General features: G+C 33.1%; 1 protein-coding gene, 1 long non-coding RNA gene and 1 pseudogene across 3 annotated transcripts; 2 read left to right on the top strand and 1 right to left on the bottom strand.

Annotated features, from left to right (window-relative positions):
* Positions 1-102,417: 102,417 nt before the first annotated feature.
* Positions 102,418-272,009, bottom strand: LOC143230973 (nephrin-like; annotated as a pseudogene). Its single transcript, XR_013016720.1, has 13 exons — positions 271,703-272,009; positions 157,243-157,569; positions 156,887-156,997; positions 155,434-155,637; positions 150,561-150,857; positions 149,322-149,612; positions 147,815-148,102; positions 143,135-143,437; positions 140,846-140,965; positions 139,483-139,516; positions 136,646-136,731; positions 120,852-120,991; positions 102,418-103,277 (listed from the first exon to the last, which is right to left on the bottom strand). The product of XR_013016720.1 is annotated as a nephrin-like (transcript).
* On the top strand, positions 210,593-212,745 carry LOC143228266 (uncharacterized). The gene is made up of 3 exons (XR_013015296.1): positions 210,593-210,907; positions 211,556-211,746; positions 212,607-212,745. It is a non-coding gene; the product is annotated as an uncharacterized LOC143228266 (long non-coding RNA).
* On the top strand, positions 225,935-248,289 carry LOC143227913 (uncharacterized). The gene is made up of 5 exons (XM_076459271.1): positions 225,935-225,940; positions 226,864-227,001; positions 235,878-236,054; positions 237,374-237,435; positions 248,162-248,289. Exons 1-5 carry the CDS (start codon positions 225,935-225,937, stop codon positions 248,172-248,174), a joined length of 396 nt encoding a protein of 131 aa, XP_076315386.1. The 3' UTR covers positions 248,175-248,289.
* Positions 272,010-288,358: the final 16,349 nt, after the last annotated feature.

The following is a 288,358-nucleotide window of genomic DNA, read 5'->3' as shown; positions in this document are numbered from 1 at the left end:
AACAAAAATGCGTCATAACTTTGTCAAAAATAGGTAGAATGTAAAAATAACACGATTAAGAAAAACGTTATTTGTTTTACAAATATCCACTAAAATAATTAACATCAGAATGTGGCTAAAGCAACTAATAGTGTTGCATATATAGTTTAAAACTGCTTTCTCAGAAAAACAACAAACTTCAATTGGTTTACAGTTATTTTGTTCTCATGTTCACCAGTTTCGCTAACGATAGTACTAGTATGTGTTCTGTGATTATGTATATGTTAGTACCGACAAAAAGCAGCCAATTAGAAATCAAGTTTCGATACCAGTAGTGGGCAGACCAAAAATAACTCATTGTGTAGCTTTGTGCATAATTCCAAACAAAAAGGTCGAATCCTCTCTTTCGATCTTTTATTTTTTACAGCTAAGCTATTTTCGGTTTAAATGTAACTTTTTTTTCGTTTTCCATTTGTTGTTCTGTTAGTAAAATGTATTGATTTTTTCCTTTTCTATTTTTTTCTTTTAAAATAAAATATATCAGTTTTTTCGAATACAAATAAAAGATGTAATTTTCTGAATTTCATTATGAAAATCAATCCTTTACTTTCAACCTTATACATAAGAACAACAACCTAAAAAATCAGATACAAGAACTTATCTTTATGTCTTAATTGAGAGAATTTAACTGTGTTGCTTGTTTAAAAAGAAGCTGATATGTCATATCCATAACGTTCTCTAGCACTCTAAGTGGTCTAATGAGATTTTTAACATGTACCAGGCTGAACCAGTAAAGATAATAGAATAACCTAACTTCTTCCTTTTATATCTGAGGGAATTTTTATCGAAAAACAGCTGTAACTCTCCATCTTATTGGACGGACCCTAACTAATGAAGTTAACGAAATGGAATGTGTACTTCCACCATTTTTTTTACCTACTCTTTTATTTATTTTCATCAGTGGAAACTGACAGTCTCCGTTATTTCTAATTTATCTTAATAGCGACTGTATTACATTAATCTGAAAATATCACTAACGTCCATGACAGAGTCGTTTTGTATTCGGGTACAATTGTCAAAATAATATTAATTTTTTACGCTATTATGACATTAATAATACTGAGTTCTTATTAATTTCCTTAAGTTGTACGGGTGACGAATGTAATTGTTTTCAAAATGAATATAGTTTGGATCGTGTATATTCTACGTCGTTTCTCTTATTAAATTATATTATTTTCGTAGTCGGATCAGGAAGCATCTCTAACGTTAATCGGAGAGAACTAAAACTATTCTTCATTCATCAAGCTCCCACGAGTATCGCGCGTGATCTCAAAAAAATAGAAACAGCTTACCTGCACGTGTAAAAACATGATATATTCAACTCTAAATTAGTTTAGATTTAAACTACTGCACCCTTAAATATAAGTAACGTTGAATTGTTTTTGAATACAACAATAGAATATAGACACTGTTGGTTATCAAATACTAGGATTAATATTCATATTATTAACAGTTAAGCTGTGTGTGCCCGCGAGGTATTTGTTGTATTGCGACATTAGGTAAGTAACGATCGAAATGAGGCATAGCTTGCTGTATTGAATATCAGGTTTAATATTGGAATACCGAACAACTGAAATGTTATATTAATAAAATTCACACTTATAAAAATCTAAGAGTTAGAAGTTGATTACTAAATGGATTGCTATTGTTACTTTCAAACATTTTAAAATCATATCTACGAGGTCTGTCCAAAAAATACGCGGACTGTTTGAATTGCGCGGCTCCAGTTGATTCCAGGGGAATCCTCTTGGTGTCGCTAGGTTTGCACAGATCAGCTGATTACAACACCATTTCCCCATTGCAGATATCTTCATTTGTGAATTAGCTACGCGGTTTTAAGTGAAGTGCGATTTTTTCGTTTGGCGGATTTAAGAATGAATGACCTGAAGGAGCAACGACTTGCTGTGAAATGTTGTGTTAAACTTGGAAAATCTGCGACTGAAACTTTTGCTATGCTTAACACGGCTTACGGTGATGTTGCTATGAAGCGTACGGCATGTATCAAGTGGCATGAACGTTTTAAGGATGGTCGACAGTTCATTGAAGATGATGAGCGTCCTTCCACGTTAACTGACGACCCACACGTCGACAAAATCAACACCCTGGTGCGGGCAAATCGACATCTGACTGTCAGGGAGCTTGCTGAAGAGTGTGGGATATCAGTTGGATCTTGTTACGAGATTTTGACCGAGAAATTGAAGATGCACCGCGTTGCTGCGAAATTCAGCCCTCAGAACTCGTGCGTTTTTGGCCAAACACTCGATCGCTGTTCTTCCTCACCCCACCCCACCCCTACTCACCTGACCTTGCTCCTTGCGATTTTTTCTTGTTCCCCAAACTCAAAAGAACCTTGAAAGGAAGAAGATTTGAGACGATTCCCGAGATTAAGGCAAATGCGACGAAGGAGCTGGAGGACATTACAAAAGAAGCGTACCAGGACTGTTTCAACAAGTGGAAACACCGTTGCGATAAGTGTGTGCGTTGGGGAGGAGAGTACTTTGAAGGGGTCCCAGACCTGTAACTTCTAAATAAAGTACATTTTGTTTTATGACGTCAGCCCGCGTATTTTGTGAACAGCCCTTGTATGTTAAATAATGTTATTAGACTTAAATCTAGCTGAAGCAAAACACTTAATACAAAATTCTTATCTGAAAATATAATTGTAATATTGCTAAATCTTATAAGTCAAAATATCGTTAAGACTGTTAAAGATTGTTTATCTGCAACAAATTAAATTCGAAATTATTCTGTCTAACGCTTTAAAAAACAGCAATTGATTTAGATTTATCAAGAATATTTTAAACCTAAGTATAAGGAAAACAATTAGTGTTAAATAAAACTGTAAAGCGCGGGCTACTGAACTTCAAACAAGCAATCAAACAAGATAGAGCGAGAAGTGTATATCTCGATCGGCCAATATTCATACAGCAAGCTTATGTGTCTTGATTTTGCTTCCTTGTTTTGTTTATCGAAATCTTGGTGTTTGAATAAAATTTCAGCTATCATTATTTACAACACCACTTTTTGTAACCATTTTACAATAGAGTAAACGACTGATCTGTTTGTTTTGAATTTCGCGCGAAGCTAACCAAGAGCTATCTATGCCAGCTGTCCCTAATTCAGCAGTTTACGACTAGATGGAAAAGCTGTTAGTCTTCACTACCCATGCCAACTATTGGGCTACTTCTTTACGAACAAATAGTGGGATTACCCGAAACATAATAACGCTTCACGGCTGAAAGATCAGACATGTTTGGTGTGACGGGGATTCGAACCCGCGACCATCAGACTACGAGATCCTTCAGTCAATCTCTAAAAGATCTTTCAGTCTCTTTCCGCTGGATCTTTTAATCTCTTCTAGGAGACGTTCCAAGCCCTTTCTAAGAGATTTTTTTCAGTCCATCTCTAAACGATCTTTCAGTCTCTTCCTACTAGATCTTTTAATCTCTTGTAGGAGACGTTCCAAGCCCTTCCTAAGAGATTTTTTTCAGTCCATAAACGATCTTTCAGTCTCTTCCTACTAGATCTTTTAATCTCTTGTAGGAGACCTTTCAGGCCCTTCCAAGAGATTTTTCAGTCCCTCTCTAAAATATCTTTCAGTCTCTTCTTACTAGATCTTTTAATCTCTTCTAGGAGACCTTTCAAACCCTTCCTAAGAGATTTTTCAGTCCCTCTCTAAAATATCTTTCAGTCTCTTCTTACTAGATCTTTTAATCTCTTCTAAGAGACCTTTAAGGCCCTTCCTAAGAGATTTTTCAGTCCCTCTCTAAAAGATCTTTCAGTCTCTTCTCACTAGATCTTTTAATCTCTTATAGGAGACCATTCAGGCCCTTCCTAAGAGATTTTTCAGTCTCTCTCTAAAAGATCTTTCAGTCTCTTCTTACTAGATCTTTTAATCTCTTCTAGGAGACCATTCAGGCCCTTCCTAAGAGATTTTTCAGTCCCTCTCTAAAAGATCTTTCAGTCTCTTCTTACTAGATCTTTTAATCTCTTCTAGGAGACTATTCAGGCCGTTCCTAAGAGATTTTTCAGTCCCTCTCTAAAAGATCTTTCAGTCTCTTCTTACTAGATCTTTTAATCTCTTCTAGGAGACCTTTAAGGCCCTTCCTAAGAGATTTTTCAGTCCCTCTCTAAAAGATCTTTCAGTCTCTTCTCACTAGATCTTTTAATCTGTTCTAGGAGACCATTCAGGCCCTTCCTAAGAGATTTTTCAGTCCCTCTCTAAAAGATCTTTCAGTCTCTTCTTACTAGATCTTTTAATCTCTTCTAGGAGACCTTTCAGGCCCTTTCTAAGAGATTTTTCAGTGTCTCCTTAAAAGATCTTTCAGTCTCTTCTTACTAGATCTTTCAGTCCTTGCCTTTATACAAAGTACTTTTATTATCATTTATTTATACATGTATCAGATTTCATGCACGTCAAAACTATTATGATTCTTCTATGTTCATCATCATTACCAAAATATCTCAAGTGGTCTTAACAGACCTTCCAGTCACTCCCGGAATGAACTATAATGAACCAATGATATTCCAAAATATATTTGAAATGTAGCACAATAACCATACTGCAGCCTAATTTGTAATATACATAGAATAATAATCGTACATTTCCATTATTATGCACCTTTATTTCCGCACTGGATTAATTAATAGCAGTGCGTAAATAATAAATAATATAGCTTCTGTAGTCAACCGTGCTGTTAGTAATTATTCTTGGTCTAAAAACGAACAATGTTTAACCATTTATAACTGCATAGAGTTGGACTATTATCTTATATACAAAAACAACACTATATTCTTCAACAATAAGATGGTTGTTTTACCGAGGATTTTCTTTCAATGCTTTATTAACATCGGCTCAAATAGTTGAAAAAACCAAAAACTCTTTCTTAAAGTACCTTATTCCGCTATTTGACGACTAATAAGATTTGACCCGAGTTACTGACATGCTCGTGGTTGTAATTAATGGGATTTCCAAGCGTAATCCAATTACACAAGGAGTCTAGGATTAGAATGTACGTGCATAGCTAACTCTTCAATGAAGTCATCGATCAAAAACATATGTAGAAATGTGTTTGTGAGTAGACTCAGTGGACACAGAAACTGTGATCTCTTAAAACTGATGCAACATTTGAAAAAATCCGTTTTAACACAACCCTCCCCTCATGAAACAGTTTTTCCTAAAAGTATGGAATTTTCTAAAATAATTGCTTCGTAAATTGGATTAAAATTATAAAATATTAAATGTAAATCGATTTTATGAATTTTAGCATTAGTAGTTTAACAAATATCGCTGTTTGATATCGAACAATGAAGCTGTAAGTTCACAAGACAATTTCTGTTTAATGAACTTTTCCTTGAAAATGCACTAGGAAAGTCCTTAAACATTTTATAAACAGTGTAGTCTTTTTGTCGTTGTTGTTGTTTTAATCCAAGGTTGATCCTTATTCTATTTCGGAATACTGATTTTAAACCTATATTACAACGTTCTTTTTCGCTGAAAAAAGCATGGTTTTAATAAATTTCTTTTGCGAACAAGCTTTCATGTTTACTTTGTTTTGAAGAAGTGTCTTGGGCTCGGTTAGTTGTTTTTACATCTTTATAAAAGTGTATAACCTAAGTTAGGAAGATCATGCACTGGTTATGACGCACAAGACGTATTGGCAATAACTACACACAGTGAAAAGTTCTAAAATAATGTTTAACTTGTAGAGGCTTATAACACTAAAATCAGGTTTCGAAACCTGCAATAGACAGACCACAGATCGCCCATTCTATAGTTTTGGGCTTAACAACAAAACAAACAGTTATTTGGAACCGAGTATAAACGTTCAATTATGAATAAAGTTGATTATTTAATGGATAGAAATAACGGACGAAATAATTGTTGAAATATTTATTTTACTAAATAATTTTAAACGCAGAAGTTTAAACATGCTGAACCGGACATGTTAAACAAAATCCATTGTTTCTAACTTACTGTCATAGTTACATACATCAAGGTGAAATGTTTATTGCATCGCTCTGGTAATTCAGTGTTTACTGGTTGCAGAATGCATGATAGCTTTGCATTTAATACATAGGCTTTAGGGTGTTTCAGACATGATTCTTCTATTCGGACGTTATTACTTATCAAGCATGTATTATGAAACATTACGTTGTAGCTTAACTAAGTATGCCACTACATGTTAAGACACAGCTCAGCAAAGAAACGTTTACAGCTGCTAATATTTACTCTTTTCCCACGTTGATTTCTTTTGTTTTGTTTAGTACATCAGGACGAGCCTAAGAATACTGAGAACAAATGGTGTGAAATTTGTTCACCATTACAGAATGCTCAGAACAATAACCTCAGTAATGAACCAATATATGGTGAGGCGGTTTTCTAGTCGAATGAACACACTCTCTCTCTCTCTTTATATATATATATAGAGTTTTAACACTTCCTATTGGCAGTAGATCAAACAGGGCAACTTTCACGTCTAAAGGTTCAGCAGTAACATCTCGTAGGAAAGTTTATGTCCCGGTGTGACTTTCGTAGATATGAAAAAAACAAACATTTTCCACGTCATTACACTAATTCTAAGAGCAATTTATTTCTTCCATTCTAAAGCTTCTGACACGAAGAAACGTACCACAATAAAATGTAAATTTTTTTCAAATACAACTGTTAGAAACAACATATATATATATATATCCAAATAAAACAGCCCATGATGTTATAAAATAACCCTTTCTCCCTCAAATATAATTCTGCATTTACTGTTGAGCGTACAGAATTAGAAATAATGTGCACCTAATCAGAACTGACAGACATTGAATATTTGTAACGAAAATAACGCGAACCTTTGACACATGTAGACTAAACTCAATGAATTTTTGGATACACAACGAAACAATCAGAAAACAACTACTGTTCAAAAATCCACCAAACAAGAAACATAAGCACGGCGACATTGCCCAGAATACGTTGGAAGGTTGAGACTGGTAAAACGTATAAACATAGTTCGCTAAGGTTGGGAAACATCGCCTGAAAGGTTACTACTGGTATAACACATAATTCATTGAGGCCGTGGAACATCGGAAAAAAACTGTGGGAAGTTCAGTCAACTTTCTTAAGATAACCTGATCCCAAACCTGGTTTTCGGTTATCTTATTTATCCCAACCCAAAACAACTACTGTGAAAACAGTTCAGCTAAGAAAAAGTTAGTTCTTTTAGAAACAGTGACTAAAAGAATTTATACCAGAATGCGGCGAAGACAAACTATATTATTGAATAAATAGTTTAAAATTTCTTACTGAAAAAGTAAACTATAATTGACTTATCTTGTTATCAGTTTCATTAGCAACATCACATGTATGGTTTATTTGTAAATTGGCCGTATTTTTGTATTTGTATTTTTTGTAGCAAAGCCACATCAGGCAATTTGCTATGCCTACCGAGGGAAATCGAGCCCCTGATTTTAGCTTTGTAAAATCCCTAGACTTACCGCTGTACCAGCTGGGTACATTTTTGTGTGATGATATACATGTTAGTGTTGATAAAAATTAAAAAGCAAAATAGCAATTCAAGGAACGATGCAAACAAGTAAAAGCAAATAATTGGTATGAAAATAAATTACTTGCTTCATAAGTAAAATTAGTACATCGCATATGTGGGAAAAACATTACCGAAAATAATACCAGCAAGACAGAAAAAGATCGTGCACAGTGCACTACACTTTCATTATACCTTTACAAAGCAGCACCTGAGTAACATATGTACATCGGCAGCACCTGAGTAACATATGTACATTGGCAGCACCTGAGTAACATATGTACATCGGCAGCACCTGAGTAACATATGTACATTGGCAGCACCTGAGTAACATATGTACATTGGCAGCACCTGAGTAACATATGTACATTGGCAGCACCTGAGTAACATATGTACATTGGAAGTACCTGAGTAACATATGTACATTGGCAGCACCTGAGTAACATATGTACATTGGCAGCACCTGAGTAACATATGTACATTGGCAGCACCTGAGTAACATATGTACATTGGCAGCACCTGAGTAACATATGTACATTGGCTTGCAGAGTACGTTTTCTGGTATGGTTTTATTCAAGCAATACACAATTCATAACTAAAATCTTTCAAAGACATTGTTTCGGTGAAATAATCAGAGTTGATTAGTCTATAAACAACAAATTTTAGCTAATAACGGCCCAGTTTTTGTAACCGTGGATGGGCTGATGTGTTTCATTCTAGACTTCAAGGGCTGGATTTAGCCAGACTGCACGAAGGCATAATGTTTAAAGTTTAGTAAGCCTTTTCGTTCATGGCTTGTTGTATGAAAATGTTATTTATGGCATTAAACCAAATGTTTGTTTATCGTGGTTGAATCGGCACGTATTTCTTTTTATATATGTATTTAACAACAAAAAATCTTTGCTAACGTTAGTGTTAGACACGCACAAAAGTTAACACCACACTTTAATAGTCAGTAACAGTCAAAACTGAGAAAATTCTGATCAAAAGCTGCCAGCTAGTCAAAACACGTAATAAAGCCTACTGATATAATATTCTTGCTCAGCATCCAATGATCCAATTTACTAAAACTATCAATGTGTCAGTGAAAACGTTGAACAACTTCTCTGAAGTATTCACGCTGACGAATATACCTACCATTTTTAGAGGGATTTAATCTGTTACGTAAAATACATAAACCTAATCCTAGTTGTCTAATCATTCCTAATCAAATATGACTAACGAACAGCTAAGCTATCAGACAATTTTCTCTTAGTTCAAGAATATTACGCACTTTATTAATATCAGTTACAACGAAACATTACTCCCTTTAGACTTCTATATAATATAGACCGTTCCTTCATAAACTCTATTATCCGCACAATAGAAAACTGAAAGTTCTGAAAACTGCTCCAAATTCACCCAATCCATCCGAATCTGACAAAAAAAATTCTTTTTTGTTTTATCTTTAAGTAACTTTTTATTTAATGTTACAATTGTGTTATGTTTGTACCTTATTTTCCCTTCTTATATCCATTAGCTTTAATTATGTTGTACTTATCCTCTCAAGAACTGACTATACAATTGTAAGAATGATAAATTGCTATTTATTTCTCGTAAACAATAAAATAGATATTTTAAATAGAAAGCTTGTAATGTTTCTACTTATTTACAAAACACCTCTGCGGACAGGTCTTCAAGGATCACCGATCAAATTTTATTTATTTGTGGTCAGTAGTTTTACTATTTTCGTGTTCACTTACTTTAAACATACTAGGTCTCCTATTTACTACACATTCATTCCCTAAAGTCGCTGCATCACGTGCGTTTTCGGTTTGATTTTTGATTCAGCCATATTACTTCAGAGTTGAAAAATTTTGGTAACATTTGCTGTTACAACATCACATCAGCCTTTCCAGTACAGTTTGATCCTTCGATAGATTTAACTAGCAACTTACACAGTCTTGCAATAATTCATTTATCGTTGTTTTAACTCTCTGAACCTCCTGCGATAACTCTGTGGGTTTAATTCCTATGTCTGAGAAATAATTGGATTATACGTTAATTTTTCTGCACTCCCAATCTTCTTGTATGTTACTTATGTCTTTCCAGGTAATGCATGAATTATCTTCCTCATCATAGTTCCTCGTTACCGCTTTTCCGTTCTTGCAATATTTTAAAAAGGACAGAAAAATTCACGTATATCAATTTTGCAAAATGCACGTAGCTGTAGATAGACGATTCTCTCAAGTATGCCAGTCCTGTCACCAGAAATGCTCCAACATCATGTTATCATATCTGTTTATGCCTATCTTTTAACTCTATTCTGAAAGTTTGTATTCAGCTTCTACTTCCAAACGTTTATTCACAGCTTATAAGTGTTTCATTTCTGATTATGTTTTAGTTGTTACCATAATGACCTTTGCAAACACCACTCGCAGCTATCGTATTTTTCCTAAACTAAAGACTAGAAAAAATCATTTGTTTTGATTCCTAGCTCATTTAAAAATTTACATATCTAATTCTTTTCCAAGTTACACTCAGTCCTCTAGATTGATTTATCAACTGACGTTTTGTCAGTAACTTCCATTTCTCCTCTATGTTAGTGTTAATTCTCTATTCTTAAACAACGAAACACACAATTTACAACCAGCAAGAATTCGTCAGAAACAAAATCGATAAAATAAAACTTGCTCTTTTTCATGGTTGTACTTGTTCATGAAGTTAATTTATTTTTTACTGATGTGGTTACAACGTCAAACTTTTCGTTCCTTGTCGAGTTTCGATTCTTGACGAATTGAAGAATCCCACTTCTGACACCACTTTCTTACGATCGTGCTATACTCACGCTTCGCTTTCTCTTCTTATGTCCATGAACTTCACTTATTCTTAACAGAAATTGATTTTTACCAAAGTAAGCATGACTATTAACCAATAAAGTATAGATTTATGAATACATTTTTTTCTTACTGACAATATAACTTTCTTCTTTCTCCTCTTTCTTGATTTATTCTCTCTCTTTCACATATCCCAATCTCATTTTTATTTTCTTTCTTAAATCCCTATTGTTTACATTCCTTACTCAAATCCACGAACCGATTCCTTTCTTTTAAATCTTACACTTGTTACCCGGATATTGAATTAAAATGTTTCGTAACCATATAGCATCGTCTTACTCTCCGTACTGGTTGAATTTAGAAAGGTTGTTGCTCACTTAAATCATTTTCTAATAACGTTGAGCGCTTTAATTCCCCAATTCCTTAGAGATTGACCAAAGGCCAGTTGCTGCTTCCCACTCTTTCAGCTTCACCTTACACTTCACAACATTTAACAACATACTAAATGATCAGATTAACAACATTGTCAAGATACTAAAATGTGAAACACATATTCTAAATCAAAGCCTAGTGAAAAGAGACTATAAAAACTCTACAATTAATATATTCTAATATGATTCAGTTTAGTCTTAATTCATTCAATTATCGTGAAAATCACTTTTTATCTGCAGAAAGTTTGACTATTTCTTTCTAAAAACACAAAACTTTTAAAGGTAAAGTGAATTACACTCCATCACAAACATCTTCCTTCTAGCAAATTCTATCAAATGTGACATTTCAAGAAAACAACCTACTCTACCTCCAAGAAACACAGTTAAACCCACTTTAATATTACTGAAGAAATTCTTTTCAGAAGGTACACAACCACATCTTACCTCCAGTATTAAAATAAAATAACCGTCAGCAAGTTGAACAAATCCAAATGGTTCTTAGAGCTCGTTTCAACAATCATAAATCTTGCATCCAGTACAAAAAATAAGCCATTTATGTTGTCCAACATTTCAACCAATCTGACTGTTCTGTCAATGACAGAGTGGTTTTCTTCGATAATGAAACTGGGTTGAGAACTGAATCAGATACAGAAGTCAGAGAAACCGATTGGTCTGTCACTGTGTTGAATATTATTAATCACTGTGAGACAATCGTAATATCAGAATGAGAGATTTTTTACTTGTAATCTACTCAGCAAATAGCTCAATGTGGCTTTGCTATAAGAAAACACACAAACACACACTTGTAGTCTATAAACATTTATATGTTTATAATTTCATTAGTTTCACTTACACAACAGAGATGTACAGTTTCATTTTATTTTTAATATATTCTTTTTTTACAATATTAATGTCATCTTCATTATTTTATTATTTCTGTTATAATAATATTTTCCTACTACTGTATTCTTTGTATACATAACATGGCAATCAATAACGAGTTTTAAATACGTATCCATATGTTCTTCATCTTTGTGCGTTAACGTTTATGTATTGTCAGAATGGAATACGACTTATACTTTTGATGCTATTCAAAATTAATATCATATTCCATAACTCTCACGTTTCAACTGTCTTGTTTTAGTTTTTTTTTCTGTTCCCGAAGAATGAAGAACTAGATTTCATATGTTCGATTGTTTGTTTTGTTGTTTGTTTTTTGAATTTCGCGCAAAGCTACTTGAGGGCTATCTGCGCTAGCCGTCCCTAATTTAGCAGTGTAAGACTAGAGGTAAAGCAGCTAGTCATCACCACCCACCTCCAACTCTTGGGCTACTCTTTTACCAACGAATAGTGGGATTGACCGTAACATTATAATGCCCCACGGCTGGGAAGGCGAGCATGTTTGGTGCGACCGGGATTCGAACCCGCGACCCTCCGATTACGAGTCGAACGCTTTAACACTCTTGGCCATGCCGGACCCATAAGTTTGGACTATCAATATTTCTATTTTGAAACTAAATATGCTATTTTTTTATATCTCTCGAATCTGTTAGGCCTGGCATAGCCTCGTGGTTATGACTCTCGAATCGTTTAATTATATCTTCGTCACACTTTTGGCTCTGGGGTTGTTATAATACAGACATTTAGCACAAATAACGTAACTTTGCAAAAAATTCAAAAACAAACAAAGTTTAATGTTGTGTTAAGTTACATTTGTATATATTTATATACAGTAGTGGAAATAAACTTTGAAATAGACACAAACATCAGTAAAAATTAAGCACAGCTAATGTCGACCACCTTAAAATGTGGCTCAACCTGAATGGTCAGCTTACTGGTTATATAAGGTGGTAATTTATGGTGGCTTGTCAGCCAATCCAAATAATATGTCTGGTGGCTTTACAATGCACACTGAGAACGGTTTACTATCTAACAATAAATTTCATCTCAGTGTCTACGTAAACGCACATTATCCAACCAGATTCCTCAGTTGAAACACTAAATTACATGTTACTGTTCTGACAGGTAGGGGTTTTCAGTGCCAAAAGATCGCACAAACTACAAGTATCTTATGGGAAGGGGAAGGACTGTGTGCAAGAAGTTACCGAAACTGGTCATGGTAGTAACAAACTAAAACTGGTCATGGTAGTAACAAACTCAGTTGAGGAAGAAAAATGTTCGCCAACAATTGAAGAGGGTACAGATTACTGATGAGGCTAAATTCAATTGTTGCATTGATCGACGTAGAGAAAGAAAGAAAGACGAGACTGCCACAAATGTCAAGTGAAGAGTGGTGATGGGTCCATGACGTTTTGATGCTGCATTATTTTTCAAAAGAGTCCAAAATGTATCAAACGAGCATCAAGTACGAACAGACAGATTATGGTTTAAAGTGTCATTTCACCTAGTATACCATTTGTAGTTAAGCTCGATAAATGATCCTAAACATGTGGCTTAAATATTTTAAAAATCTATCTGAAAAAGAATTAAACGCTCGAAACACTGGGACTCCTAACCAGGTCTTCTCAAATCAGAACATCAGCCAGGACATGGAGACAGCAGAGAAGCACTGGAGAACTCTTAGAAATTATTTAGAAAACCTTTTCATGGACTTTCATCAATAAACTTTGACGGTTTTTCTGTACATTATTTTCGCTACTTCGTGTAAACATTTGTGTGTGTGCCAATGTAAATATTTAGGTAACAAGCTGCAAAACAACTAGAACACGTAACAAGCTATTAAACGAATTTAAAACGATGTAACAAGCTATAAAACAAACTGAAGAAGACAAAACGAACAATTAAACAATTTGAGAAATTAATATAATTTCTTCACGCGATTTTTTTAAAACAAAGCTCACTTGAAATTTTCCTTTTGTTATCAGTTGTAGTCTACTTCTTTGCCCTTTAAACATATCTGATGACTCGATTAGGTAGTAACTATAGAACTTGAACACTACCTTCAAAGCCCATAGGCTAAAGAACCGTGTTAAAAACTCTATGATTCAGCTATATATGTCCTTTAATTTTAGTTCTTATGTGGCTTAATAGTAATGCTCGTTGGCTCTTGACATTAGAATTCATGGCTCGCTTCCTTCGGTGAGCATAACAAAGACTATCCAACGGGTGCTGCTTCATGTTGCAAACAAACAACCTTAAATTCGAGTTACTAATAAGGGAGAAACAGTCAAGTAGTAGTATCCCCATCACTAGGGAATTTTACGGGGGGTTTGAACCAAATAGTGATGGTAACTACCACTGTTATAGCGTTCCCATGGCTGAATGGCTGTATCGACATCACCCCTCGAATCTATGATTAACAACCCGACACACTTATTTACATTTAATCTAATTTATTAAAAATAATGTTCTATAGTCCTTATAAAATACATCAGTACTATTAATAAAGTATTGATTTGTGGTTATAGGTTAATTACGTTGTATATTTTAGTCAAGAAACTGTTTGAGATATATTACTTTGCTGACCTGTCTGTGTCTCACATTAATATGTGAACTATGTAGCTGTGTGACATATAGAGACGTGTTACTTTGATTATATACCTATGAAATGCATAGCTACTTTGATAGCTTAAATTTGAGCCATATACTAGTGAAATACATATGTTTGGTGACATATCTGTGTACTACGTTCTACTGAGATATGTTACTTTCGTGATACATTTACGTGTCATGTAGTGCTGAAATATGTCACCATGATGTTATGTATGTCTTTTGCTTTGTTATAGTAAAGCTACCTTGGGTTATCTGTTGTGTCCACCGAGGGAAATCTAACTCCGGATTTTAGCGTTGCATGTCCGAATACTTACTGTTGTCTCACCGGGGAACCACTATGATGTTATATCTGTGTGCCACTTATTTCTGAGATACGTTACTATTATGACATATCTGTATGTCACATATTAGTGAGATATTTTACTTTGATGACATATCTGTGTGTCACATATTAGTGAGATACATTACTTTGATGATATCACTGTTTGCCCTATGCTATTCGAAACTGTGAGTTTTCTCTGTGATTAGTATTAGTAGCACAGAATTATTGAACTTGGAAAATTAGTCGGAACTTAATAAATATTGATTAAAATTAAGTTAAAGTTAGATAAACGCTTGTATTTATAAGCTACTTAGGTATATTAGAAAAAAGAAACCATAGTTAATTTATCATAAAAAAGTAAAGTTTGTTTAGGATTTTGGGCATACCTGTGAAAGGGCTGTCTGCGCTAGCTGTCCCTAATTTAATACTTTAAGATTAGTGATAAGGCAGCTAGTGATCGCCACCCACCATCAACTTTTGGGTTACTCTTTTTATCAATGAATAGTAGGATTTACTGTAACACTATAACGCCCCCACAGCTGAAAGGACAAGCATATTTGGTGTGACGGGGATTCGAGCCCCTCAGGTTACGAGTCGAGCGCCCTAACCACCTGGTGACAGTGGAACAAAAGAGTAAAGAGACAAATACTTAAAAATTTTAAATTCTTCACTCTGAAACGAAGGATGAAATAGTTAGTATAATTAATCATTCCGTGCCCGACAGGATTTTAAATAAACACCTTTCTGGAACGTTCCCATACTCCAACTTGTTTGACGCCGATAGCTTTTCTCTTAGTAGTTCGTTCATTTTTTGTTACATTATTCTTTTAATAATTATAAAAAATTAACTTCGATGTCTTAATTTTGTTTCAATTTTCCACATTACGTCATTCTAATTTCTCGTTTCTTAATTTTGCCAACAGTATAAATTTAAATAACAAACCTAATTTATTTGCATTGGTTATTTTGTTGTTTCAAAATTCCATCTACTGCACACATTTTGTAAGATTAATCTACGCCTTGTTTATTTTCCTCATAGCGAAAAAAGAAAGAAAGAAACAAATCAAATGTTTCCAACGTGATATGTGGCAAACTCAATAAAACAGTAAAAGAACGAAGTTCTGCAGAAAATCGAACACTTACTCTTGCCAGACACTTACGTATGTTCAGCGTTCACCGAACAAGAGCAGTCCTATTAGACGACGAGAAGAAACTCCTTCCAAGAACGTAACTAATAAGTGAGCGTGGATTATGAGATGAAAAAAACAGTGGTTGCTTCAACTTAGATTTCATTATCGGTTACAGAAAGCGGTTGCTCTTACGTTCATCTCAATTCATGGTGTGATTAGAAATGTTGTGTTCGAATTGCAAGAGCATTAAAAAATATAATTACCTTAGAAAAAAAATAGTTGATCAACAATCTTTCACGCAGTCGCAGAAAGAAATTATGATATTATACATAAAGAAAAACCATAAACCGAATAATATCAGCCGTACAGTGTAGCTAAGCTCCAGTTAGCATTAACATATCATAACTACAGGATAAGACTGTCAGAAATAATAAATCAAGCATCATAACCACTTTAAAATACCTTAAATACAAATAAATTATTACAATAACGACTAAAATACCACAACTTCACATAAGCTTCACAAATAATTTAGAACTATTATTATTCAATTCTGAAACTGAATGGAAGATTAATTTCAGAGTATATTTTTAATGGACTGTCTGCCCTAAAATTGAAGTCTAAATGCATTTTAAGCTATTTAACAACGAAAGTGAAGTCTAAATGTATTTTAAGTTATTCAATAAGGAAAGTGAAGTCTAAATGTATTTTAAGTTATTCAATAAGGAAAGTGAAGTTTAAATGCACTTTAAGTTATTAAACAACGAAAGTGAAGGCAAAATACATTTTAAGTTATTTAAAAATGAGAGAATTTCAGCTTGTCGGTAATGCTTTTCTCTTGTTTACTGAGAGATCTTCCTATAAAGCAGAAGCTGAACCAACAACAACATAAGGCAAACATCATAACGCTAATAGCTTCACAAGGTTAATGTTAAACGTTTCCTCTTTTCCAAGTGAACAAACAGCAAAATAGAGCGTTACTTAAACTTTGAATAATCTCTATAGGTAAAGAAATTAAAACTGTTGACAAATGCGAATTAGAAATGTATAGCAACGAATTTATCTTGAAATGGTGAATAATGGTTCTATTCCACTTTTAAACAGGTGCTTTAAAGAATGGATGTATTCCACCTTTAAACACTTATTGTAAATAATGGATATATTCCACCTTTAAACACTTATTGTAACTAATGGATATATTCCACCTTTAAACACTTATTGTAAATAATGGATATATTCCACCTTTAAACACTTATTGTAACTAATGGATATATTCCACCTTTAAACACTTATTGTAAATAATGGATACATTCCAACTTTAAACACTTATTGTAAATAATGGATATATTCCACCTTTAATCAAATGATTTATTCAATGTTTATACTATCAACTCATATCAATCATAATTTTATGTTTTAACTAGTCATCAATATTTTTCTTATTTTTATGAACTAGAATAATGCTATAACCGTACAGTAAAGAACAATTAATTATATTTCGGTGTATTTTAATATGTTAAATATGCTAATAACTAATGTTTATTGAGTCATTTTATTCGTGCAGAAATTTCTGTCAGACGATTAGTATTTTTTAACACCAAAATGGTTTTGGTAAGGACAGTAAACAAGATTAGACTGAATATTAAAACAGCCTGATATTTACGGCTGTATTCTTGTGTGTTTAATAAATTATTGTAGAATATTAAACTAATGATGAAAAAGATTAAAAAGTTGCAACAAGACCTTGGGTATGACACGTGGAAAGACAGGTTTTATCAGAGTTAATGAATAATTAATTCACTTAAATACTTTCTCTCCGGAATTGACTAATGCAATGCTTATAACATAATATTTTACAGGAAATTAAAATATGCACTAGTACAGCAGTAATTCCCAAGTGAAGTATTTAATTAGAGAGTCTAGTGGCTTTCATCGCCATTAGGCATATCTGGCCAATACGGCATTGCATAATTCAAAGGCAGGAAGAGAAAATTGAATCGAATATTTCCAATCTCGCCCTTTACAAAAGTTACTTGTCCACATTATTCTACCTATTAGATTTATCATGACAGCTATAAACATAAATAATACAATCTTCAATGTTCTAGTACGGTTCTATACTTTACGGTTTAGTTTTGTTTGTTTATGATCGTTATTCAAAACTTAAGGTAAATGTTTATAAACAGTGACACTTCTCCTTAACTTACATCAACTTATGTAATTCGAAAGTTTAATTTTATAGAACGACTTTAACTCCTAATGATTTTTTTTTTAATTTTAATTTCCAATATACTTTACGTTGAATTTGTTTTATTAGCTTGTTTTCTCCAGAAATTATTCTGGATTTCATAACTGGGCTCGCAACTATTTTGTAAAAGAAAGAAGAAGATAAACATTCTAACGTCATGATATAACTTATGTCTCAGCCGTTACGGATCACAATTAACTTTCAAGTGAAAAGAAGCGTTCGAGAACTCTGAATTTCATTCAAATGAAGCTAAAATGTGGGAAGACTGAAAGCATTTTGCGAGAAATGAAAGCATGTAAGAGACTCGAGAAAGTAAAAATATACGTGTAAATTACCAAAGGTGGTGTGCAATGAAAAATCTATGAAAGCTTATAGAATAAAGTGCTAAGAAAGAAGCTTTGTAAAAAGTTAGGGTAGCGAGCTGTTAAAGAATACACTATAGAACTATAAGTAACGTGTAAAGGAATGAAATATTTGTGGTGTTAAAGAAGGAATGGAAAATATATAAAGCGTGAAACGTAAATAGATAGAAAACCAGTGGTGAAGTGGGTAATTAAAGAAAACGCAGAATAATCTGAGATAGTGTCATTCAAATACAAATGAACATAAATGGTGCATTGTTTGAGAAAGTAGCTATGGAAGAAAGAAATACTAAAGACAAGTGAAAATGTAGTAGCGGGAAATAAAAGTGCTGTAACACGCACTAGGAATAATAAGAGAAGAAAACATTAATATAATTCATTCAATAAAAGGTCGTTATATGACCTGTGGTGACATTTAAAAAAGCGTGCATCACTGAATGCTTTGTATCGTTAAATTTAAGACCCCAATAAATATCACAGGGGATGATAATTTGACAATCAGGTTAAAGCATCTTAATGAAAGATTTAATTTTAAAATGGCATAATTTAAAGGGTGATAAGAAGTTATACAAGATTCTAGAATAAAGTACAAGAAAAGAAGAGTCCAGTAAATGATGTAGACAGAAACCATGGACGAGCCAGGTGTTGGGTGCAACTGAAGAAAACGAAAGGTGCAAGGTTAAAGGTAAGAACCTGGGATAACGAACACAATTGAGAAGACATAAAAAATATTAAGGCAAGAATTACAAATTAGATAATTAAAAAACCTAAATCAGCGTGTACACAAATAAACCGAATCATGGAAAATGATTTAGTAGGCATCAAGGATACTTGGTCTTCTAAACTTGCTTCAGAGGAAATTCTTAACCTTACTAGAAAGTCAGCGGGCAGGCTTTGTCATACAACACAGTGATTAGCGCTTACTCATTCAGAATATGCTGATGGTGTTTCCCTGTAGCGTGTGTGGAGATTGATCTACGACAAGCTTCACTAACAGCCTTTCTTCCGCCAGCTTTAACAACCTCGTGTTCATTGTCTCATGAAAATTCATCTGAAGCGATCTGTGATGGATCCCACAAGTGAAAAAGTTTACGTTTTTTTTTTATTTCAACAGAATCGATCTATCTAACAAGTATAAAGCACTGAAAAAATAACAAAGAAAAAATAATGCTTAAGTAATGAAATTTTCTGATAAGAAACTGGCACTAATAACTTTCTATTTTAGTTGATGCTATTCTCGCGGTTCTTGGACGTGTGCAATATTTTCAATTATGGACTAGTCTTAGGAATGTAACCAGTAAGGTTCTTATTCGTCTTTTAAATTCTCTTGCTACCAGCCCTTGTCGTAAACCTTTACCTGTGGAATAAAATAGGTACGGTTTATTTACAGCTCAAATTCGCTCGACAAGAGCATTTACCGAAAACGTAAATACGTCATTATTATATAAGTAACGCTTAAAATGATTCAGACCAGGTAAGAAAGAGCAAATAAAGGATGGTTACTTTACAATAGAGAGTCATGACAGAAATATGATATAAAAGGAAGAGTCATTGCTGCATGAAAAGGAATTATGGAAATTTGTGTTACATAACGAAGAGTTACGAAAATTGTTTCTCTTAACAAACAAAGAGTAATATACCTTTAATTACATAGAAACAGATGAAATATTTTGTGACATAAAGAGTTGAGTTTCATTATATAATTGTTTTGTTCTTTGAATTTCGCGCAAAGCTACTCGAGGGCTATCTGCGCTAGCCGTCCCTGATTTAGCAGTATAAGACTAGAAGGAAGGCACCTAGTCATCACCACCCACCGCCAACTCTTGGACTACTATTTTACCAACGAATAGTGGGATTGACCATCACATTATAACGCCCCCACGCCTGAAAGGGCAAGCATGTTTGGTGCGGTGGGAATTCGAACCCGCGACCCTCGGATTACGAGTCGAACGCCTTAACCCATCTAGCCATTCCGGGGCTTCGTCATATAAATAAAATGTTATATCATACATCACTAGAAGGCATTCGAGTTAAAAGAGTTAAGTATTTAGTAACTGATTTTTATTCTTTACAAACCTATCACATTATAAAATATATTTAGTTGTAAACCGACTTTCTATATGCTCATTGAAGCGTTACCCATATTGCGGTATGATCCACGCAATACTTCAAAAACAGAATATCCGATTGTTCTAAAGTTCTGTCAAAATTCTTTTGACAGTCAGTACACCCAAACATTGTTCTTAAAAGTTCTTTACTTCAGTTAACGGGCTGTAGTTGACATTTTTAATTACACATTTTTATGGAAGAACAAGCTCTGTATTTTCAATATTGTTTTAAATTTATGAATGTCAGAGAGTTAGAAGTTTTCGCTGTTATCTACGGAAGTTTAAATGTAATAACCGGTTCCGTCGTGTAAACTGACTATCTCAAACTGGTACAAGTACTGTTAGCTACTTACCAAATAGAATACTCACTAACATCTGTTCTCCGAGAATTTATGCATCTATCCATATACACAAAAAGAGCGACATTAGAAATAATTAATCTAACTTATTACCGGGCTGTATCTGTTATTTTGTTTTGTTCACACATATTCATATCACCAATTTACGACGCATTAGTCCATTTAGAGTTGAGAAGTTTAAGCTTGAATATATTTCAGAATGAGGTAATTTATCTAAATGTTAGATATGAAGTCGTTTTAGGAAAACAGACTTCAAGATTAGAAAACAATATCCGAAACTACTAAATAATAAATGGATTTTATTTCATATTACACTACAGAGAAGCACAAAGTGTAGTTCATAAATTAGGAAGGTAAACAAAGAGCTCGGGAAACTTCAATATATTTTGTTATATTGGGCTGGGCGCGGCATAGTAATCAACATGCTAAAATAAAAGATTTGAAGGCTTACGGTTCTTGATCTGTTACAACAAAAACGTGCTCTGCATGTTAGGGGCTATTGATTGGCTCACCACAGAGGTTACAGTACAATCATAATATTAACTCAGACAATAACTGTCCGAGGATTAGCGGTGATGTTTTTACCAGCTACCTCTTCTTTTGTCTTAGTCCATGAGTTCAAAATATGGAAAGGCTGGATGCAGCTGTGTATACCATGGAAACATGCAGCTGTGTATACCATGAAAACATGCAGCTGTGTATACCATGGAAACATGCAGCTGTGTATACCATGGAAACATGCAGCTGTGTATACCATGAAAACATGCAGCTGTGTATACCATGGAAACATGCAGCTGTGTGTACCATGAAAACATGCAGCTGTGTATACCATGAAAACATGCAGCCAGGTGTGCAGCATGGTACCATGGAAACATGCAGCCAGTGTATACCATGATGAAAACATGCAGCTGTGTATGACCATGGCATGAAAACATGAAAACATGCAGCTATGATGTGGCATGAAAACATGCAGCATGAATGAAATGCAGCAAGGTGGTACCATGAAAACATGCGGCTGTATGCCATGCATGAAAACATGCAGCCAGGTATACCATGAAAACATGCAGCTAGTGTACCATACCATGGAAACATGCAGCCATTGCACCATGAAAACATGCAGGCATGCATGGCACCATGCGGCATGCATGAAAACATGCAGCTGTGTATGCCATGAAAAACATGCAGCATGCATGGCATGAAAACATGCAGCTGTTGGTGTACCATGAAAACATGCAGCTGTGTATATACCATGGAAACATGCAGCTGTGTATACCATGAAAACATGCAGCTGTGTGTACCATGGAAACATGCAGCTGTGTATACCATGAAAACATGCAGCTGTGTATACCATGGAAACATGCAGCTGTGTGTACCATGAAAACATGCAGCTGTGTATACCATGGCATGAAAACATGCAGCTGTGTATACCATGAAAACATTCAGCTGTGTATACCATGGAAACATGCAGCTGTGTGTACCATGAAAACTGTGAAAGAAACAAATGAGTAATTCGTTATATTTCAGTTCTGGTTTGCCATAGTATAAAACACCTTACACTTAGGATGATTTATAAAGATAATGGTCAAGATAATTTGAAAGGAAAATAAAACTCACCAGCCTTTATCAAATATAAATAGATAAATAACGCTAAAGACCGATTGGTCATCTTTAAAGTTCGCTTGTCAGAAACTAGTTTTGCAAAGGAGTAAATAAATACCTTGCCGTAACTTCGTTGTAACTCTTTCTTATCTTGAAGTGACTTCAATGTAATTCTTTTTTATACAACAGTGACTTTGTTACAACTTTTTCTTATGTAGCAGTGACTTTGTTGAAACTCTCCCTTACATAACATTGACTTTATTGTATATTTTTGATATATATATAACAGGAACTCCATAATGACTATTTGTTATTAACAGTAACTTTATTCTAACTCTTTCTTATGTAGTAGTAATTTCATTGTAATCCTTTCTTATATTAAACTGACTTCGTTATAACTTTCTATATAACAGTGTCTTTGACTTGGTCGTAAATCTGCGTCATCTAGTAGTAACTTCATTGCTATTATTTCTTATACAACAGGCCCGGCATGGCCAAGCGCGTTAAGGCGTGCGTGCGAGGTCGCGGGTTCGCATCCGCGTCGCGCCAAACATTCTCGCCCTCTCATCCGTGGGGGCGTTATAATGTGACGGTCAATCCCACTATTCGTTGGTAAAAGAGTAGCCCAAGATTTGGCGGTGAGTGGTGATGACTAGCTGCCTTCCCTCTAGTCTTACACTGTTAATTTAGGGACGGCTAGCACAGATAGCCCTCGAGTAGCTTTGTGCGAAATCCAAAACAAACAAACAAAACTTGTATAACAGTGACTTCATTGTAACTCTTTTTATATAAGAGTGACTTTGTTGTAGCTCATCCTTATTTAACGTTGATTTTTTGTAACTTTTTTCAAATATAACACTGACTCAATCGTAATTATTTCTTAGGAACAGTGACTTTATCGTATCTTTTACGTAGCAATGACTTGATTGTTGTTCTTTCTTATGTGACAGTATCCTTATTGTAATTTTTTTCTTAAAAATAACGTCTTCATTGTAACTCATTCTTATATGACAGTGACTTCGTTTTAACTCTTTCTTGTATAACATTCGAGCATTCAAAACGTATGACAAATTAAAATAAAAATATATAACTTTAAGATCTACTAAGTACTATGTGTGAATCAAAGACCTAAGAAATTAAGAATTTTTCAAATTAACCTTACCGAGTAGATTTCTGTTATTTTTCTCAAACTTTTAAAAATTTGCGATTTTAAATTCTGTATATTTAACATTTTTTCCAAGCACCTTCTTATCCACCTTTCCTTTTGTTTTGACACCACTTTCACTAACTTATAATATATCGTTTTTCACTGTTTTGACACCATTTCCACTAACTTATAATATATCGTTTTTCACTGTTTTGACACCACTTCTACTAACTTATAATGTATCGTTTTTCACTGTTTTGACACCACTTCCACTAACTTATAATATATCGTTTTTCACTGTTTTGACACCATTTCCACTAACTTATAATGTATCGTTTTTCACTGTTTTGACACCACTTCCACTAACTTATAATATATCGTTTTTCACTGTTTTGACACCACTTTTACTAACTTATAATGTATCGTTTTTCACTTGTGCTTATTTTGTTATTATAACAAAGCCATTACGGATATCTGCTGCCGTCCATAATTTAGAACTACTGATCAAAGAAAGAAGACAGCCAGTGAAAAACACCTTGTAAAAACCTTTTTGGTGTTGTGCTACAAATAAGCTCAGTTTTGATATTAATTACAGGCCATTTTGACCTAATTTATAAAGAGTTCTTGTGAGATCTTTGCATCAAATTGTATAATAAGGAACAACGCCCAAAAGTCTCATTTTTTATTTCCATATGCTTTGACAAATTTCAAGTATAAAATGATGCCCCAAAATATTTTAAAACATTGCAGTACCAATTTACAAATCGATTAAATCATTTTGAAAATTTCTATTAAATCTTATGCATAATACTGTTAAATAGAGACAAAATATTATAGATATGTTTGTAGGTATAGTGAGGTGCGTTGGTGCTTACATAAGTAGTGTGCTGTTATGCAGTCCCTCGCAGTCACATTGTTGCACAGTACGTTTTTTTTTTTTCACTCCTGATCTTAGTTCTGTGATCATTACATTCGAGTATTACAAAATATATTAACATCGAAAAATGGAAAGCAGACCATTAATTCCTACCGTTCTGTTATCTAATACTAAATCACGCCAATGTTGCAAACAACAAACAACTGAGGTTTCTACCTCTGTGAACATATTACATTGTTCAACAGAACAGAAAAGAAAGGAGCAGATCTATTACTGTCATATTAGAGTAACATACAAACAAAAACAGGTTTTACAGTTCATCGTATGGCTTTATTAGAACTAAAATAAAATAAAACTAAAATTATTTTATTCCTTCCGCTTCTTCTTGGACCACACGATTATAAGAACTTGTCTCCAAGTTATAAAGTACGAAAAAAAAATTAAGCCAAACGACAAATTATGTACTGAAATTGAGCGAAAAAACCTCAATGGTTGAGTCAAAACTGAGTTGAAAAGTTATTAATAGTACTTTCCTGAGACAAAATTCCAGTATTGAGTATCTGATGCAAAGTTCCAACATTTCTACTATTATTATGATATCGGTTTACGTCCTAGCTCAAGAGGCTGTATAAATTTATGCATAATATAACCCAACAACTAACTGTAGTTTGAAACAAATATCGTCAATAAAGTTGTTATTTGTAAGGTAAAGTAACAATTAGCGTTAGTGTGAAACAAATATTATCAGCATAATTATTATTTTTAAGGTAGTCTAATAATTAAACAGAGGAAAAAACAAACATTGTTAATGTGTTGTTAGTCCTAATATAATCCAACAATTAGCTAAAGGGTCAAGTAAGTATTGCCAGTTAATGGTTATTCGTATGTATTCTGATTACAACAACAACATTTACGAGATTTTAGAACTTTTTTTTACTTTTATTATACGTTACTAGTTTTAGTTTTGTTTAATATTATCAATTTTTGACTATGCTTCCTTATATAAGCCATTCAAGCTAATTAAGCACGCTATGAAACAACTCCCGTTTGCATTAACGTAGAAGACTAGAAAATAGGTATAATATGTCAGGTAATTTTCCGGGTTGTTCACTCCTTTATTGTATGAAGAAGTGTCATAAGTAGATTTAATTAAGTTAGTTTGTTACCAATATGTAAATGTGTTCCAGACGTTTCTACCGCTATTAGTCAGACTTCTTAGTAGAATGAGAAAAAAATGTTTCCACTTTCCCTCACAAACGTCTGTACCATATATAGACTTACAGGACAATACGACGTGATGGATTGCGTCTGTTGTAATGAAAAAGCGAATATTCATAACGGTTAATATGATATATAGCTCTTCCTTTTGTCCAGCGCTACAGCCTAGATCGCTAGCAGATTACCATATAAATTGGACCCAATGTTTCCTATATTTCAGAAAGCTGCTCAGTCAAGGTTAATTTATTGTCTCGTCTTATTCGTGGTATCTCGCTACTGGAGATTATAGTTAGTTCTAAGGAAAAAAAAAAAAACTTACCTAAGAAAACTGAGATCATATTATTGCAAGGAATCTTCGTTACATTAGGTCAAATGATGAAGGAAACTCGAAACTTTGATGCTGACAAGTTTTATTCTTATATTTAAAGAGTCAATAACAGTCAACGTGCTCAGGTGTCATTGGCAGGCTCTCACCTCGTTCCTTCCTCATTAACCCTTTTTTAATTAATTGTCCTTGCGTGTAATGTTCTTTCACAATCTATCGAGACAAGCAGTTCTGACCTGTCTTCGTTTCTTTCCTTCCTCACCTCTCTTTAGTGTCTAAAAACCAGAATAAACTTTGATCGCTTTGTACTAGAAAGTTCAAATATTGCATTGTAATGCACTCTAGATAAAGTTCAAAGTTACTGTCCAAGGGCAAAGCCACAAAAACTTGGTTTTGTCAGGCTAGAAAATAGATGAAATGCAAGCATAATTCAAGCGGTAAGAGAATGTAACAATCTGATTAGCTTTTAAGTCCCTAACCGTTTTTTATAGAGATTTATACAGCCATAAGTTATAAGTCCTTAACCGTACTATATCTTTCATTGATGTAACGATTAATCTTGTTTCTCCATACTTCTAATTTGCGCTAGATACAAAATTTCACACACAAAGAAATTAAGTGTTTTCATTTCAGAATGAAAACGAAAATTAAATGAGAGAACAGTGTAACGAAGCCGGGTGTGTCGTACCGAATAGCGTCACGGAACTGTGAATTCGAAGTTCGTGTCCTTTGTCGTGTCCAAAAACGTGATCAATGCTTTAAAGCTGTGGGTCTGCTAATATATGTAGAAAAACAGTATCTCAATGGAGCTATACTGCTATATACTTTTGTGTGTCTGAATATGATTTGTAGTCTCCACAACATCACAACACAACAAGGTTTGTGTTTGTTAATCTGTTTTTATGTCTGGAGGATAACATATTATTTATGAATGTGTGCACCCATTCTGTCTGCGAGACAGCCAACTGTCATCTCGAGTGAAAAATAATAATCATTATACATTTATGTTAAAAAAGAACACAACATGATACAATTCTATGAAAATATGATTTTATACTATAAAACAACACAAAATGTTACACTTCTAAAATAAATAGAAGTTTAGATTACAGAAGAACACGACATGTTAAATCACGCAGTAATGTACATAACGTTTGTGAAAGTATTTTCTGTTACTCGTTTCACAATTTTACCAAAATCGTTTATTTTACTGAGTATTATGTAATTAAATTTATTACAATTTGATAAAAGTGCCTCGCACGACGTCATTGGATTATTTATGCATTTTCACAACTTGCAGTTTGGTGGCGCTACAATCTCTCAGTACTTGATCACGTACATTACTTATGACATCTCCATTTGGCTTAAAAAATTTTCGGACGTTTCACTGAACATTATTTCAAGCGCACTTCGGTCAGAGATCAAAGATACCAAAATAGAGTGTATAAGAACCTTTAGGAAATAAGAATCCAACTAAAAAATTTTTTGTTGGTGCTGAGGCCATGTAACTATTGGCACGCCATTTTTAATACAACAACCTAATCAATTCAACAGCTAAGATAACTCAACGTCATCTGGAAGAAAAAATTGAGTATATAATAAGGAAGAATGACTAATATTAAATTATGATTAAAGCAACCAACCTATATGGATAAAAAAAAATATATCCTGAGTAAATATAGCTAATTAAATAAAATCATGAAACAATGTTACTTATAATGAATAAAATGCATTGTTTCATCATTTGGGTTCCCTCGCTGTTAACGATGTCGGCCATAAACCCAATAATGTCTCATGCAGTTCTGATAGCCTAGAACGCTTAGGTTAGTCTTAAAGCCATGTACTGAGCTAACGATTCTGAATAATCGTTATAATAAGATAATAAAGATAAAACAAATTCGAAATAATAATAAAAAATACAAATATATATTACATATTATATCCAAAACTGCATGACTGCACTATGGTAAGAGCATCATTTTAAAAGACGAATATTAAACTAAGGACTCTGGCATAGTTGTTAAATTACACCATGTAACAAAATTTTTACTTTTTCTTGTTCCTGGGAAGAAAATGTTAATTTTCAATTGCTTATGCCTAAAGTAAATGGAAAATACCTATTTTTCTCTTCAAACTTTGCTTTTGTGGCCTGGGTAAAGAAATTTTCAAATTTACTCCTTATCCAGAACATTCCAGGTATATTCAGTGCTGAGTAGCTGATAGAGAATTTTTCGACTTACAATAATTTTCAAGAACTTCCTAGAATGTTGTAGAACTTAGACAAATTTTCTAGAATGTTGTAGAACTTACGAAGAATTTCCTGGAACTTTCCATAGTAATATATATACAGGGACTCACCACTTCAGTTTAGTTCTAGCTGCCAAAGTGAATACATAGACCTATCTGATTTTATCAGAGATGGCATCAAGAAGCTGCAAGTATTCTCCAGACGTCCTGCTGTGTATGAGGCTAATTCATCAAGAGAAGAGCGAAGAAGTACTCAATGGCACAATCTGCTAAAATGTGTGAAGCCTACAAGGCATATTTCAGTATGCTTGTCGTGAATCAAGACAAACCCTGGGTACCTCATTTTATCTGCGAGCACTACAAGAAAACTCTAGAAGGTAAGATTGACAATTTTTGCTTGCTTGAATAGTAAGATTTTATATGATATAAAATGCATTAAAATCTTTTAATGCATTTTTTTATTTCCAATAGTATAGAAAAATATCACATAAAATATTTTGCATGAACCTCTTACACAGTAGTTGTAGATTAAATAAATTTATTCTTCGTAATAACAATTTTATTTTCCTCTTTCGCAGGATGGTACAGAAAGGAAAATGGAGCCATCAAGTTCGTTATTCCAAGAATTTGGCGTGAACCCACTGACCACTCAAGCAATTGCTTCCATCATCCATCGCCCCAGTGCCACACTGCCCTGAGCTCCCTGTACCCACTCCACATGAGAGAAAGCAGTCTTCCTTAGAAGAGAGCAGTAAATCATAAGAGAAGGATAGAATTTGAAGATGCATATTACAATTTCAGATGTGCAGCTGGTGAGAGAAACTTATGTTACCACAACCAAAGAGACTTCAACGACTTTATCAGAGATCTTGGTCTAACAAAGTCAGATGCCGAGCTTTTGACATTTAGGCTCAAGGAGTGGGATTTGTTAGATGAAAGCGTGCAAGTCGCAAGTCAGAGGAAGCGTCACCGACATTTTTCAAGCTTCTTCACTAGTCAAGATGGATTCTGCTTCTGCCAGGATACGATGTATCCGGTCTGTGCAAAGCAATTAGAATTGCTTGTAACCCAAACGAGTGGCACTTCTTCATTAGTAGCTTATCCAGAAGCCTCATCCCTGTGCTGCTTCATAACGGGAATGAGTATCCGTCTCTTCCCCTGGCTCATTCAGTGAACCTCAAAGAGCAAGGCGAGCGCTTCCACCGAGATATACTGGACTTTGAACGCCGTTACCAAGGAACGTATAACGAAAACACGATAGAAGACTATATTTGTGGACTGATACGTGAAAGTGATTTATATTACAGTCGCGAATCTCGAAAACTACTCACTTCTAAACATTTTTATATAACTTTAGTATTTTTTATTTAGACCTTATGTAACTGCAAATGTGCAAATTTGCCTGTTTTTACATAGAAAATAGGTTAATTTCTAAATTTCCTTATCCAGTTTACAAAAGCAAAGTTTGAAGGGAATAATGGCCATTTTCTGTACTTTTACAACATAAGCAATTAAAGAATAACATATACTATCCAGGAATAAAATTTGTGTTACACAATGTTATACTTGGCTGATCCAGATAATATATTTAAAATACGTTTAAATCTTTGAACTAAATTAACAATGTGAAGTAATCTTTACAATCAAAACCAATGCTGTGAAAAAAAGTATCATATTAATTAAACATATAATATTTAACAATAAAAATAAAATTTACAAGAATAAAAGACAATAAATAAAAATATATATTTGTCAGTTTTATTAGCCAACAAGGTTTTTGCTCACCCCTGAATAATGAAGAAATAATTATCTTATGTATTGCAGTTTTATTTGAAGTATCTATTTATAATTTTATCGCGAGGTGATAGTCCTTACTACGACAAAACTAAGATGTGTTTTTACCAAAGAGCGAAAACAACATAAAAATATGTAAAATTATATGCAAAAACGGCTCGTTTGGGCTGAGAAAACAAATTATATGTTTTTCAAAACGTAGTTGACGAGATCTGTTTGCATTTGATGTCAAATCCTAATTTTATCACTAAATTTTGTAACTACCAGAACTGTTCATGATTTTAGTTACATATTCTCATAAAATGTGTTGTGCGCGTGCTGTAGTTTTTTGGATCTTCTTTTTCCAATTAACTACAAAATGATCAAACAAGTTTCTCTGGATTTGTGGAGCCAATAAAATATATTTTAAAAATAAGAGAGCTGATTTTATGGAATAAACAGTTTAGTCATCTGAATATTAATTCGATTGAAAATTACTGGTTAAGTGACACTGATTAAAGAAAGATCAGAAATGAAAACACGAAAACGAACTTTTTGAAATAATGGAAAAGGATGGCAGCCGATCACTCAGAAATATTTGCACAAACTCATTGACAACATGTCACATCGACGTGAAGCACAAGAGAATGACGACTAAATGATAACCAGTAAAACTGGTTTGTGTTATTTTGAGTTTCATTTTTACGTGCGATTATTGAAGAGAGACTTGTTTCATCATTCTGTAAGCTAATTGGAATAAGTCATTACAGCAGGTGCACAGCACTTTTTATGAGAATATGTCACTTAAATCATAAAAAAAATTCAAGTAATAAAGAAAATCAGTGTTAAAATCAGGATTTGATATCATATTTGAAAAGATCTTGTCGAGAACGTTCTAAAAACACATAGTTTCACATATTTTTCTCTTATGTAATAAAAAATATAACAAGTTAACAACATTGGCAAGACAAATTTGTTGGCTTATCAGGTACAAACCAATACCGCAAGATCTGGATTTACTTTGTACAACTGGCAAGTACCATAACCACATTCAGTCGCCACATTGTACATTTCATTCTTTCATTGTTCAGTCATAGTATTTCTCCTGTCATCTTATTGCCTTCTTAATTTATTGTCAAGCAAATAGTTTTAGTGACTGTGAGGGGGTTCTATTCATGATAGAGGACCATACATCACTATCGAAAGGAGCAACATTTCCCATCCAAACACAAAGATGTTTGATAAATAGTTTGTTGATCCTTGTTTCGTTGATCTTTAAGAGATTATCAGAATCAGAAGTGCTCATTAGTATTAAAAGTTTACAAGTATCCACTTGCTACTTTCCATTACCTATTCTGCCGACAATAAGAAATGAGGGAGTGATGAAATGAAGTACAAGCCTTCACCACACCTAACATCTGTCAGCAAATAGTTTGTTCTTGGATTTGAGTCTCTAGTTAACGTTGGTATATTTCACTGCTTGAGGTTGTGCATTTCACTTTTTGTGGCTATCACTTATGCAAAGATTTATGATAGTTTATCACTAAAATGAAACGTCTTGGTCCATTTTGTGAAATAGACAATTACAATAAATATGTGGTAGCGATCTCATACAGTTTCTGGTGGTGGCTGAGCAACATCCATGGCTAACATCTGCAGAGAAGACTCAATAATTATCTGTTTGAAGTCTTCCAGTGTCGTCTCTTCCTTGTTGTGGATGACACACAGAGTACACAATTACCACCATTCTGTACAGTGAAATAAGAATAATTTAGATTTAAGAAACATTTCATTATTGTAATAAACGTAACAAATCTGTCCCCATACATATACACCTCACTTAACCGTAAGACACATTTAGTTTTTAAAATAAGTGTAACGAAATTTGGCTCAGCGCATTCAAACCTTACTTAACTGGATGAAATAAAAAGATATTTTTAAATGTGTAAACCTACCAAATTTGGTTTATATTCAATTTCGCGCAAAGCTACACAAGCACTATCTGCGCTATAAGTCTATAATTAAGCAGTGTAAGACTAGTGAAAAGGCACTAGTCATTGTCACCGACCTCTAACTCTAGGGCTACTCTTTTAACCAACAAATTGTGGGATTGGCCGTACATTATAACGCCTCTTACAGCCGAAAGAGCAAGCATGTTTAGTGCTATGGAGATTCAAATCCACCACCCTCAAATTACGATTCGATCGTTCTAACAACTCGGCCATGCCAGCCCACCAAATCTGAATCAGCACATCAAAACCGCAGTTAACTCTAAGAACAGTTTTCTTTTGAAATGTTTAAGTCTATCGAACTTGTCTCTGAACATTCAATTTTCATTCAGTGGAATTGTTTTTCAAATATCTATATCTATCAAATTTATTTCATCGCATTAAAAACTCTTTAATTGTAAGACGTATTTGTTTTTTGAAATATCCAGATCTATTAAATTTGGTCAAGTGCTTTATACCTCACTTTACTCTATGAAAACAACTTTTTTTCAAAATACCTAAATCTATAAAATTTTATTAGAGTAATAAAACCATAAATAACACTTAAGTACAGAAAAAAATGGTATTTTGAAATATTTAAGTCCATCAAATTTATTTCAGCGCATTCAAATCTGACTTAACTGAAAAAGTAGTAATTTTTTATGTGTCTAAATCTACGAAGTTCACTCTGCGGCCGTAAGCTGTATTTCATTTACAATACATTATAACTCTGTGTTCTCAACTAGTTTTTAAGATAACGAATAAAACGCTGTTAGAAATATGTTCTGCTTAAAACTTGCATCTTAACTCTTTGATACACATTTATCAAAAGTTTTTTCATGAATTTTGACGAAGTTGAGAACTTCTTGAGAACTTATGCCGTATGTTCTTTTCAGAAAACTTTTACTTCATTGTCATGCATAAGTTTGCCGTGTTTTATCATCATATAAGGTTCATCTTCAAGCTTTATAAGGTCGCTATTGTGCATGTTTATTACACTAGACGTAAATACGTATCACACTGCATAAGAAATTGGAGTCTATTGAGCTATTCACCATTTTTTAACAACCGTCACTAGAGATTCATAGCTCACAGGAGACAATTGATTCTTTCACACACGACTTGTATTATGTTTTTCCTGCTTTGTATTTGAGTGGTAAAGCCTATCTAAGTCCTAGCTGTGATACTTTTATTTTATTTTATCCCACTTCTATGTGTTAAAGATTTAGCTTCGGAAAATGTAGGTTTAAGAGGGAAATAATTTCATATTTATTTTCTTTGCCATTTTTTTGAATCAAGTTTAAGTTTCTACGTGTCTTCTTTGATCCTGTGATGTGTGTTAATAACACATTTGATCAAACTTCCTGCTGGAAGGAGAGTTACTTCCGGTTGAAATTATTCCGTTCATTTACATTTTGAGCAAAACGATAAATTCAACATTTTTTTGAAAATCGGTATCGGTGTATTTGTGAGTTTAATGTTGTATATATGTATATATAAAGATATACCGTGTCTTGTAAAGTGATTCACCCCATACTTTGATGAAATACGAATAATATGAATAATGTTTTCATTCAAAATACTAACTATCAAACTTAACATTGTTATGTGTAAAGCAGGTTGAATGCCAGCAAACCTGTAAAAAAAATATATATAAATTGAACTTTGATGATTATATAAGTATTCAGCCTACTATGTCAGTACTTAGTACATGTACATGCTGTCTTTTTGGACAAGACTGTAGCAGATTTACACAATAAAATGGTGTTATTTTATTCCATTCTTCATGGGAAAGTTGCTTCAGTTATGACTAGTTCGTTCGGGATCGTTGATGAACTACAATATTCAAATATGGCCATAAATTTTCCATTGTATTGAAGTCAGAACCTTAAGTGGGACACTCCTGAACATTCACTTTCTTCTTTTGAAACCACTTCAATGAAGCTTTGACCTTAAGTTTCGTGTCATTATCCTGTTTATAAGTAAATTTCGACCCAGTTTTAGACTCTTGGCTAACTCAAGTAGGTTTACCTATAGGAAGTATTCATCTGTGTTTTGCATCATCCACCTTCCCTTATTTATTGAAAAGCTTCACAGTCCCTTTAGATGAGATGGTGTTGACTGAGTGATGTGCTGTGTTAGAATTACACTTGACTTAATGCTTTGATATTAGATCAAAATGCTCAATTTTTTTTCTCATCTCACTACACAATCTTCTGTCACGTATCTGAAGTATTATCTACAAGCTTTGTTGCAAATTACATTTAAGTAATTTAAGATTTAACGTGATTTAAGATAATTTGTTTTCATTAATGATTTTTTTTGTTTCCACTTGTCCATACAGGCCGAGTTTTGGGATAAGGATGTTTTCAATCTCGATCATGAAACTTTGTAAATCTTTTGAAGCCACTGTTGGCTTCACAATGGCTTCCCTAACCAGTTTTATGATATCCGTCAGATTATTTTGGAAGGTTGCCTTTGCGGCTGAAAGGAAGAGCGTATTTGGTGTGACGGGGATTTTAACCCACGACCCTCAGACTACGAGTCGAGCACCCTAACCACCTGTCCGAGTGCTGTGTAGACAAGACAATAAAAGGTTGTTAATTTAAAATGGGAATAGAGGTCGCAAAAAAATACAGAAAAAAGCTGAATCAAAATGCAATAATTTTATTTTCAAACCTACAACTAGGGAGTTTTTAACTTGTTAATTTTTAATTATCTTCCTTCTTAGATATATTACGTTCATTTATGCAGGATAAAGTTTAAGGTACGTACGTGCAAGTGCTTTCAGTTGAATATTGTTTATTTTTCTGCAGTTTATTACTACACTTACAGTAAACCTGTGTAGGTTATGGTGCAGAACACCCAACCTTAATTGTTCTGTAGGCTTGTGAGACAAAATATGAATATTAATATTATAATAATACTAAAATACGCCTCCTCATTTTAATCAAATTATGAAAATCAATAGCCTAAATCACTATTCACAAGACTAGAGGAATCTACTATGAAATTGTCTACTGTTAAAAAATTCATCGAAATAGTTAAATTGAGAAATGATAAATCCTCAACGTGGCAATCAATTTCCAAATAATACGTTATAAGTTGCACAAATTATTTTTCCAGTTAATGCACAAAAATATAACTCTTAGTTATTTTCAGTGAAAAAAAGTGAAGGACATAGAGAAATCCTTCAGGATGAAATAAAGCAAGGCATCTCAGTTAGTGGTAAAACTACCCTATGACATGCTCAATACTGCATTCGTTACTATTTACCAGGTTTCAGTAAAACGTTCGTATCCGTTTTATCTGTAGCAGCCTGCAAAACTATAATCAATAATTATAAGATTGGAAACATTCTTATAAATACATAATGTTTCATGTAATAAATTGAAGAATTTCTGACTAGGATAAAAATGCTCAAATGACTTGTACATTTCTGCGATGCTTGAATGGTTTTGAAGAGTTTATGTTGAGGGTGAATACGAACTTAGAAAAGATTAGAGAGTGGAAATCTCGACTTTCAATAATAAACATAAAAAAGCCCTATAACCTTCACAAATGTTTGTTTAGCAGCTGCGCATAGATTTTGGAGCAGTATATCTTGCCGTTTTAGCTGTAGACTTCGGTGTTTGAATGGTCATTAATGATAAAAAAATTGATAAAATGTATCCTTCTCCTCCAAGAATCAACACAAAAATATGCTAAGACCTGTGCAGTGTTTTTAGTAATTTGTTCAGATTTGAATAAAATAATCATAGCTGATTTTCTGTAGCTTTTAAAAGAATAATAACAATATGAAAAACAAATGGACGGATTTTGAAATTTCTCTAACAGTAAATCAATTTTTTGAAGTAAGGATTAAAGAGATAAGTAATAATATAAGTAGGATGGTTTACTGTTACTTTTAATGCTGGAGTATGGTTAAAAAACACTAATTCGGTGATCAACACTTGCTTATGATGGTGAAGCAAGGTTGGAAGACATACATAATGCCACAAGTATGTTGGTTTACTGTTACTTTTTTATGATGAAGAAGGGTTAAAAGAAACAGATATTGGCAGAAATAAACTGATTAACTGTTACTTATGAGAGTGAAAGATGGTTGAAAGTGATAAATAATGACACATATAGAGCGGTTAACCGATACTTACAGTTATAAATTAAGGTTGAAAATGATAATTAATGACACGAGTGCTGTAGTTAAATGTTACTTCTGAGAGTGTTGAATTGCTGAAAGAGATAAACAGTGGTATACCTAAAATAGTTAATTGGTAATTCTGGTGGTAAAGGGAAAAGTAGCCAATATAATAAATGTAGAGAGTATTTTAAATGTTATGTTTTATTGTTTGAAAATACTTCTTTTAAACATTATTAGGTTCCGTTTGACAACATTCCACTGAACCAAGAAGACCTGTAAAACAACATCAAACTGAGAGTTGAAAACTTTGTTTTTATCGCAACTCCTAAGTTATAGAACAGAATCTATTTTTAGTTAGATTCATTAATCATACCAGTAGGTGAAATGTCACAAACTTTGATGTTTACGTGTCCGCATTGAGAGCAGAGACAATCACAATGTATGATGGATGTAGAATTTGTAGCGTATATCCAGAGCATAATTTTTTTCAAATTTCCTGATTCATCAAAAAAGTATTAAGTTCTTTTTTTAAAGTGAGGATAATTCTTTGAAACTTGTATAAAGTGTTATGGTATTTACTGTACTTCAGGTCTTCAAGCTGTTGGTCCGGTTATATCTTTAATTAAATTAAATTTTAAACCGATTCAGCATATTTACCAATTCAACATAAAACAATACCTGATGGGGTTATCTTAGTGCTATCAAAGTTCATGTCACTAGGAAGAAGATATTTGTCCAAGCACCTACTTTATGAAGTTATTCTAGACGATTCTTTGTGAATGTGAGGTCAAAGAAAATAACCCTTGCTTATTATACCATTATAATTATTTTAACTTATATTTTCCAACTTGAATATATTATTTGCTTTCTAACAAACACATCGTTATATACTAAACAATGTGTAGTTATTATTAACCCTTATTAATGAAACCGTAGTTAACAGATTTTAACTTAAGTTAATGTGCCGTCCTTGTGTTAACTTCCCCCGCTGGTACAGTGGAAAGTCTACGGATTTAGAATCCCTTGGTGGACACAGCGGATAGTCCGATATGGATTTAGTATAAGAAAACACATTTGTGTTAATAAATACCCCATAATACGTGTCTTGACCTTTCACCTACGGTTTTTAATAACGTATAATTTGTTGTTATTTTTGTGTCAATAAACCGACAGTATATGCTAAAGGTCTGAATCGATATAAACATGGTATAAGAACATATGTTAACAACTATACTCCAGTTAAAATATACCTCAGCTATACATATCTTAAAATCTAATGTAATATAGTCTGTCTCTGATATGTACTTCTGATTGGACAACCAGCTTCATAGGATTAAACACTGAAAACATTTCGGCATTCTTGCGGATTACTCCAGTAATCTGGAGAGATTTATTTATTTACTTTAGACATAAATTTTGAACCCCCCCCCAAACAATAACAATAAAATAAACAGTTATGTATGTGTAAGAAGTCGCTCCTATTTTCCCCTTCTTAAACATGATACACTGATGTGTTGCGAAAGTCATTTAGTTTACGCTAATTGATGTAGCTGACAAGGATGTTGTTGAAACAGAGAAAAGTATATATGCAATAACAGTTTTCTTACTGTAACGTTAGCTTTCGTGTTTATCATTATTGTTTAAGCCTTACTACCGTGTTCTGTCTCGTATATTATTAACTTTTATACATTCTTTAGCTAGTTATTGCAGTTCAACTACATTACTCCCGACTACCCCCTCAAATTAATTATGTGTAAAGGGGAAGTATATATATAGTTAAAGTAGGATTAGTTCTGTTATACACTTATCTTTGAACGTTTGGTTAATTAATTTTGTTTATATTACCTTTAAGTTGATTATTTTCATTAGAGCGTCATTATTTTTACTGTTCTTCGTACAACGTTCTTTATTTTTTTTTGTGTGTGTATTATCTGAACCACCATCCTGATACCCAACTCTATACTTAAGTGGTAACATGTGTTGTAGTAATTTATCTCATATGTTAAGCTCTTCTGACATTACACTGTCGTTGAGTTTCATTAGTGACTTGGCACTGTTTTGTGGATTACATAAAGTTTTGCGTGTCACTCAGCCTTAAATGAAGACATAAGACATGTCTAACTTTAAGATTGGAGACTCTTGAACGAATGATAATGAGCCTTATTTCAGAAAATAACTTATATATCTCGTAGCGGTATTTTCTGTTAGGCTTTCATGCTTTTATGGCTTGAAAAAAAAATATGTAAAAAATATGTGAATTCATTATAGTTGCAACTGTTTTAACTGGGTTATTAATGAAATAAGTTAATAGCAAGTATTTGTGAATGTATTTTCATTTCAGTAACCCCCTAGTGGAACAGCAGCACGTCTGCAGACTCACACCGTTAGAAAATGGGTGTCGATACCCGTGTTAGGCAGAGCACAGATTGCCTATTGTGTAGATTTGTGCTTAATTTAAAACAAATATTTCAATAAAACACTTATTACCGTAAGATAACATTAAAAATAAATTGATAATAAAACCAAATGAACACATTTTGTATTGAAGTGTTTTCTGGTTTGTTTGTTTTTCAGAGCAAAACCATATTAAACTTTCTTCTGTGTCCACCTCTGGGAATCGAGCCTCGAATTTTAGCCAATAAGATATTTCAACATAAAAACGCTTGATGAGGCTTCCTTAGGACTTTAAAAGATTTGAAGTTAAACACTGGTATTATATTTATGTGCTGATAGTATTTTGATATGATACAATCTCAACAAAAATGTCAAAAATGTTTTCTGAGATATACGGTAACTTGGTTTTTAGATAAAGTATTATTAAAATAACAGTTTTGTTTTAACACTAGAAGGAAACTCGTGCTTTGTGTACAATATACTTTTTTGTGGTATTTCTTATTTGAAGGTGCTATGCTTGTAAAATGTAAAGGCAATGCTGAGTATTTAAATTAATTAAAACATTCAAATAATCCGCCTGAACTACTTACGCATAAGGTTAGTTTTTATAATTCTGAACGAATTTGATGGTCGTTCGGGTCGTTTCAATGACTGCTAGGTTAAGCCCAAGTTAGTTAAGCCTGTTGCACTATACATGATACCTACCAAACACCTCTAGTATAAAAGACACTTTGAGCTTAATGGTGTAACCAAAATTTACCTAATAATGAGTAACAGATCTAGCTACGATATCAAAATTTGGGTATCAGAAACAAGTATCATCAAAACTTGAGTACCAGAAACAAGTATTATCAAAACTTGAGTACCAGAAACAAGTATTATCAAAATTTGGGTATCAGAAACAAATATTATCAAAACTTGAGTACCAGAAACAAGTATTATCAAAATTTGGGTATCAGAAACAAGTATTATCAAAACTTGAGTACCAGAAACAAGTATTATCAAAATTTGGGTATCAGAAACAAGTATTATCAAAACTTGAGTACCAGAAACAAGTATTATCAAAATTTGGGTATCAGAAACAAATATTATCAAAACTTGAGTACCAGAAACAAGTATTATCAAAATTTGGGTATCAGAAACAAGTATTATCAAAACTTGAGTATCAGAAACAAGTGTTAAAAATCACGGTAACAATAATTTAAGTGTCTATAAACAAATGATGAAACAAACACCCAAAATTTAACAATAAACACTGCTTTCTAAAATGGGGATCTGAAAATAGATATATCTATTCCCCAAATACATCTCCTTTGTAATGCACAGTTGTGTGTACACCTACTCGTTGTGTCTATACCTCATGCATACGGTGACCTCAACCGTAATCGCCTACTCCAAATTCTATTTCTGCATAATTTAATGAAGCCTAAAAAAACACCCCACATAAACATGATAATTCTGTCTGCACTGTTCTACTATTAATTCCATTCCTTCTTGGTTTAATAAAATTACTAAAACCTTCTCTCATATATACACGTTACTCTGAACTATATAGAAACATTACAAATTATCTGTAATTCTTTGAGTGTGTGGGTTTTTTTCTTATAGCAAAGCCACATGGAGCTATTTGCTGATTCAACCGAGGGGAATCGAACCCCTAATTTTAGCGTTGTAGATCCGTAGACTTACCGCTGTACTAGTGGGGGCAGTCATTCTTTGAATAAGATAGTGTAAATAATAATGTAAGAAAAGGTTTATAAAAACGTACACCAGATTACCTTTTTATATTTTGTCCTTTCAAATATTATTCAGTTTACTAAATACATATACTTTCAATTTAAAGGTAAAATGAATTTAGATGAAAAGATATTCTTCCTAATTGTAGTATGTTTAGACACTAAGATAAGTGATAAGATTCTAGATAGATACTTTGTTTTATTAAAATGGTAAAATTTTGAATCATCTTCACGGCACTTTCTCTTTTTTATTTTATTTAAGAAATTCTCAACACTAATTAAAATTATAATCCCAGTATATATAAGACGCTTGTACGTTTCGTTTAAAAGTTTACCTGAAAGTATTATTACTTCTATTTTGTATTGTGTTTGATGTGTATCGCTGATTAAACTGTCAGCTAAACAAGTTTATCAGATATCGAGGCGCAAACAAAAGTAATAAAGTAGAAGGACCAACAAAACTGACCGAAAATATCATTGAGTAGAAAATGCATTTAAGATGTTACTTCAAGGGCAGCTATACTGTAAGTAAAGAATACACTATTCTCACATTTATGTGTAGTACATATAAAAGGTGAATCACAACGTTTGTAGAGAGGGCTGAAGTAACCATTACTGAAACAAAACTAACATTTTAAACACATATTCAACATGAAAAATAGGTATGTAAACTATCTTACCTAAACGTATCTGTAGTCAGGTATTAACTAGCTTTAAATAGACATTTATTTCGATAGTCTAATCACTTTATATTTTAATATTTTTTGTAGAAATCCTTTTTAAAAGGTTACCGAAACTCGGGTTCAAGAGTTACAAGTAAGTAGATATACTGCTGTACCACTGTACTGCTTGTGGGAATAGGGGTTTGCTTGAAAATGTTGTAAACTGTGTTATAAGAATAACTCTTAGGTTCATTTTTATGAAAACTTAGAAATATGGGTCTTAATATTTCGTTTTCTCATGACAATATGTTTTAGATTATGCACATAAACATGTATCAAAATAGTATTAGTTGTTAGAATTGAAATAACGGTTAAGAAAAACCATAAAGGGATAAATACTATTCTAGAAATGGCAGAAAAATATATTTGTGTACATAAAACAAACTGAAGTTTGATTTTAGAAGAAACTAAAAACAAATATCACGAACAGTTGTATAGCTTGTGTATAACATAATAAAATATATTTTCAATTCTGAACTCAACGATACTTCTGTATCTATTTTATACTCTCGTGTTTAACTTTCCATGGTTTTTAACTGCACATATTTGTAAAAGTAATTTATGTAATAGAGGTATTTTGATCCGTAAACTACAAATAATGTATTTGCAAACCGTATATTTGGTCTTGAGAAAGTTTATGTATATTGTGTCCGGTAGTAATGTTATTTTTGTAGTTGGTTTGCTGGTTTTTCATACTGATATAGATTGGATCAGTTATTAACAAATAATTATATCTGTAATTACATATTCGTTGTTTTTTCAATCAACATTTTTCATTTCTGTTATTACTGAAAGTAAATGAGTGAAGTGTTTTTATAATGCTTTGTTTGTTTGTTTTGAATTTCTCGCAAAGCTACTCGAGGGTTATCTGCGCTTTTATAATGCCACCTACAAATCGCTGTAGTGTTTCTGGACTTGTCGACCAGTATATGGATTACTGTACATTTTAGATTGGATATTTTATACTAATTTTATAAAGTTATTGGTATTATGAAATAACTGATACGTGCTTTATTACCTACGGGCCATTTTTGTTAGAAATAACAAATAATACATCTTTTTAACAAAGAAATCACTAACGGGAGGAAGTCTCCAATATAATATTGTTTAATATTCGACAAACGTAATAAGACTTTTTGTTCTCATTCTTATAAATATGCATATAATTTAGTCTTTTATTATTACTTTGTTGTGTTTCAGAGCAAAATCACGTTGAGCTATTAGCTTAGTCCACTGCCAGTAATCAAACTGTGAGTCCTTAAAGTTACTGTTTTCCTATCGCTTATAATTGGAGGAAACGTATATTTACAAACTTATGTTAAAATACTAACTTAGCATGCCCTTGACACTTCTTTTTTATTAACGGTTTAAAAGCTTGGGATTTCAAGGTTAACATTCAGCACGTGTGCCTTTAAGGATGTTTTATTCACACGAGTATATTAATTTGTAAGCGTTTTTCTAGTATATGCTGAATCAAATTGATGTTTGTTACAGAAATAAGGTTACACCTCGCTTGAAGGCAGTGAAATAGTTATAAGACGTAAAATACCTTCGTATTAATTTATATTTTTAACGTGATATATTTGTAATTGATTTCCAGATTCTCCGCAGTTAATCTTATTTTTAAACAAATTACGATATATTAAACCATAAGTTGTGATACGTGTTGTGATTGTGTTTGTTGATATGCTACAAACAAGATAATTTGTCAAAATAAAGATATTTATTTCAGTAGAATTGTAAACAAAAAAGTGGTTTTTATACTGTACTGACATCATGGCTTGTTGCATGTTCAAATGAGTTATTATAAAACGTTTTTTTTTTACACATTTAAAGACTCGTTGGTTTATAAAATCGAGATGAGTAGCCAATGTGAATATTGTTGTTTATGAACGCTAACAAAATGTGTTATTAGTACATCATATAAGACAAACATGAATACCTTCATTGGTAGTTTTAAGAAACTAATGAACATCTTAAATAAGTTTCTGAGTATCTTTAAAATAAGAAAAGGTGTTTAGTGTTGATTATTGTTGGAGAATGAAATACACCATTTGATATCTAGAAATAATACAGCAGCTTTTACATTTAGTGCATGAAACAGACAACTAGTTATCGTGTATTTTGTAGGTAATAACATTTTCTTTAGTTAATGCTAACTTCATCAATAATGTCTGGTGAAATGTTTAACATTTTTGGTGCATTATATGTTGTTTAGCTAGCCTACATCCTCTCCTTCAATATTATTGGGATTATTATAAAAAAACATCACTTGTAGATAGGGTACCTAACTAATCATTATAAGTTTCGTTTGTGATTTTGAATACATCTAAATATAAAAATATATTAAATTAGTTTTATTAAATACTGCGTTAATTCTTGTTCTATTTTATGTATATATCTAGTTTTTATCAAATATTAATTATAATGAATGTTACAAAAAGAAAGTTCTGTTTACACAAAGTGCTATCTCATACGAAAAGCACAAAAGAAGAAATCCGTGTCACTAACGGGATGAAAACATCGAGTAAACAGGATAACAATTTCTTATCTTAGTTTGTTTTTCGTTCTTTTTATGCAGGGAGCCCTGGCCGGGTATTTATTGCACTTGAGCTTTTGATTTTTGTGCTGTTACCAAAAAAACGCGTACAGTACTTTGAGCCATAGGTGTTCTATACAAGTGATGGTTCATTTCATTCTTTGTGAACGACTGTTGATAAATAACCCTTACATTTTTGTTTTACAAATCTCAAGCTACTCAAATTAAGGGCTAGAAAATATAAAAAAAACAGGTTTCTCTGCATAAAAAGACGAAACCGAATTAAAATAAGAAAGGTTATAATATTTTTTATTTTAATCAGATTATAAGATTAAGCGCAATAAATGGGAAATCCCCCAAACTACCGAAATAATCATTTGTTTCTTTGTTTGCTTCATTTTACATTAAACTACACGAAAGCTAACCCTTCTAGAAGAATCTTAAAGTAATAAACTAGAAGGAAGATAGCTAATCTGTGAACTACTCTTATCTAAACTAACAGTGGAATTTGATTGTCACTTTTATAATTCCAAAGTGAGAAACAGTTTTATTGGAACCACGGAACTTCATCTCGTTAATCACTCGGACATTCTCGGCTCACTACTGTAAGAAGTTGTGTTTTTTTTTGTTTTAAAACAAACTTCTAAAGAATTGTGTCTGTTTATTTGTTGTTGCAACTACACAATGGGCTATGAGCGTCCTACCCACCATTTACTTTGCAACCGGCTTTTATTTGTGGGTGGTCAAGAGCGTTTGACTTTCAGAGTAAGAAACTGGGATCACTTGTCCAGATATAAGATGCAGTACACATTAAAAATCAAAAAGCAGTTGAATGGTGAACCTTCCTAGAGTTTGACGTTTACCCAAATAAGTGTCTATCGTAAAGCTGAAAGGAATTCTATCTCTAGAATCCATGACTGGCGTAACACCTTCTAAACTTCAATAAACATTAGAAGGAGAGCATTTCGACATTTTATCATAGTCTCGTAAGATAATAAATCATTTTACTAAGATTTGAAGTTGTTAATTTGGAATGAAGTGCCCAACTTAATACTTCATCAAATGTTAGGCCTCAGAACGTGGTGGCAATGGAAAAAAGATGAGAATGACATAAATAATCCATTTAATTTCAAGAATATGAAAATCGTTTATTCTTAAGAGGAGTAATGTATTGTGTCTCATGGGGCTTTACAATAATATCAATATGAGCACCAGTGTCTAGGTCGGTGTATAAATGGTAGTGAGAGGAGAAATGTTTATTGTACTATATCATTGTACCATTGTGGCACACGTATACCGTCATGTAAGTTTATAAAATAATCGATATTTTGACCTTTCTTTACAAATGATTATAGGCCCGGCATGGTCATGTGTTTAAGACGCTCGACTCTTAATCTGAGGATCGCGGGTTAAAATTCTCGTCGCATCAAACATGTTCGTCCTTTCAGCCGTGGGAGCGTTATAAGTAATGGTCAATCCCACTATTAGTTGGTAAAAGAGTAGTCCAAAAGTTCGCGGTGAGTGGTGATGACTGCCCACATACACTGCAAAATTAGGGAGGGCGAGTGCAAATGGACCTCGAGTAGCTTTGCGCGAAATTAAAAAAAAAAACACAGACAAATGATTATTTAAGTTAGATATGGTATTGTTCAACTGTTTAAAAGAAGAAATTGTTTTCCAGCTTATCGATGTAGTTGAAATGATACTTTTGAATAAAAAAGTTGTTATCTATCTTTATGTGTATTAACTGCAGAGATTTAGGAAATTAATAGACGGTAATCTTCTGAAGAGGAAATTTGTCTATTACACTTAACATAAAATCTATTAACCGCAGAGATTTTGAAGATTTATTGACGGTAATTTTCTGAATCGGAAAGTTGTCTTCTATTTACAGGATTAAGAAATGTTTACTAAGGAGGATAATATATCAAAGATTTAAAAAAATGAAAAAACACAAGGATCATTAAATTGGTAACAAGGAAAGCGCATGGTATAGTCACGCTTGTGCCTTAGTTTAGAATTTTCGCGCAAAGCTACACGAAGGCTATCTGCGAGTCGTCTCTAATTTAACAATGTAAGAGATGATAAGGGGCAGCTAGTGATCACAATCGACCGCCAACTGTTGGTCTACTATTTTATTAATGAATAGTGGGATTCACCCACTGTTGAAAGAAGGAGCATGTTTGGTGTAATGGGGATTCGAATCTGCGACCCTCAGATTACGAGTACAGCGCCCCACCACCTGGCCATGTCGGTCCCTGTAGTCAAATCAATTTTTTGATATACCTATTAATTTTCTTAAATAGTCCTTAAAATAATTGTAATTTTTAGTTTCAAAATTTCTTTGGAAATTATGTAGGATTACCCTTAAGTTTTTTAAGAAATATTTTAAAAGAAGAAAAGTGATTCGAGTGTAGAATTGTATCAGAGAGATCAGTGGATTGTGTCAGAGAGATAAGTGGATTGTGTCAGAGAGATCAGTGGATTGTATCAGAGAGATCAGTGGATTGTGTCAGAGAGATAAGTGGATTGTATCAGAGAGATCAGTGGATTGTGTCAGAGGTTATGACAAGAGCTCTAGGTATAGATGCCCAGTGTGGGGTTATTTCCTAGTGACTTGAGTAGAACTACGTCAAGTATTCGTAGGTTAAGTCTCTATCAGGGTCACCAGATGTAAACTGGGGACATTAAGAAAGCGCTTCAACATCTTAACTTTAAACGGATGTTTTTTGTATTAATTATGAAATGTACAAGAAATGTGAAATTAATTTCTAAAGCACAGATAGAACTTTGAAAAATTGCAGAATACAATCATGAACTGGTGATTGTTAATCATGCGTCTATTGATGTTTCAAGTAAAATAGTTTATGTCTTCATTACAGGAGACTGAAAGAAGTATGAAAGAGGACGGACTATCCAAACACTTATAAATATTGTCAGCCAACTGAAGAATTTTAAAGATTAAGAGTTTCTGAACGACTTTAGAATTATTAGAATTGTATTGTTGAACAGTTTTCTATACCTTACTTCTGGTTTCTGGACTTTCTATTTAGTTTTTAATCATACATTAATTCTTAAGGATATATCTTTAAAAACACATGAGGCAGAAGATTTATATAAGGACCTATTTAGCAACTGAAGAGACTGCCTAAGTTTCCTTCATTAAAAATGTAGTCTTAAGCTTGCCACACAAATATTCTATATACTGTTTTTTTTTTTGTTGTTGTTGTATTGGAATTGAGAATAAAGCTACACAATGGGCTATCTGTGTTCTGCCCACCACGGGTATCAAAACCCGGTTTTTTATTATTCCTTTAAAAAGAAATTAGAATGCATTATTACGTTAATTTGTCACCACTTGCTGTCAACAATGATTTTGGTTGTAATCCTAAAAATACTTCACGAAGTTCAGCCCGCTTATGAGATTTAGATTAGGTTTAGGTACATATGTTAAGCTCACGATGAAAAATAATATATCTTGTAAAAGTACGGTAATAAAATTAAAATTCAAAAGTAATAAAATTGGACATATAACACACTTTAGTTACTACTTGTGAAGGAAAATAACAGTAAAGAAATAATACAGCATATTTTACTTAAGGTTTGTTTCCTTGTTTGTTTTTTTGAATTTCGCATAAAGCTACTCCAGGGCTAACTGCGCTAGCCGTCCCTACTTTAGCAGTGTAAGACTAAAGGGAAGGCAGCTAGTCATCATCACCCACCGCCAATTCTTGGAATACTCTTTTACCAACGAATAGTGGGATTAATCGTAACATTATAACGCTCCAGCGGCTGAAAGGGCGAGCATTTTTGGTGTGACTGGGATTCGAACCCGCTACCATCAGATTACGAGTCGAACGCCTTAACCCACCAGGCCTTTACTTAAGGAAAACACAAATACTGGTTAGAAGTATTCTATCGTAATTAAATGTTCGTTGAACAACGTGACATGACTGTAGTCGTAACAAGCAAACGTTAACACAGTCCTTTCTAAAAAATACAGTAAACAACTTCGACAGTGTCTATGTTCTTACAATTATTGTTTTGACACTACTATCACTGAAACCAAAATTACGTTTTTATACTTATAGGTAGGTAGGGAAACTACAAGAATTTTAGAACCAAAAAATTAGCATTAAATTTAATAATTTTACTTAATAATCAACTTAGCTTTCGTTCCAATTCTTTTTCGTGGTCCGCTTAACAACATCTCTGTATTCATTTGTTCCGATCCATCATGACATCCTCCTCTTCAACATCCAATGCTTCCGAATCAAACCATCTTTTTTATTTTTTGCGTGGGGGGTAAATTTGTTCGTCCTTTTGGTCGTTTTCTGTCGATATTTATCGACATGACTTCGTTACAAACATATTCTTCTGGTCTCAGTAACATGTTTTATTTCCTCGTATTATTTCTGTTATAATTGTCACACCTACACTTCCTCGGATGTACATGTTATGAATTTTGAACCTTCCTGATAATTTCGCACAACAACAACATTCTAATCTCTGTCATATTTTCTCAGCAATGACCAACATTCACTTGTATTTATTATAACTGAATGGACCATTGTTCCTTATATCGTTCACTTCAGTTCCACAGACATGTTATATTCCATTTGTCTCAAGATCTCTCACGCCATTTCATCCACACTCCTGCTATTCTGGCTTTTATGTTTTCATTAACGTTTATCTATTTGTTTTGAATTGCTATTGGCCCGCCATAGCCAGCTGGTTAAAATACTTCATTTTTAATCTGATATTCGAAGGTTCAAATCCCTACCCTACCAATATCCTTGCCATTGCAGCTTTGCGAGAAATTCAAATCAAACTGGATTATTTGGCCTAGATATTTACACCTTTATGACTACGGTATGGGTTCTCGAAGAACGTTAATGGTTCCTCTCTTGTGTACATCAACTGAGAAAAACCTACATTTCATCGGATTTTACTACACTAAACCTCAACCTCTTCCACTGGCTTACCTTTTCTTCCAGTTCTCTTTGACTTTCACTAGATGTAACCACAACAACCTAATATATCATTATACATAGTGTTTATTCTTGGATCTCTTTCTTTAGTGTATCGAACACAAAAGTGAATGAGTATGGTCTTAAGATAGATCTTCTTTGCACTACCATTGCTATTGATAAGTCTTGTTACTTACCTGCAAGTGTTTATACATACGCTCGACACTCTTTATATATGAGTCAAATACACTTTTCCGGATTTCTCTTTTTTGTCAAACTGTTACAAACTCTTTCTCCAAGTAGTTTATTGTACATCTTTATCAGATTCAAAAAATAATATATGAATCACCTTCCTCTTTTTTGGGTGTTCCTTAAATAGAATCCTCACAGTAAATTTGCACCTATTCTATAATTGATTACCCAGGTATAAATGCAAATTCATTCTTGGAGATTAAGCTTTCTTGTCAAATTATTTTATCGATTACCCATTTCCATAACTTAATCGTGTGATTCATATAGTTTTATTTATCAGTAATTTCCACATTTTCAGACGTTGTACTTTCTTTTGTATACAGGTACAATTATATTTTATCTCCATGGTTATGATATTCATTCAGTTGTCTTTACAAGTTAAACTTCACTTCGTTCCATGTTTATGAACCAATCACCTGTTCTCGTTTTCATTATTATAAGTTCTTTGCAATTTAATACATAAATACCAAATTGTTTATGCCCTTGAAAACATGGCAGCGTGAAATATTCTATTTTTTTAAGTAACTGGTTGAAATATTTACTTCATCTCTTTTTTTTTAATCTGCTCTTCATCACATATTGATTGTTCATTTATGTCCTAAATGATTTTCGGTTTAGTAACATTCTTTGTCATTAGATATCTATCTTTCACTGGCTATGGATCATCTTCCGTTCTCTGGTTTCCAGCTTATCATAGATCTTTTGTGTTTTCCTTTATAACTGTCTGCTTTACGATCCCTTTACTTATGTGTATGTTTCCAGGTCTTTGATGCTTTTCAGGTTTTTTTACATAAACCTTCCATTGGATTGATGGCAGTTCCAACAATGTCATTCTACCATCACATTTCATACCAACAAGTAAACCTCGACTGTTCTGATATTTTTACACTATAAAAATAACTATTTCTACTTTATTGTCTTTCGCTCGTACAACCGTAAGTCTAAGGATTTACAACACTAAAATAAGCGTTCAATTCCTTTTGGCACTTAATTGATATGGCTAAAAGTAAAATACAAAATCACAGCTTAACACCAGGCTTTCAATAACTATGAATACTCACAAACAAAATATTATTATTAATAACAATCTATTACTAATGTAAAAGAACAAGTGAAATACGTAATGCTAAACATAACAATTTATTACTTTAAGTATTGTTCTACTTGGTTAAAATGTTTAATTCCAGAGTTTTCTTTCAATCGGGTAACAAATTGAAATTCTCGAACTATTCTCAAACATATTAATGGTAATTCTAATTCTTAGTACTTGAACGCACATTACCATATGCTAATGGTAGATATTTGATGTTATACAGTGCTGGCCAAATTCTTAAGGCCAATCAACATAAAGAAAAAATATGCATTTTGCGTCGTTAGACTCAACCATTTACAGTTACGACAGAAAGTGTTCGTACCCCTGCATCGTGAGTAGTTTTTTCTCATAACTTAAAAAGTATCACGAGTACGATAACGAAAGTACAGTATATTATAAATATTATAGTAACACACATCTACATAAATGTTTATGTAAATTGAACGACAAACAAGCTGTTTATAAACAAATAACTAAACATAGAGGGGCAGAAAGTGTTCGTGCGTCTGCTTTAATGGTCAGTTGTGTATCCTTTCAGGTGAAATATTTGTTACAATCTCTTCTCATAGCCCTCCATGATCGTTTGACAGTACTTGACTGGTATTTTCTTCCATTCTTATTTACAGAAGGCCTCCAACTCTTGCAAGTTTTTCGGATGACACTGATGAACCCTGGTCTTCAACTAATGCCAAACGTTTTCAATTGGGTTGAGATCGGGTGACTGCGATGGCCACTCCTGAACGCTTATATGGTTCCTCTGCAACCAGGATTTCACATATTTCGATGTGTGCTTAGGATTATTGACGTTCTGGAAGATCCAACGACGCCAAAGCCGCAAGGTCCAAGCATCATTCTTGATATAAGTGCCTAATATATCAACGTACTCTTCTTTTTTCATGATTCCGTTGACGCGGTGAAGTCTGCCTACACCAGAAGAGTTGAAGGAACCACACAGCATGATCAACCACCTCCGTGTTTAACTGCAGGGACGGTGTTCTTTGGAAGATTACGTTCCCCATTCTTACGGAAACTATAGCGAACATCATTGCAGCCGAAAAGTTCGATCTTAGTCTTGTCTGACCAAAGAATACTTTTCCAATAGGTAAAGGGTCGATCTACATGGTTTCTTGCATACCTCAATCGTGCTTTTAAATGAACAGGCTTTAGATATGGAGTTCTTCGAGGACGGCATGCTTTGAACCCAGAAGAGCGAAACATGTTCGTAATTGTGGAAGTGCTTACTTCAACCCCAGTTTCCCTTACCAGTTTATGTATGTCATTACGTGTTAAATAAGAGTTCCTACTAACTTCTCTGAGAACCTTTTTCTTGGTTCTCTCTGGAATTTTGTTGTAACGTCCGGAACGAGGGAGGTTAGAAGTTGATTCTGTAAGCTTAAACTTAACAATTACGCTTTGAACAGTAGATTTTGGCACATTACGTTGTGTAACAATACCGGAAAGAAACACACGACACTTATATTTTACAATAATTCGGTTTTTTTAAATCACTGGACACTTGTTTCCGTCGCCATGATGACCAAGCAGATAATGACGGAGACAGCGCTAAATTGCCGGAAGTAAAATTTTTGCTGGCTAAATTCCAATAATTATGACCCAGTGTCTAGTTCTGGAATGGTATAATGTTGTTTATTCGCCAAACTAAACAAAATTTGTACGGGAATATCAGTTTTTCACACGTTTTGAACTGTACGAACACTTTCTGCTAATCCTATTTTTGGTTATTTGTTTATAAACAGTTTATTTGTCGTTTAATTTACATAAATATTTATGTAGATGTGTGTTAGTAAATTATTTATAATACACTGTACTTTCATTTTCCTAATCGTGATACTTTTTAAGTTATGAGGAAGAAACTACTCACGACGCAGGGGTATAAACACTTTCTGTCGTAACTGTGTTTGAGTAGAGCTTCGAGAGATGGAAATAAAAAAAGGAAAAAAAACAACATTTTAATATTTAATAGGAAAAATGTGAACACTACGAAATTAGCCTAAATACTAGCTGGTCAAAAGTTTAAGACCACACCAAAAAGAAGTCCTAAACAGAGTAGGAAATGCCCAACAAGAGGTCTCAGTAGTGATTTGTACGGCCGTCATTGCGAATAACTTCAAACATTCGCTTTGGCATGGTCGATATAAGCGTTTGCAGAAGGCTGACTGGAATGTTATTCTAAGTGGTGAAAATAGCTTCACGAAGATCATGTACTGTTTGGAATTGACGTCCATCCCAAACATTTTCAATGGGGTTCAGTTCGGGCGAACACGCTGGATGGTCTACAAGAATCACGTTATTTGCCATGAATAAGTCCTTTGTCCTGCGGGGATTGTGGATTGCAGCGTTGTTCTGCTGAAAAATCCATTGATTTCCACACAAGTGAGGGTCTTCAGTCAATAAGAATGCTCTCTACAACATACTAATGTAGCCAGCTGCTGTTTGACGCCCCTGTATAACCTGAAGCTCCATTGTTCCATGGAAGGAGAAAGCACCCCAGAACATGATGGAACCTCATCCACTGTGTCGTGTAGAAAATGTCTCCGATGGGATATCCTTATCGTGCCAGTAAGCCATCTGGACCATTCAGGTTATTTTGTTTCTCATCAGAGAACAAAACCTTCGTTCACTTTTCTTCGTTCCATGTTTGGTGCTTCTCAGCAAAGTTTAACCGAACTGTTTCGTGGTGTGGAAGAAGGTGTGGCCTTTGGAGACGTTTACGGTTTTTAAAGCTTTCTCTCGCAGATGTCGTCTTATTGATTTTGAGCTGCATTGTACGTCCGTAAGGACCTTAATCTGGTTCGACGATCGGCTGGTGTCTTGCCGGACAATTCATAAAATCATCCTGCTCAATGCCGAAGAAATTTTTTTGGGCCAACCACTTGAAATTTTCGTTCCATATCCCTCAGGGTCTTTTAAGAAATTTGTAACAGCAGTTTTACTACGCTAAATCTCACCAGCGATGGCACGTTGAGAAAAACCTTGCTTTTGCAGCTCGACAATTCTGCCACATTCAAACTCTGTCAACCTTTTAGCCTTTGCCATGTTTTTACCCAATGTAACACAGGATATGTCAGTGGGAGATGTTGAAAACGCTAATGCTTGAACACAAATGATTAAATTTCGTTACTTGTTTACCGATTAACGCTTCGTTTCAGTGTGGTCTTAAACTTTTGACCAGCCAGTATTTTGGCTAATTTCATAGCGTTCACATTTTTCCTATTAAATGCTAAAAAAAATTTTTATTTTTATTTTCCCTTTTCTTATTTTCATCTTTCGAAGCTCTACTCAAATAAGTGGTTGAGTCTAACAACGCAAAATGCAAATTTTTTTCTTTATGTTCATTGGCCTAAAGATTTTGGCCAGCAGTGTATGTTTCTTTTTTAACATTTATTTAAAATAAGACTATTAATAAAGTGTGATTTCTGCTTGCTTGGAGGAAAATAAAAATAAGATTGTAAAAATAAATATTTTTTTCTTTCAAATGAGAAGTGAAATACATTATCTCCTTTATTTATAATTTTGTGTAAACAGAATTCAGAAACATTTGGAGAAACATTATCCATGACCAAGATTTTACAAATCTGATTTCTCCAGGGAAACTATAATGAGAACTAGCAAAAATTTAATTAGAGATCGTCGGGTTTGTTCTTTATTTATAAAAATCTAGAAAACATGATGACGTTTATTGAATTTTTTAAGCGAATCCCAACATACCTCAGTAAAATATTTAATGAAAATTTAATTGAAATATTATAAAGAAGTAATACAAGAATAATTACTTCAACGTATCAAGAAAAAAGCTATGATAAACTTTCTTCAAGGTTTTAGATTTAGTGCTACACCGTCTGGTTACATACAAAATTCCCCAACTAACTAATTATTAAAAACAAAACTCTAAAGCAAACTAATCAAGATCATCGTGTGACACAAAAAAGGTAAAATATAAATAATATTTATTCAGTAGTTGTTAAATAAAAACGTTAGCAGCTGTGAAAATCACCATCCTGGAAAGGCTACGGAACATTGCAAGATCTCAAGAACCTTTAACAAATATTATTTACTCTTTATGTGGCTGTTGAAATCTCTGACCAAGTTAAGCAGGAAGTATGTAAACAATTTTCAATTCAATTTGACAACAAATGCAGCTCATAAAGGAGTTCGCTAAAATATATTAAGGGAAGATAACCTACATTAGACCAGTGAGAATGATGATAACCGTATGGTGAATAGTTAAATTCCTGAACCTTAAAATATTCAACCATAATAGTTAAGGTGTTTGTAATGACCTCCCCTAAATCAGGTTTATGTTTTCTAAAAAAACTATCATCTTTTGAAGATATACTAATTAATATCTTATTTTTCGTGTGATTTTTCTTCTTTTTCTAGCTGTCTATACAGAGTAATCCCTTGTTGCCACCTCTTGTATAATGTCACATCACGTGATTTGAACAATGAAAATCAGTTTAAATCAATAAGTCATGGTTTATAAAGGTATTGGTACCATAAGTTCCTATAAAGATAAAGGATTAGTTTATAAAGGTATTGGTACCATAAGTTCCTATAAGGATAAAGGATTAGTTTATAAAGGTATTGGTACCATAAGTTCCTATAAGGATAAAGGAGTAGTTTATGAAGGTATTGATACCATAAGTTCCTATAAGAATAAAGGATTAGTTTATGAAGGTATTGGTACCATGAGTTCCTATAAAGATTATAGTGCGAATTACAACACTTAGTAAAATTATTTAATAGTTCCATTAGTCTTTACTTTTGTTCCCAGTAAAGCTCACAGAATAGATTATACATCTATCTAAACTTTACAGAAAGTTCCATTTATGACAAGATATGAAGTAACTTAGGCTTAGCGAATAGAGTAAACCACAGAAAATGACCTGATTATTTGAATATTTATTTACTTAACATAAATTTTGAATTATTCGTATTCAAACAACACTGACATAAATGAAAGAACTAATTGTTTACTGTAAAAAAAACACGACAATGTTATTAGGAAGACCACAGTTCACAGTCTGATAAAAATAATGGTATGCAATGTTGAAACGTCAGGCGCTTGATAACTGACGAAAACGTTGTTAGTTTTTGTCGTGTTCATTTTTATAATTTATAACCACAAGTGATGAGCTATGTAATCAGAAAAATGGAGTAATTAAAGTAATAAGATAATGGATAATAATCGAAATCATCATGAGATCAAGTTTGTTTTTTTAATTAAGCACAAAGCTACACAATAGGCTATCTGTGCTTTGCCCACCACGGGTATCGAAACCCGGTTTTTAGGGTTGTAAGTCTCAGACATACCGCTGAGCCACTGGGGGGGCAACGAGAACAAGAATGATATTTAAAAAAGTGACTCATTTCAACGTGATGACTACTTAAGGAAATCAAAACATTGTTATTTGTTTTGTGATTTTAAATAAAAGTTTTAATAACTACCAACCGCCTATACTATTTGTATAATTACTTCAAGATGGATCCTGTAGATATGTATATAACGAACAATGAATAATTATAATTGTAAAGAAAAGGAAATGACACAATGCATTACACTTTTTTCACATTTCACAGTCAAAAGCTACCAGAAATAGTAAATTCAATTATAAAAAAATGTAAACAATATTCAGTAGGTTTGTAACAATATCCATGGAATGAAGTTAGGTCTCCTTGTTCTGTCACTCATTTGGTGTCAATTAATAGTGTCCTAACCTAGTGACAGGCATGCAAGCACACAGCAACTAAAATCAGTTATGAAAACATTAGTAAAAATATTACTTCGGTTTGTATTCGTGTTTCAGGCTTAAGGAAGAACAAATTAAACTGGAACAAACATAAGTCTCTAATCATAGGCAGGGGCTTCAACGCTATAAACAAGGAGAAATACCTTTTAAATAGGAATTCTTCAAGTCTTGGTTAATGCCAAAAGTGAAAACTAATGGGCCGTGAAATAAAATAGAGAGACTGACTCTCAAGTAACCATTCTCTCCGAAAATCGAATTGAAATTAAAAAAGAACAAACTGGAGTGGCTCCCTGTTAAGCACTCTCTCAAAAAAAAAGTTCTTAACATAAATTTTACAGACTTCCAATTAACCTATTTGAATTACAAATGTATCTACAAATAATTTCACAGAAACTTATTGGACTAATTTCTATTAAATAATACAATTTCTGTAATAGTTTCTCACATACAAAGAGAGCGCTGGATAAAGTAGTGTAAATATTAAAATACCTCAGACTTGTAATATCTAGATAACAAATATGGATTCAAATGAATGTATTTTAGACCTAATGAGGTTCATTACAAATGGTATAGATTCTGTTTTGGTCATATAGCATTTGATACAAACAAGATAAAGTCACTATAAATAATTTTTATATGTTAATAAACCTTCGGATTATCAGATATTTCAAACATTCCTGTGTTATACCAATATAGTTGTTTTTTATCAGTATTGGGTAGGATAAAAAAGTATGTTTTACACTAATATAATCATTTAATATGGGCCAGGATGAAACATCAAGTTATGTGACAATAAACTATCTTTAACATGGCTCAGAATACAAAGCCAAGTTTATGCACCAATATAGCTGTTTTTTAAATGGTTTAGGATACGAAACCAAGTTTATACACCAATATAGCTGTTTTCAAAAATTGTTCAAGGTAGAAAACCAAGTTTATACATCGATATAGCTGATTTAAAAAAATGGATCAGGATAGACAACCATGTTTATCAAGTTTTACACCAATATAGTGGTTTTAATATGGTTTAGGGTACGAAACCAAGTTTATACACCAATATAGTGTTTTTAATATGGTTTAGGGTACGAAACCAAGTTTTACACCAATATAGTGTTTTTAATATGGTTTAGGGTACGAAACCAAGATTATACACCAATATAGTGTTTTTAATATGGTTTAGGGTACGAAACCAAGTTTATACACCAATATAGTGTTTTTAATATGGTTTAGGGTACGAAACCAAGTTTTACACCAATATAGTGGTGTTAATATGGGTCGGAATGCAAAACCAATGTTTCAACAATATATTTCTTTTTCTTTAATGTGTTCGGAATACAAAACCAAGACTAACACCAACAAAACCAAGATTAACACCAATAAAGTATTTTTTTCTTTTTTTATACGAATCAGGGTACAAAACCAAGTTTTAAAATAATATCTGTACATATCGTATCATTTGATGTGACTCTGGTTATAAACTCTAGGTTTCACCAATACAGAGTTTTATGTAAGTCTGAAAACAAACCCATTGTTTATACCAATATAGGCTTTTTATGTGAATTTTGATATTAATCCATTGTGTTTACCAATATAAAGTTTTCTTTCGGGTCAAGATATAAACCCATTATTCATTTCAGTATAGACTTTATATGTAAGTCTCCATATTAACCCGTTGTTTTTTCTTAAGTTTTTCGTTCGAGTCTAGATATAAACCCATTATTTATTCCTGTATAGACTTTATATGTATGTCTCAATATTAACCCGTTGTTTTTTCTTAAGTTTTTCGTTCGAGTCTAGATATAAACCCATTATTCATTTCAGTATAGACTTTATATGTATGTCTCAATATTAACCCGTTGTTTTTTCTTAAGTTTTTCGTTCGAGTCTAGATATAAACCCATTATTTATTCCTGTATAGACTTTATATGTATGTCTCAATATTAACCCGTTGATTTTTCTTAAGTTTTTCGTTCGAGTCTAGATATAAACCCATTATTTATTCCTGTATAGACTTTATATGTAAGTCTCCATATTAACCCGTTGTTTTTTCTTAAGTTTTTCTTTCGGGTCAAGATATAAACCCATTATTCATTTCAGTATAGACTTTATATGTATGTCTCAATATTAACCCGTTGTTTTTTCTTAAGTTTTTCGTTCGAGTCTAGATATAAACCCATTATTTATTCCTGTATAGACTTTATATGTAAGTCTCCATATTAACCCGTTGTTTTTTCTTAAGTTTTTCGTTCGAGTCTAGATATAAACCCATTATTTATTCCTGTATATACTTTATATGTAAGTCTCCATATTAACCCGTTGTTTTTACTTGGGTTTTTCGTTTGAGTCTAGATAATATCCATTATTTATTCCGGTATAGACTTTATATGTAAGTCTCCATATTAACCCGTTGTTTTTACTTGCGTTTTTCGTTTGAGTCTAGATAATATCCATTATTTATTCCAGTATAGACTTTATATGTAAGTCTCCATATTAACCCGTTGTTTTTTCTGAAGTTTTTAGTTCGTGTCTGCATAGAAACCCTTTATTTATACCAATATAGACTTTTTATGTGGGTTTATTAACAAGTTGTGATTACCCTTTCATAATAGTGGTTTAGCATGATAGGGAATTCGACTCGCAATCTGAGGGTTGCGGATTCGAATCCCTCTCTCACCAAACATGCTAGCCCTTTCAGCCATGGAGACGTTATAACGTTCAGTCAATCCCATTATTCACCGGTAAAAAAGTAGCCCAAGTGTTAGCAGTGGGTGGCAATGTCTTGCTGTCTTTCCTCTTGTATTTCACTGTTAAATTATGGACGGCTAGTTCAAATAGTCCTCGTGTAGCTTTGCGCGAGATTTAAAAAACAAACACATAAACGATCCATAATAGCTTTCATTCGTTTTTAAACAACGAAATTCAGTTGACAATATAAACGAGTCTAAGTTCACATTTAAAGATGTTTGAATAAAATTGTAGAAAACAAACTTCACGATTACAGCGCCACAGCTGTAGAAAACAAGGACCAGCTTAATCGTCTGCATTTCCTTCATTACGATAAGTGACGCAACATTGCTACTCATGGCTCAAAGAAATTAAAATGCATTTTACACAAATAATAAACAAATAAAAGGACAATTAAAAATAAAGATCTCTGGAAATAATGTGAAATCTTAGAGTATGTTTTAAATGTTTCTTCATTGAACATGAAAATAATACATAAAATGTAATTAAAATACAAAATATTGTGATAAATGTTACAAACCAGATCATGAAATCAATTCTGATAAATTCTAAAGATAGTATAAAAATATGTAATGACAATGATTCTGACATAATCTATCATGTTTTTCAATACATTCTAGAAACTCAGCAGATAGTCCGATATGGCTTTTCCACAGGAAAACAAACATTTTAGAAAATCAGACAAAACAAATGTATATTGAAAAATCCCACAAAAGGTATGAGTAATCACTCTAACAAGAATAATTTGAATGAAAACTTGTTGATTTACATTGCAGTTAGAATACCTACTGTATTTTACGTCTTGTAAGACGCACTCTTTTTTTTTTCTTTAAAAATACCTTGAAAAATCTCTATGCGTCTTCCAAGAGAAAGGTGATAGGGTTAAGGCAAAACGTTAGCTTACGGTTTACTCAAAACAGCCTCACACAGATCATAATCACATTACTTACCAACTACAAGTATTTTCAATAGCATAAATCATGCAGTTTAACTAATATTGTCTATATACTGTAAAGAATAAAACGTATTTGACTGTATTTACTCAGTAGGTTGAAAAAAGATAAAGGTTATATCAAGTCAAGGTTGTGAGTCAATATATTTTTTCTTAGAATTTTTTTTTTCAAAATTATGGTGTGTATTCCACGATATAGCGTATTTCAAAGCGTAAAAGACGATAATTAATTTTGCTTGTTTTATTACTGTTTAGCACAAAGGCATACAATAATCTAACTGTACGATGCTAAGAACGTGAAACTAAAGTCGGTTTTAGTGTTTATTTGTTTCTGAATTTAAAGCAAAGCTACACGGGGGATATCTGCGCTAGCCGTCCCTAATTTAGCAGTGTAAGATTAGAGAGAAGGCATCTAATCATTACTACCCACCGCCACCTCTTGAGCTACTTTTTTTACCAACGAATAGTGGGATTGACGTAACGGCTGAAAGAGCGAGCATATTTGGTGTGACGTGGATTTGAACCTGCATATCTCTGATTACAAGTCGAGCGCCCAAGCCACTTGCCATGCCGGATCTCGGTTTTTAGTGCTATAAGCTTTCAGACTTACCGCTGGTAGACGAATAGCTAATGAAGCCAGGTTTAAAAGTTCTTTTCTTTTCCTTTCGAAGTTACTCAAGCCAAAATTCAAATAACAACAATAATTAATTAATTCTTAATTAACAAGTAATAACAGCGTTTTGAAATAAAAATGCAGTTAAAAATATCAGAAATATAGGATCTTCTTTTGCAACTTTGTTTCAGAAATAGGATAAAAATCCATAAAATCTATTCTCTTGAATTTTGGAGAAAAAATATACAATTTACATAACAACACAATTTCAAACGCTAATAAACCTGCAACCGACCAAAAATATTGTAAACCCATTAGTTTAAAAAGCTAAATGTTTAGTTGTGATTAATATAACATTAAAGCACCTTGAAATAGTTAAAAGTTTAAATGCATATTAAACGTATTTATGGTAAAGTTTCGATTATAAAAGCGTTAGAGGTCTCTGTTTCTTTGACGTTGAGAAAATCTTGGATGGCCTAACAAGTGGAACGAGTTTTGTGTTTTGTCTTTATATCTCTGCTACAAAGGTTATAGCAGCATTATATAACCCTCCATCAATGACAAATGATTGGCTGTCATTCTTTTATCACAACCATAACAAAAGTAGTAGAAATATTTTCAGGTAATACAGGAATTCGAAATCGTCACACCAATTTCGAAATCCAGATCTTGAAAAAAATGTACCATATTGTATGCTTTATGTCGTATTACTGTCTTCCACTATGAAAGTCAAAATGATTACGTGGATTAATGCATTTTGTTGAGATTTTAATCAAAATTAAAAATGAAACTATTTTATATTAGATAACAGTTTTACTAAATTAACAATACATGTAATAAGAATACCTAACCAGTTTGTACGAAAAGCATATAAACATAATTGCTGCAATTTTCTTAAGTGCACATATGACTAAAAACAAAATATTACTGGAGGTATGGTAATAAGTCCAATCACGTTAGTACTTGAAAAAATACCAGAGGAAAAGTAACATTACTAAATCATCGAGACCGAGTTTCTCCTATTTTGTCTTGTTTAACTTACGAACCTCTTTGTAATTCATTCTTACAATGTTTACTCATTTACACAGTCTTGACCAAAATGTTTGTATGCTGTTCTGTGTTGATGTTATAGTTTACATGCATGAGGTAGTTTTAAGTAAATGTTAGAATAGTAAAGTAAAAGGTAGCGTATTGTCGGAAAAACACGTGCGAGTTGTTATTCCGGTCTGTTTAAGTTATTTTAAGCACTTGTTCGTCAAAACGCACATAAACACCTGCTTTGTATAAAAGGGTTTGTTTTTGTTATAATTTTTGTGAAGCAGACCAATCCTTTATCCAGTCAGTTTCTCTCTACTTATTCACGTGCCAGAAGTCACAGGGCAGGAAATTTTTCAATTGTCAAGAAATGATATGAAGCAAACGAACTTTACCAGATCAACAGATTATCCTAGTGCACTGTATCTATAATCTGGAAACGCTATTCCAGGAAAGTCTCCTGGTAGATACCGAAAAAATGCTACCAGACGGTGTTTTAATCAGTTTAACATGTCAAGGACAAAGCAGGTCTTGCAAAATCTTTCGACAGCAGTAGCATGAATATATTTATTCCAGGGTATTCAGAATAACAATGTATAGATGACTGACCAAACAATGTTATTTTACAAGAAGAGCTAACTGCAAACCGATGTTAACGAGAATTCATCACCGTTAGCGTGTAACTTAGGCAAGACAGCATGCCAATCTACAGTTGGAATATTACATTATCAGCTGAGTCCTGCTTCTGGTCTATTACAGCTGATGGTAGGATTCGCATTTGTCGTTTTCCAGGAGAACAGATAAGGGAATAGAGTTTTTCACAAAGGGAACCTACAAAATGTGGTGCAGTACATGTTTGGGCAGCTATTCAGCATGGTGAAAAAATACTGCTCTCCGTATTCTGCAAGGAAACGTCAAAGTCGTCTCCTACCTACACCACACGGATATTATCTTTCTGCTATATGCTCGAGTAAGGTTTGATAATAACTTTGTGTTCCAAGATTATAGTGCATCTGCCCAAAGTTTGCGTATTATGAAAGCTTATTTTGATCAACAGGACATCACATATTGGCATAGCATGCAAAGTATGCAGATTGTAGTCCCAATGAGAAATACATATTGGGCAGAATTGAATCTAAACATTGCCATAACCATTGCTAACCACCAGCCACTGTAGCTGAGTTGTTATATTACTATCCTAATTTAACTGTTTTCATATATATAAAATATTTCGATCATATAGTTAATCCTAAAAAGAAAATACGAGAGAAAAACATATGATTAAATAAATGTATTTCTGAAATAAGGAATACCAGTGGCGACACATGTAAGAAATATTGTTCGTTTAACTTTATCTATCTAGGCATCATACATAACAATAAGTTCAGTTTAAGAAAAAAATACCAATTATCTAATTAAAAACGATGATCCAGACTTGTATATGTTTTAACGTAAGTATAATAATAAACGAACATTCTGCAATGAACATTTACAGCCAGGCTAACATACTCCGGTAAAAGTCAGTGTTTGAGATGCTGCGGTATGGTTACTTAAACCAAGACAGAAAATACACATAACCAGAGAGCCATAAACTATAGTTTTTCTGCACCAATGACAAATATACAAACATAAAACCAATCCACGTTTTCCATCAATCACACCTTCACTAACATAAAACAAGTTCACGTTCCAAGCTGATCACAAGTATACAAACGTAGAGCAAGTTCGTGATTTTCATCAATTATAGCTACAGAAACATAAAAAAATTCTCAATAGACCACACCTACAGGAAGAAATTTGTATTCTCAGCCAAGCACAGCTACACTAAAATAAAGCAAAATGTTGTATATTGAATACATTCATGATCTCCGCTGATTACAACTACACACAAATAACACAAACCCATGTTCTCAGTCAATCACAACAATAAAAACATAAAATCAATCCATGTTCTTCATCAATTACAGCTACACAAACGTTAAACAAATCCATGTATTCCTTCGTCATTCTTTTAATGCCCTCATTTAGGTACAATTCAAAATATCTTGCAAATATGTTCTAGTTTCAAAATTAATTTCGTATCTCCCATACCTCAATGAACCTAATAACAAAAGAAGAAAAACAACTCGCGAGTTTTTTAACTATCACGTGAGGCACAGAGTCACCTGCAGTGGTGATCTACAATCTGCACATAGTTGCTGACGGCGTGCCCAGCGAATGAAATAATACAAGAGTACTTTCGGGCTAAGAAAGCTAATTGCTTAGCCACTGATTATTTATTTGACTGGAGAAACTGCAAACCCGTTGATAAAGGTCAAAAGAAGAAAAACTGGATTTTTATTTTCCAGAAAAAGAAAGGTTTATACGGTTATGTAGACCCCTTTCACCGAATAGCTCTAACATGAGTGAAAAAGATGTACAGTATTTCAACTCAAAACCAAATTAATTAAACCACCCTAGCCCGGCATGACCTGGTGGTTAAAGCGTTCGACTCATAATCCGAGGGTCGCTGGTTCGAATCCCAGTCGCACCAAACATGCTCGCCCTTTCAGCAGTGGGGACGTTATAATGTGACGATTAATCCCGCTATTCATTGGTAAAAGAGTAGCTCAAGAGTTGGCGGTGGGTGGTGATGACTAGCTCTTGTAGTTTCGCGCGAAATTCAAAAACAAACAAAACAAAATTATACCACCATAATCATAATTAATAAGTCACTTCTACGAAAATTTAAAAATATGTAAAGAGCTCTCAGGCCCGGCATGGCCAAGCGCGTTAAGGCGTGCGACTCGTAATCCGAGGGTCGCGGGTTCGCATCCCCGTCGCGCAAACATGTTAGCCCTTTCAGCAGTGGGGGCGTTTTAATGTGACGGTCAATCCCACTATTCGTTGGTAAAAGAGTAGCCCAAGAGTTGGCGGTGGGTTGTGATGAATAGCTGCCTTCCCTTTAGTCTTACGCTGCAAAATTAGAGACGGCTAGCACAGATAGCCCTCGTGTAGCTTTGTGCGAAATTCAAAAAACAAACAAATAAAGAGCTCTCTCTGTAAAAAAAAATAAGCATAGTTGGGTAAAGTAAAATGAATATATTAAGATTTTTAAAACAATAAGCACACAAAAAGTAAAGAAAGAGTAACATGAATAATTTACGTCATAAAAATCTAGAGCACAGTAAATAGAACATTGAATTAAAATATGAACTTTAATACCGAAACCGAATGCTATTTGGTTAGCAAAAATTTATTCAAAACTTTAGCAAGATATGTGAATTTTAGTATAAAACAGGTCTCATTTTTATAAAAATATTATTGGCTATAATATTTACAGTACATTTCAGTATTATAATTAATGTTAACGTTATAAAGATTATGTGGATTCTTGTTTGAATAAAGTCTGAAAGCAAACCTTAACAGTAACAGCAACCAGTTGATGATTCTATGTCTTCTACACGCTATAGGTCTCAGTTTTGTTTTTTGTGTTGTTGATTAATGGTGCCATGTACTTAACATCAGTTTTTCTTTGTTGTTTCTTACACAGAACCGTATGCGTAAACATAAATTGTATTTTTAGTTTTTAGGTTTGGCTGGTTAAATTTGTTTTATTTCATATTAAGATAAAGGGATATTATAAAATCAGAAACCCAAAAGCCTAAATTATTTCATAATCGTAAAAAAATTGAAAATTGGTTGCCCAACGGTAAACTTGCGGGCTCATAATCTTAAACTGGGGGTTCGATTGCTGGGGTTGGCATCGTATAAATAGCCCTATGAACAACTTAGCATTAAAAATAAAAAAATAAGGCCCTTTAAAAGGTCCCCTGGAGGCTCAGTAGTATGTTTAACAGTTTTTAACACAAAACTCGAGTTTCGATACTTTCGGTAGCAGAGCACAGATAACCTATTTTTTATCTCTTTGCGGTTAACAACAAACAAACAAGTTCCCCAGACAAAAAGTTTCTAATAACATCTTAGTTAAAAATATTTTCTCATTTATCGTAGACGTATAAAAGACTGAATTTTTTCCCTGCTAGTATTGACATAGCATTTTTAATTACTATAAGTATGTATTTAAATGTTACACCCAGAGCGAGAAAAATATTCAAAGGCGAGAATCAAGTACAAAATATATTTTCAAAATATTTTACTACTACAAGAATTTCAGTCCTCTGAGTACCTCGCTAGTACAGCGGTACGTATATGAATTTACAACGCTAAAATCAGGAGTTCCATTCCCCTCAATGAACTTAGCAGAAAGCCCGATGTGGCTTTGCTAAAAGAAAAAAAATACATACAGTATTGTGATGACTAAAACACCATTATTACAGATCTTAAATTAATGCTTATATGTTATAACAATGTCTGTTATTATTGTTTGTCACGTCACAACTGGAGACCTTAAATAGACGCACACGTGTTATAAAACGTGTATTTATTCATATATTCTTGTTAACCCTGACCATGTGTTTTATTATTAAATGGCATCTTGTTCATCTCACTTGTATCTATTATCCAGAAACTTTTAGTTTCTTTTCAGTATCACTAACCTATTACGATAAAATCCATTTGTCACGCTTTTGTTTGTTTGTTTTTTGAACTTCGCGCACAGCTAGCTACTCAACTATTCGAAGTAACAAGCCCCATTTTTAGAACTGACAGACTAGAGAGAGAACGCAGCCATTCAACAGCACCCACCAACAACTCTTGAGCTATTCTTAGCTGGTCGATTAGTGAGCTTTACTGTCACCCCAACAACGCAACCAAAACCCCAAAGTGTGAAGCACGTTTTTGTCTTTGTTTTGTTTTTTACTCTTTTTTTTTTTGCAGTATTAGAACATAAACATGATTCTGCTGTGTGACACGCTATCTATAGGACTACGTTTTACCCTCCTGTCCACTTTTGTTTGGAATAATATTAATCGCAATAGCAATTAATATGGCATTTAATAAATTGTTAAATAGTGAAATTTAATTAATTATGGTTTCAAAATAATTAATACATTGAATCCTTACAACATGAAGGATGTACAGCGTTAAACTACATTGACTACAACTGTTTGGAGAACAAAAACTTGGACTAGTCACCAAGCCAGAGTTTATTTTTTCACATAAAAATGTACTTTCCATTTTAATTTCACCACAAAGTTGAGAGTCTAAGTTATTTTAACACATTCAAGTGAGAGTCTAAGTTACTTTCGACAGGCGTGAAGTAATGATTTATTACTGTTTTACGAGTAAGATGAGAATTTGTCGTTTCAATCTTCCACTTTGTTTTAACTGTTGAAAAATTTTCATTTTTTTCTAATTCCACGATTAATTACAATTAGCAGAAAGACATCAGCTACGCTGCAACTCACTACATTTATCTCTGGAAAAATAGCTTAGAAGTCTCGTATTTAATTAACTAAAATCAATTAGAATTATTAATCTTACGCGTAATGTTTTACAAGACATTCATTATTCTAAAATTCATCTAAGCTTCTTTTCTTTTATAATCATCGTAAATGAGATTGTCAGTTTGGTAAATCTCGAGTTATTTAAAAGTAATGCTGCAAGGAATAACTGTTAGAATAGCTTTGGTGCTTCTGAAAGGTAAGTAAAGTCATTCTTTCATGTTCATAATAAAGTGACATAGGGTTTAATCTCGCTCTTTATATCATCTTTTATATGACTTATTCCTTTGTCCAGAACTCTCAATTAAGCTAGTCTATCAAATCACCTCCTGGATACCATGACATTAACATTAATGGAACCTGGAATGATAAAGGAAATTTATTTCGGCTAACTTAATTGAATTTGTTAGAGAGGTGTAATTGTAATAAAGGATGATATTTCGCTGAACCTATTTTATAGAAGACATTATAATTAATTCAGATCAACGTTTAGTCAATTTCAAATTAAAAAAAATAAGTAAAGTAACATTTAATAACCGTGTAGGTACCAGATAATAATAATTGTTATTACTTTCAAGCGGAATTAACAAAATGATATTTAATTACAGTGCAACATCAAGACTGAAATGAACAATGAGAGACTCGTGCATAGCATAAATAAAATATAGCTTTTGAATTTCAATAATCCAGTTATCTTACGTACATTAACTGTTTAATTTACTAAAACTAATATATGGACGTCTAAAAACATTAATGTTGCCGTATGCAATGTCTGTACTATTAACCAGCATAAGCGGAAATAAAGGGTTAAAAAACAATAGAATAGATATAAAACTTAATGATACAAGCTTGAACTCCTTGCTTAAGTCACATACTATCAAAAGAAAGAAATCATAACGAGACTGAATCGTAATGTGGTAACGTGATAGTAAGCTATTGTTAAGAGATATTTGTAACAATATATAACAGCATCGAAAATGAGACGCTTACAACATTACACTGAGATATAAACACTTCCCGGAAAGTCCGATGACCTCTGTGACGTTACTAAACTAAATCTTTATATATCACTCGTTCAGTTATACTGAGCATTCCCAGATTGCCCCTGAAAAAGAAAGGTCTACTTTTCGAAAGCACTCAGGTTATAAGGGTTTCTATTTCAGTTTTAACAAGACTTCTTGGACGTACGTGTTTTTAGTACGACATAATAATGTTCGTATTAGTTTCAAAACCCTTATGTAATATAGAGACAAAAATATTAACGTTTAGCATTCGTCGCGTGTTAGTTACATATTTAAAGAACCATTTGTAGCAATATAATGAAACAAGTATATGAGCCTGCAATGTTCGTTAAGCCATTTAAGTAAGTTTAAAGATGAATTAACGTAGAGACAAAGATATTAACTTCTAATTAGCTTGTAATATTCGTTTTGTACCAGCTACGCATCGTTAACATATATAAGTAATACAAAGATGAAGAAGTGTAACATAATACAAGTGTTATTACAAACATAGTATTTAAAGGGATAAGGTGTTAATATATGTTACACATAGTTTCATCACTAGGTGCTAAGTTAATAATACATAATTCATCCTGTTCTATCACAAGGAGTTAAGTTAATAAATACATAATTCACCCTGTTCCATCACAAGGAGTTAAGTTAATAATACATAATTCACCCTGTTCCATCACAAGGAGTTAAGTTAATAATACATAATTCACCCTGTTCCATCACAAGGAGCTAAGTTAATAAATACATAATTCACCCTGTTCCATCACAAGGAGTTAAGTTAATAATACATAATTCACCCTGTTCCATCACAAGGAGTTAAGTTAATAATACATAATTCACCCTGTTCCATCACAAGGAGTTAAGTTAATAATACATAATTCACCCTGTTCCATCACAAGTTAAGTTAATAATACATAATTCACCCTGTTCCATCACACGGAGCTAAGTTAATACAGCATAAGTTGCCCAGTTACAGCTGAATATGCTAAAATGATATAATATAAACAAAAGATGTTAAGGTGACATAGCATAAGTTGCTCAGTTCCAAAATAAAATACTAAGGTAGTGTTAAACAGCTCACTAGCCTTGAAGTTACGTGGTCATTATAAATTGCTTTGGGAGCTAGGGTTTTGGATCTATGTAATTTAAGACTACTAGTTTAATGCTCGTTTATAAGATAAGCAGTACAAAATGTTATTTAAGTTCGTAATGACAACAAAGAATTAGTCTCAAAATAGAAAAACAAGGAGATAAATGCAATATATTCAAGGCTTCAGATGTGTGTATTAGATACATAAATAGTTAAAAACATTAAAGTTGCTTCAAATACTTTAAATGTGTTCCTTATCGACCACTATGTGAGTGATTGACCTGATCAGAATGAATTTATATTTATGTTTAAAACATGTGTCCTGTATATATTGATATGTTGAACATGTACTTTTCTGTATATGTGAATAATTTGTTACATATTTACTTAAATCTGTAACACTTATGATATTTCACATAAAAATTTGTTATTATTGTTTAATTTCACGTAATATTCTTTTATAGGGTTATTTGCGCCAGACTCCAGCCACCACTAATTCTGAAGTGACAAACTAGAAGGAAAGTGCCTAGTTAACACCACCCTGCACCATTCTTTTGTCTACACTTTACTAGAAAATAATGAAATGTAAAACCACATTACAACGTTCCCACAGCACGTTCAGCGACAGATTTCGACGTCTGTATTCACCATTTGTTTAGTGAGTTTGGTGTATGTGTGATGTCGGTATTCTTGCTATGTACCGTTTGTTCAGTGTGTTTGATCCATTTGTAATGTCAGTAACTTTTGTATGTACTGTGTGTTCAGTGTGTTTGATCTTTTTCTAATCTCAGTCATTCTTGTACGCACTTTGAGCTTGAGTTCTGTGAGATGTCACTATTTGTTTTTGATACATTTTGTTACTATTGAGATAAATTTTATTTGCTCTCTGTGTTCAGTGAGTTTGATGTCTATATGATTTAGATGTCTATATTATTACATTTTCAGTGTTTTCATATATTTGTGTCGGATCATAGTATTAAATAAGAATCAGTATTTCTGTTTACTTTAAGTGTTCACAGGCTGTAATATATGTTTTAAAATATATCTACTTTGTTTTGCTTATTTCTTATTTACGGATCTCAAATAAGAGACACGTCAATTTTGCACTTCACGATTGTATTTCGTCAACTATACGTCATTAACTAGCACTAGGCCTGTCATAGTAGCATAACTCTTCAGGTGAATTGACAATGGGAACTCACAATTTACGAGGAACTTTTAATAAGCCTAGAAAAATAAGAAAGTGTAGACAAGTTCTCCTGCTGTCTGACATTATTATAATTATCACGAAAACAGCTCAGTCGTTTATTGATAGTTTGGTAATTTATATTTTTCACCAATTTATTATGGATAACATAAATGCTAATTTAGTAATAACTTTTTTCATTGCTATCAAATACAACACTATCATTAAAAGCTGATAAAATGGGCCACCCGCTAGTACAGCGGTAAGTCTATGGATTTACGATGCTAAAATCAAGGGTTCGATTCCCCTCGGTGGGCTCAGCAGATAGCCTGATGTGGCTTTGCTATAAGAAAAACACACACTGATAACACAGTAGAATGATGGAGGAAAATGAAGCCTTACAGCTCTAAATATCGGCTTTCGATACCCGTGCTAGGTTAAGTGCCCCACAGTGCAGCTTTGTGCTAAACGACAAACAAACAGGATTTAAAAATCCTGAAATAGACCAAACGTCTATATTTCTGATTTAAAGTGTAGTTTAATTGTATTTGTTTGTAGTCGCAACATCCTGATTATGTGAGCAACTTACATTTTACAACAACCATCCGTTGACCCAAAGAACAATAATTAAAATTATTTTAACATTGAATGTGTAAATCTATCAGGGTGAACCATACTTTCGAGCTAGGAACGTTACTAGGAAAGGAAGGAAGAAAAGTTGTAATGAACTGTGACTCATACATTCCGAGTGTAAGTGAAAGACGCTACGACCTCACTTTTAAACAATGAATCACACTAAAAGACAGTTAAAGACGAAAAGTGAGATCCTACAAACTGAATACTGACAGACAGGTAGCTTACAGTTGGAGAAAAAAGATCTTAAGAGTGAAAAACAAAATCAGATATTTATCATGAAGAAAGCACAGATGTTATAAGCCTTTAGAACAAATTTTATCTAACCTTGTAGTTTGTATCCTCTGGTGGGACAAAGGCCCAAAATATTTAAGGTTCAAACATTTCTGAAGACCAAATTAGATATGGCTACTCGTGTGATAACGTTCACGTTAAGATGAGTGTTAAAAGCTATGAATACCAGTAAATATTATTATTTAATACAAGGGTTTCCTAAACTTATTAGTAGGGAAATTAAACTACAGAAAAGGAATAACTACAAGTATTGATAGGTGAATGAAACTTTTCTTTTAATTAATTTAATACAAGTATTTCCTAAACTTATTAATATGGAAATAAAACTACACAAACTGAATAAGTACAAGTACTGGTATACGTATAAACTGTTCTTTAATTTAATTTAACACAAATATTTTCTAAACTTATTACGAGGGAAATAAAACTAAAAAACTTAGTAAGTACGAGTACTGGTATGTGAATGAAACTTTTCTTTTAGTTATTTTAATAGAAATATTTTCTAAGCTTTTAACTATGGGAATTAAACTAAAAACTGATTAAGTGCAAGTAGTGGTAAGTGAAATAAACTTTTCTTTTAATTAATTTAATGCAAGTATTTCCTAAACTTATAACCATAAGAATAAATATACACAAACTGAGTAAGTACAAGTACTGGTATGTGTATAAAACTATTTTTTATTTAATTTATTACAAATGTTTTTTAAATTTATTATAATTGGAATTAACCTAAACAAACTGAGTAAGTTCCAGTACTTGTATGAAACGCTTCTTTTAATTATTTTATTACAAATATTTTCCAAACGTAATACTAATGGAATAAACTAAAATAATGGAGAAAGTAAAAGGTACTGGTATGTATATGGAAATTTTCTTTTAATTAACTTAATGCAAATATTTTCTAAACTTATTACTATTTGAATTAATTTACCCGAAATCAATAAGTACGAGTACTTGTATGTGAATAAAACTTTTTTTTTTTAATTATTGTAATGTTAATATTTTCTAAACTTATTACTATGGAATATAAACTACACAAATGGAGTAAGTTCTTTTAATTAATCTAATTCCAATATTTTCTGGATTTATTATTATAGGAAATAAACTACACAAACCGAGAAAGTTCTTTCAATTAATCTAATTCATATATTCTATGAATTTATTTCTATAGGAATTAAACTACACAAACTGAGTAAATACGAGTAATACTACATTTATGAAACTTTTCTTTTAATTATTTCATACAAATATTTTCTAAACTTATTACTATAGGAATTAAACTACATGTACTAGTATATGAATCAAACTTTTCTTTTAATTAATTTAATACAAATATTTCCTAAACATTTTTTCTATGGGCATTAAATTACACTAAGTGTGTAAGTGCAACTACTGGCATGTGAATGAAACTTTTCCATTATTTAATTTAAGAAGAATACTTTCTAAACTTATTACTATGGGAATAAAACTACACAAAGTGAGTTAGTTCTTTTAATTAATCTAATTCAAATATTTTGTTAATTTGTTACTATGGGAATTAAACTACACAAACTGAGTAAGTGCAAGTACTAGTATTTGAATTAAACTTATTAAACTTATTACTAAGGGAATAAAACTACACGAACTGAGTAAGTACGAGTATTCTTATGTGAAATAAACGTTTTTCTCATTTATTTTAATACAAATATTTTATAACCTTATTTCTATGGGAAATAAACGATACATACTGTGTTGGTAAAAGTACTGGTATGTGAATGAAACTTTTCTATTAATTGATTTAATACAAGTATTTTCTAAACTTTTAACTATAGAAATACATCTACACAAACTGAGTAAATACAAGTACTACAGGGTGTTTGGAATGTCACTGTGCACTTATATATTTATTAACAGACATGTTTCAATATAGAATACAGGAGAGGTAAATATGAATGACAATTATAAACAATGTTGAAAGTGACCCCCGTTGGCATGAATACAGGCCTGGATCCTTCTTATTTTGTTTCTAAGCACCGCTATTAGTTGCTGGCTTGAAACAGACTGAATATAATGTGATTACAAAATTGCACAGTGACTTTCCGAACACCCTGTAGTATTTGAATAATTCTTTCCTATTAATTACTTTAATAGAAACACTTTCTAAACTTTTTACTAGGGGAAATAAACTACACAAAACTGAGCAAGTTATTTTAATTGATCTCATTCAAATATTTCTTGAATTTTTACATTAGGAATTAAACTACACAAACTGGGTAAGTAAGTGCAAATACAGGAATGCAGATAAAACATTTCTTTTATTTAATTAATAAGAACATTTTCTACACTTATTACTAGAGGACTAAAACAACACAAACTGAGTAAGTACGAGTATTGTTATGTGAATGAAACTCTTCTTTTAATTATTTTAATACAAATATTTTCTAAATTTATTACTCTGGGAATTAAACTACAAAAACTTAGTAAGTCCAAGTAGCGGTATGTGAATGAAACTTTTCCTTTAATTAATTTAATTCTAATATTTTCTAAACTTATTACTGTGGGAATTACACTACTCAAAGTGAATAAGTGCAAGTACTGGTAAGTGAATGAAACTTTTATTTAATTTAATACGTATATTTTTTAAACTTATTACTATGGGAATCAAAGAATACAAACTTAGTAACTACAAATACTGGTATGTGAATGAAATATTTCTTTCAATTAATTTAATAAAAATATTTTCTAAATTTATTACTATAGGAAATTAACTACATAATCTCAGTAAGTTCTTTTAATTAATCTAATGCAAATAGTTTTTAAACTTATTACTTTGGGACAAACTGAGTAAATAAAATTTAATACGAAAATTTTCTAAACTTATTACTATGGGAATAAAATTGCTGACTGGTACAAACTGAGTAAGAGAAAGTTCGTTTAATGAATTTAATAAAAATATGTCCTAATTCTATTATGATTGGAATAAAATTACATAATCTGAGTAAATACAGTACTGGTATGTTAATGAATCTTTTTTTTTTTTTTCCATTAATTTGATACAAATATTTCCTAAACTTATTACTATGGGAGCTGAAGTACAAATTTATTATTTTTAACTACTGGTATACCAATGAAAGTGTTCTTCTAATTATTTTCTGATGGAGTTAATGCTTTGAAATTTCTTAATTTTTGTCGTTAAAGTTACGCAAACTAACTTGTTGCAACAATTGGTACTCGACTGAATACTTTTTATAATGTGGGTTTAACGATAAATAGATTTAGTTAACAGTATTTATATGATATAAAATCATGTTATAAAGCTCTTTTTGGAGTGGTAAACTTATATTAACAGAGTGAATATAAATATTCCTATGTGATAGAAACATTTTATAATATTCTTAAATTAGGCGTTGAAGTTAAGATAACTGAGAAATATCAAATATTGCTGTGTGATACAAAACATATTTTTAAATATCTTAACAATGGCAAAAATTATTGTTAAAACTAATTATTTTTAGATGGTGTTTATTTCTCATATTTACAAGTACATGCACGTGTTCATCATTTTTAAAACAAATAAACTGATGTAGAAAATTTTTACATCTCCACATGAAAAGCTGTTTCGTTTTATATACTTGTCTTTCCCTATCTCAGTACAATTAGGAATTTATATACTACACTAAATGAAGTTAAGCCTTCTTTTGAAACCGTAGACTCTGATTAGGAGTAAGGCACAAGAATTTCCGCATAATCACGTGACCACCAATTCTGATATCTTGGTAACATTCATGATTTTTCATTCATTTGCTTTTAGAATTCTATAGCACAGATAACCCCTGAGTTTGAATTCATATAACGCACATCTTTTTTAGAAAACCTGAATGTTAATGACGCCCTCTTTTTTTACTGACTGAACAGCTTGGCAGGTATTACTATATCATGGAAAACACATTTAAATTGTAAAATGTATTCGTTAAAACTGATCACGTAAAATAATTTTAGGTATTATGTAATTGTAACAGGGATAATGCCATTGTTGAAATGCACGTCTTCTTGCACTGTTAACTAACCATATAAGAGTGCATCTATTCTGTATTTCTCTGTTTGTAGTGGGTGAATTTCATCTTTCATGTGCTCTTGAAGTTCACGAAGTGTTAATTATTGCATCCATCCATTAGAGGAATCTCACTCTGAAAAGAATAGGCTCATGTTCCACAATAAGGGCATTCTAAAAAATTGAAAGATGTTATTAAATGTTGAGATAGACTTACGTTGTGGGTCTGGCGAAGCACTATGAGAAAGGCATATTCTTTTAACATTGTCCTCCAATGTGCTATAATAAATTCTAGATTTTTAAACTTCATCAGTCATTTCAGTAAAGTAGAGTCAAATTGGTTGATAAACTATCTACTACACGAATAGTGTGGAAAGTGTTTTACAAAAATGAGAAGCTATCTCTCCATTTTATAAGATGTGCATTCAGGAGTCATGAGTATAAGACTAGTGTACCAAATTACACATTCTGAAAAAATGATAACATTATTCCAAATCCATTATAAATGGTATCCGTGACAAACATGTACTCATTGTAGATATGCGGACATTGGAAAGTCTACGAGAATATGATTTTAGGATCCAAATGCTATTCACATTCCTTACTCTATCTAAATTTCATATCAATTTCGGTGAGAGCAAACAATGATGCTGCTATCTTAAATATGTTGTCCATAACCATTGGTAATACACTGTGGACATTAAACTTGTTCACAGATTAACTGAAGACACTGTCTTACCACTGTTATCTGAGTAAGGTTTGTAGAAACTCCATCTCTGCCTATTATATGACCAGCAAGTTACACTTGTGCATGCCTGAATATTTATTTTCCTGAAGTGAACATATCCTGATGTAGGTCACACATTCATATCTGTAGCTAAGAACAAGATGAAAATATGCCACTAAATATCAGAAAATACTGAAGTAAAACTATCGTTTATATCGTTGTAGCAAGTTAAGTGTAAATTTTATTGAGCTGTCAAACATGGCAGGTATGTTACATAAACTTAATGGCATGTCAAAAACTCATAAAAACCATCCCTGGTGTTCAAAGCAGTCTTAAGTTTGCTTTTGTCATCGATCTTGACTTTACAGTAGTAAGATGCTAGATTTCCAGTCATGTGAAAAAGTTAGCACACCCTACGAAAGCCTGTATATTTTTGTAACATTTTCGAATATTTAATCTCAATTTCAACAATACTGAGAGGTTATAGGTATATAACTAAACAATTAAAACTGAAGAAAATACTTTTCAAAATCTTCTGTAAATGTAATTTTACAAAAATGCATATTCTATCTGAGGAAAAAGTTAGGACACCCTACCCCCTAATAGCTAGTGTTACCCCTTTGGCTGAAATAACTGCAGTGAGACGCATCTTGTAGACATCTACCAGTTTCTGGCATCAGTCTGACGAAAGTTTGCTCCACTCCTCAATGCAAAATTCTTTCAGCTGTGACATGTTTGAGGGGTTTCTTGCATGTACAGCCCGTTTCAAGTCACCCACAGCATCTCATTGAGATTAAGATCTGGGCTTTGACTCGGCCATTCCAGGACTCTCCATTTCTTAGGTTTTAGCCAGTCCTTGGTGGATTTACTGGTATGTTTTGGGTCATTGTCGTGTTGCAGGGTCCAGTTCCGCTTCAGCTTTTATTTTCGTACAGATGGTCTCACATGATCCTCAAGCACCCTCTGATACACAGTAGAATTCATGGTGGATTCTATGATTGTGAGCTATCCAGGTCCTGCTGCAGCAAAGCAACCCCAAACCACGACACTTCCACCTCCATGCTACACAGATGGTATGAGGTCCTTTTCCTGAAATGCTGTACTTGGTTTACGCCAAACATGTCCTCTGTTCTGGTGTCCGAGTAATTCAATTTTGGACTCATCTGTCCAAAAAACATTATTCCAGAAGTCCTGGTCTTTGTCTAGATTCTCTCTGGCAAACTTTAGTCTGGCCTTGATGTTTCTCTTAAAGAGCAAAGGTTTCCTCCTTGCACACCTCCCATGCAGGTTAAACTTGTGCAGTCTCTTTCTGATTGTAGAGGCATGCACTTTCACATCAACAGTAGCCAGAGCCTGCTGTAGGTCCCGTGATGACATGTTAGGGTGTTTGGAGACCTCTTTTAGCATCTTGCGGTCTGCTCTCGGGATGAACTTGCTTGGACGACCAGACCTGGGCATGTTGGCAGTTGTTTTGAAAGCTCTCCACTTGTAGACTATTTTCGGAACAGTGGAATGGCTGATTTTGAAATATTTTGGGATCTTTTTAAATACATTACCAGACTCATAAGCTGCTACAATTTTCTTTCTGGAGGCCTCAGACAGCTCTTTTGCTCTCACCATGGTGCTCACTCTCACTTCAAGGGCCAGGAGCACACCAAACTAAATGTCTGAGGTTTAAATAGGGCAAGCCTCATTCAAAATGCTGAGTAACGATCTTCTAATCATGTGCACCTGGTGTGATACACCTGTGTGTGAGTTGAGCTATTTTAAGTGGGAATAAAGGTAGGGTATCCTAACTTTTTCCTCAGTTAGAATATGCATTTTTGTAGAATTACATTTACAGAAGATCTTGAAAAGTCTTTTTTCAGTTTTAATTGTTTAGTTATATTCCTATAATATCTCAGTATTTTAAATATTGAGATTAAATATCTATATATCCAAAAATGTCACAAAAATATACAGGCTTTCATAGGGTGTTCTAACTTTTTCACATGACTGTAAATGTTTGAATCAATGGAAACCATCCAAGGTCTTCAGACATTAATTTGGAAATTCAGTTTTTCCAGTTAATATAGAGCCCATATGTGTCTTCCTTGTGTCTGATAATGATCAAACATCTTCTGAACGGTGTAAAACCCATATCTTAACATTGACAATCTGTAAAGCTCCAGGAAAGCTACTATGTGATATTCTCCTGTGCATATTTGATGGTGAGTTAAGATTCTACGACTAATTTAACCATTTTATCCCAAAAATGCATTGCCATATTCAATCAACAAGTCACCTAGTTGCATTTACCGTATTGACTGCTGTATATGTTATATTTGATTGCGTTTGATGGATACAACAATAATATTATTCCCAATCTCAGTTGCTTTCAATTCAATTACAATATTGATGTATATTTGATTGTCAGCAAAAGGTAGACAAAATGCACATGTCACCGGCTTTTACAGAGTAAGATTCAAAGGATAATTAATCTACATTATGATTATATACTAATAAACTTGGCAAGAAAACATGGTTAAAAATAATGTCATATTATATCAATTTTTAGTTCTTAATTCTACGACGAAATATGTTTTTAAAATCCTTAAATTTTTGTTATCATAATTATGACATTTATTCTTTTTTTTCTTCCAATTCTCTAATTTATTTGCCATCACTCTCAAAGGTACAGACTTTAACACAAATTTGTCATATGATATAAATATTATCAATATAAAGTCTAATTTTCATAACCTTCAATCTTTTTGTTTAAAGAGTCATAAGTTAAAGAATCAGACCAGTTTCATTTATCCTCTTCACAAACTGTTAATATTTTGAACATTTTATATTATATCATTTATAACCAAAAGAAAGTCAATTTTATCTATCTAATACCATATAATCTTGAGTTGTTTTTATTACAGGGTATTATCAACCCTAAATACCCATGGGAACTAATTTAAGCCACCTTACCTTAGTTATAAAGCCATTCGTTGTTTTCAAAGTATATATTTTATTTATTGTTATAAAAATAACTAAAATGGAATAATAGAAACTAATAAGGTTAGGTGAGGTTAAATTTGGTGGAACAATAAATTAACAATAATTATTATTATTATTTAGGAGGGATGTTTGCGAGCAGCTAGTGAATTACGTTATTCAATACAGCAACGTGAACTACGTGTTCGACGAGTGATTTACCAGATGTGAGTCGGCATTCTTAGTTACACACGGTTTACAGAGCAATAAAACAGAAAAATGTAATATAAAAAACTGCAGTGTCCTACTACAACCTGAAATTATTTTGGATATAAAAAGTGTCATTTCAATTTATTTATACTTTTTACGGTGGTTATAAGATTGGTCAAATCAAACGAGTTTCTATGAAAATATAAACAGGAGGTTTCAGGGGTTAAGAAAATTTAATTTGAAGATATTCAGATGAAGAAAAATGTTTTTAATATTAACATGAAAATTATTTTACACTCGGAACAGTCGACACTAAGTCCATAAATTCTTGCAGAAATCTTTATTAAAATATTTAATTCAAAATTATGAATATTTGTTTGAAAAATTCTAGTAATGTTTACTGGAAACTTTCCAAACTTCGATAAGGTGTTCAAAACATATCAAGAGGTAGAGTATGAAAATTTTGATGACAAGAGCTGAGCATGAAGCTTATAGCCAATCACACATAATTATAAACAAAAATGAAATTGCAACCATGCTCATATGGATATGTATCTTAGCTGATGCTACTTGCTTTCTAAATAGAACACAGTTTAACTCAATTTAGAGCTCTATAGCCAGGTTAAACGTCACAGACACACTAAGCTCAGTCTATAGTAAACCATTGAATAACTGTTGTGCATACAGAGGTACACTGAATCTCTCTGCAACATTCATGTAGTTCATAGTTCTGAGCCAAATCTGGCAAAATTATGTAATTCTTCCACTAAACTCTCTGTGATTGCGCAGAAAAATCTGACAAATAGTTACTTATGCAATGTCCATTATGAAAATGCCAATGTCATAATTAAATCAGACATGACTATGTTCATTCTGTGAACAAACAATCCTCGAAAATTCAACGATTTTGTTAACCATGAGCTCTAACTCATTTCTCTCCCAGCTCGGAGAAAACTGTTTTGTCATGCTGGTGGTTTTTGCACAGTGAAAACTTTTATCATTTACTGTTTGTTCTCCTGGACCTCCTCAGTTATTGGTTAAGACATATAGTCTTGCATATATTGCTGTTCAGCAGCTACTGGTTTTCAAGTAAAACCATAAGTAAAAATCAATACCCTGACTTATTTTGGTGTTTATCAAGGTAAGGACATTTAACTCAAAAGCTGTCCAACATACCAAAAGCATATGCTTTCCAATTCTCCTCCAGTACAAGCTAGAGGCATGTAAATGATGGTGAGACTGGAATAATTATGTCTATCCTATTGAAACTAGTGTGGTTTTATTACAATATTTGGGTATGTGATTAATTTTTGGCATAGCTCGAGGTACAGCTACAGCATCTATCCTTTGACCAATTCGTGATGACGTGAAACCCACTTCAGTAGAAATGTATCTCAGAACGGCTGTTATAGGTATTAACACATTTACTGATATTGCAGAGAACACCTTTGTTAACCTGAAGGTAACCTAGAAGGTCGGAACGATGTTCTTTGCTTTATTAGTAAAAGTGTTAATATCCATACCAGCCGTTCTGAGATATATTTATCCTGCGATCAATTCAACATTATCAGTTAATACGTTTTCACAAAAGGAAATAGACTTTTTCAGGGTGAGTATATATTTCACACCAATGTAATGTCTTATTCTCTTACCTGAAAGTTTCTCAGTAAAGTTATATTTTCACAGAAATCATCACAGAATATGTTTAACAATACAGACAGTACACATGTTTATATAAGCATTCTGGCTTCAATATCACTTCTTTTGTGAGCTTTGAACATGGTTAAATACATTGTTCAATTTTGTTTTGCTGCGTTAACCATGAAGGGCATTTTTCCATTAATGTATCCAATTTGTCCAATTGTGCCTAATTTAGGTGCTTTACAGAATATATGAGTTCGTCATCCCAGCACATAACAGGACAGTTACCTTGCATATCTCCAAAACCAGCCATTACAAGCAGTTACATTAGTCAAAATACTTTAAAGAATGGTCTAATTCTCTTTTTCATTGTATCTATAAACATAGTGTGTGTGAAATATCCTGTTCCTCTCTTTCAGGGATTCGTGGATTTTGGCCAATAACTGGCTAAGAAACAGTTGATATCTTTAGTATATACCTTGTGTCTCTGACTCTTAGATGAGTGGCTGGTGATCCCTAGTCCAGTGAAGCAGATCGATAAATAAGTAACTTAGTCATCATCTCTGAATGATTACAGATTAATTTGCTCACGGAAGCGTTCTACTATCTCATGATTCATAAGGAAAGAGCTCTGACTGTCAGATTCCATTCTCCAGTATCACTTTAAGTCTTTCATGGCCGGTTTGGAGCCGCCTTAACAAGAGCTGAGGCTGTATAACTTGAGCTTACAATAGCCTGGGAATCCTATACAGACTAATCTAAATAATCTCAGAACCACTGTGTATCATTTTCCTTTAATGACTTTCAGTGATATATGCTTCTATGAACTATTATATTGATTCTCACAGGTAATGTCCAATCTTACATCAAACTCTCTCTTTGTCAACTTGAAGATGACCCAAGATGGTCGAAACGTTGTTCCCTACTTTATTAGTAAGTTTTAATACCCATAGCAGCCGTCCTATGATACATTAAATCTTAATTGTCTCGTTTCGTGTTGTAACAGGGATAATACTTCTTGACTTCTTAACTGTATCGTTTCGTGCTGTAACAGGGGTAATATGTAATACTTCATGACTACTTCGTTTCAGGTCTGCGTCTTCCAGTTGTAACAGGGGTAATACTTCATGACTACTTCGTTTCAGGTCTGCGTCTTCCAGTTGTAACATGGGTAATACTTCATGACTACTTCGTTGTAACAGGGTAATGAATGCCTCCAACCAATCTTCTTCTATAACTTTTCTTTATGCAGTTGTGTACATATTTACATTCGAATCTTTTTCTAAGGTTTTCCACAGTAAATGGTCGTATTGGTAACCTACGAAATTTATCTCTACGACTAAAAAATGAACGAAAAACAAATCAGCGAGAGAATAGCTGTTCGTTAAATAACAGAAACATCACTGGAGAATCTACATAACTACCGTACAATTCCAGCATGAAATCAATTAATAATATATCCATATTATTTTAGTTTTATACCAAACTTTCCCAAGTTCATAGTTTCGAGAAAGAACATTTGCTTGGTTGGTTGTGGTTAAACGTAAAACTACACAATGGGATATCTGTGCTCTGCCCATCACGGGTATCGAAATCCGGTTTCCAGCTTTGTAAATCAGTACACATACCGCTGTGCCACTGGAGACGCGAGAAGGAAACAATTACGCTAATTTATTTGTCTTTTCTAGTTGAATCACCAGACATACTATCGAACAATCAGATTAAAATAATTAAATTCACGTATTAAAGATGTTAACAAGAGATATAGATTAGGCCAGAAATTACTAAATATCAAGCAATAGATTACTGCCTTTTCGACATGTAATTATGAATATTTATGTGGTATAGTATCAGTTAGTAATGAACAGAGCGTGTCGGTGTGTTCAAAGGAAGTCCATTTATTCACTGAACGTTAGATGCGATTCTTCATGTCTGTTTATTTGTTTAGTTCTTTAGAATTGTTGCTTCAACCACGTGAACGTCTATTCTCTGGAATTAATGTCATAGACTTACTTGATCACTCAAGTTGAACGTGAGCTAGAGAGCGAAACTACATTGTTTACTTAAAGTAGCACCGCTGTTACTTAACAAACTTTCAGATAAAGGAGAACTTAGTTTCGCATAAAGTACAGCAGCCGAGATTGACTTAAACAAATAGCAAGCATTGTCCTCATAGCTCAGACCTGTTCATTAACTGCTCAGTTATTTGTGGAATCAGTGGTGGCAGGGTATAGAAAGGAAATATATATATATGATTAGGTTGGTTTAATTCTAAATTTCAACACCAAGACATAGAAGTACCTTAATGTACGGTTTGAATTGTTTTCAAGGAATTGTTTGTTTGTTTGGATTTAAGCACAAGGCTACACAATGGACTATCTGTGTTCTACCCATTACGGGTGTTAAAACTCGATTTCTATCGTTGTAAGATTGCAGAATGGTGGGCATTTCTCAAGGGAAGTAAACTGCACAGATATAAATAAAAACACAAAACTTTATTATAAAATAATCACTCAGTTATCAGTATGGATTGCTGAATAACACTACCACAATATTCTTTCTTAAAATACTTTTTATATGATTTGTGATTATTCATTTTTATATCGATTAAAAATACACTGAAGATGATCCACAATCAAGTATCAAGTTAAACGAAAGAAGTACGACTGAAGCCTCGAAATAAAGTCATAATATGACTTAGATCTTGCAACAACTAACTGAAGTAGGTATGATAGTATTTCGAATTTCTAATCTAATTGTGTTTTTTGTATATGTTTTAGTTTTATTCGTTTTAAGCGTAATCATCAGTTCTTTTTAGAAGCTGAAATGGTTAATTCACATTGATAATTACATTTGAGCTTTATATTTCAACCTTGTAATGCCGACAAGGGGTATAGTCTCCACAATTATCTGGGTCCGGTATGGCCAGATTGTTAATGCACACGACTCGTAATCTGAGAATAGCTGGTTCGATTCCTCATCACACCAAACATGCTTGGCTTTTCAGTCTTTGGGCTTTATAATGCGTCGGTCGATCCCATTATTCGTTGGTAGCCCCAGAGTTGGCGGTGGGTGGTGATGAATAGCTGCCTTCCCTCTTTTCTTACGCTGCTAAATTAGGGACGACGAGCGCAGATAGCTCTCGTGTAGCTTTGCGCGAAATTCAAAACAAACCAAACTCCTTAACTATACTATAAATGTGCTTCTTACAAACACTGGAACTGATTAGTTCATATTTAATATAAATCTTTAGCATCAGTTGTGTTTCTTAAAAGATATTAAAAGGTTTGGATTTTCAACATTTTCGTAGTTTTCGATAGCACAAAAGGCTCTAGTACAACAAAACATACAATAGCAGCAGACTGTAAACACTGTTATTTTCTTACATGTTGCACCTCGTTAGTAGGTTTGTTTGTCTTCAATCAGTAGCTCTCTGTTTTATCATTTTTTTTTGTATTTTCAGCTGTTATTTTAGAAATAACCCTCAAACAATGTGACAAGAAAATAGCAAATGGTTTTATTTCTTCACATAAAATTGTATTTACTCTGACTTTTAATTTTGATAGATAAATAGAACGTCGGAAACGTACATTTAAACTTCGGATTATGACCCCCCCCCATCCTAAACATTCAATACTTTAAACGAGAAATCAAAATTCTCGTTATTTTTGTAGGTCTTCTTAAAATAAAACCTTGGTTGTGTGTCGTTGCTATAGCGACACATGTGCAGTTAGGCAGAACCATAATCTGTATATAATAGCTTAAGTCGTAATAAGGACAAACACGTTTTTGAAATATGTTCTCTAAAAACATTGAGAACAAATAAAATATTCTATTTTATTTTTTTAATTATAAAGCAGAGTTGTTTGTTTTTTTTTAACTTTTAACAGAGTTCTCAGAAGATCCTCATTCAACTAATTACGATGTAAAAGCTACCAGAGTTCTTAATACGTCCGAAAATTCCGTACATATTGATATCTGTTAAACAAAGTAGTTTCTCAACATAACACCGGGTGAACAGGCGCAAAGAATTCTAGAAATAGAATTGGCTATTAGCTGCTTAGGTACGTGTTGACATAAACTTCTTTTCTTCGTTGGTTGGTTGGCGTTTATTGACGCAAAACAAGTAGGTTATCGGCGTTGTTTGTTTGTTTTTCAAAATCAAATGACATATTAGCCTAAAGACGGATGAACCACTTACATTCCAAACATTGTATAACTAATGACTCATTTCTAGTGCGGAAGGGACAATGTTATATCCCTACCACGGAATGATAAATAATATATTCCAATATGTGGTAAACCACACTGTTGTATAATAGTATATAATAGTATAATACTACCACAGCACAATATTGACATATTCCTACCACTGCATACTAACCATTATATCCTTACCACAGAATGATAAACAGTACTTCTCTCATTATCTGGATTTTGGTCTTTGTGGAGCAGGGTGGGTTGGTTTCACTGAGACCCCTTTCTTACTCCTGACTGAACTGTTGTTTTGATTACAGCTTTATGATAATATGACACGAGGGTCGGAGTAAACCACACTTGCTATAACCCCTTCCAGGACAAATGTCTATGTAATTATCCACATTGACATTCTTGTGTTATGTATATCGTCGCTAATGTTTGGTAAAGTTTTACAGTTAACAAACAGTTCGGTATATATAAACAATACATTTCATTCATCCTTAATTAACAGAAGAACATTTTGCCTATAAAACCATTTTGTAAATGATATTATATTAGTCCAAAACTTGTGTGAGTTATTTTGTCTAGTAAAACACATATTAACAGGAGAGAAGTACTTAGGTCTACTTTCATCATGCATATAGTAGCGATCAAGTTCATATAATAGGTCGTTCTTTCGTCAGTTTTTATCAAAATAATTTAGAGAATTATACAAGAGTACTAGCTATGGTTTCTATATTTGTGTATAAATTTTTACAATGTTCTACGAGGGACTTGGTATTGTGTGTTGTTGTTTTTTTTATATCAAAGAGACATCAAGACATATATGCTGAGTCCACCTTGGTATGCTGCAGTAATTATTGAATTTATTATTGATGGTATTTTATATATGTGTTTACTTGCTGGGCATGCATATACGAAGATAAGTCATATATATGTTTTGTATATTTTTATCGTATTGTTTAGTGAGATTCTTTGATTTTTACAGGTTAAATTTCTTGCATAATTTTTGGTTTCGAAATTTTTATAACATATAATTTTGTTTCACTCAAACTAACTTTGCGATGAAGATTAAACCTATTAATTTTGCCAAGGTTATAGTCTGAAGAAGTGTTCCATTCATGTATAAATTTAGTGGGTTTCTTTTATGTTTTATTTGTCATGTTAATGTTAATAATTGATCTTTGGAACGTTTATTTTCATGTGATATGTCTAGTAGTATTATTCTGTATTATTTTATAAAGGTTGTGAACTCTTCGCTGGTATGGATGGAGTAGGGGCATTTTTCCAGACCGCAACATCATTTACGAATTATGATGCATACTCAAAGTTTGGGTATTTTAAGAATATATTCCTCACATACATGATAAATAGAATAGGGCTAACCCTTCCCTCCTTGAGTGACACTTGCCTTTGAAGTAAATGTCTGAGAGAAGGTTCCCTGACATTTATTTTGCAACTCTATTTTTTCCAGAGAGTTCAGTAGCCAGCAAATAATCCCTGGGGGTAGTTCTATTTCTGTCATGCGAAACCTTAGATCATTTATATATATTTATATCGAAAACTTTCTCGATATCGAGAAAGCGAGTGACAATGCATTCATTTTAGTTGAAATTATTTATAATAGTTTCAGTTAATTTTACTAGGTGATCTGTAATCTGTTTAAAGTTTCTAAATCCATTCTGAATTACTGGTAATTTTTAATCTATTTCTAGATAATCTCAAAGTACTACTGATTTATTGGCTTAATTTGTTTTGAGTTTCGCGCAAAGCTATACTAGGGTCATCTTTTCTAGCAATGATACACTAGAGGGAAGGCAGCTAGTCATCATCATCCGCTGCCAAGACTTGAGCCGCTCTTCTGCCAATAAATAGTAGGATTGATCCTCACTTTATAACCTGAAAAGGCGAGCATGTACAGTATGACAGAGATTCCAACCCGCAGATCAAAAGCCGAACACTTTAATCAACTGGCTATGCTAGGCCATTGACCTCTTTGCTGCATCCTCTTACCACCTTTTATGACGTTAGTTCCTATTCCGCATCGTGAAACCGTCATATCTTTAACAGAGCAAGATTAACGATATGTATATTCTTATCGCTGCTTAGTGTATAGTATATCCTTACCACTGCTTGGTATATAGTATGTCCTTACCATGCCATCGTAAACGGTGCCTGGGTTTTTTGTATGTGTTTGGTCTGGGGTTCTTCTACAGTAGGTATCTATGACTTGTTGGCAATAAATTCGAACAATAAAAGGACAACACACAATTATATATTTAAAGCAAGTCAAACATATGTAAAAAGATTATTTACGCTACAGGATATCACAGCTGTATCTAAAACTTTAAATAATTCTCTTTTCTTTTCAAAATTCAAACAGTAATCTATGTGCTGCGTGATGATCGGTACGGTTATATAACTCTATTACAAACAGTATATCTCTATCATATTATGATAAACACTATATCCAAGCCTCAACATCATAAGAAGATTATCGCTACCAAAAGCAGGGTAATAGGTATATCAGTATCACTACATAACAAATAGTATATCTCAACAACTGCATGAAAAACGGTTTATTGTTACCTCGGCGCAGTATATCCCTACAATGGTATGAGAAATAGTATACAGCTCATCATAAGAACAACGTATCCCTACAATGGTATGAGAAATAGTATACAGCTCATCATAAGAACAACGTATCCCTAGAGTGCTATGATAAATAGTATACAGCTCATCATAACAACAACATATCCCTAGAGTGCTATGATAAATAGTATATAGCTCATCATGACAACAGTATAATAAATGCAGTGTTAATGGTATGCACACAAAATAATATAGTGAACAACATATCATCCCAACCCAACAATTATGAACAGTTTTACTTGTTTAGTTATATTCCTATAATCACTCAGTATTGTTAAAATTGAGATTAAATATCTATATGTCCAAAAATGTTACGGAAATACACAGGCTTTCATAGGGTGTCCTAACTTTTTCACATGACTCTATACCACTGAAACATTAACGATAGATCCACAACATTTCATAATTAACTGCATATTCTTAGTATGGCTGGATATAAAGTATATTCCAAACATTTTATGAAGAAAGGCAGCTTATCACCAAAGCATGAATAACTGTATATACCGATAAGAGATTCATGAACAATATAATCCTACCACTGGTGTATATTCATTTCACTGCATAATAAATAGAGTGTCCATACCATTGTCTGATTAATGATGTATTCCTAACACTGTATCGCAAAAGGTATATCCTACCTAAAGAATGATTATCTGTATTTCCGTTTTGCTACACGATATACTGAGTGCATTATGCTGAGTGATAATCGCCATATACCTATCTCATTATGATAAACAGTATATTCCTACCAGAAAACAATATACTTCATATCTCTACCACGGTATTATTGGAGCTAAATTCCTACAATTTCTAATTAACTTTAACCTGAACCACTGTGCACTAAATATAATACCCCTACAACCGAATTTCTAACAGTATGTCCCTAGCATCAATGAAAAATTGTATATCCGTGACAGATGGTAATTAATAATTTATCATGTCTATGGTGGTATCAGTGATATATGCTTATAAATGAGTGATTAATGGAATATCTGTACCGCGACATGATAAATGGAATATTTTTACTACCGTGCAATAACTGGTGTATTCTTAACACAGTATGATTAACGGTATATTCCTACGTTTAATGGTTAACTCTATATATTTCTGATAAACGGAATGTGCGTGATAAAGATTATTCATCCAATGGCATTATTAATAAAACCCCGATATCAATGAATGATTAATTACGTATCCATCTGCGGTGTTGCAACAGTATATCCCTACAATTTCATGATAAACTATATATTCTTGCAAATTTGAAACAGTATACCCCTATAACGATATAGTTGCCTATATATTCTTATTGCTGCACGTTAGATGATAATTCACACGACTGGATAACAGTCTCTATAACCCTACCTAGGGATAATAAACTACATATTCCTAGGATTCCCTGGTTAAAAATGTACTCTTGCAATAACGTGAAAAAATGTCTTTCGCTACCATTACAAGATAAACGGATTGTCCTTTCCACCACATGGCAATCGGTATATCTTTCTTTCACTGCACAATAAACGGTGCCTAACCGATTATTATAAATTGTATATTCCTGAGAGAGCACGATAAACAATAGATTTCTTCATGGAATAATTATTAGTATATCCGTGACATTGAAAGATTAACTGCATATCACACCACAGCATGATAAACATTATATCTCTTCTTTTGATTCATAAACTGGTTTATCTTACTGCTGAATGATAAATGGTATCCTTCTACCAGTTAACCCTTAAGGGAATGATAACCATGATACCACCATCGTTATATTCGTACTACTGTATCTTAACTTCTATAATTTATTTGTTAAAAGTGTATTTTAACGCTATATGATAAATAACATATCCCTACAAAGGCAAGATAAATAATACAACTCTACCATAGCGTACTAAAAAGTATATTCCTAAGACTGTATAATAATCGATATATCCATATTACTACATGGTGTACACATACCACAGCATGCTTTATTAACGGTATCTCTCTACTATGTTGTGATATAAGGTGTATAACTCAAAGGTATTATTAAATATATATTCTTAAAGTTACAGGATATATCTTCCAGAATTATTAATATATCCCTACCTCTAAGTGATTAAACAAAATAACTTTTGCTACTTATTTTCATTTAGGTTTGTTTTATAAAACTGAATAAACTATCATATTATAGGTGAGAGATAAGTTCTTTGATTCACAACTCAAAAATCAGAGTTTCGATACCTCAAGGTAAACAAAGAGTAGATATCTTACTATACAGTTTCGAAATTAAAGTGTGAGTTTTAATTACGACGTTCAGATCAAAAGATTTATTAAGATAGGCCTATTACGCGAGAAAAATATAGCACATTCGATATTAGATTAAAATACGAAATACTTTTGAATATTACATTTTTGTTTTCAAGGTAGAGACGAACCAGGTAGTGTATTTGCTATTGCCCTTATCCATCATAGAATTACTTTGTTCATATAAGTTCTTTTGTTTTCTGTTAGCTAAAACATAAAACGTTAGTTTATTTATAAATTAGGCCTACAACAATTTATAATGATGTACAAGTGTTCAAGCTTATATAAGCCTGGAAAGAGAAAACCAACATCGTTATAACTTGACTGAGCTGGACTTTCAATTATCTTTATCGAAGAATTTAATAAAACCCGCCAACGAAATTTATAACAATATATACCAATAATTCTATTTATTTTCATTAAAGTGCACACAAACTTTAAAATGTTTTAAACCATCTTTCAGAACTTTCAGTGATTTCGAAACTAACTAAAAACTTTGCTATAAACGTTGTTTCAGGAGTAGAATGGTCTAACCTTCCAAAGGATTGTCTTTCATTGATTTTATGAATCTCTGTGTTTCCTTAACATTATGAATTCAGCAAGCGTAGTTTTTCACTAATGAGAGAAAAATGTTTGGTTACAACCTCGCGTTATCAGAACTTGGTGGATTATGTCATTTAGCAGCATACCTTAACGTTGTACTGAAATGTGGTACTTCAGTTTAAGTTTCTTCGTTCGATAAAAGCAGCTATTCCTTACAAGTAGCTAAAGAGAAATTATAATCTAAAACTAACTCGACTTTTACAGCTCTTGTACCAATTCCACTCTAAGACCTGTTCTCTAGATTTATTTATCTCGCATGAGCAATGATACTTACGTTCAAACTCGATAAAATCAATTTATTTTTTACCAGAGACCTAAAGAGGACAAAACTTTATTCTTTCTTTATTTTGAATTTTTAAATGAACGCTATGTTGTCTCCTAGTAGATTGAAATTCTGTTAATTATGACCGTTAATTTACACAGTTATATTAGAACTATCAAGTCTTTAGTACAATGATTTATGAACTAACCTTTACCAATAAGGGCCATAGCATGAAAGATATTATTTAGTAATTCACGTGATGTATTTTATGATCTGAAGATTTATTGCTGTATATATGTGTGCCCTCTGGCGGCAGGTTTATAGGTGAGTATAGTGTAATTCTGTTACATTTAAAGAATCCAGTGAATGTACCATATACACTATTTTTTATTTCTGACATAACGTATAAAAACTTTATTAACGACGGACACATTATAAGAAACCTGAAACATAACTATTCATTTGGTATATTTATCAAAAAATTAGTATCTTCCGTGGGCTTTTCAACTAATTCCGGATGGTACTGATATTCGAAAGTCCTAATGTATTTCAGTTAATGACTTTGTTTAGTGATAAGCACAAACCTACATAACGAGCTATCTGTGCTCTGTCAACAACGGGTATCGAAACCCGATTTTTAGCCATGGGAGTCCGCAGACATACCGCAGTGCCACTGCGGAGCTCCAATTACTGACCTCAGAGAAATAATGAAGAGAATAAACACGATAGATTAAACTAAAATATACCATAAATTATTTTGTAACAAAAAATGTTAAGATATGATTTTTTTTTTCTTTTTAGAAATAACAATATGTATTTCGCCTTTCTTGGCATAAGAGAGTCAGGTGCACTTATCAACTTGCTAACGTCATTCGAAGCTCAAAGAAATTATTTGAGCTACGAAGGAGTTTTATAATTGTGTCAAATGGAAAATGAATTTTTCTGTATTAGTATTTTGACTATTAAGTTTCGAACTAAAAATAACATCATTGTGAATTTGCGACAAGAACATTACTTCTTTCAATTATCATAAGAACCAAGTGAAAAATTATTTGGAATCATTTGCAAAAACCAAAAATAAATTAATTAAACAGTCTGCTAATTAAGTAACCTCAAAACACATTGAAAACTTAATGATAAAAAATATAACCCGTGTGAGAATTTGTTGTTGTTCCTGACAATTTAGGTTTTATTCATCGCGCCTTTTGGTAGATGAAAATTCTGAGTTAAATACATTCTAGGTAGTAGGCGGAACTCTGATAATCCATGTGTGTCTTTGAGCTCAGGCGAATTACGCACACATACACACAAACACAGACATATTTTCTATTTAATTTACTCTGAAGCATTTATAGTTTCTGTAGAATTGATTGTTTGTTTTGAATTTCGCGCAAAGCTACAGGAGGGCTATCTGTGCCAGCCGTCCCTAATTTAACAGTGTAAGACTAGAGGGAAGACAGATAGTCATCACCACCCACCGCCAACTCATAAGGTACTCTTTTACCAACGAATAGTGGGATTGACCGTAACTTATAACGCCCCCACGGCTTTAACACGCTTGGCCATGCCGGGCACGTTTCTGTAGAAATATACTTTGTAAATTATCAAATAAATAATGACAGCATTTTTGTTAATGATTTGATACTTCCAATTGAAAAAGCTTTAGAGCTAAATGATTGAACTATTTAAATATCTGAACAGGAGGTATGCTTCTCGAATAACCATTTCAATTTTAACATAACTGCAATTAACATAACGATTACGATATGCAATGTTATTTTCAGCGCTTAATCAGTAATGCTTAATCACTTCTTGGTATGATGACCACTCCTACAGGGATACCTCAAACATTCAGGTATTTGAACTCTTGAGTATTTTTGTTTATTTGACACAAAATGTAATCAATATTGGATGAGAAGTTATAAAGTGTAGAAATATTTACAATTCAGAGTTTAAGAATCGTATTTCGTTTTTCTTTAATATCTGGTATCCACAGTAATCGAATAGTGCGGAATGCCCACTAGATGACGACTATATTGATTACTGAGGAAAAATGCAGTGATAGACTAAACTACAATGACACTTAGGATAGGATTCTTGCAAGATGGTGACTATACTAATCACAGTCTATTGGTTCTTTACAATGTGGTGTTAAGTGAATTGTAAATACAGTAGTCCACTAAGGTAGTCTTCTTGAAAGGTGAAGTTCGCATTAACCACTTAAAATGGAACTCTTGCTGAACGAAGACTACGCAGTTTATTTAAGATTGGGTTATATGATAAATGTAAATATACCTGTATGTTAGAACAGGGTTTATTCTAGATGATATCTGTACTGATAACTTAACGTTAGACATAATTAAGTGACGTTTACACTGATCATTGTAGGAATTTTACTAATCTGCGACCATAACAATCACTTAGAATAAGTTCATATAAGATTATTATTACGCGGATAGTTAAGTATTGGATCTTTGGTAGGAGAAAACAATTCAAAAACCTTGTATCAATTTACATGCAAAAACTGGTCCTACATTAGAGTGACAGGTCTACAAATGTGTACAAGATTAAAAAGCCCCTTTCTCTTGTGTTTCAGTACATGATTTAAACAATTTTGGTTTACAGAAGCTGCGATCCTAGCAAGATAAAATAACATAAACAGAAGAAAAATCAAACAAATTAAGGTGTAAAATTATACTTAAACGTTTCCTAGTTGTAGTTGCTTTGATTTGATTTTCTCATGTTCATATCACCATTGATGCTACAAAATATAAATGTTTTGTTCGGTCATTCAACTGTACCACCATACAGCAGGTGAACCTAATAAAAGGTAGTGTCTTATGAGAACTAAAATGTTCATGTTAAATAGCAGTAATAATCAGGATGAAGTACGTTATATACGATGACAATATTGGTCTTATAGTGTGAAGTTCCAGTTATATGGTGGCTGTAATAATCACTTACAACAGGATATTCGTTAGATTTTGATAACACTGGTAATATAGGTAATAAAGATAATTTACTGTGGAATCTATGTTAAATGGCTGCAACAATGATAAATTGCGATATAGATTATTACTGTATGCGATATAGGCTGTTACTACATGGTGACTACATCAATAATGTAAAAAAGAAATATTCGTGACTGATATAATAATTCATGTGTTAATATCAGATCTTTACTACAATGATATATAAAAATTGTGTTAATATTAGATCTTTATTACAATGATATATAAGAATGCTGTTAATATTAGGTCTTTACTATAACGATAACCCAAGATATCGTTAATATCAGATCTTTACAATAAGGATAACCTTGTATGCCAAATTTTTTTTTTTTTTTATGATGGTCTCGAAACATGGTGTTAATTTCAGATCTGTGTTACGATTATTGATTATATGCATGAAATGTATTTACTTTCGATTCGGTTAAAGTTCGTTGGTTGATTTATGTGTTTTGATTAAATAATAGAATGAAACTCTCGCAAATTACTATAAAAGCTAACATAACCTTCACTTTTGCGTGTTAATGGTATAATAAGTAAACATTTAACAATAAAATAAAAAGTGTCTGAATTAACGAACTCGTATAGGAGTCTGGAATAACAAAACAGTGGTATAACTGAAAATGGATTTTTATTCTTTACGTAATCTGCTGCTGGCAACATTGATAAGATGTAGAAACATTTCTTTGTTTTAGCCTAACCAAACTTGAATCTTCCTAGAAATAGAAAAAGAGTTTTCTTTCTTACTTACGGTTTTTAAGTTACCTTTAAAGATATATAAAAGAAACAAATATATATATATATGTATGTTGTGAAATCCGTCCTAATATCAAGTATCATTGTTATTATTTTTGTTGTTGTTTTTTCTGTTAGTTTCAAAATAATGTTATCGTCATTGTTTAATGACATGACTAAAATTATTAGACAATTTTATTTGTTAATGGCTTGAAGACATAACTAAAACTGTCGAATAATGTTTATTATTACTGTAGTTTCTATTATTTTAAAGACAACTAAATCTATTAGTAACGTTCACTGTCACTGGTAGTTTTTGTTCGTTTTAATCCAGTGACACGTAATTATGTTAAAAGAAGAAGTCTGAGCATAGATATGTAAATTGACGAGCTACTATCAAATGTTGGTCTACATTTTTTTTAAATATCAGAAAGGGGTAAAACATTTGACACTATTAAGGTAGATACCTTGAACATAGAATGTTTGTTTCCTATTGAAATATTGAGTACAGTTAACACGAGGGCTATTTTACCCTTTGTTGAAGTTGTAGACCAGAAAGAAGCCATCGAGTCAACAAATCAACGCCACTCATTGCTAGTTCTTGTGATATTTACTCCTTTACCGATAAGTAACCTATGATGATGTTAATATCAGATCATTATTATAATGATAACTCATGATGGTGGTCATGTTAGATCCTTATTATAATAAAGAGCTTATTTCAGGTTTAGCTAAAAGGTAAAGCATGTTCGTTGATGAAATTCGAACCCACAATCTGCATGCCACGTCCGAATAAAGAGAGAAGATATAAAATGGATGGAAGTCTGATAATAACCGTTTTCTTGTTTACAATAAAGCATTGACCAAATATATTTATCCATCGTTCGATAATGGCTGACCTACATCAGTAACGCACACACTTATGTAGCAAAAGATCACATGTCTGTGTTCAGAGACATGGTCCTATTGCTGTACCACACAAAAAATAGTTACGTAATTAAAATATAGAATAAATTATATAAAAACTCTGTTATTCTTTTTGTAACTGAATCTCACACAGGAGATTTAAAGACAAAACACCATGTTTTACGTTGCACTCATAAATTCTATATTTAAAAAAAAATTTAAATGCTGTTTTACCAGATACTTGAAACAACAACAAAAACGTTTTTAAAGATTTCCTGTTCAAGTACAATATTTTTTCTTTGCGTTATGAGAAGAATAAGTTAAATCTAACCAGATGAAAGAGTTATGTGGGATTTGGATACATATTATCAATCTTAAAGTAGAAGACTTAGGAGTTACTTTAACTCATCAAAAAAGTTATTTAAGGAAAAAATCACGTAACAGCTGGTCATCACATACGCATTGAAATGTTTTAAGGTTACAAAATTTGAAATGCAAAGTACGTGTGACAGAAAGTATATATTATTTTATCATAAAAAGCTCATGAAACTCGCTAAATCTTTCTTTTATAAACTTCTCTAATATGTTACTTTATACCAGAAATGAAGTACATTCTTATAGATTGGATGGACAAGTACTTTCTAGTATATACATTTAAGTCACAATGAAAGTGGGTCATTAGAGTTTGAATGAATAAACCGTTCAAGTGTATTGTTTTATGGCAACAAAAAGTGGGTAATTAGAGTTTGAATGACCGTTCAAGTGTATTGTTTTATGGCAAAAAGAAAGTGGATCATTTGAGCTTGAATTTAAAAAGAAAGTATTTATTTTAAATATTTATTTAAGTTAGAATATAAATGGATAATATTAATGTTTCAATGAAAATACTTTCAGCTTATGATTTTAATATGTATAGAACGTTTTGATTGTATTAGTATAGAGTAGAAAGAAGCAATATAGGTTCTAAGACGCTCTCCGTTAGTGAAGCGGTAAGTCTACAGATTTATAACGCTAAAATCAGGGGTTCAATTCCCTTCAGTGGCCTCAGCAGATAGCTTTGCCATAAGAAAAACACAAAAACACACAGTTCTAAAAGACTGAATGAATAAAGCCAACACCTTAGAAAAGAACTGTCATCTTAATCAAGAACTCCTGAAAAAGTCTTTAGTTTTTGGGAATTGTGAGTAGTTTTCTTGTACTTTTCGTCAACATTACCTAGCGGTTGCTCAAGAAACTGCGTTTCGCATGATTTCGGCTAATATGAAACTTCAAATAATTATAACGCTAGTAAAGTGTTATATATATGAGCGAATGAAATTAAAGCAGTGTAAATCAACATGGGACATGAGGTCCATCCAAAATAGACATTCAAAAAGCCATATCTCAACCATATTAAGCAAAATGCTGAGTCATATAATAAGTGAGAATCCACATACATAAAAATCAGTTACACACTTTAGGCAAATAGAAAATGAAATAGACATTCATGTGATAACATAAGAAGATATAACGGGAAATTCGTCGAATGCAGATTTTAATGTGATTGGAATGTTGAATCAGTCACCATAGAACCATTGCCTCGTACACTAGATGGATTATGGAAAATGATCAGTGAAGAAATATATGTTTTGGACATGACAGTTTTACAACAGATGCTATTGAAATGAAAACTACGCTGCGGGACTCATGTCAAGTATCACGTTCATCACATGGAGTAAAAATAAACTTGGCAAATGAGCCGTACAGATGCGACGAGACTCCAAATTCGTTTCATATAACGTATTGAATAACACTTTACATGCAACACTCTCCACTTCAAATCATTCTCTAAATGTATGATGTTTTGATGACATTTCAACTTTGCTCACGTTGTGTTTTCTTTTGGCAACAAATTCGTTCGAAACTATTTTATTTTAGACAATAATTTCTGCCTTCCATGAAGACGAGAAACCCACTTGTGGTGAAAATGTATTCTCAAGACGGCGGGTATGGATATCAAAACTTTAATTAAAATAAAGTCCAGAACAATGCTTCGACCTTCTTAGGTCATCTTCAGGTTAGCAAAGGTTAACGTTGTTCTGTACTTTATTTTTATTAAAGTTTTCACACACATACCAGCTGTCTTGAGAACACATTCTTACTTCTGCCTTCTTTTAATATTTTCAATGCAATGGTTACATGATCTCTTAACATTTTGTTCATAAAATCTGATAGTTTCGTCTATTTACAAGATATTTTAGGCAAATTGGAATAAATATTCTCCTAAGTTTCAAAATTTTAAATGCTTTTTAAACAAATGGTCAGATTTTTTCTCAGATGTGTTACTCCATTTAAACATTCTACATTGGTATTGGAAAATAACAAGGAAATAAACTAAAATAAAACAGCCGAATTTTATCACTTTTTCAATGCTTAAGTTCCGTAATCCAAAAGTGATTTAATACATCATCACATACAATAACATTTTCAAATTAATCAGAAATGAGATTCCAGACGAAGTATCATTTGAACGCTTTGTGTTAAGGGAAACTCTCAACACAAATGCACTGTCTTACGCCACCACATCACTCCTTCATTTGTCGTATTATTAGTGCTTATAGGCTCTTAAGATATTAGTTTTAACTCGGTGGAATAATAATAGTGGAAGTCCATCATTTGGCAATATAATGGTATCACAGCACTGTTATCCTATCATTCTACCTTGGCCACTAGATATGTGTATTAACGTGATGCTAGATTTATGGGAAATAAATATAGTGTTCTTAACAATATAATATTTAGTGACCATTACATATAACCAAGTATCAAACTTAAAGTTAGTAAATTGTAAGTGTTTTGATACTTTTCTTCTTTTTTTTTTAAATTTTGATCTATGACAGATCACAAGGAAAACAGTGAGTTAGTTATTTTTCCTTTCTTATCAAAATTCTGATTTGCAAGTAGATTGTGGGGTCCGTAATCTGAGCGTCGCGAGTTCGCATCCCCGTCGCGCCAAACATGCTCGCCCTTTCAGCCGTGGGGGTGTATAATGTGACGGTCAATCCCACTATTCGTTGATAAAAGAGTAGCCCAAGAGTTGGCGGTGGGTGGTGATGACTAGCTGCCGTCCCTCTAGTCTTACACTGCTAAATTAGGGACGGCTAGCACAGATAGCCCTCGAGTAGCTTTGTGCGAAATTCAAAAAGAAACAAACAAAAGCAAGTAGATTGTACGGAAGTTTTAAGATTTTGAAATACCAAACTTACGTCAATATTTACCAAAATTATTCGCTTTTGTGGGTGTAAAACATCAGTATTGTTACTTATACACAAAGTTTTTATTAGGCCGCTGATAAAATGAGGTTCCATGGTTTCCTGTAACACCCTGAACATCACATTTATAAAATTGCAAACATGTTAAAACTAAGAATTGCGTCTAGGTTCTCATCTTCAGTCCCACAGTTCGATTTGCTACATAGACAAAACATTAAATATCCTTTCAGTCCAAAATAGATTTATGAAATTAGCAACCTAGTTCAATAAAAAAGTTCCATAAAGAAACGGGTTGCCTTTACAATTAGGGACCGTAGTAGTCACCCTATCCTCATGGGAAAATACACTCCCCCTTTTATCTTAATCAGACAGCACGTAATACCACTCATCAAACGATGCAAAGTATAAGTAAACTTAACTGTTTTCAATCGTCCGGATTGTATACTTTCCTTTAGCCCTTGTCTTTCCATCTCTTTCCTTTGAGATCTATAACATTTTGGGCACTGTTTGAGTAGATGTTTCAGGTTTTTTTTTAATTTTGAATTTCGCGTAAAGCTACACGAGGGCTATCTGCGCTAGCCGTTCCTAATTTAGCAGTGTAAGACTAGAGGGAAGGCAGCTAGTCATCACCACCCACCGCCAACTCTTGGGCTACACTTTTACCAACGAATAGTGGGATTGACCAAAACTCTATAACGCCCTCACGGCAAGTATGTTTGGTGCGATGGGGAGTCGAACTCGCGACCCTCAGGTTACGAGTCGAGTGTCTTAACCACCTGGCCATGTCGGGCCATAGATGTTTAAGTGACTGATCAGTGAATTTTGGTTTTCATCAAGATTCATGGCATTAAATCTTTATATTCCAGTGAAATTTTTGTTAAATTGTTGTCAAAGACCATCTTGCACTGACAAACTTTGTATGAGCTTAACATTTACACACGATATCTTAATCTTCCTTCTATAGCCACAGGTTATTTTAGTTTCAATTGGTTTTATTATTATGTTTCTATCCCACAGTAGTTCTAAAGTGAGCATAAACCCAAGAGCAGATTAAGGAGAATCGATTGATTCTTGAACAACCCAGGTTTTTTAACCCCTGAAACTACATTGTAATTTAGTATAACAGTATTCAGCAAGAAATAAATTTATATAAACTGCTGCACAGGCAAAGCTGAGTGAACTAACCAACTCAACTAACTACATGTTTATATCTTGAACAGAAATACATTTCTGAAAAAACTACGTACTCTTAAGTTTCTAAGTGTAAATCTAGATCTTACTTTGATAAATTGAATATTACTACAAAATGTAAACTAGGGTAACTTCTACTACTCAAAAATGGATAACGTCAAGTAATTTTTCAAGAAGAGTCAGAATGTTTCATTCTTTCCTTCCAGCTACAAGAGTAGTATTTTTATTGAGGTTATGTGTTCTAATGTCACTTAAACAAATTTATTAAATTTCATGGAAGAGTCGTTTTCACTTTAGCCTATAATCCTTCAGCGTATCTGAAAGAAGAGTATATTCGTTGTAAGAAGGTTATTTTTCATAAAGGTGGCGTCAGAAAATTTTTTTGTTCATATAAAATTGTTTTATTTTTTCAGCATATCAAGATAACGTCAAAAATATCTTTTGTTTCTTTCCTTCGTGTACTAGTGTTTTTGTTCAAAGGCTTCATTGCCAAAAGAAACTCGAAAATCGATGCTAAACAATGCCGAGAAAATAAAACGGTATGGAGATAAAATTAGCTAAAACATATTCTTTTGCTTAGTTAGTTGTTTGTTTATTTTTGAATGTCGCGCAAAGCTACACGAGGGTTATCTGCGCTAGCCGTTCCTAAGTAAGAATAGAAGGAAGGCAGTAATCATCACTACTCACCGTCAACTTTTAGGCTACTCTTTTACCAACGAATAGTGGGATTGACCAAAACACTATAACGTCCCCACGGCTGAAAGAGTGAGCATGTTTGGTGTGACGGGGATTTGAACCCACTACTCTCAGATTACGCCTTAACCACCTGGCCATGCCGAGCCTTGGGTGGTTATGATATCAGAAATAATACATTAGCGAACCATGAAAATACTATTTGAAAACGATTCCTGACTAAGAATCTAAACAAATATTCATACATAGTATATCTAACCGAATATGTGTTTGTACACCTTTTAATTTCAAAAATACCTCTCAGTAGCACAGCTGTAAGTCTAAAGACATATAATGATCAAAATCGGGTTCCGATACTTATGACGAGCACAGCACAGATATCCGATTATGTAGCTTAGGGAAAACAAAAATAAACAGGTGTTAAAAATACCTGAATCGTATATTTTAGTTATGATAAGGTGAATACTAATATTACAAAATCCTTATCACATCACCCATGAGGGCGTTATATGTACGATCAATCCCACTATGCGACGGTAAAGAAGTAGTCAAAGAGTTGGCGGTGGATGGTGATGACTAGTTAGCATCCTTCTAATCTTACATTGTTAAATTAGGGACAGCTAGTGTAGATAGTACCTGGTTGCCTTGCGCAAAATTAAAAAAAAAAAAAAATATAAAGTTATAAATCCCCATACGTAATTTGCAAATAAAAAACCTGCTAATCTGTCATATGACCCAAAATGCAAATAACGGCTCGTTTAGCCTACCGTAGGCCAAACTAGCCTACCCCAGTAAATGAATCTTTGGTAAGGTAGCTTAAACCATTACAGCTGATGACACTTCTTTTCGATGCCGATTATGATCCCTAAGAAATGCCTGGTACTGGTGTTATATACTTAAAAGAAAAAAAAAATGTTTAAAAGATTCTGAGGTATCAACAATCACTTCTTTGAGTGTTTCTTTCACGTCTAGAGTAACTTGACAGGGTACAATACATCTACCAAAGAGCATCACAAATTTGCTCAAAGAAGAGTAGATATCACTGCATTGGGTGATTTTTCTCTTTTTTCATATAATGTTTTGATCACGGTAGACGTTGCATGTTTTCACCCATTTTTATTATTTTGGACTTAAAGCCACCCACTCCAATATTTGAAAACTCACAGGGTAATGTATTCCATTAGAGGTTGATATCCACACTAACGTTTAGTTCCACGATGGTACAGCGGTAAGTGTATGGATTTGCAATGTTAAAATAAGGGGTTTGATTCCTCTCGATGGATACAGAAGATATCCCAATGTGGTTTTGCTATAAGAATAACACACACTAATACTTATTCCTTTCCAAATCACACTCCATCATTGCTATAAATATATTCCACTAATCTATTAGAATGATGTTTGATATACCACAAGATATTTTTCAACTTAGCATAAAACCAGTTATCTGGCTGGCTTTCGTAAAATAAATATCCTTAACATGTTGTTAATCTACTTGGCAGTAAAATTCGTGGGTTGCTTTGCGTCTTGTTGAATTAAATTTTCTATTTTATCATCGTGGTATTATTACAACATTGGAATGGTGCTCTTTTCATATTGTCGCCATAGCTGTTAGCTGGTTGTTGCTGGAACATATTACTCTTGGAGCATTCAAAACATATACACGGTTGACTGCTCATATCAATCTTATTAAACTATTTGAACAATATTAGGTCATACGATTTAATGTCTAGATCAAATTTAGCATGCACGAACGTGCGGATGTTACGTGGTTTATTGTATAGATGTGACTTGAGAAATAATACACGAACACCCCTCGGTTATGTCGTTTATTGCCCAGATTACGAGTGAGTAAAAATCAGACGTTTCTCTTTGTTTTATCTCGAATCGAGAAAGAGTTTAGGTATTATAGATTTAGGGTATATTTTATTACTGCAGGTTCAAGGTCTAATGCTAAAGCCAATTGTTTGACAGATCAAAGCTATATTCTACGGAATGATCACAGATTTGATCGGAAGAATTAAGATATACCGTTTCCTTAAATAGAAGCAATTACAAGAGAGCGATTGGTAAGATTAAGAATAACTACTGCAGTTTATACTGTTAAATATTTCTTTAGTATATACAGTGTATCCTACGATTGTGGCTAAAATAGAGAAATACGAGTCATTTACTTGTGTTAGCTATTATAACTTATCCATGTACTCAAGCAACAAAACCATTGGTTTGGAAGCGATTTCAAATATTGCTGACCACTTTAATTCAGATGTAGTCAATTAGAAACAGTCATTTATGAGGTTTCTCACCAACAGATGCTTAATGTACGTTAAGATGAAGAGGGAGATAAAGTGACTTCATATTATATCGGTGGTTCAGTCCTTTATAGTTGTAATATCGGATTGTATGTTTTAATTGTTTATATATATATACATGTTTGATTACACTGATACTGAAAAAATTATTTCAGAAGAACTTTATTTATCAACAAACATATAATATACAGAGATGAAGAGCAGAAACAATATCTTTCTAAAGAAAGACTGAAAACACTAGAAATTCCATTATTCGGTGGAATATGAAAACGGGTATTTATTTAACACTTTGGCCTCAAACGGTTTAGTTGTATACGAATTTTAGTGATTTACTGGAATTGTTAGTCTTATAAGCCACAGCTTGAAGACCTTTTCAGATAAATAAGGTAGGTTTGTCAAATCGTTTTCTCGCCAAGGTTGAGTATTTTCCAGTATAATGCTGATTCCATCATTTGACCAAAGATATTGATAAATATAACATTTGACTTTTGGTGTCAACTGAAATTGCACAGTAGTATGTGCATAAAAATAAAAACAAAATGTTTCACGAAAATCTTGAAAACATAGTTTCGCGGTCAGCATAGAATGGACAACGTACACAACACACACACACACACATATCCAGTTGTTAACAAAGAGAGAGAAAAAATTAAACTGAAAAAGCAAAGTGCAATTTGTTGTTTTCATTTTGTGATTTTAGGGTTTAAGACGTCCTCTTTCGTCAAATTTGAATAAATTCTTGAGCGCGATGGGGTTAAAATCACACGTAGCATATTGAAAGTTATCAACATCCAAACGACTGGAGTACCTTTCTTCGTGCTTAGATTGCCTATTGGATTCAGCTCTGGCTTCATCAGACGTTAGTGTGATTGCTGTTAAATGGAAACCACTGTTCCTCCACGTGCTTCCGTGCTGGCAAAACCTTTTTTACTCTGCGTTGTCCCTCGGGGTAAGGAGAGTCACGTACCTCACTGAGGGGTTCTTGTGCTGTCAGAGAAACCTTCTTCTGGAGATGAAAATGAAATACTTTGATACGAATTTTTACCAAACGTTTCTATAAGACTCCAAATAAAATCATCTTGAAACTACTAATGTTAGCTATATCCTTGTTGTATTAATTTTACACAATAATATATTTCTTGAAAAGCTATCACATATCAACCGAAATTAAAACCAGTGTATCAGTAAAGAATCATAGACCACATTCTCACGTTGACTAAACATGTTGAAAAATGAAATATTTCTGCTTCTTACTGTTTCTCCTACAAGGCCCGGCATGGCCTAGCGCGTAAGGCGTGCGACTCGTAATCTGAGGGTCGCGGGTTCGCGCCAAACATGCTCGCCCTCCCAGTCGTGGGGGCGTTATAATATGACGGTCAATCCCACTATTCGTTGGTAAAAGAGTAGCCCAAGAGTTGGCGGTGGGTGGTGATGACTAGCTGCCTTCCCTCTAGTCTTACACTGCTAAATTAGGGACGGCTAGCACAGATAGCCCTCGAGTAGCTTTGTGCGAAATTCCAAAACAAACAAACAATTCTCCTACAAAGTATTTATAGATGTGCAACTTTTATAAAGTTCAAGGTATTTTTTTTTTATTTTAGCGTAAAGCCACAGAAAGCGCCACGAGCGTTTTGTCCTCTGCGTGGAATCGAACTTTCAGATAACCCACATCAGAAGAATTTAAGAAAGAGCTAAACTGACCCTAAACATAGAAGTTTGTCCAGTTGATCTATATAACATTTTTAAGACAAACTGTTAAGATTTTATAACCTCAGACTGTTTATTTCTAATTCCTACAAAGCAATTGATATATATATTGATTAATATGGCGTTGTCACAAATCAATTGAAGTGAAAAACAAGCAATGAACATTGTAAGAAAATATTTTTGGATCCTAAGAACGTTATGTTACTATTATATCCAGAAATAATATATATTTTGGTTTTTGTTTCATATAGAAATAAAGAACAACTAAATTCGAACATTGCATTGTTCATATTAGCTAATAATACGTATATTTCTTGATTTAAGACACCAAATAGAGATGTCAAAATGATACCATACTTACAAAAAATAAAGAAGAATAAAAAAAAATTCTCTCTTTCTAAATGTCGGCCTAGCATGGCCAGGTGGTTAAGGCACTCGATTCGTAATCAGAGGGTTGCGGGTTCGAATCGTCGTTACACCAAATATGCTCGCCCTTTTAGCCGTGGGGGCATTATAATGTGGCGGTCAATCCCACTATTCGATGATAAAAGAGTAGTCCAAGAGCTGGCAATGGGCGATGGGTGATGATGACTAGTTGCCTTCCCTCTAGTCTTACACTGCTAAATTAGGGATGACTAGGGCAGATAGCTCTCGTGTAACTTTGCGCGAAATTCAAAAACAAACATAGTTCTAAATGTTAATATAGCTTAAATAAACAACAGTTATATTACAATAATAAAAACAACGAATTTTAAAGTAATAAACAATATTTCAAATATTTCAAAATATAAAATCAATAAATTTAGGTTAGAATTCAAGGAACTTGTGTAAGTATTTAAAATATTAAAGTATTATATACAATTAAAATTAACACATGCAGAAAATACTATCAACGTTCGTAAGACACAGTATTTTATTCATCGTCACGTTTACATATTTAAGAAATGCGTAAGTTAAACCAGAAATACGGGTTAGGTATGTTTTGTTTCTTTGTACTGAATTTCGCGCAAAGCTACAAGAGGGCCATCTGCACAAGCTGTTCCTTACTTAGCACTGTAGAACTTGGAAAAAATGCAGCTAGTCATCAGCACCCAACACCATGTCTTAGGCTACTATTTTACCAACGAATAGTGGGACTGACCATAACATTATAGTGCCCCTACGGTTGAAAGAGCAAGCATGTTTGATGTGACAGGAATTCGAACCCGCGACCCTCAGATTATAATTCAACGCCCTAATATTAGGTAAAGTTTCTCACCTTATACTGTTGAAATAGATGCGAGAAAATTTTAAAAATGGCAAAAGATGGACAGTTCAACAATTGATAAATAAATAAAAAATAAATGTTTTTATTTTATATCGCAGGTGTGCCATATTACATGTTTCGTAAAATGAAATAAACAAAACAATATTCTCATATTCCCATATATACACTGCTGGCCAAAATCTTAAGGCCAATGAGTATAAAGAAAAAATATGCATTTTGCGTTGTTAGACTCAACCACTTATTTGAGTAGAGCTTGGAAACATGAAAATAAGAAAAGGAAAAATAAAAATGAAAAAAAAAATTAGCATTTAATAGGGAAAATGTGAACACTATAAAATTAGCCAAAATACTACCTGGTCGAAAGTTTGAGACCATACCAAAAATAAGTCCTAAACAAGGTAGAAAGTGCCCAACAAGAGGCCTCAGTTGTGAGTTGCACTGCTGTCATTGCGAATATCTTGAAACATTCGCTTTGATATAGGTTGATATAAGCGTTTCAGAAGGCTGGCTAGAATGGTATACTAAGTGGTGAAGATGGCTTCACGAAGATCGTGCACTGTTTGGAATTGACGTTCATTTCTATAGACTTCCTTGCCATCCACCGCCAAACATTTTCAATGGGGTTCAGTTCGGGCGAACACGATGTATGGTCCAAAAGAATCACGTTATTCGCCATTAAAAAATCCTTTGTCCTGCGGGCATTGTGGATTGCAGCGTTGTCCTGCTAAAAGATCCAGAGAGGGTCTTCAGTCAATAACGATGCTCTCTCAACATACCAAGGTAGCCAGCTGCTGTTTGACGCCCCTGTATAACCTGAAGCTCCATTGTTCCATGGAAGGAGAAAGCACCCCAGAACATGATGGAACCTCATCCACTGTGTCGTGTAGAAAATGTCTCCGATGGGATATCCTTATCGTGCCAGTAATAATGGAAGCCATCTGGACCATCCAGGTTATTTTGTTTCTCATCAGAGAACAAAATCTTCGTTCACTTTTCTTCGTTCCATGTTTGGTGCTTCTCAGCAAAGTTTAACCGAGCTGTTTCGTGGTGTCAAAGGAGGCGTGACCTTTGAAGACGTTTACGGTTTTAAAACTTTCTCTCGCAGATGTCGTCTTATTGTTCATGCGCTGCATTCTACGTCCGTAAGGGCCTTAATCTGGTTCGACGATCGGCTGGTGTCTTGGCGGACAATTCGTCAATCATCCTGCTCAACGCCGGCAAAATCTTCTTGGGCCGACCACTTGAAATTTTCGTTCCGTATCCCTCAGGGTCTTTTAATAAATTTGTAACAGCAGTTTTACTACACCCAATCTCACCAGCGATGACACGTTTAGAGAGACCTTGCTTTTGCAGCTCGACAATTCTGAAACATTTAAAGCAACTACAACAAATAAAACACGTATCCCACGCTTTCCAAATTCACAGAAATCCGAAAGTTTCGAAAAGTATGAAAAGAATACATTCAAAACACACGACGACTTAAACATGAGCCAATATCACTTTCATGATGTAAAGCAATATATGACACAAAAATCAAACACTTTACATTCTCTCCTTCCTAGTATTCACACGCATCAATCTAAACATGACCAAAGCAACGACACAAACTTTGTAACTGATTACGATTCCCAAACAAAAGTCATTACAGCAATTAAACAAACAACAACAAAGCTTTCGAAGAGAATGGCATACTCGCCACACTACTCATAAAATAGACACTCTGGTAGTGTTGGACCACTTACATTAACTTATTAATCTATCCCTTAAATCAGGGTACATCCCAGGCTTTTAGAAGCATCCAATTTTAACAATGATTAATAAAAAAGGAAAACTAATGAATGAACCAGAAAACCAACTAATTATTCTGATCACCCGTGTAGATTTTATTTGAATTTCGCGCAAAGCTACAAGAGGGCTACCTCAGTTAGCCGTCCCTAATTTAGCAGTGTAAAAATAGATAGAAGGCAGCTAGTCATTACCACCCGCCGCCAACTGTTGAGCTATTCTTTTATTAACGAATAGTGAGATTGACCGTCACATTATAACGCCCACAAGGCTGAAAAGGCAAGCATATTTGGTGTGACGGGGATTCGAGCCCGTGACCCCTAGATTACGAGTCGAGTGTCTTAATCCTCTGGTGGCTGTGCAGGGAAAATCTTAGAATGAATAATAAGTAATAGACCAAATATATTTCTGGAAAATAATTCAAAATTACTTGAAGTATAAAACGGCCCCGCAAAATCTCGGCAATCGACTGACAGCTTAGTCAGATTAGCCAAAACAATCACAAAATTTTAGGATATGAATTTAATATTGCATGTTTTCTCTCTATAAGGAAATCATTCGACACTGTATGCTACAATATTCTCAGGCTCAGTGTGTATGAAATGGATCTACCGCGTGGAATTATTCGCTGGCCATCTAACTTTCTTGTACAATTTCCATGTAGTATTAATATAGGGACACCTACTCTGAGTACAATTCTCCAGAGGTAGGTTCCCCCATGTATTGCTGGTTAACCCCTTTCTTATTCATCATGTACGTAAGCGGCATGTTATTGAGAGACGAAAATTTCGTCTTCAGTTTGCATTTGGCAGATGACGTGGCAATTTGACAGAGCTCCACAATACTATCCATAGCAGCCACAAGCATACAGCCCGTACTAAATCAAAGAAAAGGATATTGCCAGAAACATATAATTAAAATAAACTTCTCTAAAACTTAAATAATTTGGTTTTGGAAAAGAGCAAACCACCAAACGCACTTGCCATGTCAGCTAGATTCCTGGGTATTACAGTTTACTCTAAATTAAAAAACAACAACAAACCATTAACCATATCCAAACCAAAATATGAAGACTCGTCAATAATATCAAGAGCCTGTCGGGTAACAATTAAAAAACTTCACCACGAAACGTTATGAAAATATACAAACAATACACCTGAACAATAATAGAATCAGTCAGTACAATATGAACAAACATTTTGCTGACCCTAATAAAGAGACAAGCATAACCCATACAACACTCAATACTCACCGCAGAATATAAGGAACCAAGAACCACAAGTTTACGCATTTTACACAAGTACACAGACAATAAACGACAGGCTCTTAACTTCCTCAAATTATTATTTTAAGAAAAATATGAATAAGAACGAGTTACTGACGTCACAGTCTCGATATATCATACATGATGAAAGTATACCCGAGACCTCATCTCACTTAATAGATATTTTAAGAGTAGCAACAAACCACGTAACGCTGCACTTTAAACAGAAATATTATTTAACTAGTTTGTTATGTCTAATGCTCTTGTCATTAATTAGTAAATGAATATGTCGCGATATGCGGAAATGCTTCTTACGATAAGGACTACACTCACCAAACCAAGAAATGTGTATTCTGATATAAAATGCTACACATTGAATATTTTGTTTGTTTGTGAATTTGGCACAAATCTACTCAAGGGCTATCTGTGTTAGCCGTCCCTAATTTAGCAGTGTAAGACTAGAGGGAAGGCAGCTAGTCATCACCACCCTCCGCCAACTCTTGGGCTACTCTTTTACCAACGAATAGTGGGATTGACCGTCATATTATAACGCCCCCACGGCTAAAATGGCAAGCATGTTTCAAGCGACGGAGATGCGAACCCGCGACCCGCAGATTACGAGTCCCACGCCTTAACGCGCTTGGCCATGCCGGGCCACCACGTTGAATATGAAAGATCATGGCTTTGAAAGAGGTTTGTGTAATTAAAGACTGCAATTGGTTCAGAATCCTCATATAATTCATTTAACATTAAACAAACACCATAGTACGACAACTGTGCTAGAGGAAGTGGATGTCTTTGGAGCATTTGACCCTCCCAGACATCAACGAAATGGTCAAAAGCCCAACCAAAATTAAAAGTGACCTGAACAAGTCCGCGACCCTATGATTGAAGCTACAAACTTGAAATATGTTTTAAATCAAATAGTCAGATATTTAAAAAAAACACCGAATAAAAAAGCAGTAAAAACGAACCTATACCTGTTCTCAAAATCGATTAAAACACTTTATAACGATGATAACAGTGCTAAGCTTATCTCTCCATCCAACTTTTATGATAAGAAAAAGGTTTCTGGCATTAGGCCTTAAAATATCGCTAAGAATTGAGTAACACCAATGTATTTAAAAGGAGTGAGATGCGTGACTAATGATTATTTGAAGTGAAAGAGTGACTTTTACAACGAAATTGTTTACGCGAGTATACGAACAAATAAAGAAAAATATTAAAAATCGAACTAATTGTGAATATAAAAGCAAATTAAGGGAATATTTAATATGGATCTCTTTGTGAATATATAGAAAAAATGAAGAAAACTTTTTAATATGGAATTATTTGTGAGAATATACAAACAAATCCAGAAAATATTTAATATGGAAGTGTTTGTGAGTATATACAAACAAATGAAGAAAATATTTAAAATAGAACTGTTTGTGAGTATATATACAGAGAAACCCATTATGGAAACCCATAGTTTCATGTACCAAAAATATCAAGACATTTGTACAACCAGAAATGATTTACTATTATTGAAAATAAATCTGAAAGAATTTTCAATGAATTTTATATTGATATCATTGTAAGTAAAAGGGGTAGATGATTAGTAAAATTCATATCCAAGCTTACAGTTACGACAGAAAGTGTTCGTACCCCTGCGTCTCGAGTGGTTTTTTGCTCATAACATAAAAAAGTATCACGATTAGGCTAATAGAAGTAAAGTGTATTATAAATATTATACTAACACACATCTACATAATGTTTTATTTAAATTAAACGAGAAATAAACTGTTTATAAACAAATAACCAAAAATAGGAGGAGCAGAAAGTGTTCGTACGGTTCAGAACGTGTGAAAAAACTGATATTCCGTAAAAATTTTGTTTAGTTTGGCGAATAAACTACATTGTACCATTCCAGAACTAGACACTGTGTCATAATTATTGGAATTTAGCCAGCAAAACATGTGGTTCCGAAAATTTAGCGCCGTCTCCGTCATTATCTGCTTGGTCATCATGACGAACAGAAAATAAGTGTCCAGTGATTTAAAAAACGAATTATTGTAAAATACAAGTCTCGTGTGTCTCTTTCCGGTATTGCTACACAACGTAATGTTCCAAAATCTACTGTTCAAAGCATAATTGCTAAGTTTAAGCTTACAGGATCAACTGCTAACCTCCCTCATACCGGACGCCCCACTAAAATTTCAGAGAGAACCAAACGGAAGGTTCTCAGAGAAGTTAGTAGAAACCCTCGTTTAACACGTAATGACATACATAAACTGTTAAGGGAAACTGGGGTTGAAGTAAGCACCTCTACAGTTACGAACATGTTACGCTCTTTTGAGTTCATGCCGTTCTCGTAGAACTTCATATTTAAAGCCTGTTCATTTAGAAGCACGATTGAGGTATGCAAGAAAGCATGTAGATAAACCCTTTACCTATTGAAGAGTATTCTTTGGTCAGACGAGACTAAAATCGAGGTTTTCGGCTACAATGATGTTTGCTATATTTTCCGTAAGAAGGGGGAACGGAATCTTTCAAAGAACACCGTCCCTACAGTTAAACACGAAGGTGGCTGGTTCATGCTGTGGGGTTCCTCCAGCTCTTCTGGTGTAGGCAGACTTCACCGCGTCAACGGAATCATGAAAAAAGAAGAGTACGTTGATATATTAGGCACTTATATCAAGAATGATGCTCGGAACTTGCGGCTTGGGCGTTGTTGGATCTTTTAGCACGACAATGACCCTAAGCACACATCGAAATATGTGCAATCCTGGTTGCAAAGGAACCATATAAGCGTTTTGGAATGGGCATCGCAGTCACCCGATCGCAATTCAATTGAAAACGTTTGGCATGATTTGAAGACCAGGGTTCATCAGTGTCATCCGAAAAACTTGCAAGAGTTGGAGGCCTTCTGTAAAGAAAAATGGAAGAAAATACCAGTCGAGTACTGTCAAACGATCATGGAGGGCTATGAGGAGAGATTGTACCAAGTAATTCACCTGAAAGGCTACACAACTGACCATTAAAGTAGACACACGAACACTTTCTGCCCCTCCTATGTTTGGTTATTTGTTTATAAACAGCTTATTTGTCGTTCAATGTACATAAAAATTTATGTACATGTGTGTTAGTATATTATTTATAATATACTTTACTTTCATTATCCTAATTATGATACGTTTTAAGTTATGAGGAAGAAACTATGCACGACGCAGGGGTACGAACACTTTCTGTCGTAACTGTATATAAACAAATGAAGAAAATACTTAATACGGAATTGTTTATAAGTATGTATACAAAATGAAGAAAAATATTTAATATGAAACTCTCTGTGACTATATACAAAGAAATGAATTGAAATAGTTAATATTGAACTGTTTTTTTATACACAAACAAATGAAGAAAAATGTTTAATATACAACTGTTTCTGATTATGTATAAAGAAATAATAGAATATACAATATTGAACTGTTTGTGTGTGTATAGACAAATGAAAAAATTAATATCAAAATGTTTGCGAGTATATATGAACAAGTGAAAACAATATTTAATATCGAATTGTTTGTGAGTATATACAAAGAAATGAGAGAACTATTTAAAATTGAAATGGTTGTAAGTATATAGAAACAAATGAAGAAAAATATTTAATATGGAAATGTTTGTTGGTACATATAAACTACTGAAGAGAAATACTTAATATGGAATTTTTTACAAGTATATATAAACAAATAAATAATAAATACTTGATATGAAATTTTCTGTGAGTATATACAAAGAAATGAAGAAAAATATTTAATACGTAACTGTTTGTGAGTATATACAAACAAATGAAGAGAAATATATATTATACAACTGTATGTGAGTACATACGAACGAATGCAGAGAATATTTAATATGGAACTGTTTGTGAATATAAATGACCTAATGAATGTAATATTTAATATTAAATTTTTGTGAGTATATGAACAAACGAAATTGAAATATTGAAACTGCATTAGATGTTACAAACATGGTTTCGAAGAGTGAATAATCAGTGATTCAGCTTAATGTATTTACATTACTGATGAAGCCCTGATTAACACTGTAACATTTTGACATTTAGATACCCATAGTAAATGAGAGACGAATAGGCCTGAATTGAACCTGACCCTCCTAAGTTGAGCCTAACGACGAAAATACTCATCCAGACACGACGTGAGGCTACCTGAATTCGTGTGTTGTCAGAGGTATTTTAAAATAGATCAATAAATTATTTTCGCTAAAAAACTTTAAAATACACGATTAAGAACTCTGAAAAAGTTTAACACACTTTCTAAAAATATACCTAAGCATCTCTCACCACTAAATCTAGTAAACTTTTTATGTTACCTGTGGCCATTTACTGTTGGACATATTAGTCATTCGATATAATTTTAAATTTTGTTTTAAAAGGTTTTTATATGTAAAAATAGGATTAGTGCTGTATTGTTTTGGTTTTCCATTAGCAGTTATGGAACAATTTTGCGTTGACAACGAACAATAATAGAGAAATGTTTACCAGAAAACGGAAAAGATCTACGTAGTACGATGATGAAAATTAGCTGAAAAGGGCCACTAGTGTGTGCAAACGAACAATTGTAGCGCGCATGCATTGGTGTAACATGTAACAACGAGGTTTCTTAGCTACCGGGCCGAATTATCCCGGAAAACAAACGTGGGCTTCATTCACGACAATCAAGAACTGAACCAACAGTCTGGTGATATAAAAACTCGGTTACCTCATTTTAAAAAAAAAGACAATGAGATCACTTTGATAGTTTTTATATCTAACACCACGTGGCGTACCACCAACGAAATCAACAGTCACGCGCTCGCTCGCGACATCAAATCGATAGTTCGTAAACCTCGAAGGAATAAGTGAAGGTGAAATTTCAATCCTAATAGCGTTAGATTTTATTCATTTCTTCAAATAACAAGATAAAGTAGTGAATAATAATGAAGTTTACAAAATATATACTATATTCAACGATGTATTCTTAATTTGAAACAACGAATATTGACTTTACACTATCAGAACAAATTCTCTAAAACCACTATTTGTGTAAAATTATTTTATAGAACCATCAAAATCCGAAACGTTCATCAGTTACTCTTGAACAAACTATATGGCACAACCTTATATTTACCAAATGAATCTACAGGAAGTACAATAATTTCCTTTTAATAAAAGTTGAACTCATTTTATTTGCCCGATCCATGTAAGTTTTTTATTAGTTATAATGGAAACTTAAAGGAATCGGGCAAATAAAATGAGTTTAACTTTTATTAAAAGAAAATTATTGTACCACCTGTAGCTTTATTTGGTAAAAATAAGGTTGTGCCATATAGTTTCTTCAAGAGTAACTGATGAACCTTTCGAATTTTGATGGTTCTATAAAATAATTTTACACAAACAGTGGTTTTCAAGAATTTTGGTTAAATATAATTATTTATTTACTATAAATAAGAAGACATACAAAAATAGATAGGTTGTAAACCATTTTGTATTTCTTTGCTTTAAATGGGGGGCATATACAAGAAATTGCAAGTTTTCTTATATTCCTTTAGAATAAGTGAGAGGGCATACGTACGCTGTCGAACACTGCGGTATATATAGTGGCTGTTAGCTGGTGCGTATTTTTTAACTATAAATAAAGATGTATAGATCGTACATTCTTGACCAAAAATATTTGCATGCTGTATTGAAGTTGTTGTCTACATGCATGGATTAGTTATCAAGTAAATTCCTGAGTAGTAACAGAGAAGGTTGTGTATTGTCGGACAAACACGCATGAGTTTTTATTCTGTATAAGTTGTTTTGAGTATTTGTTCGTCAAAACATACATATCTGTTTTGTATAAAAGGCATGCTTTTGGTGTAATTTTTTCCAAAACAGATCGATGTTTTGCCCAGACAGTTGAGGTGTAGAGTCATATATGTAATGCCATGTGCCAGATGTTGTAGGACGTCATATGTTTTGACTGTTCAGAAATGGTATGAAACGAACAAACCTTTCCAAAACCGTAGAGCACCCCAGTGTCTGTATCTAGGCCCTTCAAACTTCATCTTTCTACAGGAAACTTTGTTATTAGAAAGTTTACTGGTAGATGCCCAAAAACTACTGTCCGAGATGACCTTGCTTTGATCAGGCCAACATATCAAGGTCGAAATAAATCTTGTAACATCTTACGACAAGAATGGCACGAACACATTCATTCCGGGGTAGCCAGAAGGACAGTGAACAGGAGTCTGACCGAACAATGTTTTTTTTGCGAGAAGGGCTCTCTGGAACCGATATTAACCAGAATTACCCGTTGTTACTGGTTAGTTGGGCAAGACAGCATGCCAGCTTACAGTTATGACACTATAATATGTCACCTTTTTCAGATGAGTCCTGTTTTCGACGTTCAAAGGCTCTTTTTTTATTATTCTTGTTCGTTGTTTTCCTAGTGAACAGATAAGAAAAGACTATCTTTACCACAGAGAACACTCAGGAAATGGTGCAATACATGTTTGGGTAGCTACTCATCATGATGAAAAAAAATTGTTCTTCATATATTTTAGGAATTCGTTAATGGCGCTTCTAAAGGCATCACATAGAGTCGATATTTCTCTCATATGTTTGGGCAATGTTTGTTAATAACTTTGTGTTTTAGAATGACAGTGCCAATGCCCGCAGTGTGCATAATATACTGGATTATCTTGACAAGGAAGACATTACAGGATTGCCTAGATCAGAACAGTCTCCAGATTGTAACTCCACTGAAAACCATTGGATAGAACTGACCCGGAAGACTGCTCATGACAACCATAAACCAACAAGTATAACTGTCTTGCAGCATTTTATTCTGAGAAGCTGGTCTGAGATAATAATGAATTAAATAGATAACTTCATCGACAGAATGCTACTTCGTCTTGCAGAGGTTAACAGAGTTCAAGGAGAACCAGCTAAGTACTGAATGTTTAATATGAACTGATATAAGGTTAAAGACCGTATTTATAATAATTTGATGTTATATTTGGCAATACATACATTTTTATAATGTTCTGTTGTGATAAGTAAAGTGCCAGATTAAAAATATTTCTACAGGTTTCTGATAAAATTGTATGCTCTTATATTGAATCGTTCATAATGTCCATAGGACCATTTTCATCATACAAACTACATTATGTGGATGTTCAATATAACATGCATCTCTCACTTTGACAGTGCTAAGTGTATTTCTATTCAATTTTAATAATAATGATCTTATTTGTTACAAATTATGCAAACGTTCAGGCTAAAACTGTCTGTTGCAGGATAGTTTTTATTTCTTTGTTTTTAATAAGGAGACATACGTACTCGGTTATTAGCAAGTTTGTTTTATTTTACTGTAAATAAAGGGACGTGAAGGATTGCAGGTTAGTTTATATTTCTTTACTTTAAATAATAGGACATATAAGTTAGGTTGCAGGCTAGTTTATATTTGTTTGAAATAATTACGTGCTTAATTAGAAACAACAACTACACCAATGACTTATTAACGAAATATACTACAGTTTACTGAAGCCAAAAATATAAAGATTTACAAGAATGAACTTTTTTAAAAAATTATATAATCGAATAAAACTACAACTGTCCAGAGTTACACTAATCAGTTATTCGAGAAACATTTTATGTTCGATTGAAACCATAAGTATAAAAAGTCACACTAATCATATGTTTCAGAAGTATTCTAGTCTTAAGAATTTCAGTAATACATTATTGACGAAGTATTTATTGTATGATCAACTTAAACCACAAGTGTTACGATTTGCACTAATAAGCTATTGAGAAAATATTCTTTAGCCGACTAAAAACCATAAGTGTGAACAGTTAAACTAAGAAATTATTACCCAAGTATTTTATAGTCGAGTGAAATCCCAAATCTAAAGAGTTACACTAATCATCTGTTTAAGAAATATTCTATAGTTAAATAATATTGCAAGTCTCAAGAATTGTAATATTCAGCTATTGACGAAATATTTTATAGTTGAATGAAACCACAACTGTGAAGAGTTACACTAATAAACTATTCAAAAATATTTTATAATCGGCTGAAACCACAAGTGTAAAGAATTACCCTAATGAGATGTTGACGAAATTTTATTTAGCCTATTGAAACAGTAAGTCTGAAGAATTAGGCTAATCGGTTTTTACCAAACGTTGTTTGATGGAGTGAAGTTAAAAGCGTCAAGAATTACAGCAAAGAGCTACTGGAAAAAAATCTGAAGTTGTATAGAACTACAAGTGTTGAGAGTGACAGTAATGAGCAATAGATGAAGTATTCTATAGTTAGTTGAAACCACAAAAGTCAATAATTATACTAATAAGCTATTTGAAAAAAATATTCTCTAGTAGACTGAAACCACAAGTGTCAAGAATTACAGTAATAGGTTATTGACAAAGTTTTCTATGATGGACGAAAATCACAGCATCAATTTTTACATTAATCAACTATTGAAAAATATTCTATATTTGATTGAAATCATAAGGGTCAAAATTCATAACAATCTGCTACTGACAAATACTTTATAGTCAAGTAAAACCACAAGTTTCAAGAGTTACACCGATCCTTTGTTACGTAAATGTTCTACTGTTCACTAAGATAACAACTCTCAGGAGTTACTAATCAGTTATTCACGAAATATTGTGTACTTAACAGAAACCACAAGTGTGAAAATTACACCAACGAACAATTGACGAAATAACAATTGTCCGGATTTACAGGAATGAGCTATTACTGAAATATTCCATAGTCAAACAAAAGAACAGGTTGAAAACGTTACTCAAATCATTCTTTGAACAAATTATCGAAACGTTTCCAAAAACTAAACTACTCAGGTGTTTATAAAATATTCTCTATTCGAATGAACTACAAGTTTTAAGAGTTACACGAATCAACTAGTGACTTTTTTCTATATTCGACTGAAATCACAAGTCAAGACATGCACTAATAACTTATTCATAAAATATAATATATCGTCGATTAACAAATAATAAGAATTTCGACTCTCAACTATTCACAAGATATTCTACGCTCAACTAAAATCAAAAGTTTCAAGACTTATACTAATCAGCAATTTATAAATATTCTATATTCGACTTAAGCCACAAGTATCAAGAATTACACTAATAATATATTAAAAGAATATTTCGTAGTGGAATGAAATCACAAAATTCAAGAGCTACACAAATGAGCAATTCATGAAATATTCTATAGTCGACTGAAACCACGTATCTGAAAAATTAAACTGATCATCAAGTGAAGAAATATTCTATATTCTACTGAAACGACGAATCTGAAAAATTAAACTAATCATCAAGTGAAAAAGTATTCTATATTCTACTGAAACCTCGAATTTGAAAAATTAAACTAATCATCAAGTGAAGAAATATTCTGTATTTTACTGAAATCACAAAGTTCAATACCTACACTAATCAGTTATTGTCAAAATACTCTTTATTCAGTGAGACAATACCTCTAACGAGTTACTCTAACTAATTATTGACGAAGTATTCTATACTCGACTGAATCTACAGGTGTCAAGAATTAGACTGATCTGTTATTGGTAAACTATTCTGTAGTATACTGAAACCACAAGGTTCAACAAGTACGCTAATTAGCGATTGACAACATATTCCATATTCGACTGAAACCTAAGCATTAAGAGTTACACCAATCGTCTGTTAAGGAAATATTCTACATTCGACTGAATCCATCACTATCAAGAGATGCACTAGTCATCTATTTATAAAACATTCTATTGTCGAGTGAAACCCCTACTGTAAACAATTACGCCATTTAACTACTGAAAATATATTTTAAGGTTGACAGAAACCACGAGTGTCAAGAACTATACTAATCAGCTATTGAAAAAAAAATTTTGGTTGACTGTAACCACAAGAGGTAAGAGTTGCACTCATCATCTGGTTAATAAACCGCAAGTATTAATAATTACGCTAATCAGCTATAGACAACATATTCTATATTCGACTGAACCCACAAGTTTCAGAATTGCACTATTGATCTATTGAATTATACTAATCCGTTATTGGCGAAATACTCTCTAGTCGACAAATAAAACAAATGTCAACATTTACACTAATACGCTATTCACGAAATACACTACATGGCCAAAAGTATGTGGACACCCCTTCTAATTAGTGGGTTCGGCTATTTCAGCCACACCCGTTACTAACAGGTGCATAAAATCAAGCATATAGGTATGCAATCTCCATAGACAAACATTGGAAGTTAAATGTGTCATACTGAAGAGCTCAGTGACTTTCAAAGTGGCACTGTCATAGGATGCCACCTTTCCAACAAGTCAGTCGTCAAATTTCTGTCCTATTGGAGCTGCCCCGGTCAACTGTAAATGTTGTTATTGTGAAGTAGAAACGTCTAGGAACAACAACAGTACAGCCACGAAGCGCTAGGCCACACAAGCTCACAGAACGGGACCACCGATTGCTGAAACGCGTAGCGCGTAAAAATCGTCTGTCCACAGTTGCAACACTCACTACCGAGTTCCAAACTGTCTCTGGAAGCAACGTCAGCACAAAAACTGTTCGTCGAAAATTTCATAAAATGGGTTTCTATGGTCGAGCAGCTGTACACAAGCCTAAGATTACCATGTATAATGCCAAGCGTTGGCTGGAATGGTGTGAAGCAGACCGACACTGGACTGTGGAGCAGTGGAAATGCGCTCTCTGGAGTGATGAATTACGCTTCACTATCTGGCAGTCTGAATTTCCACTTTGTGGCAACAGTTTGGGGAAGACCCTTTTTTGTTTCAATGCCCCGTACACAAAGCGAGATCCATAAAAACATAGTTTGCCGATATTGGTGTGAAAGAACTTGACTGGCCCACACAAAGCCTTGACCTCAACCACATCGAATACATTTGGAATGAATTAGAACGCCGACTGCAAGCCAGACCTTCTAGCCTGACGTCACTTGCTCTTGTGGCTGAATAGGAGTGAATCTCTGCAACCATGTTCCAAAATCTAGTGAAAAGCCTTCCCAGAATATTAGAGGCTTTTATAGCAGTAAAGGAGGAACCAACTCCATATTAATGCCCATAGTTTTGTAATAAGATGTTCAACAAGCACATATGGATTGATGGTCGAGTTTCCACACACGTTTGGCCATGTAGTGTATTATATATTGCACTGAAACCAGAAATTTGAAGAAATACATTAATCCTTTGTTTTAGAAAATTTCCGTAGTCGACTGAAACCACAGTTGACAATAATTACATTAATACACCATTGAAAAAATTCTCTATAGTCGATTGAACCCTCAAGTATCAAGAATTAGACTAATCAGCTATTGATAAAATATATTATGGTACAATAAAATCGCAATTGTCAAGAATTGCACCAATAACCTACCTGTTCACGAAATATTCTATAGTAGACTGAAATCATAGTTTTAATAAACAGACTAATAAGCTATTGGTAAAATACTCTATATTCGAACTGAAAACACAAATTTAATGATTGATGCCAACAGCCAACGGACGAAATGCTCTTTTGTTGACTGAAACCACAAGTGTAAATTGTGACGCCAGTTCTCTGTTATGTTAATACTTCATAGTCGATTGAAACCACAACTGTCAATAATTACACAAATTAGTTATTGACAGAATATTGAAAATCGACTGAAACCAAAAGTGTCAGATTTACAACATTCAATTATTGAAAACATATTCTATAGTATACTGAAACAACAAGTGTCAAGAGTTACAACAATCATCTATTTACCAAACATTCTACAGTTGACTAAAATCTTGTATGAAGCTTTGAAAATTACACCATGAGCTGTTAGCACCCCGGCTAATAGTTTGTGTAGTCATCAATACACCATCAAAGCCAAATGACGAAGACCTAATGGTCATTATCACTTACAGTAGCAAAAGAAAAAAAAAGTCTCATTAGCGAGGTTCGTAGTCATACTGGTTATAATCACGGATAGAGTCTTCTAGTGAGCCCTTACGCAAATACCTATGAAGATTACCGCTAAAAATAAAAAGGTGAAACACATTCTCTGGAAACTAGTGGCTTAACTGATGACGCTCTTATGAAGGCTCTTACAAAGCCACGTTTTGTGAAGTAACCATACCTCTGAATAATTGGCGTTTATATTTCCGGTATTCTTCCTAAACACGCATAAAATTGATGCGAAGTAATTCGGCCTTTTCCCTGAAAGCAGACTACATCACTGTCATATTTACTCCGATATGTCTAAGCTGTAGTTACCAGAAGTGATAAATGTGTTACTTTGATTCCGTGTAATATAAGTTGTGGTATTACTGTCAGAGATTAATTAACCAGTACAAATCTAAGCAAGAGCAGCTACAATTTCCTTGATAAAAAAAAAAACATTTGGGTGAAAAGTGACAGAAACCATTTTTGATTAAAGAAGAGTTAAATTAAAATTCTTCTGTACAAATTGTTGTTCACTCCAACAATTCATGTCCAAAAAAATGGATAACAGAAAGATAAGAGCGTTTCTCACTCTTTCAGTGGGAGAGAATTCTCTGGCAGATCGATCCAACATCTCGTGCTTTGTCCTAAGTAACGGAGGTGTGCTTTGCTCGTCAGTATCATGATTTTTAAGATCTGGTGAGGGGTTCGTATGGAGGTGGACACTATTGCCTGAAATAGAGTCTTAGATTCAGTTTAAACAGATAGGTAATAACCTACATAACTACTTTAAATGGATGGATAATTAATTGGCCTACATTACTACCTAAAATATATATTTTAATCTACGTTACTACTTCTACTTTAAACATGTAGATGATTAACCCATTTTACTAGTTTAAACAAACAGGTAATTTGACTATTTTGTCTTTTTAAGCTGCTAAATAATTAGCCTATATCACCATTTTAAAAGTATATATAATTATAGTACATCAATCTACATTATCAGTTTCAACGTATTAATTAAGAATAACTCTAAGAGGTTGAGAGAATATATAAAAATACATACATTTTCACTGATGTAAACCTTGAGTAATACCTTTATTAAACCTTGTTAGCAAAAATGTCACCTTCTATGTGACAAAACGAAACAAAGTGAAATTATGATTGTCAACCGCTCAAATGACTCCATTAATATCTCTTACGATAATTATTTGATGCAATTGCCAGAAAAATGTATTTTGATGTTGATTGTTTTATTGCATTTACGAACTAAATTATAAAACCGTCCTGAATATCTTATAACCTTAGTGTAACTTTCTGGCTAATATTTTATTGTTCAATTTGCTAACATTAGACACGTTCGTTCTATAATTTTTTCTTAAATAAAAAATAATTTTTCCTAAATTTGAAAAAAAACACCTTCACACGGACTAAAAGAATTATATAAAACTTCATCTAGTTTAATTCTGATTAATGTATTTTATTTTTCTAACCTTACACTGTACTTTAAAAGAAAGCATCATATCAGTTGATTAATTGTTTGCCCATCCGCATATTTAAAGGAAACTTTGTTTTTTATAGAATAATTTAAAAGGTACTTTTCCACTCAAATACATTCAAGAAAAACTGAAAATTTTTCAATATTTTTTTACAGCGGAGTGCCCTCTCACATATATACCATGAGTACGATCTTTAGAAAAAAAGCATGAAGACAATTGCCATCGTAAGAATAAAACTAAGGTTTATTGATATTTCTGTAATAAAAGTATTATAAGACGAAAAAAGAGACAATAAAGTACCTTTAAGTGTTACTAAGTCATAAAGAAAGGGATCTGAAATGTTCCATGAATTCGAATAAAACTGCAACCAACGACAAAGACGAATTACCAACAAGTGCAAAGATTGATATGAAAAAAAACACCACGAAAAGAGAAACTACAAATAATCAGGGTTAAATGTGATTCAGTAGTTTTTTTAATGTTCTTTACAGTTAATGAACTTATTTTAAAAGTAGTATTTTCGCAAACAGAACAAAAGAGAGAATTAAACGAATTTGATTTATGGAGTAAACGTTACAATAAGTAAAATGAGGAATTAGTTAGCTTTCAAGTTGACTGCTCATAAGGAAACTGAGATGTGTAATTCACTTTTAGTACCGCTAAATAATTAACGAGTGACATAACTTCGCCTGCACATACAGTGAGCACGTGAATACGAACATTACACTATTTACCTAATACCGAACACGGAATCTCCAAGGAGATGCGAGCTATATTTGTTTGATACTTCTGACCAAATAGCATCAAAATTTGACATTTAGATAACATGTCTGAAAGCTTGTTATTGGTTGATGAATTTCTCCTAAAGTTACCTCCAGGTCGTCTGTGCTAGGCGTTCCTAAGTTAGAATGAATAGACTACCTACCGACAATTACTGGACTACTCTTTACTAACAGTTAGCGCAGCTCAAGAGTTGGCGGTGGGTGTTGATGATTAGCTGCCTTTCCTCTAGTCTTACACTGCTAAATTAGGGACACCTAGTGCAGATAGCCCTTGTGTAGCTTTGCGCAAAATTCAAGACAAACCAAACCAAACTAACAATTAGTGAGACTGGTCGTCACGATATAACGCGCCTGCGGATGAAAGGCGAATATTTTGATGATGGGATTCGAACGCATGATATGCAGATTACGAATCAAGTGCCTCAGACAAACCTCTGTCTGAAAATAATAGTACTAAAACAGAAATTTCACTGAAACATTAACTTCAGAAACTTGTTTTAGGGAAATATACTAAAAATGATTCTTAGGTTTTAGTCGAACATGAGAACATGTAAAAAGAGAAACAAACAAAGTGAAATTATTATCTGTAACATACGTTACCAAATAACTTTTGTTCCAAATTGGTTCAACAACACAAACAAAGCACAATCTAACAAGGTTTATCCTGACTTCTTAAAGTAAAAGTAAAAACCAGAAATACTCATCTTCATGTCATAACACATCTATATCGTCCTAAGTTAGCCCAACCCTTGACTACTATATAACAACGATAGAGACCGCCCATTTTTTTCAGATTGATTTAAACTTGAGGTGTCGTATAACTTTTCTTATGGTAGCTGGATGTGACAATATACCATTAATTGCAGATCCAAGTAATATGAGTTGTAACAGTCCAGTTGTTTCATGATATAGAATGCATACAATGAAATATTTGCTGATTATTACTCTTAAAGTTGTCTTTATACTTCGATATATATATGTATAGAGACGTGTTTGTTTTGTGTATGTGTTCTGACACTTAAAAAAAAGGTTTTACTTCAAAGGCACCATGGATAAAATAAAGAGGACGTTCTTCTCAGTCTTATGTATATAAGCCCTCGGTGTCCATGCGTATTACAGAGGTGGTTCGAAACGGTGTCTCCTGTTACATTTTGTTGTTTACTTACGTTTGTGAACCGCAGCAGTAAAAGTTTGTTTTTTAGTCGTCATTAATTTTCAACTGATAGACTAGAAGAGAGTCAGCCAGTTAACAGCATTCACAGCCAACTCTGCCAGTCAATTGAAGAGTTGGATTTGAACGTCACTCTAGAACCGCATGACTGTCCCTAAGTGCGGAATGTGTTTTTGCAGCAAGATAAGAAGAGCCATGTTTTCGAACTTGCTACTCCGTAACCTAATTAGCTGGCCACGACCGTAACTTGGAACAAACAAACTTTAATGTGTTGATACAAATGAGTTTGTTTGTTTTGGAATTTCGCACAAAGCTACTCGAGGGCTATCTGTGCTAGCCGTCCCTAATTTAGCAGTGTAAGACTAGAGGGAAGGCAGCTAGTCATCACCACCCACCGCCAATTCTTGGGCTACTCTTTTACCAACGAATAGTGGGATTGACCGTCACATTATAACGCCCCTACAGCTGGGAGAGCGAGCATGTTTGGCGCGACTCGGGCGCGAACCCGCGACCCTCAGATTACGAAGTGCACGCCTTAACGCGCTAGGCCATGCCGGGCCTAATACAAATGAGCTGGCTTGAGATCTTTGTGCTAAAACCTGCAAACTTACATAAACAAATTATATTAAAGTCACTTTCACCAACAGCAACGAAATAACTTTGAAGATAAGTTTTCAAACAGCGCAAGGTGATCGAAAATAACTTATGTAACATATAGAGTGAAGTCATATTTATCTATACATAAGAAAGTGTAATTGAATATTTCAACATCAAAAGTACTTTATGTGCACGTGGGATTAATAGCCAGATTAAGGGCTTTTAGGGTTTGTACACAGACGCCTTTAATTTTGAATACGATCAAAGGGAGGACAGCTACATAACAGCACCCCCTGCTACAACACTTCTGTCTGGCTCTTTAAACCGAAAACAAGGATTGTCTAACATAATGCTCCTACAAATGTTAGAGAAGATGGTGTTCAGCTGCATCACACCTCGAACTTTGAACCTTCAGATCAGCAGCCCTGCACACTAATCAATACGCCTAGCTCAGCCCATTATGGAGGGAATGATGATAATTATTAAAACTGATGTCTAAAAAGGAAACCATGATGATCGCAAATGATAGGTTATATCAAGCACCACTTTATGGTTTCAGATAACATTTTGTTGCTTATTTCAAAGAATATCTAAGGTCTCTGTTTATTACTTTTTAAGGTAACTAAGTTTTATTTAAGCAAACGACACCCATTATCCCTCCATGTAAGCATTTTAGTCAACATTACCACACGGGAAATCACTAAAACTCCTTTTATACCTTAAAGTTTTCCCTTAAATGGTTGGCTTAAATGCTTTGTAACTCTAGCAGACTAAGTACCTAATTCCCTGAGGAAGGTTTGGAAACTAGTGTATTCAAAACATAGTATAAAATACACCAAAAAATTAAAACGTTGAATACATTACAGTCATCGCAAGGAAAATACGTTACTTAACTTTCTATGAATTTCAGGTTAGCTATATTGCATAGGGAAGCACAAGTGTGTGTGGAAGACTTTTAAAAATACAGAATTATTTTTATCTAACTTATTCATGCAGCTGGAGAGGTTATAGTAACCATAGAAACGTTCAGTACATTTTAAAATATTTTATTATATATGAATACTGAAAAAAGTGATATTTCATATACCATAAAAAAGATAAAAGAACTGAAGTCTCACAAACGTCTTACACTCTAATTTTTAAAATATATAGTCTTTTCCGCTGTATAAAACTAAAAATTTTACTCACAAAACAATGAGTGCTATTTTCCTTTGCATTATAAAAATGTTCAACAATATAGTTCTAGTAGCATATTGAACTAAAAGTAAACCCACGTTCTTCCTTTTACTTTTGCTTGCTTTTTTGAGTAAATATGTTGACTTTGTGACACCAGATGCGTTGCAATAACATATTTGTAATTGTACTATTTGGATCTACCCTTCATAACTATAAGTTACTTATTTCACATGCTAGTTGCAATTAATCAAGGCACTTGTTTTTATTGAAAAGGGGCTGATCTCATACGTCTTACTAAAATATTGCTAATATTACACTACTGTGAATAGGACAAGGGAACATTTTTCATTCTTCCATGCTCTTATAGAATGTAAATTTCAACACAATGGCAATGCTCACTGATTCCTGTTGACTACTGGATGAGCTAGGGTGAAAATACGTATATTTCTTTAGAATTCCCATATACTTGTACCAAGAACATGTCATAAAGGTTCTGTTTGAATGAACATACTGATCAAATTTAGGGTCTTAAATAACTGTCATGGTACTGCATGCATTGTCTTAGCTCTATACAAAGAAGCTAGCATGTGGTATTGGTATATTCTAGAAGACATGAATTTAATAGTACTCTACAAATATACCATAATAAAAACATTGTTTAACACTATGTGTTAAGTTTTGTGGTCATACCATTGCCCAAAACATGTAGAGAAATGTCAGTAAAGCAGAGAGTTTGTATAAAGGTTTACCTGATGCTGGTTGGACTTTCTGATGATCAGCTGCAGACATGAAATGCTTCCTATACATTGTCAAGTACGTATTAGATCCTGAGACCGAGACAGATAAATTTAAAGATAGGAAAGGAAGAGGCAAAACTTCTAATCTCAGTGATACTGATGCTAAATATCTATGTTTATGTAGCATTCGGGACAGAAGGAAGACTGTCAGCTACCTCAAACATGAGATAAACCACCATGTACCAAATGAATGTTTAGATCAATACTATCAAAAAGACTCGATAATAACGTAACATTTGGTCGTGTAGCAGTTAAAATAAAAATATTTACTTTTATCTCCAAATTTTCTCAAGAGCATGGAATTTGGTTTAAAAAAACGTATAGAAATTGGACTGTTAATGATTGAAAAAGAGTGTTATGGACGGATGAGTTCAGGTTTGAAATATTTAGTTCAAACCGTAATTTGCATGTCCAGCGGAGAGAAAGGTATAATATATATTCATCTATGCCTAGCACCTTATATGAAGCATGGGGTATGCAGGTAATGGTTTGGGGTGATTTTCCTCTGAAACGACAAGAGATACTGATCCATTATGGTATACCCAGTGGTTTATATGTATATTATTGGCAAAGGATTCTACTAGCAAAAAAATATGATGACCCCAAACACTCAACCAACCTATGCAGACATTAATTAGCTAAACAAGAAGCTGTTGGAATTGTTCAAATGCTGCGATGGCCCCCACAGAGCTCCGATCTAAACTAAATTGAGCAGATCTGGGATTTGATGGATCTAAAACTTGGGAAATGAAACGTTGCTTCCAAAAACTTCACAAGAGTGTATTAAAGACATTTCTAGTAAAATCCCAAAAAAACACTTTGATTAAACATGTTGCAAAAATGCTTCAAAGACTGTTACGGTTATTAAAACAAAAAGGGGGCACACAAAATATTAAGTGTTTGTTTTTCTCAAGTACCCTACTGAGTGTCTACTGAACATGAGAATTAATAAAATGCTGATGTTTTACATGTGATTTACCTTTCATTGTTCATTAAAAGTACCATTAAATCTAATTTTACTTTGTTCTAACACATTTGCATAGTACCGTAAATAAGAAGTTAGTTTCTGTAACGTAAACTAATTTAATTTTGTAAGCATGATGTTTTATTATATCACTATATCATAAGGCTTAGTATCAATTGTAGTAGAAAAGGAGTTCAATTGTAACAAAATCTTTGTAACTTTATTTATCACGTGTTTATGGCCTCAGTTATACCTCACTGAGGTGTCTGTAGCGTTTCAAGAACAGGTTAGCACGACTTCAAAATAACTTTTAATTTTTTTTTACAAAAATAACATCCTATACTTGCTGGAAAATAAAGGTTTTCCTATACACCGAATCTCGATTAAAACAATTAATTTCCTGCAAACGTCAAGGGTCGTCTTACACAGTGGAAAATACGGTTTATAAAAATTGCTTTATATTATTAAAATGTTTTAAAAACAGTTCACATAATTCTAGTAGTACCAGATGATACTATTTTATCTTATTATATTCAAATAAAATGAATATAATGTGTATTTAGACAAGTAGAGTTGAACGCCAAAGTATCAAATATGGTCTTTTTTTATGTATAATTGAAGATTCTTGTTTGTTTTGTTTTTTTAATTTCGCGCAAACCTACACGAGAGCTATATGTGCTAGCCGTCCCTAATTTAGCAGTGTAAGACTAGAGGGAAGGCAGCTAATCATCACCACCCACCGCCAACTCTTGGGCTACTCTTTTACCAACGAATAGTGGGATTGACCGTCACATTATAACGCCCCCACGGCTGAAAGGACGAGCATGTTTGGTGCAACGGGAATTCTAACCCACGACCTTCGGATTACAAGTCGAACACCTTAACCCATCTGTCCATAACTGAAGAATAATAAAACTGTTTGAGATAACTTACTATGGGTAAAGTTGGTTTATATACATTAATAAAGGGCATTAAGGAAGGGTAAATAGTGTTAGAGACAGGAAGAATAAACCACAAGCCAAGTAAATATATTCGTACATTATTTGACATCTCAGACGCTATTCTCCTCTTAATATGTAGAAAAACGTTTTGATTAACTTGGATAATATATAAAAAAAAACTCTCCCTGATCAAGTAATGAAAATGTTTACTGACAGAACCCCTTCACCCACTTCTTTTAAATGAATGATATAACAATTAAAGAAACCCTCCCTAGTCAAAAGTAAAATGAAAATGTATCGTGATAGACCTCTTCATTAAAAATAGTAATTTTTGGCTGATATAGAGTAACTCAGTTATTTGTAAGCCTTTTGTTTGTGTTCTTTGTTTAGGCTAGAACTGTCATTAAATAGAATTATTTTTAGCTTATACAGTATGTCCTCAAGTGATAAAATTACATATGTCATAAAGCTGTAATAAGAGTCTTTTGCTTTGAGAAATATACTGCTATGCTGTTAATTCGCTATTATTTTCTTCTGAGTGTGGAAGATATTACATTATAAGAATCACCATAACCGTATTCAAAGCCGAAAAGTTAAGTTAGGGAACTAAGAAAACTCTACTGGAATAGTGACGCTTAATAATAGTTAAGCCTCACACATTAGTGAAGTTATGAGACAAACAAAGTTATGTGCGATTTAATGAAAATCTCCACACACACTTAATGGAAAATAATTCAACTCGTGGACAACCATAATGTCAGGCAGAATACATCAAAGCTAAGAAATATTAAAGCAAAAATGAATCAAATACTTGAAAAAATAAAAAAGTTGGATTAATTATATGAATTTCGAGCATATAACACTAAAAGTCTGCGACACACTTATTCATATGCAATATTTTTTGTTTGTTTTGAATTTCGTGCAAAACAACAAGAGAGCTGTATGCGCTAGCCGTCCCTAACTTAACAGTCTAAGACTAGAAGGAAGGTAGCTAGTCATCACCACACTCCACCAACTCTTTGGCTACTCTTTTGCCAACGAATAGTGGGATTGACCGTTACATTATAACGCCATCACAGTTGAAAGGGCAAGCATGCTTGGTGTGACGGGAATTCGAATCTGCGACCCTTAGATTACGAATAGAGTGCCTTAGCCATGCTTGGCCTACAAATGTAATCTACTATATTCAACTCCTTGTAACTTAAAGATAGTTTAAGTTAAAAAGGAACAATGCAAAACTACAAATTTATTTAACTCTCGCGATATTGAACTATCAAAACTAGTATTTCGAACCAACCAAACCAAGAGTTGACTGAAATGTAAACACACTCGCAACCCAATGGTAATCTGAGCTTAAAAACATTGTAATTACGACCCAGGAATAACCTGAGTCTGAAAAAAATGTAATTCTGAATCAGGGGTAACCAGAGTCTGAAACAAGGTTATCACGATCCAGAGGTAACCTGAATATGAAATCTAACCTAGCGAAATAAATAAACCCATGAAGAATGGTTTAATGCCGTATTTCAAGTATGAAGTGTGTTAATCACATTAAGTGGAGTGAAATAGGAGGGAATTACCGTTATCTGAAAATCAAATGAAGATATTTGTTTCATATGTCATTTTCAGTATATTATTTTTGAAATTTACTGATTCGCTTTTTGTTAGCTGTTATATGAAGAAGCATAGAAGTAAAAGATTAAATCTTTGTGCAATTTTTGATTAGCCGAAATATGGTCTCAGCAGAGAAGAATTCGGTGTAACTAAATAAATAGTACTTTTTATAATAACATTTCTATTTTTTCCAGACATATTAAAATCTCCAGGAATTTAAAACGAAAGGTTTCAGGTAATTGAGAATGGCTCCCTAACGAATGGTAGAAAAATTAAACTGTTATAAATATGGAAAACGTGGAAATTACACACTAGACTTTAACTAATAAAATATTTATAGTAATCAAAAGAGACAATATATTTAGATACGTATTTAACATCAAAACATGTTGACCCATTGATGGGAAGCCTTGAAACATGTTGATTGATACTACTACCATTGTTTTACCTCATTTGGTAATGAAAACTGGGAAATTGTCTCCAAAGATTAAATACAAGATAGACTGTTACAAACCATAAATGGTAGTAAAGTACCCGCAAGAGGAACGTTAACAGACACCTTCACTGTTGGAAGTTTCTGCATACATTATGCATAAATAATTGACATAGAGGAAAAGTGCATATTGGGAAAACACATTATGTAGCTTTGAACATTTTCACATTCTATTATCAGTAAATTTCCATACAGTACATGACAAGGTATTAGATATATACTGACACTAATAGAAGGAAGCACAAAATAATAACGACCTAAAGTTCAACAGAGGAGAATTCGGAATGGCAAATGATCCAATCCAAACGTCATCATGATCATATTTGAAAGCTTGTCAGAAGACTCATGGTCAAATGGTTAGGTTCAGATAAGGAAGTCACTCTGCAAGATAGCAAGATGAAAGACAAGAATATAATCCATGTTTGTACCACAAACCACACGGTTTGTACCACACGGATAACTTTCAGTGACTGGATTGTTAAAAAAACTAAAAAGGAATAAATAAGGAGAGAGAAAATGTGTTTTGTTAATGAATGTTCGATTATCCTGTTTCACAGATGTAGTCATTATGATGTTTGTTTCACAGATGTAATCATTATGATGTTTGTTTCACAGATGTAATCATTATGATGTTTGTTTCACAGATGTAATCATTATGATGTTTGTTTCACAGATGTAATCATTATGATGTTTGTTTCACAGATGTAATCATTATGATGTCTACATTTATAAATATTTACTTTGTTAACTGCCAAGAGCTACTTTAATGTTAATCAATAAGTTTAAGTTTTACTATTTTTGTTGTTTTATATTTTTTAACAAAGGAATTATTCAGACGACTTCACAGTCCAGGCAGGGGTACTGTTGTACTTTTTATTTTGACCTAAGCAATTGTAATGTCGCTTTGTTGGACAAGTTTTTATGTCGCATAATGGATGTAGCCTGATTATTTGTATCTTTTTAAAAGTTTAAAAACAAAACGGTTTAAGTAACATGATATTCGAGTTAGGCTACGGTATACGGTGAGTGATTTGTAAGTTTGACACAGAGGTATGATTATTGAGTTAGCAAGTTTATAGTTAATTAGGTTTTATAAGTATTATGTTTCTATTTCAACAAGAACATACAAATACGAGAAGTATCGTATGTACAAAACATTTAGCAAGAAAGTCTAGTGTGAACCCACGCTTATCAGTGGATACTTACAAAACTAACTCACATGACTGATAGTCAGAAACATCTAATACTTTCATTATTACCAACAGTTTCAGACATTTCTTTTTTTCTTTTTTTTACCAAATAGTCAAAGTAAAATGGTATTAAATTATCTCTAATTAGCTTATTATCGCGAAAGATAGATTTCTTTAATGTTTCTATTTTGGTGGCTTGTTTGTAGTTGAGGATGAGAATCCACAAGTATTGTAACACGATTTTTGTGACACAATCCATAAATTTTAATGATATGTATGTTAATGTTCATACACTTACAGTATGAATTTATAGGCAGATATGAATGGATGTTAATGTTTATACATTCACACTGTGTATTTATATATGCGTGAGTAAATGTTAGTATTTAAACACTTACGGTGTGCGCGTATATGACTGTATGATAATATCTAGACACTTACAATGTGTATTTATATGTATGAATAGATGTTAATGTCTATACATTGAAAATATGCATATATAGCCTCTACCGCAATGTTTCCATACTGTTCTATACTGATGTTATTGTCTGTGTGTATTGAGTAAATGTCCCAGTAGTAGCAGTTTAGTTTATTTTGTTTTGAATTTCGCGCAAAGCTACACGAGGGCTATCTGCGCTAGCCGTCCCTAATTTTGCACTGTAAGACTGGAAGGAAGACAGCTAGTCACCACCACCCATCGTTAACTCTTCAGCTACTCTTTTACCAACAAATAGTGGAATTGATCGTAACATTATAACGATCCCACGGCTAAAAAAAACGAGCATGTTTGGCGTGAGAGAGATTTGCATCCGCGAACCGCGGATTACGAGTTGAGTGCCTTAACCACTTGACCATGCCGGGTCTAGATATAACAGAGAAGATAGCGTTATGTTTACCTACTGTTCTATATTAATGTTATTGTCTATGTTCATGGAATGGTCATGGAATAAATGTCCTTGTAGTAACAAAGAAGGCAGAATATGGTCGCAGAAACGTGTAAAAGTTGCTATTCTGGTACGTTTATATACATAGTTTTAAGCATTTGTTCGTCAAAGCACACCTTCACAAGTATTTTGTATAAAACTGTTTGTTTTTGGTATAATCTTTTTTTCGAAACAGGTCAATACTTTGTTCAGTCATGCTTTATCACTTGCCAGGTGGTCAAATTATTATACTATCCAGAAATATTATGAAGAAAGAGGAGAGTAGGGTACCCCAATGTATCCAGAATCATGAAACGTTATCGCACTACGGGAAACGTTGTTCTAAGAAAGTCTGCTAGTAGACGTCCAAAAGTACTGCCCAAGATGACCCTGTTTTGATTAGGTTAACATGTCAAAGTCGAAAGAGGTCTTGCAACACCTTATGACAAGAATAGCATGAACACATTCATTCCAGGGTATCCAGAATAATAGTGAATAGGTGACTGGTAAAACAAGGTTATTTTACAAGAATGGCTATTTGGAAACCGATATTAATCAGAGTTAACTGTTACTGTATTACTTGGGTAAGGCAGTATGCTAGCTCATAGTTAGAACACCGGAAACATGTTACCTTTCTAGATGAGTCAAGCTTCCGGTCTAGTAATGCTGATGGAAGGATTCGTGTTTGTCATTTGCCTGGAGAACAGAAGAAGAAAGACTGTTTTCCGCACATGAAAAATATAATAGGTGGTGCAATACATGTTTGGGCAGCTATTAGTCATGGTGGAAAAACTGTTTCTCATATCCTCCCGAAAACTTTCAATGATACCTCCTACAGACATCACATGGAGACTATCTTTCCGCCATATGCTAGGGCAAAGTTTGGCAATAACTTTGTATTTCAGAATGGCAAAGCCACTTCACAAAGTGCGCCTATTAGTGAAGTTATATCTCGATCATCGGTACATTCCAAGCTTGGCATGGTCAGCAAAGTTTAGAGATTATAACCTCATTGAGAAATGGTGGACAGAACTGAGCCTAAACCACACTGCAGCTGAGTTGCAGCACCAATTAGTGACAACTTGGCATGAAATTACAGTGAATTACATCAGTATCCTCATCGACAGAACCACATCGCTTTGTAGAAGTTACTAGAGTAAGAGGAAGGCCAACCAAGTACTAAATGCTTAATATGAACCGATATAAGGTTATATACACTATTTGTAACTATTGATGTTTTACTCTGTTATTGCAAACATTCTGGTAAGGCTTAGCTGTGATAGGTGTGATGCTAAATTACACATCTTTCTACAAGTGTTTGATCAAATTGTTTTATGCTCCTATAAATTTTTCATCATGTCATTCAAATGTGTCTCATTATACAAAATACATATGTGTTTAACATAAGTGTCTCAGTTTAGCAACATCAAATGTATTTGTATTCCATTTTAATTATAATGATCTTATTTCTTACAAAATATGCAAACATTTAGGCTGAGGCTGTAAGTCAATGCACGATGTAAAAAACAAACTTAACAAAGAAGGCAACAAGTAAATATTAAAAATGAGATCATAAACGTACTTAGTGCAATGTTGTTGTTGAACAACCTCAGACATGTTTATATTTAAATAGAAAAACTTTACAGGATAAAATGTGTTCTTCAGCTGTGAATTTGTTTCTATACCTTAGGTAACACAGATTTATATATATATATATATAACTTTACATTTCTTTATCTGAGGTAACACAGATTTATATATATATATATAACTTTACATTTCTTTATCTGAGGTAACACAGATTTATATATATATATATATATAACTTTACATTTTCTTACCTGAGGTGATACATGGATTTATAAATATAATTTAACTTTTTTTTATCTAAGGGAAAATGTACATTTATATATATAGATAACTTTACATTTTCTTATCTGAGGTTATACGTAGACTTGTATATGTATTTATATTTCCCTAGGCCGGTATGGTCATGTAGTTAGGGCGCTCGAATCGTAATCCGAGGGTCGTTGGTTCGAATCACCACACATATTCGCCCTTTCAGCAGTAGGAGCGCTATAATATGACGTTCAATCCCACTATTCGTTGGTAAGAGAGTAGCCCAAGAGTTGGCGGTGGTTGGTGATGACCAGCTGCCTTCCCTTACACTGCTAAATTAGGGGCGGCTAGCACAGATAGCCCTAGAGTAGCTTTGTGCGAAATGTAAAAACCAAACCAAACATTTCCTTATCTAAGGTTATACAGATATTTGTTTAGATAAATTTACATTTTCTTATCTAAAGTGATACATATATTTATATATATATATAAAACTTTAGATCCCCCTATCTGAAGTGACATATAGATTTATATATATATATAACATTAGATTTCCTTACCTGAAGTGATACATAGATTTATATATATAATTTTACATTTCCTTATCTGAGTAGATACACAGGTATTTGTATATATGCATATGATTAACTTTTTATTTCCATATTTCACGTAGTTTGATATGTCTTACGTCTTGAAGTGAAAGACATAACGGCACGTGACGTGTCAAACAAGCATATTTTACTTTCTTCACAAACTATTGATCTGCCGAATGGCCGTAAGATCTCTTTCAAGAAGTGTAGTCATTTTATCACATTTGATCAAAATCCAGCAGAAAACATGAAACTTCAAAGAACACAAAAAAAACAGATCAAGGTCCATAATTTCCGGTCCGTATTTCAGAAGTCTGGAAGGAATAAGATTTGTGTGTCTTTTATCGAAAATTAAATAGTTATTTTCTTCACCATAGGAAGCAAATGATTTCCGTCGTACATATTGTGGAAATACGTTAAAAACAAAAGGATTTTACTAAGCTTCGTAGATAAGAAAACAAATACTCTTATGATGAAAATGAGTTGTTATAAAAGGTTTGGAAAACAGAAAGAAAACTTAGTTGAAAATAGGAGAGCTTGCCCAACCTGCTATAATAAAATTATTTCGTGCCTAACTATTCTGAATATTTATTCAAAAAATCATGATAATTGAGTTTCATACACAAATGTTTTGCTGTTTGTTTAATAACAAGAACCAAGGTGCAGATATCTAAGTTTTATTGAAAGAGTAGATCATTATAAAATGACGATGTAAGCTGCTATGAAAATTATTATGATGAATATTTCAACGTCTATTACCATTAACACTGTTAACCTCTATGAATATTAACAAAAGTTACATTTCGGTTTCTATAAATAACCCATAAAACAAAGAGTTCTATAAAAATACGTTTTCCTCTGGTGTTGGATTAAAACAATAATTTTCGGAGACCAAAGTAATAAGTGACTACATCATAAAGGTGCCGTAAGGTCACACCGAGTTACTCCCCTTTGTGCGACTACCCTCCTTAGTACCAAAACCAAAGATGATCTTATACTAACAAAGTGCATTGAATTTTTCAACTTAAATTCTTATGATAGGGTCTTTTTTGTAGAAAAAGTTCAAAATCGGTGTCTTCCAGAATTTTTTGACTGAACGAGGCATAATAGTTTTCGTGTCGGGCTGTAGACCCGAAGGTTTACAGTTTGCACTCTAGTTAAATGAGAAAACAAATTGCATTTCGTACTTTAAATGGGTACGTTATACAAGCAATGACAAAATTCTACTCTTCGATTATAATAGCCAAAAATTTGCGGAGGTTGTTGTTCCCTCTGGATTCTCAATTAAAAATAAGTACACGGTTATATCACACATAGCTTTGATGTGGCTGTGCGTGAATATATCTCTCAAACAAAACACAAATGTTAACATCTTATCCATAAATGAGTACCACGTATTTTCTTATCTAGTATCCATCGTCGATAGTTCAGTTAATGGATCACAATTGTAAATAAATACTACGTATTCTCTTATCTAGTATCCATCGTCGATAGTTCAGTTAATGGATCACAATTGTAAATAAATACCACGTATTCTCTTATCTAGTATCCATTGTCGATAGTTCAGTTAATGGATCACAATTGTAAATAAATACCACGTATTCTCTTATCTAGTATCCATTGTCGATAGTTCAGTTAATGGATCACAATTGTAAATAAATACCACGTATTCTCTTATCTAGTATCCATTGTCGATAGTTCAGTTAATGGATCACAATTGTAAATAAATACCACGTATTCTACATAATATTGTATATAGTTAGGTTAATGGATCACATCTTAACGTAAGTTTCATACGTTTTCCTACCTGGTATTAAGTCCGGACATTTTTCTTCCATTGGTAAAACGTTTAAGCTCGCTGGAGAGTCATACTTTTCCGGGTTTCTTTTACTTCTATAAAAAAAAAATCTCGTAACTTTATTCATATTTTTATTCCCGTAAAATCTATAAAATGTATTCAGCCGGTATTTTCTAAAAATAAGTTCTTTTACGAAAATGAGGAGAACAGGCTTTTGTTAAAAGAACCAGAAAGCCGTAAAAATAATGGGAATGTATCTCAGTGAGAGAACTATAGGGAACATTGGAATAGACATTAGATTCCTTGATGTTTCACAAATGTTCCCTATTTGCAGTTAGTCAGTTGTAAAAAAAAAATCAATCAATCGAAATTTAGAAACTGTTTGGACCAGAAATGTTATGTTAAAAATACAGTTTTAACCATTTTTGGAATTATTATTCGTTTCCAAAAACAACTTTTTAAAGATGTATCTTAAGTCCTTAGATATCATTATTCTTATGCTTTTATTAGTTACGTCAACTACAGCCTGTTAAAACAGCTTTGAAGTCACATTTTTGCTGTATGTTTGAGGAAAAGAAAATGCAATATGCATTAAAGGAAATTTTTATATTATAACAATAGATAACAATGATATTGAACTTTATCATTAATATAACGTTACGACCATGCCTACTGTATACAACTACGTTGCAGGTTCTTATATTAAGCCGCAATTTATGACTTTGTGGCAGAAATTTCTTAATCAAGTTGTTGAACGAAACTTGAATTTGAGACTCACAAGCAGTAATTACTTTTTACCAAATCTCATTCAAATAACTACGTAGCAGGAATTGTTTACAATAAATAAAATCTATTAAGAAATAAATGTTTTTGTTTACGTTGCTCGCTTCACTGTCTTTCACATGTGATAAAAGTTAATATTAAAAATGTTGCTGAATATATCTGTAAACCCAAAATGTGCTTTTTGTTAAACATCATTTCAAAGGTTTCTCGACGTTATATGATGAAGACATTGAGATAAAAACATTCTTTCTCTTGGAATAAAATAAATTCCGTTAGAAAAAAAACAAGTTATCATTCCAACTACAGTGGCTTGATTTCAATTATACAAGTACTCGTATTACTTTCGAAGTTAGAGGCTTTTCTTATAAACAAGCCACAAATATTTACATCTTCTGTGAAAATATTTGATTGTTTTTAATTCGATTATCTGGAGTTGGTAATTAGGTGATAAATTTCATGTATGTTTAAAGAGTTTCGTGAGTTCATCAAAAATAGCTTTTTACTCTCATAAGAATACTAATTATTTCTTGTCGCCTGAATAAAGGCTTGATAGGCTTAGCACAACTGACGTCGCCACACCAGTAAAAGATATGTTTAGAAAACGTTTACAGTACGACTAACATCAAAGGAATTATTGTAAGCTTCATTGTTAATTATTTCAGAGTTATCGTTTGTTCTTTTCAAATGAAATTACACAAAGATCGAAACTCGACCACTAGGACTTTTCATTTAAATTTATAAGTAGTCATCAATGGGATATAGCTTAATACGGTTATATTAGCATTAGAAATACACTAGTCGAGTTTCTTTATACCTTAGGTAAGACAAAGTGAAAGATCGTTTAGTTAGTTTATTTTATTGAGATCATCTTATCAAAATTATTTATTGAAAGAAATACCCTATATTACATGTGCTAATCTTCATTCTTCTCTACTTGCTAACTATATCAACATATTAAAACCAAGTCTGTAAAGGAACAAAACCTACATTATTTGTGCTAATTCCATTAATTTGCTGTTTACTGTGTAAATAAACAAATTAAAACCAATAATGTAGAGGAAATATATAGTTGACTTGCACTAATTTCCTCTCTTAGTTAATTATTACCTATACTAACACATTAAAAAGAAATAGTCAAAGAAATAAAAGATTTTCTGACTTGTGCTGATCACCTATCTTTGCTGTTTATTAACTATATCAACAAACCTAAACATAGGATTCTAAGAAACAAGACATTCCTGACTTGTGCTAATCACGTTTCTTTGTTATTTACTATCTATATCTACACATTGAAGTAAAGGAATGAACTAAGCAAAATCGACCTGACTTCTAACAACCTCCATTCTTGGCTAGTTGTTACTTAGATCGACTTCTTGAAACCAAAAATAAAAAAAAACTAACTTATACGTATTGTGCTGATCCTTTTTATTGATCATTTACTATCTATAAGAAAACATTAAAGTTAAAAACGATAATAAACTAATCATTTCTGACTTCTCTTAATGTCCTTTTTTGGCTGTTTACGACCTACATTAACACATCATAACAAATAATGCACAGAAATAAAACTTAGTTGACTTGTCTGTTTACTACTTATATTAAGATATTACTAGAAAGGATGCAAAGCAACCAAACCTAACTTACTTGTGTTAATCTCTCCCTTTTTGGGTATTTATTACTTACATCAAAACCTTAAAACCAAATATGTTAACAAACAGAATCATCCTCATTCGTACTAAGTCTCTTTCTTCGATGTTCACTAGCTATATCATCACATTAAACCAAAATGTCAAAGAATCAAAACATACGTAACTTATACTATTCCCTTTCCTTGGCTGTTTATTACCTGTATTCATACTTTCAAACCAAGAACGCAAAGAAACAAAACCTACCTGATTTGTTGTTACCGCTTCCTTGGGTCTTTATTATCCACATCAATCAATTAAAACGAAGATTTGAAATGAACAAAACCAATCTGACTTGTCATACTTATCTTTATTGATGTTTTCTACCTAAACCAAACCATTAAAATCGAAAATTCAAAGAAATAAAATGATACTCACTTGTATTCATTCTCTTTACTTCCATTTTCCCTGCCTGAAACTCAAAAGTGAAAAAAAAATATGTTTCTGAGTTTACTTATATCTTAAATAAACACGAAATTATTTTAATGACGAAAGAAAACTAGAGCAACCTAATAATTATACACATACAGGTGTATATATTTTTGTAACTTACATCAATAAGTGTATTTTATAGAACTATAAGTAGGTAGAGTATAAACATTAGAAGTTTCTTTAGAGGTAACTGTGTTTTATATAGATTAATATACATTTAAGTGTGTTATAGGTAAAATCAAACAACTGTAGACAAGTAGGAAAATAGTTCACTGATCAAGTATAAGTGTTATCTCAGAACAAGAAACAAGTAATAAATATACTTTATTTGGCATACGAAGAACCAGAAATGACCATTCACTTTTTGGAACATTGACCTGATCAATGATAAGAGAATGTTATCTCTCACTCAGTGCTTTCGTGGATTATAAAGCGTAAGTTATGATTAATTATATATTAGCATGGACAGGTGCAACAACAGTCTGTTTTATGGTACACACGATTCATCGTCATTAAAGTGTGCGCAACATTCTGCACTGAGATAAATCGATTCCGAACTATTCCGATTATTCCCGACAAGTAGGCCGTTTGAATAGAACTGTGACGTCATCAAGATTGTTGTGGAAATGTACAAATGCAGCATGTACTTACAACAATTTTGTCACAATGTAGAAACAACTTTTGAAATCGCGTTTCGCAGTGTTATTTTTTACATCATTAATCGCGTGTTAATTATTCTAGTCACTTACAAAACAAGAGTTAACTATGGAAATAGATCGGGGACTGTTTCATCATAACGTTTCTCAGTATCACAACCATTTCGGTCTTTGAACAACAAGAAGAAAACAAAGAGAGCTAATTTATTCTCTGCAATATAGGAAATTCTCCCATCCTTTTCCGATTCACTAGATTCATCCAGTGCAGAAGAACATCCAGTTAATTTTCTGGATAGACGAATCGAATAAACTCCCAGTGTTTGGGAGCGCTACCTGCTTCCGATCGCTTAGTAAATAATGAATTACAGCCGCTTGTGTTATTTTTTAATCTTATCCCATAGAATATTACCAACTATTTTAGTATATATAAGAGTTCATATATACTTTTAACCATGGCTTTATGTTGATATTATTCAAAAGTAACTATTTTAGACAAACAGAAACAGCAAAGATCTAAACACAAGACGTTGAATATCAAAACGTCTGTTCGTAGAAAATCGTCAATTGAAAAGAGATCAAATCAAAATATCGTAACGTTTGAATGAATTAAATATTTTATTATTTCCAAAGAAAATAAAATAAATGTTTCTTACCTTTTTTTCTTCTGTATCTTATAATAAAAATAATTAGAATTGCAACTAAGATGATACCAACAGCAACCGAAACCAAAATAATGAGCATTGAGCTAACAGCCAATCTCCATTGGTCAGACACTGAAAGGAAAATATTGTTATTGTTAGGTTTACATTGAATCTCTGTCGCTCTTGTCTTTGACATTTACATTCCTATGTCGTAAAATATTTTACACTTAGAATTATTTAGCTGTTTCGGAGTTCCCTCATCTAGTAGTTTATCTATGAAATAACTTTGTTTACCTCGAACTAATCACAAAGTGAGTCGCCGTAAGGAAATATAGTAAGAAATGATGATGTCATTCAAACCGTTTTCTCGAGAAGCTTGGTATAATGGCCAGCTTTACATGTTGTGCCTTGATTATTCTGTTCTGTCGCAAGCCAATAAAGTACCGTGAAGAACTGTGGATCTCTTCAATCTTTATTATAAGTACCATGATTAGGACCATATAATGATGTGATTAAAAGCAATGTATTGTATCAACTAAAATTATCCTATATCATAAGAATAAGAAACTTGAATTATGTGTGAGAAATTATTACAGTAGAACTAAGTCTGTAAGGAATTCATCGCTTATTTGGTTTGATTTCTGGTTTTAATCTCTAACTGTAATTACATAAACATAACCTAATTTACAGAATCATAATTAATCTAACAAGTTTCCGGTTATTATGAATTAATAAATTATATTTAATGTACAGGAAAAAGAAGAAAAGAAATGATAACCTTTCAACAATTAATCTTTCAAATCCCAGAGCTAATGAGAAATATAATAATACAGTTTATACCAAGAAGGTACTCAGTATGTATGTCTGATGTTTATATAAGTATGGGTTCAAATTCTCTCTCTGACAGCAAATATAAGAACAGTGCCTGTGTAAAGTTTTGTTTGTTTGTTTTGGAATTTCGCACAAAGATACTCGAGGGTTATCTGTGTTAGCCGTCCCTAATTTAGCAGTGTAAGACTAGAGGGAAGGCAGTTAGTCATCACTACCAACCGCCAACTCTTGGGCTACTCTTGTACCAACGAATAGTGGGATTGACCGTCACATTGTAGCGCCCCCACGGCTGGGAGAGCGAGCATATTTATCGCGACGCGGGCGCGAACCCGCGAATTACGAGTCGCACGCATTACGCGCTTGGCCATGCCAAGCCTACCTGTGTAAAGAAGGTACTCAATATGTACATCTATGTTTATATAAGTATGGGTTCACATACCGGATGTAGGTAGAATAAGTTGTTTACTGAATTAATAAGTACCATATGTAAGCATTCTAATTATCAATGATTATTCGTTTTACTGAAATACTTTCAGGAGAATAATTATTTTTAAAAAATATAACTTGTTTTCAAGAAAATTTCTTTGGTAAAATAAAATATGTCGATATTTAACTTTTGTCAAGATAACTGTAGATTTCTTTTAAGAATATCTCTTAGTGCTAAAGTGTAAACCATACATCAGAATGAGGAACGTAATGAAGGCTTCTGTATCCACGTAACGGATAACTCAGTTAGCATTACATAAGAATCAATAAAATGTGGATATCCTACGCTTGAAAACCTTCAAATACATACCTGATTTCTAAGGAATGGAAACAACATAAATAAATAGGTCATTAGCTTCTTTAACAAGACTATCCAGAATCATGGGCCCTCTCAGCGAAGATAGCAATAGATTAGTTTGTTTGTTTGTTTTAAATTTTGCGCAAAGCTACACGAGGGCTATCTGCGCTAGTGGTCCCTAATTTAGCAGTGTAAGACTAGTGAGAAGGCATCTAGTCATCACCATCCACCGCCAACTCTTAGGCTACTCTTTTTCCAACGAATAGTGGGATTAACCGTCACACTATAACGCCCCCGCGGTTGAAAGGGCGAGCATGTTTGATGTGATAGAGATTCGAACCCGCGACCCTCGGATTACGAGTCGAACGTCTTAACCCACCTGGCCTTGTCGGGCCGCAATAGATTAGCAACCGAAACGTATAATGTAAGCTAATTAGTAACTAACTGATAATTACACTGAGGTGATCAAATGAGCTAATAACCATGACAACGATAGGTAACTGATTGCCACAACTTTACAGTAATCACTGTTTTATAGCTTTTAGCATGATAAACTACATTCGTAGATAAGTATACATGTATATATACATCACAGAGCGCTTTGAGGAGAAACGACAAGTAAATATTTGTAGTATCCAAATATGTTTGAGTAAATTGAAGACCATTGCTTAGATTAGAGACCATACCGTTGTGAGCTTGAGTCTCAGGACTGGCGTGGGTACTGACACGAAGGAAGTGTTTCTGGCTTGCGCCTCTGACATTGACAGCGTAAACCAACACCACAAAGCTTGATGACGACGGGAGATTACGAGCACGAAATATCGGAAACGGTGATGTCATATTTGCTTGGAGTTGCAGATAAGGCGTATCAAGAACTTCCATTACGAAATGTTGACCGAGCCCGCCATCGTAGCCAGCTTCGCATTCCACCCGGAAGCTGTGATCTGTTTCGTTGAACACGGAACAGTTATGGACCGGGTCTGGAACACCTATACCAGAGATAAATCCAAGAACCAGTTTAGTAATTTCCGGGAAACGCGCTACTTACCAGTTACTTCTCTTTTTACTTTTTTTAATATTTTTATCTGGAAGTGAATTTAGGTGAAACGTATTTAGAGCAACATTTAAATTTGGTTCGATTTGTCTTTGTGTTACACACTTCACTGTTTAAAATCCTTATAATTAGATCAGTATAAAGATTTGAATTAAAATGAATTTTCACAAGCACACAAATATATTTAATATTAACCAGATGCTCAAATTCTGTAACTACGTCCACAACATTTGAAAACACCAATGAACTTTCAGATGTGAAAGCAACTTTTTTCTCTAAGTCTTCAATTTTGTTCTTCATGCCTAACCATAAAGTTTGTAATTTTTAAGACAAACACAACAATAACGAGAATAAATACTTCGTTAGCACCTTAAGTAATAAGAGCCTTTGTTGACAAAGTGTGTATTAAGAAAGTGCAACAGAAACAGTGTTGATAACTAACACGAGTATTACGTACACAGAGTTTAATGAGAATCCGTTAAGCAGCGTGAACCACTAATAAAGTGACATTCAAGAACTACTTTCGTAACTTGGGTGTTGAAATTTGCGGTAATAAATTGGGATATCCAAATAATACAGATAATGGAAAATTATGTTGACAATACGACGAATGTAAAATTGAATTAATAAAAGGGATAATCATTGTTAATAACGTTCATAATAAATGTAAAATACTTTTTTCTGTAACTTATTAAAGTCGATACTTTATTCTTGCTGTATACATACATAAATATTTTTCCTGTTTAGGATCTGACTTTCTCTATCTCCTTGTTTCACTTATATTTATTACGTAATTTACGAAACACAGCAGATGTTGAGAAAAACTGTTTTTATTGGTGATTCGCCTTTGTTTGGGAGAACTACATATACGTATATCGTTTTTGTAGGGAATCATTTATGATATATCGATATGTTCATTCAGATAGATATCTAGGGTAATTTTATTTATGAATTTTTCCCTTTACGTTTATTCGTCTGTTTTAAGTTCCCTCCTGCAAACACATCAACTCAGGTGTGTTCATGCTACGTTGATGGATAAATCTAACTAATCCCTGTCGCACCAAACATGCTCGCCCTTTCAGCATTGGGAGCATTATAATGTTACGGTCAATCCCACTATTCGTTGGTCAAAGAGTAGGCCAAAAGTTGGCGGTGGGTGATGATGACTAGCGTCTTTCCCTCTAGTCTTACACTGCAAAATTAGGGACGGCTAGCGCAGATAGTCCTCGTGCAGTCTTGCATGAAATTCAAAAACAAACAAAAAACAAAACCTGACTAATGAGCTACTGGTGTGTTACGCTACTTGTCTCTAATGACTCATTGTGTTTAGTTTAAATACACGTTATTGGTTAGAAAGTTTAAAATATCGTATCTAAATTTCTAATGTACCCATTGGAATATTATATTACGTTATTGGTTTTGCATACGGAGTTTGATGGTAGCTTACGTTTAGAATTTGTTTTAGTGAGATGGTTATTGCCGTAGGTAGTAGAGGTGCAGGTTTATGTTCAGAATTGTGTTCACACTGGTTCATGTCAAGAGTCGTATTAATGCTAGCTAGTTTGAAATGTTAGGTTGATGCTGGTAGTTAGTCTTATATTTACTTTTGTAATGGAAAATTTTATAATTGAGTAAAAATCCTGTTTCATACACTTAAAAGTTTGAAAAGATATTTAGTGTAGAATTAAAAAATAATTTAATACAAAAACCCCTTGAATGAAAACTACCACCAAGTGTGTAGAAGAAATCCTACCACATACTTTTCAAACACAGTTTTGTTAGTATTACGGCCGAAATTATGAATTACTCAACTGATTAATATGTAAGATCCAACAATTAAAGATGTTTTTTTTATGTAATTGATACCTGGAACTGCCGGTACTTGGTGAAAATTCATAATTATTAAATTGTAAAAAAACAAGACAATTTTACGTTTCACAAATACATAATTTATTCACGACCATAGTCGTAAATAAATTATGTATTTGTGAATTGTACAATTGTCTACTATTCATGAATTCTGTTGTTTTTAATTTTATGTCATACCATACTTTTAGTTATATAGACATGTTAAATTAGCTGTACTATTTACTGTGTAAAGTTTTGTTCAAACCTAAGTAGGTTCTTTAGTTTTTGTTCTGACTAAAGTATGTTTTTTATTTTTGTTCTGACTAAAGTATGTTGTTTATTTTTGTTCTAATCTAATTAGGTTGTTTATTTGTTGTTTTCACCTAATTAGGTTATTTTTTTGTTCTAACCAAATTAAGATGTTTATTTTTTGTTATGATCTAATTAGTTTATTTTTTCTCTCCTAATTTGTTTGCTTGCTTGAATCAAACCTACACAGTAGAAGTATATATATATATATATATATATGTATGTGTGTGTGTGGAGAGTAACGTAAGATTAATTTCCAAACTTTGATTTCCTGAAATAACATCCTTGTTATTCTATCAGTATTGCATATAGATAATTTAAAAAGGAAATAATTTCGGTTGTAATTGTTTTAACGTCACCTTAGTAACGATGAAAAAGCTATAAAACAAGCTGTTTGGTTTTAGGTTTAATTTTTACTATATCAATTGATATACACTCGTGACTTTGGTAATTAACTATTCCAATTCCAAATTTTCTATACGTTTATCTGTTGTTTTTTTTATCTCGCTACAAACTCTCAGTCTGTTTTACCAAGATAAGAAACAAACAAAAACATAATTGAAAATAAAAATTACATGAAATAGAAGCTTTAAAACAACATGGAAGAAAAAATTTGCTTTTATTTGCAATACACTAGTTTTAATTTTAGTTACATATATTTGTCAGGGATTTACTGGGCATTAATGATTCTGTATTTCGAATATTGGAGCCCAACAACTGAAGGGCTATCAACGCTAAGCCTAACCAGTCCATAACTTTTACTGCAACCCCTGGTTATTCTTTTCTGAAACAAAAGTGGAATTTGATTTTACCTATTATAATACACACACATTCCAAAGTACAGAGTGCAATATTTTTTTCATAGAGTAAAAATTCGTTACAATAATTTTTGAACCAGGCTAATATCTGGTAGATATTATGTGCTTTACTTATCAGTGAATGTGTCTATTACCTATTCATTCAACAGGGTCAAGTATGTAATTTTGTTAGTGTCCACACCATATCCGCAAATTCAGAAAACTGGAATAAAACTAATTATGGATCTGTAGAGTTTCATTTAGGAATCGTTTTCTGGATTCTTCTAAGGATACAATGGTCTTAAAGATTTTCTATCTTCCCAAAGTTAACCACTCATGTCACTGTGATCATAGATTGCGGTATCCTTAGTAACGATCGTCTTTCTAACTGCCTAACTCAGCTTTAACTCTTTGGTTTGGCTGGCAATGAAAACGTACCCGCCCTGTGGGTAGTAGACATGCTTATTTTACGATTTTCTAACTCTGTAATTTGTATTATGTCGTAATATCATCTACATCTGCTACATTGGTAGTGTGTGGAACGTTTTGCCACGTAACTTTTTAATGTAATGCATCTGACGTATATTTTGAAAGGTGTGCGCGCAATCATAAAAGTAAATTTACAAATGATTGTCCTCACACCTCATGATTATTACTGGCTTTGCATGAACCTCTAGAGATACAGTATTGCAATAACGTGACCTCAGGTAAAATTTAGTTAGAAAAATTCCCTACTTACCCAAAAGGAAACTTATTATACTCTTCCTTAGTTTTCTACTTTTAGGATCAACAGAACCATTAGAATGCTTGAATTTCTTAAAATTTGAAAGAGTTTTGAAGAAATACCAAATATACGCCTCCTGTAGGTGAAATACTACAGTACTAGTCTGATTGACTCCATTCGCCTGGCATGGCCAGGTGGTTAGAACGCTTGAGTCGTACTCTGAAGGTCGCGGGTTTAACTCTCCATCAGCACGCTCGCCTTTTCATCCCTTTTACTATCTGTCGGTAAGATATTTGCGCAAAGTTTACGGTGGGTGGTGGTAACTAGTGCAAATAGTTCTCGATTAGTGTTGCGTGAAATGTACAACAAACCAAATCTGTTTGACCGAGGAATTCGTTTAACACAAGCTGAAATCAACACATTTTATTCTTTAAGTTGGCCTTTGAGAGTTCGCCAGGATATCACTTTAATGTATTAAATATGGGTCATTTAGAAATAAGAAAGTTTATGCAATGTAAAACTAAGAAGAAACATACCGGTAAAAGTAAGGAAACTAGAAGTAAGAATTATTGTGAGAAAAGAAACGATATCTCCCAAATCAATAAATAATAGTTTAGGGTTAGCCATTCTATACCTGCAGGAATCACTAAGAACGCACAAGGTTGTCGCTGTGAACCAACACTGTTGCTTGCCCAGCAGAGCAAAGTCCCGTAGTCGTATTCAGTTCGAGGAATATAAGAAGCGATACTTTTTGTACCGCTTGTCACAAAGTCCACGATGTCCAGACGTTCCACTGAGTTGTTGAAAGCCCACTTGAAGGTCACAGATGAAGGGTCAGCATCTACCTCACAACGTACTTTCACACCATCATGTTTGGGAACCCCATAGATAGTTCTTTGGTCCGGCTTACAAATTGGAGCGTCTGACATGTCAATAAGAAATAAAGTTGGAATGCATTATACTGAAACTGAAAAGACACATTCTACATGAAATGAAGAAGCATTATCAACAACAATACAGTAAATGTGATTGTTAAAACGTTGATTAACCATTGGTCATCAAGCAACTGTTTGGTGGTTTTCCTATTATCTAAACCAGTGGTTCTCAAACCTTTTTGTCTGTGAATCACTTCGGCACGGCAAAAGTCCTTGCCTGCCACCTACCTGTCCTACCCTATTTGCTTTAGCTTCCCCCCGAAAAAAATTATTAGAACTCGTGGGAAGAATGACCCTGCTTTTGATGTAACTTTGGATTTTTGATCAGCCCATTGACAAGCTGGAGGACCCTATTGACCACTATTTGACAGTGGACCACACGTTTAGAACCACACTGTAAACTACTATTGTCCTGTCACAATCATAAGTGAGAAAATAAGGAAATCAACAATGCGTTATTCATGTATAAATAAGTTATGTTATTTGTAGAAAGACACATATCACGTAAGATGTAGTAATCACCCATAATCCTTACACTTTCTACTAACGTACCATTATTATCCATACTGAACATATAAATGTAGTTATTCTTTTATTTCATCAACAAAATTTACCTAAATTTGACCTGACTCTCAGAACAGTATTACTTACATTGAACACGTAAATGCACATCATCCATACAACATTACTTACATTGAACACATAAATGCACATCATCCAAACATATTGCTTACACTCAATAGTACCCCGCTGGTACAGAGGTAAGTATACGGATTTACAATGCTAAAATCAGGGGGTTCAATTCCCCTCGGTGGATTACGCATATAGTCCGATGTGGTTTTGCTATGAGAAACACACACACACACATACACTAAACACGTAAACAAACATCATCCAAACAATATTACTTACAGTAAACACGTAGATACACATCATCCAAACAATATTACCTACAGTGAACACGTAGATGCACATCATCCAATCAATATTACTTACAGTGAACACGTAAATAAACATCATCCAAACAATATTGCTTACAGTGAACACGTAGATGCACAACATCCAAACAATTTTACTTACAGTGAACACGTAGATGCACATCATCCAAACAGTATTATTTACAGTGAACACGTAAATAAACATCATCCAAACAATATTACTTACAGTGAACACGTAGATGCACATCATCCAAACAATATTACTTACATTGAACACGTAAATACACAGCATTGCTCTCACCCACGCCCTCAGAATTTCTTGCAGAACAAGTATAATGACCTCTACTTGACCGTCGCACTTTCTGTAACACTAACGATTGATTGCTCACAATGATACCGACAGTTGTGTTAGTTTGTAGTTCGCGCCTCTCAAACTCCCATCTAATTTCTGTCACCCATGGATTGGCACGGATGTTGCATTCGAAATAAACGTCATTTCCTTCTTGAATGTGAGAGTGTCGTAACTTGCTGCCGAGTCGTAGCGTCAGTTCTGGTGGATCTGTTGAAAATTAAATAATGCTAATCGATAATTTATTAACTGCTTTAAAAAAATGTCTTCATAAACGTGATATGTTAACTCACTTCAAAAAATAGTGTATAGGTCCAGTCATTTTTTTTAAATTTTCATGTATATGAAATAACTACAGCTATTTCTGAGTTGTAAGAACTCATAGAATTTTGCTACTTTTTCAAGTGGCCTCAAATAAATAACCGATTAAATATGACGTCCGATTCAATGGATCTTGTTCAGTAAAAAAGCCAAACTAAAGCTTATTTAAAGACATTACTTAACGAAACATGAAATGCGTTTCACTTCTAAAGGACTTAGATGTTCCTATAGACGTCTTAGAAAGGCTTTAAAGGTTTCATTTTATTAAATAGACTTATTGTCAGCATTTCACTATGTAAAACCCAGATTATAAAGGCCTGAACAAAAGATTACGTAGTATTTAAAATATAAACGTCATCACTGGATGAAAACATTGTGTACCGGTATCTGTATATTTTTAGTAAGATAAAGCGAAAACATTTACACTGTTAACAGAAGATTACGTAACGTTATTTAAAACTAAGTTCTAAGAAATACGCGCAGCATATAATAAGATACCAGGCATAAGTCACAATTTTGTTGCTAATTTCATATTGATGATTATATTTTAAATAGTCAAACAATTCTGTTGCAAAAAAATACAATTTCGAGACTATATTTGTACGCTGGGTTGAATAATTTTGGCTTGAAAAATTTCATTAAATCATTAGTCGTTTTAACACAGATTTGTTTAGGTTTATGTGACAAGTTTCAAACCTGATATCTATTTTCGTTCATATGTTCATGGAATATACTCGAAATAGCTGTATATCTAATGATAAGTGGTTTTGGAGATATATTTGTTTAATCGGCTGCCTTTCACATCATATTAACAACAACTAGAAAATTTGCACTTACAATAAACTTCAAGCATCCAGCCGTCTTCTATGGCACTATCCAGCATGTTTAGATTTTCCGCTTTACAAGATAGGTATTTTCCGGCGTCTTCTTTAGAGGGCCGGATTGTCAGAAAGCTTGAAGTCAAAGTTTCATCTTTATTAGTTCGGTTCTTGGTAGATCTCAACTGTGTTGAGCCTTTCCACCAAGTTATTTCCGCTGGAGGACGAGACCCATTAGTGCGACATTCGAGTTGAACCATTTTCCCCGAGGATAGGGGCAGTCTTTTCTCCACTATTGTTACTGTAAGGGGTCTAACTAGAAGTAGTGTAAGGACTTTATTGTACTCGTCAGGAGCAGTCTTTTCTCTAACACAACAACATAAATCAGTTACTCTATCACAACACAGCGTGGGCTACAAATCACTTTAAGAAATAAATCAGAATCAAGTTTCCGGTACCGAAATAAACAGTTTACATAAGTTGTGTAAATTCCTTACTATCAAAACTGTATTAACCCAAAAAATTAGTAAATGTTAGAAGTGAATATTTATTAAAAGATACAATTAAAAAAAATGGTTTGCTGATTAGTTTTATTATCTGACTTACAAGTTTAAATCATGAAAATCTCTATAAACGGTGGACAAATAAATAGAGTAAAACTTACATTTGCAAGCAATATTTTACTCAATATTATCTTAGTTTTACATTTTAAGGAAAACAGTGTTGGCTATTATCGAATAACTAATTCAATTTTTAATCTACAGAATATAATTACACTAAGATGTTCTGTTCTTTTCTTCACTAAAATTTCCATTCAATGTGCTAACCCGTTGTGCTTATTTTCTAATGAGTTTCACACTTCGAGCAAAAAATTAACGAAGAAGATTCATTTAATTTCCTTTTCCTCGTTTCATGGATCATCAACTTTTTGGACTTATAAACATCTGGAGTTTTATTCACGTAGTGGACAGAACCCAGCTAGCACAGTGTGTGTCTTTTTAGTAAAATAACCAACTACCTGAACACAAGTTACCAAAATGAATTTCAGTACAGATAAGGGATTACTTCTAAAAAGTACATCCGATAAAACTAAGACGACTGACTCCACATCAAACTACTGTTATTGCAGCAGAATCATAAGTAACTCAGTACGAGGAAGTGGTTCAATTTATAATAAGTAATATTTTGTTAGAGGGTAAGAGCTAATTTTATTTATGACAACTGATACTTCCGCAGAGTTTCCAAAAGTGTTCTCTTTCAAAAGTATATTAAACCAAAATTAAGAGTAACAATTATTTTGATTTTTTTTACTTTTAAAGTTCATTTGTCATGCTGTGTTGTAGCTTACATAATGCATAATTCTTCTCGTGATTCGTGGCATGTGCACGTTTTACAAACGTCACGGTATTATAAATTATAATATTAAGCGCCCCTTGTGTGACGTCATTTTACTGTCTATACTGACTAACTGACAAACACACTACAGTATACTAGTGTTTCGGCAGTACGTATACCAAGTTTGTAACTGGTTTTGTTTATAAACTGTGAAATCATAAATATAAAATTAAAATTGTTATTTTAACTATGGTAAGCTATATTTTAAGGCTAAGTAGTAACAATGATCAACTGATTAAGATACAAATACAGTTCTGTTGCTATCAGGAACATTTTGCATCATATACGAAATCAAATGAAACATAAGCTACGACCAATAATTAATCAGAAATATGACTAATTAATGCAATACAAACACTTATGGAGAAACGAAGAACAAACTGTTTTGTACTTGTTTTTACTTCCATTTTGACTACTACACTATACTCCTAATATGAGAAAAACCTGACTTTAACGTTCTCTGTCAGTTATTTCAGCTTATTTATAGCTGCATCTGATAAGCAGAACAGATAAGATCATGTGAAGTTCCTAAGGTAACACATTTTAAAATTAAATAATTTCAGATTTAATTACTTTGGAATTTGTAGACGGAAACTCAACGTTTTTGATAATGCTTTCAAGTAAATTAACCTTAATTTTAAAATAAACTCAATCAGGTGACTGTACACGTAGTAATGTTTAGTTTTAAAATAAATTACTTTTATACTAAAACGCTACGTTTAGTTAATGTATTATAATGTTATTAACACATTATAACCATTTACAGATTTACATCTTCATGCTCCTCTATAAGTGGAAATGTAAACACTTTATTAAAAATAACATTAACAACAGAAACCAAACGAAAAGTAAAATTAACACATTTCATGTTAGAAACGAGTTACTATTTTATTTTATCACACACTCTCTTTAAATTAACCAATGGCTCTCAAGCTTGCTGAGAATAAAAATTTACATGAGTATTCGTTTTATAAAAATAAATATTTTTTTCAAAGTATATGAGTGTTCCAACTATAACTAAAAACATTTTTTTAGTTAGAGAATACTAATTTGTTCCATGTCTCTTATCAGTCCTTACCGATTTTTCTTTTCCGTTTTTGAAATCAAGAATTTGTTTATTACTTTGTTGGTCGAGACGCTTACATGCGTCCACCTTTCAAACCAAATTATTCATACAGTTGTAAGTATGCTTCACCTGTCTTAAACAATTTTAAACCAAGTAATTCATACAGTTCTAGATACGCTTCTCCTATCTTAAACAATTTTAAACCAAGTAATTCATACAGTTCTAGGTATGCTTTTCCAATCTTAAACAATTTTAAACCAAGTAATTCATATAGTTCTAGGTATGCTTCATCTATCTTAAACAATTTTAAACCAAGTAATTCATACAGTCCTAGGTATGCTTTTCCAATCTTAAACAATTTTAAACCAAGTAATTCATATAGTTCTAGGTGTGCTTCATCTATCTTAAACAATTTTAAACCAAGTAATTCATACAGTTCTAGATATGCTTTTCCTATCTTAAACAATTTTAAACCAAGTAATTCATATAGTTCTAAGTATGCTTCTCGTATCTTAAACAATTTTAAACCAAATAATTCATACAGTTGTAAGTATGCTTCACCTATCTTAAACAATTTTAAACCAAATAATTCATACAGTTCTAGATACGCTTCTCCTATCTTAAACAATTTTAAACCAAGTAATTCATACAGTTCTAGGTATGCTTCTCCTATCTTAAACAATTTTAAACCAAGTAATTCGTACAGTTCTAGATATGCTTTTCCTATCTTAAACAATTTTAAACCAAGTAATTCATATAGTTCTAGGCATGCTTCATCTATCTTAAACAATTTTAAACCAAGTAATTCATACAGTTCTAGATATGCTTTTCCTATCTTAAACAATTTTAAACCAAGTAATTCATATAGTTCTAGGCATGCTTCATCTATCTTAAACAATTTTAAACCAAGTAATTCATATAGTTCTAGGTGTGCTTCATCTATCTTAAACAATTTTAAACCAAGTAATTCATACAGTTCTAGATATGCTTTTCCTATCTTGAACAATTTTAAACCAAGTAATTCATATAGTTCTAAATATGCTTCTCGTATCTTAAACAATTTTAAACCAAATAATTCATACAATTCAAGGTATGCTTCTCGTATCTTAAACAATTTTAAACCAAGTAATTCATACAATTCAAGGTATGCTTCTCCTATCTTAAACAATTTTAAACCAAGTAATTCATACAATTCAAGGTATGCTTCTCCTATCTTAAACAATTTTAAACCAAGTAATTCATACAATTCAAGGTATGCTTCTCCTATCTTAAACAATTTTAAACCAAGTAATTCGTACTGTTCTTTGTGCTACCTTTACCGTGACAGTTTCTTGCTTATACCTTTTAAGTTAAATATTCTTCGTAATTCATGGTTATTCCTTTGCCACAGATGCTTTAAACTCAGTGTATTGGACGGTTCTTAGTAATTTCCTTGTCGTGGACACTTATGTGTTTATAACTTTCAAATCAAGCACTTCTGTTATTCTGAAAATGTCTTGTTTATTCCTTTCAAACTGTTTTTTCTATGTAGTTTCAAAGCTTATTCTTTTCCTTTTAATTGTTTCTGATTCACTGATCTTTGGTTAATAATTACATGTTGTTTATCATGCTTCTTTATAATTGTAGTGTTTTCTTTTGTCTTCATAACCGTCCTAATTCTATCTATGAGTTATATTATCCAATGCAGTTAAAATACTTTCTTTACCATTAATACTTACCTCAACTTTTCAGCTGAAGTTTTCCTCGATCACTTGTTACTTTTACCATTCTTCTCCTTTTTAACATTGAATTCATATTTTAACTATATATGTCTATACGTAGACATGTTAATTAGGAAATGAACATCAATTATTGTATCTAAAGGTTACATTTATTAATAAACTAAGTTAAGTAAATGTATTAGTTTCAAATAAATGTCTCTAAATAGTGTAAAACTATTCCTGAGTACATTCGTTGTATATTTCTTAGCATTCTATTCAACTTAAAAAACCTTTAGAAATTACTTTTCTCCAACCCCTGATTTACAGTATGGGTCTTTATTGAGGGTATTTTCATTTCATTTATGTACTTGAATTAAGTGTGCTATATTCAAAATAGTAAATAATAAATATTGACAAATATTGGTTGTAGGTACTTGTTCAGTTATTTTAATATAAAACATGGCTATTAGGAGCAATACGTTTCGCTTTAGTAACAATGCACAAGGAACAGTATGGGTGCCTATCGCAGTAATCAAACCAACCCCTGAATTCAACAATATAATCATTAAAGCTCACCACCGAGCCACAAAGAAACATAATAAAACAACCTCGAACTTACTTTAAGATCAATAAAACTTTTCTTATCAAAAAACAATAATGTAGCTTCGTCTGAGTTTCGTCTCGTTTCATCTTAATTTTATGATACCGAAATCAAAATAAGTTGTACTCACAATTCATGTTTAACGTGATGGAAGACGACAGAGGGAGAGATATGTTGTTATTAGAAGCTTGACATATTAATGTAGACATCAAGTGATATCTTTTCAATGCGGGAATAACGAGTTGATTCCGAATTGTGCCTCGAGGGGTCGTTTCATACCTGTCATCCAACAAAATGTTGTCTTTCCACCACGTTACTGACGGTGATGGTTTACCTAGCAACAAGAAACTATTACTGAATCAGTATTTTGAGGAGTTCGGTCCAATACGATTTCTGATGGAAAAAGGTATAGTGAAACTGCAACAATAAAACTAACCATATCTTAGTAAATCATAATGTGATAAAAACAAGTCTTTATTTAATGCAGTAGTAAAAGAAGTGGTATATTGTGGAAGATCTTCTTTAGAATTATCATTAATAACGTTTAGAAAAGCACTGTCCTAATGGATAACACGTAGTGTTAAAAGCACTATCGTTAGCAGTATCGTCTGTTATTTGTACTCTAACTAATTACATTGACTCGCCATATCTCTCACGCGGGACTAGTTGAAAATGCAGACTTGATAGTCTATAATATTTTTCTTTAGAACTAATAAAGAATTAGAACCATTATATCCTTTATATAGTTTTGTTGTTTTTCACACACAGAAGTAGATTCTGCACGTTAATTTCAACTTATTTTTTCTTCTTTTTACCTGTTAAAATACACTAACCTTGCGGCAGGTCGTCTATTTCTAAAAATATAAAAAAAAAAGCAAAACAGAATACCAGAGAACCTTATATAGCCAGTTTATAGCTTCATCCCCATATCAAGCACAAGGAGATAAAGTATAACAGTATTCATGAATTTGTCATTAATTTAATTTGTGGATGTATTTGTCTATCGTTAGTCTAACTTGTAGCTGTATCTGTCTGTCTTTCGTATAAATTATGACTGAACTGTTTATTGTTAGTCTAACTTATGTCTGTAGTTGTCTATTGTTAGTCTAACTTGTAGCTGTATCTGTCTGTCTTTAGTATACATTATGACTGAACTATCTGTTGTAAGTCTAACTTGTAGATAAATTTATCTATTGTTAGTGTAGCTTGTATCTGTTTCTACTAGTCTACTATGTGGTTCTCTATATGTTCATTATTAGTGTAACTTCTGAATGTTATAATATAACTGTGTTATTATATGTGTTCATGATTATTTTAATTTTTTTTGCATACATTTTTTCATTATCTTAACTTGTTGCTATATGAATATGTCACTAATTGAGTGTGTAGCTCTGTTTTTGTCCTTAGCTTAAGTTACTGTTATACCTGTTTTCCATTAGTTTAAGTTGTTGTTATGGGTCCTTTAAAATGAGATCAGTCAGAATATAAAGTCAACTGGAAATTCTCGTGTTTGGAAGCACTTCATTACCGAACATGCCCATGCCAACCATTTATTTTCAAACCTGGTCGTGGCACTAACTTACCTCCGTGTACTTCACATATCAGTGTTAAAGACTCGCCTTCGTTCAATGGGCCAATCACGTTTTGTAACACTTCACCTATCTGGTTTTATATCACAATTTTCTGAGGAGGCACTGAAACACCGAATAATATGTTATCAGTAATTTACATATACATATGGTAAATATTACCATAATAAGCTTATACATTTAATTAAAAAAATATTGTACATTTCTGACCACGGTAGTTATGCATTGTGAAAATTACACTAAAATGTGAAATTAACTAATAAAAAAAACAGTAACTCGAAATTTATTCAGGTTTTTCTAAAACTTACATACCTAGCTAATGAGAAAAGAGAAATATGAAATATGTTCACCTATAACCATGACGTACGCCTCAAAATGACGCGTACGTTCTTTATGAAAATCTACTCGGCATCGGTAACTTCCCTCATCAGTGGATATAACAGGATCAAGGACTAATACAGCAGGTCTGTCCACTGTACTAAAGTAGGCCCTACCAGTCAGAAAGTCAGAAGACGCGTGGCGTGCCTGGCCCACACTTCCAGTTCTGCCATCTAAGCTGTATATAGGTTTAGGAGAATCATCCTTATACCATAACACCAATTCAAACATGTCGTCCATGATGGAAGGGGTAATGTTACAAGGTAGAGTGATTTTTCCTCCGGCCACTGCGAGGTTTTCTGGAATTAAATCAATAATTCATACCCAAGATATCAACCATCACTATGAGAAATATGATGTTATCTTTAAACAACGTCCCTTTCTAAGTAACACTTTTCATTGTATACTCAACAGCGGTACATTCCCTACCTTATGATACAGTCAGTTAAAACCATTGTATACTCAGCAACAGTACGTTTTCTAGCTTGCGATATATTCAGTTAACAACGTGAAAGCCATGAACAAAGTAACAACTAAAAGAGAAAAAAAAAATCATAAAAATACTTGAATTTTGGCTGACTTTTCTGTTACATTAACTCGTGGTAACCAAGTTAAAATAAACAAACATACTGAATACAATAGAACACATCCAATAATACATTACATTAACATTCACGATATGAAATATCTAAAAATATATTATGTTACACACATTATATAAGACTCCATTTCTTTTCATTTTGTCATGATATTGTATATCACAGATCTTCTATTACGTCCAGCTACTGTAATGTAAATTTCTTATCTACAGTTATAATAACTACAAAACATTTATAAAAGGAGTTGATACTTTAACAAAATAACCAATTCTTGTAATTAAAATAAAGTTCTGCATTAATATCAACTTGTTTGCAAGTTGTAAGATGTTGTAAGTTGATCAATGCTTATGATGCTAATGATTATCAACCCTTTTGATGATATAATGGAGTACTTACTACAAGAAGACCCACTCGTGTGATGATCGTATAGTATTTCAAGATTACCTTCTCGTTGGATGACAGTGTGTGTGTGTGTGTGTTTTTAAAGCAGAACCACATCGGGCTATCTGTTGAATCCACCGAGGGGATGACAATGGACTGTTCAAGGAGGACCAACTTGTGTGGTGAGAAGAGACGTTCTTTTTACATAATTACCAAAGTTTAATGAAACTTTTCATTAAAAAATTGTCAGCTTTTGGAATGTTAACAGACAAACAACTTGTATGGCATAAGAAAAGAGTATTGTAGAATTTCAAGATGACCATCTCGTTTGATGAGATCAGAATCTCTTAACCTTCGTCATGTCATGAGAAAGATATACTTTCAAAAGTCCCGACCGCTGAATATAACAGAAGAGGACTGACAAAGACAAATCTTATAAGATAAAACGAAATGCTTGCAAATGCCCTCCCTGGTTATATAATGAAATCAAAATACGTATAAAATATCTGTTATTGTGAGAAGTCCGAAATTCTGGCAGAGTTTTAAATCACTTGATATCACCGGAGATTAAAACTGTAAAGATTAAATAATTTATGAAGTTTATATATCGCAAGATTTTTTAAACTTAAATGAGTCATACTTTAATGATTAATACTTTAATGAGTAATACTTAAATGAGTAATACTTTATTGAGTAATACTTTAATGAGTAATACTTAAATGAGTAATACTTAAATGAGTAATACTTTAATGAGTAATACTTTAATGAGTAATACTTAAGTGAGTCATACTTTAATGAGTAATACTTAAATGAGTAATACTTAAATGAGTCATACTTTAATGAGTAATACTTAAATGAGTAATACTTTAATGAGTAATAATTAAATGAGTAATACTTTATCATTAAAATATTCATTTTAAATTAATAAACTATTTTTTATTATAAGAAGAACAAAAAATCAGTTTAAAACACTGTATTACCTTGAGACTTGTGTAATTATCTGAACATTTTAGAAGATTATTAGACAATTTATATATTGTGAGAATATGTGAGGCTGGTCTATGACAAAATTAGACTCTCGAAAGAGTGAGCGACTGCTATCGTCTCAAATTATCTTCATGCTCACGAAATAATACATATTTAATTCATGTATTCTTCTTCTAATGTAAATCCCCCAAAATCCACAAAATTCCCTAAAATTCAAAAGCCATACGATCATCGCCCAGATGAATAACTCAGTGTGAAACTATGGTTTGATTCACAATCTATGACATGGCACGGCCTGATGGTTAAAGCACTCGACTCGTAATCTGAGGGTCGCGGGTTTGAATCCCTGTCACACCAAACATGCTCGCTCTTTCAGCTGTGGAGGCGTTATAATGTGACAGTCAATCCCACTATTCGTTGGTAAAAGAGTAGTCCAAGAGTTGGTGGTGGGTGGTAATGACTAGCTGCCTTTCCTCTAGTCTTACACTGATATATTAGGGACGGCTTGCGCAGATAGCCCTCATATAGCTCTGGGCAAAATTAAATAAAACCAACAAAGTCCACAGACATGCTGCTGTGCCCCTGGGGAGAGGACGTTTTGTCCTTCGTGATGTGTGATGACTTGAAGTAAAAAAATGTATTCTCAAAACGGCTGATATGAGTATTAAAATATTAATTAAAATAAAGTACAGAACAACGTCTCGATCTGAAGATGACCTAAAAAGGTCGAAACATTCTGTGCTTTATTATAATTAAAGTTTTAATGCCCATATCAGCCGTCTTGAGAATATACATTTTGTCCTTGAGAAACTTTGAACTTAAGATTTCTTTATTTGCCATTCTACTATTACATGCTAAAAGATAAAATGAACCACATCAGACTTGTATGAAAATGTGCACAACTATAACGGCAGATGATAAGTTATATCATCCTGCATCATAATCATCAAGATAACGGGACTAAATTGCGTGATTTTATATCCTATTTAGACCACATGTTCTATGTTACTTACTTCTAGAATATATATATAAAGTTTGTTTCTTTGTTTTTAATTTTGCGCAAAACTACACGAGGGCTATCTGCGCTAGCTTTCCATAATTTAGCAGTGTAAGACTAGATGGAAAGCAGTCATCACCACCCACCGTCAATTCTTGGGCTACTCTTTTACCAATGAATAGTAAAAACTATTAATGTTATCACCAAGTTAATAATAAGTAGTATTAACACTTATTAATAACACCGAAATTAAGAAATTAAATTTTTAATTTTGCGCAAAACTACACGAGGGCTATCTGCGCTAGCTTTCCCTAATTTAGCAGTGTAAGACTAGATGGAAAGCAGCTGGCTAGTCATCACCACCCACCGTCAATTCTTGGGCTACTCTTTTACCAATTAATAGTGGGATTGACCGTAATTTTATAACGCCCCCACGATTGAAAGGACGAGCATGTTTGGTGCGACGGTGATTCTAGCCCGTGACCCTCAAATTACGAGTGGAGCGCCCCTAACCACTTGGCCATACTGAGCCTTATCATGAGAATACCTTTTTTCAAACATCTTACTTATACTATTGATATGATACACGATTGTAACGCTAAAGAATTTAAAAAAAAACACTTAAATATTTATTTTATTTTTATCCTTCCAAGATTAAATCATATCATATGAAGAATACGATATTTATGATGTAAAAACGTTGGTACACTTATTCACTGTTTGATGTTTCTCTGATACTCTGATTATGAAACTCACGAAGAGTGACGAATCTTTGTTGTTCATGTCTAATTTTGTAGTTATTGGATAAAAATTCCTCAGTTTTCACAAGGATGTTATTATTGTAAAAACATTTCTTTAGCTCTAATGATATTATAACGTTTAATCTTAATAAAAATAAGTTCAATTGTGTTGTTTTTTTCAGATTTGATTATGTATACACTGGAAGTTAAGAAACGTCGATCTTTCAAAAACTACACTTACATCTGTAACAGTTCTGTTAAAATAAGAATTAGTTTATTAATTTTGAAACTTATTAATCACATACCATTATTATCAACGGAGAAACCTGGCTATTAAAATATCATAATGACGCTACAAAGCTATTATTAAATTATGAAGATAGTGTGTGCTTTTTTGTTTGTCTTAGAACTAAGTCAGATTGGGTCATTTACTGTGTTTAAAGCGGAGAATCGAGCTCCGTACTTTAGCATTGTAAATCCGTAAACTATAAAGGTGTGAGTGCTTCATGATCTATAATGTGTGTTATATTAGGTTGAAAAGATGCTTTTTCGATAACGTTTTAACGTCAATGAAAATACTGTAATTATTCTTTCTTACAAGCACCTTCCCCAATAGTTCAGCGGTAAGTTTGAGGACTTATAAGGATAAAACTCACGAGCCAATCCCTGCAGTGAGTACACAGCCTACTGCGCAGCAACCTCTAACCTTAGAAAATACTTTAATATTTATTATATTCTACTAAGAAGATGCTAAATATTAGAAATATACAGGTAGTTGGTTGTAAGGAGTTCCTACAGCGACTCAGCGGTAAGTGTGAGGGTTTATAACACCGAAATTTGTAGATTAATACTTTTACTAAGCACAGCTTAGATATTTCTTTTTGTAGCTTAATACTTTCACTAAGCACAGCTCAGATGTTTCATTTTGTAGCTTAATACTTTCACTAAGCACAGCTCAGATGTTTCTTTTAGTAGCTTTGTGTTACAGCCAGAAGTCCTTTAAGGTTAAGAAACATATCGACGATATTTCTTAATTTAATATAGTTCTCATTTCAATGTATCGCGTGTTCCTAAAGTTATTTTATTATCATGGGGATAATCAGACTTGTCAACTATAAGTTTAAAGAATAGTTTTCTTCGTGTTCCTAATTAATTATTCATTTATTATACGACATAAAACTAAAACCTTGCTCTTGTAATTGCTGAAAATATAGTACCTGTAAATGTAAGACAGCAGAAAAAGACTCATAGCTTCAAATTGCTCCAAGTTTTCCTTCCATTAGCTTTCACTACTTCGAAGTAACTAAATGTTTAGTCGCAAGAAAAAATACAATCAAGACTTGATAAAATACTACAAAAGCTGTACATCACGATACGACTGTTTGTTGAAAACGTGAAAAAATAAGATGTGATAAAACTCCAAAAGTTTTACACCAAAATATGATTCTTCATTGACAACATGAGAAAACAGAATGTGATAAAATACAATAAATTTAACGCATAAAAATGATTTCGTATAATACATAAAAAATCATAATGTGATAAGACATTGCAGAATTTACCCACCAATAGTTAGCAACTCTAGCTTAACTAGTTGTGTCTAAGAGTTATCTCGAATTATTTATCTAGCTCTTCATTTTGTGTTTCAACCACTGTACGTATATCTTTTTCTAACAAGCTGAGGTTTTATTTATGGAGAAATCTATCAATGTGCTGAAATTTCAATATTCAATATCTGTAGTGCATATTTGTGTATACAAGAACTACTAATATTAGAAATAAACGCCCTTTTAACACCAAAATGTTTTTATTTAATTAAACACTCAACGTTTCGCTTCACAGCTTCTTCAGGAGTGTTCACTAAAACACAAACTGAGACTGACAATACATAGCTTCAAGTGTTTGGTTCACTTATTATGTGGATTAGAACTTATCTAAATCTTATAAACTGGTCGAATCTCGGGAGATATTTATTATTAAATGGGAGGTGATACAGCTGAAAGTATCGTTAAAAGCGAGGATACACAAATGATGATTAAATTTGTTTTCGTCATCATTGTTTTAGTTTTCTTCCATAATGACATATAAAATTTAGTTTGTTTGTTTGTTTCGGAATTTCGCACAAAGCTACTCGAGGGTTCTCTGTGCTAGCCGTCCCTAGTTTAGCAGTGTAAGACTAGAGGGAAGGCAGCTAGTCATCACCACCCACCGCCAACTCTTGGGCTACTCTTTTACCAAGGAATAGTGGGATTGACCGTAACATTATACACCCCAACAGCTGGGAGGGTGAGCATGTTTAGCGCGACGCGGGCACGAACCCGCGACCCTCGGATTACGAGTCGCACGCCTTACGCGCTTGGCCATGCCAGGCCCCCAAAATTTAGTATTGTTATTCAGAATGTAATTAAAGGGAATCGGTTCCTATAATTTGAAACTGTTTTCTTAACTCCATCCACTTTATATAATTTGTTTGTTTTCTTATAGCAAAGTCACATCGTGTTATCTGACGGGTCCACCGAAAGGAATTGAACCTCCTATTTTAGCGCTGTAAATCCGTAGATTTACCACTGTACCAGCGAGGGACATTATTATAGTTAACAGAGTAATTTGTTTAGACATTACAAATAATTACCTTAATTATGTAAACATTAAACATAAGTTCTGGCCAAACATTTACCTGTTCTCAGCCAAAACTGTTATCTCGTGGTTTTTAATCACAGCTCGACTTGGCATGGCCAGGTGAGCTAAGGCGTTCGATTCGTAATCCGAGGGTCGCAGGTTCAAATCCCCGTCGCATGAAACATGCTCGCCCTTTCAATTGTGGGGCGTTATAATGTGACGGTCAATCCCACTATACGTTGGTAAAAGAGTGGCCCAAGTGTTGACGGTCGGTGGTGATGAATAACTGCCTTCCCTCTAGTTTTACACTGCTAAATGAGAGACGGCTAGCGAAGATAGCCCTCGGGTAGCTTTGTGCGAAATTAAAAAAGAAATAGTCACAGCTCACCTTTTCCGACACTGATGTCAAACAAAATGCTTTTGAAGAAAGATAATCAAACTCCTAACAACAGAGATTAAGAAAACTGTTTTGAATGATAACAGGGTTCATCCTCAGTATACCTTGTAATGTAAATCAAAAAGTAAGTTCAGAACAGCTTTCAAACGAATAACGTGTGTATAACTTTCAGTTCAATAAGCTTTCATTAAATTTCAATAATCTTGCAAAAAATGACTTTTTGTGAATTTTCGACTCCTATAAATTACAAACACGTTATTTTTTGTTCTGCGAACAGACCTAAGTAATTACATTCTTTATTTGTCGTTAGTAGTTACTCATATAAAATATCTATATTCCATTTTGTGGTTTTGTTGTCAGAGATGATCACTTAATAAACATAAAAATGTGTTCGGTTATCACAGTAATTAGCAAGTCACCAAGCATAGATGGGAAAAATTACTTCGTTTAAAAATAAGCGTAATATTCATGCACATATTGTTCATTAGTAGGCCATCTTGGACCTTAGTATTAACTGTTATGAGACTAAATACGTTTTGTTGTATTTTCAACCAGGAAGGTGTTTCAAAGAAGCCAAGTTACACATCTGGGAAATTAAATAAAACTAAGTTAACCTTGAAATGTCATGGACTCAAATGTTATTCTTCTACGGTATGTGATTAGAGATTAGGTCTGTTTTACAAAATCCATTAAGAATGCATTGATTTCATGTTACGTGGTTGCGAAACCTTACCGATTCGCTTGTTATCTGCTTTGAACAGCATGTTGTTTCTGACGGTAATTAACATCTGTTTCTTTAATAATTACGTATTAATGTTAATTGTTTTATGTGATGTAAATTCTAACACAAATATCAAATAAAAATATTTATTCAACACTATATTTCCTCTTCCAACATTAAAAGTTTGGAATAAATACAATAAAATTCAGGAAAGAGAATCGTGAAATGCTTCGAAGGAATGTTAATTGGAAGCTGAATTAATATAACATGGGAGATGGTATAAAGTTTAATATAACTTGGGGTGAAAAGGCTGGTGGATGCCATAGGAGAGATTTACAAAACATGGGATAAGAAACTGATGCGTGTAAACAAAGATGTTAGTAGTAGTGGGTTAAGAAGCTGAAGAAAACCCAATTAGAGGCTGACTGAAGACACGTGTTAGGGATTGATAGAAGTCGTTGAAGAGTGAGTTGTAAGAATATCTGTACGTTCCAGGGTCACTCGAAATTCATAAGGAGAAACTACATGATCTAGTACAACGAGCAACATGTGTGGAGGCTTTAAAGCTATATGTTTGTTGTCCAGACAATTCCATAGTACACTTCAGCTTTGGATTGACTCGTGTATTAAAGAGCATTTACAACCTTACAATATACAAGTAAATGACATTAGGCTTCAATGGTTTCCATAGAAATGAAAACCTTATTAACTGAAGCAAAGTGACAAAACCTACACTCCAAGTCTATTTGTAACAGCGCTCTCATCTTCAAAATAAGTGTTTTTCTTATAGCAAAGCCTCGTGTGGCTATCTGCTGGCTCCACCGAGGGGTATCGAACCCCTGATTTAGCGTTGTAAATCCCTAGACTTACCGCTGTAACATCGGGAGACCCGAGAAATAAAGGAGCCATCTGGCCCAAAATGTCACTGCAGTAAAGTTCAGTATACCTCATTTTCTCATAACAGTTTCATAAGCAATATCTTAAAGCAATAGGGGCCAAGTGAAAATTTGAAAAAATAATGCAAAATCCAACAACAAAAAGCAAACTGGAATGACAGTAATTTGATTCAGAAAATACACATCAAGTCCCCGAGGCACATTTATACACTTTGTGTCTTTGGTTTACTTAAATTTGATTACTATGTAAGTGGATGGTCTGTAGAAAGTTTGAAAGTGTATGGTTTAAAGTCCATCTCGCAGCCATTCCATAAACTTGTAGAGTGGACTGTTGTCGTATTTTAAGAGAAACTACAGAACATAAATTTTGCGTATGTTCACTGCGGTTAATCGAATTACGGATTTTAGATTCGTCAGTTCAAAACTTATCGACGACCTACTAGGTGACATCGTAGTAGAAATTGCGAAGTTTGACCAATTGTAGGTAATTATGGTCATCAGATTGAGGACGATCGACGATAAAGAAATAAGTTCAAAGATTAAAGGAATATTTCTCGTGCAAATAATCGTTGACATACGCATTAAAAATGAGACAAAAATTCCAACAAATGTAGATTTGTAAGACGTTGTGCGTTAATAATTAATTTCTTTCAATTCCTGGGATCGCAGAGGTACGTGTTAAACTCAATCTCATGTTTAGGTGATTCGCTAATACAAATAACAATTTTGCGACTTCAGCAGGTTAAATTTATAAAAGACCAAAATAAAATGCAATTTCATTAAGTATGCACATTTATTTCCTAAAAATATAGTTTTGAATTTCGCGCAAAGCTACACAAGGACTATCTCTGTTAGCCGTCCCTAATTTAGCAGTGTAGGACTAGAGAGAAGGCAACTGTCATTACCGCCCACCGCCAACTCTTGGGCTACTCTTTTACCAACGAATAGTGGGATTGATCGTCATATTATACAGCTCCTACGGCTGAAAGATCGAGCATATTTGATGTGACGGGGATTCGAACCTACAACCCTCGGATTATGAGTCAAGTGGCCTTAATCACGTGACCATGCCGGGCCAGCCAATAAGGGATAAACAAAGCAGAAAAAAATAAATATCTACTTCTGATTTTCTCAGTATGGATTTAAACAAGGTGTGAAATTTAAAATAGTGAAACAACAGAAAAGAAAACGCAATTGCTCCGGACATTCTTTAAAGCGATATAATAAACTTACGAGTTGACTTTCCAAATTCCACTCAGTCTGCAAATACCAGTAAATTGCAAGGTGTTATAAATGTGTACCTAGTGAAATAAAATTGCAAATGAAAGTCTATGTTTTATTAAATGCACATATAATATGTATATCGTATTTATGACACACACAACGCTGATTAATCATTCATGTATTTATTATTTATGCAGGAAGTTAACCCACTGAGACCGTGGTCTTGTATCTTTGTAAGAATATTAAGAGGACGGTAAGTGTTTGGCGATTCAAAATAACTTTCGAAATGTTCTTGTCTTGTTAGTTAGAAAACACAGTTTTACAAGAAAGGGAGCAGCACAATAAAAAAATCTATTGTTTTTCCATATTATACAACTATTCTTTAAAGAGCACTGTTATGAGTTGTTGCCATTCTTAGATTGAGAGGAAGATTTTAAACTTACTTCAGGAAGTGCTGTTATTGTTCTTTGAAATTAAACACAATGCTGGGCAATGGGTTATCTGTGCTCTGCCCACAACGGATGTTTGCATGTGTGTGCTTTCTTATGGCAAAGCCACATCGAGATATCTGCTGAGTTCATCTAGGGGAATCGACTCCCTGAATGTAGCGTGGTAAATCCATAGACTTACCGCTATACTAGCGGGGAAATCCCAATAGGTATCAAAACACGATTTCCAGTGTTTTGAATCCAAACACATGCCATTGTGCCACTAGGGGGTGTGGAACTGCATTAGCTGTATGCAATTTGATTACATCGTTTTATATCAAAACTGAAATAACTGTCTCTCTTTTTTTTTCTGACTCGTTCTTTGTCTGTTTCATATTTTAACATTGTGTGACTTCAATGTTAATTGCTTACCATGAGACATCGGATTTAGTGATAATGACTATAGCTATCACGGTTTTAGTCCTATTCATACAGCACAAATAAGATCATAACCTATAGCTTTTATCTGCCAGTGAAAAACAATGATTTTGTTAAACAATTTCACATAATGTGTAAAGTTGCAGTAAACACCATAATCAAGCATAATCTAACAGATAACACCAAAGAAACAAAAGTAACTAGCATGATAATAGTTCAACAGTGTTTTTGGACCACGTGGCCTGGATTAAATATATTCACGTAAGTGTACCCGTAGGTATGTTTATATACAATTAGATAATATGAATCATATTTGACTGTACCTCGTGAATTTATACATATACACACAAGAAGAAATGAGATAACACACAAACGTGCTGAGTCTACATATGTCCAATGAAACATATCTTTCTAAAAAAGGCAACACTATTTTATCTTTTTCGTCATATTAAGAAGCTAACCAGCTGTGCAAACAAAGAGAAACTAGACTTAAAGTGGTATCTCCACTTGTTGTTACACATATTTAATAAAACTGTAGATGTAATAATTAATACCAGCATCTACGTGCATTTCTTTCCCTATTTGCTTGTTTCACATATATTTCCTGAGGACCTTTTAATCACGCTCTGATACTCGAGAGGATAACTGAAAGGCACTCGACATTCTATCCAGTGATAACCTGGACCGTTATACACCCCCAAGTGGCGTCATTGTAATGATTAAGTTTCAAGTTTCTAGGCAATCCATTATCTTGAACCAGGTCAAGAGAATATGTTTGTTTCAATATAGCGAAAGAAAAATTATAGAGTTTCTACAACATCATGATTTATTATAGTAACTGATGTATTCAAAAAAGAAGAATTTATATAATTACATGACAAGTCAAGGAAGGAGATAAACTAGCTTGATAAGAATCGAAACATTGTTATTACATGAACACCTGAGAATTTATACAACCTGAACTTAAACCAATGACAAAGCAATCGCTTAATAATAGGTGATTAAATGGAAAAGAAAAAAATCTAAAATATTTCAATATATAAGAAGTTATAAACGTTCTAATACTTTAATATTACCCTCCAAAAAAGCAAATTAATTAAAAGTTTATAACATGTAGTTACCTAATAATAAATAAAAATTGCATAATATTTGTAAATGCCATAACCTGTCGAATAAGGGAATATCCGATGATTTATAAACTTTAGTAATTCCTGTATGGCTGGCAATATAAAATACTATATAACGTCAGAACATTCTGTAATATACAGAACACTTTGTAATGTTTGAACATTCAGTAATATAGAACACTTTATAATGTCAGTACATTGGAAAATGTAGAAATAGTATAATAAACTAGATTAAGAATTTGAAAGTAAGTTAGGGTTAATAATGATTCAGTATTAAAGGAAATACATTAGACAAATACTAATTATTCCGAATATTGTGGTGTATTGATATTTATTTCAAAGTTGCCAAAGATAACTGTCGGTGACCTTAATTTTGAAGTAATGACAGGAGTGATTGCAGACACTTAACAGCACCCACCGCCTACGATAATGGATTATGGTTAACTCTCATTCTTATAAAGCATATCCAGGTTAAGGTGCAGAAAATTTGGTGTGGTATCGCAAGGATTATAAAATGGAAAGCTCAATGTGTTTGGTTTTTTGTTTGTTTGTTTTGGAATTTCGCACAAAGCTACTCGAGGGCTATCTGTGCTAGCCGTCCCTAATTTAGCAGTGTAAGACTAGAGGGAAGGCAGCTAGTCATCACCACCCACTGCCAACTCTTTGGCTACTCTTTTACCAACTAATAGGGGGATTGACCGTCACAGTATACACCCCCACGGCTGGGAGGGTGAGCATGTTTAGCGCGACGGGGGCGCGAACCCGCGACCCTCGGATTACGAGTCGCACGCCTTACGCGCTTGGCCATGCCAGGCCTCAATGTGTTTGGAATTAATCACAAAGCTACACAAGGGGCCATCTGTGCTTTGCTCACCACGGGTATCGAAACCCGGTTTCTAGCAATGTGAGTCCGTAGACATACGGTTGTGCCACTGGGGGACAGTTTAACGTGAAAAGGGAATAAAACTGAGTTAGAAAAAATAATATCAAAATGATATATATATATACTTTCAATATAATTATTATAATATATACATATACAGCTTCAATATTATTATTATAATATATATAGCTTCAATATTATTATTATTTACATTATCTGTTAATAGGATAACAAAATCAGCACTATGAAAAATTATGAACAATATAAAACAAGTATTAAGAACGTCTTTGGAAATCCATTTTAAATCATAGTCGTCAACTTAGAAATACAATGCATATGGTCTGTGGTAATAGTTTCCAAATCTAAAAGCTGATGTTAAACTAGCAAATCATCATAAAAAATCAGTTAAAAGATACAGAGTTGCGTGCTTACATCCACAACTTCTACCGCCTTTCACTCTCTGCAGCCAGTTATGGGAAGACAGTTACTCTTAAAAGTTCTTCTAATTCCTTAAGTTGGAATGAAGTAAATCTACCATAATGTAGTTTTACAATATGATATATGCTTCTCTTAGCTTCAAAAGAACTGAAATTATTATTTTAAATAGAACTAAAAGCTCTTACTCAATATTTTTAAGTAGTTTATTCTCCCAACTTCCTTCTTGTGTTTTTAAAATTTATTTAGGTATGATACAGGAAAGCTTAGATAAGCAACTTTAGACATTATTGGAACTTTTAAGAACGCGGATTTGGGTTGACATACAGTAGAGGTATATTAGGGTGGTTTCATTTTCTAATTTAAGAATTTGAATAATTTTTAAGTGCGTGTTTTTCTTATAGCAAAGCCACATCGAGCTATCTGCTCTGTCAACTGAAGTGGAATCGAAACCCTGATTTTAGCATTATATAAGTTGGTAGCTTATCGCTGTCTCAGTGGGAGACAATTAACTTTTGAGTGTAACTGCCTTAAACAACTGACTGCAGAAAATGAAAGGCAGTGGGAGACACTGTGGGTGTGAAAGACAGTGGGAGACACTGTGGGTGTAAGCACTCAACTCCACACCTATAATCGATTTTTAGCAGTTATTGGCTAATTTAACATTTCGTCTGGTAGATAGGATATCTCCAACGGATGTGAAAATTATTACCAATATCCCTTACGACTTTATGGTTACGAATGGGATTTAAATTGTATTTGCAAAAATATTCTTAATAATTGTTTTATATTTATACACATACATACAATGTTGCCACATATTTATACATATGTATATATAAGGTGGCATACAAGACAAATAAAAGCAATGCAAAAGGTTTTAAAAGATGACAATATGAAATATGTTATCTTATAGCAAAGCCACATCGTGCTCTCTACTGAGCCCACGAACGGGAATCGAACCCCTGATTTTAGGGTTGTACATCCGAAGACATACCGCTGTACTAGCGGGGGCAACAATATGATATGAAATGAAATGAAATGAAAAAGTAATTAATTAATTATACAAAAAAATCATAACATTAGTATTTGTAAAAGAAAAAAATAAGGTAAATAAACAACTGAAGTTAGAAGTTTAGTCGTAATATGTAAATATACATATTTTGAATAATAAAAAATTCATCATTTTGTAGTAACATGTAAAATATTAATAAATTAAAACAGGTAAAAGTGGACCATAAATTAGGAAATTAAAAATACAAAAGTGTGTATCTATGCATCAGTTTAATAAAATAATATATTATAATGGTGTAAAGCAACTGTCAAAATTATGATTATTAATTTGTTTATCCTTATCATTTTTATATGTTTGAGAATAAAATAATTTTTATGTTTTAATAACATTCTTTCGATTACAGCAAACTGGATTGATAAATAATATAACAAAGAGCAAATATCTGATTATGAAAATAATTTAGGAGAGATAAAGGTAGATTTACTAAATAACCTTAAAAGAAAATTTTATATGATTTTTATATTTCAAATATACGTTTTATATTATACTATCGTCATAAATGACGAGATACGTACCACCACTCCTACCCTACAGTATACCCTAACCTCACATTTCATAAATAACTGAAAAAAATAAATTTTGCGAAATCAAGCTTGACCAACAAAGAGACAAAAAAGTGCAGTCAAAACGGTCAAACATCCATAAATTCGTTTCTAAGCTAATCAAAACTAAAATCATTCATGAAATGAATTCATGGCGTATTCATAAAATAATTATTGTGTAAAAGTCAGATAGATTAACAAACTCTAAGAGAGTGTGTTTGATTAACACTTCGTTACAACAAAGGATTTTGTGTCATGTTGCTTAGCAACAAACATATAACCTGAAATTGTTCTTTATCCATATACTGAAAACATAAAATAAAATATATAGAGAAGAAAATGAAAAAAAAGTTTATTTCTTAATTTAGAGTTTCCGTTGATTAAAACGGTTGGTTTTTATTCAAAAAGTTGGCGATATAACAGTAAACAGTTTGATTCTGAAACGATTTAAGTTTAAAATTGAATCGATATATATATATATTTTTTACTTTCATAATACACTTTATGCAATTGGTTTAGGCTAGGTGATCACAACACTCGCTACACTTATAAGGTTTCACGGCCACACCATCAGCGCCTTCTTGCACCTCGTTACTATAACAGTAACAGATAGAAAGTATTATTTGTTTATTTGAAATTAAACGCAAAGCTACACAATGAACCATCTGTGCTTTGCTTACCACGAGCGTCGAAACCCGGTTTATAGCGTTGTAAGTCTACAGACATGCTGTAACGCCACTGGGAGGAGGAGGGGCGAAAGTAATCAAACTATTATACCTGGTATGATGACATCTATTTCAAGAAACAATAGAAATCAAGCGTGACGTGACTTGATTGACACTAGCTTTCATATAAGAATACTATCGTTTTTTATTTTATGTTTTGACTTAATTTTCTGTAACTTATTATTTCGAATCCAACCAATCTGAGTTACATTATTTGCATGTTTTTGCTTATTATAATTTTTTAATTATTTAAGATATTGTTATTAAGCATTTTTACCTTGATCGCAAATAGAATTATGGTAACTACAATCTCTTTCCAGCAATTGGTAAAGTATCGACATAAAAAAGGAATGAACAAAATATTTATTTTACCTGCATTCATTACAAACGTTTCTAATTACGTGTATTGTACATTATTATATCCAAGTATTTTAACAGTATATGCTTAATTTAAAATATAGTTATTATGTTCTATTAGTTAAAGACAGGATGATTATAATATAACATGAGAATTATACTTTTGAAATGGAAACGTGCAGTTCAGCTTACGTCATTAATTATTCTATGATTGTCATATTTATGTTATATTTTTATTAAATTTATTATATCACACAATTATTTATACATTCTATGTACTTATTAAGAATACGTGTTATATTCATCTCTGCTTTCATAATCTGGTCTGGCATGGCCAAGCGCGTAAGGCGTGCGACTCCTCATCCGAGGGTCGCGGGTTCGCGCCCGAGTCGCGCTAAACATGCCCCCCCTTTCAGCCGTGGGGGCGTTATAATGTTACGATCAATCCCACTGTTCGTTGGTAAAAAGAGTAGCCCAAGAGTTGGCGGTGGGTGGTGATGACTAGCTGCCTTCCCTCTAGTCTTACACTGCTAAATTAGGGACGGCTAGCACAGATAGCCCTCGAGTACCTTTGTGCGAAATTCCAAAACAAACAAACAAAGCTTTATTAATTGTAAGACATTACACAAGAATAGTTATCGTTAACGCCGTTACTATATGAATATTTATTCCAGAAAGTACTATTTCCTTTCATTGTCTAAATCTTTAAAACATTAATAAAATCTTTAAAATAATGTAATTAATAATGTACGAAACAAAAGTTTAAATACTGATCACAAGATGTCGTGTGAATTCTAAAAGGTGTTTTATTTCACAAACAAACCTGGTTCCATCTTTCCGTTTACATTCAGCGTTTGACATTAATAATGTTTGTACTAATTATATGTATTCAATTCCTTCATTGTTTCTGATATAGTAAAATCATATTTTTGGGATTGTTTTTTTTTTCCATCTTAGCCTCCTTAAAATAAACTGTATATTGATTTAGTATATTATAAAAGTACGTCTAGCAGAAGATACAATATTCACGGCTGTGTACTTACTTACTTCAGACGTAAATAACTGTTTCATAACGTTCTTTTTTTTAAATTTTGCACAAAGCTACTCTAGGGTTATCTGTGCTAGCCGTCCCTAATTTAGCAGTGTAAGACTAGAGGGAAGGCAGCTAATCATCACCACCCACCGTTAACTCTTGGGCTATTCTTTTACCAACGAATAGTGGGATTGACTATCACATTATAACGCCCCCACGGCTGAAAGGGAAGCATGTTTGACGCGACGGTGATGCGAACTCGTAACCCTCAGATTACGAGTCGCACGCCTTAACACGCTTAGCCACGCCGAGCCATCGTAACGTTCTGTTGCATTAATTCACGGTTGTCCACTAACGTCATTCAACTATCATTACAAACTGCCTGTTGGGTTTGTTATTTTACTTTATATTAATATTTTCAAAATTGATATTATTGAAGATATTTAACTTCGTATAGTGTTAAACACTAATTTCATTTCTACCCCTTGAAGAGTAATGCGTTTCGCTTATCTAGAGACATTCATATTGAAGTAGAAAGAACACGTTAAACAATATAATAAAAATATGTGAGCTCGTTTACGAACTAACAGTTTTTATTATACTTTGTTTTAGTATTGCTGATCCTGAGTTGTACATTCATCATTATCGTCCAGATCGTTACTAATACACTAACCACTTTTTTCCCCATTAAAGACCACATCTGTTAGGTTGCTTTGTTTTTCCACTTTCTAAAGTTTCCAACAAATAGTATTTCAGCAACGAAACATAGAAAATGACAAACCATCGTTCACTTTGTTGCACGAAACCTATCACAATAACAGCACTATTAGTGAGCGTCCCAGTTAATTCACTTTACGATCTAGCTCTGTAATAGCTGTTTCTTTCCAGAACGAATTAATCGAGACTTTAAACTATCGACGCATGTTCGTTTTATTATGGAATAAAAAAACTAGAGAAGGAACCATTTCACGTTTAACGGAGTCATCATTCAGAACGAAACGTACTTTGTACGATTTTTCTTTGTATACTTCAGTATAGATGTCATGATAAGGACATAATTGAAATCATGCCATTACACTAAATTCTTTCCTCCGATTTATATACGTTTTAATAGCGAATGCCATTAGAAACTAATAGAAACACATGTTTAGAATGCAGTACATTAAGTTTCGGATTTGGGTATATATCAGTGCAGAATTATACGTGAGAAAATATATATAAACTTGTGTTTAAGTGTTTGAATTCCAAAATAATATAGAGAGTTATTTTTGCAAGAAACTTTATTTCATATGAAGTACAAAGCTACCAAAAGTGGGTATCGAAACCAGATTTTTAGCGTTATAATATCTTACATTTAACTCTAATCCACTATGAGTGTCATATGGAATTCACAAGGAGAACCCTAAAAGGAAAGTATGATTCTTTGCCGACTGATATTACTAGTGAATCACTTTCCTCAAGAAAAACCATATAAGGAAAAGGTGGTTCTTTTTCATCTTAGGAAATTACTAAATATACTAAATTCGGATCCTATGTAAGTAAAATATGGATCCTTACTAACCAGCGTAGCTAGCTAATCACTCAGAGAAAGCCTTAGAAGGAAAATATTCTTTGATGCACTCAATAAATAAACACCATGACGGTTTCTTTAGCATATTCATATTTCAGTCTTAAAATGTTCCCTTAACGAAACGTTTTCGCTAATAATTCAGGTCGTTTCTCCCTACGTTGAGATATATTTTACTTTTAAAAATAATTATTTAATATATTGTTCTTCATGTTGAAACTATTGTCATCAGAGTCGTCAGCACTAACAATGAATTTAGATTTGTTAGCGCAAGACACACGATATTCATTGTTGACATAATCTTTCAGAACACCAAAGAGTTTTGTTTCGCTGGAGCATGCGCTCTAAGAATTATCATGATGAGTCTCTCACTCCAGAATAGTAACAAGGCAGTTTCTTAGTTCTGAATCATCTTCTTTCCTTCTGGAAATACAACCCCAATTCACGCACGTCAACCTATGGTTAATTGCTAACAAACCTCTGGCAGACATTAATTACTAGTTCTTGTCAGGTCTTCTGCATTTTCGAAATAGCAACATTTGTTATTTATGTAAAAAGGACTGAATATTACTATAATAAAATTGAAAGATCAAGTTAGCATTAACCCCTAAATGAAAAGACCAAACTGAGCAACATGTTTTATATAATAGCTGCACTTTTATTATTATGCGCTTTAAAAGAACCTTCATCGGGTTATTTTATATTGATACTAAAATAGCATATGCATTTTATTTTTTTAAATATTTCATGTTATAAATAAAATAAAAATAAACAACACTATACACTATAACTTCAAAATATTTGGTAATATGAGCTATTTTATTTTACAACGTGGGTCTTTAAGTTGTAACGAAATAATACTAGGCACAGAATCTTATTTTAAACTATTAAAAGTGTATCTAGTTAAAACCAGACAAATAACTTCATGTGCATCTATTGTTAAATTGTATCGAATTAAAAACATACAAGCTGATGTGAGGAAAACTATCTTGATGTTTCGTAATATCTTGTGATAATGAGCAATTGAATGTGAAATAAAATTATATTTAATGACATATTGTGGCAAAATAAACTCATTATATTGTGTTAAAAATTCATACTCTAACTATGATGTGTTTATAACTGGTACAATTAATAATAATAATTCTACTTTTACAGCCCAATCCAGCTCAATATCGTAACAGTTGTTTGTCATGCCGTTTTATAACATACATATATATATATATATCGTTTCAATCACTAATGTGTAAAAGATGTCTAAGTTGCCTTCATGAGCCCTGGCATTAGGCGAAGAGCTTCGTCGTCACTAGACATAGTGTGGTTTACATATTGGTGCAGACTCTTCTTTACTCTACTAAGACGTTCTTATTAATAATAGTTCATGTAATGTTACAATTTAACTGTATGATAAAACCAAATAAACTGGCTTAATTCGTGATATACAGTGGCGTTGTAAAAGGCATCACATTTAACAAAGATTGTAGTGCACAAAGGTATGAACCTGAACACTGTAAACAGAAAAAAAACAAAACAAACAGACCAAATCAGATGTGACCCAGGAAAGGTTAATAGAAAGAAACAAGACATGCAGACTAAACTAAACTAGATCCTATAACTATCAGAGCAAACGAATGAAACAAGATTATCAGAATAACTCTAAAAAGGTCTATACGGATACAGGTTACCAAGGTAACAGACCAAAACGTCACTGGAAACAACACTAACAGAAATAACATGAACAAATCATTCTTTGTTAACAGGATTACACAGTAATGTCAGACACGGAAAATAAACCAGTAACAATGTTTTTAAAGCTGTTAAGAATTTACGTGGAAATAAATGAAATAACTAAGAGTTATATATAGATAAAATAAAACATAAACTCATTCAAAACAAATTTATCTGAGACAGAAGGACAATAGGAATGGGTTGATATAATTTGTGTATACGTAATAGTGAAAATAAACATAATTTAAGTGATAGAGAATTGCTTAGAAATTAAAGTGTCTGATATTAGAGTGACTTAAACGAAGGTTAATATACAAAACCTGTTTTCGAATACTGTCCAAACTTTTATTACTATTTTATAAAATATGGTATCAAAATTTCCAATCCACTTATCTCGAGAACCTTTTCACTGTTAGAGTTTAAAAGCAATGAGGTTAAGTTTAAAATAATAAAAACTGGACTGATAAGAAAGTATCAAAAATATAGATTCCGTTCTAGCGTAGAATTCAATAAGGGAAAAAAATATATCAAACTGCCTTAGTTTTAAAAGTAACTAGAATTCAGAGCTTTACTTTCTTTTTTGTTATTTTGGTGAATCTAAATCAAAACAGCAGCATCAGAAGGTATGGTATGTGTGCTATCTTTAATGTTCTTAAATAAAAACCAAACTTTTATCTGTGGTAGGTTCGCAATCATTTGTTTTTAACCAACGTGTATATTAAAATACTGTTACAAGTTAGCGTTAATCTGTTTTAAATCAAGATCAGTATCTGAAGACTTTATTGTAGGTTCGTGTTAATCTGTTTATAGCCAAAATATACATATCTGAAGACTTTATTACAGGTCCCTTCAATCGGTATATAACTATAGCGTGTATCAGAAGACTTTATTGCAGGTCCGTGTTATAGCCAACATATATATATATATATATGAATACGTTATTGTAGGTCCATGTTAATATGTTTATAGCCAGTATATATATATATATGAAGATTTTATTGCAGGTTCCTGTCAATTTCTATACAATCAACGTGCGTATTAGAAGATTGTTGCGAGTTAGTTTTAATCTTCTTGTAGTCAAAGTCTGTATCAAAAAACTGTTGCTTATCCGCGTTACTCTGTTTATAACCAACGTCGTAAGACTCAATCATATGAGTAGAGTTGAGATAATTCGAACTCAATGACGCTCACCTCTTGGTAGGAATACATTTTTGTTTGAAGTCACATAACGTTTAGTGGAAACATACATCTTCAAGTCTGTAGAGAAAGAAAACCCATAAACTTTCATCTAGAAATTTTCTATAAATGAGAGTATTATTTCATCTTGAAGTCATACAGAAAAATTACCTGTCCTGAAGAATCACAGTATCATGTTCAGAAGAAAATAAAAAGGAACTTGTATTTATGTTTATGACAAAGCTACTAATGTTATCTGCTATGATCTCTGATTTGTAACTTCTGAGCAGAGTCACGCAACCAACGACATGTTAAGGGTTTGACTGTAACTCCTATAACGCAGGCACTGTGCAAAGTTCAGGGAACGTTTTATGGTATCACATAGATTGAAAACGATCTTTTCAGATGAAAAACTAAAATTATATTTATAATAATATGTTTGTTTTCTTCTTTCATTTCCTCCTGTCAGTTTCTTTACAGAACACTAAAAGTACATAAAACTAAACCGTAATATATCTATCTTTGTTATCTCTGGTTTATCCTGCATCTCTTTATCCATCTCTTCGTCCGTCTGACCGTATGTTCTTCTATCAGTTTATCTTGATTTTTAAGAATGCAATCCTATATGTAGCAATTTATATGAATGATGTCGCATAAGTCAAGTTTGTTTGTTTGTTTGTTTGTTTGTTTAATTTCACGCAAAACTACTCAAGTGCTATATGCGTTAGCCGTCCCTCATTTAGCAGTGTAAGACTAGACGGAAGGCAGCTAGTCATCACCATCCACCGCCAACTCTTGGGCTACTCTTTTATCAACGAATAGTGGGATTGATTATAACATTATAACGCTCCTACGACTGAACAGGCAAGCATGTTTGGTGCGATGGTGATTCGAAACCGCGACCGTCAAATTACGCGTCGAACGCCATAATCCACCTGGCCATGCCGGGCCATAAGTCAAGTTAACAATCATTAAATATCGTGTAATAATTCTTATCTACTTGATATGTATGTTGCAAGTGAGACAGCCTATATTACTTATGTTTGTTTTACTATGTACAAAACTTATTAAATGTTTGACGATGTATATTACCTTATTACGTGTTTGACAATGTACATTATCTTATTATTATTATTATTATATTCTTGTTTCAGTTTCTTGACATTCTGGTATTCAGGAAACGTGAACATTGTCTCAGAGATGTAATTATCGCTTCATGTTTCTTTTCCAAAACTTTTATGGATATTCGTATCCTGTTTGTACATTATCAGTTTTTATTTATTACAACAGAAAGTAATACTTTCAAAACAATTAAGCAAATCAATAAGTTTAATACAAATATAATTTATCGTATATTCGCCTAAAGCGAATATAGTCGTCCGTAATCTAAAACCGATAGAATAGAGAAAAGGTCGCCAGTGAAAAACGCAAAGGGCAATTTTGCGAATACTAAAAACAAACCAGATACCTTCAGTTTAACATCCCATTCGCTAATCAACAGGCTACGCCCAGCCCTATCCTAACGTAATCTTTCAGTAACAATATTTGTTATTGCTGTGGATTTTTTTCTTTGTTAGTCTGCTTATTAACCACATAATCTTTGATGTCGTCAATCAAGTTATTTTAGAACTCGGTAAGTCATCACTAATTGGATTATTTTGAAAGAAACGGTGAAACCCTCGAGAGCGAGTGTCACTCTAGGAGACAAGGAATCTCCTTACGGTGTACACACAAACTCTTTGTCATCCACCATGTTCATGATTTTTTTAACGAAAAATATTGGATCTTGGCCAAGGGAAAAAAATCCTGTTGTGTAAAGGTATAATTTATTTTTTGAACATTAAAAAAAAAAAAAACGTTTAAATTACTCGTCAGTACATTATTGGAACAAACACTTTTATGTTCCTACGCAATTGTCTGTAGAATTGAGTTTACAATAAATTACAAAAAACTCAGAGAAAAAGAGGTTGAATTAGATAATAAACCATTGCTACCTTAACTCTATATACCATTCCTTTTTTGGATGCAATACAGATATCGTAGTAACTTGAGAAGGCATTGTTAGGTGAAGAAACCACTATGTCTTTTGAACGACATTAATGATGGATTGTTCTCTTGTTTCCTTGCACGGCATGGCCAGGTGGTTAGGGCGTTCGACTCGTAATCTGAGGGTCGCTCTTTTAGTTATATGGACGTTATAATATGACGGTCAGCCCAATTATTCATTGGTAAAAGAGTAGCCCAAGAGTTGGCGGTGGGTGATAATCTCTAGCTTCCTTTCCTCTAGTCTACAGCTGGTAAAGTAAGGAAGGCTAGTGCAGATAGCCCTCCTGTAGCTTTGCGCAAAATTTAAAAACAAACGAAGAAACTGTTGTTTGCTAAATAGTGTTAAGTAGAATATATCAACACCGTTTTAAATAGTTGTAAACGTTAATTACCAACCTGTTACGTAAATAGTGTTAAAGGTGGACTCATCCCTCATATCTTGAGCGATGTTAGATCCCCATCTCATTCTTTAAATAGTGTTAAACGTTAATTACCAACCTGTTATGTAAATAGTGTTAAAGGTGGACTCATCCCTCATATCTTGAGCGATGTTAGATCCCCATCTCATTCTTTAAATAGTGTTAAACGTTAATTACCAACCTGTTATGTAAATAGTGTTAAAGGTGGACTCATCCCTCATATCTTGAGCGATGTTAGATCATCATCTCATTCTTTAAATAGTGTTAAACGTTAATTACCAACCTGTTATGTAAATAGTGTTAAAGGTGGACTCATCCCTCATATCTTGAGCGATGTTAGGGATAGATCACCATCTCATTCTTTGAATAGTGTTAAAGGTGGTTTAAGCCCATGTTTCATAAATGGTGTTAAATGTTGATCACCTTCTCGTTATTTCAATAATTTTTATATTTTGGCAGCTTTTAACCTGGATAAACATCAAATATAAATTATCATACTGTTTTATAAATGAAACAAGTAACCACAAAATATCTAACATATGAAATCTTTATAAAAGTGTCCTATCTAACAAGGTTATTCAATAAAGGTTACCACCTATCGACCAAGGTTGTCGATATCAAATAAAGGTTACATAGTATCTAGAACGGTTATAGATATTCAATAAATGTTAGATATCGACCAGGGTTATAAATATCCAATAAAAATTACTTATCCATCAAATTTACTAATATCTAATTAAAGGTATCTATCTAGCAAGGTTATCAATACCCAATAAAGGTTACATTTTTAGCAAGGTTATCTATATTCAATATCAATTCTTTGACTGGCTGCTTAACATATTTGTTATAAAACTTCTTTTAAAATGATTACAAAATAAAATATGCCTGAATCTAGAAAAACACGGTTTACTCTTCAGCGTGTTACTGCAGACAGATGTCTGAACTTATTGAAAATTCATTGGTGATTCAATGTTTTGCATATGGTGTTAGGCTACTGGTGTCTAAATTTGTTGATTTTCAATGTTTATTCAGCGTATTATATCTGTTGTGTCTGAATTCTAATACCATGTGGCTTCTGGTGTTAAGTTACTGATGTCTGGAATTTATCTACGTTGAACGGAGTCTCAACACGTCAGGCTATTGGCAAGTAAAGATGGACGATGGGAAAAGTCAAAAATCACTTTTCGCATTAGAAAAGAGCTCTAGCTATAAATGTTTTGTCGCGTATTGGGTGGATTTAAATTCATATGTTTATTCTAATATGGATGTTTGTTCCATTTAAGTATATATTTAGAATTGCATGAAACTTGTGTTGTTAAACGTGTATTGCAAAATTACAGCAAGTTAATTAAAGTTATAAAAGATTCTCACTTTAAGAATCAATAATATATGTTTTATAAAAACAATAACGTTTTTCCAATAATGTTATCATCTGAACTTTTGAAAACGTCACCCTGGTGCATCAGTATTTAACAACAGACTGCAGAAAATCCTGGACAAGATAAGGTAGAAAACAGGACACTACCACACAGTGAAAATAGACCATTTCAAATGCAAAGAGTGGATAAGGTCATGCTAAAACTAAAAACATGGCAACTTATAATCTGCTAGAAGACGGCTCTTAACTCATCATCTCATAATTGAGTTTTCTCATATCTTGCAAGTTGTAATATTGATAAATTTATTCTAAACAACACAAAAACGCAACAAGGAAGAACAACTGACAAGAGCAGGATATAACTATTTTTGACCAGTATCCACCACTGAATTTGACACTTGGTATATATATTTATTTTATGTGGTTAAAGTATGACCTAGTCGTTAATAGTCTCTCTGTAGATTGAAGTATCATGAATAACACGCACGGTGCTTCTGAACATTCCTTACACTTGTAGCTATGGGTATCTGATAGCCATGTCCTGATAGTAAAGTCCTTGTGGTAGTGGAACTGTTGTTTGGCTGTCTTCTCTCTGGTAAACAGTTCAGTATTATGTATGGTTATACACGAAACATAAGTGATTTGTATTCTAAAGACAACTGATGTGGGTATTAAAACTTTGATTAAGATAAAGTACAAAACAGCGTTTTAACCTTCTTAGATCATCTTCAGGTTAACAAAGAAGACGACCTAAGAAAGTTTAATCATTGTTCTGAACTTTATTTTAATTAGTTTTAATACCGATACCATCCGTCTTTAGAACATATTTTCTTACTTCAAGTGGGTTTCTCGTCATTACGAATAAGTAATTTGTGATTTTGCCATTTATCCTACGTGCACGTGTGTTGCCATTCAGGATGAAACTTCTGTTTCTTTTAAACTTATATTTGTGTCTTTGGAACTTTCAAGTAGCGTATTTGCCTTTATTTGTACTATGTAGAAATAAAGTTAAACACCTACCGTAAACTGCAGCTGTAGGGGTTAAAAGAATATTTTGGGTCTGATAACCCCACCCTACTAGGATATGGCATAGGAATTGTAGCTTAAATCTCACAAAATAATTTTCTTTGCAATTAAGGCTCTAGGAAATATTATGTTAACTCGTATTACCAATACCTGGAAAAATACATGTTTCTAAATAATCTCTGTCTGACTGACAGTAGCACGTGACGAGAAACAAACTGTCTTTAAAATAAAGTATATCGTTCTTTTATGTTACTGGCATAGTTATAAATGTGTTAGGTTAATACAAACTGTAACCTGGTGACTGGATCAACCATAGTCAAAGTAAAAAAAGCGGACACCTCCGTTTTCTGGACGTTTGAGTGTAAAACTTAGTTACAGTCAGTGCTGTACAAGTAAAAAGAAAATTATCAATTACTTCTTCATGTCTTCAAATTTCCAGCTTCTTTAACTGTTTACTGCAAGGATATATAACTGTTACTGCTTTGACAGGTAGAACACTGCTCTAAACAATGCTCGGTAGTACACGGACAGACACGTCCCTACATGACCCACAATGTCTGAAGCACCGATAAAGATATGTTCTGTTACTAAGTGGATAAATAGTTATTCGTGAAGCAACCTAAGAGCTCTAGCCTAAGGATGTAGATGTACTTAAAAGCTTTTGTTGTTGTGAAGAGAAGGAAGATAAAGTTTACCATCGTGAATAGATGTATATAGTTAACCTGAAGATGACCTAAGAAGGTCAAAACATTGTTCTGCACTTTATTTTAATTAAAGTTCTAATACCCATACCAGCCGTCTTGAATATAATACATATTCTATTTTTCAACTTAAAATTTGCCTAACCCACTAGCACGGGGATACGTCTGTGAACTTAAAACACTAGAAACGAAATTTCGATACCCGTGGTGGGAAGAGCACAGAGAACCCTTTGTGTAGTTTTGCGCTTAATAGCAAATAACAATTTAGAAGTAAATAACTTTAAAACACTATAAAAGTTATTTATTTATTTCGTTTTGGCTTTGTCATAAAAGATTATTACTGTCCACATAAAAAACGTGAGTTTATATATATATATATATATATATATTTATTTATTTCCAGTTGTTTTTATGCAAGACACATCTGTGTTCTATATAGTTTGTTGGAACTCAGAGGCCATCAACCTCACCTGTGAGAATGTCAATCCACATTTAACTTGGCAAGATACAACTAATCATATTTAACTGATTGTTTAGGCATAAAACAATACAGATTACTGAAATCAGGTGTATATCAGAGACGTTAGGTTTTAACTTCAAAAGTTAAAGCTTGATCTGACAGTATGCATTTTATGACGTTAAAATTCTAATTAGCCCAAGATGCTTACATATTTGTTGAATTATCTTTTATCTTAAAAATATGTGGGGTCTCTTTGGGTAACTTCATAAGCCCCACTGTTACTCTAAGATTATGCGTTTTCACACTAACTGATAATGTTTTTTTTTTTATTATAATACAAACATTTATTCCACTGGGATCTCCATAAGTAGGTGGAAGAGATTGACTTCAGCCAGTAAGATATGATATAAAAAATTATATATATTTGTATCCAATTTAGAGAATGACAGTAAAGTTATTCAATAAGTTCAAACTTTTGTACTTCATATATATATATATATGACAAATCTCTTAAGGCTTTTTGCCGTGTTCTTTATTTTGAAATAACAACTAGCTTGTCAACAGCAAGCATCCTAGAGTTTAAGTTAAGTGATTGACTGTTCATCTTATAATGCGCCCACAGCTTAATAATAAGAAAGTACTTTGTAGTATCTCCCGGATCTAAATCCGGCTCGCTACCTTCAAATTCCAGAGTTCTACCACATAACTGACCAGTTCCACTAATTAAAAAAGAAATTACGATATACAAAGACGGCTTATTTAGAAAAGTTTAGCGGCTGTTTTTTTTATCTTATAAGATAAGAAACAAAGTACAAGTGTAGCTCAAATTTAAGTTAAAGACTTAACGTTATTTAAAGTTTATATAACTCATTGTTATAACTACTTATGTATTTTTATAAAAAAAATATAAAATTTATAATATCAACTTATTGTTTTCATAAAACAAAGACATTAGATTATTTTGCAGTGTAGAAAAATCAACAGAATTAGATCATTATCTGATTAAGCTCATTTTTTGAACAACCATATGCTGTAAACCTTAATCTTTCTATCTAGGAATTTTATTTATTTATCTGAACCATATATTGGTATATCCCAGTGGAACAGAGACAGAATCTACAGACTTGCAACGTTAAACTACAAAGCTCGACTTCCTGCGGTAGACACAGCAGATAACTTCACATGGCTTTGCTCTAAAAACAAGCAAACAAACCTCTAGTAGCGCAGTCGTATATCTGCAGGTTTACGACGCTAAAAATTGAGTTTCAATACTCGTTGTCGCAAAAGCACAGATAACCATTGTATATCTTCCAACTTAAAAACAACCAAACAATCTTTCTTTAGTTAAAGTCAGTATTCCTAGTCGGTTGAAAATTGAAGATTATTTATATATAGTAAATAATCAATGCACACAGTGTAGCTTTGTGCTAAAACCTAACATCAGCAATTTTGTATTGAAAAACTGCCCCAGTGTCTCGGTCCCAGTCTGAAAGAATATAGCACTAAAATCTGAATTTCAATGCACAGTGTAGCTTTGTGCTTAAAAAAAAACAAACAGACCACTTTAAGTTACCTTTGTGTTTAGGTATTTGATCGAATAATTGGTGATTGTTTGAACCAACTCATTCCATTAAAGTACCGATGTACGAATTTCCCGATTGTCAAATTTATATAACCTTGATGTATATCGAAAATTATTCTTTGTATGTCAAAGAAACCACTAAGTAAATCGTAGAATGTGTCCGTATGTATGACTGAAATGCATGTTTAAACCATGGTATTTCTTAAGATAAAAATATCGTATTTCACCATTAAAAAGGTTAAACTAGTTTATCGGTTTACTTGTTTTTGCTGTAAGCAAGATATCACCGGTTCCACTATAATAAAACTGCTGACGCGAATCAAAAAACATGTAAATACAGAATAGATCGAGTGTATTAAAACATGCCTTAAGTTAGCAGAGCGTAGTCTGCCATTCAAATTATTCTAAAATCATAGCAAGGAGCAATGATGAATAAAGCCTATTTATAAACTAGAACTTGCTCGTTTAGAATATTAAGCCAAAAGTCAATCGGGGTCGTTCAGTTTGCAAGTTTTTTTAGATGTATTCCAGGTAAGCAGAATATGAGAACGGGAATTGGACTTTTTAAAAATATGCATAAAGTTCTATATGGATTGCTTAACTTTCAAAATAATGTTTTCTCGTCCGTTTTTATAAGAAATGACGTTGGGTAGGTTTCTTATCTGGAAAATCTTTTGAAGAAACGTTAAATCGTGTGTAATATAAAAATGAATCTGTCGTTTAGGCGTAAAGTTTAAACATAATCAGAACTTCTAGATTTGATAATAATTTCTCCAGAGCTTTAAAATAGATGTTAAACTTTGTAGGTCAATAGAACTGGTATACATGTCTGATGTTTGATGTTCTTCAGTGGTAGGTAAAGAATCGAATATAAAATGTGGGTATAGTTTTAAAGAATCTAATAGAAATTTTTTTTTGCAGAATTATCTGTTTGAGTTAAAATTCGAGTCAGACTTAGAAGAAAGAATAACTTTACTAACCGAATACACTTTTTTTGAGAATATTGGCTCTTATGTAGCAGAGGGTAAAAAGTGTATTTGAAAAAGTGCCTTATAAAATAATGGAGGCCCCGCCAGTGGCACATCGGTATGAATTCGGCCTGACGCCGTTATAAAGTGGAGGTCGAAATATAGATAGTGCATTGTGTAGCTTTGTGTTTAATCACAAAACAAACAAATATAAAAATAATGGTGAAAAATGTTACGCCAGCAGGAGATAAACTAATTAAAGAAACTGGATATTTCGTTGGGTGAGAGAAATCAAACAAATGTTGAATGAAGCACACTGTAGTTGTCTTGACAATACAAATGTTGCGCATCAGGTATCTCTGCTGGAATATTTACTATTCCTAATTTATATTGATGGCATCATATAGACATAAATGTTCTGAAAATTAATTCACTTTAGTGGTGATTAAAAAAATCGTATGTGCAGCTGTCCATAACGGAGGGCTTGGATTGGCTCTACAAATCGATATTAGATGGCATTTAATTATGGTACGTGTAGGATGCTATAAGTGGGTTATCGTTATGTAAATTACACATATAATTAAATTGTAGCTATATCAATATTGTTAATGAGGAAAAGTACCATAGATATTCTTTGATATAACTTTTAATTCTTTGTTACAGGAGTGCCAAAAAGAATAACATTTTGGCTTACACGTGCACACATATATATATGTGTGTGTGTTTATTGAGCCTAAAGAAGCTATTATTTCGTTGTGTAACACTATATTAAGACCTTATTTTTAATATTGTATGTGTTTTTAAACACCAGATTATTTTAGAATTGACTTTGAGCTGTTGGGTTTAGAACCAGGTTAATAGTATTATGTCTGGGATGCAGTTATCATATGGGGACAGGCTGATATCTCTTATCTTGAAAACAAATGGGATAGAACTGATTGTATTGAAGTATTAAAAAGTAGTTGATTAATTAATGACACTAATGTTACGATTTGGAAAAGCCGAGTACTTCACTCATAGCAGTTTCTATTTGAGTAGTGTTGTAAGTCTATGAAACAAAACACCATTCTGAGTGACAGTATAGACAGGAAAAAAAAATGAATTTAGAAAAGACTTGGTTAGTATATTGGAACAGGACCGTGTTTGATTAGTGTTCTGGTTCTTTAAAGAGGTTGGGAGTCCAAAAAATTTCACTGAGCTAAACGAGTTTCGTGAATTAATTTTATCACATGTATAATAAATGTCAACACTGTATTTCAACACTGTATCCGCTAATTTTCTAAAATCTCTTGCAAACCATACTCTTTGACGAATGGTTTACAATTAAACGAAGTTAAATGATGCAAAATACAGGTTGTTAAGTGCAGAGTAAAAAAGTAATTCGTTCCAATATTATGTAGGAGTCAAAGTTATGTGTCCATAAGAATAACTTCAATCACATTTAGATATAAGAATAAGTTGTTTTAGATATAAGAATAAGTTGTTTTAGATATAAGAATAAGTTGTTTTAGATATAAGAATAAGTTGTTTTTCGTTGTTGTTGCATATAAATTAGTTCTGTGAAAGGCTGGGCGTTGTTTAAAGATTAGCCTGTCAGAACTGGGTTCGTGAAGTGATTCCGATGTACACGTTCCGCATTCTCAGCTGTTGATGAGTTATAAATGTGAGAAACTATCTCGTTGGTCGGTCTTAACGTACTGTTGGGTAGCTGACATTATGAACAACTATATCTTAATATTAATGGGTTTGTGGGTAGCTCACATCATGTACAACTATATTCAAATCTTAATGTGTTGGTGAGTCGCTCACATCATGTACAACTATATCTTATTTTTAATGGTTTCTGATGTGGCTGTTCAGTCTACGTGTGTGTCACAGTCCTAACACACCGCAAAAACACACTCTGACCTTTGAGGCTGTGCAAGTCCTTATTTGGTCAGACGACAGTAGTATAAAAGTTCTCAAATGTTATAATGAGTGGTTATATTCTCTCTAGTCTGTCAGATCAGCATTAGGGAAGATTATGCGCTGACTGCCCTCGAATAGCTTTTCGAGAAGATCGTGAAATAAACATGAGAATAATATTAACAAATCTCACCTGTTTTTCACTTATATATATATACATTATCTATTTGCGAACAGAAATTATTTTATTCGTATTTATGAGTTGCCATGTACAATAGTTTTGATTTGTTTTCATAAATTATTTTGCGATATTTAGTTTTTTCACAAGTCATATATTTCCAGGTAGATCTCATGTTTGAAACATTAATTCAGGGCTGCGATGTTTTGAAAAATTTAGTTTCGAAATCTGACTTTAGACGTCAGGATATGATAATAGTATTTTGGTTCTGTCACCTGTTCATGAAAGTGTATGCAATTACATGAACAGTCTTTCCTGGTGATGAAAGGTTCATAATTTTCCTGGTGAACTATAAAGCAGTGAAACGAACAGTAAAGAAGTTCCATTTTTACCCTTCCTTCCAAAGTATACATAAGAAAATGTCACAGAAAGTTTTTAAACTATTATAACCCCAGCAACAAAGCTGAAAATCCGTTATCATCAATCATCGTCCAGAAGAAGAAATGTAAGGTTATTGATTGTCTTTAGAATGTGATTTTAAGAACAAAAAACAGGTAATCTACTATCATGAGAGTAGTGTTAATACACGAGCAGGTGATAGCGAAGGTATTATTTGGTAAATAGCTTAGTATTCTATAATTCTAGTAAAGTTTGTTTTGAATTTAGCACAAAGCTACACAAGATCAATCTGCGTTAACAGTTCCTAATTTAGCAGTGTAAGACTAGAGGGAACACAGCCAGTCATCACCACCGATAGGGAACACAGCCAGTCATCACCACCGATTCTTTTACCAAAGAAGAGACGTCACATTAAATCTCCCCTACAGCTGAAATGGCGCGCATGTTTGATGTGACGGGGATTCGAACCCGCGACCCTCAGATTATTTGGCCATGCTGGAACCTGGTGAAATCAATAGTACCCGCAACTGTTAAATACACATTTTGCTTTTATTTTTTATGAAGTAATCCCAGAGTAAATAATAATAACAGTAATTAAAAAAACGTAATTGGATTTCTTTCCAAATGACGTCAAATAGTTAATCAGATTAGTGAAATTATGGGAAATAAGTAATCAGATTAGTGGAAATATGAGTTTCCTTTGGGCTAAGAACTTATTTCAATATACTTCCAAACGTAACTGGCATTAGTTTAACACTCTACTGCCAATGGATCAATGTTAAGTTTAAACACTTAAAGCTCTAAAAACCGGTTTCAACACCCACTATAGCCCATTTCTTAACTTTGTGTTACAAACAAATAAACTCTTATTACTGCACCACTAGTTCTGTCAGACCCTCAGTCAGGTGAAATGCAAACATCTGAATGAATTTTCAGTTATTGGTTACTGACGCTTCAAACCCTCGTATTTATACTATAATGTAATAATACAATATTCTGAACATAAAAGTAAGTATTATAACACGATAAAACCTAATACATAGTTGCTTAATATTTTCGTCAGCACACAGACTCATTCTGAGAGAATTTTATAGGGTCACGTGAATGTATCGGTTGCATAAGTGCACAACTGCAAAACATGTTATAGAAACAAGTCGTTGAAAATACTAGTTCCCTACTCCCTTTTGTAGTGTTACAGTATGACCGTTAAACTCATTCATCATTGTTAAAAAGTAGCCCAGGAGTTGATAGTGGATGGTGTTTATTAGTTACTTTTCCTCTAATCTATCTCTTCTAAATTAAGGACGGTTAGCACTCGAGTAACTTAAAACAAAGCCAAATGAACAAATAGGCAGCAGGCACTTCTGAGAATTTTTATTTGAACACAGCAAACTTCCAGTCTAGTAGCGCTTCTAATGTGCCAGTAAAATCAAGCTTACATGGCAGCTGTTAAACGATGTTGTTTAGTTATTTGTTTTCCTTTCAAACCACACAAAGAACAACAAATGCAGGTTAAGTACTTGCTTAAAAGTGGGTCTTCCCCAGAAAATAAACAACACGGGTTGTGTATTCCAAGGTTTCTTAACATCTAGAATTCCGAATAAACAGATTAAGTATGGAAAATTAAACACTTTACAGAATGTTGAATATTTGGTTTATAAATCTAAATAAGACTTGGATAAACGTCTGTAAAGCTAACAAATGTGTACTGAGTTATGAAAGAAAATGGTTTTTATTTACAAAAATATTATTATTATCATTACGGTTTATTCGTATGGACATTCTACTAACAAACTTGTTCTGAGTCAACGATCCATACACCCCTTCGTATATCTTTCTCAGGCTTATTTTTACATTTTTAGCCTAAAACCAATTTTGTTTATAGTAAGAAAATTAACTAAAATTGAAAATAGTTAAATAATGGCTGCCAGTAAATACGATTTGTAGATGCAGAAGTAGTATAGAGCTGAGCACCACCTACAATTTAAAACCAAACTGACATCATAAAAACAAAGTAATTTTTAAAACAAATTTTCCAAATGAGTTTATATATCTCTACTTTAATCAGGATCTTGTATTGACTACAAAAAAGGAGATAGAAAGTGACAAGTGTAAGGGCTATTTTATTAATATGTAAATAAACATTTCTAGTAGTTATATGACCCGCTTTATTAGCCCTTGATTGATATACAATATGTCTTATGATTTATGTAAACCTGCTTTTCATTGACAGCTCTTACTAGGTTTCTTAATAAGTATCAACTTCTATTACAATTATTTTATTACAATCTATTTACTGACTATGCAGTTGTACTTTATAATCGTAGTGTTTATAGCGAATTAGTAGTTTAACTTCCACTCCTGTAAACCATTTAGTTCAGTTCTAATATATAAACAAGTTATGAATTAGCACTTTCTGTGTCTACTTATATTTCTTTACAGCATCGGCCATAATTTGAATGATTTACTACAAAAAATTAGCTTTAGAGGTTAGCATATCGTAATATCATATTGGTTCTGTTATGTGCTTAAGAAGTATAATTAAATAATATATTACTCTGTAAGTAATAAAACGTAGTATACATTTAAAAAAAGTGGCCCTCACAGAGATTATCTATTCACTAATTTAAGAATTAAAGGTTGTCAAGTTTACAGCTGAACCTTTGTGGGCAGGGAGGGTTGTAGAATATCCTAATGTAAAACAAACGAGTCAGATGTGACAAAAAATATAGGTGATTATATATTTAAATTTTTCCCACATGCGTTTCTAAAGGTAATACGAAATTCTTCTAATCTGTATTAACGACGTAGTATTAGATTTTTTGAAACTTTTTAATGGGTGAATATGATGGTCCATAACAGAATGAATAGTGGATTGTACAGGCAACGAAGTCCTGTGTTTTCTTCCTCTGTGAATTTTGATCGATGATGCAAAAGGGTGGTGGTGACGAGTTAAATATTTACTTTTATCATTTGATAGTTTTCATAAAATCTCCTAAATTCGTAACTACAATTACTACCTCTGTCTTTTATTCTTTCATTTTCGTCATTCATGAAATTCTGGTAGATAGGCTTTTCCCGTGACCGTGTGCCAAACCGGAACCTGGCTCTTTTACTTTACATCACGCTAGAACAAGATAAATCACGAACCAGTGTAATATCTTCTTTACTGTAGATGTTGTCTTGTCATTTATCACGTACTGCACAGACTCAGCCCAGCACGTGAATTTTAATCCACGCGTAGATGCAGTTTATCATTAAACTTTTGCATAGAAATGAAATAGTGAAATTTAGTCTGTTTAATTATATACATCTGCAAGAACTACAGAAGTAATTCAGAGATTATAATACTCCCCGACACCGTTTTTCTGCATTCCTTTGGTAATTGCAATGGATAATCTGTGAATAATACATTGTTTGCCTCCCAGAACCGAGGATTGGTTCGTTTTGTGCTCCAATAATACCTAATTACTCGTTCCATATACCTCTTCATTTGCTTCAGTGATTGTTGGTTTTTACATTTCGCGCAAAGTTACACGACTACTATCTGCGCTAGCTGTCCCTAATTTGGCAGTGTAAGACTAGAGGGAAAGCAGCTCGTCATCACCACCCACCGCCAACTCTTGAGCTACTCTTTTTGCCAACAATAGTATGACTGGCCATCACATTATAACGGGGATTCGAACCCTTAACCCTCAGATTACGATTCGAGCACCTTAACCACCTGGACATGTGTGGTCTTGGTGATTATTCACTGGAGATATTTATATTTCAGAGAATTAAACTATGTTTGTAAGGACTTCGCTCATGTATTTTATTATAGACGAGAACCTAAATGGAAGGTCCGAACTTTCACCACAGCTACAATATTTATCACTATCATTCGTAGGAATGGAGTGAAACCTATGGTTAATGCGTTGCATGGATTTGCTGAAAGACGGGCTGCGCAACGAAAATTTTCTTATTGCAAAATAAAAACACGGTGCAAATTTAAGTGCAACTAAAACCAATACTTGATCTGTGTTGTAGTTTTGTTCCTGTTTGTATATTAACTGTATCGCGAAAAAACATCGTTTGTTTTTGACTGTTTTAACGAATTTTAGTTTACTCATTTGATTCAAGAAAGCTTCATCGGGTTTCAGATATTTAAAAAAAGAGGTACTACCAATCTATCTTTACTTGCATCATATAAAGTGTTTCTACTGCATTTTACATCATAAATTGAACTGGAATTATTCAAATTTATCATCATTGTACCAACTTTTATTTGCTTAAGACAAGTATTAAGATTTACCCCAACAAAATACTCAGAATGTGTATAATTACATAATAGATAAATATAGGTTGAGATACAATACTGTAATAACAAAATGAAATAGAATGCATTTTCAAAAATCATTATAAAGCAGTTAATTTAACAACATTGTTTCAGTGAGTAATAAAGAGGCTCCCGCTAGTACAGCGGTAAGTCTACGGATTTACAACGCTAAAATCAGGGGTCCAATTCCCCTTGGTAGGCTTAGCAGATAGCCGCTGTAGCCTTGCTAAAAGAAATTACACACACAAAATAAGAAAGATATACAAATATAAAATTTTATTATTATATAATTCCATTAAAATTCGAAAGAGAAATATTTGAATGTTTTTACATAAAGACATATTTCACTAATATTAATCAGACATTTTATGAACATTGGCTTAAATGAAAAAAAATATTTGTTAGAAGCAAAATCATTATTCATTACGTTTTAAAATGAAAACGTAAAAAAATCATAAGTTAATAATGATATAATAAAGAGATACAATTTACTTATGAAAACATAAAAATATAGTATTCTAATAAAAAACAAAGCATAATATTCTAATGAAAACATAGAAAAATATATTTTCCTAATTTCAAAGCTAAATCTGTTTTTATAGTAATTGTTTGAAAAGTATTCAAAGTAACCTGATTTTTTTAAAATTCCGAACCAAAAATGTATTATTACTCAACATGAAGCCGTGATTTCAAACTTTCATAACACTTATTGTTACAATGCTAAAGAAGTTGGATTTAAACATTTAACAAAACGTACTGTTGCCTAAAGCACCTTTATTAACAATTATGACTTATTCACTTGTAACTATTTATTTTTAAAATGGCGAATTAGGTACTTTATGTAAGGCTACGTGTGATAAATATAGATACCTTTAAAATAAAGATTTATGTAACTTCATTAAACATACCAATACTTTTACTTATTTATATATATCATTTATTTTAAAATCACGCCATATTTTACTGGCTGATTTTCAGTACATACCTAACACTGTTTTTATATTAAGTACATATTAATTTATATGTAACTTCATTAAACATACCAATACTTTTACTTGTATATATACTCTTCAAAAAAAGAAACGCAAAAGGCAAAATTTGAGACATATTGTTAACAAGTTTATTCCGGGTAGTTCTGTATGACATGTGTGAAACTTTGCACATTCACTGCTGAACATCCAAAGTCCACGCTCACTAGTTGACGTTTAACGTCTTTCAACGTCAATAACGAGTATGCCCCGCGTGAGCATCAATAACTGCTTGGCATCTCCTGCCCATGGAAGCGATGAGATGACAAATCAGATCCTGTGGAATGGCTGTCCACTTAGCCTGCAAAGCTGCTGCAAGCTGAGGTAGAGTCTGCGGTTGAGGTTGTCGCCGTCGCAGACGTCGGTCCATCTCGTCCCAAAGATGTTCGATGGGGTTTAAATCTGGTGAGCTGGAGGGCCAGGGAAAAACGTTAATGTTGTGGTGTCTCAAGAAGACAGTGGTGAGTCGGGCTGTGTGAGGACGGGCGTTGTCATGTTGAAAAACGTCGTTGACGTTCACCATGATGGGTTGCACATGGGGCCTAAGAATCTCGTCGACGGTTGCGTACGGTCTGATCGGAAATCCTACGCAGCCCTGGTATGGTTGAGGCAGTAGACGTCACAGTGGTGATCCTATCCCGAAGGTGACGTAACCGGATGTAGCGATCTTGTGCGGGCGTGGTCACACGAGGTCTGCCAGATCGTGAACGGTCACAAGTTGATCCATGTTGTTGGTGACGATTCCATAGCCTTGTGATTGTGCTTGGGTGGACATTCACAGCTCTGGCAACATCTGATCGAGATTCGCATGCTTCCAAGCGAACAATGGCGTTGTTGCGTTGTGTTTCAGTCAGTCTTGGCGTAACTGTATTGCGTGTCGGTGGCTTAACACTGAGCTATGGAAACCGAGAACCCATTACTTTTATAGGGATTTTGCACATGTTGCACTTGCAGAACATGCAGATCTCTCAAACAAATTTATTGGACACGAATGTGTTTTGGCGAAATATCCGATGTTTTTCTCCGTTTTCAAAGTTCACAATGTTTTTGTCATTTTGGTCTGACAATCAGTGCCTTAACACGTGTAACATCACATACTCTGAGCTTGTAACGTTATTACATATATTTCTCTTTAAAATAACAAAATTATTCCTTTTGCGTTTCTTTTTTGAAGAGTATATATCATTTATTTTAAAATCACGCCATATTTTACTGACTGATTTCAGTACATACCTGACACTGTTTTTATATTAAGTACATATTTACAATAAACAATATTTCTTAAGAATAATGACCTTTATTAAACTCTAACACTTGAATGTAATACACATTTGAAAAAAATACGCAGGCTACTCTAGTGAGTGTGGCACAATATACACTGTTGAATATGACGTTTAAACTGTTCAATAGTACCTACCAACACTATTTACAACGGAATACTAACAAAGTAGCACTGATGATTAAGACACATTGTATACAGTTGATGAGAACATATTATATTCCTTGATCAGAAACACGCTGTTTACAGGGGCAAATTTTACATAGTGTAGTTTACATAATACATAAGCATCTTTTTATATGCAAATATGTGTTGAATTTTTCCCAAAGCTACACAACGTCTATCCGTACTAGCCGTCCCTAATTTAGCATTGTAAGAGTAGAGAGAAAGTAGTTAGTCATCATCACCCACCGCCAACACTGGGGTCAATTTTTACCAACAAATATTGGGATTGACCCTTGCAAACTGCTGATGGTGTGAGCATATTTGATGTGACGGAAATCCGAATCTGCGACCTTCAGATTACAAGTCGATAGTCCTAACCACCTGGACAAGCAGGGCAGAGCGTGTGTTTAATTAATCTCAAAACAAGACGCTAACAACAAGAACAGAATATTCCAGCTGTTATTCTGGGTCTTCGTACACATCGGTAGTGTAGAGACACGAACGTGACTCAGTGGCGAGAAACAATAACATAGCACTTGATTCAATAACTACTTTGATTGCTAACTTGATCTAACTAAGCTATGCTGTGCGATACTTCCCGTACAACTCGTCATTGTTTACAATAATGAACAACCTTATTTCCTGTTCATTTCAATCGATAAAGCTATACTTCACCAAGGTGCTTCAACAATATCAGTAATGGCAAAGCATAAATAACAAATATTCCAAATTAATGGCGTATTTTTAAATAAGGGAGTTTTCGTCTGCAGTTTTAAACGATTTACAATAAAACTAAAGCAGTGAATCAGAGTGTCACATGACGTATTTTTAAATAAGGGAGTTTTCGTCTGCAGTTTTAAACGATTTACAATAAAACTAAAGCAGTGAATCAGAGTGTCACAAAAAGTTTGTTCGAAAGTAATTGCGTGAGACCGACTAATCTCTATTAAAACAAGTACAGGTGTGAGAGCAACAGGAAACTTCTGAAACCTGCTATAATGTAGATTAAGTGAAACCGCTAAAATCACAATATAATCTCAACAATATAAAGCCTTATCATATTTTATTGCCCAAGACAAAGGTATTCTATTTACAAGTTCGTATGGTAGCGTACACACTGTTATACGAAATGCTAGGAATACAGAATTTATAGACAATTTCGTATTTGATGTATTAACTGTCATCGATAATCATGAAATGTTTCGCAATATGATGCATGTGTTTTACGATAATTGCCATGTTGATGTTCTCCTGGCACATTGTAAAAAAAAAGACTTGTTTCTTCAGGTGGACTTTCTGATAATCTCTACGTCTTTACTTGAAGATTCGAGTGCAAAAGATATACTACTATAATAAATCCTACGACTGTTAAAACATGGTTTGAGCCTCTAAGATAGCACTTAGATGGCTTTAAATAACCTAAAAAAACTTCGAGATAGATTTTTATCTCTGTTCAGCCATAACATATATTTCATCGGAAAGACAGAGAAAGATTATATAAAAATATTGATCATAACCTCTGGAATGACAAAAAACAAACAAAATTAACTTGATATTGGTGAGGTTTTCTGTCGCACCTGTATGATTTTGGAGTAGAATAAAAGAGATTCGCTCTAATAACAGAAATTGTATGTTAATTATAAACTCTTTACATAAATCTTTTAAATACAATTTATTATTTTATTCAACAATTTTACTTCGTTTATTTGATATCATCTTCTTGTTTAGTTTAGATGATTTGATATCATCTTCTTGTTTAGTTTCAGTTTAGTTTTATTCTTGTTTAAATACAATTTATTATTTTATTCAACAATTTTACTTCGTTTATTTGATATCATCTTCTTGTTTAGTTTAGATGATTTGATATCATCTTCTTGTTTAGTTTCAGTTTAGTTTTATTCTTGTTTAAATACAATTTATTATTTTATTCAACAATTTTACTTCGTTTATTTGATATCATCTTCTTGTTTAGTTTCAGTTTAGTTTTATTCATGTTTAAATACAATTTATTATTTTATTCAACAATTTTACTTCGTTTATTTGATATCATCTTCTTGTTTAGTTCAAAGGTAAAAACATAGCACTGAATCATCGAGAGGAGTCTCAAGTTAACAACATAGCATCAAACAAGTAATGAGAGCTAGTAATGATATTAATCCAACTTTGAACTAACGATATAACATAAAATAATTAACAAGAGTCCATAATGATATAGATAGAAGTTTCAAGTTCGTGACATAGCACATTTAGAAAGTAACGAGAGCCTATAGTGGTGGTACTTTTCATTATTACTTATTACTACATGAAATAGAACCGTTAAGTCATTTCTCTGATCGCATGAAACAAAATTATGTTCTAATATCAAAGATTTTCTTTCTACAATAAAGTAAATAATATCTGTTGATTTTATTGTTATCAGTCTAGTCTCGGCACATTATTTGTCTTGTATCGATTAATTTTAATAAGATAAAACTTTAACCTATGTCTAAAAACATTAAGAATTTTGAAGTTAAGCGCATGCTCACGATATATTTAATCAATTACATATATATTTTTAAATATACTTCGAACACTAATGCTAATACCCCTCTCCCCCTCAAAATCATGGTTAAAGATGAAGTTAATGTTTTATGGATTGGCACATTTACAAACTTTGTAAAATTGGTTTGTCGTCAAATATTAAAATGTAAATCAATAACAGCTTTTTGTGTGTCGGTATTTTTATTAATGTCAACTTACTAATAATAAAGAAATAGACTTTTCAGTTTGAACTCATTATGACCACAAAAGATATGGTTCTTAACTTAATCGTGATTCTCCTATACGTTTTTAAGCCTTCTGTAATGTAAGCTTATTAAATGTCATAACATTAAAAAAGCGTCTTTGTTTGTCAACTGTTAACAAAACGTACACGTAGGCTTGTTAATCTAACTAGTTTCAGTAGATTATGAACCACAAACTGTCTTAGCCAGCTTTTTGTGGACATATATCTGGCTTCTCCAATATGAAGAAGTACTAGTAGTTCGTAAAAAAACCTAGTTAGAGCCTTAGGAAAATTCATACGTGCTTATTATTGGCTTAAGGCAATTATTCAAAAGAACTACCAAAACAAACAATCCATTTTAAAAATTATGTTACGAAATTAACTTGACAATATCATGTTTCTGAGCGCATCTGTTGTGTAAGCAATAGTTGAGCAGTCAGGAATAGTCTGATACGTGTTTTTTTTCAGAGTTATGGTAAAAAATATTTCTTTTTTTCAAGAGTTCTGACAGAAATCGCTTATTTGCTGTTCAACGTTCACCTAATACTACAAATATTATTTGTTATTAGGGTTAATTTATTGCTATTTTTAGTGTGTAAGCAGAAGGACAGGTAGGTACCCTTACCCACAATGGATTAAGAATCTGTCACTAATAACAGTAACAGTGGATATAGGGAGTGGTGATACTTTGTTATTTTATATAATTGTCAATTTTCCTGTTATTTTAATATTTTAATGATAATATGAAGTAAGACACAAAACCAGATAATGAACTTTCTGTCGGCTATCCACCTAAGAGAATCGAGTCCTGGATTATAGCTTTGTAAATATACAACCATCCACCTGACGAACCTGCGAACATTTGATTTTTTTGGCAAAGTATAAAATGATCGATAGATTTTTTTAGCTTTTTTCTCAATGAAAAATTATTTTCATAGTAAAAGCAACAGATTTAAAGATAAATCCTGGACCTTGTGATTTGAATTTCATAGTTCGTAATCATCTTCAGATACCTGTTCTTATTTATTTGTTCCAAGATCTATCGTGCTGATCTGTTATATGTGGTTTTTATGATCAAGTAAAAAAAAAACGGTGTAAGGCACAAACTTTTATTCAGTAATAATTCTGATAAACCTTTTGTAATATAGTAATAATAATAATTGATATACGTACATCAAAATATATAACATAAGCAATATTTACTATCCAAGACGAACAACTGAAAAATCAACGGTTGATGTATGAATGTTTGAAGATTCTAAAATGTTTGTCACTAATATTCAAAAACAATCACAGCGAGAAAGTGTTTATTTATTATTTTTCACGAGAAAGAAAAGTAAAAAGCTTAGCTTTTACTTAAATATGACAAGAATAGCTTCATGAATGAAATGGTCATCAAGTACATATCACACTTGTTTCAAGTTTAGGCCTAACTCTCTTTCTTCATCACTCTTTGCTTTGACAAAGAAACTTTGGTTTTTTGCCATGAGTGTACGACTAACCCAGATTTCGAACAGGAAATCAATTACTAAAAGATGGTGTTTTAAACAGAAAGTTCAACAGCTGCACAGAACGCTCATACTAAATTACTATCGTTTAGGCTCAAAACGAAATTCAGTTCCAGCTGGGACGACAGAAGTGGAACTCAACGTAACAACTCTGGTGTAAATTCAGGTCACTTTCAACTCGATTTCTCAGCTGACATATCTGATATGAATTTCCAGAAAGAAACTAGTATTACAACATTTTAAAAAAATAAAATTAAATAGTTACCATCTAGAAAGGAGAAATGTTATAGTTAAGCTAACCCTTTTGTAATTAGCGAAACTAGAAAAGCCCAGTAATTCAAAATAAGGTATTTCGTAAAGCTTCCTTTCCTTCAAAGAAAGACAACACAAGAAATAAAATTTCTAAAGAAATGCTACAACAGTAAATAAATATAATTCATAACTGGATTTATAAGCTCACAATACTTCAGTAAATCACGCTGTTTACTTCAGATGCTAGGCTACAATAATATAATTATTTCTTGGCATACCGTTAATTAAACTTTATACAATTGCATTATCTACTACACAACTTTAGTTTACTCGTAGAACAAATCTCATTATGTATGCTGTTTATCTACTACTGTGATTTCGGTCGTTTTAGAATGATTTTATTCGTGTTAAGAGAACAACTTTCATGGTTATGATAGCACAGCAGAAGAAGTGAAGAAAAGCAGCTTTAATAACGTTACTATCACGATATTAAAAAGTTAATGAGAAACGTTATCGTCAAGATAACCTTGTTATAATTAGAGAAGCTATAAAAGTTCGGGATTTCAAAATAAAGTATTCGGTAAAGCTGCTTTTCAATTAAAAAAATAACACAAGAGGTAATTTCAGTGAAGATAGAAAGGCACTAGAAGTGACGTCCTCCATATTAAGTGTAAAATGGCTTTAGAATTGACGTGACGACATAATAACACATAGAAGTGAAGGAGGAGAACCTATGTAATGATGGTATAATAGCGCTTAGAAGTGAAAAAAAGAGGGCCTAAGTAATGATGGTAGGATAACACTCAGAAGTGAAGTAGGAGGACCTATGTAATGACGGTAGAATAACACTAGAGCTGAAGGAGGAGAACCTATGTAATGACGGTAGAATAACACTTAGAAGTGAAGGAGCTATGTAATGACGGTAGGATAAAACTTGGAAATAAAGGAGAAAGACCTACGTAATGACGGCAGAATAACGCTTATAAATATGTGTGTTTTTCGTATAGTAAAGCCACAAAGAGCTATCTGCTCAGCCCATCGAGGGGAATCGAACCCCTGATTTTAACGTTATAAATCCGGAGACATATCACTGTACTAGCGGGGGACACTTAGAAGTGAAAGAGGAGGACCTATGTAATAACGGTAGAATAACACTTGGAAATAAAGGAGAAAGACCTACGTAATTACGGTAGAATAACGCTTAGAAGTGAAAGAGGAGGACCTATGTATATATGGTAAAATAACACTAGAACTGAGTTACTTTGTTTTAGAAAAAAAGAAAGTGGCACTGCTTGTCTTTATATGATTCTAGATTCTATTTCATATCATGTTTTATAATATAACCGTTTATATTTTATGTTGAATAATTATTACAGAATATTGAAACAAATGAAACATTCAAGTTTTCATAAGATACCAATCCTGTCTTTAATATAATTAGAAACTTTGAATTTTGCGCGAACTACACGAGTGCTATTTGCTCGAGCTGTCCCTAATTTTAAGACTAGCTACTCATCACCACCCACCGCCAACTCTTGGGCTACTCTTTTACCAATGAATAGTGGGATTGACCTACATTATAACGCCCCCAGGTCTGAAAGAGCGAGCATGTTTGGTGTGACGAGGATTCAAACCCGCGCCCTTTTAATTACGAATGGAGTGCCTATTATTGCCTATTTAAACATCCTATTAGAGACAAACTTAATGATCGTGATTCATATAAATGGTTGTATAAATAAATAAAATACTTTAGTAACCCGTAATGCCATATAATCAATTCACTGTGATATTTATGTTAAAGCTGACATCATCTTCACACGTTCGAATATGACTTAGAAAATAAAGTTATTCAAGAGAATAAAGTAAAGTTAAACGTAAACCTAAATGAAAGGTCAAACATACATTTATATTTTTAGAAATATGCATGAAAGAAGAGAGTAAGCGATTTTCTAAATATTAATATTATTTTAAAATAAAACTTGTAGTGAGCAGCGCCCTCGTAAAAAATTGTATGTTTTTCTTTTACAGGTATATGTCTGATCGATAGCTAAACCTTTCAGATAACACGTCAGACAGTCCAATCTCAAAGTGCACTAACTTGGGAAGATTATGAAATTGTGGGATATCGTACGTTCTATTGCAGTAGATGTCTAGAAATACGACATTTTTATTATACTTAAATAACGTTTACTATAATATACACACACACAATTAAATTATTTCGTTCACTTTTATTTTACTATATAAAACGAGTTGTTGGCCACAACATAGAAACTAGACTCTGAGCCTCCCATTTTATTAAGATTTATATATATGTGTGTATATTTGTGTATGTGTGCTTGGGTATCTTATTTTTTGAATGTACTCACAGAGATCTCTATCAGCTTATGGTAATCCCTCAAACTTCCACATGAACTATATATATGTAAAAACTTAGTTACGCAACCTCTTTAAACATGTGGTCAGCTATCGGTCAGTTACCTCTTTCTTTCTTTGTGAACCTGACAATGACCGAAGAAGGTCAAAACGTTGTTCGCTCCTCTACATAAAAAATATTTCTCAACCCATACCAGCCGTTTTTACATATATATTTTTCTCTTCAAGTTGGTTTTCTCGTCATCACTGATTACTATTCCACATGAACTATTTGTCCATTTCTGTTGCTGATTATTTTAACTGTTTGGGTGTTTGTCTTTTAAAGTAATGTCATCCTTATTAATGAGAGATGAGAACAGATTCACCTAAAAGTGCGATCAGTTACAATTATATCACAATGACGACGGTAAAACAGTTCAATATTTATCGATAACGATTGTGATTAACAGTTATATTTGGTTTTTGTAGCTATTAATATTAACCCGTATATGCATTTAGCTCTAAAATAAAACTAATTTAGCAATCGATGCGCTTAGTGGTAAACAAAGTTTTACAACAAAAAGGATAGCAACGCCTGAGATAAACAACATCGTTTACATCCAACAGAAGGAAACATAGATAAGCGTTTCGGAATTCAAAGAATTTCATCTTCAGTACTTAAAACCAAATTAAAAAAATTACATCATTTCTAAGAAATTAATCATAATACGTTGCTTCCAAAATGATAATTTAATCAAAACTAAAACACTTAGAAAGTAAAGGATTAATAAATAACATTACTGGTCTCCCGCTGGTAGAGCAGTAAGAGCGGTAAGTATACGGATTTACAACGCTAAAATTACGGGTTCGATTACCGTTGGTGGACATAACATTTAGCCCGATGTGACTTTGCTATAAGAACGCAAAAACACTCAGAATTACTTTATATTTTTTAATGTGTAATTTAAAAGAAAACTGTTGTATGTTATTTAGTGTTGGTGAAAGTTATTTCATGTGAAAGTTTTCTATAATTAGCACTGTCAGGCTGTTAGTGTACTCTGAGGATTGCGGGTTCGAATCCCCCTGCCACTAGACGTTCTATCAGCCGTTGGGCGTTATAACGTAAATTTCACCATTCGTTGGTAAAAAAATAGCCCAAGGGTTGGCGGAGGATACTGATGTCTAGCTGCCTTCCACCTACTATTTCACCGTTAAAGTAGGGACGTCTAGTAAAGCTAGTTTTCGTGTATTTTTCGCGAAATTTAAGCAGTTGATTACTAATTCCAGAATAATGTTAGTTTTGTAAAGAACATATAGAGTAAATAATCGTTTTCGCACAATGTATTTCAGTTTCTTACTTAAGAATGGTGTAATTTTTTCATTTCACTTTAGATACTGAAGGTGGAACCTGTAGAATTTCGAAACGTTTATCTGTGTTCTATTGTGTTACAAACAATGTTGTTTGTCTAACGTATCATGACTCTTTTTATTGTGGAAAACTAATCTTGCATAAACCTGTAGAAGTATTTAAAGAAAATTCTTGATGACGAGAAATAAAAATGTATCTCAGAACGGATTGCATGGAGATCAACACTTGTTGATAAGGAGAGACCAACGTTTCGACCTTCCCAGGTTATCTTCAGGTTAAGGTGACCTGATATATATTTAAGGAATAATTAAAGATAATACTATCCACCAAACATTTAATAATAGCTAACAAAGAGCTGACTTTTGAAGAAAACGGGTGATTAAACAAATATAACAAAACTTTAGTAGAATGTTTATTTAGCTTACTTACTTTGAACAATGATGTCACAGCGTCAAAGTTCGACAGTATATAACACAATAGTAAGAAAACTCAACTAGTTTGGTGCACCAGCCACATAGCTCGAGCACTTCTTTAGACAATACAAGCACCACTCACTTATAATTCAATATTGCCGTAAGTAGAATTGTTTGTTTTTGAATTTCGCACAAAGCTACTCGAGGGCTATCTGTGCTAGCCGTCCCTAATTTAACAGCGTAAGACTAGAGGGAAAGCACCTAATCATCACCACCCACCGCCATCTCTGGGGCTACTCTTTTACCAACGAATAGTGGGATTCACCGTAACATTATAACGCCACCACGGCTGAAAGGGCGAGCATGTTTGGCGCGACGTGGATGCGAACTCGCGACCCTCTGATTACGAGTCGCACGCCTTAACACGCTTGGCCATGCCGGGCCCCCGTTAGTGGAAATGTAGTTTGTTTGTATTTTCCTTTAATGTAACCTTTTCATTTCTGATACTACACTCTTTGCTGTTTGTTTTGTTTGAAAATATCCCGCGAATCTCCTGCTATGTCCACTTGTTTGTTGCTCCGATGATTTCTGTTTTCTTTTCTAACAGGTTTAGCATAAAATATAAAACATGTTATTACAAACAGACGGAAACATGGAAATTCCATTAAGTATCACATCGTGCTGATTTTAAAGTACAAAGCATTTAAAACTCGAACTATTGGGATATTCAACATTATTTCCCTAATCGAGAGATTGGTATAATTAACAGGTCATAAGCATCTTTAATGTGATAACCGCTGCCTTTTCATTATTTGTGTTATAAATTCTGTATGTTAAGATATGATTAATTTATGCTGATACCTAAATACATTATGTTAAGATATGAATACATTATGCTAAGGTAGTAATATCGTATATTGAGATATAAATAATTTATGCTAATGTCTAAATACATATTATTAAGATATGAATACACAATGCTAAGATATAAATACCTTGTATTAAGATCGCATGGTAAAGAAAAAGCTAAGAAAATATTTTTAACTTGCTGCACTGTTTATCTTCTACCACCCTTGGGTTTCAACATGAAATATTCATAGCATGAGCGTGCTGCTGTCTGGAATACCGAAACACTCGCTGGAAAACGAATACAGACCGAATATAATGGAGATAAGGTGGCTGAACTGGAAAGATCTGGTAATCTATTATATCATGCCAGTTACACTCAGCGTCGAATAAGTACAAAGATATTTTTCAAACCATCGAGATTTGAAAAAAAAAAATTCAAATTGTATGATTGGTTTATTTGTTCACTACGTCATTAATATAAGGATATACTTATTACACGCGCAATAAATACATTCTACTGCGGAGTTTATATTGTGTTTTGATTGTATTTACTTTTCAGAAGTTTAGAATATCCCTCTAGGTGCCAATAAAAGTATCACAGTTTTATATCTACTGTCTACATTTTTACAAACACTTTATAACATACTTTCACCAGCATGTAAAGGCTACCCACGATATTATATTTTTATATTCACTATCTAAACCTTTAATCATTTTTGATAAGCCTTCGCTACCTTCTTACTGGCGGAGTCTTTGTTTTGTATCCATTACTTACTTTCCTTGTAACGCTATTTTTTTTTAATATTTTGCTTCGATATCTAAATCTGACGAGCTTTTGTGTTGCTAAACTGGGTGGCAAATCTATGTTATATTGTATTTAATATTTTATTAATATGGTTGTTTCGAACCCAACATTAGCTCATTAAAAACTGTTCCGCATTATCTAGAAATGAAATCACTGAAATGTTATATTTAATGTTATATTTAAGAACATTACGAAACGGACAGATAAAGAAGAATGTTGAAAACATTTTTGTTATAAATGTTACACTTTTCGACAGTTACACCATATCTTTAATTCATATCTTTTACACAACTTGGTTTCATTTGTAACTTGTAACAACATCATGCAATGTCTTGAACCAGATTTAAAGATTTTTCTGTTTATATAGCACATTGTAGAACTGTTTATGTAAGAAACCTATAACCTCTTTATATATCACGACGTGGTTCTGATTACAAAACAATGATGTATTATTTATATAACACACTAGTTCTGATTATATAACACACTGCAGTTCTGTTTATTTAACACCTGTAGAACTATTTGCAAAATTAAGTGTTTAATTTTTATATAACATATTGCAATTCCATCTATATAACACATTGCATAAAGATTTCTATAACTTATGTATTTTTGTTTACATAAAGTACCAATCATCCTTGATGCCCTGGTAATGAGTGTACTCGGCGAGAAGGCGTTATAATGTTACAATCAATCCCACTATTCGTTGGTAAAAGAAATGCCCAATCGTTGGCAATGGGTTTTTCACTTTTACATTAACGACGGCTAACGAAGATAGCTCTTCGCCTAGCCATTTAAAACAAAAACCTTCTTTGATGTGTAATGTTACAAATCTCTGGTTATGTTCAGTATCAATCCATTATGTGTAATGTTATATCAGGTCGTCCCATAAGTAATGTCCAAAAATTTAATACAGAAAGTGCATCACCATTTCCATGTTCGTAAAAGGTTTTAATGACTAAAATATGTAGTAGGACATCTGTAAAAATGTTCAGACAAGTAAAAGAATCTAACCCAACTCCACTTTTTCAGATCATTAATCAAATAAACACTTATGAAGATTTAATGTGTCTGAGGAGCACATAAGGCATATAATGCCTTATGAGTTTAAACATGGTAATAGTACAGCAGAAATTACACGAAACATTTAAGGTATTTATGGTGCGGAGTCTCTCAGTGAAAGAAAGTGCCGAAAGTGGTTTCAGAAGTTCCGATCAGGTGATGCGCCACGTTCATGTTGTCCTGTTAAGTTTAACGATGACTTGCTGCTGGCTGCGCTTGATGAAGATTGTGCTGTAACAGTTGAAGAACTAGTATAGAACTTAATTCAACCCATTCAACAGTTCGCTGACATTTGCAACAGCTTGGAAAGGTGTCAAAACTTGGAAAACGGGTCCCGAATGATTTGACAGAAGTCAACCTTAGAGTAAAAGTAAACATTTGCACTTCTCTGCACTTTCGTGAACCTAACTCACCTTTTTTGGACAGGTTAGTGACTGGAGCTGAAAAATAAATATTTTATAGAAATGTTAAGCGCCGCAGACAATGGCTCAGTGCAAGTAAACTGGCTAAAGCACAGCCCAAAATGAACCTCCACCCCAGGAAAGTCTTGTTGGTGGGATATTGTTGGTCTGATTCACTTTGAGTTGCTGCCACTCAATGTAACGATTACATCAGTTTTCTATTGTCAACAGTTAGAGCGTTTGAATGTTGCACTGAAAGAAAAAAGGCCTGCTTTGATCAATCGTAAAGGTGCTGTGTTACACCAGGATAATGCACAGCCCTAAACAGCAAGGATCACATCTGTAGAGACTGAAGAGCTAAACTGGGATAAAAAAACTTCAAATCCTCCTTATTCTCCAGACCTTGTCCCATCTCATTATAGTTTATTCCAAATTTTGCAGAACTGTCTTGATGGAAAAGAGCTTGGAACACATGAAGATGTCAAAACTACCTTCTCTACATACATTCTTTTCCTCCAAACCCCAAGAATTTTATAGAAGTGGCATTCAGAAGCTTGTGACTCGTTCGTTGGCAGGAAGTAATTACTAATTATGGAACATACATTATTGATTAAATAATATTAAAAGCGTTTGAAATCCTTTATCTTTTTTCTGAACCTAAAATCGAACTTTACTTAGGGGATGACCTGATATATCTCATACAATCCTATTATTTTTCAATAAACTTTCGCTGTGTTTTTAATATATTTCCCGCTCTTTCAACAAAACTTTGCTTATGCGACAGGCCCGGCATGGCCAGGTGGGTTAAGGCATTTGACTCGTAATCTAAGGGTCGCGGATTCAAATCCCTGTCGCACCAAACATGCTTGCACCTTTTGGCCCGAGAGAGCGTTATAATGTGCGGTCAATCACACTATTCGTTGGTAAAAGAGTAGCCCAAAAGTTGGCAGTGGGTGGTGATGACTAGCTGCCTTCCGTCTAGTCTTACACTGCTAAATTAGGGACGGGTAGCACTGATAGCCCTCGAATAACTTTGCGCGAAATTCACAAAACAAACCTTATGTGACGTAATGTCTTTCCTCAGGTTTCGAGCTTCTTATGTAGGACGTAACTCCACTGGAATTTTCTTTTGGAAGTTCTAACTCGCTCTTCTACTTTTAAACTGTTTTTTGAGTTTCTAAATGTTTTGATTTTGTACAGTTTGGTTGTTTTTATATAGTTTTGCAGAGAACATTTATTTCTCTTTCTTTTTCTAAATTTTATCAGAAATTCTCGTGAATTATCAACACTGTTGAAAGACCTCGTTCAATTCTCGTGAATTGTCCCGGTTTTGCAACAAATATTTTTTTTCATTTTGTTTTGATTTTATAAGTGAAACTTGTTTTCCTCAGTGAAAATAAAAGAAAAATTATCAACAGGGCCGAACAAGGAACAACTTTCCTTTACCCACCCTGGTTATGTTTTTAATATTTTTAAAACTATTTCTGAGGAAAGTTTAAGAAATAAAAATATTCAAAAAAATGTTTAATAACTCTATTCGTGTCATGTCGTAGATTATAAGTTGGACACTCTAGAATATTCCAGTTCGTCACGTTTAAGAATGGCTATTGATTATAATTAAAATAATCAAACTTTGTCATAGCTACATGGTTCAATTACGACTATATTTCAAAATGATATATGGCTTCCCTTGTGGGTGAAGAAAACGAATGATTAAACCAGCCCAAGCCTTTTGATAATCTATTGTGAAATCTAGCTAATAACGTAAAACAGTTCACAAATACTCATAAATATCTTGGGGGTGTATTCGTGCTCTCCAATAGAGATTTAATGGGGTTTAATGGACGGAAGAACTATAAAAAAAAGTCCCAAAACACCATCAATAGCAACCAGCTATCACGCAATCACGTCTTAGATCGTGAAGACTTTTTTCAAGTCAACGTCAAACAGCCAAACAATTTTCTAGTAGACTTTTAAATGTGAAGAACATAAACCAAAACTTTGTACTAAACGTTTTTCTAGGTGTCTCTGTAATAACTGATGTCCTGAAAGGCGTTTTATACGAGCCTAATGAGTTTATTCTAATAAATCTTCTTAAGAGTAATCTCTAAAAGGCTCCACGAATTATTGACCGTGCTAGTGCTTCTACTTACCATATAAATTATTAAGTAACTGAAGTGGAATTTTAAGGTGTTTTTTACAGACTTTCTATATGTTTCCATGCATTCGTTAGTGAAAAGATGAACTAAGGAAAGATCAGAAACAAAATCATTCTTTCGTTTTGTTGTAGGTGAAGGAAAAATAAAAATAAAATTACCGTTCTATAAATAAGAAGTAGAGAACATCACCAGAGATAATCGTAATTAGGTGCAAGGGGAAAAAGCAGGAATAAAACTAACAAAAACGAACAAAACAGGTGGCGTCACTGATGCTTCTTTAAATATGAAGCTTCGTCAGAGTTTGATAAACAACTGAATTTTCTTGACGTGTTGTAACTAAAAAAAAATTAGTTATTTTTATTCTCAACCAGCTGTGTGGCGCTCAAAACACAAAGTTTCACAGCAGTTTAATAATACTGGTTGTTCGCTCATCTTTTCTATTTCGCGTCCAAGTTTCCAGAGGAGTCTGAAACTGATAATACACTCTATCTCTGCTAATTAAAATCCATTTCTTCCATCGCGTTTTAATTTCTTGCTGCAAACTTTGAGGCGTCAGAAAGTAGCCGCGTTCATCCCTCCTTATTAACTGAATAAGTAGTTTCTGACCAGGAGAAAACAGATGAGCAATAGGTATCTGTGTTATTTCCATCTTAAGGATCGAATCCCGAATTCTAACGCTTGTAAATTCTCAAACGTACCTTCGAACCACAGTAGGACAAGCAACTAAAAAGGAGTCCGTTAAACTAAAAACTTTTACCAAAGAGGATACTCAAGTAAGCGAAACCACTTTTGGTTTTAACCTGTTTGTTTATGAAAAGAGCCATTTTTTCTGATTAAAAGTACTTCAAATAGACATTGTTGTGAGCTTTATCAACCTTCCCTTCATGTAGGAAGTATACATAGTTCTATTTTGGTGTCTATCTATACTTCGGGATAAGTTTATTTTAATAGTTATGTGTATTCTCCACATGGGTATATTTTGGGTTGTATGTATTCTTCTGTATATGTTTATTTTAGTAGTATGTATATTTGCTACGTGGATCTATTTGTATATGCATGTATTTCTCCATACACGGTTATTTTAGTACATATTTATACCTTCCAAGTGATTCTATTTTAATGAGTATCTATTCTCAATATGGATTTATGTATACTCCATAGATGAGTCTGTTTTAGTGTGTATCTAATCTTCAATATGAGTATGTTTTAGTTGTTATTGAAACTCCCCAAATGGGTCTATTTTGGTGTGTAATAATTATTAAATATGGGGTTATTTTAGTATTTATATATACTACTCATAATGTGTATATTTTTGTGCGTATCTATTCTTCAATATGTTTTCATTTTAGTTGGTATGTATGCTTCCCGCGTGAGTTTATTTTAGTACGCATGTATTTCTCAGTATGGGTTTATTTTAATAGATGCATATATTTTCCGACAAGGGTCAATGTTAACAAGCTCGACTTCTTGATAAGGACTCCCTTCCTAAGAGAAACTCTTTCCGGAGAAGTTTGAGTTGTTTTGATTAGACAAAAAATAGAAGTTAGACATTATTTCCCAGCTGTAGATCGATGTGACCTAACCTGAGACCATAAGGGACAACATGGGAAAGGTAACTTGTAAATGTAAAGTAGAAAAATGTAGGAATGAAACATGCTTGAAATGTTCTAGACGTGATTTAGAATGTAATGGCTTAAGTTGTTAGATAAAGATGAATCATTTGGCCAAGTCGGAACAAGGAGAAACGTAATGGAAGATATCCCAATCCATTTCATGTGCCAGTTGAATTGGAAATTTTTCGATTGAATATACAGCGAAACATAAAACAACGAAAATTATCATATATAAGAAGTAATTAGTTTCAGTATATCGTAAAACTAGCATCACGGTAAAGCCCAATGATGCAATGTTAAGTTGAAGAGGATACGTTATAACGTGATTTCCCTAACGATTCTCAAATTAATAAAATCATTTCTGAAATGAAGGACGGTATAATACACAGTATAGTGTTACCATAGCATACAGATTTCATTGTGCCATATTTTCATTAATATTTCGTGTTTATTAACCAAGATATATAAAAATAACCCTAAATCATCGGATTCTGGAAGCCCTCCTCTCTATTGCCCCTCCTAGGCTTCGTACTAAAATATGTTCGGCTGACTCGTGTGGCAGGTGTTATATGTATGTAATTTTTAATATGGATTTATTTTATCAACTCCAATATCCCCTATATGAATCTATTTTCGTACGTATGTACACCACAAATAATTTCCTAGAAGGCGTGTATGACTACAACAAAAGCATATAATATGATAATATAGGACAAATTATCACACCAAATTTGTTATATTAAATTTAAATAACCAGATTCACGCAAGTTAACAAACATGATAAGTAGTTTTTGAAAAATGTTGTGAGTCTCTAACCGACATATATGTTAATTAGTGTTTGTTTGTTTTTTTGTTTCAGTTTTTCTGCTCGATAACTGAAAACGGAAACGAAAGAAGTTTATTTTGTAAAATGCGAAAAAGTTAAAAAAATCCAGCAAAGGATAAGTTTTAGAATTTAAGTTCCATTATCAAGCACTATCTTATGTAGAAATATTGCAGACGTATCCACTTGGTGTGCAATTTAGCAATAAAATATAGTTTGAAAAGAGCTGATTGTCCATTATTCTCCAAATAAACCGAGAGAGTCTGTTTACATATATACACAACTAGAGGGAAATATTGCATACAAAAATACAGACAGATTAACAAACAAATACACCGAGATAGTTTATTTATATATGTACACAAATAGAGGGGAATTTTGTATGCAAGAATACAAACTGATTAACAAACCAATACACCGAGACAGCTGGATGAGGGTTTGTCGTTTCACGGCATTGTATTCTTTTTAGTTCCTCTCATTTTTAGTGAAATTTGAAAAGAAGAGAAATATGGTAACGTGAATAATGTTTCGTTTCCAAGAGTCTTACGTCATTGTATTTACGTCGCTTTAGGTTTTTACGAAAATTATAATATTTCAACTGTAACGTACAAAACCAGACTTTTTGTGTTCACGATTTGATAGCTCAATTAATCATAGTTGAAATAAATATCCCATATGCAATGGCCCCCGTCAGTGGCGCAGCGGTATGTCTGCGGACTTACAACGCTAAAAACTGGGTTTCGATACCCGCGGTGGGCAGAGCACAGATAGCCCATTGTGTAGCTTTGTGCTTAATTCAAAACAACAACAACAACAGCATATGCAATAACAGTTCATATACCAATAATTGTTTAATATGCCCATAAACCCTTTTACCATAAGGTAGAAAATTAGTTTTTAATGTAGTGCTAATGTTTCATCTCTTCATGGCAGAATGCAATTCCTTTAAAAAATACACCTAATCATGATGGTTTACTGTATCTCCTATCCCTAACCCAAACTCGGTTTAAAAACAACTGTAATGTTGCAATATTCTGGTTCTCAGATATTACATAAAACACCTAACGCCCTCTCGAATAATGTTACATAATTTTGTTTTGAGAAATGTATTCTATATCATCATCGAAACTTAACATCAATTTTGATATAAATTTTTAACGCTTGTAGGTCATAGCTATCGAATTTAGTGCTCATGTGAATTGAGGTTGAACTTCGCCACCACGTAATGCTGAGAAAACAGTTTTAAACAGTGATTTAATATTTTTCTACAATCTTTGATGTGGAATTTTAAAGAAAACAATAAATTTCAATTCGAAACGGTTCGAGGTTACAACGACACGTGTAATTATAGCATTATGTACAGTTTGACGACATCGTTACTTTGTTATGATAGTCCTGTTACAATGTAACGTGCTACTTGCTACGTTGTTTTTGGTATTTCTGATGAGAATATTGGGATTGACCGTCATATTATAACCTCCCTGGATGAAAGGCCGAACGTGTTTGGAGGACGGGGTGTTATTATATTATTGTTTTTTTTCTAATTCATTGTTAGATTCTCTAATGTCGATGATTTTAATATTGTTATGGTATTACTACAATGTTAGGTCGATCCTGATCCATTATTATAATACTTCCTCACTGTTACCAATCTCTCTTGTGTGAGAACGTTACAATTACATTCGTATGTTATATGCTCTAATTTTTCAGTATCAGCACTTCGTAGCTAACTTACAATATTACATTAAATACTTCTAAACAACAGGGCCGTTCATATTGTACATTATTTTACTGATTTTAACTGTGCTGTTATGTGTCACTCTGTGGTCAAACTATGATTATGTTGCTTTTAATATTAAATCTACCATAGTTACGTTAATATGGTTACTTTTTTTGTTAAAGCGTTCCCCTGTAATCTAGTTTAACTGATGAGCTCTGGATTTAGGAAAATGTGTCATCGGCGAGGAATGTGACAAATATAGTGTAATTGGAATAATGTTATTATACACTCTTCTAATTTATAAAAATCTCTAAAGGACTACATTTAAAATGTTATTAATGTCTTACGAGAAATATTCTTGTAAGCTAGTTTTATCAAATCATCACTATGACTTTCTTACATTATTACGATGGCTCTATTATGTTGTTTTAATATTGCTATTATATTTTTGTGTTAAAACTCTTACCCTATTTTGCTGATGATAATACATTGTTTGTTTGTTTCGAATATTCCTGCAAGGATACATACATGTTATCTACGTTAGTCATTTTTAATATTGAATTAAGAGACTAGAAGTGAGGCAATTTGTCAACAGTAGTAATAGCCAATACTTCGCATGCCCGAACCGAGTAATAGGTTTTTAGTGTGACTCTTATAACGCAAGCACGACCTAAATGTACAGTGCGAATTTGCAACAACGGGACACAAACTATGTACTTTTTGATTCACGTTTACGCAATATAATCAGTAAGCTTCATTAGGTTTGATATTATTAGAAGGTTATGTCGGGTTTCTTTTCACTTTACCGTAATGATTATTACATTGTTAAGTGCATTCTGTAACTTTCACAACGTGAATCTTGATTATATTAAATATTTCTATTCAAGATACATTGTATCGTTTTTGTTTTACTCTTTACCCTGATGAATAGTTCCACAATAAAAGTTCAGTTTATTTGTTTTACTCTTTACCCTGATGAATAGTTCCACAATAAAAGTTCAGTTTATTTGTTTTACTCTTTACCCTGATGAATAGTTCCACAATAAAAGTTCAGTTTATTTTGTTTTACTCTTTACCCTGATGAATAGTTCCACAATAAAAGTTCAGTTTATTTTGTTTTACTCTTTACCCTGATGAATAGTTCCACAATAAAAGTTCAGTTTATTTTGCACGTTTGATCATTTATATACTTGACACGTTTCGTAAAATCAAAGTTATCAGTACTCATTAAATCAAGAGCTAAAATGCGTCAAAGCAGAAGAGAAATTAGGGTTTGCATGGTCTGCCCTACAGTGTTTCTGGGTTTTGCAATGACCATCCATAAATGCGCAGAAAACAATTCCACTTCCTGAGAAATGTAACTCTGCTTCAAAGACAATATCTGTACAATATCTCTGTATAACATTTATATAATATATCTGTATAATTTGTTTTGGAGTCTGGAATGTCTATTTTATTTTTTTCTAAAATCCCCATTGGCTTAAAAGTGACTGACCTTCAGTGTGACCTGAACCATTGACGTATATTCACCAAAATGTAACCGTTTGATCCATTTGGAAACTCACCATTAACATTAAACGTGATCAAAATCTGATGTAGATAATTTTTTGTGTTATGATACACACACACTAATGGATACATGGGCATTCATACAGAAGTTAAAACAATACCCTGTTCTGGCGTATAGAAGTAACATTCCTGTTTTTTTAAGGAATTAAACTAATAACTACACGATGGATATTTGCACTAGTCGTCCATAATTTTAATGTGAAAGATTAAAGAAAAGACAGATAGTAAACACCACACAACACCAGCTTGTGCTTTTATAATCTAATAATGAGATTAAACCATCATTACTAGAACGCATCTACGTCCAAAAAGTGCAGAACTGCAAACCACACAACCTTGAATCAATCCATTATCCGGCATACTAGCCACTGGACCTTATCCTCTCGGAAGTAGGGAGTAATGATTCTGTTTTATTTTAAAACAGGAAAAAAATTCTAGACATACACTCGCCTAATTTTGCTTATTCTTTTCTAAAGTTTATTGTATTTTAAGAACCTTAGTACACAAATATTTGAGTTATAGTAAATTTATAAAGCACCGTAGAAATTTTTCAACACATTTCCATGAGGAACAGAACCTTAGAAAAAAAATGTTAAACTGGAACTTGAATTTTGGGTTAACGAGCAGCTCACGTTTTTACAGTTCTTTCACACGTGGATAGCATGACTTCGAGCTCTTTCTCTATGTTTCTATCTTACATTTTACGGCAAATAGAAAAAAATTCTGACGTTTTGTTTTCAATTATGAAATTGCCAATAGTATTGAGAATACGCTTTGTTTGTTTTTGTTAAACCAAACGTTTTTGCCAAAAATAGAATATGAGTATATTATTTGTACTTAGGGTTGACTTAGAAAATCAGTGATATAGTTATCAAATTTATTTGTTTGGTCGTTTTTGAATTTTGCTCAAAGATACTCGAGGGCTATCTGCGTTAGCCGCCCATAATTTAGCAGAGTAAGACTAGAGGGAAGATATTTAGTCATCACCACCCACCGCCAAATATTGGGCTATTCTTTCACCTAGAATAGTTGGATTGAGCTCACATTATAATGCTCCCACAGCTGAAAAGGCGAGCATGTTTGGTGTGACGGGTATTCGAACCCGCGACCCTCAAATTACTAGTCGAGCGTCTTAACCACTTGGTCATGCCGGACCTATCACATTTGTTCAACCTCTATTTGTACTCTGTTAGAATACTAAAACACAGTTAGGCGATGAAATATAAATTGTTTTTATAACAATAAAACATTGTTTGATGCTAAAATATGTGTTAAGCCTGATTTGTGTTTCCTCTAGCTTTGTTACTTTGGCCTTACCAATAATAGCACCATGAAATAACTCTTGTACTTGCAAAACTAACGTTATTGTTAGTTGTTAACAGAAAAATGAAGATTTAGTTATCGCATCGTTGTCATTCCACGAACGGTCACAAAACCTTAGGTTTATTTATTATTATAAGGAATACTGTGAATAACCGCAAAACACTAGTTTTATTTATTATTATTAACAACACAATGAATAGCTACAAACGTTATTTTTATGTATCTCTGTTAAAAATAAAATGAACAGCGACAAAACCCTAGTTTTATTTATTATTAGTAAAAATACAATGAACAGCTACAAAATCGTAGTTTTATTTATATTATTAACAATACTATAAACAGACACGGTGATACGGTTTTGTTGATAATAATATGAATCTTTATTGATATATTTTACAATTTCAATAAATTAGTGTACAACTCAAAATTATTATTAAAATATGTTATGTTTTTTTTACTTAAAAATAGAACAACAATAAAAATAATCTCAAATAATATTTATTCCAGTTTTTCCTGCATTAATGCTATCTCTCAATGTATTCTGTAGTTACCATAGAATAGTAGCTTCTTTCATAAAAAGTGGCATCACTTACGATTCTTTGACAGCAAAATAATCACTTAGTTTAAAGATAAAGTCCGGTTGGGTTGATCTAGTGTCAACTGTAGTTGTCAGCAGCGGTTATCTGTAATATTTGTGGGACAAGTAATCCCACAAAACACCTACATACTTTCGCCGCCAATTTCACAGTACTGAATCACACTCGCATTCCCACAACTTTCGACATTTGCCAGAAGATGACACGTAAAAACAGGTGGTCGGGCCTGGAGGTGACATTCATATCCATCGTCTTTTTTTTTCCACAAAGTATCCTTCACATTTTCTCGTGTTTTTTGTTGGTTTTTTTAGTTTACAGATGACAAACAAATTTTACACAGTTAGCATCTTTTGCTGGCGTGATGTTTCGTTTATCATCTTCCTATCTCTTTTGGGTATTAAAACAAAAACGAGAGTGTTATAGACACCGTGTATTTTTTTTTTTTTTAAGTTTGGCGTCAAGTTACACGAGGACCTAGTCTACCCTAATTTTAAAGTGATAAACTGAAGCAGAATTTCCAAACCGTGGTACAGGGGTCTGAACCTTATTAAAAATAAATCAAAAATATAATTTGTACAATGAAATATTTTTCTTAAAATTATGATTATGGGAATTGAGAGAAATACAGGTTTTATAAACATTGGGCCCGATATGGCCAAGTGGTTAGGGAGCTCTACTCATAATATGATGGTTGGAGACTCGATTTCTTGTCACACCAAACATGCTTGTACTTACAGCCCTGAGAGCGTTATTATGTGAGGGTCAATCCCACTATTCGTTGATAAAAGAAGTCGACGGTTGATGGTGATGACAAGTTGCCTTTCCTTTAATCTTACACTGCTAAATTATGGACGGCTAGCGCAGATATCCCTCGTGTAGCTTTAAGTGAAAGATACAACAAACAAACAAATAAACCGTTAAAATACACAGACCCAGTGGGTAAGTCTGAAATTTTGGTTTCCTTATACCATGTTTTTTGTTTGTTTTTGCAGCAAAACTAAAACCAAATATTGCGCTACGCAATTTCAGATCATAACTGCATTATAAGAGTGGTGGTCAAATCCAGCCAAGTTGTCTGATAAGAGTAGTCCAAAAGTTAGCGGAGGGTGATGTTGACAGCTTTTCCTCTAATTTTGGTGACGAAAGGAAACTTTAATTTTTTTTTCAAGGAACTCCAAACTTGTATATGTTTTTATTTTAATTTCATGTACGTAAAGTATTTGTTTTTGAATTACGCGCAAAGCTACACGAAGGCTATCTGCGCTAGCCTTCCTTAATTTATCAGTTTAAGGCAACTAGACATAACCACTCACCCGCCAACTCTTTGGTTGCTCTTTTACCAACAAAGAGGAGAATTGATTGCATATTATAAGCACCTCCTACGGTTGAAAGGATGAACATGTTTTGTGTGACGAGAAGTCGACTCCGCGACCCTCATTACAAGTATAGCGCCCTAACCACCTGACCATGTCGAGCCGGTATTTTAACGAAAGTGGAAGTGATAATACATATATATAGATGTACATTTTTTTACCTTTCGCAGCAGTGTTTTTTTTTCTGGCACAAATGTACAATATTATCGATTTTAGTCATATATGCTTGTGAGAAAATCCATATTTTTATTAAAACTAAAATAAAAAAGAACAGCAAAAGCGAAACAAACTGTTCCTTTTCACATTCCAAGTTAGCAGAAACTGTAATTATTCCAACACTTTAGAATTTTTAACGTTACGATCCGCTAACCTGAGAGCTACAGACTTTCCGTAGAGTCACGAACCGATTACAGAGGTTTCTGATTTAATGAAGCACTGAATTCAAATAAGCTTTTGTACGGGTCGTCATTCGGTACTTTTAAGTCGCGTGTTATTTCGTCGACGACACAGATTATATTTTACGAGTTTAATTTCATGATCAAAACTAACCATTAGCAACATAAGATCTGAGAAGTCAAACACAAAGTTTTTTAAATATAATAATAGTTTTCTGTATTTTAAAAAATAGTGTTAAAGAGACGAGAAAGGTGACTTATATCGGTAAGTTTGAATCCAATTCCAAGGAAACTGTCACCGAACAATACGAAGTTTTCTTATTAGTTTTATTTGTTAGTTAGAAGAGTTTTCCATTTGCAGCAATAAGGGAAATGAGATAATACAAAATTAATTCAATATGTTCAAACATTTAAATTTATTATATAATTTCCTTTCTTTTTTGATTTATTTCATATTCACCATCGGCTAAAATCCTGCATTTGTAAGCATTCTAATTAATCTTATAATGCCCTACCCATAATCAATAACGAAAATATAACAGATAACACGAGTTTTGACCTCAAGTGGCTGAGGCTTAGTTTCTGTAGTGTTCCGGATTATAAAGAAATGAACTTAAAATTCCCTAAATTTATTTTTATGACATTAGACAAATGACTTAAGTTTATTTTACTAATAACAAATTACAGTTGAAAGATTTAAACAGAGAATGATTGAAAGAATGTTCCTATGTAAGATATAAATTTATAAAATTATAAAGTAAATTTTAAATTAAGATTGGAACATTATTATTCATATTTCGTAGCATTTATATTAAAAATCTAAATGTAAAACATCATATTTACAGTTTCCATCCCGTGGTAGAAATAATTAATGAACTTTTACAATTATAGCCACGACTTTAACTCTTGCTACATATTTAACCTATTTAATTTATTCTAGGCTGAGATCAATTAACTTAGGTGTTATTCAAACACTCACAATGCTCATTGGATAAAACAAAGACATGAATATGTTGACTGAAAGAGACAATAAAACAAAACACAGGAAAATAACAGACCAGATGACACCTGCACTACGATATAACATCCCACAACAACGACAACACAGTACACCAGCTGTTGCACTATAATCATTAAGAATTATATATGACACATATTATAGTTGATATAGATTGAAATTTCGCACAAAGCTGTATAAATAGTCTTCTCTAAGACTAAACTGACGACTAGAAAAAGAGAAACTAGTTAACAGCACCAACATTCGGCTACTTTTTCCGACCGAATATTGATATTACACCACGTACACTCAAAGTACGGACCTCATATTTTTATACATTCACAGTTCGGGCATGTGAATCACTAGAACACACCTTGTCCACCAAACTGTCACTTAGCTGTGTTACAACAGTTTGAAACAACTAAACAATACAAGTACTCACATTATAACAGTGAAGTACATCCATAAAACACTATAGAAAAATGCACTAGAGCACCAAGTACTCATATTATAACACATCCATAAAACACTATAGAAAAATGCACTAGAGCACCAAATACTCATATTATAACACATCCATAAAACACTATAGAAAAATGCACTAGAGCACCAAGCACTTGAATTATAACACAGCAGCAAAACCATAAATCACTACAGATAAGTCCAATACAACTCCAAGCACACTCATTATAACTCTGTTGCACGACGAAAAAACACTACAAGAAAAATCCACTAGAGCACCAAATACTCATATTATAACTGTATAACGCAATGACAACACACTACACAAAAATCCAATAGAGCACCAAATACTTATATTATAACTCTATAACGCAATGACAACTCACTACACAAAAATCCAATAGAGCACCAAATACGCATATTATAACTCTATAACGCAATGACAACACACTACACAAAAATCCACTAGAGCACCAAATACTCATATTATAACTCTGTAACGCAATGACAACTCACTACACAAAAATCCACTAGAGCACCAAATACTCATATTATAACTCTATAACGCAATGACAACACACTACACAAAAATCCACTAGAGCACCAAATACGCATATTATAACTCTATAACGCAATGACAACACACTACACAAAAATCCAATAGAGCACCAAATACGCATATTATAACTCTATAACGCAATGACAACACACTACACAAAAATCCACTAAAGCACCAAATACTCATATTATAACTCTGTAACGCAATGACAACTCACTACACAAAAATCCACTAGAGCACCAAATACTCATATTATAACTCTATAACGCAATGACAACACACTACACAAAAATCCAATAGAGCACCAAATACGCATATTATAACTCTATAACGCAATGACAACTCACTACACAAAAATCCAATAGAGCACCAAATACGCATATTATAACTCTATAACGCAATGACAACTCACTACACAAAAATCCACTAGAGCACCAAATACGCATATTATAACTCTATAACGCAATGACAACACACTACACAAAAATCCAATAGAGCACCAAATACTCATATTATAACTCTATAACGCAATGACAACTCACTACACAAAAATACAATAGAGCACCAAATACGCATATTATAACTCTATAACGCAATGACAACTCACTACACAAAAATCCACTAGAGCACCAAATACTCATATTATAACTCTATAACGCAATGACAACACACTACACAAAAATCCAATAGAGCACCAAATACTTACTTTACAACACTTTAGCGCAACTATAAAATACTATAGAAAAATTCACTAGTACACAAATAATTACATTATAACACTGTAGATCATCCATAAAACATTACAGAAAGTTCACTACAGCTCAAAGCACACTCGTTATACATTTACAGCACAACTATATTAATCAAAACAGAAAAAAACATACTAGAGAAGCAAGTATTCACATTGTAACAATCTAATACAACGGTAAAACAATACAGAAAAATAGACTAAAGCACCAACTACTCACATTATAAATCACTGTAGCAAAACCATAAACCACTTTAAAAAAGGAGCACTAGTGCACCAAGTGCTCTCATTATAACTCTTAAGCACAACTATAAAACACAACTGAAAAATCCACAAGAGCACCAAGTGCTCTCATTTTAACACTGTTACAGAACCATAAAACAAAATTGAAAAATCAAATTATCAACCAAGTACTCACATTATGTAACACATTGATGAAACACTATACAAAAATGCACCACAGCACCAAGTACTCACATGATAACACGGAAGAACATTCATAAACACTACAGAAAAGTCCAATAGAGCTGCAAGAACACTCTTTATAACTCTGTTGCACTACGATAAACACTACAGAAAAATCCACTAATACACCGATTATTCACATTATAACAATATAGCACCAATATAAAACTCTATTCAAAAATTCTATAGAGAACAAGTACACACGTTATAACACTGTAGCACAACCATAAAACACTATAGAAAAATGCACCAGCGCACCGAGAACTCATATTATAAAACTGTAGCACAACTATAAAAGACAACAAAGAAATCCACTTGAGCACCAAATACTCACATTATAACATTGTAGCACTACTAAAAACATTATAGAAAAATCCATAATAGCATAGTACTCACATTATAACACTGTAGTTTAACCATAAAGTACTATAGAAAATGAAAAAGAACGCCAAGTACTTACATTATAACACTCCAGCAAAACCATTAAACATTATAGAAAAATGCACAATAGAACCAAGTATTTGTATTATAACACTGTAGCAAAACTATAAAACACTATAAAAATTCTATAGACTACCAAGTACTTGAATTATAAAACTGTAGCACAACCATGGAATACTATAGAAAAATCCAAAAGAACATCAAGTTCTCACATTTTAACATTGTTATAAAACCATAAAACAAAATTGGAAAATCAAACTGAGCACATAGTACTCACATTATAACACTGTAACACATTCATGAAACACTATACAAAAATGCAATAGAGTACCAAGTACTCTCATTCTAAGACTGCAGCACAACCGTAATACACTATAGAAAAATGCACTACAGCACGACGTACTAATATTATATTACTGTAGCACGACCATAAATCATTACAGACAAATCCACCAGAGTACCAAGTACTTACATTAATTATAACACTGTAGCACATCCATAAAAAACCAAACAAAAATGCACTACAACACCAAGTACTCACACTATAGCACGGAAGCACAACCATAAACACTACAGGAAAACGCACTACAGCATCGAGTACTCACATTATAACACTGCAGCACAACCATAAAACACTATAAAAATTCACAAGAGCACCAAATACTCACATTATAATACTGTAACACTAATACAAAACACTATAAAAATTCACTCGAACACCAAGTACTCACATTATAACACGGTAGCAGAACTGTAATACACTAGAGAAAAATCCACTAGATCACGAAGTACCCACATTATAACATTGTAGCACTAATATAAAAGATTATAAGAAAATCCACTAGAGAACCGAGTACTCACATTATAATACTATGGAACTAATGTAAAACACTATACAAAAATGCCCTAGAGAACCAAGTACTTACGTTGTAACATTGTAGCACAACTATAAAACACAACAAAGAAATCCACTTGAGCACAAAGTGCTCTCAATATAACATTGGGGTGCTAATTTAAACACAATAGAAACATCCACTAGAGAACAAAGTACTCAGATTATAACACTGTATCACTATTAAAAAAACTCTATAGAAATATCCAGAAGAGCACAGTACTCACAATATAACACTGTCGCACAACCATAAAGAACTAAAGAAAATTGTTCTTCAACACCAAGTACTCGCATAATAACACTCTAGCACAACCATGATTAAATTATGGAGAAATGCACAACAAAACCAAGTATTCGTATTATAACTGTGTAGCACAACCATAAAACACTATTCTAGAATATACTAGAGCACAAAGTACTCACATTATAATTCTGTAGCACAACCAGACAACAGTGCAGAAAAATCCACCAGATCACCAAGCACTCACATTATAACACTGTGTCAGTAATATAAACCACTATAGATATTCACTAGATCACCAAGTACTCACATTATTAACCACTGATGCACAACCATAAACCACTATAGAAAAATGTACTGATTTCCAAGTACTTACATTATAATACTGTAGCACATCCATAAACACTGCAGAAAACGCAGTAGGTCACCAAGTAATCACATTTTAACTCTGTAGCAAAAAACATAAAACACTATTCTAGTGTCTACTAGAGCACTAGGTACTCACATTGTAACACTGTAACACAACCAGACAACAGTGTAGAAAATTCAAGTAGGGCTCCAAGTTCTTATATTTTAACACTGTAGCCCAACCATAAAACACTATAGAGAAATACACTAGAGCACCAATTATTTATATTATAACACTGTAACTCAAACACAAAACACTACAGAATAGTCCACTCGAGCACCAAATACTCACTTTATAAAACTGTAGCACAACCACAAAACACTATAGAAAATATTCCACCAGAATATCGATTACTCACATTATAACACTGCAGCACAATTCACAAAGTAACAAATGCAACTAACCAATGAGTGAAGCGGCCAACTATAGAGTTTAGTAACCAATTATAATTACGGTTTATTTATTACGCTACCTATATTTTAGAACTCACCGATATTCTGAAAATAAAAATAGTTTAGTATATCATTTATATCAACAGAATCATACATTAAGGAATGATTTTCGTAATTATTACTCATATTTGTTGTAGAAAAGTACTTTTCGAAACGGATGTCTTCCAATTTTGATCTAACTGATTTGGTATTCCTGAAGCTGTAATCGGCCTTATTTTAGCACAAAAAATTTTTAAGTCTTCATAATGTTAATATTCTTCTAATTAAGACTGTCCTGTTAAGTGTATTTAGTTAGATGATTTAAGCATCTTTCCTGACATCTCTGTATAATGCACATTTTGTTTTTTGTTTTGTTGGAAATATTGAAGTAGACATTTACCCAGAACTACTAAGAAAGCTTTTGCCAGTTTAATATATGGATAATCAACGTAATGCTGCTTCTACGAAGAAACATTTCCTCGAGAACATTTCTGAAGTGCTGCGTAATTACATCTCGTAATTAGATAAAAGTGTATTTTCTTACCGTGCTACTGGCGTTAAAGATAGAAGTTGTAGCAAAGGCTTGTTCTAATGGATATAGTGGTCCTTAAAACAGGTGTTAGTCTCAGAATGAAACAAAACCAAGGAACATTTAAGTCAACGAGCCAAAGGTTATGTTTGTTTGTCACTATGCGTAGAAATAATTTCAGTTCAACATTTCGGTTATAGTCTCGATATATAAAATGCGAGTAAATTCAAGGATAACAGAAAATAAGAAACAAATTATTTAATTTAATGACTAGTTGGTTCTGTAGCCTTTATAAAAAACTTCATATGTTCTTAAAGCAAGAAAAAAGGACGAAAGTAATAACTAGTTTTTTTCTTACTTCAAGAAAACTCGAAATTTCTCTTTCAGTATAAAAAAACATAAAAACAGGTGTTCGTTGACGTTCTGTTTAGATATGTGCGTTTTCTAAGTTTCTGCTAGCCCTACTGGAAAGCTTTTAGTTAATGAAAGTTCTGGCCAGTAAAAATCATCTCAGGAATCACTTTCGTAGTATAAGGAATAACATGGGATACGTTTCTAAACAACACTGAAGATGTGTTAGTTGTTTGAAAGCTAGTAACGAACTAAGCAGTTTTGTAATGAAATGATTAGTTTTAATAAGACTTACGATAAGCTATGCGTTTTTGAACATTTGTAAAAAATTAGATAAAATATAAGTTTTCTAATAAAATGTAAACATTTTGTGAAATTTATAAAAAAGTTAGTATTTTTTGATGCGTATATATATATTTACGATTCATCATTTGATTGTTTAGAATTAAGCACAAATATATACAAGGGGCTATCTGTGCTCCGCCCATCACAGAAATCAAAATACTGTTTACAGCAGTGTAAATCCACAGACATATCGCTGTGCCACTGGAGGAGTTTTCTTGTCATAGAGTTGTGAATTTTCATAAAATGTACAAATCATTAAGTATTTATAATTACCTAAACTAAAATAAACAGCAACGCTTTGTTCATCAAGCGTAAGTTAGAAATTATTGTTCATAAAAAAATACTATTTTACGGAAATAACAATGATATAACTCTAAGATTTAGTTCCGTAGTGTATTTTGTGGGTATTTGCTCCATATTTAGATCACAATTGTGTTCTTTATACAGTTGATGCAGCTTGATCAAGGACTAGGCTTCCGAAAGTTTTTAGACACCATCACACCTTCTCCTATCAACCCAAGTGTTGCTATGGGATACTTACGGAAAGACTCTGTGCATCCCAAGAGTAACAAAACAAACATTCACGTTTGTTTTAACAGTTTGGGGCTGTCTTTGATTCACCTGTTCTGTTACAAGCCAGGAGATATATTTCACCGAAAATAGCATAGATAGGACTAATAATACTGCTAACCGTTTATTTGTGAAGCAGTGCACCTACTCTATTGTGCTGGAAATATTACAGGTGTCTACTTATCCCTTTGTTTGAGAGGTAATGCACATCTTCGAATGTGTGAAGATAACACAGATTAGACTTATAAAACTAATGATCATTTAGTTATTAAGGAGTGCACATCCTCCAATATTGATATATTACAATACGTATCGTGCATTGTACTTCTAAATGCGTTTTGCACCTCCGTAATTTCTAGAGACCAAGTTCTCCCCAGAGCAAATAGTTCAGACTTAATACAAAGTAATGCACACCTTGCAAGTTGCATTTCCCTACTTATTCCTGTGATAACTCCAAGTCATATCTGCTCTATCAAAATTATGTCCACAGTTGTTAAAACTCATTCTATGTGAAGCTTTGGACCATTTTACGCCCCTAAGGATATCTTTGCGTTTGAATAGAAATTAAATAAACATAACAAAGCGAATTAAGCAATAACTTAAAGGATGTATAGGTAACAGTCAGAAGTCAGCTGTAGTGATAAGCATTTCGCTATCATTTGCTATTAGAAACACTGTAAAAGGTACAGAAAAAAATAAGTTAAGAGGTTTTTAAATACCAATTTGGTTTAATTATAAATTTTGAACTACTGACGAAATAGATAGTTTAGCTTAAAACCCTGCTTGGATCATGGTTGTGTCAATAAAAGTTCTAAAACTCTTTACTCACCAGAAAAATAAATTCTATTGTAATTAGCACAGCTTTTCGAAATATGTTTTACTTGCACTATTGATCTGTGTCATGATTAACTTACTTTAAGAAAGGTACTGTGTGCACTGTTCAAGTATTTGAAACCAAAGTGAAAGCTGTTGAACCTCTTACACTCGTACTTTTGAAGCTTACCTTAACAAACAAAAGATTTCATTTCGTAAAGCCACCGCTCGTGAGAAAGTTACAGTAATACAAAAAAGAAAATGGTTCAGATTTAACTAATATATCAGTTTCGGAGCACAATATAAGTGTCAGTTCGCTTTTATCTGTGTGAAGAGTAATATGACAAAGAACCGATATACGTGTTTGTTTTGTTTTTACCAAATGAGAAATGAGACGTTACAGTGACACATAGGTGACTGTCGATATCTGAATATTAAATCAGTTTTCAAATATAATATATTACTATGACAACTCTCATTTGTATAAAACGTTTGCTGTGAACAAAAGAAGATTTTATATTTTTACTTTTACTTAATCAGATTCAAAACATATGTTACATTTGAAACATTTGATTCATTACAATACCAGTTAAAGGAAGAATAAAGCAAACAAAACAACCATGTTTGTGGATGTAAAGATACGGTTTGTGGATGTAAAGATACGGTTTGTGAAACAAAGTATCTGAAAACTTACAGAAATTTGTTGTGAAAACAAAACTGTGTGGTTTTTATGAAGTTCACATGCACGTGATGTGGTAACAAGTCACATACAGTTTTATTCATGAAGACAATTTATGCTTCTCTTTTATCACCAGTGTTTTACGTAAAAATACCGTAAAAATTTATTACTCCATAGAAAAATGTTAATTCTGTGTTTGAGGTTTCTTTCAAAGTTAATTTATCATTATGCAAAATCTGTTATAAGAAGTAAAACATTAACACATACTGCAAGCTACAATACACTTAAATTATAATCCACCATATACTAAAGTCGTAGTGTATAATATGGTTGGACTGTAATCTACATTATATTTTGGCTGTAATCTATAATAAACTTAGGCTATAGTATTTAATATATTCAAGCTGTAGTCTAGGATACACTAAGATTGGTTTATAAAATTTATTTAGCCATAATCAACAGCATAGTTAAATTGCAGTTTGCAATATAGTTGGACTGTACTATACGATGTGCTTAAACTATAGTCCATAGTATATTTAAGCTGAAATCTACAAATACTCCAAACTCAGCTCCAAATATACTCTGACTAAAGCCTACACGTATAGTAAATTAGACTAACTTCAAACCCATTCAGACTACAGTCTCTAATATTCTGTAACGTACATAAATAACTAATATTTTCAAGAAAAGTTTAAATAAACAGAGAGGAACTGTACCAAAACTATGTATTTTGTTTCAGCTCTGAAAGAACTATCCAAAATGCTCACGAAAGAGCATTGATGTTCGTCGTCCATTTCAGTATTAGTGTTGTCAGTTACCGAAGTTTCGTTTGTTGAAGTTCACGCAAAGCTGCTTAAGGGCTACATTCGTTAGCCATCTGGAGTTTCCTATATATTGTTTGTGATGTATACTGATTGAAATTTCTCAGTAAAATAATCGACCTTGTTCATCTTCTTCAGATCTAACACACAAGATCTTCAGGAACACATTCTCATCTTACCTAAGATAACTTACAACATACCAGATTCATCCTCTTCGGATCTAACACACACAAGATCTTCAGCAGCACAGTTTCATCTTCTCTAAGACAGTTTATAACATACCAGATTCTTCCTCTTCATATATAGCACACATAAGATCTTCGAAAGCACTGTCTCATCTTCTCTAAGGCAGTTTATAACATACCAGATTCTTCCTCTTCAGATATAACACACACAAGATCTTCAGCAGCACAGTTTCATCTTCTCTAAGACAGTTTATAACATACCAGATTTTTCCTCTTCAGATATAACACACATAAGATCTTTGAAAGCACTGTCTCATCTTCTGTAAGACAGTGTATAATATACCAGGCTTATCTTCTTCAAATCTAACACACACTAGATTTTCAGGAGCACAGTCCCATCTTTTGTAAAACAGTTTATCACATATCAGGTTTATCATCTTCAGATATAAGACAAATAAGATCTTCAGCAGCACAGTTTCATCTTCTCTAAGACAGTTTATAACATACCAGATTCTTCCTCTTCAGATATAGCACACATAAGATCTTCGAAAGCACTGTCTCATCTTCTCTAAGGCAGTTTATAACATACCAGATTCTTCCTCTTCAGATATAACACACATAAGATCTTCGAAAGCACTGTCTCATCTTCTGTAAGACAGTGTATAATATACCAGGCTCATCTTCTTCAGATCTAACACACACTAGATTTTTAGGAGCACAGTCTCATCTTTTGTAAAACACTTTACCACATATCAGGTTTATCATCTTCAGATCTAACACAAACAAGATCTTCAGGAGCACAATTTTATCTTCTGAAAGACAGTTTATAAAACATACCAGACTTAGCTTTCTTCAGAGCAAAACACGGGGTTATTGAAACGCCACTACTCTAACTACAGGACCAGTGAAGTTGGATAAATTTAGCATCACAAATGTTATACGTGTTGTTTGTAAATTGTAAAACGTACATTTAGATCCAGTGTACGATTTTCAACGAGGCAACATAAAACATTTGTTATGTTACACTTCACCACTTTACGGGCATTTCTGTATGGGACGTGAATAACTTTGAATGTGTGTCAACACTTTAAAGTTGACTTTTCCCACGAGAAATCTCTTGTTGTGTAACTGTGAACTTATAGAATTATTTGCTTCTAAAAAAGGATTAATTTAGAAACTAGTACATAATAATTACGTTAATTGTAGAATTTTTTTTTCAAATGTTACCAACATTAATTTCATATCAGAAGAAGTTATCAACTCGCTTAGATAAAAACATAAGAACGTGCATTACTTCGCCAGTTAAGTGAACTTGCTGTTGACTACATTTTCAATGGTAGACCCAACATTTTATTATTTATTTTCTACGATATATCTTGAGTAAGGCCAAGGGAAACACATTGGTCATTGAGCTGGATTATGCACATGAAACTCTCTAATTTTATTTTCTTACAGTCAATGAAAAATAGTGATCCCTATTTAGGCTATGGGTGTGTTATGAGAATGCCAGTCAAATCCTACTTTTCAGCATGACAAGAGATAGCGATGGATGTGTAGATGAATGATAATGTTAGAATATCAATGAAAGTTTGTTCAATCCTATCTCTAATAGCCAGTAGCGACCTTACAATTTCCAATGTGTGATTTATTAAGTAATTCAGTTTAGTTTTTTCATATCATTGTGATGCTATACATGTTCTGTAAAAAAAAAGTATTTTTATCGTGAAACAACTAAATAATCATATTTATTTGGATTAACTCCTCTGTAAAGAAATTAATGTACTTTAAGCAAGCTAACCCCAGTAACACAGCGATAAATCAGAAGATTTATCATGCAAAAAACCAGCTTTCGATACCCGTGTTTCACACCTATAGCCTATTTTGTAGCTTCATGTTTAACAATAAAAGAAATAGAGAGAAAGATTTGAGTAAGCAAATTATATGCTATTAGGTGGAACCTTTTCATTTGATTTCGTTAAAAATTTACATATTTATAAAGTATAGAAAAAATATTTTTCCAAAGAACAACACATTCATTTTCTTACATAACAAACAAATTTAGGAAAAAATGCATCGAACGATAATTATTCTATATTCATAAGAATATCTTTGAGAAATTACTTCCTAAATTAAAGAGAGATGTATTATACCTTTTAAAATTGGAATGAATTTTGATAAAACGTGTGAAGTTGTCTGAAGAAGTAATAATCATAGATTCGTATTGTGTGTGATCTTATTTTGCTTCACAATATTCTTATTACATCAATTTTAACGGTAATTTCAAGACAGGATGAAGCGTGAATGCGTTTTATCACAAGCTCAAAAATAACAACCGATAATTTGCTGAATGAATAATCATACCTGTATATATTCATTACTTTGGAATACAGACCTTGCAAAAAGATGAACAAAGCAAAACACTTATGTCTGATAATCGTTGTGGAATGTTGTAAGTAAATGATCAGATCTGCATATGTTCATCGCTGTAGAATACAAGTAGTAAGATATGATGAATAAGGCATCTTACTTCTATGTGGAATATGGCGAATAATATGTCAGACTTTTGTCTCTTCACTGTCGTGGAATAAAGTGAATAAGTATCAGACTTGTCTCCATTTACTGTTATGGTATAAAGTGTAAAAGGTCTCTCTTTTTATTGCTGTAAAATATGATAAATGTCACACTTGTATCGGTTCATTGCTGTAGAATGTGGTGTATAAAGTGTCAAAATTTTGTTTGTTCAATTTTGTGAAGTATGGCGGATAAAGTATCAGAACTGTATATATTAACCACTTTGGAAAACAGGCCATGGAAAATGAAATTTGCATCTTCTCATGGCTGTGGAATGTGGTTAATAAAGTGTATTACTGTGTAATACGGGCTGTGGAGATGTATGTGAGTAAAGCAGCAGCAGCAGGCTCTTGTCTATCATCTATAGAGAATACGCACAATAGATTAAGGTACATAAAGCCTCAGTCTTGCATCTGTTCATTTCTGTGTAATGTGGGGATAAGGTATCAGACATTTTTCTGATCATTGCTGTGGAATACGGTGGATAAAGTGTCATTTTTGTGTTTGTTTATTACTGTAGAATACGGGCTTGAAATATTTGCGAGTAAAGTAGCAGAAAGCTCTTGTCTTTCATGTATATGGAATAAGGGAAATAGATTAATGTAAATAAAACCTCAGGTTTGAGTTTGTTCAGTGATCTGTAATATGTGCAATAAAGTGTCAAATTTCTGTCTGTTCATTGGTGTAAAATACAATGAATAAATGTTAGACTTGTATATGTTCATTTTCGTAGAATATAAAAGATAAAATGTCAGGTTTGTGTCTGTTCATTCCAGTAAAGTATCATGAATAAAGTGAAACTTCTGTCTGGCCATTGTTGTGGAATATCGTAAATAAAGTATCAGACTTTGTGTCTGTCCATTGCTATGAAATATGGTGGTTAAAGTGTCAGATTGGTGCCTGTTCATTGATGTTAAATACTATAAATAAAGTGTTAGATCGATGTCTTCTCATTCCTGTGGAATATCGGGTATAAATTGACAGACTTGTGTCTGTTCATTACTTTCGACATGATGAACAAAGTGTCAGATTCATTTCTGTTCAGTGATGTGAAATGTGGAGAATAAAGTATCAAATTTTAGTTTGTTCATTGCTTTTCAATATTCTAAATAAAGTTTCAAACTCTCTCTGTTCATTGTTATGGAATAAGGAAAATATAGTATCAGACTTGTGTTTATTCATTGATTAAGAATATGGTGAATAATTTGTTGCGGTAGTATGTGGTCATTCCTGTAAAATATAATGAATATATGTCAAACGTGAGGCTGTTCATTGACGTGGACTATAACAAATGAAATATCAGACTTGTCTCTGTTCATTGCTGTAAAATGTGATATATGAACGTAAAACTTGTGTCTGTTCATTACTATGGAATATGATGAAACAAATGTCAAACCCGTGTCAGTTCATTACTATAGAATATCATGAAACGAATGTCAAACCCGTGTCAGTTCATTACTATAGAATATGATGAAACAAGTGTCAAACTTGTGTTTGTTCATTTCTGTGGAATATGATGAAACAAGTATCAAACCTGTGTTTGTTTATTACTGTGGATTATGATGAAACAAGTGTCAAACCTGTGTGTTCATTTCTGTGGAATATTATAAATCAACTGCCAAACTTGTGTCAATTCATTACTATGGAATATGACGAATCAAGTGTCAAACCTGTGTCAGTTCATTACTATGGAATATGACGAATCAAGTGTCAAACCTGTGTCAGTTCATTACTATGGAATATGATGAAACATGTGACAAACCTGTGTTTGTTTATTTCTGTGGAATATTATGAATCAAATGTCAAACCTGTGTAAGCTCATTATTACGGAATATGATGAAACATGTGTCAAACCTGTGTTTGTTCATTTCTGTGAAATATTATGAATCAAGAGTCAAACCTGTGTCAGTTCATCACTATGGAATATGATGAATCAAGTGTCAAACCTGTGTTTGTTCATTACTGTAGAACATAGGGAATAAAATATAAGACTTCTATCTATTCATTGCTTGGGAATATGATTAAAAATGTATCAGACTTATGTGTGTTTATTGCTGTGAAATTTGATGAAAAATGTTTCAACATTTCGTCTGTTATTGCTTTGTAGATTGGAGAATAAAATGTCAGACTTGCGTTTGTTAATTGTTATAAAATGTGATGAATAAATGTAAAACTTGTGTCGCTTTATTACCTTGTGTTATGATGAAACAAGTGTCAAACCTGTGTCTGTTCATTGTTTTAAAACATGATGAATAAAATGTCAACCTTTGTCTCTTTATTGTTGTAAAATCGGAAAATAAAGTATAAAAAATTTTGACTCTTCATTGCCGTAGAATATAACGAATAAAATGTCATAGTTGTGTCTGTTTATTGCCTTGGAATGTGTAGAATAATGTGTCAAACTTTTGCCTGTGCATTGCTGTGAAGTATGAGGAATAAAATTTCATTTTTCTGTTTCGTAGTTTCTTTGGAATATGGAGAATAAAATATCAAATTTGTTTCTTTTCATTGCTGTGGAATATGATGAATAAAGTGTTACACATGTGTCTGTTTATTGCCTTGGAATACTGTGAATAAGGTGTCAGACTAGTGTCTGTTCATTGCTTTATAATACAATGAATAAAGCAACAGACTGTGTCTGTTCATTGCTTTATAATACAATGAGTAAAGCAACAGACTTGTGTCTGTTTGTTGCTGTAAAATACAATGGGTAAATCATTAGTCTTGTGTCTGATTATTGCTGTAAAATATGATAAATATGGTGTCAGACTTATGTTCTGCTCGTTGTTGTGTAATATTTTGAATAAAGTATAAATATAATTTTTTCATTGATATGGAATATTATTAATAAAGTGTCAACCACGTATTCATGGGGAATAAAGTGTCAGACTTGTGTTTCTCCTTTGCTTTGGAATATAATGAATAAATGTTAAACTTTTTGTCTGTTCATTACTGTAGAATATAAGGAATAAAGTGTTAAACCTGTGTCTCTTTACTGCTGTTGATTATGGGGAATAAAAATATCATCCTCGTATTCATTTATTACTCTGGAATATCGCGAATAAAATGTCAGACTTGTTGCTGTTCATGAGTAGAAAATGTGATAAATTAACTGAAAACATTGTGTCTGTTAATTGTTTTAAAATATGATCAATAAAACGTCAGACCTGTTTGTATTCAGTGCCTTGAATATGGTGAATAAAATATCAGACATATAACTATTGAATATGGTGAATAAAATACCAGACATATAACTATTGAATATGGTGAATAAACTATCTGACATGTGCTTATTCATTGCTTTAGAATGTGGGAATAAATTAGTATATTTGTGTCTGTTCATTACCGTATTACTACATAAAGTAAGCTGAAACAATTGTTAAAACCAAGCATAAAATAATTACTATCAAATTTATAAACAAATTTACTTTATTTTAATGAGATACATTCTCCTCATTCATGTTTTTCTAGTTTGTGCAGAATAAAAACTGCTCGAATGCGTTATTTTAAGGACTATCGATCGCCTAGTGATACATTTCCTTGTGTAAATTATATAAGTTATACTTATGTGGTTTTCACAAAGACTTAATGGCTCACCTTGATAGTAATCATCTTTACTTTCTTTCATAACATTAAGGTGTTACATACTGGGTTCACATTCCTTTACCCAATTAAAGAAAAGTTGCTGAAGTTGCTACACGTTGCATTGAACACACACTCAGATAGATGTGCACATGTATATCGTGTCTTTATGTTTTTTATTCTTTTATATGAACAAGTAGCTTACAATTTTCCATTTGGCAGACGTAGGGCAAACAGTAGACCACGAAGTATGAAGAGAACTTTTTTTTTCCGTGGACTACTTTTATTACTTTGTGCGCTGCGGTTCATTTCCCATTTGGTAAACACCATCGACAACATTATTTGGTTGACTACGAGTGTAGCACGCCATTCTCTTATTCGGAAGGAACGATCTATGAAAATTGTATTGCTTTTAAGGTATTTAGTTAATCGAAGTTACGTTTAAAATGCTAAAGTTAATTCTGGGAATAGTGCCTTTTTTATTCTATACCTTACGCAACGGAAAATTTGAAAATTTAAATGTTTACCTAAAAATAATTTATAGAATTGATGTTTTGATCAAAATAAAAAAAGAAACTTGAAAGCAAATGTGTAGATAGAGCATAATGTTTAGAGAGTTTAGTTTAAAATCTGTATATATTTGTATATATATATATATATATATATAAATCGAGCTGTGACTTTGGATATCATAACGTTTGTTACAGAGGAGTGTATGTAGTAATGATCCTGGATATGATACCGTTCGTTAGATAAGAAGATATCAAATACCGAACCAAGATATGTTCCTTAGATAGGATGTTATTAAGTAGAGACACTTGATGTCATAACTTAGATAGAAAGCTAAGTAGCAGAGACCATGAATATTATTACGGTTGTTAGATAGGAAGGTCTTTAATAGTACATGTGAAGATTATAATTCCCTTTTGATAACAAACCATGTAATAGTGACTCTTAATATTACAGCTTTGTTTAGACAGAAAGGTCTGAAGGAGTGACATTATATATTTAAACATTCGTTCGAAATAAATCTATGTAGTAGTTACCATGGATATTATAGCGTTATACTTGTTATTATATTTGAAGATTAGTACTGACCCTAGATATAATAAATTTCGTTAAATACGAAGCTACGTAATAGTAATCTTGGTCATCGTTAGGCAGGAAGCTAATTAGTAGTGACCCTAAATATAAAAAAAAAAAATCGTTAGTTTTGAAACTATGAATACGATAGCTTTTGTTAGACAGAAATCTATGTAATAGTGATCCTCGTTATTATAGCTTTCATTAGATAGGAATCTATGTAAAAGACCCAAGATATCATTAACTTTGTTAAATAGGAAGATATGTATTAGGTACTTTGGATATCATAACTTTCCTATGTAGTATTAATCCTGAATATAATTGTATCATAGTCTTCTTTAGATAGGAAGCAATGTATTGGTTTCACAAGATGTCATAAATTTCGTTAGATATCAAGATAGGTACAAGTGTTACTAGATGTCACAACTGTCGGTAGGTAGGAAGCTATGAAGTAGGGTATCGGTATATAGTAAGTTTTGTTACATAGGACATTTATGGTAGTGATCCTGGAAACCATGTTTTCCGTTACATATGATGCTCTATAGTGTTGATCTTCAATATCTTAAGTTATGTAATAGTGGCCATGAATTTTATACTTTTCGTTATATAAGAGTCAAGTTAGTAATGTCTTATTACATTGATATTTTCTTTAGATGGGGAGATGTACTGTAATGACCCAGGATATAATAGTATCATACGTTTCTTACGTTGAAAGGTTAGTAGTGACAAAGATAACATAAGTTTTCTTAGATAGCTAGCTATGCACGAGTGAACTTAGATGTCATGATTCTCGTTAGATAGGATGTTAAGTAGTAATGTACCTAAATGTCATAACTTTTGTTATATAGGAACCTATTCAGGAGTGACAATCAATATTATAGAATCATACCTTTCGTTAGCCAAGAAGCTATGCAGTAGTGAACCTAAATGTCATAAATTTCGTTACGTAACATTCAATGTGATAGTTACACTGAACATAATATTTTTCGATAGATAGAAACCTATATAATAGTGACCATTGATATCTAATATTTTCTTAGATAAATAGCTACATAGTATTGACCATTGATATCGTAACTGTCCTTAGATTGGAAGATATGTAATAGTGACCTTCGATATCATAAATTTCATCCGATAGGAAACTATTTATTAGTACCCATAGATATGGTAGCCTTATTTAGAAAGATAGCTATACAGGAATGATTCACCATAGTATAATATCATACACTTCGTTGGTAAATGAGTAATGTAGAAGTTTCCAGTCATATCATAACTTTCTTTACATGGAAGACTTTGCATTGCGAACATTACATATCGTAACTTAGGAAGAGATGTAGCTGTGACCCTGGATGTGAGAAAATCATACTTTTCATTAGACTGGAAGATTACTGGTGACCTGTATATCATAAGATTCGCTAAATAGAAAGCTATGTAGTTGTGACCTTTGATATCATAACTTTCGTTAAACTGAAAGATAGGTGCTAGTTAGTCATGATTTATAATTTTATGTACATAAACAAATATGTACTAACTCTGATTATTATAATACCATACCACTGCTTAAACTTGTAAATTACAGTGGACACGTTTTAGCACAGGTATTTCCCCTCCAACAACTGGAACAGTGACGCGTGGTTTCATGATAACATCCATACTGAAATAATCACGAAGTTATCGCTAAATCACTAAATATTAGCGTGATATTCTTTTAGACTAGAATTATACTAACCCATTGTCTGTATTTCAAATAAAAATGTTATTAAAGTTTATTTGTTTCGTACATGATGAAATCGAATTCGTTACATGAAAACATAACAGTTACGTTCGTGAACCCTATTTTCTCCGCAGTGGAAATGTCGATACTCTGATAAAATATTATACATAACGTGTCTAGTTAAACTGAATAGAATCTTAACTTTAGAAGCCATGGATATTAACGTGCGTTTTACCGAAATGTCTTCTTTTTTTTCCTGTAGTAGTTTTTATTCGTTGAAACCGTTTAATAAAATGCTATATCAGCCTTCACCAGATATAGAATAAAATATTCAAAACATTACGGAAAACTGAGTTAAGAATATAATGCATTCTTTCTCTAGACGTTACTTATTCTTGTGTCGTAGTTACAATTTTTTTCTACAGTTCTTGCATAAAATATCTTTTCATACATTAATTTCTTAGAACTATATTACATGTTTATTATTGTTATCGATTTTTTTCTCCAGGATGAGTTTCGTTAACAGTAATAACTGAAAAACAAAACAGGAAATAGCAACTGTGTATTTTTTCCCATTGGAACAAACAGAAATGAGGAAATTACTTTTTCGTCCAAACAAACAAAAAACGTTATGAAGTGCTACGGTTATTTCCTGAACATGATATTAGTCTTTGGGGATCATGTTTTCTGTTCGTTACCCATTTCATAAAATAAATATAATTTAAGTTTTAGTTTCATTTAGAATGATACATCAAATATGCCTTACAAACACGTGAGCAAAAATATAGAGATATTGACTGACACATTATACCAATATCCTTTGTGGATATCACTATTAAACTTAGCTGGTTGCATAATATAATTCATCACAGATATTTTAAAATACTTAAACCACATTATTAAACTATTAATGTTTAAATAACCTCACATAAACCAACAATTACCTCATTATTTAACATTTTAACAGAAATATTTCTGTTTAATTGTTTCGAATACAACTGATGATCGTAATCGAAATAATTAACATATCGCTTGGTATATTTCAGTATTCGCTGCGTCGAAATATCTTACAGACTGTAACAATATTTTATCAACGTAAGAAAAATAACATAAAAATGGTGAATGCGAACAACCATTTCAGTATAATCGGCCCGTCTTATTGAAAAGGATCGGGCTTAAACATTTAAAACATTTACTAGTAGAATTAACCAAGTTTGATTAATTTTCACTTCCAAACAAATCACTAGTAGAAATAACCAAGTTGGTTTAACGCCCACTTCCAAACCATTCATTATTAAAATAACCAAGTTAAATTAAATCCCTCTTCCAGACCTTTTATTATTAGAATTAAGCAGATTTAATTATGTGCTTTTCACTAGTAGAATTACCCAAGTTTGATATCTTCCAGACCATTCAGTAGAAGAATTAACCAAGTTGGAATAACCTCCATTTCCAGACCATTCGCTAGTAGAATTAACCAAGTTTGAGAACTTCCAGACCATTCACTAGAAGAATTAACCAAATTGGAATAACTTCGATTTCCAGACCATTCGCTAGTAGAATTAACCAAGTTTGAGAACTTCCAAACCATTCAGTAATAGAATTAACCAAGTTTGATTAACTTCCAGATGATTCATTAGTAGATCTAACCAAGCTGGGTTAATTTCAACTTCCAGGCCATTCAGTAGTAGAATTAACCAATGTGGATTATCTTCCACTTTTAGACCAATCACTAGTAGAATTAACCAAGTTTGATTAACTTCCAGATCATTCAGTAGCAGAATTACATCAAACTGGATTAACATCTACTTCCAAGTCATTCACTTGTACAATTAACCATGAATGATTAACTTCCAAACCATTCCCTGTTAGAATTAACCAAGCTGAATTAACTTCCACTTCCAACCCCTTCACTAGGATAATTAACCAAGCTGGATTAACTTCCACTTCCAACCCCTTCAATAGGATAATTAACCAAGCTGGATTAACTTTCGTCTCCATAATATAAATGAACTTACTCAAAAAGGGTGAATTTTCATCTTTACACCACAGACTTAACTTATTCAAAATGAACAGGCCTACTGTTCAAGATCATAGACTTATACGCATATTATCCAAAACACAGATAAACTCGACTTATCTAATGCGTATAAACTTTCTCTTCTGGACCAAAACTTTGACTTCGAATTTTCAACTTATCCAAAACACATGAACTTCCACTTCCAGACCACACATTCGACTTATCTTAAAATTATCAAATTGAATGTCTAAAAAAGGCCTTAACCTAGTTGCCTGCTCTATTTTATTTTCACTGTTATAAATGCTTGAGTTTCATTAACAGTTTTAGTTTGTACACTATAAACACATATTCGGAAAATTAAGCAATTAAGGGACTTTACTTGTGCTTAAACATGTTGAAACTCTGAAATTTTGAAAGATTCCTATACGTTAGTTTTTGTTTTACCATTAGTTTCTGAAAAAAAAATCACCCTAAACTTTAAACAAACTTTATTTAGGAACCAGAGTGTATCGACATAAACAGCTAATTTTACAACACTGGCGTTTAACCAGATATATAACTTACGACATTTTTACTTTGAGGTTTTTCTTCCATTATTTTATTCATCTTCAAAGTAAAAGTGGCTATTTAGTTGGCGATAAAGTTAGAGTATTTTGAGTGCGCTCTGTGAATAACGTGTGGGTGTATCATTAAACTACAAGAATTCGTGTTTTCAGATTTAAATATCAAAGAACTGTTGTCATGAGAAAATCATGTCTTCAAACAATGACAGCTTCTTAGAACACGGGTGGCTTAACACAGAAACTGTGCTATATATTGTTCTTTAAACAACAGATTATAATGAAATCGTGGGCAATGGAAGAACTAAAGCTTGCGAAATACAAGGGGGAATTGCATGATTACTATTAAGATCTGTTCATCTTGGAGCGCAGCAGCACTAGTAAATGAAACTTGTCTCTCAATAGGAGATTGTATTTACTTAGCAAATACAATATCTGTTACTCTCCAGGCACACTGTTTAAGACAGTTACAACATGACATAGCTAATGACTGTTTATCATCTGCAAGACATCACAAGATATTTTGTCGTTTTCTGAGCTGATATTTCTCAGTCATTATTTGCTATTATATAAAACATTAAATATCGGTTGTTATTTTTTAATCTTTAATGATTTTTATAGAATACGTACAATGTCACGTGAGACGCTCAATAAGAGCCTGTTATTTACAGTTAATCGTGATAGAAGTCAGAAAAAGTATTCTGTGTTCATTCTTTAGAGTAACGGCCCAATCAGAACTTGCTACAATGCTCTGATCAAAATCCATTGAAATATAGGCGATTAATTACCCGGTAATAATTTGCATATCTATTAGTTAATACGGAACCATAAGTTGCATATCTACTGGTTAATACAGCTCCATAAGTTACATATCTACTGGTTAAAATAAACTTATTAGTTATATATATATATCTACTGCTTTGGACATCTCTCTGAGTCACATACCTACGATTAGGACAGCCCCTTAAGTTGAATATCTATTGGTTAAAACAGACAGCCTTATTAGTTGCATATCTACTGGTTAGAACAGCTCAACACAATTACATATATTCTCGCTATCTCTTGACAGAGCGTGAAGTTACTTATAATTCATAGACTCACACTTTCTTTGTGAACGCTTAAAATACATTTGATCAAGAGGAAAAAAAACACGATATCTTTCACTGTTTCAGGTATTGTTCTTCTAACTTTCTAAACATATTTTACTTTCCAATTATTGCAAATTTATATGTAGGACCTCGTAAAGCGTCAAAAAGCAGATAGAGTATTCTTATATATCCCGTTTTCGTAAAATTGTTTATAAAGAATCCATTAGCTATGGTTTAGAAACTTTTAAATATTCTATGGTCACTTTTTCTGCCAGTCTTACAGAAGATGCAAGAAAATATTATTAGTATGTGACTAAAAACCCACAAATCTTTCATGTTTAGAAGAATTTAATACTTCTAGCTTTGATGTCATGTTTCTTTTCAGAAAAGTTTACTGAAAGCTTGAACGTAAAATTGGAGGAGAAAGAGGAAAGTTCGCAAACTTAACAGAAAACGTATCATGAATTATGTTAAAATAGAAATATGATTAGAATAGTGTGTAATAGGTTTATAACCACAATTCTGGAAACTTAAATGAAGATACGTATCATGAGCTCTTTGTTTATATAAAGAAAAACCTGACAATTTTTTTTAAAAAATCAGAATATTAATTAATGAAATTTCTACTACAACTCCTGAACTAACAGAGTTTATTAATCATTGTGTTTTATGGCTAGTGAATCTATGCACTGTCAATTCGATTTAAGGCATACAATAATATTTACCAATTCTTATTATGTATTGTTTATTTCTTAAATAATACAGGAGAAATTAATACATACAGCATGGCTTTATCTTCGTGATTTCATGTTAAAATGATATATTTTGTCTCTATACGGTCATCTCATTTCCAAAGAAAAACACATAAGTAATATATATCAATATAAGGTGATGTTCATTTAATGCTGGATTTATAACAAATAGAACCCGACATCGCCAGGTGGATAGGGCACTCGACTCGTAATCTGAGGGCCACGGATTCGAATCCCTGTCACTTTAAATATGTTCGCCCTTTCAGACCTGAGGGTATTCATAAAGTGACGGTGAATTCCACTATTCGTTGGTAAAAGAGTAATCCAAAAACTGGTGGTGATTGTTGATAGCTAGTTGCCTTCCCTCTAGTCTTATAAAACTAAATTAGTGACAAACTGGCGCAGATAGCACTCTCTTAACTTTGCGCGAAATTTAAAGACAATTTAAAAAAAATGATGGAAATCAGTTCCTGTTAAAATATAAATAAGACTGCTGGCAAGATGGAAATCAGTTCCTGTTAAAATATACATAAAACTGTTGGCAATTGATAAAAGTGTGACCAGAAATTTTCTTTGTTGAAAAGCTGATAACTTAGTTCATTCTTTTTCAGTGTTTGTTAACACTTCTCTTTAATTTAAAATGTAATGTTTTTATTTATAATACTTTTAAGTTTAGTTTTAAAGGTTGTCTAGTAATTTTACTAGTTAATGAACCTTTAATCAACTGTTTACATTCTATGTAGTTTTAGGGTGAGTTTATGTTACCGTTATTTGTGATGTTTGTGTCAGTAGGAATATAGATCGTTGTCACAAACCGCTGTTTTATGGCTTCCTTATTATCTTTTAATGATATTAATAATCAAGCGAAATTCGTTGTGGTCTCTTCATCTTGTGTCCCTCTATCACGTTTTCTTTTCTTCCTCCACGTTGCCTTCTTGTGTGTTCCTCCACCCCCTTTTTGATACTTTTAGATATTATCAAGGTATCTTTGTTTGCTAGTCTTAACTTGTGTAAATACGTTTAATTATCCTACGTGAGTGTCAGTTTTAGTTGACAGAAATCTTTAAAACTTTCTATGTTACTTTCAACTTATCATCGAAGAAAGGTCAGAGCGAGTTAATTATGTAATTATTTAGCAAGATACACATATTTTTTCCAATAAAAAATATTTGACGTATTACAAACTTCAGACCTATGTTCTCAGTAGCTTTCAAACGGTGTTAAAGTATTAAAATAGAAATTATTTTTAGAGACAATACACGAGTATTGCTATACAGAGTGTAGACTGTAGACCAATAGTGTTAATCCTTTCAATAAATTACTTGGACAATGACGACAGGACCCTTTTAAACCATTTTAGTTTTCCCATTGCAACATGAAGCTTATCAAACTTTCCCAAGACTCAACACGAATAGAATTAGTATCAGTGTAATTCTGCGATAATATAATTTTCTTGTAGCCGTTGAAACCGTGTGAAAACTTTAATCGAACAATCTTCCTTTATCAAAACTATTATCTTAAGAATGAGATATCTTCAGCTATGAGATTGAGAATGCCTTCAAATAAAGACATTTCAAAAAAGTTTACATTATTTTACTAATGAGTATACCAGTGTTAACATATTTCTGAAAATGTATTTTATTACTTGTGAGTAGGATGTTAGCCTAGAGACTATATGTCACAGTTCTTGCCAAGTAGGATGTTAGCCTAGAGACTATATGTCACAGTTCTTGCCAAGTAGGATGTTAGCCTAGAGACCATATATCTCAGTTCACGCCGGGTAGAAAGTTAGCCTAGAGGCTATATGCTCTAGTTCACGCCAGGTTGGATATCAGCTTAGAGACAACATGCTCCAGCTCACGTCAGGTAAGATATTAACCTAGAGATCAGACGCTCAAGTTATCGTCAAGTAGAACGTTAGTTTAGAGATAACCTCTTTAGTTTTCGTGAAGCGTGGCTTAAGACTAGAGACCAGACATTCCTGTTTTTAAAAATTTATCTGTAGACTAGAAAAGAGTGACTTCAACGCCTGACACGTATGATATTAGCCTTGTGATCAAGGAGTCAAGCTCTCGACAAGTATGACATTAGCCTTGTGATCATGGAGTCAAGCTCTCGACAAGTATGACATTAGCCTTGTGATCAAGGAGTCAAGCTCTCGACAAGTATGACATTAGCCTTGTGATCAAGGAGTCCAGCTCTCGACAAGTATGACATTAGCCTTGTGATCAAGGAGTCAAGCTCTCGACAAGTATGACATTAGCCTTGTGATCAAGGAGTCCAGCTCTCGACAAGTATGACATTAGCCTTGTGATCAAGGAGTCCAGCTGTCGACAAGTATGACATTAGCCTTGTGATCAAGGAGTCAAGCTCTCGACAAGTATGACATTAGCCTTGTGATCAAGGAATCAAACTCTCGACAAGTATGACATTAGCCTTGTGATCAAGGAGTCCAGCTTTCGACAAGTATGACATTAGCCTTGTGATCAAGGTGTCAAGCTCTCGACAAGTATGACATTAGCCTTGTGATCAAGGAATCAAACTCTCGACAAGTATGACATTAGCCTTGTGATCAAGGAGTCCAGCTCTCGACAAGTATGACATTAGCCTTGTGATCAAGGTGTCAAGCTCTCGACAAGTATGACATTAGCCTTGTGATCAAGGAGTCCAGCTCTCGACAAGTATGACATTAGCCTTGTGATCAAGGAGTCAAGCTCTCGACAAGTATGACATTAGCCTTGTGATCAAGGTGTCAAGCTCTCGACAAGTATGACATTAGCCTTGTGATCAAGGAGTCCAGCTCTCGACAAGTATGACATTAGCCTTGTGATCAAGGAGTCCAGCTCTCGACAAGTATAACATTAGCCTTGTGATCAAGGAGTCCAGCTCTCGACAAGTATGACATTAGCCTTGTGATCAAGAAGTCAAGCTCTCGACAAGTATGACATTAGCCTTGTGATCAAGGAGTCAAGCTATCGACAAGTATGACATTAGCCTTGTGATCAAGGAGTCAAGCTCTCGACAAGTATGACATTAGCCTTGTGATCAAGGAGTCAAGCTCTCGACAAGTATGACATTAGCCTTGTGATCAAGGTGTCAAGCTCTCAACAAGTATGACATTAGCCTTGTGATCAAGGTGTCAAGCTCTCAACAAGTATGACATTAGCCTTGTGATCAAGGAATCAAACTCTCGACAAGTATGACATTAGCCTTGTGATCAAGGAGTCCAGCTCTCGACAAGTATGACATTAGCCTTGTGATCAAGGAGTCCAGCTCTCGACAAGTATGACATTAGCCTTGTGATCAAGGAGTCCAGCTCTCGACAAGTATGACATTAGCCTTGTGATCAAGGAGTCCAGCTCTCGACAAGTATGACATTAGCCTTGTGATCAAGGTGTCAAGCTCTCGACAAGTATGACATTAGCCTTGTGATCAAGGAGTCAAGCTCTCGACAAGTCGACTAGAATTCTATTTCTTCAATGCTCGACAAGTAGAAAATTAGCATGGAGAGCAGTGTCACACTACCATTTAAGTTAAGGATTACAGTGTTCGAAAAGTTGGACATTATCTTGGAGACAAAGTCTGTCGAATACTGGACTCACTTGTCTCCAAAATAATGTCCAATAACGTATGTAAAGTAGTAAGAACTACTATATTAAAAGGCTGCACATTATTATAGTTGTTCTTACTATTTCACACACATCTGTATGTAGTGACTAATTAAAATTATCTACATTGTACTGAATTAGTTATTATCCTAAGAAACAAAGCCTATTATTTCAAAAATAGAAATGTCAATCTTCCCTACGTTTCTCTATACTAAGTTCTAAACGCAACGCATTATTGGTAAAGTTGTTTAACCCAAAGCTCATCTTTGAACAAGCTTTCCAACGATAAATTGTAAAAACTAAGGTACTTTTTGTCTAATGTTCCCGAAACTGAGGTACGTTTGATCCAATGTTCAAATCCTACTAGAGAGTAATATATGGAATTCGAACTTTGTTTATACGACACAGTGCTGTGGGTTAAGATACACCATATAATGAGTACCTTATTTAGAATATTTATCCGATGTCACGTGGAAAAGTAATTTTATCTATCTATTCAACGAAACTTTAGGTGAGATGTAGACATCAAGGTTGGTATAAACAGTGTTATTTCCCTGCTGTTAGGATGAAGAAAGAATAATTTAATTAATTGGGTTCATTAGCAACGGTTGTTAACATGCAGCACTTTGTTGTCTTTTATAATCTAATCTATATTCTCATGTTATGCTTTGCAATCGAAGCAAATGGATTAAAATTGTGTTCTACTTTTTTGTATTCTAATGAGATATACGAAAAAATAATGGAAATATATATATTTTTAACAATATAATTTCGTAAAATAAGTTCGGTATTTAGTATGGGCTTTCTTTAACAATTTATTCGTAAAATATATATATATATATATATATTTCAGTATGGAAGTAGATCTTTTTGATTCACGAATTTTATACAAAGTGTTTATCTAGAGACACACGCAAATTCAAACAGAAAGAAAAATAAGAATAGAAAACGAAGTCCTTTAAAGATATACAAACAAGCAAATGTTTTTGACTAGTCCCACGTTCTCTCGAATATAATATATATTATTTTTTCATGAATACCATGCTTATTGAAAGTCCAGTTTTAATATGGTTTTCATCATTCTTCAAAAATATACAGTCTGGAATACAAACCAAGTGCGCAACCATTTAACTTAATCTCATAAACAGTTTTGTTAATAGATACAAAGAATAAACACGTAACCTATTTAGAAAGAACGCTTCTCCAGTTATTATCTATAATATCTTAACAATATATATATATAAATGGACATGAGTACTAAAGTTTCAAACATAAAAATTGTCATTATTGATTTAAAATAGCTTAGCATGTTAAAACGTAATTTTAGCGGTGTATAGGACAACTGTTTTCTCAACCACGATCCAATTTAATATATTTTAGTGCAGACCAATTTCAGTAACGACAAATCTATGCCATTCTAGTTAGTATTGAAATTAGTATACGTGTTTATTTCCGCCTCTCTAGAGAATGTAACCCGGAAACAAAACCGATCTACGTCTGTCTAATCAATTAATTTTCACGAAAATTTCCCCGATATCAATAAAAACGAATGAGCACGTTATTGTGAGATTAGGTAATAATATATCTCTGGGTCAAACTTTTTATTTCGACAAATTAATCTCTTAAATAATTGCTTTATTTCTTCCAACAGCTTTGTTAACTTTGCACTTGGTGTATCAGATTTTTTGTTTTGTTTTAGGTATGTGTTATGACACCTCTCGTCTTCCTTCCAAATAGCCACCTACACTACTGAAGTGGCGACACCTTTTCTTTGACAAAATTTAAAAAAAAAGTGTTAAAAAACTGTGGTATCCTGGTAACCGTGAAAGGTATTTATTTCTTATTCATAATTTTCGCGCTAACCTATACAGAGGTTTCAGAATAAAACAATATCTGACTATAGCAGTTCCTAATATTGAACTAACGGAAGGTAGTTAGTCAACAGTGATTATTGCTAAAGCCTGAGCTGAACTTGTCAAACCGGATAGTGGGATTTGACTGTCTCATTAATAACACACTCACGGCTTGAAGGTTTGGAACATGTTTTGCAGCAACGGACTGTAAAGCATGAACCATCTGATTCGCAGTCCGAACACGATAACCACCAGGTTATACCGATTACATCCGTAAAGAAATGATTAACTTAACATAGACTTATTTAATCACATTTTCCTAAGAATGGATTTTTTATAGTAACTCCAGTTTTTTGATTTATATAAATGACAACGAATGCGTTAAATAATACAAAAATTCTTTGTACAGTTTCTATCTTTATTCTTTTTACAGGCTCCGTCTTGAATTTTCTGACGAGAGAAATAGACTTAAATATCGAGTTTTTGTTTCTTCTAAACTATTCTGAGAATGTAATTGCTTTCAACATCTAACGTCAGAAGATGTAGATTAAACGTCACATTTTTCAAGTAATTTGTTTAGGTTTATTCACAAAATCGTTTGTTTTTTACAATCACACGTTCAAAAAGATAAAAACAAATACCAGAAATGGTAGATTAGTCGACAGTGAAAGGAAGTTAAAATATGCTTAAGGATTTTTTGTACATTCAGATTTGAACATCACAACACTCAATGTAAGGAATAGTTGAAAACGATTCATTATTTAACCTTACAATCGCAGGCTTGAATATATTTTCGTAATACATTAGAAACACTTAGATCATGTTCCATGTAAAAGACTAAAAGTTAATATGTTTTCTAAGTAAACCTTCTTTATATTCTTAAAGTATAAACTAGACATAAACAATATTTAACGACTCACTAAAGTAATTATATCATTAATGTTTTTAAGAATAATACTTTGGGCCTTGGATCGAGAGCATAAACAAAGGTTCTAAATAGCTTATTCGTTCCAATTATAGCTTTCTGAATTATCCTCAGTAACTTTTTGAAACTAAAAATATTCTCTATAAGCAGTGTTCTACTACTATCAGTAATTGGATGAAAACTTTTGTCCTTAGGCAATAACTAAACGTCCATCTTGAAGTACATTATGTACGACTGAGCATGTAGAGAGTGTAGTACACAGTCGTTACTTGTAATAACAGTATGGGTATTTGTTACAGAGGAAGTAACTTAGGAAGACCACTCCAAACTCTTCATACTTATACACTCTTGTACCACTAATAACATGTGGTACGGGAAGGAGATGGTACGTTCTTGTGCTCTTTGCTAATACACATCTCCTTGTTGTTGTAAGAACGTTGTTGAGGCTCAAAAGGAACACAGTAAAATCACATGAGATTGAACTCTCTTGTTCTTCAACATTCTTCAAGTCTATTGATTCTGACATATTATTTCTTTTCTTTGTTACATATAAGGAGTTTATTCTAGTTATTAGTTTATATGTTTTGTTTCTTTATAGAGAGCTACATAATGCACTCTGTCTACTGAAAGGAAACGAACCCCTAATTATAACGCTATAGGTCCGCTGTCTATCGCTGATACTTAGTTATAGATGTATAAATTAAAAGTAAATTTAGAAGGTAGATTGTTAAATTGTATGCCGATTTTTTTGTCATTGTAAATAATCTCACTAGATTAACTTACTAGTCGCTGAAAGAAGCTGTGGTTCATTTCATAAGTTAATTTTCGTGCCTTGGATTCTCTACACAGAACTTTATGATACCTAAAATAACTTTTAAGTGGTAGAATGCATCTAATAGTTCGCACTTTTGTAGGGCCTGTTGGTTAATGCCCATGTTTCGCAATATGTGGGTCACGGGTTTGAATCCCCACCACCGAAAATGCTTATCCTTTCAGGCCTGGAAGAGTTATAATGCTGTCTTCAATCTATACGTTGATAAAAGAGTGACCCGACAGCTAGCAGCTTATGGTGTTAATTTTCTACCTTCTCTATCACTGCTACTTTATGGACAGATAGGCCTCGTGTAAATAATCAAATGAAATAGAACAAACTTTAAACCATCATACGTTAGTTATCTTCCAAGCTATGTGTAAGTTTAGAAGGAATGTTTATGTTTAGATGGAAAGATACGTTTCTATTCAAGTTTTCTTCCTCCTTTGTTAAGAGCTTGTATGATTTTTATATACTACACAAATTATTTGTTTGTTTTGTTTCATTTGATTAATTGGTTTTTTTACTTTCAACGAGTTTGTTTTCAAATCATGTTTTCTAAAACTAAGTTAGAAAGCAGCTGCTCGAAAGCACCCACAGTCAATTCTTGGATCATTTTAATAAGATTGACTGTTATTATTATAATGCACCCTCAGCCCAAAGGACACAAAGCAAGGATCTTTCGTTTCACATACCGGCAAGTTAACCATTAATTCCCAACTGGACCTAACGTCTAGCACTTCGGTGGTTTTAAATGTTTAAACTCTGATTTAGTTTCTTAAAACGGCATGTTCAAAATAACTACGACATTTCTAATTTTCGTTATTACATATGTTTACAGAATACACTAAAATAAGCTAAAGCATACATAATTTAATAAATAAAATAAACAGCCCAAAGGTAGAAATTCACTGTGATTCAGTGGTGTATCCTTGTTGAATTAAGCACAAAGCTATACAATGGGCTATCTGTGCGCTGCCCACCACGGGTATCGAAACCCGATTTTTAGTATTGTAAATCCACAGACGTACCGCTGAGCCACTGGGGGGCATAGTGTATGCAACATCATTTACTGAGGAATATTTTAAAATACAAAACCACCAATATCAAAACTGTTCAAATCGGTTATCTAATAATGGACTCATAGTCCGACACAATAACCACTGAGTAACACTAAGTTCAAGTATCTGTGCGGAAAAGACTAGTAGCAAAAGGCTAAGTTAGGGTTAAAAGACTAGTAACAGAAGCCTAAGTGGCATGTAAAAGAATAGTAGCAGACTGCTAAATAAAGATTAAATATAAGTCGAAGATGAATAAGTTAAGGTTAAAAGATTAGAAGGAGACGATTAAGTTAGGGTTAAACGATTAGTAGAAAACGGTTAAATAAGGGTAAAATTTTAACTGTAAATATTTGTTTCAATTTATATTTTCAAAACAATAATTATTACAAGAAATCTAACTTATAATAGGAAATATTTCAACTTTGTCCTTTGCGTTTAGTGAAGCTGAAAAGAAAAACAAACATTCAATTTTATGTATACAACTCGAAAGCTAAATTATGGGTAATTTTAATTTGTTGTACTTTTGAAGGAATTTGATAATAAAAAAATATCGTGCGAATTCGGATCCAGTCAAGTGCAACATGTATGTACACATGTACGCAGTATCGTGTGAACTGACCAGATTGCTGCTTCGTGCTTTTTTGACATAGATATTCATCAAACATGAGCATACCTTAATGTTATCCCATATATTCAGTCATGAAAAGTACGTTCTCATACTGACATCCAAAAACAGTGACATCAAAGTTTAGTACTTTTACCGGCTCAAGATTTCCATGAGAAACGACGCTTGACGAAAGAAGCACGCTATTGGTTGCCATTTCACTAATGAATCATAACGACTGTTGAAGGGACACTCCCAAACAACGCTAGTCTACACGCAAACCATACTATTTAATCAAGTGAAATCAATAATTCATTTAGGAACGGTCGCTACCGGTGCCGTATAATAATGTATGTATGAAAGGAGAGGAAGGGGGTCAATACAGGTTCAAACATGTCTTTAGGTCTAGTCAATAAATACCATTGGTCACTGCAGGTTAACAACTTATTGCGCATAGTTGTTACATTGTATAGCTCATCAATGTGGATTTTATTATTATTATTACATTGTCGCTTTTCTTATTTCGAAAGAGTTGTGATGTTCCAATTTAATAGACTAATAGATAATTCTAGAACGTTGAAATGCTCTCCTCTTGGCTGTATAAAATTATCGAGCCCCCAGGAGATTCATTAAAGACGTGTGCGATACTCTTTATAACAGCAAAGCTCAAAATTATGATTAACGTAACTTCACGTTCGTGAACCGTAATACGTATGGTGTTGGCGAAATGTGTTGAAGACAGAACCTTTATACCGAAGAATTTCTTGTAATAAACTTATTATATTAAACACTAATCCCTTTATACATTCTACCTTCAGATAAAATAATAGATGCTTAATTGAAACACCTTAAATATAAACGTTTTTTTTTATTAGAAAGAGACCTGCGACGAGGACCATTTACGTAAACAAACAGATGAAAAGAAAGTGGCCTGAAAAATGGTAGGTTTTCAGTGAGATAATGCCATTGACACAAAATTTCATGTTCAAACACAAAATATTTACAGTAACGCAATTCAATCATTAAATTGAGAGTAATAACGAGAACTTCTGGCATTAATACAGACTTCACAACAAAAAACAACAACAGAGGAGCGCTCCCTACAAAGTTCGCTTGAAAGTTCACGATATTTCCTTCAATTAACTGAAAGTCTATATATTTATACATACACAAAGACGGAGTATTTGTATTTCTTGATAGCTGAATTAATAAACTTTAGCCTCAACACACGCACATATCAATTGCGCTTCAAAACGAAATCGAACTTCATTAATTCTTAAATCATCGTGCTCTGTATGAAATAATAAATATTTATTATTCCGTAAAAAATGTCATATGCAGTAGATGTAAAATTTCAATTGTGTCTCGAAGGCTTTCTATATATTTATATTTCTATATATTTATAAGGTTTAAGGAAACGACAGAATTATAGGCGAATATTTCTTATTTTGTGACACAATAAACCCAGGTTTATAATTTACAGTTACCTTACATACAAACTACATTTAATTATTAAGAAAGGATTTTTTATCCCAAATTAAAAGTCTTTCGTAGTATTCGTCTACTCGATTTTAGCTTTGAGAACTTCACCAGATGTTTGTTGGTAAGAAATAATGATTGAATCTTCGCAATCTCACTTTCATGTTTTGGTTTCATACCCACTCGTCATAAGACGTAAAATAATTTGAAATATCACAACTTACATTTTGAAAAGTTAGCACCGAAAATCAAATTTAATTATTTAATGCTGAGCACAAAGCCGAGCAATAAGCGATTCATGCAGTACCCAGCACAGGAAACTAAGCTCAAACTTTAGTGTTGTAAGCCTTGTACGTTATTGGCAAATTATTGGTGATAAACTTTGTTTACTTACACGTGAAAGTAAAGTTTTTATTGATTGATCATCCATATAGGAGACATTCTTAACGCTTAACGTTTGTTTGTTTGTTTTAGAATTTCGCACAAAGCTACTCAAGGGCTATCTGTGCTAGCCGTCCCTAATTTAGCAGTGCAAGACTAGAGGCAAGGCAGCTAGTCATCACCACCCACCTCCAACTCTTGGGCTACTCTTTTACCAACGAATAGTGGGATTGACCGTAACATTATAACGCCCCCAGGGCGAGCATGTTTGGCGCGACGCGGGCGCGAACCCGCGACCCTCGGATTACGAGTCGCACGCCTTACGCGCTTGGTCATGCCAGGCCCACGCTTAAAGTGAGTAACACCGAGAAACCTCAAAGTGACATAGGTGTGGTAATTTATGTTAAAACAAACAACAATAGCTTTCCGTTCGCCGCTTAATTCGGATATATAAAACTAAGGCTGGGCCTGTCATAACTCTTAGAGCTCTTAGTGAGATATTGAAGATTTTTCTTGACAAATATGTCACAATATAGAGATATCGGATCTCAGTTCGAACAGCACCCTGCTAAGAACAACAAAACTGTAATCCGAGAAGAACGATCTGTTCTGAACAGGATGTTGTTTAAACGCCTTCTTCCTCCTGAAAAATTGTCTTTATAGATAAGGACAATCGATGACTTTTTCTTCTGCAGTCAGCAGTGAGTTTTGCAAACTCACCATCTATTCCTTGTCTGGATATTTATAAATATATAAATACAGATAATTTATTCTAGTGTATGGGTGGCTTAACAAGAACACACTCGAATAAATTATCTGTTTTAGCAGGGATAAAGGTAGTCATGTTTTTACAATCCATTTCAATACATTCTATACTATAATAACTTAACCCGTCTGATGTTATTTAACTATAATTATAGTAGTTAATCTGTAAGTATTTCAGTTAATTATCATATTTGCTTAATGTTAACGATTTTTAATTTAATTACGCTTCATGTAGTGTTAATTAATTAAATGCTGTTATGTCAAGTGTAATCTCTGATGTGCCATTTTATTTTCGTTGTGAGTCAGGTAACTGCAGGATGGTAAAAAACCAACAAGGTAAAGTCTACCCACTGTCAAAATTGGAACAATACTGAAGAACTCCTGAGAAAAATCCTTTCTTGCGACAATGAGAAGATAGAGAACAACAATGAACGAGTACTGGGCTAACCCTTCTTTATTTACAACAAAAAAGCACAATATTGAATGATCACTCGTCATTTTTATACAATGTGAAACAAGATACAATATTCAAAAAAGTACTTGAACCATCCCTACCCTGTTTTCTAAAGTGCAAGAACTGAAACCAACCCTTTCTTACTGCAGTGAAAAAACAGTGAAAATAGTGACAGACGTGTAAGACCAACACATTCTTGCTGCAGTGAGAAAGAATGAAGAATCATGAGTGGTAACCATCTGAATACTGTTTTTATAGGAGCGATTGAACCTCTTAGAGGTTTCATTCTGCCTTTATGTTGGGGTCCTTCCCGCTGTTGTTGTATTCACTTTTTTATTGGGTGAGCCTAGTGGGAAAGTGGTTAACATGCTTATTGAGCAATAGATTAAATACGATTTTTAGGTAAGAATTTTTTTTTAAATTTAAGTTCACTAAACTGAAACTAAAACTTCCTGGAGTCATACTTTTTCTAGAGAAAATAATAAACACAGGTTCTAGAATGATTTTTCTTTCGCTTAACTTTCTCACTTTCAATTAAATTTAATATGTTGCACTTCGACATCATCTATAAAGTTAAACTTTAGTAAAGGTAACTAATTTCTTGCTTTCAGTTCAATGACTTTCAAATTCTGATTGGATATTGCTCACTTTTATACTTTAGATTTTTAATATCGAATAGTTTATTGGTGAAATTTATATTAATGATGTTTACTGCAATAATAATTTTCCCACATAAATGATAGGCATAGCACAGATAGCCCATTGTCTAGCTTCATACTTAACTTCAAACTAATAAACAGATCCACGAGATATATTTGGAGATCACAATATGATAGCGCTAACAAAATATTGTTTTACATATTGATGCATATCAAGTACTACGATTTAATCAAAACACTAAAATATGTTTCTTCATGACTTAGATTTCCAATATGATCATTTGAATAAAAATCAGAATACTTACAAAATATACCACTTGCTATAAGTACCAACATGACCTGTCATGGCCAGGTGGTTACGTTGCTCGACTCGTTATCTGAGGGTCTCTGGTTGGAATCTCTGTCAACCAAATATGCTAGCCCTTTCAGCCATGGGGTCGTTACAGTGTGGTAGTCAATCCCACTATTAGGGATAGCTAACGAAGAGAGCTTCGTGTAGCTTTTCGCGAAAATTCAAAAAGCAAACAAACAGTAAACACTAACATAAAATACCCCCGTTTCACTGAGAGACTCGAATCCCCCTTATGATTCACAGAGACCTTCAATGCGCCCATTATTCTTCTATATTATACCCAATAAATACTTGTATCTATCACCACAAAACTGTGCTACAACAACAGGCCGAGGTACCTAGGTAAATGTGTTAAGATCCCATGATGACGAGAAACCCACTTGAAGTAAAAATGTATTCTAAAGACGGTTGATATGGGTAGTAAAACTTTAAGTAAAATAAAGTACAGAGCAAAGTTTCGACCTCCTTAGAGCATCTTCAGGTTAACAAAGAGATCTATCACTCCAGCTTGTGCATGGGGATATGAACATAGTTTAGGGTTTGGTGCCTGGAATTCCAGAAGGACAATTAAATATGATGATGCATATGGGTTTAGCAATCATGAAAACTCAATATTAGATCCCCATAATGCCTGGATGACATTGTAAAAGCTATTTAGCCCAACTTCTAACCACGTAGTGAGTGGGGTTATATCATATAGATAAGAACAACCCCAAACCATCCTTAACTTTTGACAAGTTTGATCGTACTAGCTCCAGAACTATGGGAAGAGATAGCTGAACGTATGCATACATATAAAGTTATAGAATGAATTTTTACTGTTATGTAGCGCTTACTATCTTTACACTGTCTACCATCATGTTGATATCTCCTTCTAGTCTTAGATTGGTTATATCTTACTCACACAGTCTGATCATGCTGTCATCACATCTTCTACCTTAAAATTAAGTATATCGAACTATCTTAATATTGATTCACACTATCCTCTCACTGTCTTAATAATTAACTCCTACTTTTCTCATAATGATTTACACAATCCTCATTCTAATTAGCTCATTCTACCCTTAAACTTAATTATCTCCTGCTATTCTCACACTGATTTACATTATTCTCAAACAAATATCTTCTTGTACCCTCATACTGATCATAATCTATTATCCAAACACTGGTTATCTTTCACTATCCTCATATTGATATCTTACGAAAGTGAATGATTTTATTTTACATTTTCCAGGAAACCCACAACGTATTGAAAACTCTATCTAACGTTGCATATATTAGTTCTTCTTTATGTTGTCTTAGTCGTCAAACAATTACAATAACATGAAGTATCTATTAACACGCCAAGTCTCTAACAAATCATCTAGTGAAAAGGTAGCTCTTACTACTGAAACAACATAATACGAATGGTTTATTTCTTCTTTTCTCTTTTCTTTTCGGCTAAATATAAAACTGGAAATACTATTATGTTACGATTATTAAGTATGCATTTAGCAGTATAAATAGTTCAAAAATTAAATCTTATAGAAAGTTTCAAATGTGCTTCTCGGCCTACCGTTATGTTCAAATACTTAAATACAATTATCCGTTCGTTTCAGTTTAACTATTGACCAATTTAACTAGATTAGAGCAATACAGAAGGTTTTGTAAAAGAATTTCTAGACAAGAAAGCTAAAAATAGGCTTAAAGCTTATTTTCAGAAGCAAAATACAATAAAATAATAAATATTTTATAAAACTTTAATATGTTCAGAGACGAGTAAAACCTGACCAAATCTGTGAAAAACATAACTGTAACTGAACATTGCATTTTTTTCTGGTTTCTTTAGAGAAAAGAAGAAAATAACAAATAATTTCTCAATATTTTATTGGTTTCGGAGTTTTCTTTCCTGACACCCTTTGGTAAGAGAATGAAACATTTTATAACAACTTTAACGTTATGCTTTATAACAAACTCTCTGCGTTTTATATGCTAGAACCAAAATGCAGAAACTAGTAAAACTGTCACATCTGTGCATTCGTGCTGTAAGACCCTTCGGTAGTTACCGTCTTTGCAAGCAAGGCACAGTCTTACTTAGGAATATAGGAAAGAGTTTTCATTGCGTGAACCTTCAAGGCCCTGATGATAGGTACGCTACCTAATTTATAATCCGTTCCCGGCATGGCTAGACGGTTAGAGAGCTCGACTCATAATCTGTGGATCTCGGATTCGAATCCCAGTCACATCAAACATGCTCGCCCTTTCAGCAGTAGGGGCGTTATACTGTAACGGTTAATCTCACAATTCGTTAGTAAAAGAGTAGCCTAAGGGTTGGCAGTAGGTGTTGATGACTAGCTGCTTTCCCTCAAGCCTTACACTGCTAAATTAAGAACGGCTAGTACAAATAGCCCTCGTGTGGCTTTTCGCGAAATTAAAATAAACAAACGATAATTTATAATCCAAAGAAGCATAGAGAAAATATTCTATATACATTACCCTATAGAAGAAAAACTCAAGGATGTTTTTAACAAATAGCTTTGAAGTTATTAATGTATATTTATGTATTTTGTTTGTTTGAAAAAAATAACAAATAATTGTTTTTGTATAATATTGCATGATTAATGTTTTTATTAGGAATCTTAAAGAATGACCATTTAAATTCAGCCAATAAAAGCACGAAGAATGTAATGTGTTCAAGTAGGTCTAGTAACCACCAAAACTGTATTCCTGGAATATACATTGAAGAAAAATTGCAACACGCAACTGTTATGGACTAACAGTGGTAATAAGTACATAAGCCAGGATATGATACTTTACATTTGCGACATAGAAATGTTAATACCATCTGCACGAAGCAAATTATAACAAAAACTAGGCCAAAAATGAAATCAACTTTATTATGGTCGTGTTACTCAAGTGTTTGTTTTTAACCCATTAGCTTATATCGTGTTTTTATTTATGAAATAGTAAATAATAACCTAACAGGTAAAGTTCTACTTCGCTAACCTGAAGAACAAGTAATTATTGTGTAACATACTGTGGATCGTAAACATTAAATAGTCTGATGTATTAATCGCATCTAATTAGACTGTGCCTGGTAAATTAGATGAGGGAATTTGCTTTGTTAAAAATCGACAAATGGTATATCATTTGCACCGTATTAACAGAGGAGAAATTGTCTGAGAAATGACCACGCCCTTTCATTAATTATGGAGACATAAAGTTATTCTTATTCGGGGTCTCTGCAAGTCATGCATACCTTTGAGACACGACACATTCCAACTGCAGTCCAGGGTATCTTAATGAAATAAGGAGCATTGTACTGCAGTCATTATATCCTGTGAACGATGTTCTCTGACGCATCTCTCCCAACTGCAGGCTGTTATCTAAAGGTTTAAAAAACTTAACACGTTTAAGCAGTTAGAATACTTTCAACAAATGTTTTATTCTTCTACATGCTTTACTTTATTTTACTTTACGTTCTATGAAGTAGAAATAATTTTAGATTCAGAAATAAGAAAAGGTAAATTCTAAGTTTTCTTTGTAAGTAATACAAACATCACATTAAGATATCCTTGGGGTGATATATTACAATGTTGACGAAGACAGATAAAGAAATATTGGAAAAGAAAGATGAAACTTTCATTTTTTATAGTTAGAGGCTATCTATATCATTTTACATTTACCTTTTTTTCTCCGTCAATAACATCTAAATCTATGACTTAACAAATTCTCGAGAACTGTTGTTATTAAATCAGTTTCTCTATTCTCTATAACTGCTGCTCTGAAAAATAGTTAACAAAGAAAATATAATAAATATCACGCTAGAAAAGTAGCATGTAGATTACTGATGAGAAATACATTGACAACCGCCAGTATTTCTTGGTAAAATACTTTAAGACTAACAATGTATACTAGAGTTAGGAAGTACGTGAAAACTACCATTGTTGATTACATATACAAATTACTGGTAAAAAAAATACGTTATGAAACATAATATGAATTAAATCATTCATAAGCAAAACCATGCGTATAAAAATATGAGTTTAATTTTCTGATAAGAAACGCCTTAAAACTGTAGCAAACTTGCTTCTGTACTTTTTATTTTATGAACAAACATCAACAATGAATACTGTATAACTTTTGTTCTATTTAATAGCTGTGTTGATACAACTTTTAACAATAGCATACATATTTGATTAGTTCAAGTTGCTTTCGTATGGTGACTACGTAGATGTTCGAATGCTAACCTGAACTTCATCGTCCCTTGATATTGGAGCTACCCATGCACTTCTTGCTGTGCTGGTCGTATAGCAGTTGAAGTGTAGACAAAATAAGTATTTTGTAGAAGCGACAGCGTGATGCGTGCCTTTACTATGTAATGCATTATACATCTTACTTGTAACGTGAGTCAAGGCACGATCACGCCAATCAAACAGAAACTGTACACTTCATGCAAGAATTCCACAAACATTAATGTCCAGCAACAGAGCAATAATATCCTTTGTATTTGATTCTTTCGGTTGACTCTTTCCAAAAGCGACGATAACTCCCTCCCCCAGGTACTGAATCCATTCACCCTCTATAAAGTGATCCAAACTGTATATGCAATGGGCACAAATTGTCACGGGGTAGAAACACTGTTAAAGGTGAAAATTGTTATACAATTGTTATTTCATTATAGCTTAAAATAACACGTATGAAATGGTCTTAAAAATATCTTCTGAGAGCAACTTATCGTATATTTCTTGCAAATGTATTATACGAACATATTTCTTTTAATGACAATGGAATTACTTTTAAAGCTACCTCAGTAGGTCTGATTTACCTTTTGAGACAAAAATAGTTATTCTAACGTTTCAATACTACATCTCATAAGATGGTACGACTAATTATGAATAGCAATCTTGGAACATCATATAGATGGAATATGTTATTAAAAAACGAATTTGGAACCTCACCATGTGATGACAGTCCATGTCGCCACATCCAACCGTGCTCTATCAGATACATCATCACGCATTTTAAGTATTGCCCTGTAACGTACTTTTCATTCCAAAATGAATCCATCTTAACGTTGTTATTCCAATGCATGCCATTTCTCCATCCATGCTTTTAATAATCCATCTATCATACAAAGAGAACTGTTTCTCAGCGCTAGTTTCAACAGTATAATATAATAGAAATCCATTGACTCTTCATATACTGATTTGGGAGGAATATTTTTAATGGAATACCATGAATATGTGTTTAATTCTCGAGATGTTTGAGGTATACCACTATTGAATTGATATATCATTGAAACAACTTGAGCACAAATGACTTTTGTTACTTTTCCAAACAAATTGCATGCTGTTGCCTGGAACACTTCCCACTGATCTTTAAATACTTGTATCCTACAACGTTGCAAGTATATTTCTATACGATCCTGGTATATGGTATACCCATATTCCTTTATCATGGAAATATTAAGTCTGTGTTTGTTTGTTTGTTTTGGAATTTCGCACAAAGCTACTCGAGGGCTATCTGTGCTAGCCGTCCCTAATTTAGCAGTGTAAGACTAGAGGGAAGGCAGCTAGTCATCACCACCCACCGCCAACTCTTGGGCTACTCTTTTACCAACGAATAGTGGGATTGACCGTCACATTATACACCCCTACGGCTGGGAGGGCGAGCATGTTTAGCGCGACGCGGGCGCGAACCCGCGACCCTCGGATTACAAGTCGCACGCCTTACGCGCTTGGCCATGCCGGGCCCACTAAGTCTGTGACCTGAGAATATCTTTATGAGTTGAGTGTATTAATTTTTGCAAAAGCGATTAGTATTCAGTAGTATCACACTACTTACGAATACCAAACAATTTTAAATGTATTTCTAATTGATGTCATACTACAGCAGCACGTCCACCCCCCCCGCCAGTGGCAGAGCAGTGTGCTGCGAATTTAGACCGCTATAAACCGGGTTTGGATACCCATGGTGTGCAGAGCACGGATAGCCTATTGTGCAGCTTAGTGCTTAACTTCAAACAAGCAAATCCACAACACGTTTATATCAGCTATGGTTGATGTGAACTAATGATTTGTAGCTTAAAATAATTTTAATATAGTTCACTCCAGTCTATACATATATATATATAGTGTAAATTATCAACAGCACCAACTCATTTCAGATGAATAGATGATTGGCCACCTAAAACGAAAAGTTTGGTAAACAGATTTTTTAAGGTCTCATAAAATATCAACAAAATGTCTAAAGTACTCTGACTAGATATGGATACTGCTATCAAAATTTGTTATTCTACGTAGAGCACAATAATGAACGCTTTTAGTATTATTCACAATTTAGCCATTTTTGACCTCGTTCCCTCCAATGGCTCAAATATAGAATGATTGGCCACCTAAAACGAAAAAGTTTCGTAAACAGATTTTTTAAGGTCTCATAAAATATCAACAAAATGTCTAAAGTACTCTGACTAGATATGGATACTGCTATCAAAATTTGTTATTCTACGTAGAGCACAATAATGAACGCTTTTAGTATTATTCACAATTTAGCCATTTTTGACCTCGTTCCCTCCAATGGCTCAAATATAGAATTGAGGTTTTATAACTCTAAAATTGGTAGTTTGGACCCTTCAGTGAGAACTATGCAGATATCCCACAGTGGAGTTTTGCACTAAAACAAAATGAGCGAGTACATTTATTAATGATAATAATTAGATGAGAGACTACAGAATGTGATAAACTCTAATGTTATATCTTAAGATTTCCTAGTGGCTTGGCCTGGCATAACCAGGTTGTTAAGGCACTCAACTCGTAATCCGAGGGTCGCGGGTTTGAATCTCCCCCGTCACACAAAACATGCTCGCCCTTTCAACCGTGGGGGCGTCATAATGTGACGGTCAATAACAGTATTAGTTGAAAAAAGGGTAGCCCAAGAGTTAGCGATGGATGGTGATTACTAGCTGCCTTCTCTCTAGTCTTACACTGCTGAATTAGAAACGGCTAGCGCAGATAGCCCTCGAGAAGCTTTGCGCGAAATTCCAAACAAACCATACCTCCATACCTAGTGGCTCAAAGATAACTCTGATAACTTACAGAAGGCAGCGCACAAACATCATGTTTTGTAGGTTTGTGCTTAACAATAAACAAGAGCTATAAAATGCATCTTCAGTTGTTAATCATAAAAATTTGATGAAGGTTTGCTCATATGAGCTGACGCGTCACAATATTAACATTTAGAACGAAAAACATTTATCGAGTAAAGCTCTCAACGATATTAAATGTATTGCTACATGTGTTTGGTTATTACATTAAAACATATAAATTCACAACTAAAATAACTATATAAACCACTTACAACTGTAACACAATATTTTTTAAATGGCCTAGCGCGAACAAGTGATTAGCGTTTGCGTGTTCAGAATGTGAATCAAATAATTTAGAGTTAGTGTCCCGTTATCGAAAAACTTACTTCTGACCTTCAGGATATAGAGACTTTATAAAGATGACCACTCTTTTGTTAAAGTAGCCCCAGACTGCACCAGCTGTTCTTTCTTTAGTATGTTAGTTCAGAATTAAGAATAGTTATGTTAGATTGCGCATGAAAATTCTAAAGCATATTATAGTTTTCATGTATATTAGAAAGATACATTAAATCTTATAGGAATATTCAAGTATAATTTAGTGGTAAACTACGTGTATATGTATAGTGATATTCTCCTATTTTTAATTAGTTTCGTAAGAATTATTAATTGTGAGGTTTAGATTAAATGTGATTAGTGTTGGAGAATATGTTTTACATTTTCAGCTTAGCACCTCAATGTGAAACTAACATAAACCTCCTTAGCTAGCGAAATCTTTTGAGATATTACTGGGATTATGGACGAAACTATTGTTTAGAACGACCTGGTGGTTCAATGCATTCGAATCAATACAAGTGTAAATATATTCTTGGGTAGATTTATCACATATATACTTCTTGTCAGATCATGATATAGAATTGATTTCACAAATTCATTGGTTATTTTCTAACGGTTCTTTATCTGATTATATTTGATCAGAATTTTATATTAATGGATGGAATAATAATTTACGCATGTAACACTAGTGTTCCCGTTATTATTATTTGACAAAATATATAAAACACATTTACTAACATTTGCGTAAGAACAATTAATGATTACTTTGTTAAAAGTTATAGGTTTTACAGTAAGAAAGAATAGTAAAAGCTGTAATTTCTAACACAAAAATACTGATAATCAGTAAGTCAACTGAGAATCAAACAATTAATCTACTGTTTAATTACGTTTATGGAGCAACTTTATTAAAGTTACTAAAGGTGTAAATTTCTTAATAAAACTTATGCTCACACAACTTTCTATAAGTCTTGAAACATTTCACTGAATTTTTACTTCCATGGCGATACAGCGGTATATTTGAGGTATTATTACAATAAAATACGCTTTTGATATCATCGGTACACAAGATACACATATCCCTTATATGAGATTTGACTTAAGAATAGGTAAATTGTCTCTTTAAATGAACTAATTTTCTTCGAATATGCATTGACTTAACTTCTTATTTGCCATGAATTCTTTATAACATCAAAGCAGATCTTAAAGTTCCCATCACACCCAACATGCTCATCTTTTCAGCCATGGGGGCGTTATAATGTGCGGTCAATCTCAATATTCATTGGTAACAGAGTAGCCCAAGAGTTGGTGGTGGGTGGTGATCACTAGCTCCCTTTTCTCTGGTCTTACACTACTAAATTAATGACGGCTAGCGCAGATAGCCCTCGTTTAGCGTTTCTCGAAATTCACAAACAAACAAGATCTTAAAGCTTACTCATTACCAAGTTTTTTTTATGTATTTTCTTCATTTGCTGCAAAAATAAGAGGTTTCTAAAAGTTTCAGTAGAATACATTCGATTTTTCCTCCTTAAACTGACACCAGCATTCTTTCAAACCTATAGACTATTCACTAAAGGGGACTTTAGCTTTAGTTTATTTTCATGCTAAAAGTCATAGTTTTGATCAAATCGTCATTCTAAATCTCCTGGTCGTAATTGATTATCATACTATTCGTCATTATATTTTCCTTACACTTATTTGTCACGTGACCAATCTTTTTATGCCAGATGGTTACAAGAGTTTAATTCTATACCAGACATATTTTGATAATCCCCTCTGAGGTCATGACTGACCGCGAGATAATCTACTTTTCTATATCTTTCTCAACCATCAAACGATCTATTATTATCGCTCTAAGACTATAAATGTCTCGTAAACCGTTCCAAGTAGTTTTGTATCTCTCTTTATTTCTATTAGACCTTAGACCCTCCACTAACCATATGATAATCAATTTATCTAAAACAGTTTTAATGGCATGTGTAATTATACGTGAATATATATAAAACTATACAGAAACTCAAGAACGTTATAGATAAGACTACAGTTACATTTGACAAATAATTCCGCGGGAGAGGAGAGACTATTTACTTGAAACCTACTTATTTCAAGCACATTATAGATAGGTTTAAAGGGGAAAGACAATAAAATGAAATGTAAATAGTGCCATTCTACAGATGAGATGTCTTAGAACGAGAATAGCTTTGCAAAAGAAAACAAATAAACGAATATCATTCTCATAATATTTAAAAATGAAAATCAAAGGATAAGAAAAGAGAGCCGTTCAATGGTTAATGTGATTCATGTGTTCGTTGAGAAAAGCCTGTAAACGACACGCGTCCAATGAATGTTGCCATTGACATCAGAACTACAAATACATAAACTTTCATGAAGAGGAGCCACCATTTTTAAAAATCAGTTAGTAGAAGATGTTATCAAGTAATGAAGAAAACTTTATTAGAAATGTACGACATTTCGACAAGGTTACGTCATCCGAACTTCATAACATGAATGTCAAAAATAAAATCTACCTGTTGATGACACAATATTGTTAAAACTTCGTACATTTGTAATAAAGTTTTCTTTGTTACCAAGTCAAATAGTTTCCAAAAATTATTGTACTCAATGAATCGATATTTAATCACCCTACTGTGTACAAATATTAGAGTAACCGACTAACAATTTCAGTCCATCAAAAATGTTTTCATACTGAACAAATAAAGCAAAATTTTTCACGTAAATAAATTTTAAAACAGAAGTTTCAAGGTAAAACTTGAGTAGGAACGAATAAAGGTAGGTGCTTCTAAATAGAGAAGTCTACGTTTTATATTTTTCGGTGGAGTTCGGTGGTTTTATTTCTCCAGTGAGATTACTGTCCGGGTTGGTTTCCAGCTCGGTTCTTCTGAATGAAAGGAATAGCCCATACCGAAATACAAACAGGTCGTCCAGGAATGCAGAACATTTTTCTTGATTAGAAGATAACGGGAACAAAATCACAGTGGTTTGGGCTCGCAGGTTTCCCTATCAGAAAACAAAACCAGCAATGAACACGTCCCAGCAGCCTCTTATCTCAGCTTTCATGCACGACTGATCACTAGCAGCACAACGAATCCCACCTCACATCGCATCCGGACCATTTCACGGTAGTAATTATAGCTTGAATCTCGGTGATTGGCATACACAATGTGTGTTTGCACAGTATTCTCTTTCCCGTTTACCAGGCGCGAGGAAATAAGTCCGCTCACCAAATAGTTATTAAAACAGATTAATTTGTACACGAAATCTCACATTCCGCTACCTCTTCGTCCAACTGCATAAACTGTTTCAACGGAGAGATAAAAAACGAGAGATGAAGAGACAGAAGGACAAGACTATCTGAACAATAGACCGGACAGAATTACATTTTAGTTTTTAAAAAAGCACGACATGGAATTAAAGTTATTGAAAATTTAAAGAAGACTATGAATATAAAATTAATATAAAGTTCATCAATAAGACGCAAGAGGGCAGTCTATCACGAAATGTTGGCAGACGTTACGATCTAGTGGATGACAAATAAAAATAGTGTCAATAAAGATTCAGGAAACTTAAAAACAAACGGATAATGTTTCTAGATAATACTCACAGTGACGGAAACGAAGAAACGAAATTTTAAAGCGATTCACGTTGTCCTGTAAAACTAATCTGTTTTGAATTTCGCACAAAGCTACACGAGGGCTATATGTACTAGTCGTCCCTAATTTAGCAGTGTAAGACTACAGGAAAGGCAACTAGTCATCACCACCCACCACCAACTGTTGGGCTACTATTTAACCAACGAATAGTGGGATTGACCGTCATATTATAACGCCCCCACGGCTGAAAGGACGAGCATGTTTGGTGCGACGGTTATTCGAGCCCGCGACCCTCAGCTACTACGAGGCGAGTGCTTTATCATCCTGGCCGTTGCGGGTCACTGTAAAACTAAAGATGCTCAAAAATATCCTAGTAGATTTGAATAGCTAAGGACCACAGAGAATGTAGGCCACTATGAAATGTCAGCAAACTTTAAAAAATAATCACACAGAGAAAGTTACAAAAAATTAGATTAAACAATAAACAAGTAGGTATAATAAAATAAAAATATTTTCATCATATTGATGATTTACAAAAGTACAAAGAAGACCAAGGTGCAAAGGACAAGGTTATCAGCGGGACAGCAGTGAACTCGCTCTTTCTTAAGTTTATGATGTTACAACGGTAAAATCTGAGGTTCAATTCTCGATGATAAATAGAACACTCCTTCTGTTGATTTGTGCTGTAAGAAAGGCAGGATGGAAAATAACGCATTTGCATGCAGGTAATGTTATGTAAGGTCGTCGCATTTTCATTTTTAGTTATTTTCTTTCACGAAGGTAAAACATCAGTGCACGAGAATTCATTGTATGTTAAACTAGTATCAATGGTAAGAATAGGGGAAATTCCATTATTGTACTATCTACAGCTGACTTCTTGCGTTTGATGACAGGATCGGAACTATTGCTTATTGAGAAAAAAAGCGTTAGTCAGAGTCGTAATATGAACTTGATCTAATTAGCATACCAACTGGGAATCCAGGGATTCACGGCTCAAGTCTCGCTGACACAAAATCTCTGTCCGACATTTGAGTACTCCGACCGTTAGCGGAGGGTGCTGTCAAATATCCGCCTTCCGTTCAGTTTGTCAGTTCAAAATAAATAAGAGCTATCACAGAAAACCTTTATGCATTTATGAGAGAATATCCTTTACAAAATTAAATCACACTTATACTGTAAATCCTGGCCAGCATGGCTAGGTGGTTAAGGCACTTGACTCGTAATGCGAGAGTCGCAGGTTCGAATCCCCATCATCCCAAAACATGCTCGCCCTTTCAGTCGTGATAGCGTTATAATGTGAGGTTAATCCCACTATTCGTTGGTACAAGACTAGCTCAAGAGTTGGCGGTGTGTGGTGTTGATTAGCTGCTAAATTAGGGACGGCCAGCGCAGATAGCCTCGTGTAGCTTTGTGCGAAACTCAAATCAAATTACTCTAAATCTAACTCATTGCTATTACTTTTAAATAAATATGGCATTTCTTTTGCCTTCTAGCTTGTTTTTTCATTATTCCATCACTACAAACCATTACAAATATTGGGTTGAGGAATAATTCGTGAGCGTTTTTTCAAGTTAAAAAAATATATTCATAAATGAAACGCTTTCGCAAAATATTTCATGTCATTTGGTAGATAATTTTTTGCTCTAATAGATGGTGTGTTTTTCATATGTCTTTAATTTTTGCTTTCATTTTCAGCTCATTAAATGGAATGTCAAGTGGAGAAAATCGAGCATTTTCGACACCATCTGCTTTTCGCATTTAATTTCTTGCAATTTCGTTTAAAACAATGCATACTATATACCTAGGTATTACATGAAATAAAGTATCATAATAAATGTTTTGGGTGTAATGTGTTCATGCATTGAAGTATTGTATAGTCTTGCATGTAATGCTTGAATGAAATTATTTAAAAACGCTCACGAATTATTCCTCAACCTAATACATCTGTATTACTAGCACAACGACTTATAAGAACTCATTAGTGATTGAAAAAACAAGTAACATGTCAACCACTTTACGTGTGCTATATCCAACGCCGTCGAGGCCTTTAATTCAATCCCACCAGAGTTTATTAGGCAGGTTGGGATACGGCGGACATATTGGTAGTGCTGAGACCCTATTTGTAACATCAAACTACATGAAAAACAGGTTAACTTTTATATCTTTAATTCAAACATCACACACAAGAATTGTATTAATGGTAGTGATACGTCTTGGGTCTGTTGAATTGTCGCTAGATCATGAGCACGTAATGACTGTCTTACTGTAGTATTTACACCTCATAAGATTATTGCTATATCACATAGAAGTCATGGTCTATTGCTACGTTATATTTATATCATGACCATATTGCTACATCTCGTTCATGAGTCACGACTTTGTTAGTACAATATAATACCTTATTCCAATGTTACATTTCGTGTCAGCCGTGTGGGCGTTACAAGGTTACAATCAATCCCATTATTTATTAGTAAAAGACTATCCCAAGAGTTGGCGGAGAGTGGTGATGACTAGATGTTTTTTTTACACTGCTATATTAGGGATAGCTATTACAGATAGCTCTCGTGTAGCTTTGCACAATCAATCCCATTATTTATTAGTAAAAGACTATCCCAAGAGTTGGCGGAGAGTGGTGATGACTAGATGTTTTTTTACACTGCTATATTAGGGATAGCTATTACAGATAGCTCTCGTGTAGCTTTGCACAATCAATCCCATTATTTATTAGTAAAAGACTATCCCAAGAGTTGGCGGAGAGTGGTGATGACTAGATGTTTTTTTACACTGCTATATTAGGGATAGCTATTACAGATAGCTCTCGTGTAGCTTTGCACGAAATTAAAAAACATCATCAAACAAACAAGCCATTTCACGTCAAGGTCCATTTACTGCAAGTCAAAACATCACTCCCACGAAACGTCATTTTATGTCACATCCCATTTTTTTACAGTACGAAAAAAATCACCACTCAATTACCACAGTATTCTCACGTTCCCACTCTATTGTAATGACACATAAAGATATCTAGCTTTTGCTACATTGCTAAATCATAACCAAGTAACTCGTTACAATACATCCAAGTCAGAACTCTATTGTTACACTACGACTCTGTTGCATATCCCCATTTTATTATTACAGCACTTTTGAACATGACTCTATTGTTAAAATATGTAAACGTAACAGCACTGTTGCTGCTGTACGTCCAGGTCACAATTCTGCTGCTATAACATGTACAAATTGCTACTCTATCTCTACGGCATATCTACGATTAATTGAGCGTATCGTTCTAGTTACGTCTCTCTTGCTACAATATGTTCAGGTTATGATTATATAGCTACATCTACGTCACTGCTCTATTACTTCAATATTTTCATTTCAAGACCTCGCTGTTACAACACGTTATGACCGTTTTTTCTCAGGTAGCCACAATTTTATTGACTATTACGTTCAAGTTACAACCCTGTTGCTACATGTGATGTATTTACGATCATTTGTTTTGTATCATTTAAAATTCAAATAAACGTGTTTTAAAATGTGATTTTTAATTATTTTAGACTCGTGTTCTTCAGAGTGTGTTTTTATCACTTACTAAGCGAAAATACGATATCAAAATTAAGCATTATGGAAATTTACGTTTTCACAAAATAAACTCTAACGTAATTACTGTTACAGCACTGATATATCACAATGTTTTAGTATATAACGTCGACGTAACGTTTTAGTGAAAAAAGTAGGAGGTATAAATTTGTGGAATATTTATAAAATAAAACGATTTAGGAACGACATGAAACATGAGAAAGTTTAGCAAATAGGTCCTTACAATATCTTATTTATAGATATAATGGTAACAATTCCGTAAGGAACATAGCGCCGCAATTACTGCGGTTTCTGTAACAGGCTGATTTTTTAAGTGAGTAGGTTGTTAATCTACTGCACAACCCCCAATCTGGAGGACAATGTCTCAGCCCACCGAGGGGAATCGAACCCCTAATTTTAGCGTTGTACATCCGGAGACATACCGCTGTACTAGCGGGTGGCAACAATGATATTTTAATAAAGCAAAATCTGTCAATTAAAGAAAGATAATTATAAAGAAAACTGTCATTGTTCAAAATAGTGTTTTACAGCAGTTAAACTACATTATAAACACACAAAAATTATCACAGATAAATGACAACGTTCAACTTTTATTACGACTTATTGAAAAACATTGTGTTTGTGAGCTATTTTTTCAATATTTAATAACCATGAAGTTTAAACCATCATTAAAGAGCTGGCTTGAGTTGTTTTTGCCTATTACAATACTATTCTTATCTATTTTCTATTTAAAATACATCGAAGACAGAAGAAATACTTGACAGTGTTACTTGTAACATTGATAACGTTTTTGTTTACATGCTTTTACACCAGTCATATGTTATTAGAGGCTCTGTAACCAACAAAGACAAGGGCCTATAAGTAACTTTTTCCATTTAAAAAGCTGATTGTGTCCGCTTCCAACAAGTAAGTAACTATAGGGTTAAAATGCTTTTCTGAATTAATTTGTAGATTTCAAGCTATCATGTTCAAATTATTATGCAAATTTACAACGTAAAATATTTGAATATAAACTAAAGATCTTACAATAACTGCTCATTTTCTGCAACGAGTAAGACTACGTTAGATTACAAATATCCAATCAGAGAAGGTCTTTAGATAAAGTTTGACGATCACATTCTATAAGACAATAAATATGTTGTTTTCGTGAAATGTGTCTCCTTTCTTAAGTTTTATGAAAACCGTTTAATACAAAGAAGTGTTGAGGGATAACATAAGTTATTAGTTGTCAGATATACAACAATGATGAAGTACACTCTTCTGAACATAGCATAAATTCTGTTGAAACTTACCAATACCTTCTTCCTTCGTACCCCAACAATAGCAACATAACAAAAGGCTATTAAAGATGAACAATGATTGAAGCCCTTTCATCCCTTCTCTGGATCTAGTTCGATTGAAACAATGATTTGTACACAGTCACGTTAACGTCTGGTAGATCACGCTCTAAGATTAAGCCGTTAGTGGCTCGGCTCAGCCTGATATAAAGATAGTAAGAAGGTTTGCACTCAGCCTGAAAAACATAGTAGTTGTTGAAACTGGCTTTTCCGTGCACCATAGAGAAGCACGTTCTCACGCGCTCATGGTTCGATCTACTCTAACTCTACACGCTCTGGTATGACAACCACAAATACAGAAAATGATTCAGCGCCGCCTAGAGGTAGAAAAAGAAGGAGCTTGTGGTAGTTTATACACAAGAAAGGAAACATTTATACTAGTTTTTACACCAGCAATGAAGCCTGGAATTAAAGTAATAAATAAACATTTTCAGTTGAAACCTCTAGTTATTTATAAGAGAGTTTTAAGTTTCAGGAACTTGCAAATAGTGTTATTACGTATATGTGATGGAAATACCCATTTATTAAAAAACATTTTTATTCCTTTTATCTAGATAAACCATTTAATAATTACTCGTGAAAATAAACTTTCTGTGAATACAAATTATGCTCTAATATGAACATTCCATCTGCCATTGAATATTAATAACTAAAATAATATATTGTTCTCACAGAAATTCCTATATTTATTTACTTTCGTTAATGAATTTTATGGTCCTAAAGATATGAACATATAAAGGTGTTTATCTAAAAGTACTATTGATTGGATAGTACTTCTAAGAATTTAAGTAGCTATATTTGTTCACTTATTATGGATGAGCTTATAGTATAAAAATATTAAAAAACACTCAAAGTATCGAGTACGCCATTGGTTTCTTTCACAAAGGAAGCTATAATTGAATTTTATGAAGATTTTTGGCGTGGTTTAGAAACTTCATTCTGACCATTTAATACAAACAGGAATCAGAGGAATTATTATACTCAGATAGCGTTGTTTATCAATCCAGTTACGTCATTATGTACTAACGTGTAAGAAACGAAAGATTTTAATTGGACAATCATATAAAAACAAAAATTAAAACAAATTTAGTCATCTCGTCTTTAGAATAAATATTTGCATGTTAATTTTTCGAGTGTATTTTATTTTTGATATCGTCAGTTATACAAATAGAGCGGAAAGAACGAAAGATAATAACACAATTATAACCCTAGTTTCTATTTTGCTGTTGCTTTTACAGTTAAATATTAACGTTTCTTTATAAACAAATTTCAGCCTTGTATTTTTTGTTTCGTTCAACCTTGTCAAGAAAAATGGGCAAATTATACAGCGATATATAGATTTAATTATAGATTCTTAAAAGAATTCTGATCTTTCCTAGCTTCCATAGCCTTACCACTCTATATATATATACCAATGTTAAGAACACTCGAAACCCAGATGTCGCTATGCTGTAAAATATCCCGCAATCAAACCAAAATAACAATACATTTTTGTAAAACCCAATCGTACAGATAACCAGAGCGGGTTTGCTGTCTTGGACTGGTCATTTCCAACTAATATTCCTGCCATTTATGTCATCGGTTTTTTTTCATTTTTACCTATGATAGAAAAACTTTAAATTGCAAGTCAGTAAAAGATGTATGATCTATGTTTTATAGAACTACTTTCCCAATTTGTTAAGCTTAACCCTAAAGTTCATAGATATTTAGGGCAACTTTGGAACAAAACATTAAGGCTCTGCTGGAAAACCACATTGTAGAAAATCAACTAATTCACCTCTACAGAAACACTTGAAAACAGAATGTGTTATAAAACTAGTTTGACTGGGAAGGAGGTTAAGGTTTTTCTTTTCTTCATGTTACAGCTTCATAGTTTACACCTCATGAGAACAGTAGGTTTTTAAATTATTTTCAAATAAAGAAACGTTTTTTTTTAATAAGATAATCACATTTCAAAATAAACACAGCTTTTCATTATTATTACAAAGGAATGGTTTTCAAAGGAGAAAGTTCACTCTCCTTACAATAAAATGCTTTTGGAGGAAGTTCACTTACCCCTCTTGTTAAAACAGAATGTTCTTAAACAGAGCTCACTTTTTCAATCTTCTTACAACAGAATATTTCGAAAAAGGGTCATTTTTCACTTTTTCTAAAACTTAAGGTGTCCAAGTTAAAATCATGTTTCATTTTTGTTACGACAGCATGTTTACACTAAACTATTGGACAAAGGCCACTTTTCACACAATAAAAACGCGAAATTTTTGGAACAAGATCTATGTTCTTACTCTTTAGAATACGATGGTTTCGGAGAAATATACTTTCCATTCTTTTTACATCAAAACGTATATTGAGAAAAATCACTTTAAACCAGTTAAAACATGACGTGTTCGGAAGACGGACAGATGTCATTCTTGTTACAATACGAAACTTGTAAAAAAGTATAATTTCATTTCTTTTACAACACGATAGTTTTGGAGAAAGTTGACTGTTCAAATGTTAAAAGACAACATTTCTTAGAGTAGGCCATTTTACACTTACTAAAATACGATTTTTAAGAAGAAAAATTATTTTTCGCCCTGATACAATATAACAATTTTGGGGAAAGTACCTTTCCACAAATCACGTTAATGATATTGTTCGAAGAATATCTCTTAAATTTTGTTAAAAAATAAAGAGATGCTGTTGGCAAACGATCATCTTACACTTGTCAAAATATTTAAAGGAAGTTCCCTCTTCTAACAGAACTGTGTTCTTGTGACTTTTCGCTCTTGTTCAAGAAAATGTTTAGAGGAAGGTCACTCTTCTCGCGGAACTATTTTCTAGTGACTTTTCACTTTGTTGTAACAATATTTTGAAAAAAAGTCACTCTCATTACGGAACTATGTATGTTCTTCTGGATTGTCAATCTTTTTGTAACAGAAAGTTTAAAGAAAGGTCACACTTTTCACGGAAATATATTCTTGTGACCTTTCGCTATTGTTGTAAAAATGTTGAAAGAAAAGTCATACTTGTTACGGAACTATGTTTTTATGACTTTTAATTCTTGTTGTAACACAATGTTAAAAAAAAGTCACTTTTGTTACGGAACTATTTTCTAGTGACTTTTCACGGAACAATATATGTTGTTCTTCTGACTCTTAATTTAAAGAAAGGTCACACTTTCACGGAAATATATTCTTGTGACCTTTCGCTATTGTTGTAAAAATGTTGAAACACAATGTTAAAATCTTTATGACTTTAATTCTTGTAACTTTAAAAAAAGTAACTTTTGTTACGGAACTATGTTCTTGTGATTTTTCATTCATGTTTTAACTGAAGTTTAAAGGAAAATCACTTTTAACGGCACAATGTTATTGTGACTTTTCACTCGTCTTCTAAATGAATGTTTAAAGGAAGGTTATACTTGCTAAGTCACTACGTTTACGTGAATTTTTACTCGAACAAGGGAAATAATGTCGAAAGGAAAGTCACTCTTGTTACGGAACGATGATCTTGAAGCTTTCACTTCTCCTGTACCAGAATGTATGAAGGAAGGTCACTCTTGCTACGGCACTATCTTCTTGTGACTTTTCACTTTTATTTAACAGAATATTTAAATGAATGTTACTGTTGTTACGCAACTTTGTTGGTATGGCTTTTCACTCTTGTTGTAACAGAAAATTTCAAGGAAGGTCACTCTTATTACGGTACTAGGTTCACATTACACTTTTATTTTAACAAAACGTTTAATAGAAGGTCACTCTTTTTACTGAAATATATTCTTGTGACATTTCCACCTTGTTGAAACACAATATTCCAAGAAAGGTCACTCTTATTACGGAACTACGTACGTCTGGCTTTTCACTTTTATTTTAACTGAATGTTTAAATGAAGGTCACACTTATTATGGAACTATGTTCTTGTAGCTTTTTACTCTTGTTTAATAGTATGTTTAAAAGAATATTATCATTCTTACGTCACTATAATCTTGTGACTTTTGAATTTTGTTGTAACAGAAGGTTGAAAAGAAAGTCACTCTTGTTACGGAACTATGTTCTTGTGGCTTTTCTCTCTTATTGTAACAGAAGGTTAAAATGAAAGTCACTCTTGTGACAGAATGTTGAAAGGAAAGTTATTCCCGTTACGGAACTATATTCTTTTAGTTTTTGTTCCCGTTGTAAAATAATGTAAAAGGAAAGTCACTCTTTTTACTGGACAATGTTGTTGTGACTTTTCACTTTTAACTTAACAGAATGTTTAAATAAAGGTTACTCTTGTTACGCAACCTTGTTGTTGTGGGTTTTTATTCTTTTCTAATAGTATGATTAAATGAAAGTGATGTTTGTTACGGAACTATGTTCTTGTGACTTTTCATTCTTGTTGTAACAGAATTTTTAAAGGAAAGTCACTCTCGTTTCGGAAGTGATGTTCTTGGGACTTTTCACTCTTGTTGTAACAAAATATTGAAAGTAAAGTCACTCATTTTACGAAACTACATTATTCTAGCTTTTCACTCTTGTTGTAACAGAATGTTTAGAGAAGATCATTCTCGATACGGAACTATGTTCTTGTGACCTTTCATTCTTCTGATAACAGAATGTATAAAGGACAAGCTATCTTGTCAAGGAACAATGTTCATATGAATCTTTACTCTTGTTGCAATAGAATGTTTAAAGGAAGATCACTCTTGTTTTTGAACCATGTTCTTGTGATTATACTCTTCATGTAACCGAATAATTAAATGACAGTCACTCTTGTTAAGAAATTATGTTCTTGTGACTTTCCATTCATGTTGTAACGAATGCTCCAATGAAGGAAACTCTTTTTACAGAACTATTTTCTTGTGGCTTTTCACTCTTGTTCTAACAGAATGTTTAAAGTCTCTATACGGAACCATGTTCTCTTGACTTTTCAGTCTTGTTGTTACAAAATATTGAAAGTAAAGTCACTCTCATTACGGCACTATGTTTTTGTGACACTCTTGTTCTAACAGAATGTTTAAAGGAAAGTCACTCTTCTTAGAGAAATATATTCTTGAAACTTTTCACTCTTGTTGTAAGAGAAAGTTTAAAGGAACGTCACTCTTGTTACGGAAATTGTTGTTGTGAGTTTTTACTCTTTTTGTAGAAGAATGTTTAAAGGAAAGGCACTCTTGTAACGGCACTATGTTCTTGTTACTCTTCACTTGTTGTAACATAGTGTTTAAATGGATGTCACTCGTCTTACAGTACTGTATTCTTGGAACTTTTCATTCTTCTTGTAGCAGAATGTTTAAAGGAAGATCACTCTTGTTACGGCACTATGTTTTTGTTACTCTTCACTTGCTCTAACAGAATGTTTAAAGGAAGGGCACTCTTGTTACAAAACTATGTTCTTGTAACTTTTCACTTGTTGTAACAAGCTATTGAAAGTGACTCTCGTTACAGCGCTACGTTGTTGTAGCTTTTCACTCTTCTTGTAACAGAATGCTTAGAGTACATCACTCTCGATACGGAACTACGTTCTTGTGGTAACAAAATGTTTAAAAAACCGTCACTCTTGTCGCGGAACAATGTTATTTTGATATTTTATTCTTCTCTAAACAGAATGTTTAAAGGAAGATCACAATTGTTTTGAAATTTGGTTCTTGTGAATTTTTATTCTTCTTGCCACAGAATATTTAAAGGAAGGCCACTCTTGTTATTGAACTTGTTCTTGTAACTTCTCTCTCCTCATGTTATAGAATATTTAATGAAGGTCACTGTTGTTACGGAATTATGTTCTTTTGACTTTCAACTTTTTTTTGTAAAAGAATGTGTAATAGAATATCACTCTATTTACGGAAATATGTTTTTGTGACTTTTCATTCATGTTGTAACAGAATACTTAATAGAATGTCACTTTTTCACTAACAATGTTCAGGTGGCTTTTCACTCTTATTGTAAGAGAATGTTTAAAACAAGATCACTTTTTCGGGAAGTATGTTCTCGTGAGGTTTCACTCTTGTCGTAAAACAACGTTTAAAGGAGCGTCAGTTTTGTTACAGCGCTATGTTCTTGTGGATTTTTACTCTTGTTGTAAAAAAATATAAAAAGGAAAGTCACTCTTGTTACGGAACTCCGTTCTTGTGCCTTTTCACCCGTTGTAACAGAATGTTCAAAGGTAAGTCACTCTTATTACGGAACTATGTTCTTATGGCTTTTCGCTAGTTGTAATAAAATGTTTTAAGGAAGGTCACCCATGTTAAAACACTATGTCGTTGTGAATTGTTACTCTTATTGTAACTGGATGTTTAAAGAAAGGTCACTCTCGTTACGGAACTATGTTTATGTGATTTTTCACTTTTGTTGTAATAAAATACTAAAAGAAAGTCCCTCTCATTACAACACTTCGTTTTTGTGACTTTTCACAGTTGCTGTAACAGAATGTATAAAAGAATGTCACTCTTATTACAACACCATGTTCTTGTGACTTTTTATTCTTGTTGTAAGAGAAAGTTTAAAGAGAGGTAACTCTCGTTATGAAACTATGATTTGTGACTTTTTATTCTTGTTGTAACAGAATGTTGAAAGGAAAATCACTCTTGTTACAGCAGTACGTTTTTGCCATTTTCACTCTTGTTGTAACAGAAGAATGTTTAAAGGATGGTGACTGTTCTTACAGCACTATATACTTGTGACTTTTCACTCTTGTTCTAAAAGAATGTGTCATGGAAGGTCACGCTTGTTACGACACTAAGTTCTTGTGACTTTTCATTCTTATTGTAATAGTATGTTTAAAGGAAGGTCAATTTTGTTATAGCTCTATGTTCTTGTGGCTTTTCACTATTGCTTTAACAGAATGTTTAAAGGAAAGTCAGTCTTGTTACTGCACTTATTGACTTTTCACTCTTGTTGTAACAGAATATTTAAAGGAAGTTCACTCTCTATACGACACTATGTTATTGTGAATTTTCACTCTTGTTATAAAGAATGTTTAAAGAAAGGTCACTATTGTTACGGAACTATGATCTTGTGGCTTTTCACTCTTTTGTAACAGTATGTTGTAGGGAAAGTGACTCTTTCACGATACTATATTCTTGGGGCTTTTCACTCTAATTATAAGAGAATGTTTAAAACAAGGCCACTACTTTTACGGCAGTATGTTTTGGTGGCTTTTCATACTTGTAACAACAGAATGTTTAGAGAAAGGTTACGATTGTTAAAGTATTATGTTCCCGTGACGTTTCGCTCTTGTTGTAACAAAATGTTTAAAGGAAAGTCACTCTCGTACGGCACTATGTTATTGTAGATTTTCACTCTTGTTGTAACAGAATGTTAAGAGAAGATCACTATCGATACGGAACTACAGCCTTGTGACATTTTACTCTTACTGTAACACAATGTTTAAATGAACTTCACTTTTGTTACAGCTCTTTATTCATGTGACTTTTAACTCTTGGTTTAACAGTATGTTTAAATGAAAGTCACTCTTGTTCCGGAAGTTTATTGTTGTGAGTTTTCTTTCTTGTTGTAACAGAATGTTTAACAGAAGGTCAGTTGTTTTACTGCAGTATGTTCACTAGACTTTTCACACATGTCGAAACAGAATGTTTAAACGAAGGTTTTGCTTTTCCAGCGCTATGTTCTTGTGGCTCTTTGCTCTTGTTGTACAGAATGTTTAAAGGAATTTCACTTTCGTTACGGAACTATGTTCTTGTGACTTTTCACTCTTCTTGTAACAGAATTTTTAAATGAATGTAGTCTTGTTATGGAACATTTTGCTGTGAGATATCGTACTTGTTGTAACATTGTTTAAAAGAAAGTCACTAACTTTACATCACTATGTTCTTGTGAATTTTCACTCTTGTTGTAGCAGAATGTTCAAAGGAAGGTCAATTTTGTTACGTCACTATTTTGTTGTTACTTTTCACTCTTGTTGTAACAGAATGTTTAAAGAAATGTCATTTTTACGGCTCTATGTTCTTGTGACTTTTCATTCGTGTTCTAACAGAATAATGAAACAAAAGGGATCCGTTACGGCATTATGTTCTTGTGAATTATCATTCTTGTTGTAACAGAATGTTTAAAGGCAGATCACTTTCTGTAGCCTAGCGCGTTCAGGCGTGCGCTTCGTAATCAGAGGGTCGCGGGTTCGCGCCCGAGTCGCGCCAAACATGCTCGCCCTCCCAGCCGTGGGGGCGTTATAATGTGACGGTCAATCCCACTATTCGTTGGTAAAAGAGTAGCCCAAGAGTTGGCGGTGGGTGGTGATGACTAGCTGCCTTCCCTCTAGTCTTACACTGCTAAATTAGGGACGGCTAGCACAGATAGCCCTCGAGTTGCTTTGTGTGAAATTCCAAAACAAAACAAGCAAGCACTTTCTGTATGGCATTAGGATCTTGTGACTTTTCACTTTTCTTGTAGCAGAATGTTTAAAGGAAGGTCACTCTTATCTGCGGCAAAATTTTCTCGTAACTTTTCACTCTTCTTTTAGAAGAATGTTTACTGAACTAGACAAATTGTCTTTTTATTTAGAACTAGATGTCTCAGAAGAATTCTGTTTGTGTTACAATAATTTTATCTTTCCTTTTCTATCATTATAAGAATTTTGAAGTACTGTTCTGACTTCATCCTGGGTTATTATAAAATGAGTTCTTAATTAAGCAAATAAAAACAAAATTTTCATTAGTACGCAAGGAAAAATGTCAACGTTTTTTTTTTAACTAACTTTTTCAGCTTAGTTTCATCTATTATATGAATATTCTGTTGCTACTACGTGGACTAAATAATTAACACTTAAATAATGCGTAATTAATAAAGTTGCAGTGATGCGCATGCATACATGTAAGAAAGATTTCATTTACGTGTTATACGAACGTATTGTCAACCTTCAATACGACCACACAATAAAGAAATATTGTTACATGGATTGTTTTATTTTGGTAAACTCTGGTGATGTTTGTATAAGGCAATTTTAAGTCACATCTTCAAAATTTACTATAAAATTTGGAACATAAAGTTACAGCTTTATTCTCCTGCGCTATTAATTATTCAGGGCACAACCTAATGAAGACCAGAGTTTTCCTAGTATTTATTATAATTAAACAAGAAAAATTATACGTGACGTGTGTTTTTATCATATCTAAACAACTATATCTCTAAGCTATTTTTTTTTATGGCGAAGCGGAACACAATAGAATAGAATACGTCACATTTATTGACGTTGTCACCAAGCATTCTTCTTGAAAGATTTGCAAGTGTATTGGCATTAAATTATAATATATATAATACAGGAAGTTATAAAGGTTATATCACCATTTATTAGAGTTTTGTTTACAAACTTCCCATGAAAATACTAAGCTTTGGATGTTAATGGTGGTAAGCGATAACAGAGACTGTCTCTTTCAAAACTAGTCTAAATCCTTTTCAGTTACATGTGAGCGATTATCTGAACACTTTTCAAGTTTCCATCAAATATATATCTATTTCAGAGAATCTTTGCAAACGAAACTAAAACAAACAGCCTTTCAAGTTCTCATAAGATCTGAGTTTAATTGTACTAAGTGAGATAATCGGGGTCTCGTGCTGCCTTTAGAACTGTTTTCTTCCTTGTCGTTCTTTCTGAATCTGACGGCCATGATTACGTATTACTACTCGACAACCTAATTTCCATTGTAACAAGCTTTTACAGAGAATGATCAGATCAGTGGTAGACCATATAACATGAGAAACTTTCGACTGATCATCCACTATGTGTTCTTGTTTAGAGTAGATCCAAGGCACCAAAGCTGTATCTTGTTACATGAGGTCAAATAAAACTGATGTGATTCCACGTTATTTGATTATCTTTCTCATAAAAGCAGCTTTTCTTTCGAGGTCTAATTGGAAGTGTAAGATCTGTTGGCTTTGAGGCCTTCCTCATCTTCATACCCTTGTTTACTATTTTGTTAACTCCACCATATAATACACTGAGTTTCGTCTAAATATTGTTGTTTCTTCTTAGGTGACAGAGTTATCTTTGCAGAAGAGCGTTGTTCGATATTGGCTTAGGATATGGTTTCGGAGTCCAACCTAAGCATTCTGTTGCATCAGGTATTCTTCTTGCGCGGGGAACATTAATAGCTTTATTCTTCGAAGTGTTATGTTATTTGGCTCTATATCGATTAATAAACTCCTTAAACTCGTGCATTGTGCAAATAACAACAGGAACCTCTATAACAATCTACTCCTCAAAGAACATCACTCGAAATGGTCAGGAAATCACTGTGAATAAATATAAAGGTGCTAAGAGGTACCTCTTGATTCTTGATGAAAATTCATTATATTAGTGTATATTAACCGTGCTTATCAAGTGCGATTTATCCATTGAATATAAGTGTTAACTGTATTAAGATATTTTTATTTACATGTCTAAGTTTTTTTTTGTTGAGTTATTAAAATTATAATAATTGTTTCTTTGTTTTTGAATTTCGCGCAAAGCTACAAGAGGGCTATCTGCGCTAGCCTTTCTTAATTTAGCTGTGAACGACCAGAGGGAAGGCTGGTAGCCACCATCACATACAGCCAACTCTTGGGCTACTCTTTTACTAACGAATAGTAGAACTGACCGCAACATTATACGCCCACACGGTTTATAGGGCGAGAATGTTTGATCTGACGGGGATTGGAACCCGTGATCCTCAGATTACTTGGCCGTATTATACTGATAATGGTGTAATTCAATATAATGAAAAATAAAAATGTAGACTCTTTTCCCCTCCTCCAAGTGTTAAAAATAATCAAATTTAATTGGTTGTTTAACATATTCAGGTATTTGTTTATGCATTCTTTCACATAGTATTTGACTGTGTTATTTTTATTTTTCTCATTCACGGAGTTTTAAAATAATAAATTTATTAATTCATAAAAGTAGCTTTAGACTGCCACCTTTAGGCTAAACTTTTAATAGCATTTTCTTAAGTTCACTTATACGACACTACACTACTGTATTAGGTCTTTTACCGTGATTTGTTTCACAATATATTGATGAATATTTAACTATATCTGTTGTTCTCTTCTCTATAATTGTTTACATGAAAGGTGGTGACACGTTTAAAACCTCATAATTTAGCCTAAAGTATATTTTGGTTTATTCATGTGTACAAGAAATACTATTTGATTGATAATACTTATGTTCTAAATTAAAACGAAAAAAAAAAAAACACATTGCCTTTTCATATTACCACAGCTTCAAATAATTATTGATTTGATATTATGTATTTCTCTACTTACAGGCTTCTTCCTATATTTGTTCTGCTATAATTTTATTTATTTATTTTATTGATACTAACGTTGTCACTCGTAGAGACGATGGTAAGCCTACGGAATCACAACGCTAACAACTGGAGTTCTATTTCAGGAGGTAGACACAGTAGATAGACTATTATAGATTTAGACTAAAAACAAACATAGTAGTAGGTGCGTGTTCAGGAAATATATAAAAATAACCATTTAGATCCCGATGTTGCTACACGTCCCCTAGTGACAATTAAAATAATTTCATTAATAACACTATGTCATCTTTTATAATATATATTTTATCACACTTTGTCAATACTACTTTCTCTTTTTAATTCAACATCAAACAACAGTATTTTACATACGTTTTTCATAAGTCATTTTACCACTGGTGGTCTAGTGAATATAATGGTAATTCGAAGGTTTACCGTACCAGTCTAGTTCCGCACTTAGGTTCATGAGTATGCTAGAAGAGAGAGATGGTAGAATCCCCTATTGTTTTTAGAAAATAGTTGACGACGGGTATGTGGTTGACTATTTGGCTATCAGTTCAAACTTAAGGACAGCTAAGTTGAGATAACCACTGTAGGAACAACTAATAGGAAGTAACCCCTGTAAGAACAACTGATAGTAGATAACCTCTGTAGGGACAATTAAGTGGAGATAGCCCCGGTAGGAACAACTAATTGATGATAGTACCTCTTAGAACAACTACGTAGAGATAACCCCTATAGGAACAGTCAAGTGAAAATAACCCCTGTGTAGCTTTTCGTGAAATATTAATTATTAATAAAACACACGTAAAACATTTAGTATGATTCAATACTTTCTTCTTCGAAAAGATTTGTAAAAAACTTATAATATCTCATATCAACGTTTTATAAACTATTGATATCTAGATAAGATCACGTAGAAAATATAGAAGAAATATAAAACCAAATTACATCTACTTTCCCTTTCAAACAATTATATACAAAGAATTGTCTTAAATCATATATGATACTAAGACGATCGAACAAATGAAGAGTAAAAATAGCGTCTGATAACCAATAAGTTAAAATGATCCTGAAAGGTTTTATCTCTGTTACATCATAGGTATTGATGTTTACACAGACATATTTCCCTCTTCTCTTATTAAAACAGGTACATTTTACAGAACGCAACGTAAACAAATGGTATGCTTCTTCTCAGAAAGCTCTAAGCGTTATTAATCAATGTACAATTATATGAATAATCGAATAGTTAGAAGAAATAACGTAACGGTCTGAAATTTGTCTCTTTCGTTTAAAGTCGCAACCTTTTGTGTCCGCCGAAGCGAATTGTGTCCCGGAATTTAGCGTTGTAATTCCACAGACTTGGGCAAAGGTCCGAAAACATTACTCCCTACGAACAAATGATTCAATATTTCACTTCCAACTTAAGTGATAAAAAACGCCAACAAACGGATAGACAGCAACGTGATAGGGATAGAATCAAGATATAACGTCTTTAGTTACCAATTCCATTCTCTCCATACTAAAACCATTTCCCGCCAGTATAGTAAAATTACGAATTTAGTGCAATTTAGGCTAGCGGCGTCATAATAAATTCAAATAAACCACCTACCACTAGTACCATAAAGAATGACAAACCTGCAAAAACTCTATTACCATATATTAACGCTAGAATGTGAAATAGATATGTGGCTATACAGTTACCAACATTTACAAGAAGATAATCCAAGTACATCTAATCACAGTTAGTCTATTTATCACTTGAACAGCTTCCCCCTTACCTTACCTTCCAGGGGAGACTCTGGACACAAAATCCACTGCTACAAACTGAACTGCGTGCGAAAGTTGATTTAGAGCCGAACGACCCAGAGCGATTCATTACAAGAAAATACACGTGGAGAAAAATTAGCAACGGTTGTATTATGTCATTCATTCGGTGCTTGTCAAGTACAAAGATATGTAACTGGGTTTAATCTCATAAAAATAATGTGTGCCAGCAAATACCCTGGTGAGAATAAAACTAACTATCAAAATAAATCTTGTCTAAACCTCCCATTATACTCATTTTTTCCACTATAATCCACGTGTTACGTTATCTTCATTACATTAATCTCTTTCATGCTTTTACTGATTCACCACCACTCTATATCTAATTCAATTTGTTGTTAGCATTAAGTTTATATTTTCACTGGTTTCTCATCACTTGCTTTTCAATGTACTCTCTCAGATGCGGGAAAGGTAATTTTCTATTCTTTCCTTCTTTTATATATAATTCACCATCTATACGACTTCACTGGATTTTTTTTCTTCCTTCTTCTTAACTGCAATATCTTCCTTTCTGAAACAGAAGACAGGTTCAAGTTAAACTCTAACATCAGTCATTTTATAAATAGGTGTTTTTTTTAATTCAAACATAGGTTTATGATTTTAAAATAGTAAATTTGTAGAACACAAGATCTAACAAATGCTTGGATTGTTCTATGTTCCTACGAGTAGTTAAGATTTGTCTTGTAGGCCGATCATAGCCTCTTTCATAACTAGAAGATTACTGATGAATTACACCAGAATACTTAAAAAGGAAAGCTCACTTCTTAAAAGGAAATAAATATTTCAATCTTAGTAAAGGTGTAAAATATTTCCCCTGTTGGAAAGCAGTAACTTTACGGTATTACAGCATGAAAATCAGGGGTTCGATTATATGTGATGGACAGACAGCAGATAGCCTAAGGTTTAGCTTTGTTCAAAACATACAACAAAAGCCGACAAAATGATTAAAATTAATCTAAATATCATACGCGGAATAAAACATTCAGGTTAAATTAATTTCGAAGTTAAACCATTACCTACACATTTTCAAATAGTTAATTAGACAACATGGCACAATGATTACTTCAAAGTAGGGGTGTTAATGTTAACAAATCGATTGTACTTAAGTAGCATCATTATCAACATTGTCAAAAAACGTATTTACTGAAGACGTATTATTTATATCTTATAGTTATATATTTAAGTATTTAATAAGCTCTGTACTTGGCTTTATTATCTAAACAGTGACATAAACTTTATATGTGTGTTGTTTATTAAAATCTCTTATTATTTTCTGTTCGAGATTTTATTTTCTACACAGTGATGTAAAACTGTACTTCAATACTGTGTATTTAAGTAAATTGTTGAGGAAACGTTCCAGCAGTTTGTTAAAGACGTGTTAGTTCTATTATAAGAACAGTGTCGTTTTGTTAGGATACTATTAAGACTTTCCAGTCTACTTTTCCAAAGTTATGTTGGTTCTATTATAAGAACAGTGTCGTTTTGTTAGGATACTACTAAGACTTTCCAGTCTACTTTTCCAAAGTTGTGTTGGTTCTACCAAAAGATCATCATCAGATGGTTAAACTACTGATGAAACTTTCTAGTCTGAATTATATGAACAATGATATGAATGACGCGAAATAGTTAAAATGCTACTAAAACGTTCCAATGGTTGGTTTACTATAAGAAAAAACTCTTATGGTCAAACTGCTACTGAAACTTTTAACAAAGCTGCTTTTCTTTCAAATTAAGGATCAGATGGTTAAAATGCTCCTGAAGTGTTCCAATATAGTTTACCAAAGTTGTGATTGTTTTACTTTCAGAACAGTATCACACGGATAAACTATTTCTGAAATTGTCTATTGTACTTTTCCAAAGCTATTTTGTTTTTATTATAATAATAACGTTGGATGATGCTTTTTGTAATGCTAGAACAAAATCAGGTGGTTGAATTGCTACCGAGATATTCTGATTTAGTTTAACAAAGCTGTATTGGTTCTACGAGAAGAACAATAACAATTTAGTTTACTAAATCTCTTTTGATAATACTATAACAGTAATATGAAATGTTTAAAACTGCTACTGATATGCTACATTTAGTTTTCCAAAGCTGTATTGTTCCTACTATAGAAACAACGGCAAATGGTTAAATTTCTGCTCAAACGTTCAAATGTAGTTTTCAAAGGATGAGATGGTTTTTCTATAAGAACAATGTTAAGTGGATATCCTGTTTTTGAAGCGTTTCAGTGGAGTTTCCCAAAGCTTTTTGTTTTTTAGTGCAGTAGAATATTGATTAACAGGCACTGCACCATTAAGGGCAAACCTTTTCAGTATATTTCTTCATCTACTATATTTATCATCAAAATAAATCTTCAATAATAGGAAACTCAATGCTCTTAATTATGGGCAGTATCTTTAGTTTTGATCTCTATTCTGACACTCGATAAAGAGGACAGTTATCATTGTCTGTCTGTACGGGATGCCTCTTGATTCCAAACATCTCAGAAGAATGACTATTATTCAAATATTTGTAATATTTATTGGATCGGTAACGAACCATATTTTGAAATAAATGTTATAACAGATTCAAAATGCATTATTACTCTGAGGAATTCTTGTTGTAAGCAATGTATGATACGTAAGTGATAAATTACACATCGTGTACTCAGAGCAGGGATTAAGTCGATTTACTTCTGTGTTCGTGCTTTGTTGTTCTCGAGATTATCATATTACAGTGTTACCTTAAACCATGTAATGATAAAAGAAGTGATTCGTCTCTTTATTTTCAGCGTATTTCTACTTTAGTTGTTGGGAGTATAATAAACACAGAAAATAAATGTGAAAATTTTAGTAGTTCAATCTCTGAAGAAAAGCCTTTGGAAACTTTGTCACCAATAATAAAGAAAAAAGGGCACATTTCATCCACTCATGGAAGATTCTTTTTACCATGGTCCACATCATGGCAATATGCAGCTCACTAACACCTGTATCCTGCACATAGCAAACAAAATGAAGAAGACTAGTCAATAGGAAATCCGGCTTTGCCTTGCTCATACTTGATATTAAGGATATTTTGCTATATAATGCACTTGGACGAACTAAAAAGGGTATCATTAACGTCGAGGATCTACTGTATAAAAGCAGTGTAAGATAGTTAAACGTAGTTTACCAAATCTTTATTAAAACTAGTTTTTTTATGACAAATGATTAAATTGCTGCTTACACGTTTCATTGTAGTTTCCTAAAGTCGCAGTGCTTGTGATTCTATTATCAGAAAAGTTTCAGGTGGTTAAACTACTGCTGAAATATTCCAGTGTACCTTATTAAAGCTGTGTAGGTTCTAGTATAAGATCTCAGATGGTTAAGCTACTACTAATAGGTGTAAAGTCAATATAGTTTATCAAAGCTGTGTTTGATCTACTATCACAACACTGTCAGATGGTTAAACTACAGCTGTAATGGTCTAGTGCATTTTTCAAAAGCTGTGTTGTTTTACTATAATATTAAAATCGGATATTTAAACGGCTGCTAAAACAGTCCAGTTCAGTTTACCAAAGCTATGTTGGTTCTACTAGAAGAATAATACCAGGTGG

Source organism: Tachypleus tridentatus, chromosome 10, assembly GCF_004210375.1.
Source record: "Tachypleus tridentatus isolate NWPU-2018 chromosome 10, ASM421037v1, whole genome shotgun sequence".
NCBI lineage: Eukaryota > Metazoa > Arthropoda > Merostomata > Xiphosura > Limulidae > Tachypleus > Tachypleus tridentatus.
The sequence above is the reverse complement of the archived record's forward strand: the minus strand, read 5'-3'. Positions and strand labels throughout refer to the sequence as shown.

Coding starts and splice junctions, on each gene's coding strand:
- LOC143227913 (XM_076459271.1), top strand. Junction 227,002..235,877: donor GTAACAAAACAAACATTCAC/GTTTGTTTTAAC, acceptor GGCAAACAGTAG/ACCACGAAGTATGAAGAGAA. Junction 236,055..237,373: donor AAAATTGTATTGCTTTTAAG/GTATTTAGTTAA, acceptor TATTTTCTTTAG/ATGGGGAGATGTACTGTAAT.